General features: G+C 37.4%; 15 protein-coding genes and 1 non-coding gene across 27 annotated transcripts; 6 read left to right on the forward strand and 10 right to left on the reverse strand.

Moving 5' to 3' along the window:
• Positions 1-1,463: 1,463 nt before the first annotated feature.
• On the reverse strand, positions 1,464-9,694 carry proser1 (proline and serine rich 1). Of its 2 annotated transcripts, XM_046860717.1 has the most exons (12): positions 9,560-9,694; positions 9,354-9,419; positions 8,189-8,257; positions 7,995-8,089; positions 7,804-7,897; positions 6,892-7,002; positions 6,711-6,794; positions 6,509-6,587; positions 5,543-5,635; positions 3,546-4,884; positions 3,104-3,245; positions 1,464-2,957 (listed from the first exon to the last, which is right to left on the reverse strand). In XM_046860717.1, the coding sequence occupies exons 1-12, from the start codon at positions 9,602-9,604 to the stop codon at positions 2,811-2,813; spliced, it is 2,364 nt and encodes a 787-aa protein (XP_046716673.1). In that variant the 5' UTR covers positions 9,605-9,694; the 3' UTR covers positions 1,464-2,810. The 2 variants fall into 2 exon arrangements, with proteins under 2 accessions (XP_046716673.1, XP_046716674.1); XM_046860718.1 differs by lacking the exon at positions 5,543-5,635.
• Positions 9,695-9,887: 193 nt separating this feature from the next.
• vps36 (vacuolar protein sorting 36 homolog) lies at positions 9,888-20,796 on the forward strand. 3 transcript variants are annotated; one of them, XM_046860721.1, is made up of 15 exons: positions 9,888-10,024; positions 10,891-10,991; positions 12,609-12,677; positions 12,803-12,873; positions 13,940-14,054; positions 14,226-14,312; positions 15,451-15,537; positions 16,203-16,235; positions 16,328-16,405; positions 17,457-17,591; positions 17,783-17,848; positions 18,357-18,421; positions 18,720-18,804; positions 19,939-20,015; positions 20,105-20,796. In XM_046860721.1, the coding sequence occupies exons 2-15, from the start codon at positions 10,896-10,898 to the stop codon at positions 20,199-20,201; spliced, it is 1,161 nt and encodes a 386-aa protein (XP_046716677.1). In that variant the 5' UTR covers positions 9,888-10,024; positions 10,891-10,895; the 3' UTR covers positions 20,202-20,796. The 3 variants fall into 3 exon arrangements, with proteins under 3 accessions (XP_046716677.1, XP_046716676.1, XP_046716675.1); XM_046860720.1 differs by lacking the exon at positions 9,888-10,024 and adding an exon at positions 10,047-10,168; XM_046860719.1 differs by lacking the exon at positions 9,888-10,024 and having other exon boundaries at positions 10,789-10,991.
• Positions 20,797-21,839: 1,043 nt separating this feature from the next.
• On the forward strand, positions 21,840-27,629 carry LOC124393183 (thrombospondin type-1 domain-containing protein 1). Of its 2 annotated transcripts, none has more exons than XM_046860715.1 (6): positions 21,840-22,044; positions 22,500-22,753; positions 22,980-23,125; positions 24,190-25,149; positions 25,300-25,461; positions 25,564-27,629. In XM_046860715.1, the coding sequence occupies exons 3-6, from the start codon at positions 23,068-23,070 to the stop codon at positions 27,015-27,017; spliced, it is 2,634 nt and encodes an 877-aa protein (XP_046716671.1). In that variant the 5' UTR covers positions 21,840-22,044; positions 22,500-22,753; positions 22,980-23,067; the 3' UTR covers positions 27,018-27,629. The 2 variants fall into 2 exon arrangements, with proteins under 2 accessions (XP_046716671.1, XP_046716672.1); XM_046860716.1 differs by having other exon boundaries at positions 22,503-22,753.
• Positions 27,630-27,957: 328 nt separating this feature from the next.
• fgl1b (fibrinogen like 1B) lies at positions 27,958-33,597 on the reverse strand. 2 transcript variants are annotated; one of them, XM_046860704.1, is made up of 7 exons: positions 33,577-33,597; positions 30,371-30,572; positions 29,612-29,771; positions 28,970-29,067; positions 28,798-28,886; positions 28,482-28,672; positions 27,958-28,350 (listed from the first exon to the last, which is right to left on the reverse strand). In XM_046860704.1, the coding sequence occupies exons 1-7, from the start codon at positions 33,595-33,597 to the stop codon at positions 28,167-28,169; spliced, it is 945 nt and encodes a 314-aa protein (XP_046716660.1). In that variant the 3' UTR covers positions 27,958-28,166. The 2 variants fall into 2 exon arrangements, with proteins under 2 accessions (XP_046716660.1, XP_046716659.1); XM_046860703.1 differs by lacking the exon at positions 33,577-33,597 and adding an exon at positions 31,269-31,628.
• tpte (transmembrane phosphatase with tensin homology) lies at positions 33,597-39,684 on the forward strand. 5 transcript variants are annotated; one of them, XM_046860699.1, is made up of 21 exons: positions 33,600-33,731; positions 33,947-33,948; positions 34,027-34,138; positions 34,253-34,334; positions 34,929-35,006; positions 35,111-35,158; positions 35,253-35,417; positions 35,796-35,915; positions 36,582-36,681; positions 36,790-36,853; positions 36,935-36,999; positions 37,590-37,650; positions 37,739-37,820; positions 37,908-37,996; positions 38,108-38,169; positions 38,261-38,341; positions 38,435-38,540; positions 38,639-38,736; positions 38,987-39,082; positions 39,165-39,235; positions 39,330-39,684. In XM_046860699.1, the coding sequence occupies exons 4-21, from the start codon at positions 34,285-34,287 to the stop codon at positions 39,430-39,432; spliced, it is 1,539 nt and encodes a 512-aa protein (XP_046716655.1). In that variant the 5' UTR covers positions 33,600-33,731; positions 33,947-33,948; positions 34,027-34,138; positions 34,253-34,284; the 3' UTR covers positions 39,433-39,684. The 5 variants fall into 5 exon arrangements, with proteins under 5 accessions (XP_046716653.1, XP_046716656.1, XP_046716655.1 ...); XM_046860697.1 differs by lacking the exon at positions 33,947-33,948 and having other exon boundaries at positions 33,597-33,731; XM_046860701.1 differs by lacking the exon at positions 34,253-34,334.
• A 772-nt stretch (positions 39,685-40,456) lies between these two features.
• Positions 40,457-46,710, reverse strand: smpd1 (sphingomyelin phosphodiesterase 1). Its single transcript, XM_046860695.1, has 6 exons — positions 46,159-46,710; positions 43,713-44,488; positions 43,227-43,398; positions 42,549-42,625; positions 42,004-42,149; positions 40,457-41,692 (listed from the first exon to the last, which is right to left on the reverse strand). The coding sequence occupies exons 1-6, from the start codon at positions 46,363-46,365 to the stop codon at positions 41,265-41,267; spliced, it is 1,806 nt and encodes a 601-aa protein (XP_046716651.1). The 5' UTR covers positions 46,366-46,710; the 3' UTR covers positions 40,457-41,264.
• A 2,427-nt stretch (positions 46,711-49,137) lies between these two features.
• On the reverse strand, positions 49,138-59,605 carry vaspa (vasodilator stimulated phosphoprotein a). Its single transcript, XM_046860702.1, has 13 exons — positions 59,441-59,605; positions 56,349-56,520; positions 54,585-54,750; positions 54,387-54,435; positions 53,120-53,432; positions 51,878-52,011; positions 51,288-51,333; positions 51,121-51,163; positions 50,999-51,035; positions 50,741-50,803; positions 50,171-50,240; positions 50,027-50,084; positions 49,138-49,881 (listed from the first exon to the last, which is right to left on the reverse strand). Exons 1-13 carry the CDS (start codon positions 59,443-59,445, stop codon positions 49,844-49,846), a joined length of 1,194 nt encoding a protein of 397 aa, XP_046716658.1. The 5' UTR covers positions 59,446-59,605; the 3' UTR covers positions 49,138-49,843.
• A 5,456-nt stretch (positions 59,606-65,061) lies between these two features.
• Positions 65,062-68,397, forward strand: zgc:171929 (uncharacterized protein LOC100124596 homolog). 2 transcript variants are annotated; one of them, XM_046861306.1, is made up of 4 exons: positions 65,062-65,317; positions 66,069-66,298; positions 66,926-67,106; positions 67,194-68,397. In XM_046861306.1, the coding sequence occupies exons 1-4, from the start codon at positions 65,218-65,220 to the stop codon at positions 67,502-67,504; spliced, it is 822 nt and encodes a 273-aa protein (XP_046717262.1). In that variant the 5' UTR covers positions 65,062-65,217; the 3' UTR covers positions 67,505-68,397. The 2 variants fall into 2 exon arrangements, with proteins under 2 accessions (XP_046717262.1, XP_046717261.1); XM_046861305.1 differs by having other exon boundaries at positions 66,926-68,397.
• Positions 68,398-68,520: 123 nt separating this feature from the next.
• Positions 68,521-84,959, reverse strand: LOC124393454 (myotonin-protein kinase). Of its 2 annotated transcripts, XM_046861302.1 has the most exons (15): positions 83,964-84,959; positions 77,249-77,340; positions 77,079-77,162; positions 76,882-76,977; positions 76,613-76,761; positions 75,633-75,726; positions 75,281-75,478; positions 74,899-75,147; positions 74,701-74,780; positions 74,355-74,445; positions 73,165-73,304; positions 72,767-72,864; positions 71,586-71,647; positions 69,987-70,061; positions 68,521-69,366 (listed from the first exon to the last, which is right to left on the reverse strand). In XM_046861302.1, exons 1-15 carry the CDS (start codon positions 84,160-84,162, stop codon positions 69,265-69,267), a joined length of 1,809 nt encoding a protein of 602 aa, XP_046717258.1. In that variant the 5' UTR covers positions 84,163-84,959; the 3' UTR covers positions 68,521-69,264. The 2 variants fall into 2 exon arrangements, with proteins under 2 accessions (XP_046717258.1, XP_046717260.1); XM_046861304.1 differs by lacking the exon at positions 71,586-71,647.
• Positions 84,960-91,529: 6,570 nt separating this feature from the next.
• On the reverse strand, positions 91,530-104,539 carry dact3a (dishevelled-binding antagonist of beta-catenin 3a). Its single transcript, XM_046862051.1, is given in 5 exon segments — positions 91,530-91,999; positions 92,002-93,251; positions 95,085-95,189; positions 96,698-96,800; positions 104,181-104,539. Coding segments are annotated over 5 exon segments (1,974 nt in total). The 5' UTR covers positions 104,430-104,539; the 3' UTR covers positions 91,530-91,732.
• Positions 104,540-105,569: 1,030 nt separating this feature from the next.
• Positions 105,570-109,920, reverse strand: hint1 (histidine triad nucleotide binding protein 1). Its single transcript, XM_046860395.1, has 3 exons — positions 109,728-109,920; positions 106,661-106,765; positions 105,570-105,899 (listed from the first exon to the last, which is right to left on the reverse strand). The coding sequence occupies exons 1-3, from the start codon at positions 109,836-109,838 to the stop codon at positions 105,735-105,737; spliced, it is 381 nt and encodes a 126-aa protein (XP_046716351.1). The 5' UTR covers positions 109,839-109,920; the 3' UTR covers positions 105,570-105,734.
• Positions 109,921-111,994: 2,074 nt separating this feature from the next.
• chsy3 (chondroitin sulfate synthase 3) lies at positions 111,995-159,955 on the reverse strand. The gene is made up of 3 exons (XM_046861986.1): positions 158,229-159,955; positions 156,903-157,186; positions 111,995-114,324 (listed from the first exon to the last, which is right to left on the reverse strand). Exons 1-3 carry the CDS (start codon positions 158,800-158,802, stop codon positions 112,753-112,755), a joined length of 2,430 nt encoding a protein of 809 aa, XP_046717942.1. The 5' UTR covers positions 158,803-159,955; the 3' UTR covers positions 111,995-112,752.
• Positions 159,956-162,726: 2,771 nt separating this feature from the next.
• Positions 162,727-165,408, forward strand: LOC124393561 (major intrinsically disordered NOTCH2-binding receptor 1-like). The gene is made up of 3 exons (XM_046861473.1): positions 162,727-162,873; positions 164,242-164,484; positions 165,217-165,408. The coding sequence occupies exons 1-3, from the start codon at positions 162,727-162,729 to the stop codon at positions 165,406-165,408; spliced, it is 582 nt and encodes a 193-aa protein (XP_046717429.1).
• A 4,366-nt stretch (positions 165,409-169,774) lies between these two features.
• Positions 169,775-179,624, reverse strand: isoc1 (isochorismatase domain containing 1). Its single transcript, XM_046862058.1, has 5 exons — positions 179,301-179,624; positions 177,717-177,836; positions 176,162-176,365; positions 175,021-175,137; positions 169,775-171,983 (listed from the first exon to the last, which is right to left on the reverse strand). The coding sequence occupies exons 1-5, from the start codon at positions 179,556-179,558 to the stop codon at positions 171,837-171,839; spliced, it is 846 nt and encodes a 281-aa protein (XP_046718014.1). The 5' UTR covers positions 179,559-179,624; the 3' UTR covers positions 169,775-171,836.
• A 3,986-nt stretch (positions 179,625-183,610) lies between these two features.
• On the forward strand, positions 183,611-183,682 carry trnae-cuc. Its single transcript has one exon. It is a non-coding gene; the product is annotated as a tRNA-Glu (tRNA).
• A 59-nt stretch (positions 183,683-183,741) lies between these two features.
• slc27a6 (solute carrier family 27 member 6) lies at positions 183,742-212,804 on the reverse strand. The gene is made up of 10 exons (XM_046861343.1): positions 211,523-212,804; positions 207,953-208,162; positions 202,873-203,031; positions 199,976-200,100; positions 197,084-197,278; positions 192,849-192,939; positions 191,664-191,862; positions 188,670-188,767; positions 187,249-187,379; positions 183,742-185,957 (listed from the first exon to the last, which is right to left on the reverse strand). Exons 1-10 carry the CDS (start codon positions 212,004-212,006, stop codon positions 185,781-185,783), a joined length of 1,869 nt encoding a protein of 622 aa, XP_046717299.1. The 5' UTR covers positions 212,007-212,804; the 3' UTR covers positions 183,742-185,780.
• Between the last annotated feature and the right edge of the window lie 4,591 nt (positions 212,805-217,395).

Here is a 217,395-nt window from a genome sequence, read left to right on the forward strand (position 1 = left end):
TTTCCAAAACTGCAGCTCTTGTGGGATGTTCCTGGTCTGCAGTGGTCAGTATCTATCAAAAGTGGTCCAAGGAAGGAACAGTGGTGAACCGGCGACAGCTAATGTCATCTTAATGGCTCAAAAATTCCACTAACATGAAGCAGATAGCACTTCCGTTATTTTGTAATAGCCAGTGTACAGGGGCTGTATAAGTGCTGCACAATGGATCAGGATAATGCAATAATAAGTGAAAGGTTTTTGTGACTCGTGATCACATGCATGCAATACAGGACAAAATTGCGACATTACCACTATTGTCTAATGATTTAGGACAGATCTGAATCCAGTTCCAATAAGAAAAAAAGTATCGTGGTCTGAAGCAAAACAAACACAGTTACACTGAAAGCTTATTTAGATGGTTGTGGTTAGGACCTGCATTGTTTACAGCAGCAAACATTAGTGCATGAGGCACCTGTTCAGCCCTCAGTTCTCTTCGGTGTTTCAGTGGTTGAACCATTTTTTCCAGTACATTTGTCTTTTTAAAGCCAGAACCACAATTGTCAGTCTTCATCAACATCCAGCAATCACATATGGTTCTATGCATTTCTGTTGTATTTTTTATCAATACCAAAATGAAAATTAACATTATTTTTGCATGACTGCCTGAATAGGATTTTTTCTCTCCCAAAATTCTAATGCATATTTCTTTATGATTTTTTGCAGCTACACCATACAGATAGTATGTTAATCAAGCTCTAGTAGTATAACATACATGAGCCATATCTAGTAATCAATTATTTTGGCTGAAGGTTTCATTTTGGTATCAAAACGTAAAATAAATTTGAATATTTAAATCAGATTTTATTATTTAGTATATTGTTAAAGCCATCATCCATTTTTAAAGAGAAGGATAATAAGCCCTTTAGGCCAGTCCTATAAAATAATAGCGTGCTCTGTGGTTGCATGACTGAAAGCTCACCATCTCTTATACAGAAATGATGTGGCTCAGTCTAAAATGTTGTGGTTAGAATGAAACCTTTTAGCTAAAAAGATTTTCTCATGCTGAGAATTCATTTCTGAGAAATAAAGACTGTAAAACCTATTTTTTACTCTCTGATAAAATAGTGCTATTGGGAATACCTCAAGTGCGTGCCTTGACCTTGGAGAAGTTTCAAAATCTAATCAGTTGCATCTGTTGGTTACAGTAATAAAAGATTAATCCTATAAGCATTTAACCACTAGAGGCATCAGATAAAAGAATCTCGGACTCACTCGTGGACTATAAAATCCCATTTCACGATAAAAAGGCAAATATAACATCTATTATTCTCAAGAAGTGACTGAACACAACGTGAAGTGTCGGTATTTCTTCACGAATAAAGTGAATGTCTTCATGTATTTCAATTCAAATCCAATTAGACATATTGTGTGGTAATGTGTGCAGAACTAATATATAATAAAATGTCAACAGTTGGAGATAAATAGCAGGTGTGTAGAAAAAATTTATTTCATAAAGAATAAAGCAGCCTACACCTACTGTTCTGTCTAGTACAGTATTTGATAGTCATCAACTTCATCTACAATTATGTGTAAATCCAATCCATGACTAGTACATGGAACCCAATTCCTTCTATACAGACATCGGTAAGTTAAAAAACAAAAATAAAAAAGATTTTAAAAATATAACCCAACACACACACACACACACTTAACAGCTGCTTTTGTTTTTCAAGGGTATTTACACATACAGTATTTTACCAATAGAAGAAATTCTTAGTAGAAATTTTGTAGAAATTCTGAGGAAACTATTAAGATCGTCCTCTTCACAGTTCATCCATGGCATGCATTTATCGAATGGTTGGGAGGTTAAAAACCTTTGTTAAACGAAGGAAAGGTTCTACTTCTAAACATAATTTAGAAAAAACAAAACAAAAAGAACACCAGTCAATACTGTAGTATTAATCCCAAACATTTCAGAGATCTCTTCAAATCATTATATCATTGCTTAGTTTAGCTTTCAGACTTCAACAGGATCACTAAGAGAGTTGCAAAGCAACCAAATAATATGGAATTTGTTTACGCCGCCGCGTTCTCTGGTAGCTCGCTGACTCGATAGAGACCGCATTCATTCTGAGCAAGCTCTTAATGTCATTACTGTATTTCATGCACCCTTTCACCCACTCACCCAGCCCAATGAGGTTCTCTCACTCTAAATGCATCCTTTCCACAAAGCTTGTAACAATAGTTCTGTAAAGCTGCTTTGAGACAATGTCTGTTGTGAAAAGCGCTATAGAAATAAACTTGACTAGTTCGTTTTCATATAAAAACTGCCCGATATCATCCGCCATTGTTTAAAATATCTACTGAAGGTAAAACTAAATTCATCGTGAATGACATGTTCATCTTAACAAACAACTTGAATAGTATCCTAGATTTACCTGTAATGAAATTCTTTAAACATTTTCGTCTATTTTCACCTTGGATAACCGTAAAGAGTGAGCTGCACTGCGAGTGTGCAGCTCACAAAACTCGATACAATTACCTTATAGTTTCACTGTACTATTGTACATTTTATATTTCAAGGTGGTTTCAGGGTGGAAGTTTTCTTTTAGAAGAAAACACTAGTTTTCTGTTATCTTTGTTTTTGGATCTGGTTGGCACTTTTCACTTGTTACAGTGTATTTCTTAATACTAAGCGTAATAATTTAATTTGGACTGTAAAATTTGTTATTGCATGCAATGTGAGGGTAATTACATGGGTAATGATGGTGTTTTGAAATGCCCATGATATTAGTGTGGATGTTTAATATCACAGGGCATCATGTAACCGATTATTGCCAGCCCAGCTGTGGGTGCAGACCAGGCTGAAGGGAAAAGGGAGCTCCTGCAGCTGAAGGGGTAAACGGAGATCCTGCAGGGTAGCTGGTGAAGCCATTAGGTTGAGGAGGAAAGCTTTCCAACGCTGATGCAGAATGAGCCTAAACATTAAAATGTGCATATTAGAATAAGACCAATTTTTCATTACACAATATAGAAAATGTTTTGTAAAATTCACATTTGAAAGTCAGAGCTATGCTGAGGAATTTCTGCAGTAAAACGGAGTGATGAAGTGCTGTATAAATACCTGCAGCAAAGCTGACTGTACAGCGGGGTTGTGGAGGCCTGAGAGAGCTGCTGGAGCGGCGCCGGAGGAAAAACCAGGAACTCCGGGTGGAAACGACAGCAATCCTGGGAAGGCAGCACCTCCTGGGGCCTGAAGACCACCACTGAACCCAGAACAAAACCAAAGCTTTCAGACCTCAGACACATACTCTATGGTGAAAAGTATTGGCACACCTGGTTCTTTTTTCAAACTGTTACCACAAAGCTGAGGCACACATTTGTAAAGGATGTCTTTGAGTGTGGTATAATAAACATTTTGCCATGCCACAAGTCATTTCACATTTAAGGGGCTTTTTCACCAATTTGTATCTCATTTTGACTGATTTGTATATTTAACTGTAAAAGAAAAACTAAGACTGGACTAAAGAAAGTTGATTAGAAGGTTAAAACTCACACACACTTACCCTGGCTGGCCCACCAAAGTGGGGTTGAAGTTAGAACTAAATGCGGAGGCGAAGCCTGGAAGCACAGGTGAGGTGGAGGGGACACCGGCCACTGCGGCCACTGCAGCAGCTTGAAGAGGAGCCACTGTGGCCACTGAGGAAGAGGCACATGGAAGCCCCATAAAGGACGAAAGTACAGGACTGCCTGCTGCTGAAGGGCCTGAAGCCCCAAACCCAGGGAAGCCAGGACTCTGTCCTGGGGCCAGGCCTGGGATCATAGAGGTGGCTGTGGTGAGTCCAAGGCCAAAGGGTGATGAAGCCCCAGTGGGGTCACAGTATGCAATGGAAGGCGCTGATTGAGCGGAAGAAACTGAAGAGTGCATGGAGGATTGAGCTCCAGTTAGAGGTGATGATGTGGACAGTGCGGTAAAGGGAGAGATGCCTTGAAATGATGTGGCAGGACTGCCTACAGATTGGGAGACTAGACTGCCCAGGGGAGAGGCTGCGCTATGGCTCCGGCCCAGTGAGCGAGCCAGAACACCAGAGTTGGGCATCACTAGTGAGCTTAGTGAAGGTGTGCCCGACCTGGATGAAGGCCCTTTGAAAGCAGAGGGGACTGGACTGTTACTGCCACTGCCACTGCCTCTACTGTGCTGGACCACTGAGCTTGGGGGCTGGTCGCTATACATTGCAGGGTTACCTGCCCCATTCTGAGATCCACCAGAACATGAATTGGGACTGGATGTACAGGGTGCCATTGAGGTACCTGAAGATAAGGTACCCATTAACTGCATAGGAGTGGAACGTCCAGCTGGTGCTCCTGTAGGTGTATAACTGCGAATGACTGAATTGTTAGAGCATTTTGAATTAGGAGTTGAGTGGGGCTCAGCAGAAGGCAGAAAACCCTTGGAGAAAAGTGCTAGGCTCTGAGAAGTATCAGCTGCCCCCTTAGAAGTAGGAATGCCTGAAGGTGTTCCAGAGCGGGATGTACCATAAGGTGGTGGAGGTATGCCTGGTGTTCCAGAAGGGGTGTGGGATCGGATAACTGAAGGAGTGTTCCTGCCAGAAGATGGTAGGCCAGTGGGAGTTGGGGTGCTATGACCACTGGGGTTGGGTGTAACCTGAGGAGAGCCAGCAAGTAAAGGAGGGCTTCTGATAACAGATGAAGTGGGGCCAGGGCCAGGAGAATGGGTAACAGGACTCTGAGAAGAGACCACGCCAGGGAAAACGGGGGTGACTGGAGTTGTGGGTTGAGCCTGGGAACTGGCGGGGGTAGGAGTCGTCGAACTGGTAGGTGAGATGGTTGAGGTGGCAGAGACACCAGAGGTAGAAATGTGCACATTGGCAGGTCGAGCGTAAGCTGAAATAAACATGAGAAATAGATTACTGGCAAGAACCTGACAACTGAAAATCTATTTGAAGAGTTCTATTGGCGCATGCGTTACATGCAAAGCTTTAAAATAAATGCCATTTCATTAAGAACAGTACACCCCCATTTTCATAAACCACCACCTAAAGCATAGGGCTATAAAAACCTGAAGGCTGAAAAAAGAATGTTAATAGCGAAGTAACTCAGAAAATCAAGGCAGAAAGTGGTTCAAGGTTCAAAGTTTTTGGGTGCTCCATTTTGGGAGCTACACTGCCCCCTTAAGACAATTCGTCTAGTCTCAAAAAGAATCAATGAATGCAAGTACTATGGACACAGGCGGTTAAGCCATTTTAATTAATGCAGAGCAAAAATAAGATCAGCTGTTTAGTGCTATGTGAGCTGTGTAGACATGTAGCACCTTAAACACTATTAAAATCACAGCAAAAACAAAAAGAAATGCACTCTTGCTAAATATATATATATATTTTTTTTCTTTGTAGATCTATTAAAAAAAGCATGCTGAGTGCAAAAAAGCAAAGACTGTGTGCTAGAAAAGGGTAGGTGCAGTTAGCCCAGGTGCAGTTAGGAAAGGGCAGGTTAGCATGTCGTTGAGCGGCGGTAATTGCAGTAGAATCAGCAGTTATCCTACCTGCTGACTTTGGAGTGGCAGTGTAGGGAGGAGGGGGCACATTTGCTGTGATGACCCCTCCTACTGACATCAGGCCTGCATTGTTGTATGCACCTGAGCATGGGAACAGAACCTACTGGATTCTGGGTACACCACTCTAAGATATCATCTTGCCACCATGTTTAATGCATTCAGAACAGCTCTACTGTCATTTACTACGTCACTTCTCACATCCTCTCCAATCAGAATTCTTTAAATCTGATTTATGATCAACTGTAGGACTGTCAATCTCTCTTTGGAACAACTGCTCCTTGTTTTCCTATCTATATATTTTACTTACATTTACTTAATGAAAGAAGTCAGTGACATTTTTCCTCCTGCTTCATTCGAACACAATTATTCTCATGCTTTCACTCTCATATGGATTTGACCACATATTTATGTAGCAGTACAGTAAATTTCTTAGTTGGAAGCAATCTATCCAAGGTTTTTGCAGGTTTCACCAAGTCAAATGTAAGTCTTTTTAAGAATTAAATTTAAGATCTAGATCACGAAATCAAAAAGCACGCACAAATACGTTTTTAACAACTCGCCTTAATTAATTTCCCCCCCAAGTATCACTAAACAATTCAGGATTCACGGCAATAACAGAAAGCTAATTGGCTGTTACACGTGGGTCTCGTTTGAAGCCGTAATACAGCGAATTTTACTTACACTAGGAAACACCAAGAAAACAAAACTAAAATTTAAAAATGTCTAAAGTGCTGCGAAAGCATTTCAATAAGCATTAGAGGCAGCGCTACATGGACATCAGAAAATTAACCTGTTTACAATTATTTAAGCGAATTTTAGACTTTTAAAGGCCTAAAATTTTTATTTTTACATTTTGACTTGGTCAGACTCTGCAGAAATCCTTTCTCTCTCTATGCAAGGCCACATCTCTCTCTTACTATGTGTTAGCAAATACTATTATAGGGAATAACTTACTTGGTGCAATGGTGGCATGCGGCCTGCAGGGAGGAATCGGGTAAGGTATAGGCCTGTGTGGGTTGTAGGTCGATGGGGACTGTTGAAAGTCAAAACAACAGTTTACAAATCATGTTTCATCCTGTTTTCCAGGCAATTAAAGAAACAACAAAATAACATAACTAATTTAAAAAAAAAAAAAAAGCTGAATGAAGAGACTCACAGGTTTGCAGGGTCCGATGATGCGGTTTGCAATCCCTTTCCCTTCATTACTCGCTTCCTCTCCTTCTTTTCTAGGGGGCAATCCCTGTAAAGTTGTATGGTTGAATACATGGGTTTTTGTTCATACAAACTACACAATCCAACAGCTTGAGAGGTCTAAAGTTGCAGAAAGTAGTACTCACAGGGAAGGTTCCGGTGACCTGGCTGGGTTTGCCTTTAGGATAAGGGTTCCCAGGAATCATGCCACAAGAGGACATTATTGCCACTGGGGCTTTACATCCCACTTTGCACACCTGCACAGGGTTTCACACACTACATGAACTCAGTGTATACTGTAGGCTCACAGTTTTGATGCACAGTTAGTTATTAGTCTATGAACAACTTTAAAAAAATTAAGAAAAAAAAAAAAGAATATAACACTTTATAAACAAAAGTATTGGGTCACCTGACCTTTCCTGCTATATGTGGTTCTTTTCCAAACTGTTACCACTAAGCTGGAGGCACACAATTGTACGGGACGTTTTTGGTTGCGCAATAATAACATTTTAAATTTACTTTAACTTAGAAACCCAACCCTGTTCCAGCATGGCAATGCCCCTGTGCACAAAGTGAGCTCCATGAAGATCTGGTTTACATGGTTTGAAAAGGCAGATCTTGAGTGGCCTGCTATAGAGCTCTGATCTCAACCCTACAACACCTTTGGGATAAATTGGAATGCTGCCTGCACCCCAGGCCTCCTCACATACATCATTACTTGACTTTACTAACACCCTTGTGGCTGATGAACACAAATGTCCACAAGCACATTCGAAAATCTAGTGGAACATCTTCCAAAAAGAGTGGAGGGAATTAGAGGAGCAAATTCGGACTAAAGGTGGAATGCGATGCTCAAAAAGCACATACCAAACTTATAACCAGGTGTCTGCAAACTTTTGACAATATAGTGTATTTTCTTTCAGACTCTCTGCCTTTAACCCTGAGAAAAGCATTGCAGCTTAGACTGCAGTAGCTACGGTATTTCCAGGAAATATGTCGAGAAGAAACGAAAACCACAAACCTTACAGCATTACGTTTTAGCAGAAGGCACATTTTACCTGCTCAAGAATACGTCGTGCACGTTTCTTTTCTGCCAAGTGTGTGCGGAACTGCTCCTCAACTGGCAAGTAATTATGGGCGTCGGAAATATTCCTGTCATGGAGAGGGTACTGCTTTAAACCAGATCATTTCATTCCACAACACGTGCAAAGAACATTTTTTACGTATTTTTTGGTGTTAAATCGCTTACAGAGCTATCAGCTCCAGCACCATGAGCTTGTCTTTCGAAAAAGTGAACGTGTTCAAGATGTTTGCGACCTTGGTTGTCGGGATCGCCACCATTTTCTGCAAACAAGAAAAATGAACACCAGGTATCAGGAATCGCTGCCATTGCATTGACATCTCGCACCTGCACGGTGCCTCGTAACCGAGGGTTGAACTTACATGCTGGAATGCTTTCACTGCCTTCACCTGAGGCTCTGCCCAGGAGAAGTATTTCAGAATGTCGATCACCTAAAGACAGATAAGTCATCAGCTATCAGTACTGGTTTCACAACAAATCGTAAGCACTATAGCAGTGGGGTCAAACTAAATCATAAAGGGGGTCATGATTAAATACTGGGTCTAAGTTTAGGGCCAAATACAAATAATTTAATGAGCAACAAGACAGACAGCATACAGAATAAGGTGTGAAATTTAAACAGCCTATAGAAGTAGTACATTCCGCTCATATGCACATTTGCCAGAACGAGATGGTTGGCATTGTTTCTTGGCTGTTTATTATTGTTCGGAGTTCGGTTCTGTGCTGTGGAGACTGTTTCTATAGAGTAAGAGTGTGCATCGGTGAGACGACTCCGGTGTGTGTGTGCCACTGTTCATCTTCATAAAAAAAAAATAATAATAAAATAAAAAGGGCAGCTGGAGATGAAGCATCATTTCAGGGATAAAGAGTAGAAACTGTGCAGTGCCCACAGGGTCAACCTTTGCCAGTTATAACAGATGTTATTACCTCACCAAATGGATATATATAATGGATCTGCAGAATGTTTAAGTTGTGACAAGTCTGCAGAATCACTTTACACAGTAATTCCATTTCAGGAGGGTTTAGACTCTAAAAAAGTTTCAAGTTTTTCCCCGTTCTAACCCCCTGCCCCAATTAGCACCCTGAACCTTTTCTAATTTTGTATGGCTTGAATACACAGAATTAGGACGGGTCGCAAACCTTAATAATATCAGTCATTTTTAAATATTCAAAACGTCCTTCTCCTCATACAGGTACGTATGTACAAGTGGGAATAATACAAAAAAATTAATATTTAAAAATTCTGTTCAGATTCTATAAAAGGTAAAATTTGAAATAGGACATCCTACAGCACTGTGGTGACTGCAGACAGGCACCAATAAGGACCACAAGACAGCAGGTGCACCATTTGAATCAGAACATAAACAAGACTTTCTTTGGCTATGTTCATGACGAAAGCCAGGTTTAGTTATCCAATTATAAAACTAAATAAGATGCTTAAGATTAATCTTTTTCTAAAAACCTGAAGACTAAACCATGGGAGAGAAACTGGAGGGAACACAGTGCAGAGATGATCCATAGCTGTACCTGTTCACTGGAGAAGTATCCATGCACCTGCTCTATTGCTTTAATCCTCTGATCAGTCAAAACACACTAAAAAAAAAAGAAACACACCTGGTCAAAATAAATCATTTATCTATAATGAAAAGTGAGAACGATGTGGCAGGTTTTACGCATTAGGCATTCTGTATCAGATTCAAGAAAGCAGCGTTAATCATAGCATGTTTTCTTACCTTTCTGATTTCATCCAAAACTATGTCAAAGGATTTCTTATCCATTTTAAAGTAGCTTCTTAAATCACCAGCTGGAGTTTTAGAGCTTCGAGATTTATTATTCAGTGAATGAAAATTAGATTTTGGTTCTGCTATTGCATTTTTAGCAGCGTTTAATAGAAATCAAAAGAGAGATATTATTACAATATGAATTCATTCATATATTTCATGTGGGGAATAATTAAAATACTAAGCCAATTAGGTCAGCAGGTTCATTTTGGCAGAACAACCGTTTGTTTTGCTAGCTGGCTTGGCAGCTAGCTGCTTATTGATTTTGCTGCTTGGCGGACTGGCGTGAGACCATGTTGCACTGCGCGTCAAACCAAAACCCCTATATCGTGGTTCTCTTCTTCGAATAGAATTGCAGGGACGTCGCGGGACGCATCTATGCTACCGCGAGATCAAACACGCGTACTTTCCACGCTGGTTTGTTTCCTGTCTGTTGTTAGCCGCGCTAGCTGTCTTGCCTCTCGCTCGCAGGTCCGAGTGCGCCCCGACTTCCGGCTTTAGGACCCCTTTCCGGCAGTTAACCGCACGCACGCACCGCACGCACACACCGCGGGTGTAAATGTACGGCGATTTAAAGCTGCTCACATGTATATCAAATAATTTTTGAGCATTTTTTTAGCATTTGAATTATGTATGAGCTCGTAAAGATTTGTAGAATCACAATAACACGAATGGGATCAATATATATTATACACACGCACTGGGTTGTGCACCATCCTGGGTGTAAACATTGTTTAGCTATAATCTTAATGTATATATCTGATTAAGTATTTATAATATAAAAAAAAACTGATTTGTGTGACATGTATGAATAACAAAACAAAAATATAATCTATATTGTACACAGGCACTTAGTTGGGCACCCTTCCCGAAGCAAGCATTTCCTTGTTACCAAAGTTTACGTTGGAAATGTATTCATCCTAATTTACAACTCGAAATAAGTATTTATCTTTAAAAAAAAAAAAAAGATTGACTCATCGCAACCTTAAAATATATATAATGTATATTGTACACAGGCACTGTGTTGGGCACCAAGTCAACGTTTGACAAATAAAAAAACACGGAGAAAATGTATTAATAGTAATTTATATCTCAGATTAAGTATTTATAATTGGATTGGATTGATTTGTGTTAAAGGTATATAAAAAATTAACTATATGTATATTATACACAGGCACTGAGTTGGGCACCATACCGGAAGTAAACATTTGCTAGCCTACTTCATGTAAGAATGTGTTCGTCCTAATATATTTATCTCGTTATTATTACGTATTCATATTTAGAAAAAATGGACCGATTCGTGTGGACCAACGGACTCCTTGAGATGAATGAAACTTTAGTAATCCAGCAGAGGAGTGTCAGAATATATGACGGAGACGACAAGGTATATAACTTTGCACTTCAGAGCAGCTAGTCTGGAACAGAGGAACGAGCTAAATCCCAAATCACACTTTCTTTTCGTGGTAGGGCGCTACAAAGGGCGTTTATAACAATTGCGTCTATTTGCTTTGTAGTGCACTAGAAAGCGATATGCGTCCTATTTGCGATTCCGCCATTTCCCTAGGTATAGAAATAGGGTGACTAATGTTGAGTAGTGACAGTTAAATTAATTTGTGGAGTAATTAATAAATTTACAATTTAATTAAATAATTTGCCTGTTACTATGCATAATCTGTATGTTTTCTCAAAATGACAAGGCAAAGTCTTAGTCCACCATTAGATTTGTTTGAGCAGTGGCATAAGGACCATACACAATTAACAACAACATCAGAAAAACAGATTCTATAGACTAAAGTTGCATTATTTAGTGTCATCTCTTACACTTGAGCAATATCAGGAGCCTAAAATGAAACATAATTATTGCCATGGTTTGCACAGCTGTAAAAAAAAAAAAAATTTCACCACATGCTGTATGAGCTGAATTGATTGGAACTTGCTGATGAGACTAACTTTTTAAATGCCAAAGATCACTAAATTAGACACACCAAATCATACTTTTGCATCAGCAATGAGACCTTTAAAAGGAAATCAGAAAAAAACTGGATGTATTCACGTTGTTTTGAAGAATCAAAAAATGGATCAGAAGAAAAAGACATTTAAAAAAAATCTGATAAGAAGTGTTTCAGAAATTCTTTTTTCCAGTAAAGACTTGGCTTAACATCGGGTAACTACCTCATGACAGTCCGAAGAAGCTTGACCTGGAAAGGTCGTTATGGTATCAGCCAAGAACCCACATTTTAAAAGGGAAACAATGTTAAAGGGCTAAAATATGCAAATGCTCACAAATACTGAAATGAAATCAGCAGGATAGAGTAATATGGAGGGATAAATCCAAGTTTTTTGGTCTATTCGTAGCCAATATGTGAGAAAAAGTTTTGAAAGAAATGGAAGAGTGAGTACTTGTGGCCTGCAATGAAACATGGGGGAGAATCTGTCCTGATTTTGGGGGCTGCATTTCTACTAGTGGTGTTGGCGATATTACCCAAATTGATGGGATCATAAAGGAAAAGTACAGACAGGTTTTATTTCATCATGCCTTTCCTTCTGGAAAGCAGGATAACAGCATGATAACGATCCCAAGCAGTGAAATCATATTTACAGAGAAAAACAGCTGATAAAACACTCATAGTTCATGACAATCACGAACTGGCCTTTACAGTGTCCAGACCTAAAAACTAGTTAATATAGGATCATCTGGAAATAAAAAAGAAATTTAAAGACAACCTGAATTCTTAAACAAACCTTGTCTCCAAAAAAAAAAAAAAACCCGAGTTCAAGATGTGCTTAGTGCAAACAGAGATCACAATAAATACAGACTTTTGCCTGAAAAAGACATTTTGTTCTGAAAATTATTAGGTTTTTGTACATATTTCCTGTATTTTCAGATTGTATCTCAAAAAGACCGAAAAATAAATATGGATGAGCATTAGAACTTTGCTAAAATGACAAAGCAGATGTCGGTCTAATGTCAGGGATATGATATCGGTGTATTGTTTTGCAGGTGAAACTTGATGTAGGCGTGGTCCTCTTGAGCACACATCGATTAATCTGGAGGGATCAAAAAAACCATGTGAGACAATCTCCAGTGACATTTCTTACATTTAAAAATAAAAAATGATCTTCATTATGTTATATGCAAATGTGAACCGATTGTAGTCACACTTTCACGTCTCTCCACTGTGTTTGAATATGTAGGAGTGCTGTATATGTATACCGTTGTCTCAGATCATATTCTTCGAGGAGCAGGCTGCAGGAATTGGAAAGAGGTATGTATGATTTAATATGTCATAAAATTATATATACAGTGCTTCAACATCTGCACAATATTCTTAATATTTTTTTGTAAAAATGTAATAAAAGGTACTTTTAAAAAAAAATGTATTACTTTCCTTTACATAGCAGATGTTTTACAAGACACAATAATATCCAATTTTACCAGAATAAACCAGTTCAAACATTTACACACTCTTCATTTGGAACTGTGTGGTGATGGTACCTGGATAATTAATGACTGTTTTTATGGTTTATAATTTTTATTAGTTCCTGTTTGGTCCTGAGCAGTTCAACTGTCCATTCTTCTAAAAAAAAAAAAAAAAAACCACAAAACAACAACAACTCCTGGAACTGCTAATTATTTGGGGTTTTTTTTAGCATCTTTTGTGTGTTTGATATCTTGAGTGGCTATATGGTTTTGAAATCATCTTTTCACACGTTGGAGACTTTTAACTGAGGGACTCATCCACAACTTTTAGGAGGAAGATTTATTGCAGGAAGGTGACATGATGATCGGTGTCATTTGTATTTCTTTTTGAGAAATGTACCTTTTCCTCAAATAACATACAGCTAGTCCCCGACTTAAGATGGAGATGACCCCATCCCAACGTAACTTGAAAAATATCATAGTCCACCCAGAAGTCTTAAAGAATGTTGATCAGTATAGGGTAATATTAATGTAGTTTGTTCATTTAACAAATTACAGAACACAATTTAGCAAAACACAACAGTATCGTACTGTATAAAATATACGGTATATATGTATGTGGCAGCAGGCGCATGGACGAGCGCCGGTTCACGAATCGAGGGCGGAGCATACTCTTCTCCGTTTGAATGCCGCAAAACATTTTTGCGATTTTGACGTAACGATATCGTCATCATAATAACAAAGCAGAACCATCGTTACTCGGGGGTCCATCTGTAATAACAACTTACACCCATCAAGCAATTCATTAACAACTATAACACAACATAAAGACAGTCATTGTTCATCCAGGTAACAACACACAGTATTTAGAATCAATGATTTTTTATGATTATGTATTTCTATTCTTTTAGTGCCAAGATTGTCATTCACCTGCATCCTTCTCCTGCTAATAAGGAGCCGGGGCCATACCAGAACAGCAAGTTTTCCTTCATTAAATTATCCTTTAAGGAACATGGGCAAATTGAGGTATGTGACTTAAGTGATTTATGTACAAAGACAAAAAACCCTCTATTTATACCAACCTTTGAATCTAAAAGTTTCATGTTGAATCTAAATGTTGTATAATGCACAAGTCAATTATTCCGTTTCGTTTACAGCATGTGACGTAGATGTTTAGTAATGTTGAACTGTGTGCAGTTTTACAGACGTCTGACAGAGGAAATGACTCAGAGGAGGTGGGAGAATATGCCAGTATCGCAGCCCATTACCACAGCAGGACTCAAGGTCTGCCTGAAGCTTTCCTACCTGTGAAATTATTAAGAATTTAGAGAAAAGAAAAAGAAAGATGCCTCTCATTTCAAGTTATGCCGCTTCCTCATTTTATTTCTTTGCCTCCTTCTTGAGAGAAAAAAACATGTAATGAAAGTAAAAAAAAAAAGTATTTGAGAAGGAACTTATTTCCCGCATGAGAAAGTGAATTCGCCGGTTGGTGACATAGTTCTTAGTTGTATTATTTATTTTAAATAAGAACAATTATTTTGTATATTTATTGTTCTTCATATGGTGTAATTTGCTTCAGGAAGGTGAAACTTTTAGACTGTAAGCTAACATTAAATACTATAACAAATGATCACTCTTCAAAAGGGAATCCTCACTTTTGAAGACTCCTGTGTTTTCCTTGATTCCTTTAAATGCATTCGATAAAGGAATATGGTGTGTGGGTGTCTTGGTGGGTCCATATATTGTCACATGCAATAATGTGCATATTATAATATTATTATGCATATCATATGATTTGATTGCATATACATTGAAAATATTACTCTCTATAAATGCAGAATCAGTGGGAGCTTCATATGAATCGCTTCATAGAAAAGATTCAAACAAAAGTCCAGGAAATTGGCAAAGGTGGAAGTGGTCTTTTTTTTAGTAAAAACATTCAAATAAAACACCATGCAGATCGCAAAAGACAATACAGTGGAAATAAGCTGAACATTAAAAACTTTTTTCTGTGTGGCTAGCTATCAAATGATCCATGTTACAGTACTGGTTCATGGTCCAGTGGTTAGGGACCCCCTGTACTAGAGGTCTAGGAAGCACACAATGATTCAGTGTTTAATAATGCCTCTAGGTGGCACTATTTAAATATGTTAACTGATTGACAGATCTTTTTTTGTACTGTACTTTTATCGTTGTTCTTCTAAACTTGTGATATGACTGTATTCTACGCTTTGTTTGCACCATGTAGTATAATAGATAGAACAATGAGGAATTACTGCTAGCCTTACCCTTTCCTTCCTTTCCTTTGTTTTGTTTTTTTTGACAGGGTGATAGTGTTAATGTTGTTTTGATGGTGTGTGACTGCGTGAGAGCAAGAAAGCCTTATACACACACACACCCCCCATCTTTTGTGCTTCTGCAGACAGGAAAAACACGTGCAGTCGGGATTGTTGGCATCGAGCGGAAGCTGGAGGAGAAAAGGAAAGAGACGGATAAAAATATTTCAGAGGTGAGACAGCAATAGATCTGTGAGAAACCTAGCTGGACAGAATGAATTAAGGATGAAGATTATAGCAGTGGTGTGGAGTGGGCATCTTAATAGATTTGTGTCTTAACTCTCCATTGCAGGACGATTGTATCCCTTTCTGATTTGCAACTTTTTTAATGTTGTTATAGAGCACAAGCCTGTTTGTGTGTCTGTGTGACGCCATGCAGTGGGACTTAAAAGGCTTCCTGTCCTGGCTAAAAGTAGAGATAAGCGCTCACCCAGCGAGGAGCCAAATTAAAACACTGCTCACTCATTTCACTGTCAAGTCCCTCCCTCTTTTAGACAGGGAACTTTAAAATAGGTAATAGAGCATTAAAATAAAACGAATATGTATAAATCATATTCTCTTCCATTTTTTTTATGTGAAACAAATGTCATGTATTAGTGATGTAAGCTGACTGGCTTGCTTTCCTTATACATTCCATTTTTAATGATTTTTAATGCGTTAAATAAATAAACCGCAGCCTTTTTATTTCCTGTTCTAAAAGCATTAATAATACATGTATATTTAGCATTTTTGGTGTATTTGGGATGTACATTATGTATCTATTTAGCTCCAGTGTAGGCTGCTGTTAGTTGATAACCTGTTCTAATCCTCCGTTCCTCCTCACTTTGTCTCCCATCAGGCATTTGAAGATCTCAACAAGCTTATGGTGAAGGTCAGTCACTTTGCCCTCATGCTTTATTACTAGATTCTGTTGGTACAATGTCTCATCATAGTGCGCTGCCTTCGTTTTTTTTTCTCCATCAGGCGAAGGAGATGGTGGAGCTTTCCAGATCCATCGCCAACAAAATCAAAGACAAACAGGGGGACATCACTGAGGACGAGGTGAGGCAGGAGATGTAACTATAGCATATAACAATAGAATGGCAAACAACACAGTGTTTATTTTAATATATTCACCAATAAGAACACAACATAGCATTCGTAAGTATATATGCATCAACATTGTTTTGCCCCTGACATTGTGGATGTTTCATTGATCAGGCATAACATTATGACATTATATCAGTTTTGACCGGTGAAGTAAAAAAACACTGATTATCTCTTCATCATGGCACCTGTAAGTGGGTGGGATTTATTAGGCAGCAAGTAAACATTTTATCCTCAAAGTTGACGTGTTAAAAGCAGGAAAAACAGGCAAGCGTCAGGATTTGAGCGAGTTTGACAAGGGCCAAATTGTGACGTCTAGACGACTGGGTCAGAGCATCTCCAAAGGAGGAACATTGGTGTACTAGCAACAGGGTAATGGGCAGCCCAGGTTCAACAGACGAGCTTCCGTAGCTCAATATTAGGCGGGTGGTTATAATGGTATTCCTGATCAGTGTATTCTGAATTCAGTATGTTCAAACAATTGAATTTATATTCATTAAGTGACATTTTAGACACAATATGGTTTTATGATAGACACAATAATGTGAGAATAACACAATATTAGGCAGGTGCTTATAATGTTATGCCTGATCGGTGTATAGACTGAGGTAATATTTCAAAATGTGGATGTATTTTCTACAAATGCACAAAATAATCAAAAGGTTGGATATGAGCTGTCTCTTAAAAGCAGCGTTAAATGCATAGTATGAAGCATGCGAAACATTTTTAATACCTAAACATGGTAAGGTTTGTAGGACCCGTGCAAGCCCCTCTTTTACATAATGAAAATCGTTGAAACATTCCTTTTCGAATGACATGTAGATATGGAGAGTGGAATTATGAGGAATTATGTTAATGACTGTCAATTTGTTTAATTGTTGTTGGGGTTTATTTTCTGGAATCAGAAAGTGACTATTTGGGGAAATAAAAGTTGTAAAACAGTCCCCCATATGATTTCAATGATGTCAATGTTACAGTGGCTAATTGTACCTTTTGCCTTTTGTAGACTATCCGCTTCAAATCGTATTTATTGAGCATGGGCATCGCCAACCCCGTAACCAGGGAAACCCACGGCTCAGGCACACATTACCACATGCAGCTTGCTAAACAGCTGGGAAACATACTGCAGGCACCACTGGAGGTATGGCTATATGTTAATGTCCATGGGTTTATAAGAGATATGTGAATACAAGTCTTTTCGTTTATGCATTTATTTAGCATTTATTCTAATTTAGGATTACCCGATCAGAAATCTGCAGTTCAGTTTAATTGTTAATTTAAATTCTTTTAGTGTGCGCTTTGTGATCCTTACAATGCTGCTGATCTCAACAGGAGCGAGGAGGTATGATGGCCCTCACAGAGGTCTACTGTTTGGTGAACCGAGCACGAGGGATGGAGGTAAACTAGCATATTTTTCATGTTACACACAAGTACACATAACACATTTTGTTCATTATACATGTGCATCAATGAGCCTTGGCCAGCCATGACCCTGTCGCTGGGTTCACTATTGTTCCTTACTTAGACCACTTTTAAAAAAATAATACCACTGCTGACCGGGAAAATCCCACAAGAGCTGCAGAAACTCGCTCAAATCCTTACGCTTGCCCATTTTTCCTGCTTCTAACACATCAACTTTGAGGACAAAATGTTCACTTACTGAATAATATATCCCACCTACTAACAGGTGCCATGGTGAAGAGATAATTAGTGTATTATTAGTGTATAATGTCATAATGTTATGCCTGGTTGGTGTAAATGTATATTCAAATGATGGGCAAGCACCCAAAGAAAGGTGGAACAGAATTTGTACTTGTTTCCTGCTGGTAGCAAACATAAAAAGCTTAAATATATTTGCGCTGTAGCGAGACATTAAAATGGATTAATCTTTTTTTTTCAACTATAGCTTCTTTCTCCTGAGGACATGGTCAATGCTTGCAAATTGTTTGAGTCTCTGAAACTCCCTCTCAGGTGAGTATATGTGTGCATGAGACTGTGTGTGTATGTAAGCAAGGGGATGCAAGCTAAAGGAGAAATCTGCAGCCACTTCCTGTCTGACTTCCTGTTTTTAGAGGCCTCTTTGCTTTCCATCTTTTAAAAGAAAACAACTGTTCACATTCCCAATCCCTCTAATATTACCGACCTAAATTGAGACACGGTGTATTGGTTGGATACCGCTTCAAGGAGCTTGGCCTAATTTTCTTTTAATTATTGCCGTACTTGTGGTTCTTAGTGGAAGTCAGTTCATTAATGTTTATCTTGCTCTCAGGTTGCGAGTGTTTGACAGCGGCGTAATGGTGGTTCAGCTTCAATCTCACAGCGAAGAAAAGATGATTGCATCTGCTATCGATAATGTGAGTGTTGAGCTTCCGTCACACTTTCCCTGTTAAATCACTTAGAGCTAGCGATACATACTATACATCATGTTTAATTGGGGGTTTGGGAGAGCGGAACTTGGAGCTACGAGTCAGCCACAGCCATGTGCTGACAACTTCTCCATCGTTCTCCCAGCAGCTGTGTGGAAATGAGGCCCTCAGTCCACTTAGAGTTAGCATCTAAGGAAACCATGTACTCGAGTTAAAGTAGAAATACAGTAGGTAAACTATAACTCCAGTAAAAGTAAAAGTGCTCCATTTAAACTTTCACTTGAGTCAAAGTACAAAATTAGTTGCCTTTAAATGTACTTAAGTATCCAACATACTGTGAATGTTACTCTCAGCACACATCTATTAATAGAATGATATTATTGAGTCAAACACTGATTGATATCTATTAAAATTATTATGAGCCCCGAACCTTCTTTTCAATGACTAAAAAAAGAAAAAAAAACGCACAAATAAGGCCACAGGTGTTGTAGCGAGTTCGAGTCAGGAGTTTCTTAGATCGTTTATTCCTCTCAAAATGTTCTGCTTGCTGTTGAACTGTATGTTGGTGATAATTAGATACCACAAAGTGCCAATCAAAACAAGTTCAAAATTGGTGGCTTGCTGCGAGATTGACCAGTTACATTTTTATTCACACATAAAAAGGAACGACTGTAAGAGTAAGATATTTGAAATGTATATAAATGTGTATTATACTATATGAAATGTAGTGAAGTTAAAGAAATTCTCCCCAAATGGAAAATACTTTAGTAAAGTACATATGCGTGAAAAATCTTCACTTATTTTTTTTTATTTACAATAATGAATTAAATTTTTACTGTTACTGTCCACCACTTAAGACATAAGACTTTTAATTCATTGCTTATTTAAAAAGTCTCATTAGACAGCACTTGTTACCCTTAAGTATTGGATCGAATATAAACATAGATTATATTGATTATAATTATATACATAGATCATAGATTGATATATTTAACAAATACAATAGATAAATGAATGAATATGATATGAATAATATGAACATAAATAAACAGTACATAAAAAGGGGATTATATACAATGAGTACAATTACAATATTGAATTAGCATTGTTCCTGTTTCACAGGTGTCTGAAAAGGGATCCTTGACAGCGGAGGAGTTTGCCAAACTATTGGGACTGTCTGTTCTCCTTTCTAAAGAGAGGTACTGCTTGATTTACATGTTTTGTATACTACATAAATATATATTGGTTGTAACATCGTCATAGCTCTCAATACCTTCTTTTCTTCCAGACTGCTGCTGGCAGAGAAAATGGGGCACCTATGCAGAGACGACTCTGTGGAAGGCCTGCGCTTTTATCCCAACCTGTTCTCTGATCATCAGGAATAGCCGATTTTTTTCTACTGGACTTATTTGATTCTACTGGACTTGATTCTGATTTTACTGTATTTCTTTATACACAGGAAAAGGTTTAAAGGAGCCATGATTTTTTCACTACATTGCTTCAAAAAGCTGTATGAAATGTAACTGTAAAACTGAGTTAGGTACTAAAGTCCTGTCACTTAACAGTCATTATAAACCCCTGATCAGCAAAGCCATGACTAAGAGCCTCACAAATGAACCAAAGCCATGTATAAGTTTCAGCTTTGGACCTTTAGAAGTTTCAATCGATAATAAATAAATGGTTACTTCTTTATAATGTTGTCGCACATGCGCAGGTTATACAGTTAAACAGTTTATGAAGACCCGGTGATCACACTCACGTGAAATTTAAACATCCTACTCATGACTCCCCCCTTCTTTACTGTTAATCTCCAGTCTTACCACTTTCCACTAGAGTTATCTGTAAGTAAATCTTAAAGCTACAGCAAAGAAAATATTCTAGACAAATGTGTGCTTCCGACTTTGTTCCAACAGTTTGGGAAAAAACTGCAAGTTTAACCTTAGATTTCTGTATTACATAAATAAAGTTCTATTTCTTCCAGTGTGTGATTTTTGGGCTAAACATTTTGATTGACCTTGTGATCATCCAAATATATATATATATATATATATATATATATATATATATATATATATACACCTTTTTCAAAGCATGTTGATAGGCAGACTGGCGATGCCAAATTACCCACACGTGTGAATAAGTTTGTAAATGTTTGTGCATGGTGCCCTGTGACTGGTGCCCTTTATGAGGCGAACTCTCCTGTCCCCACCAGCTGTTTGGTACTGGCTCTGGATCCATTCCACCTTGATCAGGATAAAGTGCTTAATGTAGATGAATGGATAATTTGAATTCATGTTACTAATGTTTTACTTTTACCCAAAATCTACTAACCACTATCTATACACACCATATGGTGAAAATGTGTCTTTGTACACTATATACTCTATAATAGTGCAAATACGGTTACTTTTTCTCAACATATTGCATTAAGATTTAGTGCAATTGGGGGGCTTTTTGCCAAACAGCTTTTTTGCCAAACTTTTCAACCACTACCAATTGATAGGTTTTAATGAGCGGGTGCCCAGTTTAGTCTTGGCCTTTTTTTTTTTGTTGCATTTTCAAGATTGGATGTCTTGTCTATGTCAATCTTTGAGATATTGTGCCTTGGGTAATATAGGCTATTTTTTGGCTGTTGAAACTATTCTGGCTTCTCTCCACTGACCTTGCTCATCATTCACAGAATTTCCACTTTTCTGGGTGTGTTTCCCCCCTCTCTAACCGATACTCATGACCTGTATCCAGAAAAGTATTTGAGTATATGTACTTTGTTGCTGTACTCTGGCTACTTTCTAGTTCTACTATCAGTATCAAAGATATAAGCAGCATTTATTCTCTACTCAACTACATATATTATCCGGTATGTCATTTTTATTCCATTATATTATAATTATTAATGACTGTGGTGCAGCAGGAGCATGACTGGCTTATTCAATAATTACATGAATATACATGGATGCGGGTGTTCCTAATAAAATGGCCGCTGAGCACAAGTTGTTAAAATCCTTTTTTTTTTTTTTTTTTTTACATTTTTAAAGTCCAAATGTTGTCCAATCAGCCAAAAAAAATTATTTTATTCTGCATACTCTGTAATCCAATGAAAGTCAACGCGGAAACCCGCCCTAAAGCAGCAGTGGGAGAACCTCAGTGCTACAAGCGGCTCCTCTCCAGATCTCTGTAGGCGTCGGCGTACGGAATAAACAACTCGTTTCTGTTCTGCACACCGATGCTGTAAGTTTTGCATTATTGTCCTTTTATTAACTGCATTCTGGAATAACTGTTTTTCGTATAGATGTTAGAATAAAGTGTGCAGTAAATACACTTTTTTTTTCTTATATATTAAATTATTTCTATTCTATGCACAGACCTCTATTTTTCGCATTTACTTTTTAATAAGATTAAGTAGTTTTCTTGATGTTGACTTCAGTTATAAATACACAGTTTATTAACTCACTAACTAAGAAAGTGAAGCCTACAGTATAATCCAATTCTTCCAATCACAAAATAGTAAATGTTTATAGTTTTAAAACGTATAAATATAGTAAACACAGAATATATTTCATCCTATAATATAATCCATTAGGATTCCTAGTACCATATGTTTTGTTTAGATTCATTTAACTGAGCCTCACATACACATACGGTACACATTGTGTGTGTGTGTGTGTGTGTGTGTGTGTGTATAGTAGATGGAACACTGGAGATGGAGAGCTGATGATTGTGTATTTTCACTGGACATTGGACAAGCTGGAAAATTGGAATCACTAGTTTGGTGAAACAAAATCTGACTCTGATGCATTCATTCCTGAGGCCAGAATTGTTCAGAAAGTATAAAGTATATGAATCCCAGGAAGCCTCAAAATACGAGGATTGGTGCTGAGTCGAGTGGAAAAAGAGAAGCCGAGTTTTCAGTACATGAATCAAACCGCTCAGGCTGGATGTAAGTACAAAGTGGAGAAAATGCTCAAACTGCTAACCTAAAATAATTATGTTCTCTGTAAGGACTTGTTGAATGAGAATCCTATTTACTAGCTGCACTGAGATTCTTATTCCAATAGTGCTTTTTTGAAACCATTAAATCCTGTTTGTAACCATGCATGTTTTGAGATGATAGTGAAAATTAACAACATTTAAAAAATGCTAATTTCTGCTCTCTGTTGGAATAGTGTGTAATTACAGGGCTGTAGAGATATAAAAAAAACTATAAAATAAAGGTGATGTTGAGCAAACAGAAACGAGAACATATGCGTCGGAATGATACAGGGTTTCACCCCACTCCAATTTCTGCTCCTGCTCCTCCTTATGGGATTTGGTAAGTAGATACACTAAGATCTACAGTAACTAAGCATTGTAATGATACACAAGGATTTCAGTCTTCTGCAATATAAGCTTAGCTGTAATGCCTTTATTTATACATAGATAAATCAATGTACTGTGCATAATCATTTATATCTGGGTATTTAACTATGCCAGCTGATATATGTTCTTTAGTAGAGCAGGTTTAGATAGGAAGAGAAGGGAGGAGGTGTTTTTCCTGCCCATTTTTCCGGTTGTATATATATTTTTTTCTTGGGAAGTGACCTATGTGTAGTGGCATCCGCAAATCACAATGACTTGCTCAAGTGAACGCAGGGTCCTGGAGCCTATTGTCAAAAGGAAACAAAGTGTTTTGAAGGGGGGTGGTGGGGATTTAGAGTGCACGCAGTAAACAGCAATAATTGTTGAATAGACAAATTCCTGTATTTTTATTTTAAGTTTATTGTGGATATAATAAAGCAGGTCAATACAATAGTGCTTTTAACGACAGATACACTTTGCATTAATACATTTAGATTTAGATCTCCAATGACAAATCTGAGGGTGACAGTGGCACAAGAAGAAGAAGAACCAGACTCTAAAGGAAACCCATCCTTTGTTGAGTGACAGTAAAACATTGGACTGTAAATCATTACTGTTGTACAACTGTATACTATAAAACCAAATAATATTTAGTGTACTGAAAATTATTGATGTTCAGTATAAGCAAAATGTAAACAGATGGCCTGGCACAGGACAGATTATGTTTACAGCACCAGGTACAAATCTGTTATTTAAAGGCGAGAACCACTTAAGCAAGTTTGAGACTAAAGATAAAGAACTGAATTACAATTTCCTGAGGCAAATTTATAAGAAAAAATAGTTCAGCAAAAGGAAACATCATTGAATATGAATGTCCTTAGAAGATTTACTGTACTGTAAGTTTTTCTGTAACTTCTGTAAGGCTGTTTATTTTCATCTAAATTAATATTCTGCATTAACTGTTTTCATTTGCAAACTGTGTCCATTTTCACTTTTTCTTATTTAATGCTTATATATATGTTTTTCACCTGTTTTTAGCAATGGCTGGTCTACGTCTGTGGTCCTCGGAACATGTTGCTCTAAGCAACACCAGTGTTTTTATCACTTACAGTGCAGACAGCAACATGACAGACAGTGAACTGTCGATCGATTTGGTCGATCTTGATCGGAATTTGACTGTGCTAACTAGACCTCTGCCATTCAATCAGTCAGAGGGTGTTCAGGAGTTTGACTGCACATGCTTCCTATATGCCGGGAACTTCATTTTCAGATTAGACCAAATAGTCAACCAGGGCACAGTGAAAGGTACCTCCAGCTGGTGGAGCCCAGTACTACGTATCCAGTGGCCTACTTTCCACTTCGGAGTGGAGCGTGCTAACAACAACCAAAGCTCTGGTGCATTCCAGGTTTCTGTAACTACCAACATTGACTTTCATGTCTGCCTGAACAGCAGCTCATCTCTCTACCTTGAGGTCAGCTACATGGAGCACAACCAGATTGGGAAGAATACTATCGACAAGGTGCAGAAACGAACGGCACACACTATCCAGATCGTGAAGTCCCAGTACGTGGGTCTCAGGTGTGCTTCCCTGCTGACTGAGGCTGGCTTTATCCAGTTAGCTCTCAAGTCCCATCACACCCAACAAGACATCAAATCCTCAGGACCACTCTATCTGTCTCGCATCTTCTCCTACAAGCTTCTGGTTGAGAACATCTACAAAAGTGGATGTGATGGAACAGTGTCTGTCCGCCTGCTTTCTCCACCCTGCACAGTCACTTCAGGGAAAGTGTTGCTGTATAAAGAGGCCAGTGCAGCTGCAGAGCAGGAAAAGCCCTCTCAGCTTGCATTTCACTTTCTCACCCAAGGGGAGAATGAGACAGAGTTTAATTGCTCCCAGTTTGATCTTGGACAGAAAAAGTATTGCTTTCATTATGCTCATATTTACAGTCACTCCTCAAGTTTGGCACACACGTGCATCATTGTGCAAAGAAATGCTGGTAAGTTTATGTATCTTTTAAAAGTGGGTTTTTGCACATAAATGACTAAAAGTGTGTTTCACCTAAATCAAGATAATCTAATATGCCACCACCAACAGCATATTTATCCTATTTATATTTTTTGCTTAACTTGTACGCGTGAAATATTAGTGGAGATGTGGGGGCCGTGGCAAACTTGGAGTGGGTGCAGTGTAACCTGTGGCGATGGCGTGCGAGAGCGTGTGCGTGAGTGTCTTCTGCCCCCTGGTGGTGGGATGCAGTGCACTGGCATGGTGAGAGAGCAGTCACTTTGCTCCCTGGAGGACTGTACTGGTAAGCTATTATCAATAATGCACTTACAACATTTACAAGTTTGTTTTTCCACAGTCTTGATTTTCTGCAAGTCCAAATCTGTCATATTCCCTTTGTTTACAGATGTAATGACTCCTATTTCTGTCCCACCTCCTCCATATGTGGACTCTATTCTTGGAGGAAAACTGGTAGTGGTGGCTGGTATCTCCCTTTGTATAGTTGGAATCCTGGTCACAATCTTCATCACAGTGTGGAAAAAACTGTGCCATGCACCAACGTGTAGCTCAGCACGGCCCGAGCCTATGCATTCTTCTAGTGGACGCAAGAATTCAGACGAGGCTTCTATTTGTGGACACAGCGTGCAGAGGCCTAGTTTCTCAGAAAGTATGGGGGCAACTGCACTTCAAAAAGGCCAAACATGCCCTGTGTCTATTCGGGGAGCATCAGACAAGGGGGTATTGACCTGTCAAAAGAGTTTCACTCTCTCCATGCCATTCCCTCAGGATCCTGAGCGGCTTTCCCCCTCTGGTCAAAAGATTCTACCTCCCATTTTTGGGTATCGTTTGGCACAGCAGCAGCTTAAGGAAATGAAGAAGATAGGACTTAAAGAGGCCACACAAGTCTATCATGTCTCCCAGAGTCCTGTTGATGACATCATGGTGGAGGCCACAGCCTCTACATCTGCTGGACTTACACCAGTGCCTCAGGACCTAGAAAGTCAAGAAGAAGTCAGTATCTTTCGCAAATCCCCATTCACAGAGCCAACATGGCCTCACAGAAACTCCGTCACACTGCCTGATAGACTGAGCCCCAAGCGGAATCTGATAATGGCCACACCAAAAGTTGTTTTTAGTGATCGGGACCAGCGGCAAGAACGAACTGCAGACTGGGTTGCAATGGTGGAACGAAACAGAATGGGCTTTTCTAAGAATCCAAACTTCCGGAGGACATCTAGCTTCAACGAGAGCAACCTGCAGCAGTTAGCTAAGCCACAGTCTTTCAGGGAGCGGAGCATGACACAGGTGGCTCCCCGACAGCTCCCAGAGGGCAGCTGTAGAACTAGAGCCTGGGAGCTTCCAATTCCTGAGCAGGAGACATGGTCTCATAGTAAATATAGGATACCTGACAGCTCTAGTGACCACAGGCAGCGAGTTTGGGTAGATATGCCTTCCGTCTCAAAATCCAAACCCTCTATTGCTCATACAGTCACTTCAACACCAACAAAAAATCGTGCAATGGACAGTAACGGAGTGGGCTGGCCCCCATCTTTTGGGATCGATCGAGTTGAAAGGGCAGAGCAAAACTGGAACAGAAGAGGTCCATCACCCATCCAGAGAAACATTTTGGCCAGAAAGTTGCGAGAAGCCAATTCATCAACTAACTCTCATAGACAGAGAAGTTCCACTTTCTCTAGTTTTGATCATAGCAGGAGCAGATGTCAAAGCCTCCCACTCTCTGCTGACTTCAGCAGCTCTTCCTATGGACTGACTGAGGATGAGCAGCAAATGATGGACATTTCTAGATATCTGGGAGAGGAGGATGGGACGGGATTAACTAAAGGCCTCAGACTCACCTGATTATAGGTGAGAATGTGCAAACAGAATTTGAGCTTTAAAATACAGCCTTCAATTTTAGAATGACCATTTTGAGAACAGGTTTTAGGTTTAAGTAAAAGAGGAATAATTTATTATTTTGTGTTTAATTTTAATATGTGTTCCTTATTAACATCACAAATCATATAAAATGCACAGCTTAAGAGTTTTATTGTCAGAACACACAATGTGCTCTGAAGAGGTCTAGTATGTTATTGGCACTTGATTAACCAGTTCGATGTAAGCATTTTTTTTTTTACTGTAATTCTTTTAAAGATTAACATAGGTATTTTATCAGATAATGTATAAAACTGAATTATTAAGTATAAAGTATTATTAAGTAAAGTACTTACTTAATTAATGAAATATATAAGCAATACTTAGTCTTAGAACAAATACATTTATTTTTGTTTGTAAATGAAGAACAAGCTATTTTTATATTTTTTATTTGTTATTTTGCAGGATTACTGCATAAGTATTTTGTTTAAGTGGCTACAGTATTAAAGAAATGTGGAAGTCTCTTTACACTGGAAGAATGTCTCAGTTAATAGGTAATTAATGTTTTGTATGCATTGCAAATAAATATCTTTCATGTTATCAGTATTTGTCTTTATTGTATTTTATTGCCTGTTACTTTTCACATAAATGCTGACCATAGACAGTGTATGTTGTATAGAATTAGAAAGTGCAGTATTAAAATGTAAGGGTTGCTTAAAAATGAAAAGAAAAGGTTTCCTTTTAATTACTAATATTATTGAAAGGGTCGGATGTAGGTATAAAATATCAATAATCAGTTGTATTAATAACGTTTGTCAAAGGAAAATACACAAAATAATAGTATAAAAAGTGTGTGTAAAGCGTTTCGGAGAAAGTTCATATACATAGAAAGATACATTTATCATAAATGACAATTTGTACAAGCAAATTGGGATAAGTCTTTAATATTTATTTAACCCTTCAGAAAGCTAAATAATGCTGTAGTACGTCTACGATCCACATGCACGTTCTAAGTGTAGGATATAATCAGATTTTAATACTGCATGCAGTGCTTTTGCTGCATGTTTGGATTGCCTAATGGTGCAGTATAAAGTAACTTCTCATGATATAAAGCAATGTTAAATAGAGAGTAATGTTTTAGCTGTCAGGTCCTGCTCCACTCCCCAGGCTGTCCATAAATGCTGTTGGTCGCACTTTCATGCTTGTGTGTCTGATGGAATACCAGATACCTCGCCAGGTGCTCCAGACAACTCCATTGTCATGTTTTGCTGTGTACTTTCCTCCTCTGTAAAACTTTCCATTCAAGTTGGCAGCATGGCACCTAAAGAGGAGCATAGAACTTTGTAAGCAGCTATAAATAAATGATTCGTTTGAATACACACCATCTGCAGCAAGTTCTTAACCTTTGTTGAAGCTGTAATGAAGAATAAGTTTCAATATGCCTCTGCTTACCTGTTGTACCACCAGCCTCCCTTGTTCTCTACAGCACAGTTTCCTTGTAGGTAGCGGTCATTGTCCTGGTCTTTGGTGCTAAACGGCATGCCGCTGTGTGAGGCAGACCATTGCTCCACCATATTACTCCCACCAGACAAGGCATCTCCAGCCCGGCCACTGTACATTCCAAAGTATAGCCTGTACTTATCCTAAGTGTAGAGAAGAAACACAACAAATGTGGTTATTATAAATAAAATAAAAAAACATATGCAGTGCTATAATAATTTGTTTAATTACTATTTTTAGGTAACAATAAATGGATAGGAACGCTTACCTTTTCATCTGCCACTCGGAAATTGTCATACATCACATATGTTTTTTCTCCATTCCAGTCCATCAAATCAATCTTCATTACTTTTTGTCCTTCATAGAATGTACACAGAATTGAAATATTTCACATGAAACTGTGGGGAAAATGTTATGCAGGTTCGTCAACAGACACCTACCTCTGTTAAGCAAGTTGTGAATATGATCGTTGCCCAGCCAGAACTCATCTTTACTTGATTTGAAATGACCAAACCCATTTTTATACTGGTCCCAGTCTCTGAGAAAAGAAGGTAATTCAATAATTGGTTAATAGTTACTATGTGCTTTGATGTGTGAACATGTCTAAGCATCATGATATGGTGTACTTTATTTCTATTTTTTTAAACAATTTTATTGCCATCCTTCATCCAAAGTTTCCAAGCTTCATCCGCTGTACTTTTGACATGCCAATTCTAACCAAAATTCTGAGAAAGATACACATTCCTCCAATGTTAGAATGTTTTCTCTTTTCCCTTCACCACTCTAAAGCATGCCAGTAGGTGGACTTACTATGTTAAATTGATTCAAGGTGTGAATAGAGGGCCTAATAATTATGTATTTGGTGATAAACTGGCATCCCAATTAGGACATCTTTTCGCCTTACACCAAGTGTTTCTGGGATAGGCTTTGAAATGGAGACACTCCAATCCATGATAAAGTGGTTAGTGAAGATGAATAAGTGAAAGGATGAATTAAGAGTTTATCAGTTTATCAATAGATTTTTTTCTGGAAAAAGCTGTCTCAAGAATTTCCCATAATAGTGAAGAAGCATTATTGCCTACCTGTTGAAATCCACTTTACCATTGCGCCGTTTCTGTACCACGGTCCACCCTCCTCCATCTTCCATGTCACAGTACACAAGGAAAGGCTCAAGAGTTGTATCTGGTCTAATCCGGTAGAACCCACTCTCAGGTCTGAGTCTGTCAAACAGCTCAGAACAGTCTGAATATATGATAAAAACACAGCCCAAGTGCATAAATGTCACAATAATTTCAGTACTTTACATTTTGGGTTGTCTCAATAGATGGACAAAAAGTCTGCCATATTAGCATACCAAGAATGTGTGAAAAGAAACTTCTGTAATAAAAAAGAATCTCTACAGAATTTTTTATTTTTATATTTATAGTGAATGTTGTCAAGCACTTGTGATACTTCTGTTCTTCAAATACTGGTTATGTTCGTTTCTAAAGCTGAATTATATTTATATTTAATTTATACACATTTATACATACCAGATGGGCTCTGCACATCATTTGAGATAGCAATGGCCTCATCTGTTAAGTTCTTCCTTCCCTTTTCACTTTGTTTGTTAACTTCTTTTCTACCATACTACTGATTATAATGTTAAATCTGTGTTTCCTACTTAAGCTTAGTCTTTTCCTTCACAAAGTTTTAAACTGTATTCTATTTCTAAAACCTAATAAAACCTCAAACCATAACCATTTTAATAGTAAGTTACTAAGTTTGATGTCAGTGTATAATTTATGTTTAGGTTGTACTATGTTCTAAAATCTGTATGTAGTATTAAAATACAATAACACCTCTGTCATGAACAAGCAGGTTCCCCCCAGTACTTGGCAGAGTTGGTAAGGTCTCGTTGTCCTGTTTTGATTCAACAGCCGGTCTGAAGCGGCGGTGCGTACGCAGGTGCGTCAGTTTCCAGTCCCAAAAGATCAGCTCTTGATTAAGTTTCTGGATGCTCTTTTTCAGCTCCAACACTTCAAAAGGGCATTCATCCTCTGTCTCAATTAAGACAGGCATCATAAAAAATTTTCATTTCTCTAATAACTAAATATATAGGCTGGTTATGAAATTTAAATTCTATGCACACATACAACAACAGATGTATAAACGCATGCTAAATTGATAAGCCGTATTTGGTTTACCCTGTTAGAAAACCTATAAAGGTTCTATGCAAAAGCATTAAAAACTGATCCTTTGTAGCAACCCAAGAATTTGACAAAACTAACTATTGACAAGTAAAATAACCTATAAAAACACCATGACATGCTAAATTAGACCTCTTAAGGATGAGTCTGATATATTAATACTAACAAATGATCAAATTTTATATATAAATATAACAGATATATTTGTTTTAGCTTCACACTAAGCACCACATATATTTTTCATTTAAACATAATGTATTGTTATGCTATTGTCAAGTTAAATTGACGTAAACACAATGTGGCCCAGATGGTGCTTTCACTAGACCATAGTACTTATAAGGTTCACTAAAATAGACCTATCTTTATATCAACAAACATTTTAAAGTCATAAATAGATATATAATATCGAGTTCTAGATTATTAAAAAATATATATATTTTTTAATAGTTAGCCCAATTTACACAACTTAAAATGTTTGGAATAGTATTTGTCAGAGCAAAACTAGACCGGAGTCATCTGTTAAAATAGCAATATTAACAGTATTTCTTACCGAGCCTGCTGATTGCAGAGTTCTGAAGAACACCACCAACAGAAGAGGAAACACCCCTGACATGATTACAAAATCAGAAAACTCTAATTTCAAACCCAAGGAAAAATAAAATTTACACAGCAGATCCACAACAGCTTTTTAAAGCTTTAAATGATTGTTTCTTTAAGATAGTCAAGACTCCAGTGGCAGTGGAAAGAGCAGACTGTTTGTAATGGGTTCAGCTAGCTTCATTTCCAGGAGCTGTACTCCACATGCTGATGGGTCAGGAGTGAAGACCATGCAAGCTTTTTTTTTCTATTATTTATAGGATCAGTTTGTTCCACATGGTCTACATTAAATCCAGAGAAGGTGTTGCACCACTTTTCCATTCCTTACATTCCACAGGCCCCCTTTTTTCCTCTCAAAAACAAACTAAAATGCAAAATGGGATGACTTATGAATTTGAACTTTTAATGCCATTATCAGTCAGTGAAATATTTTTTTTAAATATACAACCAAATGTCAGATACATTATACTTTGAATAATGCCCTATATTTCACCAGAATTTTATGCCCACTGCAGGAAAACCTTCTTTGTGTTAAAAAAGTCTGTTTGGCAATCTAGGGTCGGTGCAAAACACTGATCTGCATGCATAGAGCTACAAAATATTTATATAGGAAGTTATGACAGACACTAGGACAAATAAATTCAACATAATTAGCTAATGGTAGCTAATTAAAAAAAATTGTATGCCTTCAAATAATCAACATTATTCATATTGTAAGGTCTGAACAGTGTTTAATCACCTGCATATTCGTTGTCGTCAATGAGGCCAGAAACAGTTCACTGAGGTGGGAGGTAAATAAACTTTCTTCTGGATGATATTGCACAATTTTATTGAGAGTCCTTGATGGTGGATACGAATGAAATTCATGCATTCTGTTATTAGCAACAGATATCTTAAGTACATTTGAAGGCAACTACTTTTGTATTTGTAAAAGCGAAAGTTCAAAGGCAGCAGTTTTACTGGGGTAATATCTCACCTAGTCTATCTCTACTTTAATTCAAGTACATGGTTTCTGTACTTCGTCCACCATTGTTTTATTAGCAATAAAATAACGTGTAAGCTCTGGCGCAATACACTTATGGTTGCGCTTTACGCTTCAACCACCAGGTGTCGCGATTGTTCACTATGTCCACAGCAGGGTCCCACTGTTTTAGAAAACCTTCCGAATAAAGCTACATAAACAGCTTGTAATAGATTCATAATAGCTCATAATACACTTCCAATGTTAGACGGAATAGATATTTTGTACATCAAACCTGGACAAATAAGAATGGAAGACAGTTCACTTGGGTTGTATTGTTGTTGGATTGTATTGCATCACCCTAAACATTTTCTTATTATTGTGTAAAATGTCACTATGTTGACAGATATAGTTGGTGTTTATGATCTCTCTCTCTCTCTCTCTCTCTCTCTCTCTCTCATTCATTTGTCAAAATTTTTAAAGATCTTGATAATGCATAAACTTCTATGCTATGCATATACCAAATCTCTGGTTTGAGTTAGATGAATGCTGGGGGAGGTTCAGGACTGCACTGCTTGGGAAGTAGTGATGGGAATTTTAGTGAATCACTTCACTTGTATAAACTCACCAGTATTTACTTTTTTTTTTTCTCACCTTTGCTTAAAATGCATTCAACCTGACTATTTTGATATTGTAATTTTGCACAGTGTTTACAGTGTTGCACAGTGGCCTCTTCGTACATTTCTGTATTAATATTAATGTGCCTGCTGTCTGTTACATTTACATATTATTCTGTCTGTCCATCAGTAATAAAAAATATCTCATAATAGTGCTGTAACTGCATATAAAGTCACTAACTCTCTAGTTTTCTTTATGGATTTAAGCATGTGAGAAAAATGGCATATAATTTGAATCAATTCATTTCTATTAGTTTGTTTCGTAGAGAGCTTTTAACAGTGAACACTGTCCAAAAGACGCTTCACAGAAATAAAGTGATAATAAAATGTTAATGTATAAGATTAATGTCTGTATTAAGTTTATCCCTAATGAGCAGCGACAAGGAAAAACTCTATGAGATAGTTTGAGGAATCTATCTATCTATCTATCTATCTATCTATCTATCTATCTATCTATCTATCTATCTATCTATCTATCTATCTATCTATCTATCTATCTATCTATCTATCTATCTATCTATCTATCTGACAGACACACACACACACACACACACACACACACACACACGCACTTGTTAAAAATCAACCTTTTTCCAAAAAGCCGATTCGAGGAGTCGACTCACTTGCAAATGACTCATCATCATCGGGAATGTCTGCGCTGTTTGCACAGAATATGGGCGGATAAATGTGAATATGTCGAGTAGAGGAAGGAAAAACCTTTGGACCGTTTCCTCTGTCACGGGATAGTCAGGCCATCGTAAAGAAAATCATCAACAAGGTAGGACACTAAGCTTTCCTGGCTTTCAGCCTCATCAACTCTTCCCTTTTTTTTTGGTGGCAGGAGAAAGCAGGATTGCAAAGTAAAAAAGGAGCACAGAGTATAACCTCCTCTGCTCTCTGGTATGGCTCAGTTTGTTTTGGCAATGTTGTTGAGGAATCTAAAATGTATTTAAAGAATGAGCAACTTTCTACAGGATTTCTACAACAAACTAGAAGTGAGGAGCTTGCTGTCATGCTTGTGATGTTTTGCTTGCTGTGCTGTTTAATTGTTTCCATCTGCTGCTTCCTTTTAGAAAAAAAAATAGGCCCCAAAGTTTCAAGAGGAAAAATGGAGCATGTGTGTATTAAATCCCAGCATTGCTGAGTTCCTGAAAAACACTCTGGGCGCTTTGAGGACATTTTAAGGTAAATGCTTTGTCACATGGTCTGCACTAAAAAGTTTGCTGTTTTGTGTTTATTTGCTCAATGTTTTATGGCTTCTTCACGTTTAAATGCAACTGGTTTCTTCTGATGGCACAGAACAGGAGACAAGGTTTTAAAATCTCCTAAAAATGGCATCTGTGCATTATAATCCCTGGTTGGATTCCAAAGATGTTAATGGGTAAGTGAAGTAACTTGAACCTAACCACCACTCGTGACCTTTACTCTTCGCTCGTGCGACGTCATGAGCGAAGAGTATTCACAAAAGTGTGATCACAAAATGTAAACACAATCAGTGATGCCACAGGAATGGGATCTTAAATGGCATCATATACTCTATGCACTTAATCTTAAACAGGTTAATGCTGAACCTTAAGTGAAAGAACTTATAATAACAATAGGGTTGTATGATATGGATAAAATACTATACTGCAGTCACATGATTTTCTAATCACTAACTAACTCAATGTTAAAGACTGTGCTGAAACTATTTTGAGCACTCATTTGAAGAGATTGAAAAGGATGTTTAAAGAAAATAATATTGCAGCTGCAGATTTGTATTGCAAAGGACAATATGGTTGAAGAAATCTTATATTGTGCATCCCTACATACATGTTATGAGTCTTTCATGTTATTGAGGTCCTGCACTCATTTAGACACTCAATTATGGTGATTTACACAAAATAATCTTAAACGCTGCTAATGTACAGTGCTGACAACTTGGAATGAATGGGTCAGTAAGAGGCGTTCTTGCTATTTGTGTTTCTTCGATTAGAAACGGTGTGATGGAAGAGGCAGAGGTTCAAATCGATGATGGAAAAGAGGAAAGTGTGGAACCAGACACTATGTACTCGTAAGAACATTTCCTTCCTTCACACAATTCAAAGAAGAAATTGATGAACGTGATGAATGAGATTTTGTCACTTTGCTCATCGGCTCTTTTGCATTGTCTTGCAGCCGTGTTAGGAAAATGATATGTCCTTTTGTGATGTCTTTTGGTTTTCGGTAGGTGCTTACATTCTGTATATTCTTACATATTTATTGTCTTATTTTTATCTGAATGTTTCTTACATTTCTTTTGTAATTTGGATGTTTCTAGTGTCTTTGGACTGGTGCTCATACTTGTGGACATTATTCTGGTCGTGGTTGACTTATCACTGTCATCTGAGAGCCGTCAGAATGTGGGGACAACTTTGGAGGCCATCTCGCTTGTCATCTCCTTCTTTTTCCTCATTGATGTGCTCCTTCGAATTTTTGTAGAAGGGTTAGTGTGGGACAGCTGACTGGAATAATATATATTTATTTTATATTATATTTAAATTTTATATATATATAATCATCCTTTATATAAGGAGAGTATTATATATATAAATTATATAATAATCTCCTTATATGAAGGGCCCTCCGGAAAAGAAAAAACTGCTGATAAGTCAGAAAGAGAAAGGAAGTGTTGTGTCAGCTTTTTCCTGTCCGAAACTCACAATTGTGTGGAAAAATAACTCTGACCTTTACTAAATCATGCAGTACATTGGAGCATGTGAAGCATTTTCCTCACTGCAAATTTATTTTAACTTGTGTATAAGTTTGTGTTTAAGGATTATGTGAATTGTGTTTATGGCGCCCTCTACTGTTAATGTTTCAGATTTAAGGTTTACTTCAGTTCCAAGCTGAACATCATGGATGCCTGCATTGTCATCATCACCCTGGTTGTCACTATGATCTATACTTTCTCGGATTTCTCAGGAGCGAGCCTTATTCCCAGGTACATTTATATAAGACATTGTTGTTGTGCTTTTATCAGAACTTTTTTTTTTATAGTCATATTCATCAGTTAGATTTTTATATCTGTTGATTGTTTGGATACTGTGTGTTTTGTGAATGTCAGGGATTGTTAGTGCATTGAGGGTGATGGAACCCTGAAGTAGGTGGTTCATTCACGTTTTAATTCCTTTAATACCAGAGCAAATTGTTAACATTTGGAACATTAGTAAATCAGGTTACTGTTATAACATACATTATAGCAGCTGTAAATAGTCACCCCATCACCAGCCTCTGTTTTTACTTTGTTTTTAGCTTAATAAGTAAAAGAAATCTTGCTTAGATCCATTTACTATAGTGAAACCACATCATATCTGACAAATGCAAAGTGTTGAAACCATAGAGGCCTTCCACAACTTTATATAAATGTTCATGGTTGCTTCTTTTAGAAAACGTATCCTATATAAACAATTGTAATTCTTTTCTCTGTTAGTCTCCATCAATTCTCTATAGCTGTTGCTATAGAAACATTCTACTAAAGAGCATAAATATAAACCTAGCAGAAAGCATAATCATCAGACTGCTCTTATAGAAAATTAATAAACACCCTCTGTTCCATCAGATTCCAAAATACATATGAATGTGTTTCACTCTGTCACTATATCTACAGGTTAGTCACATTCCTGAGGTCCTTGAGAATATTAATCCTGGTGCGTATCTTCCGACTGGCCTCCCAGAAAAAAGAGATGGAGAAGGTCACTAGAAGAATGGTGATTATCTACAAGACCAAGAGCCTGTCTTTCATTCACATGCTCAGACTTTGACAAACGAATCTCTGTTTAGTGTGAATTGTACAATAATAATTGTAAACCTCTCAGGTATCAGAGAACAAAAGACGGTACCAAAAGGATGGATTTGATTTGGATCTTACATACGTCACAGGTTTGGGTTCTTCATTTATTTCTGTAATCCATCTTTGTTTTTGTCTACAACATTGATAATTTATGTTTTTTGCTCTTTCAGACAGAGTCATTGCTATGTCTTTCCCCTCATCTGGGAAGCAGGCTTTGTACAGGAATCCTATCAGAGTAAGTCAGATGTTAGAAAGGGAAGTTATGAAAGTAGTATATCAGATGCTAATATTGTGGTATAGAGCAGTGGTTGTCAAAGTGTGGGGCGCACCCTCTAGTGGGGAATAAAGGCATAACAGGTGGGGCGCGATGAACGACAGGATTTATATACACATATATATATATATATATATATATATATATATATATATATATATATATAAATGCTCTTCAATAAACTTAATTTATGATTTTTTTGTATTAAAAATAAAGTTAATACTCTTAATGCAAAATTAATGTAAGTAAATTAAAGCAACATCAGTTAGGGTACCTAACATTTTCTCTATTATTCAGCTTGATGGTATTTGATTTGATTGATTTAGAACGTGATGTTCCAATAAATTAGACATTTTTAAGTATTTCATTACCATTTTTTGAGGTGATGGTGGACAGATGGGGCTTAAAAATCCACCCCCATCTAAAGTGGTGAATGGCAGAAAAAAGTTTCAGAACCACTGGTATAGAGCAATCTTTTAAAAAGAATGCCATTTAATCAAAGACACAGCTATACCATTTAGATAACTATATAACTATATATATATGTTTAGGAAGTTGTCCGATTCCTCGACACTAAACATCTGGATCACTACAAAGTGTATAACCTCTGCAGTAAGTGAGTTTTTACTAATGTCCTGTGCAGATAAATTTTACGAATGGGAATGATGAGCAACATTAAATCGAATAATTGTTATTTCAGGTGAGAAAGGCTATGATCCCAAATTTTTCCATTATAGAGTGGAACGTGTGATGATTGATGACCATAACGTGCCGTCATTAGAGTGAGCATCCAGTCTTGTTATTTACATCTTCTCTTTCTTTAAAGAGGTACGGTGTGAGGTAATTGGTGTGTATTATGTTGTTTTAAGGGACATGCTGCGATACACAGCCAGTGTGAGGGAGTGGATGGCTGCAGACTCGCGCAACATCATCGCTATCCATTGCAAAGGGGGAAAAGGTGACGCTACAATTTGTTTGGTTTATTTTGCTTTCGCAAAACTCGCTATAATATGAGACCGCGTATTTATGTTGCACTTCATACATTGAAAAGTCGTTTCTTCTGTGACAGGACGTACAGGGACGATGGTCTGCACGTGGCTAATTGACAGTGATCAGTTTGAAAGTGCACAGGTATGGTACTTGTAAATTAAAAAATATTAATCTTTTTTTAACAGAATTTTGAAAGTGTGTCAAATTTTCCTCCGGCTTTTGTATTTGGCAGGACAGCCTAGACTACTTTGGTGAAAGGCGCACGGATAAAAGCATGAGCTCAAAATTCCAGGGTGTTGAAACTCCGTCTCAGGTGAGTCATGCCTTGCTGAACACAGTGTACATGCAGAGACTGTTTTCACAGTAAGATTAGTTCAATCGGCTGCCTTTTTGTACCTTTGTCTAGAGCCGGTATGTTGGATATTATGAGATCATGAAGAACAAATACAACCGGCAGCTGCCCCCAACGAAAAGCTTGAAAATCAAGAGTCTGTGCATTCACTCAGTTGCAGGTAATCATTAAATATTTATATTTCTCCATATGTAATGTATGTGTGAGGGTTTGATTTAGTCCAGATTGGTTAGTACTTCTTTTGTATTTGCTGTGCAGGTGTTGGAAAGGGCAATGGCAGCGATCTGAAAGTTTGCATCATAGTGAACAAAAAGCAGGTGTTCCAGTGCGTCTGTGCCAAACAGGAGAACTGTGCGGTAATAAAACCCCCTATATGAATGACGTTTAACCCAATGCTTTGAATGTGATAGTTTTTGGTATTTTTTCCTTGTATTGTGCCAGTTTGGTGGGAATCACATTATTATTTTTTATGTTCAAATTATATAACCCACTACATTTACCAAACTTTTCTGGATGGAGATTTTTTATCATCACAGAATACTGTTCTCTTTTGTATTTTGCATTTCAAATTGGTTAATTATACATGCTGTTCATATATTTTCCCAGCTGTTCCCTGATGCTGGAAACAATGCAGTTGTGATCAGTTTACAGAATGGCCCAGTGGTTTGTGGTGATGTGAAAGTCATGTTTGAATCGAGTGCTGTAAGTATAAGTCTTAGAATTATTATTATTATTTTTTTTTTTAAATGATTTAACTATGATTTCTACTTTTGGCTGTGCCCAGGGCCTTCCAAAGGGATATGAAGACTGTCCATTCTATTTCTGGTTTAACACATCATTTATTGAGAACTGCAGGTAGGGAAATTTCCACTTGTGAATCTAAACAAATGAGAATCCATGTTGTTTTCTTCAGTTTTTTTAAAGAAATTCTTTTTGGTCTCAAATCCAGGCTGTATCTTTCGAGGGACGAACTGGACAACCCCCACAAATCCAAGACCTGGGACATCTATAAAGAGGACTTTGGTGTGACCGTGTCATTCACTGACCCCTGAAAGTTAATGATCTGATGCAATCCGTAGTTTAACACTAACCCTGTTTCTATACCCTACTCTAACTTGATGAATTGTCACTGAGCCATTTATAGGATTGAAGCCAGAATGCTGTTACTCCTTGTTCAAGAAGGGAAATGTTTAGAAAATGGTACAATATTTGGCAACACAGATTTGAAGGAAACGTTCACATTTTTCCAAAATGTTGCAATTTTCTTGTACACTTGACTGGCCGGATAAAAAGCTTGAATTGAACTTGTCTCTTGAGTTTCAATGTCTTCTCTATTTCAGAATGAAGATCTGAACCAAAATCTAGATTCTGTTTGAGTCCACACTGTGGGCATTTACTGAAGCAGTACATTTTTTTTTTTTTTATTAGGCTATCTACTGCGTACATCATACAATTTTACCAGACAATAAAAACTCCATATCCACTATACAAATTATGTAACTAAAATATCATATTACTGGATAAGGTATAAGATGGGGAAGGGGATGTTGCAAGATAATTATTAAAACTGCCATTATTTAGCATTGTAGTCATATCAATAAAACCAAAAGGTGAATATCATCTGTGCTTTACAATAAATTAAGCCTGCAGGCAAATAAGTTATTCATTAGAACCTACAGATTATCAAATGCTTTAAGTCTCCACTAGTATATTTAAAATAGTATGATAATGCAGGAAAACGTGTTCATTCATGTCTGTAGTGTATTTTATAAATTATTTTGTTTCGGATATGATCATTTAAAATCTGCATTGACTTATAATGAAAATGAAGGGAGAAACTCTAAATAATTTGCATTAAGTAAGGTTGACATTTATTCAATTATGATATTAAAAATCCTGCCGCTTGGATGTGGGGCTAAGGTGTATAAATCTTTAAACCTACCCAACAACAAACAGACAGACAGACAGAAAGAAAGAAAGCTAGGAAAAGGGACAAAAAAAAATCCAATTTCATATACACAAATATACTTGGATCCCATTCATACAGCTCCCATAAAGAAACAAAAATGATAGAACTTGGATTGTGGAATAATTTACTCCTTCATTCAACATTTACACCAGTTAAATCAACAATCAAATTTCATATCTATACATTCTAAACCAAACAACATTCTCAGTTACAGAAAAGATTTTATCTTTAATTTCATGTGCTACATTATGGGAAATGAAGGCCATGGAGAGGTCAACTAACTTATACATGGCTTTACAAGTTTCTTCATAACTTTCCACTGTTGTGCAATATCCAAACTGTGTACTATAAAATGTTGAAACTATAGATTTGAATCAATGGTTTGACATGAAAATCAGTTGTATTAAATATAATGGAAGCAGTGATAAACGGAGGTGGTGAGGACCAATCATATCACTCCACACCATAGTGAAACAAGTAGGAAGTCTACAAAGATAGATAAAGTGCAGTTTTGACAGCACAACACATATCATCTGAGATTTTGGAATGACCAAGTCTGCATTTTAGTTCCATAATTTAATGCAATGGATTTTAAGGTCCTTTCATCGCTGCACAGCCCGGCGACTAACTACTAATATAAGCTAACCAGAAAAACATCTCCATCACAGTAACTACAGTGGATTTCATCCAAATGCATGTTGAATTTTAGCCTCATTTTGTTGTCAGTGCCAAGCATTAATAAAGTAATTGTAAAATTGTATGTGATTTCGCACAGACTAATCTTTAGATAATCTCAAATTCCAGACCCTGATAACATTGCTAATAGAAATTGGCATTTTTCAAAGCACAGACATTTCCCTGGTTTCCTTGTTTACGCTAGCTGTGGAATATGTAACTTTATCGTCATTTGGGTGATTAGCATAGCGTCTTTCTGAAAGAACGTCCTCTCGGCTTCTTGACTCCATCGATGCGATCGCACTGTTCCTGGAGGTCATAACGGCCACTGCGCAGGTAGCAGATCACGGTGCGTTTACACACTTCTTTGCAGTATTCAGACACATGGCCTTTGTGCATAAAGTACCAGAATTGCTGAAAGACACTGTCATCTTTAAAGAAGGCTCGGGTTAGAGCGTCCCAGTCAGCGGGGAAAAGAGGTGAAACCCCGTAAGATTCAGAGGCCCGGTAGAGCAATGTCCATGCTGGGTCCGGGTCAGGTTTGTGCATCCATGAAGAGTTATCTTGAAAACCATTTGCTAAGGTAAGGTTGAGGATAAAAGTCTCATGATCCAGAACTAGACGACTGCTGCCTGTGTAGTTTCCATCAATATAATATACACGGTAACCTACAAAAAAAAAAAAAAAAAAAAAAAGCAAGATGAAAGTATACATTATATACATGAAGGGATGAATAGCAAATTAATTATAAGTATTACTATATTAAATATTCACAAAAATTCCAAGTATTATTGGCCATTTTTAACTATTCCAAGGAAACAGACACATCAGACGTGCAAAGTCTATGTCTAGCCTTAAACGTCTGCTAAATTTATTTAACACTTCATAATCACTACAGGAAACGTACACACACACACACACACACACACACACACACACACACACACACACACACACACAATCAATTATTTGGTTTTACCTGGATTGAGGTTAATATAAGTCGTTACACTTGGAGCAATGTAGGCCACGCCCACTGCACGAGTCATCGTCTCTTCATCATAAAACACCTGAAATTCATCAAAGTGTGTGTGTCCAAAAAACTGCCCGGTTATTGTGCTCTCATATCTAAAAAAAAAAAAACAAAAGAAATGAACAAGAGTTAAAGCTTAAATTTAATTCAATTTCTGTTCTATAGCAGATTTACCAATAAAGTTGTCCTAGAATAGATTTACAGACCAAAATGACCACTAAACAATAAAATACAAGAATCATTGACATGCAGCAGATATATTTATAGGTCTGGGATGTCATATGGTCTACAATAATATGACCACACTTTTTTAAACAAGACCAGCACTTCTTTTTTCAAAAAAGGGAACTGTAACAAGGAAGTGTGAGAATGGCTGCATCTTAAGTCATGTGCTAATGGTAGAACGGTCTTTAAATAAACATCCGGGATCAACACCCAGGTTCACAGTTAGCCAGGTTAATAGTCGGTGGTTAGTAGTCAGTTCGGGGACTAACCTGTTGACTATGTGATAGTAGTTCCAGCTCCAGCTGCTAAGACAGTTCCCAGGGGGGATGTGGCCAATAATATGCACCTGGCAAGAGAAAAAGCATTGGTTGTATGTATTACAAAAGATCCTTGTGAGACTTAGGCCAGTATTTAACTTCTACTAATATCACTTATACAATAGTATTTCTGCTTACATTAATCTGACCATCGTTTAATTTTCTAAAACAGAAGATCGAATGATTCTGCAGATAGCATATGTTACATTTACACCTAATTATATCCTTCTAAAAGATTAGCCATTTGTATAGTAAGAAATTACACATGAGGCCTGTCTGGGAAAACATTTTCAGTGTGGAAATGTGTAATTTTGCATCCTCAAAATGAGTTTCAAGTGTCAGCCTTTAGTAACAGTTAAAGCTGTTACTTTCACTGGCTTCAACACAGTAGGGAGAAGAAAGGAAGTGTTTATGGCTGGGCTCATGCTCTTGCTCTTTCACACTCTTTAAATTGTGTTGCAAAATGTCTGTTTTATTATGTATGATTCATGGATGTTTTGGAATCAAAACATTTTCAAAATACTCATTTGAACTTCAAGGCACTGGCAAATTACGGTCAGGAAATAAGCATAGAAGGTCAGCCCCCAAAACCTCCCCACCCAAAAAATTTCCAAGAGTGTGCAATTGTACCTTTTCTCCATCATTTTCAGCCTTCTGCAGGATGTGTACGAGCCACTGGAGCTGATCTGCAGGGTCTGTGGAGTTCACCATCAGCCAGTAGTTCTCCCTCGCACAGAAGTTCATATTTAGAGACACCACCCTTAGACCGGGCTGCACCTGGGCCACGTAGAAACCTCCTCGCCTGGAACAGAATTTCCAATACTTTAAAAGGCTGCGTGTAAAATGATGATGGTTACTCCTCAATTGTCCAATTAATAATAGATCCACATAATTATAGAAAATAATGTAAAAATCTGACAGTCTGGAGGGTAGTCACATTTAATGATGCTTGTAAGGTATAAAAAGTTTAGAACATTTTTCACAGGGAAAGCTAGATTCCAGATCCCCCCCTCCCAAATAAACAGAATGGATAGAATTTTTAGAGAGAAACGTTATGCTTCTATTTAAAAGAATTTCATGATTTACTGCAACCGAGTTTGGCTGTATTATGCTTACCGCAAAGTCTCCAAAGCTTGAGCAGGCAGCCAGGGACCCCATTCTTCTGCCATGGTGTTATACAGCCATTGGGAGGAGCGATTCCCATGCACAAAAGGAGGAGGAAAGCTGTTGACCGGTGTGCTCTCGTGGTTGCCCACAGCTGGGTACACTGTAATGTCAGATCCAAGGTACTTTCTGATGAGCCTGGAGATGGTGGTCAGCTCATTTAGCTGCTCTGCCCTCGTTTGGGACCACACATTATGTGCAGGGATGTCTCCAGTCCAGTAGACCCAATCCCAGGGTCCTGCCTTGGCTACATTTTTTAGGAGGTTTTCTACTGTACGTAATGGAAGATCACACTTGCTGTAGGTACCCCAGTGACCTGCAGCACGGTGCCTCCAGTTGGCTCTACCAGACTCGTTCCTGCAGCATAAAGGCTGTTTGCAGTCAGCTGCACTGCCTTCTGAGTACTCGGCATCCCAGTGGATGTCAGTGAGGAAGAGGACCCTGGTTTGGGGTGAACCAGGTTTGGGGGGCTGCAGAGGAACCACTGGAGGTTTAGGGACATTGGGCAGGGTGATGTTCCATGGGGCGTAGATGTCAAAATGACCACATGAGGGTCCCATGAGTAAGGCACAGACCTCTGAGGGCCAGAGAAGAGATTCCTGAAGGGCCCGAATGAAGTCGTCACGGAAGAGCTCGGTAATATCCCGGCACACATTTTCCTCTGCCAAGCGCAAACGAACACAGGCTTCTTCTACTGCACGAGCCACGTGCTCCATGTTCGAGTCACTCTTTTAAAAAAAAAAAAAAGCCACAGAAAACACCAACAATGCTTGAGAAACAATTTTGCAACCCTGGGAATGCCTACAACATCAACATATACACTGAGCATGCATGGTTTACAATCCCACACTTGACAAATTGTCAACACTGAGGCACAATTTTCCGTTTAAAGCAGTTTGACAGTGTGAGAAAATGTGTTTCATTATGACTACCCTAAATGTGAAACTTTTACCACAAAGTGTGAATAGCTCATTCTTACTTCCTTGCCAAGCAACACATATATTCGTGGGTTACTTAATAAGAAGAAACAGTAGAATCATTACTACTGCATCAAATTTAACATTACAATTTTTGAGAAAATTTCAAGTTCAATTGTTTGTTTAGGACACCTTTCACACAGAGTGAATTCACCTTTTTTTTTTATGAGCTGGTATCATTACGTACGCAATAAAATAGAAAAAACAAACATCCTGCACTGACAATCATACATGCTCTTATGTTTAACCTTGAACGTCACTTTGCAAGGATCACAGCCAACGTGGTAATTGCGAAAACAAATTGCAACCCTATTTACTGAGGTCTTTCCCTCACATGTATAAATGCAACACACAGAACTAAACTGTACCAAACACACACACACACACTTTCAACTCTGTTACAAACACACACTCAATAAGCATTAAAATCATACAAATCCATGCCTACAGCACCACCCATATTACATTTTACCTGTTTACATTATGTTTTTGCACCTATTGGATTGCTGCTGTTGCTATTTTGCACATTTTGTGTATACGTTTAAAAGTACACTTTTTACTTCTCTTTTTTGCACATTGTACTGTATAAGATATTATACAGTAGGTATGCCTGTCGGTGCTATGTTGTGTTTTTGTGTATCTGTTTGCACTAGATTGCACACGATGTGGATAGGACATAGATAACAGCTCTGTGTTCTGTTATGTAGCTCAAGGTTGAGTGATGTAGCTCAAGGTTGAGTGATGTAGCTCAAGGTTGAGTGATGTAGCTCAAGGTTGAGTGATGTAGCTCAAGGTTGAGTGATGTAGCTCTATGGTGTGTGATGAGGCTCTATGGTGTGTGATGAGGCTCTATGGTGTGCGATGTAGATCTATGTTGTGTAATGTAGTGCTCCATGTTGTGTGATGTAGCTCTGTGTTGAGTGATGTAGCTCTGTGTTGAGCGATGTAGCACCAGGGTCCTTGGAGAAACATTGTCTCATTTCACGGTGTATTACGTCAGCTATATATGGCTGAAATAATCATAAAAGCTTATTGACTTGACTGGCATGGCACAGGCAGTTAGAGCAGTGTATGTGATTAATACTTTTTACTTCTGGTCCCAATTATAAACCTTAAATCACTTACATCTGTGATGCATTAAAAAAAAATTATAATAATTAACATATTTAATTGAATGTTCTTAAAGGTGTTTAAAATATCTGTGGTTTTGCTTTAAACATATACATGTATGGCACTTGACAGAACACCTCTATCAAAATCAACAACAATTATCTCATACACTGCTACTGAGCAGCTGGGGGTTAAGAAGTATTGCTCAGGTTTATGGTGCCAGGAAATGAATCTCAACCTTCTGAGTTCAATGAACAACCATAACCCCATACCCATAGGGTAGTTATAGAAACAAAAAACAGCCTGCTTACCAAAAGAGCAATGTCCACCACGGTGAAGAGAGTTTTGCACACCGCACAGCTGATATTGCGCCAGCCGAAGTGCATTTTAAATCGATCCAGCGTGTTTGCACCCACCATGGCCAGGTCAGCCATGTCCACATGATCGTGAGAAGGATAAGAAGATCCGAGAGAGGTCAGAAACCAGACCACCGCTGCTGTCAAACATATGATCTTCATCCTGATCGCTGAGAAGCTGCAGCTACACCAGTGAGTGGGTCAAATTCCCAGTGATCCTCACATTAAACTCCTGATCTGTCACCCCGAGGTGTTCAATCCCCCAAGTGTAGAATTCAAAGAGTTTATCAGTACAGACTTCTCACTTTTTTAAGGAACTGACTTGCCCAAGTTCAGACAGGAAGTCAGGTCTATAACGCACTGTTTTTCAGATGTTTCACGCCACTGACACGAGTAACGAATAAATTGTTGAAGTAGAACAAAAACGCCCACCACGGCTTTCTCGTATCTTCTGCCTCCTGACAACTGCCCATAATATTACGCACTAGTGCTAAAGTATCCATTGAGTCAGCTGACTGATCACATGATCCGCCTGAACCCGGCACTTTGAAGTTAACCCTTTGAAGACCAAGCTCTCGCGCTCTCGCTCGTTCTATTATGACGTATAACTGCGTAAGAACTTCTTCGTCATACACACTTTTCAAGCTGTCACATGGTCATTGAAGACACTCTATCCTCATTACTACAGATAAAGATTTACATTACATTTATGGCATGTCTGTGTATGTATTTTTTCGAGTGTGTGTGTGTTTGTGTAGGTGTGTGTTTGTACATTTTTTTCAGTCACTATAAAATTCTTGCCTATTATTTTATTGTTACATGGAATAAATATCATTCAGGGGAAGGGATTTGTGAATTATAGGCTCCTCATCCCTCAACCGAATATTAGACAATATTTGGTGAATGTCAAGTCAAGTTTATTTCTATAGCGCTTTTCACAACAGACATTGTCTCAGAAGCTTTACAGAAATTAACAGTTAAGGTGAACGATGTGTATTTATCCCTAATGAGCAGCCATGGCGACTGTGTCAAGAAAAAACTCCCTTAGATGTTATGAGGAAGAAACCTTGAGAGGAACCAGACTCAAAAGGGGAACCCATACTCATTTGGGTGACATCAAGAGTGTGATCATAAATCTTTAAACAACACAGAACACTGGAGAGTAAGAACTACCATTAGCACTGGAATGTAAGATTATAAGTAATGTCCGCAGTCTTATACAGTCACTGTGGTTAAAAAACTAGGAGCTACTCAGCAACTCATATAATAGCTCAACATTTACGATCATCACAGATCCAACACTAGCTTCTCCATGCCAGAGCCTTTAAACACTCCAGGAGGTCTAATGTCAAAACTCCACATGAAGTGGGATCCAATTGGCACTGGTACGTCTCTAGATGTTTCAGAATGTTTGCAGATTTAGCATCTACTTCTTTAAAGGTCCATAATCTTAATGAGGTGGGCCGTGACTGGAGCTGGAGCAACCTCAGGATGCCTCGGGCATGTCTATTTAGTACAAATCATCCCTCACTTCCCTTGTCTTGTTTCTGCCCCTAAAGGGGTGCTACAAAGTAAATTGTATAAAAGAAAAAACTCAGAACTAATCACAAGACATGTGTATCCAGTTTTATCACATCAGCTTCTTAGAAGAACACAATGGCATGTCTTTGGATGCAGTAGCAGTACATTTTCCCTTCATGTAACCTTGTAAGTAGCAAACCTCTTCCAGCATGAAAGGCCCCTTTGCCAGCTCCATGAAGATTTGGTGTACATGTTGGAATGGCATATATTGTGTGCTTTGACCTTTAGAGTGGAGATTATTATAACAGCAATATATAATATTGACAAAATCCTCAGCTTTGTTGCTATGACACGTGTAATTTATTTTAGCTGCATTTCACTTCCCTGGATTGTCTTTGAGTTGTTTCTATGCTTACACTAGCGTGATGTCCATCTGTAGCAAATTTTGTTGATAGGAAACGATTTTAAAAGGTACACACCAATCTATATACTTTAGGGCCTAACAGCTGGAAATGTACATCAAAGCAAAAAACGAGTGGAGGTCAAATAGAGTGAAGATAGAGTCTAGAGTTCAGAGATAGGATTATGATTGTAGCAAAGCACAAATGTGGGTATGGCTACAAAGATTTTGATGCACTGAAGGTTCCTAAAAGCACATTGGCCTCCTTAATTGTTCAAGAAAAGATGTTTGGAACATCCAGGATTCTTATGCTCTGTCTATTTGAGTCTAAAGTCTGACCAAAAACAAAAGAAATGCTAGCATGTGTACCTAAACCAAAGTAAAGAGCAAAATGAAGCCTACAGTTAGTAATTCTATAGTGCATCTAAACTGTAGGCTGATGTTATGTATTAGTAAATGGCTACTGAGTGTACAACGCTGTATTTTATACAATGATCAGGCATAAAATTGACATTATAACATTATGACCGGTGAAGTGAATAACACTGATTATCTCTTCATTATGGCACCTGTTATTGGGTGAGATTTATTAAGCAGCAAGTGAACATTTTGTCCTCAAATTTGATATGTTGGAAGCAGGAAAAATGGGCAAGCGTAAGTGAGCGTTTGAGCGAGTTTGACGAGGGCCAAATTGAGACGGCTAGACGACTGGGTCAAAACTGCAGCTCTTGTGGGATGTTCTTCTGCAGTGGTCATCATCTATCAAACATGGTCCAAGGAAAAAACAGTGGTGAACCAGCGACAGGGTCATGAGCAACCAAGGCTCACTGATGCAACACCTGAGCTCCTGTAGCTCAAATTGTTGAAGTTAATGCAGTTATTGCTCGACTGGTCAGGACTGTTTTGGCAGCAAAAAGGGGGACCAACACAATATTAGGCAGATGGTCATAATGTAATGCCTCTTTGGTGTATAATAAGTTTGTGGGAAAAAATGCAGAGAAAAAATTCAAACATGGTATTAAATTGTGGTTGTATTTCAGGCCACCATAAATAACAGATGATATTTTTCTGTAATAAACCAGATGAACTCTCAGGCTGTTAATCAGTACAACCCACATTTTAAACATCTTGTCGTTTTTTTCTCAAACAAAACACAAAGGCAAACATAAAACCACTAAACATAAAACCAAACATAAAACCACTAAAATCAGCCACAGCAGTAGCATGAGCAACAAATTATTTTGTAATTGAAAATTATGAAAATAAAATGTGTACAGGTACACATATTAGAAAGCTGCTAATCCCTGAGGCAGAAAAACAATCGGCAAGCTGATATTCAACCACATTTCTGTTGACGTTCCTTCATTTCAGACCTACACAGTATGTAACACTAATTGGATAAAAGTTTTAACTTAAAATTTTGCACTTTAATGACCTTCGGGTGACGAATAAAAAAAAAAACTAGTTTGAGTTTTGGTGTAGTAGCCTGAAGTACGGTTCCCGAGACTTGTAGAAGGTGTTCGTGCATCTTGTGGTGATTCAACACCTTAGTAAGATGCACGTTGTTAATTCTCCTTCAATGTTTAGTATAGTGCAGTTGGGTAGCTGAAAATAAAAAATTAAAAAATGCTATTTCGCAAGAATTTTCATAAATGGGTGCATGTGCAACACTGTTTCGACTATAGATTTAATAGCAAAAGCTGTTTCATCATTCGACCGCTAGGGGGCGCCGATCCTCTGCAACTCTTCTATAAATGCTGTAGGAAGAAGAAGCACTAGTTAAGCTTTTATTGTTCATTGAGAAGTCAAGGCAAATTAAATCAAATCTATTTATATTGTAATTATTGCCATCCTAACAGCCAATAATCAAATAAATATACTTTTAGATGAAGAAGTTCTTACCTGCAATAATTTCATCCTTAACCTTCTGCAGTTCATTGCGTACCTCCTCCAAGATTTCCTGTAACAGCATAATCAATTTATGAAAAATACAGTAACATGGTGCCTCATCTAATTTATTATATTAGCAATGGTTTATCAACTTACCTGCTTAAATTTCTCCATATCAATGCCCTCTTTGGCAGCTGTGTCACTCACGTTACTGCCTGGCCTTTGTCTGGTTGGAGAAGTAAATGAATGCAAGATGAACTAGTCATATAATAGGTAGAATTTAACATATTTCATATGCTATTGCAAAATGTGACTCAGCACACCAAGGAACCTTATAATTAAGGCTTGTTTTTTTTTGTTTTTTTAACCGAAACCAATTTCTAGTGTATAAAGAAAATTTGAAAGCATTTTGAGCATAAAGTTTTCCCAATAGCCTCTGTTTTATGCATAGTAATTCATATATGGGATTCCCAGGTGTGCTCAGACAATAACATAAAAATGACAGTTTGAATAACTTGTTTGCTTTGTCTACTGGCCATTAGATTTAACAGTGCAATCACACACATAGACTTAAAACGGAAACATGTCTGTGTTATTATGGTACAGAAAGAATTGGTGAAAAGAAAATTAAATGAAAGTGATAATTTAGCTTGATGACACAAATGCACCACTTTTTCTAAACCACACACAGAGATCGAGAGCTGAGAACTGCAGAAGTAAGAGAACCTGTTTATTGGAGTTGATGCTGGAGCCGAGCTTTTATCCAGACCCTTGGAGCCAGAATTACTTCTATATTAGATAAAGAACACAATTTTCATTCATTTTATACACACACACACACACACAAAAAAAAATCTGTAACCATCCTTGTTCTTACTTTCTTTGCTCTTCTACAATCTACATTATATTACTGTAAGTATTTCTGGATTACTTAATACACTGCTGTAAAACTGAGGAACAGAATGAAAAAGATGCAGACTTTACCGTGGGAGGGTGCCAGACTTCTCCCAAGGCTTGCAAACTACAATGGGGGGAAACCCGAGCAATTACAAAAATGATAGTAAAGTGAAAAGAGCTGGTAGAAGAAAGATTTCGAAACTGCTTACCACTCGGACTTTCTGATTTGTTCTCTGAGGAGGCTGAATTGTCCTGTAAGCAAGAGCAAAAAAGTTGCTGCACAGCATTGTGTACAATCAAACTAAAATAGTCTCTAAGCACATGAACTGTGTGTTGAAACCAATCCAGGTTATTTATATGAAAAAGGAAAACTTACATTGTTCTCTTCCTTTTTTACCACCGGGGTATCTGTAACTTTGCGCCTGAAAAAAGAAGAATAGTTTTCTCAGGTTATAACAATATAAAGATTTTTTTCAGTAGCCAAAATACCCATAAGTAAAATGTAATTGTATATAATATTTAATTGTACATAAGATGTAATCCACCAACAGTCAAATAAAAATCTGTTGAAAGGTGCTGATCTGATTCTGTATTGATTGAGGATCAGAGTAACATGTTCAAGAACACCTCTTGAGCACACACTTACTCAACAGCTCATGCACATTTTCACTGCCATAGTCTTAACATTTATTTGCTGTACATTTACCCATTTATATATTATATGCTGTACATATATTTGCACATTTATCTGCAAATTGTTTCACTGTATGTATGTATGTATGTATGTATGTATGTATGTATGTGTGTACGTATGTATGTATGTATGTATGTATGTATGTATGTATCTGTCTGTTGTCTGTCTGTCTGTCTGTCTGTCTGTCTGTCTGTCCAGGCCCTTTTTTAAAAAAAAAAGAGGAGCTTATCTTCTATATATGGATGTCAATAATGAGTTTTGTGTATACAAACCTTCTTGCGAGAAGTGCACTCATCTCGCCCATCAACCCTGCGCCTCCTCCTCCGCCTCCTCCTCCTCCTCCTCCACCTCCTCCAGAGCTCTGGCTGCTCTCTTTTGGTGCTGGAGCAGCAGAACCACTCTCATCCTACATGCCCAAGGGAGAGCCATCCATTAGCTCCATTTACAACATATTGAATTCCAATAATTTCATGTTAACCTATTTTTACTACACTCCATATCATTATTGCTACACATTTATCTCCCTTACATTAGCCCTGTTGCAACATGCTGCATTAACTTTGATATTCTTTAGTCCAGCGACTCTTCTTCTCAGCTGAGTTAAATAGAAGACAGACGACTGGTTCAAAAGGACTGGTATTACAATAATGGTGAGCGGAACAGAATGTATGACAAGCCAAACCTTGCGGCAGATCACTTTGTGTTCCACTTCTGGAGTTGAACATTATATATACAGTAGATCAGACTCAGCAATTCTACACAGATGAGATTGGAAAGAGACCAAATGACATTTCCCCTATTATGATGTTAACAGTAGACAAAGATCTTGACCTTTTGCATGAATGTGGGCACATGGTTAGATGGTTGGATAATTGTATGAAAGAGCAAATGTACATGTGTTCCAATGGGCCAAAGAATGCATACATCAATCAGCCATAACCTGCCTAATATTGTGTTGGTCCTTTTTCTGCCAAAACAGTCCTGATCCATTGAAAATGAACAACATTTACTTCTTCAACAATTTGAGCTATAGCTCATCTGTTGGGTTGGACCACATGGGCCAGCCTTCGCTCTCCATCATTAATGCATCAATGAGCCTTGGCCACCCATGACCCTGCCGCCGGTTCACCACTGTTCCTTCCTTGGACTACTTTTGATAAATTCTGACTACTGCAGACCAGGAACAACCAACCAGAGCTGCAGTTTTGGTGATGCTCTGAACCAGTTGTCTAGCCATCACAAATTGGCCCTTGTCAAACTCACTCAAATCCTTTCGCCATTTTTCTAATCTTTTCCTGCTTCTAACACATCAACTATGAAGACAAAATGTTCACTTGCTGCCCAATATATCCCACCTGCTAACAGGTGCCATGATGAAGAGATAATTGGTGTTAGTCACGTCACCGACCAAAATGTTAAAATGTGATAATGTCTTGCCTGATTGCTGTATATGGATGTTTTATTCTCACACACATTAATGCTATAAATATACAAATACCAATCCATATATTTACCTTTGACACTTTGCGGAGTTTAGCCCCAGCGAGAGCTGATGCTAGTCCTCCAGCTCCACCAAAGCCACCTCCTCCTCCGCCTCCTCCTCCTGAAGGTGGTGGTGGTGGGGCAGGTGGAGCACCACCTGATGGTGGAGGTGGGGGAGCTGGGGGAGGACCAGGTGGAGGTGGAACTCCAGGAGGAAGACCACCTGCAGCTGGAGCTGGAGGAGGAGCAGGAGGTGCAGGTGGTGGAGCTGCTGCCTGTCTCTGTCTCTCCTGTTCCTGTCTCTCTGCCTCCAGTCTCTCTCGCTCCTGCTGCTCCTGAAGTAGCCTGAAAAATGCAAAGGCTGTGTTGAGGTATGACTGAGCAGGAACTATTCAAATGTTTAATATTATTATGTATTTGAAAGCAAATGACCATATGTCCTACTTTTAGTCAAAAAGACTAAGTCATTTAAAACACACATAATCCTAAATTATAGCTATATAACTCTTGGGATGTACAACATTGGAACGAAGGTTAAGAAGTATATATAATTTACAGAATAGTTTATTCTTCAGATTGTAATAAGTGGATGCTTAAATGTTAAATCAAGTAAAAACATAAATCAAAATTGTAAATCCTGTTTAGACGAAAACGTTTATATACACAATCTGAATTTAAACATCTATTTAGTCCCAATAGTCCCACACTCTTTTTTGGAAGATGTTCCACTAGATTTCGGAGTGTGCTTGTGGACATTTGTGTTCATCAGCCACAAGGGTGTTACGAAAGGCAGGTACTGATGTAGGTAAGGAGGCCTGGGGTGCAGTCAACATTCCAATTCATACCAAAGGGGTTCAGTAGGGATAGCAGATCTTCATGGAGCTTGCTTTGTGCACAGGGTCATTGCCATGCTAGAACAGGTTTGAGGTTCCCAAGTTCAAACCAAGGTCAAGTGAACACAAAATTATATTGTACCGCATCCAAAGACATCCTATACAATTGTGTGCCTCCAGGTTTGTGTTGTACTTTTGTCCACATAGTGTATCTATGTAAGAATCCATAGAGTAAATACAGTTTAATTTATTTAGAAAAGAGCTTGAAAAAGTGACGCTATGCAGATATTTAATGCATTTCTAGCCAAGCCAACCAAGTGCATAAACAGATGTGTCAATACTGAGCGAGTGCGTAATAGTGAGTCAGAAATGCAGTTTCCTGTAAAGTGCTGTGCTAAGTCACTGTGTGTGGTGATAGCGGTGTTGAGTCGACTCTATTGTGCAGGCTGAGCTGGTGAGTGAGTACCTCTGCTGCTCTTCAACACTTGGTCCATTCGGTGGAGGCCGAGCGGGAGCTGCACCATTGAAACAAACAGTTTATGAAAAAAAATCCCTCAACACACTTAACTGACAAACATTGCTCAATAACAACCAGACAGCTTTCGAGTAAATTGTAGATTGACAATGACAATGTCTGTAATAATGTGTCTGAAACTCGTCTTACCGGTGAGCATATCTAGTACTTGCATCATGCAGCTAGCAAACTGTGTAGCTTCTTCCTTACTGTTGAAATTCAGGCCCCAGACCTGCCGAGCATCTCGCCACTGGTGGAAATTTGGAGTGGCCTGATTGTACTTTATACCTTTCACAAGTGGGCAGTTAATGACCACCTTAAAAATAAAAGAAATGTAGCATATTAACATTCCTGTAAATGTTATAGCATATCAATAATTCTGTTCACATAAGTGCACAGCAAATTGCATTGGTGAATAATGAGAGTCTCACATTTACATTTCCACAGTTCTGGCAGACACCATTAAAATAACTCACAATTTACAATGACTTACTCATACAATTAAGCAGTTGGGGGTTAAGGGTCTTGCTTAGGGACCCAGCTGTGGCAGCTTGGTAGTATTAAGATGTGACCTTTTTATAAGTATAATATCCTAATTAAAAAAAAAATTCATTAGTACATACACTATATTTCCATATTTTGGTCACCTGACCTTTCCTGTTATATGTGGCTCTTTTCCAAACTGTTACCACAAAGCTGAATGCGCTAATTTAATATAACAAAATTTTGCATTTACTTGAACTTGGAAACCCAAACCTGTTACAGCATGGCAATGCCACTGTGCAAAAAGTGAACTACTTGAAAATATGTTTTACATGCTTCGGAAAGGCATATCTTGAGTGGCCTGCTATAGAGCTCTGATTTTATCCCTACTGAACACCTTTGTGATGAATTGGAACACTGACTTCACAGCAGGTCTCCTCACCTACATCTGACACAATACTTTTGGAAATATAGTGTATTATGCTGCACAATCTGCATTATATCCGCAACCTTTCAGAAGAACCCATCTCACAGAAGTTATTTCATGGTTGCTCCATTATTCAGTGTCTATGATTGGTGCTCTGGTAAATTTGAGGAAAATTGGAAACCAAATTTTCACCCTACATGTTTTCCTGGTTCTATAAGTACAGGAAATATGACTCCTAGTCATTAAGCTTCATTAAGTCATATTTGCATCAATTTAACTGGGCGCAGAATCTTTAGATATTTCGAGATTTCTCTTCCAAACAAACTGATTTTTGTTTATAGAACTGCAGATGCATTTGGATCATACATGCAGCACTGGCATAATTTGCTCATTGAATAGAGTGCTAAACAGGATCCAAAAAAAATGACTGATTAAATCTCTTATTGGTGGCAGTGTGATTCACAGAACTTACACGCAGACACAGGAAGTCTAATGTAGACAGCAAACTGTGAGACTGAAAAAAGACCAAACCACCAACTGGGGACTAAACAGCAACCTACTTTGCTATTTACCACACACACACACACACACACACACACACACACACACATATATATATATATATATATATATATATATATACATCCCTCTGCTGTTCTTCCACAACGCTGAATAAAGAACCTCACATAAAAAAAACACATGCTTGTAAAAGTACTCTGCTCTGACACTGTTTATATGTATATGTATAAAACTACCATGACTGGCCACTGAAAAAGAGGAAGTGAAACTTTAACGCGTTTCTCAGAAGAACTAGAGTCATGCAGTGTCAGAATTGAATAGAGGGCAGAAAATATATTGTTCTCCACAGTGTACACATTATTGCTCGTATTAAATATCAATAGGTATATATTGCTTTCAAATATTGTTTTTTTTGCATTCAAATAAACTCGCATGACAGATAATACATGGACTTCAAGTATAGATTGACGTTCCTTGCTGTGTACCTGTTGGTCCGCCTGCAGCTTTCGACCCACCACTCTGAAAGTGTTGGTATTGGGGTTTTGGTAGATGTGTACTCTGCTTATAGCCTGAGCTCCAGTGCCAGCAGGGACCCAGCGCTTCCCTGCATCATCGTACAGCATGACAGTTGCTCGTGCCTGGCACATGCTCACCTCACTGGGCACAGGGGAGACAGAATGAGGAAATATTCATGTGAAACATGCTTTTGCAAAAAATAAATATTGATGCTGGCTTGAATCAGGACAGTAACTCACAGGCTACCGTAATTAGATTAGTTCTTATACCGGCAGTAATTAAAAATATGTCAAAAAACACACAGAAGGAAGTGGGAACGCGTCGCTCTCTTCCTCTCTGCAATTGTTTCAACTGTAATATTGCAAATACTGACTTCCGCTGACATGACAACCTGCTTCTGAAGAAAGAACAATGACTTAATAAGGACTAAAAAGCCTAAGTATGAATACCTGCAGACACTGTCAATGAATTCAGCTTTCTACAAAGCATTAGTCAGCTCTGGGTCTTTAACCATATTTAGACTGGGGCGGCAAGACAGAGCAGAGTAAAAAGAGGATCCGAGACGGTAATTAATAGGAAGTTTTGTTTTAGAAAAAGAGGTGAGAGTCTTGAAAAACAATGAGACATCGAGTGATATAGAAAACGGCAAAGCATCAAAGCCATACTTTAGTGTTCTACAGTGTGAAAAAAATCTTCCTCTTTCGCTTGCATGCACATGAACTACATTTAAATGCTTTTATTGGCTTACAGCGACTTAATACCTCCAGCGTTAAACGCAGGGTATGAAAATGCAGTACACTGCAGACTCACAAAATGCACACATGCTCTTTAGCCTTAATCTCCTTGTAACGTACATTCGTGTAATTATTAATGCAGCAGATGAAGGCTAGTCTTCACCTCGCTCAAACTGTTATTTTGACCTTGCAAAAAAACAGCAAGAGAGTTTCTGGTCAACTTGCATTATTATTAAAAGTTTCATTGTTACACGTATACAGCCGGATATGTGGCTTTTTAGACTCTTAATGGTGTAAAGATAGTTTGTTAGGTTTAACAGTCTAAATTTAGTGGTGTCATATCTGCTGTTTTTCACAGCTTATATGTTGGACTGACCTTGAGATTTTTGCATTTTTAGTTTTAAAGATCTGTGTTCCCACACAAACACAGAGATATATAGAGATATACATATTACTGTATGTTTTGTACAATTTAGTAGTTATTTAATGCCAGATGTTATTTACGTTATTGAATGCCAGATGTTATGCTTGTCTGTCCTGTTTCGCATAATGAGAAATTCATATTGCTCATATTTTCATCTTTAAAAAGATCCGTAACTTTTCCAAATACAAAATAAGGAATACAGAAGTTGTTGCTTGAAATGTTTCCAAATTTACATGCACACAAATCAAATGAGAGTTACTTATTAGCTTTAAGGGCAGAAGAATTTACATTCAGTGGTGGACCTGATGCACACACTTTTCAGCTTTAATCTGTATCCAGGCAACTGTTATGATAGCTTTAGAACTGCATTTGCCCCAAACAGATCTGCATTGAAGTCTTCATCAGTGAAAAAAAATAGACTGCATATTAAAACAATACTGAATTCCCTGTTGTAATTGCACATTTTTGACCAATAGTGTCACCATGATGAGAATTGGTTTCTTTTTGATACTGGTTCCTTTCAAGGTTTCTTCCTCATATTGTCTCAGGGAGTTTCTTACCTTTTCCCATGTTGACTCTTCTTAGGGAAAATGTATAAGGATAAATCTATGAATTTAAACAATGTATAAACTGAAACTGTGTACTTCTGTAAAGCTTCATTTTGACAAGATCCACTTTTAAAAGCGTTATAAAAATAAAACTGAAATAACCTAAAAGTTACACACACACACACATATATATATTTATATGGGAAAAAAGTCATTGACACCTGACTCTTTTTTTTTTTTTTTTTTTTAACCACAGTAGATTTGTATTCACTTCCTCAAAACTGTGGAGGAAATGGTTAGGTTTAATGTAATCGAGATTCCATGGCTTGGTTAGGTTTATCGTAATCGAGATCCCATAGTTGTGATTCGGTAACAAAGTGTTACTCAAACTGAGTATAAATGAAATAATCCCAGAAACACTGGTGTTTATTGTGTCACCAGGTTGGTGACACAATAAACCCTAAATCTCAAGTTGTTTGTTATGGATATAGAAACAGTTAATCCAGTCCGAATACATTAGAGCGTACAAACAAATCTGCTATGTCTCTGTCAAGATGTACTGTGTGATGTCGTGCACGATCCTGAAATAATGCTCCTGATTTAGGTTTTTTCCTAAAATCATACAGATTTGGTATTTCTGCTGAATATATATGATACCTGCTCATCCAACAGTCTTTATTTTTTTTTTAAGAGATCTAATACATATAAGATTTATTACATTTTGATTTATGATTACAGCAGTAGGTCTGTACATAATAATCATAAAGAATGCTCTGTACTCATCCCAGAGCTCATTCACATTTTGCTCAGATTAAACATCCTTTGTTCTGTTATACAGATGTTAAACAGTAGTGATTTGTAAACCAAGGAACGGATGTTACATCGAAGAGGATGAGCTTCCTCTTGAGATTGGTTCACCCCCTGGTTAGTAAAGATCTCAATCTAAGCTTCAATTCTCATTTTCTGTATAGCAGATTTGTGACAATTTCTAATGACATGCAACTGCTCTGAATTGTGTGACCATTTTTTTTTTTTTTAGTTCCTACTTTACAACTGAATGACCTCCATTAAATGTTTCCAAAATGATGTAAGATGAGTGTACAGTAAAAATAAATAAATAAATAAATAAATAAATAAATAAATAAATAAAACATCCTAAAGAACACACACACTGACATATGTAATAACTGTTTTACACAATGTAAAAAAAACTATCTGCTGATGGAAACGCACTTCTACACTACTTTTTCTTTCAATCAGGAAGGCAGATGAGACGATGCCAGAGTTCACCACGCACTATTAGTCATGTAAACGCAATAATCCGGATTAAATAATCCTAATCTGGTTTGACTCACCCCATTTTTACGAGATGATCTTGTCACTCGCTTTGCAAAAGAAAAAGAAAAAGAAGCCACATTTATATACAGGACATCTGAGATGAGTTCAGAAGCATCCGCTTCTTCTCAGGCGTCCGCTCGAGAACAAGAACAAGAACAAGTCACAATTTCCTGGTTTGAATGATGAATCCGATCTGAGATCAGCTTCCTCTGCATTGAAATGAAATAACACTTCATGCTTTTTTCACGCGTGGGGCCGTGAGAGGTTTTTTCCATTAGGCTGATTTTACAGGATAAAACCTTGAAACCCAAAACATTACTATTTTGGTGAATTAATATATAAAGCATAGTGAATATACAGCCATAATGCACGGAATTTCTCATTTCAGAATTCTGATATTTTATTGAAAAGAGAAGAGACTCCTGCCATTGCTTGCCCCCTTGTGGCTGTTTGTCGTATTGCAACAGTATGGCCTTGGGTAGTGCTATCGTGAATGCATACACAGCTACAGGAATGTGAAGGGAACTTCACATTCATAAATCTAAATCAATTTAAATAATAAATAATTTGGTGTGCATTCGACCTTAATGATCACTTAATTACCTTCCAAATCATTAAAGATGCAAAACCTGCCCTGGTGATGGTACCGCAACAATGCAGTGGTGGAGCTACTGGGGGAGGCAGAGGTTGTCTTGAAGCCTGGCCACCCCGTTAGCCACCCCAGTTGGCCACCCCGGTTGCAATTGCGTTTAATTTAACAGGTTTTTTCCATGATAGATGCATCAGCTTGTACCGCATCTGTCCAACTTGGACTGTGCTGAAAAGATTTACTTGACACTTAATAAAAGGGTTAACGTCTTGAGCCCATGTTTTAAACAAATTGTTTTAGATTTTCACCTAAAAATAAATCCAAATTCAGTTACATTTATTCTGAAACCTGAAAAAAGTTAATTTGAACATTAATGTAAGGTATCCTCATGCACCATGGTGACTTAAATGTAACATTCTGCCTAACATCCACTTTTGTTATCATGACAGAAAATCATGTTAAAAATGTCCACGTTTTTTTAGGTTTTAGAAAAAATGTCTCTGCACCTTATTATACCAGGGAGCTGCAGTCTGATCTTCTCCCAGACATCATGTTCACTCCACCATATCGCAGCTCATTGGATCCAGTCTTACATCTCTTTTTGGGTTTCACTGGCATAAGTTAGGGTAAATGATAAATGATGACAATTTTAATATATATTTTTTTGTTTATACTTGTTAACTAGAGCATTTGTTTAAAACAAGTACAATTAATTATTGATGATTGAGCTTTGGGTACCTACAATAGCCTGGTTTGAAAGTTAAACACATTGTTTGTTTCAATAATGTCTATAATCATTTTAATTGCTACCCCAGAGGGTCTCTTGGCCCATAAGTGGTCCCCCCCTGCACAGCATTTTTGGCTCTGCCACCATCGCAGTGAGAAGGAAATATACAGGATGGTATCTTCTATTCTGATCTTGCAAGTTTAAAGGAAGGAAAATGTTTTTTTCACATTTTGTGATATTCCCTTCTCATTCTGGTAGCTATTTCTAGAGAAAAATGCCTAGAAATCTGTTTTTCTGTGGTAATTTAGGCAGACAAACAAATGTAGTCCAACAGCATCCAACCAGCCAAGCCAAGGAGGTGAATCTATTTGCTTATTAATCATGTTGCTTGAACTGTTTGCTTGAGGCTGTGTTTTTTAAAGTGACAGCATTTATTAATTTCTTCAGAAGTTTATCTCCATAAAGGCCATTTTGGTGTTTGTTAAGATCTCACTGATGCCTCCCACTAAAATTGCACTAATACAACTTAGTTCCTGGTTGATCTTCCCTTGAATGCCATCCAAATGATCCACAATGCAGATTCAGGATTTGTTTTTAATCTCCACAAGTTCCCCATGTTCCTTCAATATGCAAAGAAGACAAACCTCAAGAGTCACTGACTTTCTTCAAAGACTAAACCTACATTTTCACAAAGAAATTAAATAGCACTTGTAATGATATAATAATTTTCATGATTTTTTTTATGACTTTTGTTTGATGGTTTGCTTAGAAATATTTCTATAAGAATTTTTTTTATAGAGACTATAAATAGCTTCCATAAGTATCTTTGGATGAGATGTTATCTGCTAAAAACTGTAAATATAAATATAAGCATACCAAATTGAATTTCAATATCTTGACAAAGGGCAGTTGTCAAATGCATTAAAGCACATGCAACTTTTAATTGTCAAGATCCATTATTTATGTGCTGTCCTTATATGAATTTCAACAATGAACAAAACTCTTGTTTTACATTATATGAGATGTTTTCAGTCACAATTTAATATTTCTACACATGAACTAACATTAAATAGTTTGCACTGTTTACAACCCCAATTCTACTACTACCTTCATTACTAATACATGAGATTTCAGGCATCATGGCATTTGCACTTGTGCTTTTTTAATGCCTAAATAATTTAATTCCATTTGCAATGTTGTTAAAACATGCCATCGCTTGTTCTTCACTGCCACCTCTTTGCATTTTACACGTGACCTGCTGTTTTGCACCTCTAGTTAGTTGCTAACTGCATTATGCTTTCATACTAGTACTTCCTCGATGACAGTAATGTTTAACCTGATCTATTTTCACTTTATAAATTAAACTACACATACTACATATAAAGGCCCTTTTTTGATCCAATCCTGCTCTATTAAATACATCTTGTAATTCCCACTTTTTATTTGTTAATATCTTAAAACAGATGTATGAAAATTCATCTGTCTCTTCAAACAATAAGAATGCTCTATACATGAAGGATAATGAGCTAATAAGCTACCGGATCAGGAAAAGATTTAATTTGTATACTCTCACTGTCTTTTTGTTTGATTTTATATATGAAATATAGAATTGTTTACATCTATTATTCTTCTTACAGTGAAAACTGCTAGATCATCCTTTCTCATTTAATTACACAAATAAGTTACGCTCATATTAGAGAGCCAAAACTTGCAAAAGACACTTTCTTTCTGACAGTAATCTTTCTTAACAATAGAGGATCTTCCATTAGGCAAATGTGTTTCCATGTAAATGTGTAATTTGACATATAGTCTGATTAGTTGGACTTTATAGTATAACAGTAAAGAAACCCAGCATATATACAGCATATAAGAATATTTCAACAAAACTGACTAAACCGTCTCAAACTCCAAAATGTGAAATAAAAAAACTCTAAGTAAAAACACCTGTCCATCCCCTCTGGCAATGTGAAAATAACAGTCCAAGGCAGTTTGCAACAGTTTTATGTTATTCCGGCCACACTGTTTTTGTTCTGACAGACAGCTCTTTTAACTCAGCTTGGTGTTTAGTTGTGAACAAAAAGACACCCGGTTCTTTTCTTCTTGTGCGGGTGTGGTTCACATTAGAAATAGGAACATTTAAAAGTCAAACACAGCACCCTCCCTCACTGGTCACTGTTCAAATAACTATGCAAAACTGCAATGTTCAGTAGCCGAGTGTTTATGTTTGCTCTGCAAAAAACACTTGGTAGAACAATCGATGCGTCTCATAGGCATTTTGCTCAAAGAGCTTATATTTTTTCTTCCATACCTCCAAGAATTAATCATATAGCGAGAATCAACACCTTCATTCCACACGTAAGGGCAGATCTAGTGAATCTTTATGCGTGTTTGTCTGAGGGCAGAGGGCAGCAAGTCAGAAGACGATTTGCATACAGTTAGAGAGCGTCTCTATGCCAGTGAGTGTACTGTACCATACACAGTGGCCTTTCAGTATGAGGCCACCAGCTCACTGTTCACAGGTTTAGAGAAAACGATAGATTGTTTAGGGAAAGGAAGGTAACCGAACTAAAACAGTGAGACTAAAAATATAGCTTTTAAAGTGAATTTATTTCAAATGAAACTTTCATTTATTCTCTGTTTTTTTAGTGGACAAGGCTAATTTTCATACTCCACATGATATTGAATATATATTCATATGTATAAAGTTTTTAATAAAAAATCCAAAATGAAATGAGTGTAAATTATTACAAACTTTTTCTACTTTTTAATATTTAGTATGAACTGATCTAATACTGTTTTGTCATCTGGGATGCAACTGTTCTAAAACACTGGATAAAAACCAAATTTTCCCAATCTAACATATGAACAGAGGTGATTTTGACCGACGCATTGTGGACTGAACATACAACATATCTCAGATAAAATAACCTTGCAGTTGGTTACAGGAAATTATAGTTATACTACTGATATTTGATAGAATGCCAGTTCATGGCATTTCTTCTAAACATGTCTAAGTTAAGGTAATTAGTATGTTTTTTGTGTGTAACATTAGCTAAGCTATAAAACAGCATTAACCATAAGCTTTTGGTTTATTTTAGTTCTGCTTCAGGAAGAAACCTATGCAAATAGTAAGAATTTTAAAAAGCAAACCATCCAACATCACATAAAATTTAACAGTTACATTAATGAAATTATAGTTGCTCATATAGTCCTCTTTCATTCATATGAAATACTTTCATTTTCACTTCTTTCAAGTGTAAAAGCTTATGAAGGGTGTTACAGCATGTTTAAAATAATAGTTCAATAAATGTAAAGTCAATAGGATGTATTCAGAAGTATTCGGCTTTATTGAGCTATATGTATTTATGTGGTCTAGTGATTTCATTTTACTAAGTAATCATTATTGACTATCGGTTCATGGAAACTCAACTACATCCAGGCATCATCTTCTGCTATCCAAGAGGCAGGAAGACCGTTTGCATACAGGCTGCACGACAATGATGCAAGCAGATTTATTTGCGAGTCAGAGCTCAGTGTAATGAGCCTAACGCTCATCCCTCTGCACCTCTCTCTATAACCTATAGCTATTGTGTGTAAAAATATTCCATGCGCATTCATATTCAAATATGTATACATTCATTGATCCATTAAACAAATGAACATTTTCAAGTTTGGTGGTGCTCCCGGACATGACAGGGATGATTTTTCACTCTTTTCTACTGCACAACAAAAGGAAAAGCCACCTGTAATTTGGGGAGAGAGGTTCTTTCATTTCTCTAAACCGGGTAGTTAACAGATAGTAAACAGTAAAAGAGAGATTTGAATGGCCTTTGTCTGGCCCCAGGTGATCCAACCCAGCAGACAATTATATGGAATGAGAAATAAAAGCCAAATTTTACTAGCAGTCCAAGCTGTGCGTGCTCCTGTTAGGCAGGCCGTGCCCTATATGCCGGCAGAGCCAGTGGGCCATTTGCATGGAAGGACCAGTTGAATGAAGAGACCAGATTCTCACTACCTGGCATGCAAAATCATCAGGGCAGCAGTTAACACACACACACACACACACACACACACACACACACACAGACAAGCACACACACACACACACACACACACACACACACACACACACACACACACACAAACACACAGGTGTGTCTGCTGCCGTGGCCTCCCTCCAGAGGTATGGAAATGAGCACTGAGATTTGCGCTTTCTAACCGCTGAATAGGATGGGGGGGGGGAGGATGGTTAGAAGAAACATACACAGGAGGATTACAGTGAAGACCGAGGCACAGATCAGCTGTGATCACAGTGTCTGTGTGATGAGGTGAGGGGTTGCAAGGTTTACGGTGATGTGTTAGAGTAGACAGAGTTACAGTCAGAGTTCAAGTTAAGTCAGAATTTGGGTTTTGATACTGTAAGCAAAGAGACATAAGCAGTTAGATTAGGTCAAAAGGCGTCTCAAAGAACATCAAGGATGCCACGGTCATTTCTGGTGAGGAGGAAGCGGGAAACTGGTGAGGTATTACCATGGGAAGATGATCAAAACTCATCCTGGATTGATCACATCAGCGCAGGTAATGCAATAGTTTCTAGATGACCACAGAAATAACCTCTCTAATTTTTTTTTCTTTTATATGAAAGATTTATTAAATATAATAAAGGAAACAGCATATGAGATTTTTGTAGTGCAGTTTTGAAAGACCTGAATTTCTGCACAGTTTTTAGTTTAAAATTTTAATGACTGTCATCCCACAAAACTTTTGGACAGCTCGCACTGTAATCAGATTACTGATTAGATTACAAGAAAACAGTCTGTTATTTCTAATTTAACTAAAAATTTAAATAAATGCTATCAAATTAATCCACTATTCCCTCGTCGCATGGCCTAAATTTTTTTTATTTGCATATTCCATGCTGCGTTTTAGAGCTTTACAATTTTTCATTTATCTCAAACATTTCTAACATGTATTTATGAACATACCTAGAAAAACATGATGTATCAGGGAATCTTCTAAGCGCAGTGTCTGAACAATTTGCCTGTCTTATTGTTTTTAATATCCATTAAATCCATTTTTTAGTATGAAAAACTTTAAGCCGTCATTAGGAATAGACAGAGTATCTCAGATTCTTTCTGACCTGTCTGCAGGTCCTGATTTACATTCCTCTCTTGTGTAACTGCATACCTGTTCTCTTAGATTCACTAAATCTACTACAGTAAATAATATATACGGTTATCATTTAATGAATTTTTGCTTTTAAAAACCAATGATTAAAATGTTTAATTGATTAAAATGTGAGTTTTGTTTTTTATTCCGATTTTTACAGCAGTGGCAGTAAAGGCACCTGCCGATGTCAGCCTACAGTCAGTGCCGACACTCAGCAACGTTTCGCCTGGGCCGATAAACACATCCAGCAGTGCTGATCTCGAATCAGTATACGCATCCAGCAGTAATGAATCTGAAACGAGTCCTGAACCCTGCCACTCTCAGCAGCCTTCTCAGAGTCTCTTTCAGACAATTTCTCCCTCGGATCCAGGCTCAGCCATCCGAGCCAAGGTAACTTAGGGGTTAAAAAGCAGTTATATTTTATTTTATACACTTTTATTTTTAGTTTCTTACAATAAAGTAACTTATTATATATTACATAATACAAATAGTATATATTATATATAATAAAATGTATGTATTTATGTATATATTTTAGAAAACTCTTATAATACATGTTTTACACCGACCAGGCATAACATTATAACATTATACATTGTGACGGGTAAAGTGAGTAACACTGATTATCTGTTCATCATGGAATGTGTTAGTGTGTGGGATATATTAGGCAGCACATCCTCAAAGTTGATGTGTTTAAAGCAGGAAAAATGGGCAAGCATGAGTATTTGAGCGAGTTTTACAAGTGCCAATTTGAAAAATGAAAAATAATTCTAGACAACTGTGTCATGCCTGAACAGTGTATGTAATATAAATGTAATCATATAATGTAATATGTATGTAATTTAAAATATAACACAAGTAATATAAATATACCCACTGTTTAACACTTTGTGTTCAGAGGATCCTAGCACACAAACATGTATTGTACATTTTATCCAAAATTCTGAATACATTTTACACCAAAAACCGTTATGTCTTTCTTCAAGCGTCAACACCTTTACCCTGTCTTATCCACAGGTTTCTGCCTCCAGCTCGGGAGACTTCCAGTGTCCTGTTTGCCATAAAATCTTCCCACTCCAGCGCATGTTGACGAGACACCTAAAGTGCCACAGCCTTATCAAGAGGCACCCCTGCAGATACTGCGGCAAAGGCTTTAACGACACCTTTGACCTGAAGAGGCACATGCGCACGCACACAGGTGACGACACCCCACACACGCATCTTTTGCAGAGATCTGTTGCTGCTAGGAGCCCTCCGTTTCTCACCCACACACCCCTGTGTGCAGGTATCCGACCGTACAGGTGTGAGCTGTGTGAGAAGGCTTTCACCCAGCGCTGCTCGCTGGAGTCTCACCTGCGCAAGATCCATGGCGTGAGGCAGCAGTACGCGTACAGGCAACGCCGCTCCAAGATCTTCGTGTGTGAGGACTGCGGCTTCACTTCCAGCCGACCCGACGAGTACTTTATGCACGTGCGTCAGAGGCACCCGGAAAGTCCAGCACTGCGCAGATACTACCGCAAGCACATGCAGGAGACGCCCTCTCAGACCCGCATCTCACCCTTCATGCTCTACCCAACCACAGCATTTTACATGTGATGCTCAACACACTGTTTCTCTAGACCTCTTCACCCATTGCATACATAAAAACACAACCAGGCAGCTTCATGTACTGTAGGTCCATTAGCATGATTTTATGCAAATATGCCAGAGATGGCAAAAGTACACACATTCTTCACTCAAGTAGAAGTACAGATACTAATGTTTTAAAAGTATGTGGTAACTGGACCTCATGCTCGTAACTGGACCACACGTAATATATAATACTAAAGAATTTCTAATTTTGTTACCTAATGAATGTGTCCAGTCTTAACAACCACCACAGAGAACACAAGCAGACAAAAAATGATGATGATCAGGTGATCAGGAATGTCTCTGTTCTCAGTCGTTTACATCGCTGACTCCGTCTGTCTTATCCAAGTTAACCCTGGACTTCTTGTTGCCTTGTTATTTTCGTAAGCTTGCCTACATTACATCTGTGGTGCCACTAAATGATACACAAATGGTCGGTTGAAAAAGCCGCGCAATGACAATAGAAATAGGTTGATGGCCTAAAAATGGTGAACAATGCTAGGAAAAAATATTTATCATGTCCCCAGATAGATTAAAACTAAAGTAAAGAGTTTCGAAAATGTTAGAAGTAGAAAGTACAGATATTTGTGTAAAACATTTTGAAGCATATCTGTGGGGATTTGTGGATTGTGAAAAATTTAATTCAATTGTAAAACAGAATTGTATACAATTATGTGGTTCTAAATGTAAGAAAGTCTTACACGTTGGTTTGATGATCAGGTGTCCACAAACTTTTGGCCATATATAGAAGTCTGCTGCTTTATTTTATTATTTGTAAAAGTTTTTCCTGTTTAAAATCATTTTTTTCTCATACTTTGGAAATGTTATGTTGTCCAAATCTGTACAGTTAAAATAATGTCTGCCTTGATGAATATTTTTGATATGTGTTAATAATATTCGTGTTTTAATAAAAATTCTTCTTGGGAAATTTTAGGATCCAAAATCCAATATTGTACATGAAAAAAACTCAGTGAACAGTGAAATTAACAGATGTAAACTCAGATGAAAACTTTTATTTAATTGTTATTCATCATTAACACCTTAAAAAAAAGACATGATGTCTTTGCCACACCATAAACAGCTATATTTCACTCAAGCAATTTATGGACAATTCATATTTAGTAGTCCTGTAATAAATATTGTAATAGCTAACATTTATAGCATTTAATTATGCAATAGATTTAATACTTTCTTTGTACAAAAGATAATAAAGACTTTTAAGTACACAGTGCATTTTAACAGCACACCTGGGTTTCAGTGGTCTTCCTCCATGTCCTCTCCTGTTTTTTCTTTAACTATTCCTAAGCTACTGTGAATATGTAGGTGTCATTGCCTGATACACACAAAGACTGTAATGCATCAGATAGTACTTGTATAAATGATGTTACAGAAGCTTAATTGTGTTTCAAAAGGAGTATCATACAAATTGAAAGACCGTATACCCATTTTTCATTGACAAGTGCAATCAAGTGTCAGTCGGCCTGAAACTGAAAATCAATGAAAATCGAGTGGCTGTGTGAAGTAAACAGGAACAAATAAATCTTGCTACCGGTTACTGAATGAACCCCAGTTACACATACAGTACTCCTGAACGGTGTTTACAACACGATGGATCCCAGCAGTATAGACAGTTTGACAGACAGGACTATACAAGCTGACTGAGAAGGTCATATAATCATGCTGGACCCACACAGAGAACTCGACATCACCTCTTCACACAGAGTTGCTCAGGAGAGCTCAGAACTGCAGTAGCGTTTCCACATCTGGATTTCTCTGCTTTCTGCACACACTAGCAGGTATGACTCAGTCTTCACCTGTGGCCAACGCACCTGAGAGGCAGAGAGGCAAAGAGATGCTTGTCAGTGGCAGGTGTATTTAATATATACATATACACCAACCACGCATAACATTATGCCCATCAATAAAGCATAAGATAATAACCACCTGCCTAATATTGTGTTGGACCCCATTTTAATGCCAATACAGTCCTGACCCTTCGAGCATTAACAGCATTAACTTAGCATTAACAGTTTGAGCTACAGAAGCTCGTCTGTTGGATCAGACCACACGGGTCAGCCTTCGCTTACCATGTGACCTTGTCGCAAGTTTACCACTGTTCCTTTCTTGGACTACTTCTGATAAATACTGACCACTGCAGACTGACACCAAGAGCTGCAGTTTTCAGGCTTGCCCATTTTTCCTGCTTTTAACACATCAACTTTGAGGACAAATGTTCACTTGCTGCTTAATATATCCAACCCACTTGTCCCCCACATGTCACTAGAACACATTGTATGTATCTTTCATATTTTACCATCAACAAGAGCCATATAATGCATAGCCCCACCTAAACAGTTTCAATAATGAGCTTTTGATATCATCACTATCTATTAGTGGTCACTCTGCGAAGGCAAAGTGCAGATGTACTATGAGATGTTTCTACACTCACCCTGTGGAAGAGCAGCAGGTGGCGCAGCAGAGGAATCACTAGTGGGTAATGGCAAGCAGGGGGCACTGCTGAGCTCTGCAAACATTGGGTCATCAGTTCAGGCATAAAAAGAGTAATAATAAAGTACAACATTGCGAAGCACGTTGAGCACAAAACACATGGATAAGACTTGCTTTAATCTCTCTTTAAATACTTAATATACAAGTTGCCACTGAAATTGTAATTAAAATAAACCGCTTTGTATGTAAAATAGCAGTGGTGAGCAATCTATGGCCCGTGGACCACATTCTGGCCATTTGGCTTCTTAATAGGGCCCTTCAAGTATTTACAAAAGTGTCTTAAAGACCACATTTATTTTGTCTTTCCCCCGCAATACCCTTTATTTCACTCCAAGTGTTACCAAGTGTAGCCAAATCTATTGTCTCTCTTATTCATTCTTTCTACTTTAACAATACATAGACCCATGAAGAGAAATGAAGTACCTAATTTTCAATAAGAACTTCAATAAATATGTTTTTACTAAAGTTTAATCAAAGGTCGTACATCTTATTTGTGAAGAATACAATATCAGCCGCCACTTTTCCACCAAGCATGCTAACTGTGCTAGCAACTCAATGCAACAAAGGGTGACTACTGCTAAGAAGTTAGCAGCAAAACACACAGCAAAATATTTTTATTTTCTAATTTTTTTTACTAATTAGGTGCCAATCACTAAGGCAAGTTATTCACTGCCATTCAAATTAGCGCAGGCCAGAAAGCCGTCTCCGAAGGGGAGAGTATGAAAGAAAACATGGTAGAGACAGCAAGTCTCTTGTGTCCAAATAGCAATCTTCCATGCTTTGCCAAAAAAGGGTGACCAGCAACACTGTTTACTGCAATAAATGCTTTCTTTGCTTTTTAGGTAATGGGGCATGTCATTTACATTACTTCACCCCTTCACATCTCTGCTACTTGCCCGTGCCATCTGTCAAATTTTAAAACCCAGTGTGGCCCTTAAGTCAGAAAATTGGCACAATTGGCAGCAGACACAAAATCCAGAAAAATATTTATTATTTATTAAATTAAGTAAACCAAGTTATTGATTTGCAAAAGAATGCTTGCTGCTATACAGCTGGTCTGCATGTACTGTATAATTAGCACAGAATTAGCTGGCGAGTTTACAGCAATATCAGCTTGTTTCTATTACGAGACACTGTTATCAAAATCTTAATTAGCACTGTCATTTTCTCAGCAATTTATTTGATATGAGTCAATGTGTTCTTGTTTATTAAAAAGTTAGCTAGCTGACTATCATAGCACACCAGGTCTGTGACTTAAAGTCAACACAACAGACTGAGCTCATATGTAAAAGTGCCTGCAGTAGTTTTTGACAGAATTTCTTATACATCTCAGAATTAAATCTATTTTAAATGGAAAGGAATGACCCAAAACCAAACCTAACTACCATAACAAATGTAGTCAGTCTTCCAAGATGAGTAAGTAATTTACAAAATCATGCTTATAAGTTCAGGAGTCCTATGAGCATTGTGGAATATTGTAAATGAATATGCTACTCCATTCACACAGACGCAAAGAGAGGAAGCTAAGAGGGAGGCTTACATCCCTGAAAGGCTCCAAACAGCAGGCAGGCAGAAAGACAGGCGATGGGCACACACACAGTTCTGTGATCAGATGAGAAAGAGCCGTTAGTGCAGTTCTGTGGAAAACGGAAACACACACATATACACTTCCCTTCTCCCATAACTAGGTCCTACACTTTAGAGAGGGCATGCGCAGGTCACGAAGCCACACAGCAGGAGAAAGGTCATGCTTTACTGTGGGGTGGCATGCATAATTGAGGGTGAGAGCTTGGTGCCTGCTCCACACATGTAAAGCAAAATAAGATACTGCAGGGCTTGTTTCTTCATGAATGGCTCGTTGGTGTGAAAGCCGGAGGCAGTGAGAGGTGGTTCAGCGCTCTGCTTTCAAGTCACGTGGCCTGGGTGAGGAGCGGCTGCACACATTTTGATTGGCGTGTGCTGGTGTAGATTTTGCAGTGGCCTATTCCTGGATGACACATTTATAACTGTACTCTGGGTTAAGGATTTAAACATAAACATTTACAACATAACAACAGGCTCTACTGTGTTTGTGCGTGGAGGAGTGTTTTTTTTGTTCATTCAGCAAATATTTTTCTGCATAAAAGAATAAGCTTCGAGTCAATTTTAACAAATTATAATTAAACTGAACAGTTTCTGATTTAAGATCTTTAACATATAATTCATTGTGAAATGGTGTTCAGTACAAACATCTTTAAAGGAACCATTATATAGATCAAGGGAAATGAAGGAAGTGGCTACAATTATTGCAATTTCATATAATAAAATCAACATGAGACATTGGCAGTCATATGAAAAAAAAAATGGCCCAAAATCTACGCCATTTGGAAGACGTTTACAAATTGACTTGTAATTAACTGATTTATACAACTAAGCAGTTGGGGGTTAAGGGCCTTACTCAAGGGCCCAACAGTGGGATTTCTTTTGCTGCGGAATTGAACTCAAGACCTTCTAATCAGAAGTCTAACATCTTAACTACTGAGCTACCCCTTCCACAACTTTAGTACTAAAATGACATTTTTAAAGTGAAATGGCCTGATATCATGAAGATCCTTCAGTGACAATACATTTTGCAACTCTTCTATTAACATGCTCAAAGGGTAATAACCACACTAAATAACCAGTTTCTTAAAATTATGTAGCATGCCTCAGCTTGTGTAAACTTGTGGCTAAGTTACTTGCCTTTGTCCTGCTGGACTTTGAGTCTTTGGATCTCGTCATGCAGGGTTTGTACTTCTTCTTTCAGGTCTTTGTTCTGCTGTTCGGCTTCCCTTAGTTGCCTGAGAGAACAAAGTCATCATCAGTTATACGTGGTATAATAACAGTTAACTGGAAGAGGTGGCATGAATACGTTGGAAGCTGTAGGTGAGGTAGGAAGATGAAAGCCTGTCCAAGGTCCATATTTGATGATATGGTCTTGCTTAAGCACTTGTGTGAATTCTCAGGTTTGACAAAAGTATGTAAGCGCCTGTCAGTGTGCCAGGTGAGGCAGTGGGTTTGTAAAGCAATGGGTTAGGGAGAAAAGTAGGACAGACAAAGATAGGACAAATGAAAGCAGAGAAGTGGAACAAGTAGTTTACCTATGTAGTTCCTGGATTTGGGCATCACTTTTTTCTGTATCTGATGTGGCTGAAGGCTCTACAGTACTGTGTTCAAGGGGCAGGGAAAAATCTGTCTGTGTTGACACCTCAAGAGCTTTCCTGAGCTGCCATACTTGTTTCTGAAATATTTTGCAGATACACTCACTTGTCATGTAGAACATCATAACAAAGTATTTTGTCCAGAGCTATTATTATTACAATCGATTCAACGTCTTAATTTAACAAACAAGAAAAGTTATATTGTGGAAAGTATAAATGCGCACCTGTTCTTCATTAATGGAAGTGCTTTATCCTGTTCAGGGGTATCTGAAGCCTATCCCAGAAAGACTGGGCATGAAGTGAGAACGTTTTTTTGTGTATCTATTCTTTATTCACGTATTTTCTTTTGGGGAGATTTTTTCTTTAATTCAGTAGTCTAATATCTTACTTTTTACTCAACTAAATTTTTTGCAAAATCACTTGTTTGTTTTATTTATTAGTGGATATCTGGTCAAACACACAGCAAGCCACCAATCCAGGTAGAGAATGCACTCTGTTTTGAATTTGTGTTGTTTGCCGCTTGGTGGCTCTTAGCACGAACATACAGTTCAGTGTCAGTTTAACAGCAAGCAGAACATTTTATGAGTAATAAATGATGAAAGAAACTCCTGACTCGAACTTCCCACAACATCCGAGGCCTTATTTGCACAATTTTTTTGAAAGAAGGTTTTGAGCACATGATAATTTTTTTAAGATATTGACTAATTAGTGGTATGAGTAACATTAGAGTCATTTCACATGAACTGAGTAGATTGAGCAAGTTATAATAATAACAAATTATAATAGTACATTATAGCCATGATAAATCAGAGTACTTTGGATACATTTGAAGGCAAACACTTTTGTATTTTTACTCAAGTAAAAATTTAAAGGGAGCATTTTTACTTGAGTAAAATTTTACCTAGTGTATCTCTACTTCACCTCACTATCGCCCACTACTACTACTCCCATCCTAGGATGAAGTGCAAGTCTGAAACGAATGGTGATCTACCTACTTGTAGCTGAATATACTTTTCTGTGTAAAACACTGCATAATATGTATAGTGTTGCCATGTTTATGAGACAATATGCTTCTGGTAAAATGAAAATGGATTTGATGTTGTTGTTGCTCATTGTTTATTTTCTCATACCAGATTATCCTGCAGGTACAGAGACTCTAGAACTGGCTGTTGGTCAATCTCCATCATGATGTCTTGGCTGCGGTCCACAGCTCCTGTTTCTCTGTAAAAGAAGAATGAATGAAGGATGAATAAAAGAAGCAGAAAGTAGATGAAGATGTCTGCAGTTATGTGAAAGAAGAATTTTATTTTTTTTCTCTGAATCTTTGTTTGTTTGCATGTGCAGCAGATTTTTCTCTTGGTGACCATATAATGCAATGGAATAAACTTAATTTAATTTAAATATTAATGAAAAAAAAATATAATGAATTTTTCATCAATAATGACATCAGTGGGTATTAGAATATACAATTATTACCTGGTAGCTGTATAAGAGTATCCAACAAATGCTAGGTGAATTCCTGTAGGTGCTCGATCCATTACATCAGTTATTGTCTCCTATAAAACATAGGGATGTACTCAAGCACAATACTAAGAAGCCAGTGATTTATATCTTTCCCAAAAACAATAGTTGTACAATAAAATACCCCCCGAAATATAGTGGATATTAATGTACTGTTTCACTTAGGCAGTCATCCAGCACGTCAAAGTTGGAGGTGTCTGTAGCATTGGAAACCTCAGGCTGATAAGGAGCAGGCAATTGATGCAGGGCGCTCCACTCAAGTCCACTTAAGAAGGGATGACTCCGGAAATCTGCAGAGCCATTTGCACCCAGCCTCTCATTCCTGTCACATAGCAAACCAGAGATCAGGCTACGTGCTTCCTCTGAAATTTCCTCAGCAGATGCAGGGAACTCAAAATAATCCTGCAGAGACACAAATACATACACAAGCCAAACAATTAAACTCAACTTTTAATTCTTTTCTACTACTGATAAACTGATGAGTGAGGACTTTTTGTACATTGATATCTGTTCTTCTTTATATATGTCACTTTACCTGAAAGTGGATTATTTTTGCATAGGTTTCAGACAGAGACTCTGCATAAAAGGGTGTGGTCCCCAGAAGCATCTCATACGCACACACACCAAGAGCCCACCAGTCACACTCTATACCATAGCCTCCTCCGCCTTCTACTGCTCGCAAGATCTCTGGAGACAGGTAGTCTGGAGTACCTACAGCCAGTGAAGAGTGAACCTGCATACACACACCTTTTTGGTAACATATCTCTATTTTACTCAGACATACTCTGGTTAAGTCTGCAAATTATATGAAAAAAAAATGTTGCCAGATAATGGGTTACAACAGTTTATGCCTGTTGCGTTTTCCAAATAAAGCACTGTGACCTCACCAAGCCATCATCCTGCAGTCTCAAACATGACCCAAAGTCCCCCAGTCGCACATGTCCATCCGCTGTTAGCAGGATGTTATCAGGCTTCACATCTCTAGATTAAAGAGCACAGATTTTATAGCACACAACTTCCTCAAACAGCCAGCTACAGTATAATACTACACACAGGGGCTTGAATGATATACTGTAGGTATACAATATCTACACACCCCTGATAAGCCATATGTGGATTCTTATTGTGAAATTACATCACTCATGAGCCGGGTAAACATGAAATCCCTAGATTTTAGATGTACCATGGAACACCATGAAGGCCATCGTAAACAAGTAGAGAAACAGTGACTTCACTAAGAACAGAACATCCCTCTAAAAATGCCAAGAGGTAGATAGGCTGGCAAGAGACCTACAGCAGTATTAAATAATATTGCATATATTAGGAATAGACAGGAATTGGTCACCAGCATGTGACAATAATCTCATATACTTCACATGTCTGGTGTGGCTGAATGGAAAGACTGAAGGAAATAAATGGAAGCCTGCCTAAAATTTCCCAAAACATGTGACAAAATGTGCTAATGTCTGACAAGAATAAGGAAGAAGTGTTTAGGAATAATTATAATAGATTTGTTATCACAAAATCAAGACTGTGGGGGCAGCACCATGTTTTGAGGATGTTTGTTTTGAGTTTTAGTCAAGGGCTCTGTCTAATTTCTTTTTTTTTAGTGACACAAACACAAGAAGGTTTAACTTCAGGGGTCTGTAGATTTTTTTTATATCCACTTTAAATATTTTGTCACTGATAATAATGGCAATTATAGGCGATATAAGTTGCGATAACCAATTGACAGCACTAGTATTAGCCAAACAGTGACTTTTAAGGCTCTTATAAGTCAAATACAAATATTTATATTTTAATATAAGCTCATTTTAGTGCCCATCCAACATATCAGTCTACCTGCTTCTACCCCACCACACACTACCTGTGGACATAGCCCAGTCTGTGGACAGAGTCAATAGCCATCACCATCTCTGCTAAGTAAAACCGAGCCATGTCCTCTGGAATATGGTCACCAAATTTACTAAGCAAGGTCAGCAAGTCTCCACCAACATAGTAATCCATTGCTAAATACTATAACAGAGAAACACAGGTTCCATATTATTCTTGTACAGTGTATTTGATGAGACTGAATATATTTGATAAAAGCCAGCTAAAAAAGTACAGCTGTTGAAACATGCTAGCAAAGCATACAAGGTAATTGTCATCCTGGAAAGCGTAGTGCAACTCAGTGATCCAGCGACGATCCCCTTTTAGCAAAACCTCCCTTTCCTCCTGGTAGCATGCTGTCTAAACACATGCATAGAGAAAAAAAAGAAATGCCTAATGATAAGATATTCAATATAGTACATATAATGCAGAACACTTATATAGTATGTAAAGTTTTTTACCTCTCCCCTCTTCAGCATGTCCCATTTGTTCATTATCTTCAATGCATAGACCTGTTGAGTGTCTCGCATTCTAGCCACAGCAACCTGTACAAACCCACAACTGCATGTTCATATGTTTAGATATGAATTTCTCCAGACTGTGACAATAAAAAAAGTCTCAAGCCTCTCACCTCACTGAAGGTGCCCCGGCCTATAACCTTCAAGATGTTGAAATCATCCCTTTTTATGCGTGTCTTCTTCACTTGGCTCACCAGAGGCTCCGCTATGAAAGCACATTGCAACATAGAAAACACCAATATATACATATGAGTATACTATATTTTGCAGCTGATAAGAGTTTCTTTGCAATAGTAAACATACAGTAAGTTGTAATTGTTTGCAATTTGATGTTAAGGACCATTATTCTAAAAATGTTCTATACTTTGTAGATTTAGTTGTTCACAGATTGGTGAAGGTCTGCCTATCTTTACGTCTAAGAGGCTCTGTCTCTAAGATTTATACTCAATTATGTTACTGACCTATTGCCAATGAACCTAATTAGTTGCAAAATTTTCCTCCAGCTGTTTCTTTTTCATAACAATTACTTTTTTAGCCTTTTGTTGCCCCTGTCCTGACTTATTTTGTTTGCAGATATCAAATTCAAAGTGACCTTATTTTTCCCTTAAAATTGTGTATTTCTGCTGTTCAAGCACTTGATATGTTTTTGTGTTCTAAAGTAAATACAATGTGGGTTTCTGGGATTTGCAAATAATTGCATTCTGTTCCTATTTACATTTAACACAATGCTCCAATTTTTGGAATAAATATATATACTCTGATAGCAAACCCTTAAAACAAAACTCTCCATGTTGGCTTTTTCCATAACACAATGTATTTGCACTTTCACATTGTGCTTCGGCCAGAGTTCAATTCCCAACAATAACTTTTCTGCAAAAGTTCATGATACTAATGACTCTGTAAATGTACTCGAAGGAAGAAGAACTAGAAAAAATAAGTCAGTCATCAGCATGTTGCACCACATGTAGAACCAAAAGGGGCTGAATCACATTTGTTTTGACAAGTTTAAAAAGAATCTTGGGATATTAGAGAAAGCTATGCACTTTAAAAGCATTTCAGACATTAATCTAATAAGCAGTGACGTCTAAAAATGAATGGCATTCTCCTTGTTTTTTTTTCAGTGGATGATTTGATGAACCATAACTTGCAGGTATTCCACTGACATTTCTTTCGTCAATGCTGTCCCCCTTATCCTTTACATAAACCCACTTCTCATACCTATTCTCTTATAATAAAGACAAAATGTTTTTCCTTTAAGAAAGACATGTTCAGAAATAGAACAGATGATGCTAAGAATAGGTTGCCACTGCCTAAGACTGTTTTAAGGCAAGTTTTCCAGTGCCTTGGATCGCAGACTCATACACACAGACACACACATACACGAGAGGAATGTGAATGAGAGCAAGGCAACAGTGTAAACTGTTTTAATGGAAAGAAGTTTCCAGAAGTGTTCCTCCATGTCCCAAAACACTTCTCACAATAGTAACTAAAGCAGGAGACCAGTGGGACATATCTAGGGTTGAAAGACTAGAAGATATTTAGCATATAAAAAAGTTGGAGATAGAGAGATAAGCTGAAAGAGCCTTTATTTAAGAGAGGAAGAGATAAACACAAAAAAAAGAATTGGTTTAGAATAAAAGAAAGGGAGGTTTGGATAAAGACTGTCCCGTTCCACCACTCCCATAGCCTGAGGTGTTTAGAAAGTGGTGTAACTGTATTGAAGTGATGGCTGGATAATTAAGTAACCGCTCTGTACTTTGAACTTTGTACAATGTACAGATGTTTCATAATGCTTATCTTTTACTTTGCGTAAATGCTCAATAGTAGACTCTCTATGCTATTTGTGCCATTTGCCAATAAAAAGAAATTGAGACATCTACAAGCTCTGCTACCAAACAAGAAAACTGACAGTCATGTGACAATCAACTGCTAAATATAGATAAATCTTGGAGGAAATCTGTGTATGGATGAAGAATACTTTATGTATTCATTATAGCATAGATTTGTTGATTTCAGAATTATAATCAACCTCAAATAGTGATAAATAACAATTTTTTTTTCACCATCCATAAATCAGATTTGCACTACTGCACATTCCATTCCAACCATATTTATACTGTATATACTGTATCATACATACATTCATACTTGTACATATCTATATCATGCCATTTAAGATATTATCTACTGACTATTTTACGATTATGTCTATCTATACATAATCTTTGCACAGTGTACCTACTGCACCTTCTGTACATTATTCACCCTCATCCCTGTATATATGGACCCTATTACCTCATACCCTATTTATCTTACTGTTATTTATTGTAAATAGACCACTTATGCACTTCTGGTTAGATGCTAACTGCATTTCATTGGCTCTGTACACTGTACCATGCAAATGACAATGAAGTTGAATCTAATCTAATCTAATTCTGTAAAATGGCTCAATGACAGGGATTTGCATAATAAATGATCTACATAGGCTAATTCCAATGATAAATGGATTCGAACAGGTTATTTCAGGTTATAAAAACTTGATGTGGTATTCTGTAAGAAAATATTTAGTATAGAACTAAAGATTTGTTGCTACAGTGAATTTTACAAGATAGACACCTATGCTATGCACCTAATGCACAATTTAAGTAACTTAAGTAGTGAAGATTAAGAAAGTAGTAATTAAGTAACTTAAAGTAATTTAGGTAATTTAACTTACAGAGAGAAAAAGGAGAAAGGTTGGTGAGAAAAAATTCTTTTTTACCTGCTAGAACATATAATTACACCTATTGTCATGGACATCTAACATCAAATGTAGCTATAAATGATTAATAAATGCAATTTATCTTTGAGGAAACAATATAACTTCAGTTGTTGGCAAATCACTGTGGTAAACCAAAACACTTCAGGACTCCATGGATCAATGCAAACCAGCTTGCAGAAGGAAATGCATGAGTGTTGTTATGGGAAAATCTTAGATGTCACTGTGGCTGAACTCTGGTTCATGATAATAATGTTTTGGCCAGAATAGGGATAACATACTCTGAGACTTCAAATTTTTTTAAACCATAAATACTTTACCAACTCACTTTGGAACTGTTTCTTATTTACTTTATAATATTGACTATTTTTCCTGCAAAGATGGTGTTGAGCAGGGGGCAAGTACAATAAACAGAGTGGTAAGAATCAGTCCATCTAAAGCTCTTCAAAACCCTGCTACCTAAGTGTGCTTTCCTTACACAATGAATTCTAGATAGTTGTTGGCTAGTTTCATGCCATAGTAAAATGAACATAAGACTAAATGACATGTAAGGGAGTTTTTCCTTGCCACAGTCGCCATGGCCGCTCATCAGGGATAAATACACACCATTCACCTTAACTGTTAAATTCTGTAAAGCTGCTTTGAGACAATGTCTGTTGTGAAAAGTGCTATAGAAATAAACTTGACTTGACTTGACTAATCAGTTCAGTTGGGTTTTAGGCTCTTAAATGGTCTGTAAATTTGCCTGGGGTATGTTTTTACTATTTGATCCAATTTTCCAAAACTCCACACATGTATTTCAAAATACAAAGCATTCAAATCTGAGCCTTGAAGTAAGAGACACTTCAAGACACTGAATGGTGCTTAGAACAATAATACCAGCTAAACACAGTAATATTGACTATTTAATTTAGCTAAATTAGCCTTGAGTTGTAATGTAGGTAGCATGGTGCTCAAAGAAAAACAAATACAAACAGGTAGTAATAGTTCATCAGAAATCATGTACTTTATAACTTCAAGATTAAATTTCTAGAGAGAGAAACTGTGGCAATGAAATTATTCGTGCGATCAGATACTCAAATATGCAGTATTGTACATTTGGTTATTTTGGTCAAAATAAATGTAAATTTTTGTATACAGGCACTGAGTACACTGTTCAAGGCTTCAGATTTAGTAGCTGCTTTGGTACAATGTTGGTTAACTCCATGTTGAAAGGAGTGACTGACAATATACAGAATTCTGGTTCATAACACTCTTTAAATTGTGTAAAGCTTCAAGAGATAATATGAGTTTTTATTTTAGGAAATGTTTTAAGATAGATAGCTTTTGGAAAAAAATAATTCTTGCAAAACTTTTTACAAAAGGGAAAAGGCTTGCCTAAGAAATTCACTGTGTTGTTTTAAGTAATGGCTGTTGCTAAGATACACAGCCACCTGACTGCATTTATTGCGTGAGAAGATAAATGATTAATGATTTCTGATCAAGCATAAGAAGAATAGCATTAGTCACTCATGATCATATACATTTGGTTTTAAATAAACCTTTGGACTATGTAGTTATTCAAATGTCCAAAAATCTCTGCTCAAGTAAAAAATACACCTCTGAGTACTCATGTTTTACACCATTATAGTGAAGTTAAAAGTATGTTTTTATCTCATTGCTAACACACCCACATTACTGATATCACTGTTATTTGGATTTCAGTACATACAATATAAGGGAATGAAATTTGGTTTCTTGGAGGAAGATTCAACATGCATCCATATCGATGATTGTAAAGCCTATTCATTTTTTTAGACCAGTTCTTTTTTCAATAGAGAAAGAAGTGATACTAAAGTAATAATTTTAATTATGTACATAAATGTAAGCATATGGGCATAACAAAGTATTATTACATTGTACATTGTTTTTTTAACTTCAGTTGGGTTTTTCTTTACTTCACCATATTTCAATAGAAAGATCTCCACTTATTACTATATTTCTCAAAAATACTACATGTAGAAATTCATAAGGTCACCTTTTAGTATCAGACAGTATCAAGGAAGAAGGAAATGATCTAAAGTCCCAAAGAAACATCTGAGTTTTAAAAGATGTGACACTCAAATTGAGACCTAAAACTCCTTACAGTCACCATCTAGCTGTACATATTACATTTAAGAAAACATCGTCTGTACTGAAATAGCCACGTTTGGCATAGTTACAGTTATGCTGGTTAACATTTAGGTAGATTAGGTATAAATTGTTTTAGAAAGCTTAGCTAATGATTCTTGGTTCCATGGTAAAAGTAGCACTAATCTGACTAACTAATTTAGTTTATACTTTTCTTGTTTAAGTTTATACTTTAACTTCACAGTTCACAGTTGTGGGTATGCAATGTTAAGGCAAAGTGAACTGAATATGCTTCAACTCTTACAACTGTGAGTATTGAAGGTGAAAAGGTAAAGTGTCAAATGTGTTACAGCAATGTTCCTGCACTGTAATCTGTTGACATCATGTATATACAACAGATCCCATCCTGCCTAAACCATTCTATTAGCTTTGTAAACTTGTTGAACTGTAACCAGTGTCACTTGCTAAAGGAACACTAACTTATAGACCTAATATATCCTAACAGCCCTAGCCACGGAGTTTCTACACTGCGGGTCATGATGCTGTCATGATGCTGATGTTGTGGCCTCGGTATGCTTGTGGAAAGTTGGGAAACACTCCACACCCTTCCTCCTGTTTACCACTACCCCTCTTCAGTGGAAGACAGCTGAACAGTCTGCCAGCCACAAAATGGAGATATCTATAACAGATTCAATGCCAATGAATCTCTCTTGGTCTTTGCTCTATCCATGGCATACATAAACATGTTTTCCTAAGCCTGCAGGGTGAATGTGTACTAGCAGCTGACACTGTGTGAGAGCTGGAGACTCCGTTGTAACTTTAGTAAAAAATAACTCAGCCTTTGCTTGGGCTTCGCTTTGTCCAGTGTCCACTGCTATTCCAGCACCTGTTAGATGCCTGGAGATTCAGACATTCTGGCATTGTGCCATTTCTCACATATTCACACACACATGCAGTCATGCATAGCATTCTTGAAAAATGCCTTTACATAAAGCAGCCTACTTTGACTTAGCAGTGCACAAGAGTGTTTGAAGACAAGTGTCTTTGTAACAGACTGTTCCTGTGTGTGTGTGTGTGTGTGTGTGTGTGTGTGTGTGTGTATTGATTCTGGCAATATCTGTGCTTCTCTTTCATGAAGCCATAAAATAATGGCCAACAGATATCCATGTACGGAGTGACCAGAACAGTGTGTGTGGGGGCACAAATGTATGTGGCAGGGGCATCTAATTTGGTCATAAACCATCACCAGTTGGCATTTCAACTAACATCTTTTTTTAAATCATAGTTCTGTGGTTTACATTCATGCCATTCGGAAGATGTCCTTATCTAGAGTGACATACATTTATCTTTATCTTATATGTCAAGGGCCCAGCAATGGCAGCTTGGTGGAGCTGGGATTTTTCCTCACACCCTTCCGATTATCCACTGAGCTAACATATCGCTGTATGAGTAGCTGATGCTGGTTCATGAGCTACTCAGGCACGTTAAAGATGTAATTATCAATGTAGCTATTAAGAGTTATGCTTCTATCCAACCCCAACCTTAACCTCAAGAGGAAACAGGAAGCCAAAATAAAGGTTTTGCTGCAAGGTTTTTTATTTGCATGCAACAGCTAAATTCTTGTGGCGATATCTGGTCCCCAGTAAAATAAATAAAACATTTCCCCTTTCAGAACACACACACACAAACATACACACACACACACAAACACACACACACACACACATAGAGTCTTGTGATGATCTGGGACACATGGTGACTGGCATACTTCTGCCCACATGACCACATCACCTCAGAACAGTGTTCCCTTTCACGACCTTGTGTTCATGTTCACCTCCCAGCTACATCCTTCCTGAGTCCACTGGAGTTCAACACAGTTAGTTACCAAGCAACAAAACACACACACACACACACACACACACACACACACAACATACACACACAGAGGGAGCACTACTGACCCCACTGCAGGAAACGTCTGACGTATCTGTCTCTAGCTGCATCAGAAGAGTGGAACTCCTCGTAGACTCCAACCAGCAGGTCAAGTAGTGTCTGAAGTCCCACAGGACTATGTTCTGAGCTCCCCATCAGTACACCAGGCTCTTTCAACAGCTTCTCTCTGGGCAGAGGGGCCTCTCGGGGCCCAGAGCCCGTGGACATGGTGGCACACCTCAGCTTACAGTGTGTGTTCAACTACAGGTTTATTCCATTGCCACAAATAATAGACACTCCCTTTTCCCCTCACTCTTATGAATCTGTACACTACACTAACCTCAAAACATACTGCACATACTTTAATACACTTACCCAGCACCCTGTTATTTTTTAATGCCCCTCACAAATCAGTCTGTCTGTCCCTCTCTCTCTCTCTCTCTCTCTCTCTCTCTCTCTCTCTCTCTCTCTCTCTCATTCACTGTCTTCTGCTATTGCCTTATTCTTCTCCCCTGGCGTCTATGTGTTTGTCCAGTAAGCATTGATTCCAGCTCTGGCTCAAGCCCTTTTTTGGTGTGTGTCTCACACCCCCTTGTTTCTGCTCCCTCTCCTCTCTCTCTCTCTCTCTCTCTCTCTCTCTCTCTCTCTCTCGCTCTCTCTCCTTCTCTCACTAGTGTTGTCTCTCTCTACTTCTCTCGATCTCTCAGGAACTATCCTGTTGCTTTTATAGTTCCTCTTCAAAATTTCCATCTACTAGTGCATGCACCTCCTAGTCCATTCCTGTTCTATTCTCTTCCTGAATGCCATATATTTAGAGGGACTCACTTTCTAATCCAGATGCCCGCCTCCCTTCTCTTCAGCCCTCCTTCATCACAGTTGTCCAGTCTCCAGCATGTCAGTACTGACAGCTTTGCATTTTGTGTCCCGTGTCTGTCCTGGGTCTGTCCTGAACAGCTGTTTGCTCATGAGTCTATCAGAGGCCAGTACTTTCACTGTTTTCTCTCTCTCTCTCTCTCTCTCTCTCTCTCTCTCTCTCTCTCTCTCTCTCTCTCTCTCTCTCTCTCTCTCTCTCTCCTACTAACTCACTGCCCTCCCGCTGTTGTACTTTTTACAACTGATTGCCTTGTCACCCCTCCCTTTTTTAAACTCTCTTTATTAATACTTTGCCCTTTCTCTTTGTTGGCTTGCATGTACCACATCTTAGTTTCCCAAAGTCTGAGACTGGAGAGCATCATGATGCGACTCTTTTAGTGCTTTTTAGATTTACATTGTTATTTATTTCATAGCACTTCTGAATGTAGATGTTTCTCCAATTCCATTTACTTTATTAATAATCATGATATATATACTTGATACATGCTTGAAATTCATATCATAAATACTTCATGGGGTACTTTATAGCCATTTACAAATATGGTCATTCTATGTATATATTTATAAGGATTTGTGAGATTTAATTGGATAGAAATTTGGGTTATAATTTTAAAACGATTGGATTGAATCATAGTTGAAGTCAAGCATTATTCAGTTATATAAAGCTAAATGTCTGTTCAAAGTTCAGAGAAATTCTAGTGATAAAAAAATACCTTAGTGCTTGCAGTGATTCCTAGTGATTGCACTATACAGCTATTGTCTTCTGTTTGTTCGAAAAAAAAAGAAAAACAAAGAAAAGAAGGTAGTGCTAGCTTCCGGCTAAGCAAGCCAAAGTGTGTTTCTATTTGCAAAGACAATAAGGTGTATTTTAAAGACAAAAGCATACAAACTTTTTTAAGTGAAAGGTAAATTCAAGGTTAATGAAACATCCCTTGTTTAGGAAAATTGCCCACCTGCTCGAATAACTGGAACCCTTTGTTTAGTTTTTTGCTGTATTGTGTGTTATGGTGCTCTCTAGTGTTTCGAGGCATAAAGTAATCTGGAAATCATTCAATGAGACACAGCTGGTCCAGTTTATCTGCTTTTGTATGCTAATGAACATCATGTACACTGATGCAGGAAAATGTACCCCAGAATAATACACTTTTGTTGTGAATGTTTGTTATGAGCCCAGAGCCCCTGCCAAATATTTGCATTCCATTTCCATCTCAGCGGGCAAACAGGGAAGCTGGTTGAGTGGCATGTGATGAGGCAAAGCTAGATATTTTATAAAAATGAGTAAACATGAAGCTGCTTATTGTTGCTTGGTGACTTGATATAACTCTTATAGTTATACAAGTCACCCCCTAGTCACCTCGTCTACAAATTCCATGAATTCCACCAAATGAAAAAGTGAAGAGTGAGACATTTATAAGTGATAAGTAATTTACACTGCTTTTATCCTGTCAGTTAAATCATGCAAACGAGTTGAAAATGACTCCAATACACAAGATTTCTTGATCCCTGAGAATACAGAAGAGAAGTGACTAATACTGTATATTCCTCTATAGTACGGAGTCCCCAAACTTTGTGGGGGCCACATCATTTTTCCCTTCTAGGGCAGTATTATTGTGTAGATTTTATTATGATTTTTTAATGTATTTCCTATGCCTCCTAATGCTATAATTTTGTTCTGTACAGACAAATGAACATTACCTTACAACAGACATACAGCCTATTAAAATTATTACTATCATAATGACTTTCTTTTCATATTTATTGCTATTAAATTAAAATTTTTGGACTGCATCTGGCAGTAAATTTTTTAACTTCGACACTTTGTCGGCTCTTATTTGGCCTTGCAAGCTTGCATACTTGTGGTTGGTTTCATAGTGTCGGCACAGATTCTATTCTTTAAACACAGACACGGTTTATTGACAGATGATACAAACACCCATTTTTTTTTGCATTGAACAAAAAATTCATCACTTGTCCACTTTTAGTTAAATACCCTGCATTCTAAATCAACTTTTCTCTTTCCCAAACGTTTGGCTATTTTGTTTGCTCTTTGAATTTTCTTGCTGGCTCGAGTGCAGTGGAACCTGTATGATCACAATGGGGGGTTATATTGAATGTACCATTCTGTTGTTTGGTGGGAAAATCTAACAAATGATTAGGCTATGTTAATAACTAAGGAAAATTGTTGTTTAAAAGCCAAACTTTATTATCAAATACAGATACGATATGAGTAAAAAAATATATTTAAAATAGAATATATTTAAAATAGATTTTTTTTATGTCTCTGGTGTTGTTCAGAGGGTCGTTCCAAATCTGATGGCTGCAGTTTGGGAACCCCGGTCTATGGTCTTATAAACTGACCCCTAGAGAAAGCCCTATTATTACAGGCTGATATTGCTGGAGAATGCTACTGTAATAAATGATAGGCTTAGGAAGCATAAAAGCCACAATTCTTACATTTGTTTCCTGGACAAGCCAATAACGGTGTGGCACAATATGCTTCGGAAAATAATAGTCTTTGGAAAATTAATGTCAGTCATGTAATATCTTTAGCTCACTGAATATAGCATGTTGATTTTGAAAGACAAGTGTATTGCAAAAGAGATTTGAAATAATACAAAAAATGCTTGTATTAATTCATATTCATTCATTATTTTATTCATTCATTCATTTTCAATCATCCTGGCCAAGATGATGTTAGATCCTGAGTCTAGTTTGCAAATGCTGAGCATCATTGTAGGACACCATACAGACAATAATTCACATTTGGATGTAGGATCATGTTGTATGTATGTATTTTTGGATGTATGACTGTAGAGTCCATGAGGTCCAAGTGATCACTATGAGAACATACCAACTTCACCCAACTTCTATATGGTCTCCATTCATTTTTACTTCATTTGCAAAAAGTTAATATATACACTGTGTAAGAAAATATTCAATAAAAACACCTCTTGTGCACAGACTGAATGACATACACTTTTTATGAAACAGTACCTAGCCTGTATTTCTACTTTCTCCAGGGCTGCTAATATATTCATGTGTTCATGTCACAAAATCAGGAAATCAACCCAAAGACTATGGTTTCTAAATAATTAATCTCATATGTGAAAAAATGTTTTGTATGGAAAACATGTAAATGCCAGGATTTCAAGAACATCATGTGGAAATCATTTAGAATAATTTCATTGCAAAACCTCCTAAATATAAGTGATCCACAGAAGACTTTGAGGCTAGTAGCAGAGAAATTCTGACAGAAAAAGCATTTTACAGTAATTCACATTGTCTCCTTTGGATTCAGCATCACCTCAACTGGTAAACTAGTCTACGATCATTACCACCTTTATTTTATGTGGGTGCAAATGTTCTGTAGGTACTATAAACAGCAGTGTATATTATGCTATTACTAAAGAAATATGTGTTTGTTAAATAATTTCAGGGTTTTTATACTGTACAGACTTGATGAATAGTGGAATGTGAGTAGTAAAAAATCCCTCTCTTTCAAAATGTATATAATTTGACAACTTCCCAAATACGATGTAATTATATACCATAACAGACTGCTTTATATATTGTGTGTATTCTCGAATAGCAGAGGGAAATAGAGATGTTTTATTTAATATTGCAAACTAATGAGAGCAGTTATTGTTAACATAATTGTAATATAAGTGTGTGTACCCTAGATTCCTATGTAATGTTTGCAATCATCCATTTATATATTCCTCGCATGTCTCTTGTGCTGTATACAGTATATGAGTATATGTAATCAGTCAATAAATTCAGGATTTTTTTTTCGAAACAATTTTGCTTTGGAAAGCATATGGCCTTAAAAAAAAGTCAATTTATTACTGCAGTCACATGGGGGCGCAAAAAACCTATTGATTCAACAGAGCTAAGAAGACCTTACTGCAGTCCTGTGTAATGATGAGCAGGATGAGCCATCAAACAGTTTCTTCCTCCTAGCATATGAGTCAAGATCTCAGAATAAATTTGCTGGAGGCCAGTGAAAGATGCATCTGGATCTTAGTAAAGAGAAGGAGAAAGAAATGTTTTTTTTTCTTTGTGTGAAACCTTCTACTCTGAGTATAAACAAACTTCATGGGAGTCATTGCAGCTGCTGGAAATTTAGCAAGAACACTTAAAAGTTGAATATTTTCATTAGTTTGTTAACATAACGACACATACATTAATTATTTCTCAGTAGTAAACAATTAACACTCACAAAATGTTCTTAAAATCATGTCTATTCATATATGAGGACTGCCTACCTGTAAGATTTTTAAGTAGTCAGGCTGTCAGACATACTCAGACATACACAGTGCAGAACCTCTGTCAATCAAAGTTTGTCCTGTCCAATCTCAGCTTCAAGCTTTGGGGGCTGGGAACAGGTTTGGACTGGTGGACATGTTGCAGCTGTCTTAAAAGTAACTTGTCCTTGAGACCCTACTTTGCTTCTCGCTCTGTCTCTTTTTCTGCCCCCTCTTTCCTTCACTGCTCTGCTTGGCCCCACTCCCAGACTCTGGTATGAATACAGAGCCAACCAGTTTTAAACATAAATCTAGAAGTGTAAATGGTTTTCAGTTCAGACAAGATGAGTAAAGTGGGAATGTATGCCCCTTTTCTGTGTAGTAAAGGCAAAAAAAGAAAAGTTAAGAGATGACATGAGAAAACAAGGAGATATGCAGACAAACAGGGCATAGCCAGTCAACCTCCAGAAATCAGAGATCTGGACAGTCTCACCAGTGTGCATTTTTTAGACAAGAGAGATAGGAAGGGAGAGATGGAGTGAGAGAGGAGCTAAAAATTATGGAAGTCCTACTTCAACAAAACACTGACAATGTAGCTCGTTTTCTTCCCTGTCCTTCCCTGATCCTTCTCCTATTTCTGATCATAGACCACCCCTGCCCCCCTTCCTTCCTTCTAATATAAGCCAGATGTGCAGCAGGGACCGTGTTGCTAAAAGTCTCCTTTTCCCCTCTTTTTCTGGCTCTTTTAATTTCTTGTTTCTGTCTTCGTTTTCCTCCCTCTCTGACCCTCCCCTTTTTACAGGAAATTCTCCAGGTTCTTGGCCTTGAAGGGAGCCTCTTTAACCACGTCCAGATGGGGAAAGGAAGACAGGGTGGGTTTTTAGAAATATAGAGTCGTGGGCACAAAGCTTCTTTCTTCCCTCAGAGTTTATTGAGATTGGAGCTAAAGACAGGCTTGGATGTGCAATGGTTCACTGCTTTTGTCTACATTAAAAATGAATACCTAAATATCCCTTTATTGCATTGCTGTTTTGGTTGGCAACTACTCTTGCACAGAACATATAAGTCATCCCTATGGCAGAAAACTGGTTTGTTAATAGTTCAGGACATGAAGTCTTGCCAACATCAGGAAATTGTATTCATGGCCAAAGCAGGAATTTTGTGTTACAGACAGATCCTATCAGAAAAGACTCAAGGTCCATAAATGGACATTCAAGAACAGCTTACCTTTTTCTCTCAAATCCATCCATGGGTTTTTGCTTCCTGAGAACTTGTTAATCAAGCTAACATTCTCCAAATGATCATAATTTGTACTTAGAACAGAGCAAAACCCACCATGATCATCCTCGTAATCTATGTTTTCCACTGGCATCATTGGAACATTTCATTTATTGGAGATGGAATTTGAGTCTCTGATCCGTGAAATCTTTAAATCTCAGAGAATGAACTTTCATTGCTGCTAGACATCTAAGGAAAGATGTCCTGCATTGTTTTAAAAAGTGCTTGTGCAACATCACAGGGCAGTTGAATGCACACTTTCATGCCACTGTATGCTATCAGAGGCTCATAATTGACTAGTGTTGTGGTGACAGATGAGAGAGTAAGTTGCCTTGCAAATATCTCAGATTCCAAGTCAACCTCCTCTAACTGGACCATTTGTGACTAGACTAGGAGGCTTTGTCCTTTCTTGTCCCCTCGTCAGCATACTGAACCCTCTGGGTTCTTCAGGGTTACATACAATGGAAATCTCAACTGAAAGCACATTTGTGAAAATGTTCATCGTTCTTACATAACATGCCTCCGGTTCAGAAGTTGTCTCAAAATGCTAAAGGATTAATTATAATGCAGCTGGATTTAATGATCTCATTAGGGTTTATGTGTAAGAGAATTTTGGCTGAAATTTGCACCCACATTTGGTAGCTTGCCAAACCAGACCATCTTGAGAACATCCACTCATTTGCCTACACCATAAAGACCTAAACTTGGGTGGCCCTTGTTGGAAGCTGTAGCAGTGAACTTCCTCACACTCACCATGATGGAACACCCACATCACTAAGTCTTACAAATAAACAAATCCCTTTCCAGGTCAAGATATAATGATTATGGAATGCTGCAGACATAAATGGCATTAAAAGTGCACACAAAATTTCATGTACTCAAAAGCCACTTCTCTTTCCTATTGTGGGAGTGGAACACTGTGCTGTCTGACTTGCTGTAAGTTGTCAGTATTATGCTTGGCATGTTTCCTTTGTCTGCATCTTTCCAGGCAGGGCGGACTGTTAAGAGTTTCTCCTTTTCATTCTGTGCATCGCTGATCCTTCCTTTTCTTTTTCTCATTGTGTAGAAGCTAAAATATTTCCCTTCCTCTGCTTTAATGTGGATTGCTATGATTAAAACTAATGTTCAACATCCATTGATTGTATGTTGTTCTTCTTTTACTATTTTTTTTATACCGTTGTCTCTTTAAGCACAAACATCTTAAAGACATGACTCAAGATTTTTATTTACAGAGTAGAATCATAAATACAATCAACAATTTATCACATAGACAGATATGTACATGATGGTTTTAGGCTCAGATTCACCACAATCTGAGGCAGGTAGCTTGAACTTACACCTTCCTTCCGTGTCGCAGGACAGCCTATAACAGTGAAGAGAAAAGATCTCCATAACCCAGTAGCTCAAACGGTGGTCATGACTTTGAGGGAACCAGTTCTAAAACGAAGGATCTTCTTCTTGAGGGCATGTGAAGCTTTGATCTTGACCAAGGCTTTGGACTGCAGTGGTGCCCCAGAAGGAGTCGGGGGAGAGGGAGGAGCCAAAGGTGGTGCAAGTTGCTGAGGCCACACCAGTCCTCCACTCTCATCAGAGTCACTAGACATAGAACTGGAGCCAGGGGACTCACCTTCACTCAGACTGGACTCCCACTCTCCAGGGCCCGGGTGCTTGTAGCCCGCTCTGGACGGCATGCTGGGCTGTGCAGTGGGTAGTCTGAGTGAAGGTGTGAATGAGGGAAGTGGTGTGAATGATGTTGATGAAGGTGCTGAGAAGTCTGGTTGTAGACATAGGTTGGTGCAGCAGGCCTAGATCTACGGGTGCGTCTGACCTCTCGTTCCGGTGTAGGCTCTGCTTCATCCTGGCTCAGCTCTAGTGTAGAGCGCCAACGGCGGTGGCCAAGGCCAATTTGCTGGTGTCTGGATTTGGACTGGTTAGCACGCCCTGTGTCACGCTCCACTGTGCTGTACTTTCGCTCTGGGACACCCTTCTGGCCCAGCAGGCTGTTCTCTGACTGCGAGCGACAGGCTTTTCTTCCAGGTTTCTTTGCAGGTGCCCTTTCCTCACTAAAACGGCACTTCTTGGGTACGGCCCGTGACTTAGGCTGTGGTCTTTCAGGGGAGTATGTGCCGTTCCCACGGCCCGCTTTGGGGGCTGCATGGGCACGAGATGTTTTAGCTCTCATTGGTGCCTGGCATGGCTTTGCTGGGATGTACTGTGCATTGACTAAATGCTCTTCCGAAGAGGGTGAATGTGGGAGTTGGTAGTGTTGAGGCGAATCTGCTTCACTGCTGCTGGGGTCCAAATCTCCAGTGGGGAAATCTAAAGGTGTGGAGTGAATTTCTGATATTGGAGGCCTGGGAAATTGTGTTGACAGCTTCTCCTCAGGTCTGGTATAATGTGTAGGGTGGTGCTCCTCAGGTCTTGTGAAATGAGCAGGGATTTGCTCCTCAAGCCTTGAATAGTGAGAAGGGAGATGCTCTCCAGAGGAAAAGCCCCCAAGCTGCTCATCTTCAAGGCTGTAGGAGGCCCACGCTTGTTTCTCTGGGCTTTGGGAGACCTTGGAATGATCAGAAATGAAAACATGTTCCTTGCGGCAAAGACTACTTTGCCTCATCACGCCTCTGGCTTCAGGGCTCATGTTAGTACGGGGTTTGCACTGCCTTGTGGCCACATGACGCCGCTGGATCAGACCCAGGATGTAGGTCTCCACATGCTGAGCCTGATGGTAGTCCTCAGCAGAGGGCTCATCTTCATCTCCTGCTCCATTAGCATCTGGCCATAGCCATCGCTCCCCCTCGACACCTCTCTTTGACAAACCCATGAGCGGCAGCTGGTTGACTGAGAGCAAGTGTGGAACCGGAGATCGTCCTGCAGATCCCACACAGTCCTGTAGTCCATCACGACCAGTCACAAAAGTATCTCCTGAAAATACAGCCCAAATAAGAGGAAAACCAGGATGAAAGATGTCAATTATATAAAATGAACAGAAAGCATAGTGTTAGACAGAAATTAAAACAGTTTAAGCGAGGTCGGTTTAGAGAAATGTATAGGCATTTAGAGAAAATAAACTCTGGTCCAGGGCCATTGACACCAACGATTTACTTACATTTTTTCAAATTCACTTTGCACTTTTTTTTATTTTAAATCATCATTGAAATTGGGATTATCCAAATGGCTAAACCAATTGGCTACTGTGGACTTTACCCTCTTCCCAAAGATGAAGATCCTGCTCAAAGTTCTCCACTTTGACACCTTTGTGGAGATTCAGAGCGAATCGCAGAAGGTGCTTGACACATTTTAAAAACAAGGACATATTCCAGAAGTGGCAGGAACGGTGTGTTGGGGACTATTTTGTAGGTGACTGCGTGAACTGTTAACATAGATAAATAAAGTATTTTTTTTTCAACAGAGCTAGTCTCAAAAATTTTTGATATCACCTGGTATTGACAACCAATCATTACTGCTGTTACTATTACATTCCAATTAGTAATACTTTTCCCCTATTTTAAAAACTTATTTTTAGAGCTGTTTTTCAGATCATCAATGGAAAAGCAAGTGCTTTTTCAAACAAACTTACATTTAAATCTAGCAAAAAAGTCAGCATAGCTTATGTATTAGTTGACAGTGGTTGTATACCTTATAGTTTATTTGCAGAAAAGCAGATATTAATCCAATATTAAACAAGTGGACATTGGATTTAGCATAAAAGAATATCTGGGGCCAAAAGTGTACCTCAGTGTGGTTTGTAGAAACAGTCGATGTTTGCGGTTTTGAAAGTACTTACACTTTGCTGCTAAGACTGCATGCTAGCCTATTTTAAACATAAACATAACATTTTTGGGATTTATCGCACTGTTTATGTGACTGTTTATGTTGGTTTTGCTAATGTGTACCCATTTGTGACTATGCTACAAAATAAAACTTCCCTTTACAATATGTTTTTTCCTAAAAAATAAACACATGCTAATACTAGCTTATACTACTTTACGATTATTGTACATACATGTAAAAAAAGATTTCACATGATGCAAATTATTTCCATGTGTTTCAGAGCACATAAATGTTTGTTGATGTGCTTGGTAATGTGTGTGAGTGTGTTTATAACTATAACTATAATGTTAACTCTAATCAGTGCACCTATAACTACGATTTAATTCCATAACTTGGGCAGGTTATAGCAGTATAGAATGTACACTCATGTCACATTCAGGGTCAAATGAGCGTACTGGTTGTGTTTGCAATGTGAAGAAACGATTGGGGTCAGTTATGCCAAAGGATATGTGGGACATGAAACTGAAAACAGACCTAATACTGCAGTAGACTGTGACTAATTTGGAAGATAATAGCTAAAATGCTATGTCTGACAAAGCGAACCCATAAACTATGCATGTGTGTGTGTGTGTGTGTGTGTGTGTGTGTGTGTGTGTGTGTGTTCACATTGTGCTTACATCCACTGCCTTTTCCCGCTATTTCCTGGGTCTGTATGCACACAGTGAGGTCTCAGTGCATAGCAAGTCTCAAGACTGAACGAGAAGTCTGTTCCTGCCTGCAGGACTTTTTGACTGATGCAATTAGCGGATCTTACCAGGTTAACCCCTTAACTGCAGCGAGGTTAATGTGAAATGAAACTAAAGGGAAATTCTTGCAGTAAGCAGAGACTATTAGTTTAAAGTGCTTACTATAAGACATTTTACGGATTTCTAATAGCTCTTAAATTAGAAAGGGAAGGAAGAGAAGCTGTGGTGGGGTACTTACCAGCAGATTTTAACCTCTCACTAGAACTAGGTGTATGGATTGCGAAAGAGGTCCTGGAAGAGAGGTCACCTAAGTCCAGAGAAGGCTCTCTCTGCTCACAGAGATCTGGCCAAATACACAAACACAGAGTCAGACTAACGGCTCTTTAGAAAACCTCTGAGAAGCCTTAGTTTAATATTCAGCATGGAAGAAGAATGTTTCTGCAGTACCAACAGTATGAGTACAATAATTCTGTGAGAGAATGATTGAGTCACAGTGTAGCTTTAAACAGAACTGGATGGTTATATGAAAAGGCGAAACACTTGGTAGCATATTGCTTTTTTTGATTAACTTAAGCATCGCTAATAAAAAAATTAACTAAGATTTGGCCTCTCACAGTTTAGATATTGCGTATATAAAAAATGTATCAAGAAACTTTAGTAGGCATATGATATAAAACCCTAAGACAATAATATCATTTGTATATAAAATTCACCTAATTATAGTTGGCAGTTGAACAATAAATTGAAAACATTATATTTTTCCATAGCAAGCAGAACATTTGGAGAGTAATAAATGATGGAAGAAACTCCTAAATCTAACTCGCCACAACACCCATGGCCTTATTTGCATTTTTTTAAAGTAGTTGAAAAGAAGGTTTTGGGTTAATGATCATTTAAAAAAATATGAGAGTTTGACTCATTAATATCAAACTAATAATAGATTGGTGTGCTGTGAGTAACATTAGATTCTTTTCACATACACTGAGTTGATTAAGCAAAGAGCCTTGTGACGAAAATGATAATAGGAACATTATAGCCATAAAAATTACAGTACTTTGGATAGTTAAGTACATTTGAAGGCAAATACTTTGTACTTTTACTCAAGTGAAACTTTTACTGGAATCATATTTTACCTACTGTATCTCTACTTTAATTCAAGTTCATGGTTTGTGTACTTCGTCCACCACTGATTTACCTACTAGTTTGCTATACTGTGCAACATTTATTAGCATGAAGTACCACAGTAAAATGATGTTATATTTGGGTATAGTAGTAAAATCGCTAAAAAAGTTCAGTGTTTTACATTAAAGGCATGACAAACTTTTGTTATGAAGAAATCTCAAGAAAGCTGATAACCTGTTACTCAGGCCATCATTTTCTATGGAAGATATTGCAATGGCTAATAGGATCCCAGGGCTGACCTCACAAAATCAATACTGAGAACATTTCTTAAACTATAAATACTCTTTATACTGCTGTGATTTCATATGCTCTATGTCACACCAGGCAGAAATTCTTTACCTGAGCCATGTAGTACTGTGATGAGTGAGCTGAGATATGGACTTGATGTCATGTACATATGATGTCATGTTCATGTATATTTTAGGTTTCAGATGTCCTTTAGGCAGCTAGTTTTTGGTTACTTTCAGATGTAGGGTCTAAATGTTTGGCCCTCAAATTATCTCAGAGTTTGTATTTTCCACTGTCGCAAGCTCATCACATAAATAAAATCTACATCTGTATCTGAATATACGATTTAATTTAATTTAATCAATTTATATCAAATCCATGCAAGCATATTGAAAAAAGATTTATTTTTAGAAGAAATGCGACTGGTGAGTTGAGGTGTACCTGAACTTGGTCTATCTCCTGTTTCTATTGGGTGCTCCACGGAGCTGGTCTCTGAATCCACTCTTAGTTCTCCAACCTGCTGCTGAAGAACTGCCATCAAACCCTACACACACACACACACACACACACACACACACACACACACACACACACACACACACACACACACACACACACCATAAGGATACGATAAATTATAGGGAACTCTCTCTCATAGAGATGCTCTACATTAAAACATTTTTGTCTAAAGCTAAACATATAAGTTAGAACCCTATGTTTGTGCAGGTTTCATGAAAAGTGCAGCAGATTGCAAATTCCTGTCTGACTCATCAGGGAGTGAACAGAAGACAGGAATGGAGGAATTTAGTAATGTACAGCTAACTTATTTCAATTTAGCTTGCTGATAAAAACATTCCTGTCTGTATTTACTGGCTTAATAAGTGTTCAAAAGATTTCAACTCATCATTTTTATTATTCAGCATCCTTTTTAGATTCTTGAATGCAGAATGCTGGCTAGGAGAGCATGCAAAGCTGCTGTAATACTGTGCTAGCCAACACAGGAGGAATATATAACAGCCGGCGAATGCCTTCGAGTCCCAGATTATTATTCAGTTATTCATCTCAGAGTTTATTATTCTGCCCCTGTGAATTATTTAGTAATTGCAGTGAAATTAATAACAACATCATCTGGACCACAACATATAGGATCAAGGGATTTAAAGGCTTAATAATCTTCGTAAAGTAATAGTAAATCGATCAAAATTCTCTACTGTCAGCAAGTCCTAGATACACAAGTAGCGCTAATCATCAGCATCTACATCTTCATCTACTTTTTTCATACTTAATACTTATTATTATTGATCTAGATCGTTTGTGTTGCATAATACAGGAGATTGTGTTCTATAGTACAGTTTACATGTACAGTATTTACTTGGATATGATCATTTCCTTTGTACAAAACTTCTGTACCGTTTACTGTCTCCTTGTATTGTTGCCCCTTTTGTGTTTGCACTAAATGTTGCACATGTGCACTTTATGTTGTTAGTAGTTCATTTTGCGTTTTGCCTCCTTCCATATTTCCTTTTTTTTTATTTATGTTGTCTGATGTAGCACCTTGGTCCTGAGGGAACGTTGTTTTGTTTCACTGTAAAGGCAACCCCCGATAATTTGCGGTTCGGAACTTGTGGTTTGGAAAATTTGCAGGTTCACATTTGGATCCTAACTAACAGCAAGTTGCAGATTATCTTTAAATTCACGGGAATGACAGAATGTTCAGGAACGTATTTGGTCAAATACTGTACACTTTTACGTTTATAAAGTGACATAATGTCTAGATGAATTCACTAAGGTACCACTGCAGGGGTGCGTCCAAAATTTGCGGATTTTCTGAACTTGTTGGGGTTACGGGGGACCACTGTACTGTATATGGTTGGAATAACAAAGCCTAATTGACTTGACTACTTAAGTTACCAAGGTAATTTTGCTACTTTCTACCTTTCTCTCGTTTTTGTAAAAAAAAAAAAAAAAGGCAATATTGAATATGCCTTTCACGACACCTGAAATCAAATTTCCATTTAGGGTCAACAAACATTCAAATGTTTTTTCAGTGTTGATGTCAAAGGACAAATATTCTTTATGTGTCAGTGTTGTTAGACTTGAACAGTGTTGTTGACTTGTACAACAAAATAATGACATCTGAGTAACTTTGTATGTCTGAACTATTTCTAGCATCATGATGGTCATGATGATAATGATTCCAAACATCAAAACCAAACTCACGATCCACACAGTGTCATAGCACTGCCAGATGAACGAAATAATAGACAACTCAATAGTATTTTTGTAAAAATAAAAACCAAAAGGGTGCAGCAAAATTAAACAGAATAACGGCTTAAGTTAATAGTAAAAGCAAATATTTTTTATTGCCTCTAAAACACCTTTTATTGTTTTTGGGAGACGTATACATGTTCCTTTTGTTTATAACAACAGACTGGGTTAAAGTCAAAAACACACAGGAATTGGACAGTGAATGACCCGTAGAATATTTTGTGGAACCTAAATCCTATTGAACTGCTCTTGGATGAACTGGATCACAAGGTCAGAAAGAACTATCCAAGGCATGGAAACGTTTTAGAGAAACTATTTAAACGATTAAAGCTGTTATGCATGCTAAGGGAGGATTTTTGAATGAAAATAAAGTTGGACATGTGTACATATATATATTTGTTTGAATTAAATTCCTTAGTCTGTTGCATATAAACAAAAGGAACATGCATGTGTCTCTCAAACACGATAAAAGTCTAGGTGTTTTCAAACTTTTGACAGGCACTGGACATTTCTGTGAATGTTTTCTTTCACATTGGCATTGTGTTGGTGCCAGATGGGTTTGCACTGAGTATTTCAGAAACTGTTAACCTTGTGGGTTTTTCTTACATAACTGTCTTTGTTTACACAGAACGACACGAAAAACAACACAAAAAAAATTTTATCCAGTGAACTGTGGCTCTGATCACAGAAATGCCTTGTTGATAAGAAAAGAATAAGCAGAATTGTTGACAGGAAGAATTGATCATTTACATACCAACCACTGATGAGCAGAAAGGCATCTCAGAATTGCAACATGTCAAACCTTGTGGCAGATAGGCTACAACAGTAGAAGACCACATCAGGGTTCCCTGCGCTCCTGTCAGCCAAGTACAAGAATCTGAAGCTACAGTCTGCAAAGGCTCACAAAAGGCCTTGAAATGCCTCCAGGGGAAATTTAGGGAAGCTTGTGATGTCAAAAGTAGGATCCAGCTCCATACCTCTATTTGGAAACCACAATCTTTCATTATATCAGAGGGTTTGCACATGCCTGATAAATAGCAAAAAGAATCACACATAACTCTGTTGTTACAGTGTGAGTTTTCACAGATATATTATTAAACCCTGTCTTTCAGAAGGTTTTCATGTTTCAATGGTTTCACCAAGGACTGGCTTTGTTCGCTTCTCCGTCGTCGCCATTTAGCAAAACACCAGAAGACTGAGCTGCAAGGTCTGATGACATGATTTTCTGTTGTAAGCCAGCACTATACATGTCATTATACAAACTCATAAGATGTCCAAGGACAGCTGATACCGCTATGTATGTTGCCATTTAGGGCTGATGTATTTATTATGTAGGCCTATGAACACTGCCCTTAGGCAAAGCAGTAAAACTATTCTAAACATTCTATATAGCAAACATCCACAAGTCATCCCCTACCTTTTAAATGTTAAAACATCACTGTAGAACTATGTAATACTGAAAAATGAAGACCAGGAATGAGGCTGATTATTTAATAAATGCACATAGGCACTAAACAGACTGTAAACACTGTGAATATTCAAGAAGTCTGTATACAGTCTGTCTGTTGCCACTTTTTCCATTACTTTGAAGACCTCCGGTGTTTGCCTGCGTTGCATCCTGAATGCGTAGGATCTAGGATTCCCAGATGAGCAAGAAAGACTGGATGAATCAGCATCCCATCAATGCACTCAGTCATATGCTACATGATGTCTGGGAATGAAAGGGAACACAATGTCCCACTTGTGAAAGAATGAGAGAGTTGTGTCTCCACCTTATCTCCCCAACATTAATTCATTTTCACGTAATTGCTCTTTTCGAAATATCTGGCTGTAAATGACACAATAATCAGACCGGGACAGAAAAAAAATGAAACAACGGCCTGATTTAATATTCAAACCTATTGCATTTTTGCATATGTGGCAACTGTTAACAGCTACACCCTCACCCACACACCCTGATTCATTGTATTAACAACGCTTAAGTGTAAAATGACACGTAGGAGTGAGAGAGTGCATGTGGCCCACAGGAACTGAGGAAAATTTCACTGCGCAATGTAAGTTTGACTGATTGAACTTAGAGAAAGAGATGGCCGGGGTTCTTTTGTTACACACTCTTCTTTTTCTTATTTTTATTACTGTTTTTAATCCACTAGATAAATAGTGTATTGACGAATTATGAGTTTCTTAAGACTTGACCTTTTTTGTCTACTGGTATTTTCTGTACTACTCAAGCACAAATGTAGTGCAGCTAATAGTGTTTGCTTAAATTAGCACACTATGCTACGGCAAGGCTGTTAAAGCAATCCCATGATCTGCAAAAACACTTATAGATTCAGTGATGTATTACATGTAAATTAAATTCAATTAAATGTATGCCTTTTATGATGTGTATTTTTTTCTTTCTGCCACCATGGCAGCAGTAAGAGCAGTTTCTGTGCTCTCATCCAAATGTGCTAATGCAAGTGCTGGCTTAGGCTCTGTGGTTAAGGGGCTCCTGTGAGGCCAGTACCTCAATGATCATTTGTTTCTCTGCAGAGCAAACCCCCTCCCTATCACACACTCCACCAATCCACACTGCTCTGCTGTTCCCATACCTCTCTGGTCAGAACCTACGTCTCAAGCGAAAATGCTGCTAGGATCAGTTATTCTATTCACACTGACATGCATCTGTCATGTCACATATGTCATGTATTTGCAAGGCATTTTTCTACATCATTCCAAGTTAACTATGCTATCTTGCTTTGGCAGTAGGTCTGTGTGTGTGTGTGTGTGTGTGTGTGTGTGTGTGTGTGTGTGTGTGTGTGTGTGTGGCTACCAGGGATTCAAAAGAGTTTCCTAAAAACATTTTCTATTAAAAGCCATAGTTAGCGACAAGCAGTCCTTATGAACTGAACATAAAGGGTCTGTGGTTCAGCTCTACCCACGATTCTCTCGCACTGATGTCATTTCACAAAGAATACATCAACGACAATAAAGGCTTTTTATCTTCACTTGCGCATTCTTCATTAGAGCTGCACCCATGTATGGTGCTTTTGCCTGCTCATGTCTGACCGATTAACAGTGAAGCCAAAGTCGAGGGATAGAGATAAACTTGCCTGTGAAACTCAGTGTGTGTTTGAATAAAGAAATGAGCACACGCCAAAAAATAGCATAATGGTTTAATTTTTTTTTGCTGAAGCACAAATAGTTGAAGTTTAACAACGCCATTACTGTTTTAAAAAAATGTCAAGGCTGGTGATGTGATGAACAAAATTCCATTGCCTCGTGCAAAGCTGCATGGATCTCATTCTCGGTTTCAAAGTCCAGCTTCACTCCTCCACACTCAAAAAACAGACTCCATTTGACTAATCTATACCACTCATCCATGGAAGAGAGTTGGCCAGAGCCTGCACCATGCCTGTAACCCTACCCTACAGCTCTACACACCCATCCCCCTGGCCTCAGACCAAATCATCTAAAGCGTGTTAGCTTAACCCAAATGATGTCATTACACAAATTAACATGGGAAGAGCACTGGAAGAGCGTAACTAGACGCGGTGCAGACCTGAGAGGAAGATGCCTGCGCACAACACACGTAAACATTAACTGTGTTATTGTCTCACAGCTCAGTTGCACTTCTGCTCGTCTTTCTCACTTCTAAATTGCTCTTCTGCTCCTTCGGTGCTAAGCTGGCAGGGAGGCTAATTGTGATAATTAGAGCTGCAAGCCAACAACTACAAAACCGTTCTCCTTCTAGGCTCCATACACCACCCTCCAGAGCCCACTAAATGAGTTTAGCCGGGGATAAAAAGTTGGAGAAGCTACCGCAAGACAAAAGGGTTTATACTAAAAATAAGTTCCCAGCACTCTGCTCCAAAGCAGGGAGAAACACTGCCCGTAAATGATATTTAGCACAGGAAATAATTGCCAGCCACACAGTCACAAGATCCCACATCTGAAAATGTGTTCACTTTAATTCAAAGCTGAAGCTCTAAACATTCAAGACACACTCACAGAACCTCAAGAAGCCGATTAAAGCCGTTCACAATCTAATACATATTTCATGACCGTTCAATCGATGGCACGCGGATATATCATCTCTACTCGTACACCTCTGTGCCGCTGTACGTGCGGGCGAATACTGATAGGGCACGTATGACACACGGCCACAGTTGCTCAATGAGGTACAATGCAGCACAATGCACGCACATGCATGCCCCCATGCTCACACCCAGATTGCGGACAGTAGGAACGGTGCTTTCCCAGCTGTCGCCTGCTGTCAGATTGCCGTCAGCACAATGATGCCAGGAATAAACTGGTCTGGTGTGTTTGAGTGTGTTTGTTGAACAGCAGGCCTACTGCATATCTTTACTAGTCTTGATATCCCCCTGGCCCCCACCACACACACACACACGCAAACACATGGTGGCTTGCTGGTACACAGACCCCCCACTTTATTCCACCAGGGCCTGTCACATACTCAAACAATGAGATTAGGCCTTTGCAGACGCTCTTTCTCTGTCGAGATAACAAACCTACAGGAACAGAAGGGACAAGAACATCTGGAGTAAATGTAACAGTGACCTGCATTTGGAGGCATCCAGCGCCATTACACTTTCCACAACACCTCGTTTTTTTCAAACTTTTTCTACCAACTCCCGAAAGCAACTCTGGTCTTCCAATAAATGAGAAACATTTGCTGTGAATTAAATTTAGCTGATAAAAGAACTGCTAGGCACAAACAGTAACGAGATCCCACATTCTGAAAATTGCTACGGGATTGCTCCCTTAAACCAAAAACCATCTATTAGCACTGAACACATACTGTTAGCATTTGCTTGTGGACAGCATTGTTGGGATCCAGGAGTTAAGTGTTAGTGTGTGGTTTTTGTGGTACACGCTGACAGTCATCATTCGGTCACCCAAAGTCTTTCATAAAAATGACACTTTCCATGGTTTAGAGAACTGACAGGATCGTTGGATTATTTTTCCTTCATTTCCTTGCTGCCTATTTTTTAAACCAATTCACTTTTCACAATACACTTGATTTCATTTACAGCATTTGGCAAACAGCCTCATACAAAGTGTTTCTACAACTGTGCAGTTAAGGGTTAAGGGCCTTACTCAAGGGCCCAGGGGTGGCAACTTTTCGGTGGGGGATTTACACTCATGACCTTTTGATCAGAAGTATATCATCTTAACCACTGAGCTATGGTATAATTGTGTTATTTACAACCTTTACACACAAATTTAGCCTCAAAGTTATAAAACTTTAATGCCTCTAGTAATGTAGATTGAATTTCCTTTATAAAAGGTGAATTTTTTTTTGGGAAGGTGAAATTCTTGGCATTGTCATTGCTCGGTTCCTGACGGGTTCTTCGGTTTCTCTTAGGAGAAACTTGAAGAAGCTATGAAGAAGCTGTGCTATGGAGAAGTTGCAACCATTAACCATCTAAAAAACTCACAAGAAACCTTTTATTATTATTATTTTTAATAACCAAATAGAAGACAGAATTAAAAAGAGTATGGCTGAACATGACATGCAAATACTTATGCATTTTGGAACAAATCCCCCCACTTCTGCTATTTCTAATCCATGATTCAGTTGCATTCATTAGATCTTCCATTCCTCTGCAGTAGTTTATAATAGACTGTCTCTGACCCACATCACTTTTACCTGCTGTTCTGCTGATCCTGGATCTCCATGCTCCAGGTTTGCAGAACTTGGGAAGCAGCGTCGGATCAGGGGCCACGCCGCGCGTGCACAACCCGGTCCCGAGTCTGCGAGAGCGAGCGCGCTAAGCACGAGGCTCTCCTGCCGCTGTTTAAGCATCTCCAGCTCACACAAACCCGCAAGCGTTTCCTCCAGTCTCCCCTTATACCGGCTCCTTTCCGGGGCCATGGCAAATGAGAAGGCGCGGTGCATCCTTAAAACCTTTTCTTTTTAAACTATATATCCTTGAACAACTCTAATCCCCCTCTTCCCGAAACTCCAACTGCATCCTCCATCTCTGCTCCAGCGACGTCTGGACTCGATGTGATTCTTCTGCAGCTGTCAATTGCTCATTAGCATTCCACCCATACGCCATTCCTATTGGTCAGCGGTCGCTCCGTGTAGTTAATATTCATGAGACAAGCCCGCCTCCTCCCCGCATTATTTCAACCGGTCAGGTTTTTTTGGTGGTTGTGATCTGACAGCTTAGAAATGCAAAACTATCCAGAGCAGAACTTTGGGAGTGAATTGATGATTTTTTTTTTTTTGTTCTCAGAAAAGGGTCTGGAAAAGTTAATTATTGAAATCAGACCTGCTAAAAGGAAATCCTGTTTTTTCTCAACTCAAAGGTTTTAATTAATGGTGTAATTGTGCATCTGGATAGTGTGACATGGTTGATTGATTTCAATACTGCATCAAATATAATTCATTCACACACTCTTTTCATTTCCTTCGGATTTCACTCACTGATATATTTTAAAGTAACTGTGTGAGTCTCATCCTGGATATAGCACATGGTTTAGTAAAGATGGCTGAGAAGAGAGAGAATATTTGTAATTTTAATTCTGGTTTAATATTATCCAGAATAAATAGACCAAATTTGCACTTTCGTATTTATTAACATTTAAAGAAAATGAATTTGTATTGGCCGGTGCAAAAGTACCTTTTTTTTTGCTGTATGTTCTTGGGATTAACTCTGGATTCAACACTTCTGTGATGAGAATAAAGCACTGAATATAACTGGAAATTGGTCATTTAAGGACATCTGCCAAATGCTGTAAATGTAAGTAATCTGCAGCTCTGGGATGTAAGTTTTAGGATGTATTATTTTACATTTTAATATAAAACTTACCAAAACCTGCTGTTCAATTATAGAATTCATACATTTCAAAGTTCCTCACATTTCCTGTCAAAGACAGTGGTACACAAGCTTTACATACTTGTGGCTACTTCATGTTTCCTGTATTAATGCAAGAGCGCCCCCAAGCGTGGAAACGATGAACTGTTGCATGACCTTATCAAAGTAAACACAAACATAAAAAAGTCGCAAATTCAAAACAAATCACATTAATGTAATAGATAGTAAGTGCATTTATTGTTTTCCCTCTGGCAATTGCATTGATTAACAGTGTAACACAGTACTTAGCATGATGATATTGACAAACACAAAGATTTTCTGGATTCAGCAGAAATTATGACGAATGATGCTGCTTTGCATGGAAATCGAGAACGGTGTTTTTAGCCTGGAGGCCAGCCCAGCTGACGCCCACCCAGAACATGAAGGTGGACATGGTAGACAGACTGACCCCCATGAGGGCCTTCATTCACCACCATCCGGTAACCATTGGGCAATCCCACCTGCTCAGCACACTTCTTACCAACAAGCATCAAATGGCCAAGCAGCTACAGAAAGAAAGAAAAAAAGAAAGACACAGACACACACAGACACACACACACACAGACACACACAGACACACACAGACACACACAGACACACACAGACACACAGACACACACACACACACACACACACACACACACACACACACACACACACACCATTAGATTCTCACAAAGAACCACATAATTTCAGGTTAAAAACCCTTTTAAATTATAGACAATATTTATACACACATTTAAGTCAAACTAGAAATATGATATATGAACTCAGTGTAATTGGAATTTTCACTTCACTTGCATGTTTATAGCTTCTGACTAAGCTGCCAAATAGCGACACCTTACTTTCTGTTGTAATTTCATCTCATTGTCAGGGACCAGATGTGACTAAGATGCAAGCGCAATAGTGCACAACAGAAAAGAATTAACCCTGAGCAGATATGAGTTGCTGCAGCTGTGGTATGGTAATTAAACATGCTTAATTGGACGGCTCGCAGTAGTATTGTGTCGAGATTAATCCTCGAGTCCCTCCACCGCTCACATGTATTCGTTACTTATCTGGTAAAACAGGTCTCCGTAAATCTAGTCCCCAAAGAGTTCATGTTTCCACTGGAAATCTCAAGTGTGTCTTAGTCCCTAGTCCCATGTGCCTATAGATAATTATCTGTAAATCACAACACTAAACTAACTGCTTTAAAAATAAATAGTAATAAAAAGTGCATATGACATGCAACTGTGCCAGAATATTTATAACATGATCCACTTACTGCTGCATCACACTCCTCAGCTTTTGAGATCTGAGTAATAGGTTTCCTGGGGACGACCAAAAAATGAATAGGAGCCTGTGGAGACACGTCATGAAAGGCTATGCACTGGAACAGAGAGAACACAAGAGAGAAATGAATAGTGGTCGACCGATTCATCGGTTTTGCTGATTAATCCCCACTGATAGTTGATTGCTGGAACTATTTGCAAAAATCCAAACTGACAGTTTTTCCAGGTTGCATTATACAGTACGAGAGTGGCCTCTAGAGGCGAATCACGGACACCACGTGCTGTTTATTTGAAGATTCTTTTTTTTGAATTCATTTTGGATGCAACTGCTTTTATTCATTTGGAGAGGTACTTTTTGTTTCCGTTTAAAAACATTCATATTAATTTAATTTAGTGCATTTTCATAATTCAGAATTTTTTGTTAAATCTTTACAATTTTTATCTTTCCATGATTTTTTTTCCAAGTGTTAAGTCATTGTGTGTCATTCAGTCTTCGGAGGCTGTCCAACACAACAGACAGCCATGCACTCAGGTATATTTCTGACACATAAACCAAAAGAACAAAAACCTGGGATTTTGATTGGATAATGTACATACTTTCTGTGGTCATAAAATAAATGGGCTGCAACCAGTGCAACCAACAAAAGTCTCCCAATGTTGTATTTGTTTCTGGGCCTTGCTATTGCTATAGCATATTCACCAGAAAATCCACTAATAAGAGGACGATATAGGATGGCACAAAAATCATGGATGAAATATATAAACAAAGCATGCTTATTGGCAGAAATCTGCCCCTGAATATCTTTCTGCTTACTAGAGCCCATTTTCAGGATGAAATTCCATCACGCTGAATGACAACAGCAGCACAACATCTATTTTTCATCGTTAGTGAACCTTCCTCATAACTATAATCTATACTTGAGAACATGATTTTGCAAAATCTTATCTAATCTGACCATGATTTTACCCCATATTCATAATAATGTGTGCTTTAAATGGAATGGTCATGAACAGAACTTGTCTAATGGAGAAATTAATTTTTATTGGACACATTTAAACAATGTACATGAAATAAAGCAGTGGTAAGAGGTGCATGGAATTTATTTTACAGTTAAAGGGATTCTTGGAAGCTTGAGAACAAAGTGAAGTACAACTGCAAATATTCTTTAATGGCCAATTATATTGTACAATACTGCAAAGTACGAAGTTGGAAACACGGCCTGAGCTAATATAAACTTTGATAATGGGGTTGATGTGTTGAACCAGGACAAATGCTGTAATCTCATAAAATGTTGCATAAAAAAACCTTGACTTCACTTTCCAAACATTAACTGTTTGCTAAGCGCAACTGTGTTTTTCAAGCTGTTTTTTTTTTTTTTTAACCTGCTGAGAAACTTTGCTCATCTCATTATAAAGCTTATTAATGCTGGTTTAAATATAGATGCACAAAAATAGGTTTCAGTGGAAGGGTTTAAAACGCATAGCCTGCATGTTGACATTATCTACATGATATGCAAATTATTATGTACACTATGTAGGGACACCTGATCAGACCGATATGTGGCTCTTCTGTGAACTGTTGCCACAAATATTTAAGCCCACACGCTTTATGCACATCATGCATATCTCTTTCGCATTTTTCGACAGCAAGTAAACATTTTGTCCTCAAAGTTGATGCAGGAAAAATTGGCAAATGTAAAGGATTTGACGCGAGTTTGACGAGGGCCAAATTGTAATGGTTAGACAACCGGGTCAGAGCATCTCCAAAACTGCAGCTCTAGTACTCTTTTCCTGGTCTGCAGTGGTCAGTATCTATCAAAAGTGCTCCAAGGAAGGAACAGTGGTGAACTGGCGACAGGGTCATGGACAGCCGAGGCTCATTGATACACGTGGGGAGAGAAGGTTGGTCCAACAGATGAGCTCCTTTAGCTCAAATTGCTGAAGAAGTTAATGCTTTTAATGCTCGATGGGTCACGACTGTTTTAGCCTCAAAATGGGGAACATCATAATATTAGGCAGGTGGTCATAATGTTATACCTGATCAGTGTAAATGGATAAAGTTGACCGTATTTATTAAATGTATTTGGGGAAAGTGTCTATTGTTCCTTCAGCATTAAAATTTCCCTACTATATACCCAAGTGTCCTGCATGAAGCCCTGCCCTTAACCTCAAGTTTCACATGTGGGATGAACTGAACTACAGAATAAACCCCAGATCTCCTCATCCATGATCACTATCTAACCCTCACTAATAAACTATAAATCCCTGCACCAGAATCCTGATTAGAAAGAACAGTGAGCAGAATAAACTCGTCAGATATCCAACCACTTCTGGCCATAAAATCACTTGCATTTGTTTTTACAAAGTTATTGGATACTAGATTAGTCAATTATGTGCTAATAAGAAAAATAATAACCATATAATTATCTTAATGAACTTTCTGCCTGCATTTTGTTAACCCACAAATTGATCCAAATCTGCATGCTTCCATACTGCAGGGGATTTCCCTTGCAACACTCACATTAATCCCAGAAAACCATAATCCAAATATTACTTATGTAATTTAAATATAAAAATATTTGTGTACTATTTATTGCAGTCATAGAGCTTTATTTATAATCCCACCAGTTCCACGTGACTTATTAAGGTATCTGACCAAATATGCCTACAGCTATGTTAGTATTTATAGTTTATATAATAATAAAATAAAATTAGAGTTTTATATAAAAGTGGGTCGTAATTTCAGCATTTTGTCTGTAAAATGAACTTAATGAAGGCGTTGATATTTCAGCTGCCAAAGCAAATCTGAAACGTCTGGTGCAGTCAGAGTCTAAATATGACTATAAATATGACTTCAACACCACTTGGCAGACAAACAGCGCTGTATAAATCGGACACCACGTATTTTTAATGCGTGTGTGAATTTATTTATGTATTAATTGTTAAAAATACATAGCTTTTTATCGTTTGAATGCCGCTTTTACGCTAACAGCTCTCCGTTGTTGTTACCGGAAGTTAGCAAAAAAAATGTCATGGGGGGAAAAAAGCTGAAAAATGTACCTGCTCATCTTCGTAAATGATATTAGCAGGAATCTCCTTTCTGATGATTTTGCCGAAAATCGTATCTCCTCCTGGCTGTGCAGTCTGCGCCTTGGCGACCTCGTCAGCCATGGCGATTAGGCGGAACCCGAACTCCAAACTGTTTCTGCCGGACCGCTGCAGTGGAGAGAGATACTGTATGACGCAACAGCAGGTGGCGCTGGATGGATTGAGGATTCAGCAAAAGGCTTGACTGCAATGCACTGCATGCAATAAAAGTCCTATAAGGCCATGCATCATAAATCTTTCTTGTTTTTTCGTGATCACGACATAACAAAGGTCGTTTCCTCGTAATCACGATCAGTTAATTTTCTCGTGATCTCTACATAAAAATGGTTTTCTCGTTATCACGACTTCATTCTCCATTGTCATTCTCCACGAAGTCAAAACGAGAAAACAATTTGGGCACAAATGGCTAGGGTTATCCATGAGGCTGCCGCTAGAACATGCCGAATACACAGAAAAATGAAGTACTGATAAAGAGAAAACGACTTTTGTGATCACCAGAAAACAAGAAACGAAAAATATATCTATAATGCATGGCCTCTTAGGACTTCACCTCATAAGTCAGTGTGCCAAAAGACATCGTCCTGTGTACATCGAGGGCTGTGCAACTGGTGCTATTCTGACCACGTACATTACCACGTCTGCGATTATGTCAAGGACGTCAAGTGTAAAATTCTGTGTGAAACTGGGCAAATCTGCTACAGAAAAGTATGACGATTCGGCAACTTTACAGCGATGCTGCAACGAGTTGTTTAAAGTGTTGAGTGGCACGTATGCTTCAAGAGTGGAATAAAAACCCTGGAAGACGATGAGAGATCAGGAAGACCATCAATAAGCTCAATCCCCGAAAATGTTGAAACTATTCGGCAACTTGTGCATGAAGATCATCTGAGAACAATCCACATCATTTCAGCCATTGTCAGTGTATCATATAGAACAGTCCAGGCAATTTAAACATGTGCCCTGTTGCTGCCAAATTCGTCCCCAGGCTGTTGACAAAGGAGTAGAATTAACACCTTGTCAAAGTTTGCCAAGAACTTCATCAGCGTGTCAGGGATGACCCATCCTTCATGTCGAGGATTATTACCGGTAAAGAAACTTGGGTGATTGGGTACTACCCTAAGATGATGCAACAGTCTTCACAGTGGAAGAGCCCTTCATCTCTACGCCCAAAAAAGGCGACAGAGGGGAACAGCTTGAAAATGTGTAGATCAGTTTAGTTTAGTAAGATGTTGAAGGGTGGCTTTGTCAGTAATGAATCTACAACATGCAAGCAAACACATGTAGCAGCTCATATTAATGGATTGTTGGATAAAATTGCATTAATCCTACATATTACAAGTCTAATGTTCATCCTGACTAACTTCATCTGGATAGAGTTCTCTACAACTGGTGAGCACTTGTTGTAGCTAGGAATGTTTCCTTACGAGCAGCCTGAAGATCAATCAAGGAAGCAAATCAAGAACTATGAGGATGGATTTAAACTATAATCAATATTAAGATCAAAAGGGTTTTACTTGGTACATATTCATTACAGTGCAGTGAAATTCTTACTTCGCACAGACTAGATTGTTAGGAAGCTGAGGTCAGAGTTTAGCAATTATACAGGACCACTGGCACAAGGAGGGTTGTGTTCAAGGGCCCAACAGTTGCAGCTCAATGGTGTTGGGGCTTGAACCCTAACTTTCCACTCAGTAACCCCGAACCTTAACGTGGAAATAAGCTACCACTTTCCTGCCCAATACAATGGCTTAGGACTTCATATGGCATCAATCGTTGTGCATTTAAACATCCATCAGTGAACAGTTCAGGTGTGAGAGTACACCTCACCAATGATAGAACTGTAAAGAATGGACATTAGGTGCCCCCCAGATGAGGATGGGTTTCTTCCCAAGACTGGTTCTTCTCAAGGTTTCTTCCTTAAACCGTCTCAGGGAGATTTTCCTTGACACTAATTCCAGTCACTTGATCATTAGGGATAAACTTACCGGGATTAAGTTAAGAATTTAAAATATATATTCCTATACATTCTTTATCTCTGTAAAGCTGCTTTATGGGGATTGTCCCCTGTTAAAAGTGCTATACAAATAAAATGAAATAGAATTGAATAAAATGAAGTAATCACACATGCAAATACACAAAAAACGACTCCAGAACTACACTGATTCTGTATTGAACTACTCTGATAGTGAACTGACACAGGTGACCACAGACAAAACGCAGGTTTTTGCATTTCAATATTTATTATAAATAATCAACAGAAAGCTTATTTAGGTTGCCATAAAATTACTTTTTGTCACAAAGCCAAAAAAAACAACAAAAAAGATAAATGCACTTTGTTCGCCACAGCATCGCTTCACAAAAATAATCATCAATAATCAAAGATAAAAGACTGAATACAGCAAATGTTGAAAGGCAACCAGTACCTTAACATAATGATTTTAAAATAAAATAAAAAATGACAACACATTTAAAAAAATACTGCAGAAATAAAAAATAGTTTCTTCGTATAAAGAAAACGGGATTTTCCTTCAGGCCTCCTTTAAAGCACATTTATGGTACTTTCATTAATATGTGTCCCCATGGAAATATATTAATTTAATAATAAGGTATTTCTTTATGGCTGTGTTTGCATCCACTGTAACCTGGAAACAAAACAGATATATAATAGCAAGGATAATGCTGAACGTTCGCAGACAGCGGTCATATGATGAGAAATATGCTCCTGAGTAAATCAGCAGATTTAGTGTATTCAACAACGAGCGCTATACAAATGCTATTAACGTTTTCCTAAATGACCTTTGGAAGACGCTGTGAAAGAGTCGACGGCACAAATAAATACGTTGCGTGAACGTTGCTAGTGTACCTTTAACTTTGCACATTTTCTTACAGTTTAGACATGAAGAAATCCACAATCAGTCTTTTTTTCATCCTGGTGGTGTGGAACTGAGGTAATCTCCACTGACAGATCCCTGCAATGTCAAGAGGAAGTTCTATTCCTGTACCCTATGCCTAAATGCTTCTCCAGCCACAGTTCGGCTAACTGCATCGCAGATGCATACGTACTCGCTTTGGAACCCAGGCACATTTTGTATTGCTTGGGGTCTAGATTAGAATTACATTGGACCGGATGATAAACATGCACTATGCCAGGTTCTTGTGAACGGAACACTTTAACATCGGAGTTAATGATCTTTGTGAACAAGTCGACATCCTCCAGTCCCCAGCCTTGTATCGAAGTGTCGAACCCGCCGGCTTTCAGCAAGTCACTTTTAAATATGCAGGTGATGCCAAAGCCATAATCTCGCCAGAAACCGGATTTTTTGGTGAAGACATAGTTGTTTTCTTCGGCACGGCTCCCGGCGAAGACGATTTTGGGACTGTACTGGCTGAACACGACAGGAAAATAGGCCTGCCTTCCTTCAATGGCGTTTTCACGACATCTCTGGAGTGCGTCACTACTGAAGACTAGATCGACGTCACAGAAAAACAGCAGGGAGCTATTATTAAGGCCAGAGGCACCCATTTCTAAGGCGAGACCCCTAGAAAACTCGCCTGTCATTGGTATCACAGACAGATCTGCTTTGGGGTATTTATTATAGTACTCCTTAATCAAGTCCAAATGCTTCTCCTTGTCTTGGTTGCTATCATTGTCCACCAGGATGATGATTAGTTTTACATTCTGGTTGGAAATAAGGCAGACCTTTTCGAAGTTTTCCATGAAGCGCACAAACGTATCGTAGCGACCTGTAAGCGGTACGAGGATGTGCAGCTTCTTTTGTCCTTGCTCTCGCATCTCTCTGTTAGAGTCCGAAAACTGAAAAGGGTAAAAGATCTTGAGTGAATTGGACAGAAGTGAAAACGACTGAAAGTCACTATTGATTGCCTCGACTAGTTCAGATACATCTAGCTGCTCAGCTTCAGTAAAATAAGGCCTGCTAAAAGACTGCTGAAGGTAGACATGTCTACGAACCGGCACGGTCACTTTTCGTCCTTTGTGCCTCTTATAGAGCAGCATGAGATCCAGGATGTACTCAGCTCCTTGTAGTGGATTCACCCTCCTATATCCATACTGAATCTTTTTAAAGTCAATGACACGGCCTCTGACTTTGGAGTTCTCGTTTATCATCTCCATCACCTGGAGAACAGTGTCCTCTAAAGCAGAGCGCAGGGCGTTCCCGAGACCCTGTCGAGGCATGTTCTTCTCACTAGTGGAGTACAGGAACCTTCCGTTAAGGAACTCCCACTCGATGACGTCTGCTCGTTCGTTCGGCTGGTAGCGCATGTAGGAAGGGGGTGCGCCTAGCTGTTGGTCCTCCAACTGCACCTCGGTGTTGCTGAGGTGGCTCATGGTCATGCTCTCACGGTGCAGCTGGATGGTGTGGTAGCGCAGCTGCGAGATCTGACGGCTGAGCATGTAGTTGTGCAGTCGGTACTGGTACGCCGGGCGCTTATTAGGGTGCAGAGTGATGGCATTGTGAATTTTGCTGCTATGTAGTTCCTCGATGAAGCCTTTCTTGTGTTCGTAGTTTTCATAGAACAGTTCCTGCATCTGTACAGGGAGGAGAATAAAAAAAGAGTCAAGCTTTACATTACATTAGTGGCCTTTATATTTATAATTAAATTATGTTCTCAGTGTTGCCGCCTCACTGACAGTTTAGCATCTTCATTGTGCTTTAGGTATGAATAATAATAATAATAATAATAATAATAATAATAATAATAATAATAATAATATATATTATTATTATAATGTATTTGCGTTCCTACCTATTCCTATAATGTTTCTGGCAAGATTGTAATTGTTGGGTTAAGACTGTAGGGGGCGACAGATACATGTATTATATTTTATATTCTGTATGACGGCATTAACAGGCACATTATCTGAACTATCAGATATTCCTGTTACCCAAAATGTGAAAGATTTATAAGCTGGTATATAATATTCAGTCTGTTTTAATGATTTTAATCATTTGACTTTATTTCCACAGAATGATGCATGTATTAACTGAATTAAATGCTATTATTGACTGTACACACACTAAATTGGCATTACCATGGGCAAAACAACTGAATGTACACCCCTGATGTATTTGTTAAACATGAATGCAAATCGGGATGAAAACAAATGTTGCGAAGATTGTTTTAAGCATTGCCACAGCCTAAAGCTGGTGAATTAAATTAGCAACTTTTTTGGCCAGGCAGTGTATATTGACAGTTTGGAGACCTGCAAAAAAATAAACAGAACATCTTGGCCAATCTTCAGGTAGGAACCGAAACACCTCTTTTTCAATTTTTTTCTTGGAGTTAAAAAATGCAGCTTGTCATTTTACCAAGAAACTGTCAAGCATTGTGTATTGAAGATTTTCCTGTCCAATTTTACCTCTGATTTCTACAAACTTCGCACACTAGAGGCTCCTTCGAAACAGGATAAATAAACATATCCTCACAGAAAACATTTTCTGTATCATTGACCACATACATAATCTAAATGCAGGAACTATGATCTGAGCCTTAGGGGATATTAATTACATTTTGGTCCAATCAGAATTAAGAACATCAGCGTGACGGTTTGCAAACAACAAATATTTATTAAAAAAATCAACAGGTAAAAGAGAAACTGTCTATTGGCTTTTAGAAGATTACAATAAATAACTGAATAATAATCTTAATAGTATATTGAGTTGAAAGTTGTTGGGTCACATTCAAACTAGTGATCATTTTAGTGACACTTTGAATCTCATTCATTAAAATGAACAAATCTTTTTTGTCATTCAGTTAATTTCGTTTCTTTGATCAGAAATAAAATAAAATGAATTTCGATAAGCAGATCCTCCAACATGTTTACACACACAAACTTTGACTATAATTCCAATAATTTATATATGTTATTATATATAAGTGCATAGTGTATATGGGAGTCACATGATAAATTAATAAACGACTCATGAGATGAACTACTCAATACTGTTTGATGTGTAATGCACTGCATAACATCCATGGGAGTCATGTGACAAAAGAACGAACGACTCGGACTGGAAGAGTCGAGAGATAAACTACTCAATTCTGTTCTCTGTTCATAACCTATGGAGATTTTAGTCTAGTAGAAAATGAACAAATCGCTCTTTGAGACGACCCATCACTAATTTAAATGAGTTAGGGTTAATTATAGTGCCTGTTAAAAGTGTTAAAACACCTGGTCTTTTATCATTTTCAAGTTGCATATGCATGCTCCTTTTGTTATATGCAACAATCTAAGTCATTTAATGGTATTTGTTTTTATTAAAATAGCACTTTAGGCAAAAACAGTAGGTGTTGGATTAATTATATGTAGCTATGTCATGTTCCAATTTACAAGTTTCTATTTATATTCAGAGATCATGCTAACTCATTATATACATGTAGACTAAATGTTAAAAGGACTGCTAAACCGACAATGACCTGAATCATACATCCAAGTTCTGTAAGCTCTTTGTTCGAGAACAAACATTTGGCTGGAGTATTATCTATCATGGAATGGCCTGCGCAGTCATTGCACCTACATTTTATGAATTGAACCGGATGGCAAGGTCAAAAAAGAAATAGTGAAGAACACCTTTGGCAAAAGGCGTGGCAAAGTATTTCAGCTTGGAATGTTTAGAGAAATTAACTGTCTGGATGCCAAGAGTGTGTATAACTGTTATTCCTACTAAGGAAGGATTTCTTAATGAAAATAAAGTGGAAAATCTGGACATTTATACATTTGTTAGGCAAATCTTTATACCATTACCTCGTATGTTGCATAGAAACAAAGGAAAATGTGTGTCTTATAAACCACATATGTGTTTTGATAGGCACTGTATATTCTAGGAGGTGGATGTGGTGGGTTTGGGGGATGAGGAAGCCTTGTGTGAAATGTGTGTGCATTTTAGATACAGACAGTAGTGCTGATGACACGAATCCATTATCTACATTCACCATCTACCGATCTGCATATAGCAATATTAATAACCTACCCATTAAATATCTTTCATAACAATTCCACTTACATCTTAAATCCACTTCCACTAGATTTACTCTTCTTTTTTACCTCCTGCACCAAACCTGTCACATCTTAATAAACTTGAGCTCATATTGGAGAAGGCTGGCTACTAATTTTCAAGCATAAAAATAGAACAAAATGCATTGTTACTTTTTATTGGTTAATCCTGTTTCTCTTTCCATAGCAGCAAGTACTCAATAAAATACGATTAAACAAAGTTCCAGCGTTAAACCCCGACCTGTAGCAGGGTTTTTAGCGGATGACTCTTCTGACCTTTTATTTTTTCAACATCTCTACCTTTTTATTTTGTCCTTTAATGAAAGGACATAAATCCTGTCATTTGTCAAAAATCGTGGCATTTTATCTTTGTCCCTAAATGACCTCATTCTAGTACAATTAACACAGAAAAGAACCAAACTTCAAGCATCAGATACTGTGTGAAATATTTCCAGCTGTTCAGATATAAAGGCAAAAATACATTGTTTCTTTCTCGAAAACGAGACGAAATATAAATGTCACATCAACAACATATTAGGAATAAGAATAGTGAGGTAAAAAAAAAAATGTATAAATGTATATATAAATATAACTAGGGCAGACATGAGCGAACAAGAGCCTCGAAACAAACTCGAAAAAAAAACCCATCAAAACTGGAAGGAAGTTATGACACCACAAACAGCAGGTAATTGTAACATAGCTGGTTAGTCAACACACAAATGGAAAAAAAGATTTCACGCTCCTGTGTGAGATTTCTACTTGTTTGGAGATGAGTAACATTGTCTTCAAATCCTTTTGCTGAAGAAGCATGATCGTGTTTAGGACATTCCTTGGCTGGAGCGTAGTTCCTCCTTTTTCACACCAGTGTTCCAGACATTAGCAAGCACATTTTCTCCGCTCGATTCATCCACTGATCTGCGGTGTACTGCTCCAGTTTAGACTTCCAGATTAAATGAATACGGCTTAATATTTAATTAAGGGTGACCTATAGATGTGAGATCATATTTACAGAAGATTTAAAGCCAAAACATGCTAAACAACACTAAAATGACCTTGATAGGGAATGAATTAATGTAATTCCAAGAGTCTCTCAAAGGTAAAACTAATGACTAGCTACTATCACTATCAGTCACTATAGTTTGTGCATAAAACAAGATACATCCCAAAAACAAGCATTATCTCTTTAGCACATGCATTATGAGAAAATCCCTCATTTTAGCAAATGCTGTTGGAGCAACACCGAATGCATAAATCTTAAAGCCATTACTTCAGACGGTCCTTCTGTTAGTGAAGATTTCAGCCAAATTTTGACAAATGCAGCAAACATTATTATATCTCTCACACATTATTCTCTCTCAATCCTAAACTTAGAAAAATCATTAAAAGCCTAATTTCCCACTGCACCACTTTTTCCAAGATAATATGTTTTTCTGTATTTTTATGGTTCATTTAGCAGGGCTTCCATTACTTCTTCCATTAATGCCCTTGCAGTTAAATCCTAAATGGAGCGTCAGTATGTCTGTTCAACAGTCACTTTTATCCATTCGAGAGTTCCCAGAGCATTTGTTGATGGTGTCGTGGAATTGATTTGATCTCGCCAATAGCCAATACTAATCATATGCATAAGGCTCTTAGGGATAAAAGTCTAAGAAGGTAGTCCAAGGTCGATGCATTTAGAAGGCAAGCACACACCAGGCTGAGCTGCACACTGACCTTCATACAAGTAAAAAAAATTCAAAAGATGATAAACCCATCATGCCACACACATTCAGAGGCCACATAACACACTGGGTCCTGAAAACTGTGGTTGGAAACAGTCAATAATTCAATTTAGTTCAACACTGAATGGTTAAAAGCTGGTACATCTGCAGTTTGAAAAACATGATGTTGCAATCAGATCCCTAGTTCAGTATTCAGGGCACAGATCAAGAAGTCAGCCATTCTAAAGGCTGTCTTGTTGTGTACTGGAAGGTTCCATCCCAAAAACAATCACACAGAAAGATTTCACGTGTTTGCCACGTGATTTATTTCGGTTTCATATCATGTCTCCAGCCTTGTCCTTGTCCTTGGTTGTTTTTCCTCACCTGTCCTTATTGCAAACATCAATGAATCATTGGATCATGTTTTGACTCTCTGCCAACTCCTCTAATGAGCTTTAAGGAGCAACTGCATCCATCTATACTCTCATTACATGACAGCACAGGAAAAACAAGGGAGGATTAATGCTCCCTATGTTCCTTCACTGGAAGTGCTGGTCATATTGTCGGAAGCTTATCTACTCGAAATTAAATGGCAGGCAAACATTCGGTGAACTTTGTCAAAATATAGAAGTAGGTTTATAGCTTTATTTGGCATTCTACCTCTAGTATGTTTGAGTCTAACAACTTTTATGTGTTATTAATTATTACTTAAAAAAACACTAGCTAACCTTTGACCCTGTCTGGAACACCATGACAGAAGAGCGTATGATTAAGTTAACATATTTGTATTGTAAATTAAAAATTTTACAGTGATATGTTTTGAGCCAAGGTCCTTACAAGTGTTCAAACCTAGGAAGCTGATTGAGACACACCTTGAGTAACTATGAGACCCCAGTGTTCTGACAGATGCTGAGATTCTTGTCGAGTCTTTTAAAACATTTCAGGGCATGCAGTTATAGGTATTTGCTCAACAACAGGGTGGTGTGATGGCATTACCACCATGATCTTGATCGATTTCCTGTAACAGAATGTCGGCCAAGGCTCACTGATGCATGTGGGGAGCGAAGGATGGCGGTTGTGGTCCGATCTAACAGACGAGTTACTGTAGCTCAAATGGCTGAAAAAGTTAATGCTGTTGTGGGGCTGTTTTGGCAGCAAATGGGGGACCAACACAATTTTAGCCAGACGGTTATAGAGTTATGCCTGGTTGGTGTAGAATGTCAAGAGAACAAGTAAGCTCCTGTTTTAGCAGTTATAAATATGCCTTCCCTCATTTTTCTTTGAGATTATTAAGCATAAACAAAACCTATAGCAACAGCTTTAACTTTATGTAAAAAGTGCTCCATATAAGCCCCAGTGAAGCATATGTTACTATAGAAACAATCAAGTATTGGAACAAGCACAGGAACATAAACCTGTGATTTACATTGCAGCTGAAATTATTGTAGAGGCATGGTGTCATAGAACATTAATCAACCATTCCTGACCAATTATACTGCAGAATTCTAGAAATCACTCTGGTATAATTAAGCAATGGAGCAAGAGCAGTGTATGTTGTGGTACATTTCAGCAGAGGCTGAGATTCGGCTGTGTTTTCCATAATCCTGTTTTATAAACAATATATATTGATTTACTGAGCTTTCAGACACAATATGTCTGAAAATTTGGTTTGTTGGTTCGGGTCTGCTTTTGGAAATAGATATCACAGATTTGTTCACCATACAACATACAGATCAAGGCAGATTTCTGTTCAGTTAAACATATGTTGATTTGTACATTCCCATTAAAGGTTCCCTTATCCAGAGCTTATACTCACAACAATTGAGGCTGCAATTGAGGCTGCAACTGAGGGACCGGCAGTGGCAACTTGGTGAGGCTGGGATTTGATCTCATTACCTTACGATCGCATCTCTTAATACTTTAATTATCAGCAGACTTGTAATTCCAATCAGCTTATTGTTAAATTTGAGGACTAGAACTAACTGCATTAACACTTCTTATCATGTGGTCACTGTTGATTGGTTAAAAAGTCCCAGGGGATGTTAAGCTATTTCAAATCTTTCTTTCAAAGCAGCAAACCAGTCAAAAGCATGTTCAGTTTTTCCGCTTGGCATAATACTTCTTTGTCACAATACATAAAGGGGAAAAATTTACAGGAACAAGAAGTAAAAAATACAAAACTTGATGGGAAAATGCTTTAAATAGCATTCAAGTAAAATGAGAAAATTACACTGTTAGTAGCAATGTACAATTCTCACAAGATTTAGCTGACTGTATTAATACGCCATCAGACAGGATCTTTGTTCACATATTTGCAGTGTGCTATGCTTTATCATGCCTTGTTTATTCTGCTTTACTGCTCCGTTCCTGAGCGTAAGCCATAAAACGTCACAGTGGGTTGCTGCATAGATATTTTGAAGGTCATTGCTGTCAGTGCAATTTGCTTGATTACGCTTTGGGTTTCAAAGTTGCTTTGAACATCTCTATTAGCTGCTTTTCATCTAAATGATACCTGACAGTGCATACGAAATGCCATATGGGTATAGTACTGATTGTGTTACACAATTTGCATCAAGAGCTGACAAGAAAAAGTGAGAAAAACACAACATGAAGCCACATGGATAGAAATATTGCTAGCATATGACGGCTTTAGGTAGGGGAAAAAGACACACCTACGCAACAGAACTGCCAAAATGTTTTGCTTTATTTATTGTTTCTTTATTAATTATTCAAATTAGACAACCCTCGTCTGGATGAAATATATGGTTGTTGGCTAATAGTGATTATTCATTTTTAATGGCTACATCATTAAGATCCTGCTCGAGGCTGTGCTCTAATGCCTTTATAATGTATATAGTATCTGATCAGAAGAAACATTATTGATTGTAATTTGTTGCTTATGTCGGTGAATAAATAAGTACAATGTCTTTCCTGCCGTAGAATAAATCTATTAAGGCTTGAAGGAAATGAGCTCTCTCTCCACATCCTGCCCTTTATAGTTTGATTACTGCTTTATTGGAAAGCAGTGCATAATGCCACAAATAAATGTACTGTTCTATGGCCAGTTTTTATGTGGCAGTGTCTCATGACCACAGAATTTGGTCAGTGAGGACAACATCAATAAGCCTCAAATATACTTCAGTTGCGAGGCTATCACACTTGACTTATGTTATAGGCTACTATCTAATGAATGATTGAGCGAAAACCATTAATGGGCAGCCGAGAGCCACCAAAAGTCACCCAGAATTCAGTTTAGCATTTTGTTTTTGAGTAGTTTCAGATGCACATTTGTTTAACTGTGTTCAAGGAAACATAATTAATCATCGTTGCCTGTTTCAGCAAAATGTCCAGCCTAGCTATATCTCGAAATCTACATAAAAAGACCTAAAACTAGCAATGGAACAAGGAGACCAGGGTGTTCTTTTTGCTCAGCTTTGGAGAGAAAAACAAAGTCACTGTACTGCATTCATCAACATTTCTGATGTACAGATGTTTTCCACATCCATAGTCTCCTCTTTTTGCTTTTTTCTGCCAGACTTTGCAATAGATATAAATGGCTCGGTACATCATAGACAGACAGTTTGGCACTGATTATTTTCATTTGGTATTTTTATAAAAATAAAAAATTCTGATAAAAGTGCATAAGCATGGGGCAGTGTAATACCTGCCCCAATGGGCCTCTGTTAGCACTTGTTCCATTTTTGGCCACTAGACATAATCAATCAATGGAATCCAGCTGTCTCAGTGGTTGCTCCACAAAGGTGATTAGTGTTTCATCAGAATTTTAAACATGTTTATGTAAATGAGAATTTAACAAACCCTAATTTGCTGAGTGGCTGATATAAATAGACAAGCCGCCACTGCTGTTTGCATATCTGCCCTGGGCGTTCACTTCAAAGCATGTCACGTTTATATTCCATGGAAAAATGCAGCACTTTCTGAACATTTCTGCTAAGCTGCAAAATGTAAATCTGCTAATAAAAAATTATGAAGAAATACGTTAATTAAATATGCACAACATTTACAGGAGGATTGTTTGTATATTAATGTTAGGATGGATGTGGATAAGATAATCGGAAATGCGGAAGATAAATTAACAGCTTTTTTATTGCGGTGTGTCTGCTAAGCGGTAAGACCTCAGCTTATTCATGGGTTGAGTAGGGATTAAGTTCAGCAGGAAGGCCTTTGAAGGCTCAGTCTGTGGGGAGGGTCCCTGGGTGCTGTATGGTTTGAGCCTGATGAGTATTCAGCATGAATTGACTTCCCATACTGTTTCTCAAGCTCATTTTTTAAGGCAGTCGACACACTGAATGTATCATTCACCGGCGGGTTTCGAGGGGAGATAAAAAAAAGATATTTTTTACAGCAAAAACCATCAGCTCAGCCACTCTGCTTCAACACTACATCTGAGTGCAGAGGGTGTAAAGAGGCGGACGGCGATGATTTTGCCGTCATAAACTGTACAGTACAAACCCCAGACAAGTAAACTAATCAAAGTATTGCTGAGTATAAGCTCTAATATGGGATAATGTGTTTTTACATTACTGTAAATTGTAAACATAATCATCTTTATTAAAGCATTTTAAACCCATAGTTTTGTTATACAAACAAACTGTCATAAAAATGTAAAGGATTTTGATATTTCTCCTGGATCATCGTGCAACAGAGCAGAGCTTAGTATTAAACATGTCAAAAAGGTTTTTGTTTATGGAATGGAGGAAAGAAAATTGAAATGAGAACTGTTAATGAAATCCCTTCCCCTGAAGCCATGAAAATATCCGCAGCTAATATACTGTATTGCCACTCAAAGGGAATTGAAATCTTGTGATATTCTCATCTGTTAAAATGAATCTTAACCACATAGACATCACTGCACTGGGGCAGATGATATAAATGATTGGTATCTCCATCATATTATTATATTTAATACGGTGTGTTACTGTTAAATGCCAAAACAAAGCAAAATAATACAAATAATACACGTACAGTATGGTATAAAGATGTAAGCCTGGGGCTGATCTCATCTTAGCTCAAACTGTAGATTTATGCAGCCTATCAGTGACATTCATGTTTTTATACAAACATACTCTAGATTTGATCATTATTTGAGCTTTCTATCTTTTATCCGAAACATGTCATCAGTAGGGACTGAGTATAAATGTAAATTAAAAAAGAATGGATTTGAAGGAATGTGTTTCCATTCTAAAATGCTTTCTGTGTATACTACTGTTTCCCAAAAATTGCTCGTCCACATTGAAAAGTCAGAAAATTATGGAAATGCAATATCCATGCGATATATTTTTTCTTTCTTGTTTTCTCGTGATCACGACTTAATTTTCTCGTCATCAAGTGTTTTGAAAAAGTTGTGAATGTTTCTGGTGTATATCATGGAGCATGCGTTCCAGAAAGTTACTAATTTCTCGCAGCAAAGATAGACTTTTTCTCTGCATTGAAAAAGAGGGGTGTCTCAGAGGAGAACCTGAGAAAAATGCATGAAGATAAGGTAAGGCCTATTGATAAGATTCTAGATTACATGAGGTTTGCTATTCCTTTTTAATGGTTATTGAAATGGCCACACCAATGAGGCATGTTTCATAGCAACTGATTTAAAAAAGAATAAGTAATTACTAGTGGAAAAAAAACAAAAGTCGTGATAATGAAAAAACTTTGGTAATGTCGAGAAAATCTTGATCACAAGAAAACAAGAAAGAAAAAAAGATTATAATGCATGGCCTATTAGGACGTCCGGAGAAAATGTTATACTGCGCAAAAAAATAATAATAATTTGGTCTGCATTTTTTCCATCAGACGTTTATTTACTTTCTCTCCGAAATTTCAGTGCTTCTGAAGGACAAAAGAAGAGCTGGAGTTTTGTTGTTATGGCTGAAAAGTTCACTTGACTGCGTCACATGATTAAAAATACATCATTTTTTAATATCTCTGTTTTCTCAGTTCATGTTTTAACTCTCAGTGTATTGCGGAATTGAAAAAGAATCAACTTTATTTTCATTAATATATTCACTTCTCGCAGTAACTCTAATATCTGGCTTCCTTGCGCTTTCATCAAATTTCTTTTGTAGTCTTGTGTGCACCTCGGAAAATGCACCATCAGGGATATTTTTCCTCCCCCAGAATTCACACCATTGGGACTAATGTGTCACCTCAGTAAACGACAAGTAGGCATATTTACAGCAGACGCATGGAGGGTTAAATGTTAAAAATTATCTGGAATGTCGCTTTAACCTGTTTTCAGTCCACTGCTTAGGGCATTAAAGTATATCCTAACAGAAGTCATAATTCAGTGAAATGTGCTGCTTCCTGCCTGCAAAAGTATTTTCCACCTTCGTTTCACCTGGGAGTAAAGTGGGATATTGGAAAGCATCACTACCCAAACATTTCTAGCATAAATTATTACAACTTGAGAGGCAGGGAAAGAAAATATGTTTTTTTTTTAAGTGCTTATGTGCATCATGAGCACACTTTCAAATGCTCAGCTCTTACATTAGGGTCTAAAAATATATCAGCTGTTGCAGGAAATTGTTGGTTTTCTCAGTGAGAAAAAAAATTACACAGCTGTATATGGAGGTTAGCACAGCTGCGTGTGGATGTATTGTAGGAGAAAGCGTGCTGAAGTCACAATGGGAAAATCTCCCTGAGGTACAAACTGCTTCAAATTAACATCTCAACTGCTGGTTTTAATGTCTTTGATGATAAATCAAGTGCACAACAACTGATTAAGCTCACAGTACTAATGCATTCTTTGTTTTTTTAGAAGCTTCATAATAAAATCTGGCGAAAAAAATAATCCAAATGTCAATGTCGCTGTTCTAGGAATAATCTATACATAGCGAGAAAAAAACTAAAAACATCTAGGGGCAGCTCTGCTGGCAGAAATGCTTAGCACATGATTAGCATTTTTAGCAAGCTCAAAGGAAAATGGCCACACTTGGTGAGCTGACCTGAAATCTACTGTAACTCAAATACCCTCTTTTCACACAGATGAGCAGAAAAGCAGATGAAGAAACCTTGCATTGCTGGTTGACTTTCAGCTATTGAAGAAACTTTTAGATAGAGTTTAGTAGCAGTTGTTTGAATCCATGTTACACAACTTCCTGAATTTCAAGCAATCCAGTCAATGTGGTGGGGGTGGTGTAAGGGTGTGGGGAATACTTTCTATAACGGGTAAATCTACAGCAATGTAATCATTTTAATCATTTAATGAGCAATTTGAATCATGTCAACATGGGCCAGAATCTTTAAGGAATGTTTCTCACACAAATCCATGCCATGACAAAAATTGAGCCAATGAGGTATTGAGAGCAAAGATGCGCTACTGCTACTGCTATTAGTATTGCTCTACATATACTGTACACATATCTATCTATCTATCTATCTATCTATCTATCTATCTATCTATCTATCTATCTATCTATCTATCTATCACAGTATTATTTTTGCTCAGTATTAATATGGTGTTCCTATTATAGTGAATTTAATTGTTACTTTTCTCCACATAATGAGCTACCATTCTGTAAACCAAAAACATTTTAGGTTTGAAGGTTTTTGGTTACAGTCAGAACAAATATCATGTACACTTGTTAATAAAAGTATCTATTGTGTGACTCAATGTTAATTTGAAGGCCCGAATATACAACACTTCAGGAGTGTGTACACAGTTTTTAATCTAGTAATTAAAATTGTAATTAAAAAGCTTTTTAAAGCTTCTGCTGAATAAAGATCTGCAGCCGCACACAGGAAATGCCCAGTGGCAGAACCCCAATCTATGAGCTTATAAAATGCAAGAAATGTTTTATGTGTGTTTGGATTTTGTCCACCATTCTTACAGTGTTGCAATTTCATGCTTGGTCCCTACACCGCAGGCATTAACGACTGAGATCAAATCGGTGTTCTGTGACTGAGTGCACTAATAAAGATGGATGGGAGACTTAATCGACGCACATTATTCTCACTTTTGAGAGTACACTACAGAAAGGTCCTTCTTTCCAGGGACAGCACGCTACAAGATTAATGTAGATCTATATATCTGACATTGTTAAAATGGTCTGTGTAAATGTGACAAGCATTAATGAGTTTCAGGACCAGTGAAACAGGGTATATAGTGGGTGGAAAATAATTGATTAAACTGAACAAGTCTGCAGGTTAAATGATTCTAGAATCATCTGGCTTCTAATAAATCCTATTTCTGCCTGAATTATACAAATATAACGTAGAAAATAGGCTCATTTGATACACTATATAGACAACAGTTTGTGGGCACCTCACCATAAGATTCGTATGACCTTTTAGAACATCCTATTCCACAAAGTGTCCATTTGCTGTTATAATAATTCACTCTTCTGGGAAGACGTTCCACTAGATTTTAGAGCAGGGGTCACCAACCTTTTTGAAACTGAGAGCTACTTCTTGGGTACTGATTATTGTGAAGGGCTACCAGTTTGATACACACAGTTTTCAGTTTGATCTGAAATAACAAATTTGTTCAATTTACCTTTTATTATATGTTATTATTAATAATTAATGATATTCATCTATGTGAAGACACTGATCATGTTAATGATTTCTCATAATAAATATCAACATTGATTTAACAAAGTAGGAAACAGGCACCACGTTGGTGACCCCTGTTTTAGAGTGTAGTCATGGAGATTTGTGTTCGTGCACCCACAAGGTTTTTTATAAAATCAAATACTGATGAAGGTGAGATAAAGAGGCCTGGGGTGCTGTAAGCATTCCAATTCATCCCACTGGTGTTCAGTAGGGTTGATAGGGTTAAAGACCACTCAAGATCTTCCACTCTAACCCATATCACTATGGAGCTGGCTTTGTGCACAGGGGCATTGCCATGTTGGAACAGTTTTGGTTCTCCCAGTTCAAGTAAAGGAAAACATTTAATGATAGCCCATCCATAGGAATTCTACAGAATTTTAAAAAATACAAAATAGTGTTAAATGTTATTTATTTATAAGGAATTAACCAGGAATGGAAGATGAATTTAAATTCGTAGCTACATTGGGATTCCCGCTAATAATTCTGCATTAATAACAGTAAAATTCATTCCAACAGCTCGAATGATAATATATTATGCTAGCGTTTTTATGATGGATGAGAATTTAAATGTGTATTAAAAGAAACAAAAAAATTATTAAGAATCGTTTGAGGGTTTTTAGCTACAGTCAGAACAAACATTGAGCTCACATATTAATAAAACTATATTTTGTGTGACAGTGTTAATTTGTAGTTTCTTTTGTTTTAGAAGTGTATTGTAAATTCGTCTGCAGTACCAGCTTCATCTTGGTCTTGGTCTCAGTGGACTTGGAATCTATCTCAGGAACATTTGGTGCAATCTGTGAATGCAGCTTAGCTAAAACTCTCTATCTTAGGCAACCATGCACATACTTTCACACACTCGTTTATAACAAAGGATCATTTAGAATTACCAGTCCGTCTATGGAATGTTTTTGTGAGATAAAAGGAAACCGGATTACCCCTGAGGAAACGCCTTAAGGGGTAGAACACATGAAACTCAGCACAGACTCTAAGGCAAGTGCTGTACCAAGCCCAGAAATTGATTTGATTGACTTAATGAATAGTTTAACATTCACGAGAGATGAACTATCATTTTTTTTTCACAGTTTAAAATAATGACCTCGTTCAGTAAAAATAGCAAATGAGCTAAAGTTCCACTGACGTCTGTTAAGTGATCTAATCACTTCACTGGAAAGGAATTCAGTTTACATACAGCACACCAAACTGGGTCATAGCTAAACTTGCACTGACTAGCACTCCGGGGTATATTTCAAGGGGTAAGTGGATGATGGGATAATGAAGCTTTCATAATTTTTTTTTAAGGTTTACAATTTTAGACATTTTAGTCTACACTAAACTATTGTAGCACTAACGTGTCAGTTGTGGTCTGCAATGCAGATTGTCTGGAGACTTTTCCATTACAAACTGTTAAGACCTTCGGGCTGTACTGGAACCTGGCAGACCACATGCTATAAGCACCAGCTGAGAGGAAAGGAGGAATGATCTAACAGTCACTCCATGCCAGAGTTAAATGGGAAGAGGCTGTGTAACTGACAAGCACTCTTCTGGTGCTTCACTTCCCAGGAGGATGAGAAAGGTGACGAGTGCACATAGGAGTAGGCGTGAAACAGTACAACCAGCTCAAAGGCGGCAATGTTTCCAGCCATGTTCATGCATCTTTTTAGCCATGTTTTTCTGAATAGGTTTAATATACTGAGACATATTCATCGTAAACTGCGCACACCGGCACGGAAATGAGCGTGAATGCTAATGGGCAATTCTTTTGAATAAAATCTACAATACAAGTCGGATGGTGAATAAGGAACAGTAACAGAAGCAATCTGCCTTATTAGAATTCAGTCACTAGATCTTCATCAGACATTCATCCTTTTTTTAAGCTTCTACGAGAGTCCTATACAGAATCAAATGAAGATCTCAGATACATACAAAGCAAAATCATCTCACTCCTATGCCACCTCCATTGCTGGTGTGAAAGCTTTATTTCACTTGGCTGACTCATTGACACTGCAGTTTGTGTATATATTCATGCATTATGTTGGGGTGTGGAACAGGGCAACAGGCCTTTGCAGTTAAAAAAAAGATGAAAGAAAAGCAGATGTTATTTTTGTGTTTTCTATCGCTATGCAGCTCTACCTCTGCCATGTTAATCTGTATATTATGTGACTCTCAGGACACTCCTCGGTATTCAAAAAACTTTGAATAAGATTAATAAGGCTTTTCTAAACAGGATTTTGACTATACCCTCTTTAATGGTGCTGTACCTTCAATTATAACCAATAAAATAATGTACAATCAGTAAAATTGTGCAAACGTTATTTAAATATGCTAATCTGTTAACATCTCATGATTGAGACTTCCAGTTTAATACAGATCATGAAAAATGTCAATTTTATTTTCACATTAATTCGACCTTGTTACCTGCTACATTCACGCCTCTGAAATATTCCCCAAGTTCAACAGAAAATTGCATCATCCAAAGTGGCTGAAGATCAGAGGAAGGAGAAAATTAGGTTTTTGCTTCTCCTATTTCTTTCAGTGATATTGTTATATGGACGGATGGGATCTTTGAATTTACAGCCCTGTAACAAAAATTACAGTTTAGAAAGTAAATAATTAGTTAAACAAATATAGTCATATATAAATCATTTAATTGTTCTAAATGTTCTCATGGCTGCATTTTTTTATTTGTTAACGTTGCAGCCAGTGTCAAAGAAACAGAGGTATCAACTAGAAGAATTTGGATTCAGTGCTGCAAATTGAATCCATTGAAGGTCGGATACAATGCTGCAAAGATTCTACAATTTTGTCGGATATTCACCTTTAACAGCAGGTGCTATGGATCTCAGCGTGTGTTACATCTATCAGCATGGCTTCCTGGTTGTGTATTTGTTCGCATAGACATGCACATATTGTTGTGTTGTCATGTTTTTATTGTCATGTCTTGTGTATACCTCTTTCTTTTTACTGGCTGTATTACTAATATGTCCTGATTGCATACAGTTGTTCCCTTAATTAGTCTGTGTATTTACAACCTCGTGCCAAGTCTCATCAACTGCACAGTGTTTCTTGTTCCCTGGTTAGTGGTCATGGTTTTCTTTTTAACTCATATACAAGTGGTTTATGAATTTCCTGCCTGATGTTAATCCCTGTCTGAGTTTTGACCTTTTGATACTGACTTTTGATAAAGATTCCTGATTTGCCCTAATGAATAAAAAGCACTCTGATCTTATGCACTTGGTGCAGCACTCTTGCTACTTCACCCCACCAGTCTTTACAGGGTTATGAGAGGTTAATGGCTGTGCAATTGCAGAATTATTAGCCAGGTGCTAGGAGCAGTCACACACACAAAAAGAATTTGGAGTCAACGTTTTTTTTCGTAAATAAAATCCTTAACATTTGATTCAATTTAATACAATTGTACAGGAAGTTTTTTGTATGTTTGGGGCACCTAAGTGGCGGAAGTATATTCTAGCATGAGAATGAATGGAAAGGGGTGCTCAAGGAGCACATAATGAAATGATGGTGAGGTGTCAACACATGTATCATTAGTGCTACAATTATTGTCTAAGGTTACTCCATAACAATTTGTTATTGTCCACATTTACTCTCTTTCTATCCTCAATATATGACTTTCCGGCCCGATCGCACACTGATGACCTTTCACTGTTTATGTGATTGCCATTTGAGTAGCAGCTAATCCACGCTGGAACCCGAGGTATTAAGATTCAGAACCACATCAGGAAAAAAAGAAATGTGACTTGTTTGGCAAAACAGTAATTTCTTTACTAAAGTAAAAAACGCAACAGTAGAAAACGGTATATGGTCAACTGCATTATTTACACATTTCTCTACATGATGTAATTTCGTTGTAATTCACATTTGCTCTGTACAGCAGCGGAAGAAAAGAAAAGAAAATCAGCACCATGGCCTTCCATAGTCTTATTAGCTTTCCTGGCACCCCAGATCGTTTAGCACTGGGACTTAATTAATTATAGTTATATCATTTTTATATGTTTACAAGGTCAATATGCAAATAAAAGGCATAAGCTTTTGGAAAATTACTCGTTTATGAGGGAAGGTCACCATGACAATTACATCTGTTCTACTTAAAATATTGCCTTCCTGCAAAAGGCGATTCCGTGACAAGCTGAAACCATGATTATGCGACTTTTGCCATGCTTGCTTATAGCTGAAATAGCAGCTTTAACAGCGTTGCATGGTTTGGGATAAATTGTACAGAGCTGCAATAAAACAGCCATTGACTAGTTCTGAATGCTCTAGGAGTGCTGTATATGTGTGAGCAAACTGAAGTTTATTTTTAGAATCTATAGACAAGCTTCTGTTCACAAAAATGGATGAGCTGGCTCGAATGTCTATGGATGGATCCAGGTGAGTTTAAAAGGCACTAAATGAAAGTGATAAGGCTTTGCCAAAGTCTGAGATTACGGCATATTTCATTTCAGCAAAAGTTTTTTTCAACCTTTTCCAATTTTTAAAATTTGCATTGTTCCAATAAAATATAATCAGTTTGATTTGGATCTTCAAAAAAAAAAAAAAAAAAATTCTGATTGCCAGTGAAATAGAATATAAAAATATACATACTCTATATATATATATATATATATATATATATATATATATATATATATATATATATATATATATATATATATATATATATATATATATATATATATATATATATATATATATATATATATATATATATATATATACATAGGAGTGGAGCCATGCTGGTGCACACTAAGACAAACGTGTTCTTGGATCACTTTATCAAATGAACTGGATTGATTAGAGGATTTTACATTTACATTTATTGCATTTGGCAGACGCACTTATCCAATTGGACTTACATTTTTTCCCATTCATACCATTAAGCAGCTGTGGGATTAAGGGCCTTGTTTAGAGGTTCAGAAGTGGCATCTTGGTATTCCTGGGATTTAAACTCACGACCTTCGGTTTCATCACTCAAGTACCTTATACTTTTCACAGTATAAGTGAACAAATCTGAAAGGGTTAAATACAGTTTTCTGCAATAAACCTCTTTATGCAGGTGCAGGTTTGTATTCCACTTTCTCTAAACTACAGGGTGATTTACTCATCTATATTTTTTAATGGTCACATTTCTAGTAAAATACACTATTTTACTAGAGTACACACTACACATGTATAATTAAAGCTTTAATTTTCCACTCAAGCCGGATCCTCGTTCTTCTTTCCTTGCCAACTATTTTGAACCAAGCAGGATGGAGCAATTAGAGCAAATAAGATCAATCTGCAGAGAAAGAGGTTTCATCTCATTAGTTCATTAGTCCTCCATCCTATCCACTCCCCCATAATAATAAGTTCTGTTCTGTTTAACCCACAGTCGTTGTACGCTGAAAAAAAAGGGCAAGTCTATTAAAGCTTACAGCTGCAGCGCTGCAAAAGCATAACCACGCCATTGCTGATGCAGTGAGACGCAACTGCAAAGGTCACTGAACATATAGGAACACAGGTCTACTGCTCCCTAACGAAACAGTCTCTTGTGCTGGCTGACTACAAATTCTGTAATATTCCTGCAACACAAACTCAATTTTCGTTAGGATCGAAATCTTTTCTAGTTTCTAGTAAAATTACAGCCATTTACCTTTACATTAATGTGTTATACATTAGGACTTATGAATAACCAAATCTGATTGATGCTGGTAATTTTCTATAATAGCAGCTCTGTAATTTGTTAGCAATTTGACAACAACAACTTAGGCCATGTCCACACTAAAATGTAAATATTTTCCTCTCTGTTTTAGCCTTCAGTCCACACAGAGTTTTTAGTCAACGAAAACGTACCGTAATTTCCGGACTATAAAGCGCACCCATATATAAGCAGCACCCACTGAATTTTACAAATATTTTTATTTTTAACATAAATAAGCCGCACCTGTCTATACTAATGTACTTTACACAGTCTTTAACGACAGTGAAATATGTTGCGCTTCCTTTAGGAGCATAGCGGTATTTTGGGAATAGCATGCCAGAAGCGAGCTCTCCCTTCACCCAGACTCAACGCGTTACAACGGCTTGTATCTAAACAGTAGCCGACCAAGAAATTAATTGTTCACTGTCTTCCTCCTTCCTTTCACAACTATTTCTCTCGGGAGTTTATCTTTTGGCATCGTCGTGCGTTTAAAAATCACCCAATGGAAGTTTTTTCTCCCGATGCCGTGCAGCTCAGAACACAGGTGAGGTGCGTTTTTTCGTTTCTGTTCGGAAATTTCATTGGTTTAATGTTATGGGGTTCAGTTTTTTGGCTTGAAGTTTTTGAAACCAGGAAAAACCCAGGAAAAATTCATAAATTAGCCGCTTCGTTGTTTAAGGTTCAAAACGTGGAAAAAAAGTAGCGGCTTATAGTCCGAAAAATACGGTAGCTTTTTGGAAGTGCTCTCCAAAGTAGATCAATTTGAAAACACCACATTTTTTGAAAAACTACGTTTTCACAGTCCACACTGCACATGAGCAAAACGTAAGATGCTTCATCCTGCATCATTTCCGCCTGCCATTCATATATTTTCCGGCTCTTTAAAACATAGTGGCAATGACAAAAAATGCGTCAACGTTATTGAAAGTTTTCACAGTCCACACCACGATGAGAAAACTGCATTTTCAAATGCATCCACTTTGTACAGCGTTAAAAAAGCTACGTTTTAGTGTGAACATGGACTTAGTCATTGAGCCGGAAAGTACATTTACTCCAGGCGGAAATGACGCAGATCGATGCGTAAGGATTTTCGGACGTTTCTGTGTGGATGAGCAACTTTTGGGAAACGATTGAAAACAAAAGTGTGGACATCGAGCGTTTTTTAGATGAAAACACTGTTTTCAAATTTACCTGTATATGATGTAGAAACGTTTCAATTTGATTGAAAGGAGTCTCCAGTGTATTGCTGTATGATATACAAAAGTAAAGCTGCAGGCTTCAAACTGTCAGCAACTAAAACCCAATTTAAATATTGACAATCAAAGCTTTACCCAGCCTGTAAACTATACATGCAAAGAAATTAGATTCACAAAAATTAGCCTATCGATCACCGCTTCAACTCTCAGATATCAATCAAATATAACTGAAATTCTAATACCTAGTGTCTGCTGTTTTTTGTTTTTTTGATAGAGGGAAAGAGACCCAACAGTATAAACTAATGAGAGCTGTTCAATACATTCCTGTCATGTGTTATTTATTCCAAGCTATATTCCTTTTTATAAAAACAAGTGCATCCACTATACTCCTGCTGAATCATTGTTACGGAGCAACACTGCACGCAAGGGATTGTGGACTTCTGTAAACAGCTACTTGTTATTTTTCAGAATGAGTCCATAAGCTGGTCAGGCATAATGGCCATCTTTTTTTTTCAGGAAGCCTGAACACAGGTGGAGAATGTTATATATAATCCCCACAAAATTGCTCAAATACACTGTTAGGAACGTCTACAAAATGTCAGTCGCCCATGCTAATAATCCGCCCACGCTAATTATCCCCTCACACCAATCTTCCACCCACACCGATAATCTACCTACCACTGATATAGTCATATAGCACTGACATGATCCTTATTAGGTATTCAAGCGCAAGCTTTTAAGTCTCAACCCTCTCTCGCCACATCATGCTTTAGCTGTATGCTATTTCAAACGGAAAAAGCAATTCCCTCAACCAGGACTGAGCCTAAAACTAAATGTCCATGTTCAAGTATGCGGATTACAAGGAAGCACTTCTTGGTGTAATTGTAGCATTTAATGTGGGCATGTACCATAGCGTCGACCTGTAACACTAAACTCAGCACTATAAATGTACAAATTCACTTGAAAATTATAATCGTGCCATGTTGAACAGACAAACAAAAGGACAAAAGAACAATCTTTGGATTGTCTTTAAGATTCTGGAGATAGCATCAGTGCACTAACTGTCACAGTTGGTATCTTAATTTTCTTTGAACAATTATGTCTTCTTTGTATGCAGCCTCAGAACCGCATGCAGGTTACAATACATTCCAGTCGAGGATTAAAAGAACAGGCTTGTGACGGTTGATTTATTGTACTGATTGAAATTCTTCCTAAGCTTTTATGGAAAATACAAAAATAAAAAAATCTCTCTCATTATTCATATGACCCCAATTCCAAAAAAGTTGTGTAAGTCTAAAAAAAGTGTGAAAAAATTGTAAAATGTAAATACATTAAATACAAAATATGTGATGGATCTGCAAGAGTAAAAGGGAAAGTTTATAGGACTGTGGTGAGACCTGCGATGTTGTATGAATTAGAGACAGTGGCATTGACTAAAAGACAAGATGTCTTAACCTGTAATGACCATTGCTATGGTGAACTGAAGTACAGATAGTCCACCAGCAACGATGAGTTCGACGAGCTTATGATAACGATAGCGAAACATTTTTTTTTTTTACAAATCTTACAATTTTCGTTCGATGTGTTGGGACGCTGCCAGGATGTACACATCTCCCACCTTGTGAATTGCCTTCAATTGAACATGTAGTCTCCATAAACTCTGTAGTAAATAATAACCCTGAAATATTTTGCCAAATGATGCTACGCGATAAAATTAATTTGTTTCTTAAACATATTCGAATGTTAGCACTCCGTTTAGTTTCTGCCGCAGCCATATTCCTGAAAGATGGATGCTTTCTGTGCTTCTGACATTAGCCTATTAATTGGCAGCAGCTCAGCTACAGCTGGAGTACAGCACCTAGAGGTGGCCTGCACTTAATTAAACAATTCTGGCATACGCACGTCTGATAAGCAAAGGCAATTCATTTCGAGTTGCTGCCATCAATTAAAATGTGACATTTAGGGAAAATTGCAGCTCATTTTCCAAATGGAACAGCAAAGCTCTTCTCCATTGTGCATTTCTCAGCGTCTGAGGCCAACATAACATGTCAAATATAGCAGGTACACTGTTTGAATGAATACTCATTCTGACAGCATTTTAGTCTGTGAATTCTTTTTGGCTTTCTGATTTTTCTATCACCGTTTCCTGATGCAGTCTCTACAGCCCTGCGCACACTGCGTCTATCCATCACCCGGCTCTGTACTGACAGGTCCGAGGTGCTGAGTAGGATCCAGTTAGGTTGCACTGAGGCTTTGTGGCACAATGTATTAGTCAGAATAACGCTGTGTCAGTAGAGTTCTCGGTGGATTGACTGACCGCTCTTTCCCTAGACCGAATGACAAACAGATTTGGTTCAGGATCTGTCACTCTGAAGTGCTGCAGTCATCACCACATTGTCTCGGCTGGCACCTCAAAAAACAAATATGCCACAAGAGCACAAACTGAGGTGTATTTGGTATGTAGATCGGCTTTTTAACTCCGCTGTGTTCTGGTCTCTTTGTAGCTCTGTGCTATAACCATTTTACGTAGGGATGTGCATCTCCATAACTGAGGCTTACGCAATTCGCATCTTGATGCATAGACAACAATTCCCCCCTATTACGATGCAGTGCAATCCGATTTTACAACGTGATTCAGTCCAATACGATGCAAAAAAAATGATGCAATGCAATTCAATATGATACAGATAGTTCATTCTTTAATTTCTTAAACAGCAAATCATCAATTAACTTAAGTACCGTCTAACTTCTAACGCTTTCACAAACAGGCTTTGTAGTGCAAAAAAACTAAAGAAAAAATATCAAATAAAATAAAACCAGACAATATTTTTTTCCCAGTTTTGTCTGCAGGAAGTTGCAGCTCTACCTCTGCCATGTTAATCTGTATTCTATGTGACTCTCAGGACACGCCTCGGTCTCCATAGTGTTGCGATACCTCGTATTCACATAGCAGCAATAGTGCTGAAAGAACATACTTGAGAAACAGTTTAGCCAGGAGAAATCAATCAAAGTATAAAATATTGGTCATAAATTTTCAGTCGCTTTCTAAATAATAAAAGTATAGCGCTTACGAAATAATAAAAGTGCAGTTGTTATGAATGCAAATACGTTAAAAAAAAAAAAAAAAAGATCATTACATCATTAACTTTTACGCCGATGCGAATCAGTGAATCTCGCTATCCCTAGTACTTACACAATATAAAAGCTGTGCTTCTCTACCACCTGGCACTTTAGTCTATTTATATAATAATAATAATACTTGTTGAGATCGTATTCTAACCACAATAGCATGATTGCTAAAAGCTTTTCAAGATTAGAAAGGTGAGTGGCTTCCTAAAAGGATCCACTACAATCCCTCAGGCTTTATTTACCGCATTACAGTGCATGTAATCCTTTTAGAGCTACAGATCTTGGCCTGTGACTGAGTTCCGTGATTGAGTTTCGGCTACTGTTTGCACACACTCAATATGCAATTCGGAAATATTACCACAGCACACAATATATGCTGTCATGCTTTGTGAGCATCAGCTCTCCTTAGCTATCAACGCTTTACTTCATTACACGCACCCCCGCGTCCTGACTGTAACAGTTACAGATTATTAATTACAGTATGGCAGCACGTTTCAAAGGGCAAAGTCTTGTTTTAGGATGCGCATATCCATTCGAGTAAAAAAAAAAAAAAAAGAATAGTAATAAAAATACAACATTCTAATGTCTACACTGAGGTGCTGACTAACCTGTATTAAAGCATGTGGGTGATCAGGCTTTATTGCACAGGATTAGCCTTAGCGTCTGGGCAGCAAGGTGAGCTGAGCTCGGCGCATGCTAATGCGGGCCCTGCAGGCAGTCTGGCACTGGAGAACATGCGGAAAGTCGAGCACAGAGTCTACCTCAGTGCCCTCCGCTAAAACTCTCATTAACATGCCCTGCTCCAACTGCCTCGGTGCTATAAATCACACTGCTCTTCTCTACACACTGAATACATAAAACAGGACCATTCAGAGAAAGAGAGACGCATAAACATAAAGAGGGAAATGGAACGACCAATGAGGTGTGCAAGGAAAAAAAAAAACGTGGGGTTTATAAACTTCCGCAACACAGGGTTCACAGTGTTGCTTGATCCAATACAAATAAAGGTCAACCGATCGTTTTTATCGATACAGATTTTTATTGTAATTGGCGATAACTGATTTAATAAATACTGGGTTGTAAATACAGTAAGTACTGAACTTTATTGCAAAAAAACTAATACTGAATCATGAATATGTGCAAGATTAAATAAATATGAATATATTCATTATATTAAATATTGAGTTAACATTAATTCAAACTGAAACAAAAAGTAACACTCCAAATAAATAAAAACAGTTACATCCAAAATAAAAAAAAATAAGACACATAAAATATAACAGCATGTGGCGTCAGTGATTCGCTTGTGAAGGCTGCTCTCGTTCTGTATTAAAACCAATAAATCGGTCGACCTCTTAATACAACTAAACAAAGACAACAGAGACACCATATATGTATCTTACACGTCAAGTCAAGCCAAGTATATTTCTATAGCGCTTTTCACAGCAGACATTGTCTCAAAGCAGCTTTACAGAAATCAACAGTTAAGGTGAATGGTGCATGTTTATCCCTGATGAGCAGCCATGGCGTCTGTGGCAAGGAAAAACTCCCTTCGATGTTATGAGGAAGAAACCTTGAGAGGAACCAGACTCAAAAGGGGAACCCATCCTCATTTGGGTGATATCAAGAGTGTGATTATAGTCTTTAAACAACACAGAACACTGGAGAGTGAGAACTACCATTAGCACTGGAATGTAAGCTCATGAGTAAATGTCATGTAAAGCAATAGAGAATCTTATACCAGCTAAAATCTATTGTAATTGCATTTCAATTTCAATTTTAAATGATACATGACACTGACTAAAATATTGGGACATCAGACTTTTCCACAGATTTTTGTGGTTCGTCCCCATACTGATACCACAAAGTTGGAGGCACACAATTGTATAGGATCTCTTTGGATGTGCTAGCATTCAATTTTCTCTATACTTCTCTCCACTAGGAGCCCCGAACCTGTTCCATCATGACACAAACTTCTATCTATATAGTGGATATCCCATGATATTACTTTCTCTCTAGAATTGATAAACCATTTAATAGCTGCACACATTCATGGCTGCTTTTTTGACCATTTTGTGAACTAAACATCAGTGAAACTCACATTTTCTTTTCCGCTTTTTACATTGAAAATGAAAACAAGAACAAAAAACACAGGGCTGCCAAAAGGGAAGCAATGTGTATACAAAATATTAAAAGAAATGATCAAAACACTAGAGTGAACTTCAAGTTTCAGGTATCCAATTGAAAGAAGTACTTTCCTTTTAAGGCGCAGGTTCCTCATGTTTTAGTTGAGCTGATGCGAGTTGTGTGTAGTGTTGTGGGTAGAGTTATGCTGTGTGTCACACACTTCCATGCTTGTTTTTACTTGTTTCCATGCTGATTTTGCTCCAGCACACCATTTAGAGCGCCAAGCTAAGCAAGATGTTTGCAAATTAAGCAAATGCAATTTGCTGTACTTTTATACCATTTACACCATTTATAGATATGTCCGTTGTTGTGGAATCTTAATGAGACAGGTTACCGCTGCAAATCAGAACAGTCATTCTCTCACCAGTCTTTTGTCTTGCAAAGTGAAATAAATGGTACTGAAATACCCTGAAAGTGCACAATTTTCCAGTGTTGGCAACCCAACAACTACAAAACATTGACACTGGAGATTCCATTCCTTTCAAACAGTTTAATGCTAAACTATTTTTCTTAAGTATGTTGTTCAGTCGATTGCCTCTTCAGAATTGCCCGAAAATGAACATCATTTGGCAGGTAATGTTGGACACTGTGATTTTTTATTAAATTTTTTTATATATTTTTGGTGATTTAAATGTGTTTTCTGTGTATGTGTTATGTGTTTTTGACATAAGTAAAACAGATACATTGAGGCTTTATATCTTTATATAATCTGCATTGTTTGTTATGCTTAGTAAAAATTGTGTAGAAACAGAAATTATCTTACCATCTCATTTAATTTATGTCTCTTCAATCCAGATATCAAGTTCAGGTAATGTCAATCACACATCAGTCTTTATTTCATTTTTATACACCAATATTAAAAAATTTACGCCCCAGTGTATACACTGAATATGTATTTCATACCTCGGATTGACAAGAAAAATGCAAGGATGCTTGCATCATTGTTGCCACCGTTCATAATTGCCCCCATGCCCACTTACCACCCTGTAAAAGATTATCTAGATTCGACCTTGTACTATAGAAACCATAAAGCATTTGAACAAGTAGTGGACAAAGTGTTATATTTTCACAAATATGAAGTCATTAAAGATAATACACCCTGAAGGGTCAATATATTTATAACTTTTTGTCTTTACTCTATGCATCAACTCTTTTTGTGTATTCCATGATGTAGAGTTGCTATTGAATTGAATTGGTGGAATGTGTAAAAGAATTAGGTGCAGTACAAAGCCTCGGAGGACCCCCTGAAAATCACATTAAAACTTTTGGCAAGGGTTGTAATGGAAAGCGACAGCTTGGAGTGAACACCGCACTAAACAAAAAAAAAATAAAAAATCATCAGATGCATTTTTACAACTCTTGATCAGTAGGATTCATGGTGCTGGCTTCATATGCGGCCAGTTTTGACCACAATCAACATTAAGAGGTCTTAAATCAACATGGAGTGAGTATAAATAGGGCCCACGGCTTTGATTAATCAAACCACAGCTGCTTGCAGCGAGTTCGAAGTGATTAAATGTGTGCCACTAGGCTTGAGTGAGGGTTCGGAGGCACAAGCCGAAAGCGAGGTTCACGCTTGTTTGGCCTTGCTGCAAATCAAGAAACCTCCACCCTTACAGCTCAAGGCTAGGCGCATGGTGTTAATCTTTTCCACCATCAACTGCCTTTACAACAAAGTGTTAGACAGCTTTCCAAACCTCCGAAACAATACAAGGAATTACTTTCAAGGCTGTGGCATGTCTGGCACGACACGATGGTTTTGTCCAAAACAAACGACATCTTTACATCTTTACATAGGAGAAAAGGATGAAATACAAACTAGGAAATGCGAAACTAGGTGCTAGAAGGTGTGCGGCCATTACGAGCGCTGACCTCAGCATGTGCAGCGCCCTCTACGCGTGTGAGCGGATTGATAAAGGTCTACACCGGGAAAGGCGATAAATAAAATATAAGTGTAAATCATACATATGGACTGACGCCAAGCTCCGAGTCTGACTTGAGCACATCACCCTGGAGCAAGAGAGGAGCTGAATCTAAAGTAACACTGAGATGTCATTGTCATTCAGCTTCACTGTGCGATGACACATACATCAGGATATACACCAGTGTTCACTATAGAGTTCTGCTACAACACAAGTCACAGAAAAAGGAAAAAAAAAATAGGACCAAAAAAAGGTGTTTTTGCAGAAACAGAAATGGAATTAATTTCCTTAGAGCAGTCCTATCTATGCAAGCTCATCTAGCGATGGTTGGAAATGATTTAATGACAGCAATGGGGACATAATCTAACACTGTACACACATCAATCACACAATAAAATACAAGTAATGGTGTAAAAAAAAACTACGCTTCTGAGTACAGAAGAATCGAAGCTTTGTGAAATATGGCTTATTGCTGTGGCAGGAAAGGCAATTCATTTGGGCTGAAGTGAGTCCTGTGTATATGTGTGTGTGTGTGTGTGTCTCTTTGAGAGAGAGAGAGAACGCATGGACTAGGCGAAGTCAGCCCAGCTCCCACATACAGGCTCTGTCACCGTTTCTGTGGTGCAGGAAGCCACGTTAGCAAACAGAGAGTAGGAATCAATACACAGCAGTCAGATCCACAGCTGGCAGCTGCAAACACAGACATACCAAAGTCAATGCAGTAAGAAAATGAGTAAAAATAGATTCAGGAGTAGTGGAAGGTTCATTAGTATCCAAGGTGTCAACCGTATATTGAAAGTCATGTGGCGAACTGATTTTGTGTGTGTGTGTGTGTGTGTGTGTGTGTGTGCATATGAGACAGCTCTTCACCATTATTCTGCTGTCCTGCACCTCATTCAGTACAAGTATGCCTTTGGTCAAGGCCACACATTTTTTATTTTTTTTTACAAGATGTATCAGTTTTTTCCCTAAATGCCGTTTTTAAAAATCTCAAAAATTGCCAGTGAACAATTCCAGCATGGTTTAGGGTTCGATTGAACGTTTCTTATAAAATACTCTCACCAAAAGAAATTGTAAAATCCGTTTCATCAAGTCATCCAAATGGTCAATCATTAGGCTGCAGCGTGTGGCAGTGCAGGAAACCGTTCACATATGGGTCAAGCACTTCATTTATCAATCACATGGAGCATCAGAAAGAGGAAGAATAGTAGGGGTGGAACGGTTACACGTATTTATACCTAAATTTTTTTCATACCTACAAATCTGAGTTACCACGGAAACGTATTAAGTGGTGGACAGCTACTTTGTTGAGTCTCTGCCTCACACTGTTTTAGTGTAGTGTCAATGTTTTTTTTTTTATTATTATAGTTAAAGTTTTCTCCCTCCTCCAGCCCCCCTAAAGCTCCGATGCTTGTCAGTTTACATTTTCTCTTATCAAAGCACCCAAAGCAAGATCAGCCTGAGAAACTGAGACTATAGTGAGGAATTAGAGAAGCGTCCGAGTGCAAGTTGGAGGGATAAAAATACAAATTTGCATTAGAAAGCTAAGAGGAAAAAGAAAACACATACAGTGGAGGATGTTCATGCTCCCTCTCCACCTCTCTCCTCCATCATACCCACGAAAGAATGCATGTAGGTTGTAAAAAACTCAACACAACTGAGGTCCATTAACTGCCGTATAGGCCGGGAAACACCAGTCCCCCACCCCCCACCAGAGTGAATGAATGAAGGACGATAAGAATGGAAACATTTCTTACAGTATGCTGAAATAAGTAAAAGGATTAAGTAGATCATATCTTCACAAAATTAAATGTAAAACACACACACACACACACACACACACATATATGCTCATCTGTTTTACTTGAATAAAGTCCAACAAATGTAAACTATTTAATTAAATCATTTATTTAATCAAATTCATTTGTGCCAATTTAATCTATTAGTACATTTAATCAATATAATACAATTCTTTTATTGAATTATGAGTTATTGTATTTTATTGTAATATATTGAATATTTTTATAAAATATTATACAATTTATTTTATATATTATTTAACCAAACATGCATTTTATTTAAAATTGTTTCAAAATGTAAACTGTTAATGATTACAAATGTTAATAATAATAATAAACTGCATTAATAAAAAATACAAACTGACAACTGTACTTAAATTGAACCGAACCGTAACTTAAAAACTGAGCTGCGTACCGAACCGTGAATTTTGTGTACCGTTACACTCCTAAAGAATAGTGATCTTGGTTTGAGTATTTTGGAAAGCGCTGATGATCCTGTGATAACGCAGTCGTAACACAGAATGGTATAAAAAACAAAAAAGGCATCCAGTAAGGAAATGGCTGGATAATAACAGAGGGCAGAAAAAGAATGGCTAAAACAGTTTGAGGTAGGGTGGTAACTCAAATAAACAAGGAGAAAAACATTGCAGCATGTCGAAGCCTGAAGTGGATGTGACCACAGCAGAAGACCGCACCAGGTTCCTTTTCTGTCAGCCAAGAACAAGAATGTAAATTTCAAAACTAGCCATAAGACCTAAACATAAGATTCGTATGTGCTTTCTGTACTTTCCTTTCCATATTTAGTCGCTATTGTCTTTGTTATAATAACCTCCACTCCTCTGGGAAGATGTTCCACTAGATTTTGCTAATGGAGACTTGTGTTCATTCAGCCACAAGAGCATTAATAAACTCAGGTACTGATGTAGATCAAATGAGGAGGCCTGAGGTGCACTTAGCATTCACAATCATCCCAAAAGTGTTCAATAGGTTTGAGGTCAGAGCTCTATAGCAGGATACTCAAGATCTTCCTTTTCAAACCATGTAAACCATTGCTTTATGGAGTTTGCTTTGTGCACAGGGGCATTGTCACGCTGGAAGTTTGGGTCTCCTAGCTCAAAGAAATTTCATACTAAGACATTCAAAGACATCCTATGTAATTGTGTGCCTCAAGCTTTGTGGTAAAAGTTTGGAAAAGAACTACATACTGCTGTAAAAGTCAGGTGTCCCAATACTTTTGACCGTTTAGTGTATATGTGTCTATATTCATAAATAAAAACATGTATTAGTGAGAAAGTAAAACAAAATTTTTGTTATCATTTTTGGCTAATAGTGTGTAAAAAAAACAAACATGCGTGTGTGTGTGTGTGTGTGTGTGTGTGTGTGTGTTCTTGTTCTGGTAACTCAAAGCAAACGCATGAGTTGGTAAACTCCCCATGGGATCCTTCTTATTCATGCCATGACGGAAAATACAACATCAAGAGATTTACTAAAGGTTGCTTTTTCTTTACAAATATATTTTTCTCATGAAGAGTTTTACTATTTATAGTATAAGGAAGAAGAAACTAGCATTCATTTCGCACAACCTTTTGATGTCTAACCAGAAGCTGAAATATATGACATTCAGATAAATATTTTCTCTGAGGAGCTCGTTTTTTGTCTTCCTGTTGCAAGTCAATGCAGGGAGCATGCTTTGGTGACAAATATGTTAGAAATATATTCAGTTTGAGGCTCTGAGTCCCTGGGCATATGCTGTGTATAGCAGCCTTGGTGTGACATACAGTACTGGATTCATAAGAAGTGTTTTCATTGTAGATTCTTGTACACACATGCACTCACTAGTCTGTTTTCGAAATTGAACAGCAGTTCACCTGCTCATTCACGCAATTATCCAATCTGTCAATCACGTGGAAGATGGGAGAGGAATAAAATCGTGCTGAAAGGGTTCAAAAGCTTTAATTAGAAAGAATAGGAAAAATTATATGATTTTTAAACACAACGATGCCGAGGGCTTATAAAGAACGGTGTGGGAAAAAAACAAAAAAATATCAAGTTTGCATGTGAAAATGTCTTAATATGAAACTTCACTGAAAAATAGTCAGATTGCTACTCATCCGCGCTTTTCAGCCATGGTATGTATGGGTATAAATTGATTCACAGCCATTAACTTCATTTGCATTGGTCTTAAAAAACATTTTTTAAATAATTGCAAATCTTTAAGACATACCGTAATTTCCAGACTATTATATTATTTATATTTTGAACATAAATAAGCCGCACCTGTCTATAAGCCGGAGCTGTCTACACTAATGTACAGTACTTTACACAGGCTTTAACAAAAGACACGTTACACACGGTGTCAAAAGTCACTTAAGTAAATAGATGATTGGCTGTTTTTCTTAACCAAAGAAATAAAAGTCAAATTTCTGTGTGTTGAATCAAATCAGATCGCATTGATTTGCATCATTTCCTGCTTCAAAAGTATTTTTAATGTATCGTATTGTTGGCTATGCATCGTAATAACAATAACATCGACCTTAAATATAAAAATGCAGACATGAGCAACAGGAAATACCTGTTAGTCGCATGTTCAAATATTTTAGATCTCTTAAAAAATGGATAGGTTAAAAAAAGGTGGACGTTTAAAATATTTCCTTTTAAATATAAAAAAAAAAAAGCTGATATGATATGATCTATTTGATCTATGGTCTCAGACAAGACTGTATATACACATACGCACAGACATGAATACCATGCTTTCTCACAGCAGCCATCTGTCAGGGCTTCCAGCACAGCCATGCTAACACACTGCACCTTTTGTGACTCACAACAGGTTCGCCACTCAAGCACAGGAACCCCAGTGTAAATGCTTATGTAGTGATATTCTGCATGTATTTACAAAGCGCTACACCAAGACACGCCACGACACACCACACCGACGTCCACTGAGAATTCTACTACACATATTTGCAAACGGTATGTACTAGAAATATAGAACTGATTTGATACTTTTGGCTCTGATCAGCACTGGGCTGTAATTTGAGAACTGATTTGTGGAATGTGCTTCTGTGGTGCATGGTACCCAATGTGCTGAGAGCCCAGTACGTGACACTTTGCACTGAAAGACAAATTATTCGGACTCCGTTCAGTGCTTCTCTAATGGGGCACGGGATTCACACATTAGCCTGGAAGCTTTCAGCATTTCTAAAAAGGCAGGCGGTGATGCTTGTGCTATATGAACTCAAATACTGACTTAAAGGTAAAATACTGGTACTCTGCCTAATTGAATTAAGCAAGCAGGCATTTGCCTGACGATTGACATTTGCACCATATGGAAACCATATGGAAGCACAATGTCAGCTATTTTTTTTATTACAACACAGGGCCTCATCATTTTACTGAGATAACCAGTGAAGTTATTGATATTGCTTCTAACAGCAGACATTCAGCATTGTGAAACTGCTTCACACAGCAATCAAAATGGCTTTAACTCTACTATACTTTTTTTTTTTTCCTGGATCCACACTTTCAACCGATTTATTCATCGTCGTTCCTCTGGACTCCCAGCAGCTGTTTTTATGAAGCAGTCAAGCTCCTTTTAAGCGGTAGCAGTCCCATGATCGCATCAGAACATAACACATATGATCACAGCTGTAACCTTGAATTTGTGAAGTGCACCAGGCTATTCATGTGCGCATAATCGTCTTTCAAAACCTTTGTTTCGCAGGCCTGCCAGAAAAGCATCTGAAAGGACGCAGAAGGAGAGAGTAAAGACCTTGAAGTCCAACGCTTGACAGGTGGACATGATGCTCCATCATTCTGGTGTGTATAGTTGGCTCTCGTTTTAGGGCAGATGGCAAGATTAGCACATTCAGTGGCGTTTCCAGAACGGGAGGTGGGTGGTAAAAAAGGAGTGGGGAAGGAGGGGTTTCTCTCAAATTGTTCGCTTTTTCCTCAATCGATACGGCACATTATACTAAACGGAGAAAGTCGATGCTCCTGAAGCAGTTAACACAGGCAACAAAAACTTACTTATTTTGGCAGAAAGGTATACAATGCCCTGCTGCTTGCTAGTAGTTTGGCTAACAAGATATATTTATTCTGGAAATTGTACTGGAAATAAAAGTTTTTTTACACAACTATTAACCTCGCTTTAGGAAATGTGTTATATATCAGCTAAAAAAAATGCAACTTATTCTAACTTATTCTAGACTGAACTGACAGCAATGTAGTGCTAATGCAGTCCATTTCCACATCCTTCTCACATCATTAATGGCACAGGATAAGAGCCCATCACTTGCTGACTAAAGGACCTTGAAAGCAATCCTCACACGTTTGAAGATCTAATTACAGCACAGCATTAAATGACCAGAGAATACATCATTGCGTTAATAGCTATGCATGTGCTGTTTTAATTTGGCCATCTGGTAGAACTTGGCGCCTTGTTCTTCGATGAAAGGTACAATGCCTTTTGGGTGTTCCTTTTTTTTTCTTCTCATGATTGCAAATCTGTCTTACCAGGAATGGACAAATCTATAGCCCAGACAGTGTTTGTGGCAGGTATTAGCTTTTAATTAGTAAAGATGATTGGTGGTCAAAGAATTAGGAAAACAATCCTTACAGTTTTACTATGTTCACTATACAGCCAAAAGTATGTAGACACCTGACCATCACTTATACATAGTTCTTTTCCCAAACTGTTTCCACAAACTTGGAACCAGACAGTTGTATAGAATGGTTTTATATGCTGTAGCATTACAATTTTACTTGAAACTAAAAATTCAGACATGTTCCATAATAAAAGTGTACACACCAATGTCTAAAAAGACATTAATTGCCATGGTGGAGATCATAGAAGTCAAGCAGCCCTGACTTCAATCCCAATAAACACTTTTGAGATGAACTAGAAGATCAACTACGTGCCAGGCCTCCTCAATAAACATTGTTGTCTCATTGTCAAGTGACCTCACTAATGCTCTTTTGGCTGAATAAACACAAATTCACACCGCCACACTTGAAAATGTAATGAAAAGCCCTCCCAGAAGTGTAGACGGTATTATAGCAGCTAAAGGAGACTAAAGCTGGAATTAAATGTCAAAAAGTACTTATGTGGTTATGGTCAAGTGCCCACAAAGCTTTGCTTGTATGGTGTAGCTACAGTATGTTTAAATGTAATGTGTCTCACAGTAATATAAAGTTTATAACAGATATTTTTAATAGATATCAATCAATGTTTGAATAATTTACATCATTCTATTGATAGATTGAAGTGCTAAGAGTAACATGAGAGTCTTATCACATAAACTGAGCTGATTAAGCAAAGAGTCTTGTGACAAATGATGTTAATAGGACATTATAGCCATTATAAATCATAGTACATTGGATACATATGTGCATTTAAAACAAATACCTATGTACTTTTACTCAAGTAAATGTTTTAAAGCAAACTTTTACTTTGACTGGAGTCATATTTTAACTACTGTATTTTTACTTTAACTCGTCCACCACTGTCCGTAACTATAGAAAACAAATGGCTCTGAAACCCATCGCCAGTTTCCCAATGCACATCAACCAAACATCTGTTTGATGAACAAACTACGTTTCTTTTCAGAATGAGAATGCAAAACTGCATGGCATTCTCTTCGGTAAATCCATTCACAAATGCATGATTTTGCATAATATCTATGCAAATCTATGCATAATAATCAACTGAGAAGCAGAAATAAGCAGAACAAGTTGAATAACCAGTCTTGGCTGTCCTTTTCCAAGGTTTGCAGCCAATCTTAGTCCAAAACTCAGCCAGAATAGGCAGTGACTAAGTGCTGACATAAACAATTCTCGCTTCGTAATCACATAACAACAGTTCAAAATAATGACAGCTTGCATTCTGCCCTAATGAAACAGCTATAGTTTTAGTATTCAGCTCATAAGAAGTGAGCACAGCTTTTAGAACTCAGCCCAACAAAACACAGATTAAACACAGCCCTGGTGTGATAAATGCAGGCAATACTGAGTCTTACATTTTATCCCAGTGCTGTCCAAGCAGAGAAAATTACAATAGAGGAAAAAGATAAAAAAACAACAACAACAAAAAAAAGAGCTTTGCCTGGACTTGCTTTTGCTACATCTAGAATTTAAAATATTACCATAAAAATAAACAAGGCTACAGTATTTTCTGGAAGAAATTACACTGAAGCAAGACTAACTGCTTTAATGACCACTTTCACACACTTTAACATTTCAACAGAGAAAAAAATGGCATCATTTATGCTTGAGTGCAACCCAATTGTTAGAAATCTACCACCAGTTTTTTATATACATGGTCCCCGTTTTTGTTTAAGGGCCAAAAGTAACCAAACAATTGGCTCCTTAGCTGTTCCATGACCAGTTTTCATTATTCTATTTAAAGTGAACGTTTGCATTCGGATTCACTCTTGGTATAAAGTCCAAAGAGCTGTTAGTGCCATTGAAGTTGATCATTTAACTGATCATTATGCTGGAAAAAATCTATTGTTTGTAACAACCTTAAAAACAAAGAGTAATGAGCTCAGCAACAGCAAAGAGCCTAAAAGATGAATCCGATGCTTCAGTCAAGTCAACAGCAAAGAGAAGACTTCATGAGTGTAAATAGGGTTTTTATGACAAAATGTAAACCACTGGTAGGACTCAACAACAGGAAGACTAAATAACAGTTTGCAGAATTAAAAGAAAATCCTTTTATAAAAACTTGAATGAAAGTATTAGGGAAAAAAAAGAGGAATGAAGGAGGCAAAGAAGTGCATGTAATCTGAAGCCTGCCAACTCGTCTTCTAACATATAGTACCTGCCCTTGAATTTGAATTATGAAGTAAAAGCTGATCAAAGCAGCAGGACAAAAAACAGCATCTGGTGATGTCTATGTGTTCCAGACCTCAGGCACATATTGACTGCAAAGGATCTACAGCCAAGTATGAAAAATAAAAATGATTTGATTTATGATAATTTTAGCTTGTCCAATTATTTTTGGTGCCACTTATAAAAAGTGCAATAATTCCAAGTTGGATTTAAATATGATTGAATTTAAAGTCTGCAGCATGAGATAATATTTTACCTATTTAATTTGAACTCTAATAACACTGCTGAAATTACAATAACTTTGTCAATGTCCATATGTGCCTGACTACATACAGCGTCCTTTTCGTACCTATGGTCACTTTGTGCCTTGAAAAGTTTCCAAGTTTCTTCCAAAGCACTCAGTTTATAGACATGCATTATGTGAAATGAATGATGGAAGGCTGTTATGGAAAAATAATGCATGCTCGGGTGGTTTTATTTAATATTGCACCATTTCCCTTTTATACATAGCAGTTAGGATTAATGTGGTGGAACAAGTTTGTTCCTGTTATTGTTTAAGTTATTGCAGCTATTAACAGGTGTTTCTGCAACTAGCTTCTGTTTTCCCTCTCCAACACGTCAGAGTAAATTAATAACACACAGCATGTCATATTACCATAATTATACTGCACTTAATTTTATCAGCTGGTCATTTGTTAAAAAATGTTTTACATGCCATGAATTGACATATGCATTAGATTGAACTGAATTGAATCCTAACTTCACACCTTAACAAATGTCATAAACGGACATTCTGTGCCACCTAAATGAGAACGGGTTCTTCCTCGTGGCATCTCAGGAGGTTTTTCCTTGTCAACTACAGAAATACAATCTTAGATATTCTTATTTATCTGTGCAAAGCTGCTTTGAAAACAATGTACATTATTAAAAGCGGTATACAAATAAAAATTAATTGAATTGACCTGAACTGAATTCATGATTTTTTTAATATATATATATATATATATATATATATATATATATATATATATATATATATATATATATATCAGAAATGAGAAACATTGGAATAAAAAAAAAAGTTAATACAAATAATAATAAACAAATAGATAGATAGATAGATAGATAGATAGATAGATAGATAGATAGATAGATAGATAGATAGATAGATAGATAGATAGATAGATAGATAGATAGATAGATAGACACTTATGTTCAGAGATTGATAGATAAAGGCTACATCAAAACATTACTCGCATTCTATTCACTTGATATTTCTTATATATATCTTTCTTTCACATTTCATATATTTCCTTATATTTCTATTTACAATTTTCCATTGCTCAACCTGACAGAGGAAGTTGAAAGTTCAAAGCATGACATTGCTTTGTTAGATCACTGATTTGGATGCAGTATTAAAGTATTGACATTACAGAACATTTGGTCCCCTTTAAATACACTTGCCATGTAAGCTTATTTCTCAGCACTCTGCAAGAATCTTACTAAGCACATTTCCATCTATTTCCATGTTTAATACATGTTTCATTTGCCATTTTCAACTAAAGGCTATACGGAGTCTGAGTGAGACTTCATCGAATCTACATTGCAAAATCTAGCAACTGGGATGATTTTCGTCCTAGTAGCATAAATATATTTCTTCTCATTACATGGACATTAATACAAATCTACAAATTGAACATCAACTATCCTGTTGTGCAGCTTTTCTAGGGTTTAATTTGATGCATTTTTTCTAGCACTTTAAATCAGTAGGCAATGAAGCATTCTGAAAAAAAAGCATTACAGCATTACAGACATTTGGGCCCTAGTGAGCAAGCCAGATGTTGCAGTGATAAGAAAACCATCTCTCAGGCGTTATGAAGACAAACCATTGAGAGGAAACAGACGTTTAGCAGATAAGCCTACTAATACTATTTCCATGTGATGATGTACAGTAAGATTACTTACCAATCTGGCAATTAAAACTGAGTTGCCTTTGTAATCTGCCCATTTCTGACCCTCAGCCTTGCCTAACTTCCTGATCGCAATCTTACAAGCGTCGTCAGTTGAACGGATATTCACCAGTGTGAAGCAAAACCTTTCACAAACACGATTTCTACTCTCTTGTTTTCCATTTACATTTGGCCCCCTGTGTCAAAACGGTTTGTCAGTTTGTCTGGAAAAGTATGAGAAGTTGTAGGAGTGAGTACAGAGCAAAAATGTTGTTCTTGTGATTACACACCCCCAGTCTCAGCTCAGCTCAATACAAACTCAGCAGAACCAGTATTATGGAATGATCACTGTCGCCTGGGTTACGGTCCTGAAACTGTAGTGCGATTTTAAAGGCTTGAATCATGTTTTATGAGCGCTGGCGTGTGGTACAGAGCAGGCGGCCCAATGCAGCAGAACAAGTTAAATCATTAAGTACCTGAATACAAAGAATAAATGTTGTACAATTGTGAATTAGACCTCAAATATACACATCAGTCCGATTTAAAAGATTTATCTCTGACATATTTGAAATGTTATTAGGATTTATTATTATTCATTTATTCTCTATTGTAAGTGTTGATCAGAAAATAAAATCAGTAGCTATAGCCATACTATATTATGGTATATTTCTATACGAGTATTGTGGTTCGATAAAAGTGCAGCGTGACACAGTCCATTAATATTAATGTGCTGCATTATTATCTTCATTATTATGCTGTAATGCATATTTATGTATTTTTGGTGCATTAGTATGCAGGATATATATAAAATGAATGCAGCGCTCATTTCTATTATCATTTTTATTAAAAATATAAATAAATAAATCTAAAAAAGCTCTTATACAAGATTTGAATGGCTAATATGCGGTTACATGACGTACAGCTGTTATCATTCAGGGTGTACTTACTTTTGTTGGCAGCTATTTTGACAATAAAGGCTGTATGTAAAGTTATTTTCAGAGGAGAGTAAATCTGTAATGCTATACAAGCTGCACAATGACTACTCTAAAGTAAATCCAAATGTAATTTCTATAGTCTTGTCCCTTTAGAAGATATACTAAAATAGTTGCTGAAATGTGAGGGGTGTACTTACTTTTGTGAGATACTGTGTGTCAAAACTAACTAATTAATAACGTGTTAACCCAAATTAATTTTCGCTTTAATCAATACAGCGCGCATTGCTGTTTGTCCATTTTTATTGAAAATAGAAATAAATAAATATTAAAGAGGCAAAATTAAAACCTTGAAACACAACACAGATTTAATCACGGCGTTGTTTCTTTACTCAGATATAAAAAAAATTTACTCCACCGAAAAAAAAGTTTTAAACACTAAACATTTGTTTTACTGATGTGGCAAGTCTCAAATCAAGCACCAAAATCTGCCATGATGCGCACGTCCGGCAAATAAAACCATCCGTGTGGAAACATAGCAAAAGTTCCCTTTGGTGTCCTGATGATTTACCGAGTTTAAAACACCATTATTACTTTAAAGAATTTACAAGATTTACAAGAATATGTTGTCCTGATGCTCTATGTTGAGTTTGGTTTCACTAATAAAAACATACATTTGCATAAAGCATTAATAATTGTAAATGCCCATGTTAATTAGAGTATTAAAAACTTTAACTTTATTAATTTAAGGTACATTTAAAAAAAGAAAAAAAATCTTGCAATTACATTGTGATTAATCTACTAATTAATTACCTAACTTTTAAAAAAAAAAAAATATTTTTATTAAAAATACGTTTTTGGAGTTTTTGGAGCGCAGTGTCACTGTGGCGGAAATGAGATTTGTTTTGCGCATGCATGAAGAATCCATAGCGCTAGCAATAGCCACTAACCAGGAATTGGCTAGCAGCTAACACTAGCGCTATGGATTCTTTAACGTTTTATGTCCAACTTCAAGAATTTCTCTTAAAAGGAGAAAATCCATATAATAAAAGAGTATTGCATTCATTTCATTTATTCTACTTTATTTGTAAATAATATTATAAAATATTATTTTATATATGATTTAACCAAGCATTTTAATTAAAATTGTTTTTAAAATGTAAATTGTTGATGTTTACAAATTGTTAATAAAAATAAACCTTGTTAATAAAAAATGACAAGCAAATTCATGCTTTGCATTTCTTTCATCAACCATACCAAAATTGAACCGAACCGTGAACCGAGGTAGGTGCAGAACCGAAATTTTCTGTACCATTACAACCCTAATATATAAACACACACACTATATATATATATATATATATATATATATATATATATATATATATATATATATATATATATATATATATCGGGAACTAGTGTTTTGTGCATGTCCGTACTGAAAATTAGTATATAGGTTGGAACAAACAGAAAGAGCAAAGGTGTGACTCAGGGCTGGTATATCATAAAAAGATTTTTTTTTAACTGTCATGCAAGATCTCAGATATTAAACCATGTTCTGAGTCAATTGCAGGTGCAGGTTACAATGCTTTATTTTAGAACTGGAAGACAAATCTAACAAAGGCTGGCAATGTCGTTAATGTGATCAGAGGTGAGAGCAGGCAATCAACAAACACACTGCAGTCGACAGAACTACTGTCAGTAACCACAAAGGAAACAAGAGAAAGATCAAAACCAGAAAAGCAATAACAATAACAATGATATACTGCAATTCCCATCACATGCACACTCGAACACACACATATACGTACCGGTATATATATGTATGTATGTATGTATGTATGTGTGTGTGTGTGTGTGTGTGTGTGTGTGTGTGTGTGTGTGTATATATATATATATATATATATATATATATATATATATATATATATATATACACACACACACACACACACACACACACACACACACATATATATACCTGTACGTGTATATGTGTGTGTGTGTGTTTGTGTGTTTGTGTATTCGAGTGCGCGTGTGTGTGTGTGTTTGTGTGTGTGATGGGAATTGCAGTCTATGGCAGCCATGTTTGTAGGCTTTCATGCTTCCTGGGAGAGCTGTAAAGAGCATACTGACAGTGCTGACATTCCTAACTCTTTTTGTATTGTTTCCAGAGGCATGGCACAAAATTAATTTAGAAAACTAAATTCTGATTGAAATCTGAATATAAATACATTTAGAATTTTTGTAGGTGATTTCCATGATCTCGTATTCGTAGGAGGGATTGCGTTTCTCAGTTTTCCGAGACCAATTGTATTTTGCAATGCAGCATGGTGATTTTTATGCGGTCGGATTTAAGCGTCTACACACAACGATGTTGTTTGTTCCTTATTAACAGTGTAGGCAGGAGCTGCCTAGATTTACATGAACAAGCAAGAAAATCCTGAAAATCTCTGATGTGAAAGCAAACAATGCCCATGGGCTCACTTTATCACTGCAGACTGCAAAAGCTCTCACTGTGAGTCACATTATTCTAGCAGCAGAAGTAGTTGCCGATTCTATTCCAGGGAATATTTCAGATTTGTGTTTTGTTGTGGAAAAGGCCAGGGCTCCATTCTTCCAGGGTTTACAAATGCAATCAAATATGTACCAGGATTTAATTTGTGAATGCCTAAAGTGAAAGCCTTGAAGTCCCCCTCATGTGCGATAATGTGAAGTGGAAAGCGGGGGACAAATATGCGAATATGTTACTAAGTATGCCAACACCACCATGACAAGCAATGAATTAAACATCACGTGCATACAGAGATACTCTAATTATTGTGGAGACTTGCTGAAACTCATCAGTGCTCCTGAAGAACAGGAGGGTAGGATGCAGCAGAGGGCTGCCTCAATCCTGCCTGGGGGGAAACTTGTAGGAATTGCTTTTAATCATTATGGATTTGAGACCATGAAAGCTGTTTCGGTTTGCAAGAGAAGGACGGATTAAACAAACTGAAAACATTTTGAACGTACAGTCACACAAATCCGTGGAAATATGTGAAAAAACCTAATTTCACTTATGAAAGGTATTATCAGTAAGCTCTCACAGTACATCTAAAATTAGACTCCAAAGTGCTGTGAATGCAAGAAATGCAGGACATTCCTATAAACTTTCCAGACTACAAGAACTCGCAAAGTTATAAAATCAAAGATGCAGTTGAGTATCATTAAATAAGTTATTGTGATGTTCTCTGTGCTACTCGAATAGTTTGCTCGCAGTTATTTATTGTAAAATGGCTACGGTTGTTTCCTTCTATGGGAAAAGCCGATAAATTGTCCCACAGCCTCACTATATTTAGACCTTTAAAGCTTATTAATAATGAAAAGGGTCGAGAAGGCGTTGAGATGGAGACAGCACATGCAGTCAGACGGACTGCATGGCTGATGGGAACTGAACGCTCTGGATCACACCATGTATTCAACAGTCTTCCAAACAGAACATCACCAACACAGCAGGCTAATATAGGCTGCAGTGAAACGTCTGGCAATTTCAATAAAATCAAGATATAAATACTTTGATGATAAATAAGATTTCTACCTCCTCTCTGCCATATTCTATTTCATGATTTGAATTTCCTACGCTTTGGAAGACTCTGCAGCGTTCGATGATGAAAACCGCTTTAAATGGTAATGGCTTCATTTCCTTAAATGTTTTCATTAAATTAAAACAGGTCTGAGTGATGGATATCTAAGAGCATAAAGCCTCCATTAAGTAAGTATCCTGGGAACACTGGGCGTAATGCCGGATTACATACTTCCATCACCGGGTCAGCACAGGACAACCTGCACAGACACATTCACACTCCTGTTCACATCTAGAGGAAATTTAGAGCAGCCAATCAACCTAAGGTCATTTTTTTCCCAGAGGACATTCAGAAGTAGACGAGAAGAGAATGAGAAAACTCCAAACAGAGAGAAACCTGAGATCAGGACTGAAACTGGAACTCTGGAGCTGTGGTAGGGTTTAGTCTTAGAACAAATATTACTTTTTTTGGAAATTTGCTAATAATGTGGTTAAATCACATTGTCACTACATCCTATAGTTTATTCATCATGTTGCAATAATTCTGGATCATATACAGTATGTTCGAGTCGAAATACAAGAAGAAATAGAAAACCTGATTTGACCTCCCTAACATACATTATTATGGCTTACCTCATACGACCAGACGCACTGGGTTCCCCCGAATCGCCGAATGCAGCGTCCTACTTCTACATCCTCGTGCGTCGTGTACATCTCCTTCAGACAAGTGCCGATATGGGGCACCATCTTGCGCAGCACCTCGCGGCTAAAGATCATACCAGGGCCACCCATGCAAAAATTCTCCCCAGGCTCCAGCGCCAACTTGCCCAGTTCTTCAGTAGTGCCTAGACCCGTCTGACCAAGATACATTGGCTTACTGCTGTTGAGCGAACGCAAAAAGAGCTCCAGCTTTTCACCTAAAACAGACCGAAAACACAAACACAAGAATGTATTACGATGTTATTACATTTGGCCAGTCTTTATAGTGAAAGAGACGTCATTTTACTTTTATGAAATCAATAGAGTAAGTGATGGTTTTCCACCTGGGTGTGTCTACGAAAGGTTTAATAAAGAAAAGCACACATTTCATCTGCTCCTGCACCTCGCTTGTTTCTCAGTTTGAGAAGATTTCTGTTCTTCCTTATTTCAAGTGCGGCCGATAAAAAATATATACGACTCCAGAGAGAAACCAACAGTCATTGGGTTAAATGGCACTCGCAAATGAAAAAAAAAAAGAAAAAGATCAACACAAAGCTTCTCAAACTAAGAAACAAATCATCTCAGCTCTCAGGACCAATAACATCAAGCACTTCTATTTACTACAGATCAAGAATCGATATGACAGTGCATGGCATTTCACTTACACTAATAAACTTTAATCACTGATTAATATGTGCATGGAAATATGTTCTTGGAGAACAATCTATATTTATATAAGGAATGTCCATCCTACTGATCTCTAGGTCACTGTGCATTCCTAAAAACATGACATATAACTTCTTAATTACTCTAAAAACATGACGTCTGAAACAACTTGATGAAATAGAAGAAAGATCTCCAAGAGTATATAAAAACACACGAGATTAGATAACCTAGAATATATTGGTTTTGTGTCTTTAGCTTACGATGTAATCTTCATAATGAGCAATAATGCTGAACACTGCATGAACTAAGTGCCAATTTTTGTATCTGCCTGAAAGGTGAGGTCTCTACATTCCACAAAGTATTCCACTCTAAATCATTAGTGTGGTCTTTCATGGCTTTCCGATAGCTCACTAAGGTTTAGGCTTTGCTTGACAGGAAATAGTAAAAACTAAATCTACCGCCTGTCCTGGTGGCAGCAGCTGGACACGGAGTATATCATAGCTTTTTGATGGGAGGCTGCCATTACGTAATTGCATGCCTGGCACTAAACGCAGAGGACACACCACTTCCCAGAACTCTGTCTAGCTTCTTCACCTCGGATATAGACGTCATCGTCAGCCCTCATGAACCACTCGTATTTGTCCAGGTAGTGATCGTGCATGTACTTCAACATCATGAAGGACTTCTTCTGCGGCGGGTACGAATCGTCAACCCCTGGCAACGAGACCACAGGCAGCGGGAAAGGTAGAGGCACAGAGTCCGAGCCATGGCTGGAGAAAAACTCGACCTTTCCCGGGATGCTCGGTGCCCACGTTTTAAACACAACCACCGCTCTCGAATCCAGGTACTTCTTAGCGGTCATGACTCCAACGTAGAGGAAGTGTCTGGGACGTGGAACGGGTCCTCCCTGGATTGGCGTGTCCGCTCTTTGCTCCTCATCCTCCTCTTCATAGCTTCTCTCTCTGCTGGACGATGGTTTGTGCAGGCTCTCGGGCCAGACGTCGTTTGTCATCCGAGGTCTTGCGGGTTCTTGAATTTTCCCAACACTGTAGGGTGAGCACTTTTTGACCTCTGTAACCCGGGGGACCAGGACCCAAGATGCTGCAGTGAAGCCGAGCAAAATCCCCAGCATCACATTGGTCCACGCTTTTCTAGACCTCAATGCCATGATCAAATCAAGTCCATGCAATCATTTAGAAGCAAAAGGTGTATCGCTGCTGGGTTGAGTGAAATACACTGCAGTGCAACATAGTGCCAAGAACGTGCTCGAGCACGAACCTTCATCCATCCGCGCACCCGGACGAAATCCTCAACTCTCCCGGGACGTTAATATTATATAATAAACATGATCATGGAGCTCCTTCGAAAGCGATCCTTTTCCTTCCAAGTGAAGTGTCCTTTTAGACCCGAAGACTTGTCTGAACCGTTACGAGACTCAACGCAGTGGAAACTCTTCATCGTCTCGGACAATCGCGCTACTGTTTCACCGAAAGGTTGCCATTCCTTGGGAAATCCACGACACAAAATAACAACACACACAGAACCCAGTTTCAGACTACTTAGTTAGGCGACTATAGCAATGCGATTCCGATTCTTCTCCCTACCCTACTGTGTCCTCCGCTCACTCGACTCGCCATGTTGTTTGCTTTTCGGCACTCTGAAATAACTTCGCTCGATTGCCCCGACTTCCACACTTTTACCCCCCGGCGTTGTCCGAGCCGACCGCCGCAGCTGGAACCTGAGCCCCGGCCAGGAAGGGCGACTTCTTTCCCCCAACCTCAACTCGCCATTCGCTGGGCGGAGCGTCCTCCCGAAATAACGGGCAGCTTCAAGGAAATCAAATGGAGCGCTCCACATCACACACACATACACACACACACACACACTCTCTCTTACACACACACACACACACAATACGTATGCCGTCGTGGTGCTACCGGTTCAGCTGTGTCACTTGGCTAAAAAAAACCAAAAACTTGTGTTTCAGCGTTTCCACTACCTTTCGACGAACTCAAATAGAAATAATGACTCAAATCGAAAGAATGAACTGCTCTATTTGTCTGTCTACCTGAAAACCTTCTGGAGCCACACTTCCATTTCTTTGACTTCTTGGTCTGAAGACGAGTTAAGCTTCTCCTATTACTTCAGAAGCTCCTGAGAACTTCGTTTGTCCATTCTGAGGTTATAATTGCTCCTTTCATCCCATTCAAGAACTCAAACATATTAATGAACAGAACACTCTCTTTCACAAAGCATCTTCAGCTGGCCTTCATGGTGTTCTTTGTACTGTAAGACCAAACCCTGAGATACTCAATGTTGAATAAAAAAGGTTGAAAGAAAAAAGATGTGGCTGATAAAAATAAATGATCTTTTTCCAGCCTCTATATTTCATGAATAAATTGACTAATCATTTCTTGTTATTTTGCTGTTTATAGGACTGTGGTGAGACCTGAGATGTTGTATGGTTTAGAGACAGTGGCATTGAGTCAAAGACAGGAGGTGGAGCTGGAGGTAGCAGAGCTGAAGATGTTGAGGTTTTCGTTGGGAGTGACGACGATGGACAGATTAGAAATGAGTTTATTAGAGAGACAGCGCATGTAGGACGTTTTGGAGACAAGGTGAGGAAGGCGAGATTAGGATGGTTTGGACATGTGCAGAGGAGGGACATGGGGTATATATCGGAAGAAGAATGCTGAGGATGGAGCCGCCAGGAAGGAGGAAAAGAGGAAGACCAAGAAGGAGGTTTATGGATGTGGTGAGGGAAGACATGCAGGTAGTTGGGTTGAAAGAGGCAGATGTAGAGGACAGGGGGTATGGAGACACAGAGTGAGCTCTTTGAAGAAATGGTTTACATGCTTTGGAGAGGAAGATCTTAAGTGGCCTGCTATAGAGCTCTGATCTCATCCCTACAGAACGCCTTTGGGATGAACTGGAAAACTGACTGCACCCCAGGCCTCCTCACCTACATCATGCCTTTCATGATACCCTTGAAGCTGATGAACACAAATATACTAAAGCACAGTGCAAAATCTAGTGGAACACCTTAGAAGAAAAGTGGAGGGAGTTATAAGAGCAAATTGGGAATAAATGTGGAATGCAATGCTCAAAAATCACATACCAAACTTATGACCAGATTACCCAATACATTTGGAAATATAGTGTTTATATAAACACATGAAAATTTTTTGTTGTGCAAGACGTGTGTAAGACACAATATGTTAAGAGAATGTGGAATATAAAAATATACAATATGGAATATGTACAATATATGTAAACTGTGCAAAAGTTATACATAATGTATATACAGATGATATATAGATATGAGGATTGTTTAGCATATACAATAAATTATATACAGGATAATTGAATAGAATGAATTAATAAAATAATTCTATTATATATGTTACATATTACCTGTTACATATTACCTGTGCCAGTTCTCAAAAGGTAGGCCTATGTGCTTTAAGGCCTTACAACACAAGGATATGATTCACAAAAAATGTTGCTTACCATCATTTTTGATGCTGATAAGCTCTTTACTCTTCTTTCACACTTCCATGCGTGACAGATTTGTGTTGGTAAATAAAAAATTTTAGTGATCAGAAATAAGAGGAAATATCCCAGCTATCCTTAAGAGACCTTGAAAAACTCAAACACCATTACAAAGGATAACCAGAGACCCTTTAAAGAATACAGACAAATCCTTTCAAATGAGTCTTTGTGAGTTTCTGGTTCTCAAACAGTAGACCTTCAGGATTCACAATACGTGCACATGATTCACAATGTTTTTTTCCCTCACTTTTTAAGCTGTTAAAGCTGTGTACTTTTCTCTCACCATACCTGACTTACCACATGCTTTTCATACATATCGATTGCCAAGATTACAATGATCAGAAACATAATGTGGCTATCTGGGGGAGTAGTGGAATTGATTTCCCAGGGACCCTTGGTAAAGCATGCTTCTAGAGAACCTGACTGTCATTTACTAAATATAAAAAAGAGGCTGAGAAACTGAGGTCCTTACTTGCCACAGCAATGCCGAATTTACTCTTTAATTTACCCTTAGATACAACTTGTGGAGGTAATTAGCCGAACATTTAGAGTGGAAAGCTTGGAGTGTGACACTGCTGTTATCACTGAATTCCACCATGTAGCAGTATATAACATAAGTTTGGTATTAATGGAAATTTTAAAGCAATCAGAAGGTAATTAGGATATGCCAAATTGGTATTGAGGTGTTTATATAAGCTCAATGTAGCAGCAAATTGATGCCGGTGAATTTAGCCTGGGTGCTTGAAAGCTGGCAGATCACAGTCAGTGTGAAGACGCGAGAGAAGAACATCTGGCCGGAAAACGACATGCTGCTAAACAATTCCCCCTCCCTCCTCACCTCTCCTTCTTTCTCTGTCTTATTTGACATCTACGCAGCCTTTTCGTGACGCCACACTGACCTACGTCACCTAAATTATCACCTAGGCCATCTAGTGGTAAGAAGCTTTGCCCATGGCACTTCAGTTTACACTGTGTTGTGTGTAAACTGTAAAGTAGAATTACATTTGTTAAAGAACACCACATTCTGTAGCTGAACCAGTAAATGTGAATGAATACTAAATCTGAGCTCTAAAAAGTCGAAGAATATGTATAGACCGATGTATTGTGGGAATAGAGGTTTCTCAGAAAGTATGACAAGCAGATATCAAGTAACCAATTAATGAAAGAGTTAACATTTCATATATTCCTTTATTATACACATATTATAATATTACATACTGAGATATACTGTAAATGTAATTGATCCTGTACTGATATCTAGACAGAATGTCTTGTTTGTACATTGAAATTAAAGAAACATCTACGACATGGCTCGGAAATAATAGAATAAGCAGATAATGTCCATAGAATGCTATTTGTGTTATAGATTTACAGCTTATAGGTGTGAGTTTTCAGCTTTCCTCCTACAGAACTTCCTTAAACCATGGCCTGGGTTAGATAGGGTTACACACACCCTCCACTGACACCTGCTTCTTCTTTAATAAGTAATGAGTGCAATGTGCCTGAGTCGAGAGAAAGCCGTGTTAGCTGGGAGATAAATATGGACATTACAGTTCTCCCCAATAATAATCATCCAGAGAAATTCCTTCAACTTGATGTAGGGATGCTACCAGCAACCCACGGAATGTTCCAGATAGGAGCAGCACTTTCTGGACAGAGGCAGTGGCACAACAGGGTATACTCACAGGTAGGAGAACACTCGTTAGCAAAACAAGAAAGCTTGATCGTATGAAGGTGGACAATGAACTGTAAATGTTTTTTATTGTATTTATTTTTTTTACAGTTGTTGGAAAAGACATTGGTCACTCCTAACCCAGAAACCATTCTACAAAAAAATAACAGTAAAGAGTACTAATAAATATTTTTTTACAATAATATAAATTTAAAAAAATGCATGTTTGACATTTGCTTGACATTTCTTTCTCTTTTTCTACCCGAATCTTACTTTAATGTGTTATATTTTTCCCTCCGGTGTTATTTATCAAATAATTTCTTCTTCTGGTCTTTGTAGGTAATTTCAGCTCTCCACTGTTACCAATACTGTTAGAAATATATCCTTCTATTGAGCTTTGTGCCAACATATTGCTTTTTCTGCTCATCTTGTAATTCCCACTAGTATTTCATCCAAAATTCAACCCAACACACACAGTAGTCTTTGTACCTGAATCTTTTTTTTTACTTTGCCTCAAAAATGTTGTTTCCACTGGTCAAGTCAAGTCAAGAGTCAAGTCAAGAAGCTTTTATTGTCATTTAAACCATATATAGCTGACACAGTACACAGTGAAATGAAACAACGTTCCTCCAGAACCCTGCTGCTACATTTACAACATAAAGCTACATAACAGGAAACACAGAGCTGAGGACTAGTAAGTGTCCTCGCCACATAAAGTGCATCGTGTGCAACCTGGTGCACACGAGTCTTAGTCTTAGTATTTAAACCTTTTTTTTTTCAAACTAGTTTTTGTACCTATATACATTGTTTCTATTGATTTCTCTTTTTACCATTTGTATTTTTTTTTCACAGGTCTCTGTACCTATATTTTATTTTTCACAAAATTTTTGCTTCTACCTTTTCACTGTTCTTTGTATCTAAAATAAAATGTTCCACTTTATGCATAAAACAGAATACAGTGTGCTTCTCACGTCTCTAAAACAGCATCAGTTTTATTTTTAGACAAATCTCTCACGTCTATATCGGAACAGATATGAATTGACTCAAGTTTACATCTGGCTGCTGTGCCATCTTCATATCTTATCATTCATGAAAACAGCATACACTGGTTCCTATTTACAAACTATAAGCGACATAACATTACGATCGATGCTCAATCCAATTTTAACTGTCTCTATGCATACTGATGGAGGCATTCATCTTTAATATATGATATCTATATAATATTTAGATTTTATTAGAAGGATCATCGGTTCTAGCAGTGCATATATTATTCAGCATATTCATAACCCCCTTCTGTCGTCATTATCTATTCAACAAAAGTATATGTTTGACATATTTATTGGTTTCAGCCTTAATGTCCATTCGGTATTCTTCCTTTAGGGAGAGCGGAGAGGAAAGAGAGAGACAGAAAGACCACCATCACCGGAGGAGGAACCTGGATTTAGAGACAGTGAGCTGGAACAGCACATTACACGACTCACTCTGAAACCAAATATTAAGCAGAACCCACTCTATGTAGACCTAAAGAAGGTTGACACGGAGGAGAACCAGAGATCGAAACCATCCTGGACCATTGAGGATTATGACAGACATTCTTTGCGGGGGAACTTAGCTATTCTACAGGTACAAAATGGTATTATTTGTACCGTCGCTCAGCAACTAGTATCGAAGAAAAGCTAGGGTAGAACTTTTGTATTAGCTATTAGCTTGTAACTAATGTAACAGTCTATAGTCTATTTACTGACATTATAACATTATGACCAATGCAGTGAATACAACACTGTTTTCTTCTTCATCAGAACGTTTTACCTTAAAGTTGATGTGTTAGAAGCAGGAAAAATGGGCAAGTGTCAGGATTTTAGTTTGATAATGGCCAAATAGTGATGGCTAGACAATTGGTTCAGAGGGTCTCCAAAACTGCAGCTCTTGTGGGCCTGTAGACTGAATAACTGTACACATCCTAGCAGTATTGTGACCTCATATCTCCAGGGTCCCTTGTTTAATCTTTAGCTTTTTGAATCACATGATCTTTTGTGTTTCCTCTAGGATCTCTAGTTTTACTCTTATCTCTTAACCTATCGTATAGATTGATGGCTTAGAATTGCCCCATGTGTGAATGTGTGGTGCTATGGTGTCCTATGCAGAATAAAACATTTACTGAAGATGAATAAATAAAGAATATACAAATAAATGTATACATTAATGAATAAAGAAAGGCAAGAAGAAAATCTAGGTTGCATTTGCTCTTTACTTAGTAGGAAGTCGATTGACTCAACTGTTTATATTAAACATGCTCTGTGTAATAGTTGTTGCAGACCACATGCTTAGAACCTGATGACTTCTCTTCTGTCATAGGAAGACCCCAGGAAATTGAATTTTTGGCTGGAGGATCTCTACACCCCAGGCTTTGACTCCCTGCTGAAAAAGAAGGAAGCCGAATATAAAAGGAACAAAATCTGCCGAATATTGACATCAGTCATTCTGTCTGTTTGCGTAATTGTGATTGTTATCACTGTGCCAATTGTGGTGATGCAAAGAAAAGAGTGATTTGGAACATTAAAGCTTGACAGACTTATTTTTATTTTTTTTAATGAGGCCGTACGTACACACAAGCTATTACTGCTTATTACTGTTATGACTGTTAAGCCTGCTTGAGGATTTTGCTATTGTGGTGTTTGAATACTGTTTGAGCTGCACACAAGTTTACTATAACAGATAGTTAATATAAGTAGACATAACAATATGTACACAGAACAGGCATAACATTATGACATAATAATATTATGACCAGTAAAGTGAATACTGATTATCTCTTTATAATGGCACCTGTTAGTGGGTGGGATATTTTAGGCAGCAAGTGATGCAAGAACAAAATAGATGACTGGGTCAGAGCATCTCCAAAACTGCAGCTCTTGTGGGCTGTTCCTGGTCTGCAGTGGTCAGTGTCTATCAAAAGTGGTCCAAAGAAGAAACAGTAACGAACCGGTGACAGGGTTATGGGTGGCCGAGGTTTATTGATGCACGTGGGGAGCGAAGGCTGGTCCGTGTTGTCCGATCCAACAGACAAGCTGCTGTAGCTCAAATTGCTGAAGAAGTTAATGCTGTTAATCCTCGATTGGTCATGACTGTTTTGACAGTTAAAGGGGACTAACACAATGTTAGTCAGGTGGTCATAATGTTATGCGTGATTGGTGGCCATAAAGTGCTGGGTTGGTGCATGGGTTATGAAATAGCAATATGTGAATTTTTAAATTGCTGAAGAAGTTAATGCTGTTGATGCTCGACGGGTCAGAACTGTTTTGGCAGCAAAAGTAGGACCAGCACAATATTAGGAAGGTGGCCATAATGTTATGCCTGATGGGTATTTATACTATAACAGTAGACAATATAAGGAATAATAGCACCACCAAGTGACCGGAAACCAACCAACAAACCTGACCATAAAAAACTGCATACATTTATTACAATTAGGTATTTACTGATGATCATGTCTGCTTTTATAAATATTTTAAATAAAAAATAATACAATTGAAATAGAAAGGAAATTAGACAAACCCACCATGGAAATTGGACACTAATTAAGTCTTATGACCCTTTTTGATTTCATTGCATTTGCTCGGGAAAAATACGCGAATGTGCACTTATTACAAAAATGAGCAATGAATGAGTTTCGGGTTTAAGTTTAATAATAATAATAAAAAATCCAGATTTTCATGCAAGACATATACACTATACAGACTGAAGTATTTGGACATCTGACTGTTCCATCCATATGAGGTTCTCCACAAACTGTTAGAGTTAGATGTCTTAATTTAAACGAGGATACCAAAACCTGTTCCAGCATGGCAATGCCGCTGTGCACAAAGCCAGCTCCATGAAGATATGGTGTACATGGGCTGGAGTGGTAGATCTCCTGCTATAAAGTTCTGACCTCAACCCCAATTGAATACCTTTGGGACCTCACCTACATCAGTACTTGACTTTACCAACACCCTTGTGGATGAATGGGCACAAATCTCCACCAGCACACTCCAAAATGCCATGGAACACATCCCCAGAAGAATTTATATTATTATCACATGGATCTTTGGACAAAGGTGTCTGCCAAATGCCATAAATTAATAATCGAATATGATTATAACAGCAAATGTGGATAAGTGTGGAATGGGATGTTTGAAAATCATACATAGTCAGGTGTCCATAAACTTTTATTTATATAGAGTATCAATAATTCACATGTCTAACTCATTTATAGTCTAACTAATTAGAAAATACATTATTTAAATGTCTGTATCTGTTCCAGTGTCTCAGCATTTCAGCTGGTAAATGAAAATTGATAAATATGCAAAATGTGTAGAGGTGAATTTCAGCTTGAAATGATTTATTATTTAATATGATGCAGTCAGTCATCGGCTTCATCCATTATATGAATATAAATGTAAAAGACCGCAGGTGAGGATTTATCATTGTTTGTGTGCAGGTATTGCGTTTCATCACAAAGCAAAGTCCATCACAATGACAAGGACGAAGGTAGCCTGGGGGGTGTTATTTATCTTATTTTCACACATACAGAGAAGCGGTTGATCATTTTTGCAGTGTAACTACAAATACATTCTGTGTGACTGTGATAGTGACTGCAATGATTATCCAACGCTATTGAACATCAAAAAGAAAATATATATATATATATTTTATTTATATGCATAATATTAATAAATTGAATAATTTAAGTGGAATTAAAGTGGAAGCTATATTAAAGTATTTACATTTTTCTGTTCATCGCTGTTCTACTCAAATGAAGCCGCAAGCAGTCAATCAAATATGCTAATCAAAAGATCATTATTAGGCCACACCCAAACGGACCTTTTATTCACCTCAGATGTTTTTTTGAGCACTTTCACAAAATACTTACCTTCACAAAATAATATTTTTTTATGCTGCTTGTTGATGTGATATACAGTGAGGAAAATAAGTATTTAAACACCCTGCTATTTTGCAAGTTCTCCCACTTAGAAATCATGGGGGGGTCTGAAATTGTCATCGTAGGTGCATGTCCACTGTGAGAGACATAATCTAAAAAAAAAATCCAGAAATCACAATGTATGATTTTTAAACTATTTATTTGTATGATACAGCTGCAAATAAGTATTTGAACACCTGTCTATCAGCTAGAATTCTAAACCTCAAAGACCTGTTAGTCTGCCTTTAAAATGTCCACCTCCACTACATTTATTATCCTAAATTAAATGCACCTGTTTGAGGTCGTTAGCTGCATAAAGACACCTGTCCACCCCATACAATCAGTAAGAATCCAACTACTAACATAACCAAGACCAAAGAGCTGTCCAAAGACACTAGAGTACACTAGAGTACAACATTGTACACCTCCACAAGGCTGGAAAGGGCTACGGGGAAATTGCCAAGCAGCTTGGTGAAAAAAGGTCCACTGTTGGAGCAATCATTAGAAAATGGAAGAAGCTAAACATGACTGTCAATCTCCCTCGGACTGGGGCTCCATGCAAGAGCTCACCTCGTGGGGTCTCAATGATCCTAAGGAAGGTGAGAAATCAGCCCAGAACTACACGGGAGGAGCTGGTCAATGACCTGAAAAAAACTGGGACCACCGTTTCCAAGGTTACTGTTGGCAATACACTAAGACGTCATGGTTTGAAATCATGCATGGCACGGAAGGTTCCCCTGCTTAAACCAGCACATGTCCAGTATTACAGGGCCATGTATTGCGAGATTTTGGGGAACAACCTCCTTCCCTCAGTTAGAGCATTGAAGATGGGTCGAGGCTGGGTCTTCCAACATGACAATGACCTGAAGCACACAGCCAGGATAACCAAGGAGTGGCTCTGTAAGAAGCATATCAAGGTTCTGGCGTGGCCTAGCCAGTCTCCAGACCTAAACCCAATAGAGAATCTTTGGAGGGAGCTCAAACTTTGTGTTTCTCAGCGACAGGCCAGAAACCTGACTGATCTAGAGAAGATCTGTGTGGAGGAGTGGGCCAAATTCCCTCCTGCAGTGTGTGCAAACCTGGTGAAAAACTACAGGAAACGTTTGACCTCTGTAATTGCAAACAAAGGCCACTGTACCAAATATTAACATTGACTTTCTCAGGTGTTCGCATACTTATTTGCAGCTGTATCATACAAATAAATAGTTAAAAAATCATAGATTGTGATTTCTGGATTTTTTTTTTAGATTATGTCTCTCACAGTGGACATGCACCTACGATGACAATTTCAGACCCCTCCATGATTTCTAAGTGGGAGAACTTGCAAAATAGCAGGGTGTTTAAATACTTATTATTTCTCACTGTATATTAATAATAATATGCATTATGCATGTAAAATTAATATATACAATATTAGTACTCATAATTAATACTAGCTTTTTTTTTTTTTAATTTACACTATACTGTATGCTTTAATTGCATTCTGCCTCAATTATGTATGTCATTTAAATAAGTGTAAGCATTTAAGTGTAATGATCTTTGCAGTGTTTAGAAGCAACTGAAGCCTTTCCATTTTCAGCCGGTTTTACCATCTTCATTGTAAACCATTATTTTTTATTTTTTCATTTTTTTTCCCAGTGCCTTCTGTCTGTTATCACCTATTGATTGCAACTTCTAAATGAGGCATACAGATAAACAATCAAGCTCATTCGCAATCCCTTCACGTGCATGTAATGCGTAGTTATTACACTTTTCCAGAGGCTTTTGACTCTCTTGATGCTTCTTGATCATTTTACAAATCTCCATGCAATCATAACTCAAACACTCACTGCCTGGGTCTACATGCTCTACTCCTTTTTTCTACATACCGTTGTAATTTCTTTTAACACAGTGGTTGCGGTTTTAAAATAATTTCATACCCTATAAAACAAAACCAGCAATTACGAGACTTAATACAGTGAATATAAACGTTTATTGCATACTTTGTTAACCGATACAAAAATCAAATACTGTAATGAGAAAGATGATGTTTGGAAGGTATTTTGTCAGATCGAAAAGACTATCTGGAGAAGTACAATCAGTCTGTTCAGAAAAAGGCACTGAATATATTTGTCCTTTTTCCTCACACTGATGCACAAACATTTGATAGATGGTTGATCGACTGATGCATTCCCAGTTAGGGTCAGGATACATTTAAGAAAGAGCTTTTCAAAAAATTGAACAGTGATTTTTTTAATTGAAAACAGAGAAATGCTAGAGGTCATTCGGGAAACTACTTCTATATTTAATCAGGAATAAAAAGCACAAACCATGACTTAGCTATCATTCACTTATATTGTAGTTCATGTACAAATCACTACACATCACCCCCTCTAGTGGTAATCGTACTGCATGACATTTTGAAGCCAAGAAAACACCAATAAATATAATTGTTCCAAAAATGTCAAGCATTAAGACATCAATCCTGGGGCTGCAAGTTCTGTTAATGTTAATTAAATAACAGCTAACTTAAAAAATTAAGCACATATTGGTTTGATAAATCATTATTTTTTTAAATCACTCCCCTTATTTGTACTGGATAACCAAAACCAAAATATATACGTGTTAAATACATATGCAAAACATCTGATGAGCAGATTTGGTTTGATATTTTTCCTGTCCCTTTTTCTTTTACAAAGCATAAAAATATGATTGAAAATTATTTAATAAAAAAAAGTGAATAAAAAAACTTTTCCATACATGTCAGGGAAGGTTTTTTGTCCACACGATAACAATTAGATATCTAGTTTAATCAAGATCTAGCATGCAGACAAAAATAATGCCAAGGAATAATGAAGCCAACACACACACACACACACACACACACACACACACACACACACACACTCACACACAATCACAATCACACTCGCCAGTCTTAATGGGCAATACAGCTCCAGTACATTTTATAAGGATTTCAGCATGGAAATTGGGGAAAAAAACAATAAATACTTTCAAATACATACCACATACAAACAAATACAAAAACAAACAGTTAATGGCTAAGCAGAAAAATAAATATAGTATTTAATATTATTTGACATTAATATTCTGTTTTTAATGACCACTTTGTCAATATGTAAAATATTTTCAAAATTGGTATTTTATTTTCTTATATTCTTACTCTTCTATTTTTGTATATTTATAGTCTTTATCTAATGCACAGATTTCAGAGTGACTGATCAGGTTTACATTTCACTGCAACTTGTGTGTTAAAAGGTCAGAAATAAGAAAGAAAAGAAAAAGGAGATTTTTCAAAAAAGCATGAATGATTACAGTTCGGAGTGAAAAACGCACAACATACATTTTTTTAATCGCTTTTATTTCTAGCCCTATTTAAGCAAAATGCCACAGAAACATAGTACTAAACATATTACATTAATAATTCAGTGCAGCGACTAAAGCAGTGCAAGTGGTCATGCTCTGGTGGCTCATTTATCTCCAAATTAGACCTCGTTTCCAGTCACCATGGTTGCTCCCAAGCTTGTGACCTACTGCACATTTATTTGTAATGCTGTTGCATTACTGTATATTGAATCTACATTTTCACATTCAAGCTATTTTAAGGTTAAAAAAGTTTCAGAGTTTCTGTGAGGATTCTTAAACATTACAAAGAAGACTGTCAGAGACATAAACAGAAATCAAAAGACACACTTCCAGGCTGTTATGGTTGTCAAAGTGGCTATGCTACGTTCACACTTGACGTGTCCTCACATCGAGCAGCACAAAGTTACACTTAACTCGCAGTGTCTGTGTTGTTTGTTCATCAAGAAATCCATTAATAGATCATTAAATACTTTGACTAACCAGTTTAGTTGCACGGCACATCTAAGAAGAGTAAATGCTGGATAACTCACCACCGTCTACAAACACTACAGCTTAGAAGGGCTTCAGACAGAGGGCAATTTACCGCTTAAAATTCCCAACCACCCATCACTGCTAAAGCCAGTGGTATAAGTTGAACTTCTCACATTGTTTAGACCTTAGAGAGCAGGCCTGACTCGGGAGCGCTGACCTTTATGATGTTCTGGATTTCTTTGAACTTCGGATGCTCTTTATCCGCCACGAGCTGCAGGAGGACCGATTCGCTGGTGGTGATGATGATGCCGGAACGGGCAAGCCGCTACGAGACAGAACAACTTTTATTAAGCCAACAGAGCTGCGCAATGATAAATCATAAATACTACTTCTGGCAGAGATGGTCTTAATTACAACAAATGCATCGTGGGTGAATAGAAACGAATTCCACCCAGAAAACAATATTGTTCCAAATACAAATACCAATTTTCTAGATAGAAATAAATGAAAAGAGGCCCTATAACTTTGGCCTATAACTTTTTTAAAGACATTTGTAGACTTGGCATTATGGCTGGATTTCTACTGCATTGAAAGTGGCAGCAGATGTACAGATTAACACAAACTTTCCTCACAATGAAAAAACTCTAAATAGTAGCCCAGATCCCTAGCAAAAAGTGCCCTTAACCCTCTGTGCTTCAGCGATGCAGTATCATTTCTGACCCCAGCTTTCTACCATCACTGAGATATTTAAAGAAAAAAGGTACATGTGACACCTTTACCTATTTTTAAAAGATTTACGACGTTGGCCAAGACTCTTCACAAATTCCAGTAAATAGAAAAGTCTATGATGGAACATAAACCCAGACCAAGTCTCCAGGATAGAATTGCCTGCCAAGTGCATGGAGAAAGTCAAAGATACGATTATATCTGAAGCTTATTGGAGGTGATATTTCTTTCTGTGGTCAGAGTGGAACAGGTTTAGTGTTCAGATTAGAAATTGTGAAACTTCATCCTTCACGACCGACATAACACTAAATCCACTTCAGTGATACCGATTGCTTGGATCGTACTTGCAGAAAACCGATTATCAACTGTTTTTCAAATGGATATGAAATATATCGTATATTTTGTGATAACATTTTTAAATTAAGATCATTTAAATTTTTATCTGTTAATTTTAGTTAATAAACTATGACCTAACATGAATGAGGTACAGCACACAGTCTCACGTGTCAAAACAAACAGGCTGCTCCCATTCTTTATAATCACAGCGGACCTTCTCATTCGCTGCAGTGCAGACACAACCCAGAAAAACTATCAGTATGGATTTTTGCAGACACCCGACAAATCAACTATCTGTGTTGATAAATAGGCAAAAACTGATGAATTTGTCGACCTCTAGTGGTCAGCGATAGTATTTACATAAAAGTATTTCGTTTTGTAACAAGTGCGCATCAGGCCCCAATTCACATATTGCTATTTCATAACCCATGCACCAACCAGGCACTTTATTACCACCAATCAGGCATAACATTATGATCACCTGACTAACATTGTTTTGGTCCCCTTTTACTGGCAAAACAGTCGTGACTCATTGAGGATTAACAGCATTAACTTCTTCAGCAATTTGAGCTACAGGAGCTCATCTGTTGGATCGGACCACAAAGACCAGTCTTCGCTCCCCACTTGCATTAATGAGCCTCGGCCGCCCATAACCCTGTCACTGGTTTACCACTGTTTCTTTCTTGGACCACTTTTAATAGATACTGAACACTGCAGACCAGGAAACTTCTCACATAAGTTGCAGTTTTGGAGACGCTCTTACCCAGTTGTCTAACCATTACAATTTGGCCCCTGTCTAATTCACTCAGATCCTTATGCTTGCCCATTCCAACATTAACGCTGAAGAGAAATGTTCACTTGCTGCCTAATATATACAACCCACTAACAGGTGCCATGATGAAGAGATAATCACCGGTCATAATGTTATAATGCCAATGTCATAATACTAGGGTTCAGGGTTCGAGCCTAAGCTTAAAGAACTGCATGGAGTTTAGGTTTTATATCATTGAAAATACATGACTGAATCATGCTGTCTGTACAAATGCATTAGTGCAACTCGATTTGATCAGGTAGTATCGATAAAAGCGTTCCAATAAGTCAGCTGAATTTCAGCTGGATCTCTCATTAACATAACAATGAAGTAAGTTGTGTTTTATTTTTTTAAGCAGTAACTCTAAAAGCTGCCTGATATCTCTTCTCTCTGAAATGAGTCTGCAGAAGAGCTTAACCCTCTGGTGCAGTGTCAGAACAGCCTAAAGCAGAATACGCTTAAAGAGACCGAGATTATGGTGAACATCAGACAGAATTTCACAGCACAAATCCCTAATTAGCATCTCAAACATCACTGTGTCAAGAAGAGAGTCCTTCAGTGTTCTGTTCTTTTACAGATAACAGGCCTCAAAAAAGGAAGTTTAGAGGATATACTTCTGGTATCTATTACAATAGACAGTAGTCTCGCTCAGCCATCCATCATGACAACATCAGGTCACGGAAGATTGTCACTGTACTTTTCCAGAGTCAGGAAACAGGCAATCTAATCATCGCTGACACCTAACATCCTGAGCACTTACTATTAAAACCTCTTCCTTCTGGCATGTGCTGCAGATCATAAAGTGTCTAAACAACCAGACACGTGCATTTTTTTCTAGGGGCCAGAAAGATCTTCATTGTTCATGTCTAAGCTCTGCAAGAATTTTTCCTTTCTTGAAAAGAAACCTTTCAGACAAGCATCTGACATATTTCCTTACTTCCTAATTCCTTTATAAATGCATTTCTAAAATACAGATATACCCTCTATATACTGTAATAACCCGTTATAATTTTTTATGTTGTATTTACTTAGTAGCTCAGTGGTTAAGGTTTGACTTTTCTGATCAAAAGTGTGGGGGTATCACCAAGCTGCCACTCTTGGGCTCTTAAGCAAGGCCCATAACCCTCTTTGCTCCAGAGATGCTGTATCAAGACTGACCCCCAGCTTTCCATTGCTGGGATATATAAAGAAGGTATGTCACTGTGCTGTAAAGTACATGTGGCAAGTATAAAGCACCTTTCTTTCTTTCTTTCTTTCTTTCTTTCTTTCTTTCTTTCTTTCTTTCTTTCTTTCTTTCTTTCTCTCTCTCTCTCTCTCTCTCTCTCTCTCAAGGTCAGCAATTAACTCCTGTGAATCATAGTTCCTCCTTTATTTAATTAGCATTTTCTGCATTTAAAACTGATTCTGATTTGGACTCAGCTGGTAACATAGGCAGGTTTGCAAAAACACACTTTATAAACATATTCTTTTATATCTCTATTCGTTTTACCTCCAGTGCAAACATTCTGTCCATCATGCTTCTTGAGGACGTCGCATCTGCTACAATGTGCACCTCAAAGCCCTTCCCGATCAGGTCCAGCGCTGTCTGCTGGATGCACACGTGAGTCTACACACAAGATCAAGTGATTACTCTCTATTATTACTTAAAAACAATAAACGCGTGCATTTTTGCATATTTCTACAGTTACTGCGTTTTGTGCCACTAGATGGCAGTGTGTACTCTACACAAAAACAAATACAGATCTTTACTAAACAATAAATATGCATAGTTAATTGATCATGAACCATTCAAATATTTCTTAGACACAAAAATTAACAATCAATAGCAAAACTTGGAGACATAGCAAATATTATTATTAGATGTTTATAAGATGATTATTATTAGATGTTTGTGTTCTGCATATTTTGTTATTATTGTGTGAAGTCTTTCAATAGTTTAGAAACCCCTTGTCTTCTAGCATTTTTACAACACACATGCGTGTTCCTTTTATTTATACAACTTTGACCAAATAAATTTTTATACATTATTGTTACACTTTATACTTTTATACTCTTTATACTTTATTTATTTACACATATATACATTATACATTACATTAAATCTGTTGCTGAGCTAAAAATTTACAATTTGGACAAAAGGAACATACGTGTGTCTCAAAAAACAAAAAAGACAAGGTGATCCAAACATTTGACAGACTCTTTAAATGAACTGATACAACAATCGTAGAATATCTGTAGAAATTTGAGCAACTGCATAGTTTAAGTCTTAAAAAAGTAAAACTGGCCATCTGGATTAAAAAAATATTTCCATCAAGATGGCGATAGTTAAACGCCCCAGAACTAATGCCCATGTAGGGCAAACATCCAGAGTATATACTGAACATATGCACAGGGACTAAAAAAAGACACAAAAAAGGAGTAATGAAAGAAATAATGCAGTACCGCAATAATTAATTCCTCTAAATAATCCATTCATTAACATTCGTTCACGCTTTAATATGATTAGCCCCGAAAACAAACAGGTCGGATTGTTTAAACAGAGAGATGACCTTAAACAGAGTGAAAGAGAAAGACAGAGAGGACAGAAAGGGGGAGAAACAGAGCATGACAAAACCATTAGTCTCGCTAACCTCCACTCCGAAAAGAACAATGCTTCGAGCTCCTGGAGTCTCAGCCAGCACTACTTCCACCTCTGGCAGCAGCATGGAGAACTTGGTTTTAGGGAAGACCAGCTTGACCCCAGTCAGATCCATCTCTTGTACAGTGCTGCCCAGGCCTTTAGGGTACTGCTCTGACACGATGATGGGGATACCCAAAATGCGAGCCCCCTGTAGCTGAAACACAACATTAACCTCCTTAAGACTATTCAGTTACATATCATTTTGGATGAAGATTTTATGGGTAGAGGTCGACCGATAGTGGATTTTACAGATAAAGATAACTAGGCTGGATCATACTTGCCAATAAACAATCAATCATCCAGTTTTTAAAATGGATACTGGATAAAAAAAATTATAAAATTAAATAAAAAAAAACATAAACCTCTATGTAAAATAATACTGAACTTTATTGCAGTCCAGAAGGGAATCATGAAAATGTGCTAAATGAAATAAATGTATATAAATATATAAATTATTTTAATAAATATTAAAAAGAAAATATGTGCATTCAAACTGAAATAAAAAGTAACAAATAAATAAAAACAGTTACATCCCAAATTAAAAAAAAAAAAAACTGCAAGTGGTGTCAGTGATTCGCCTCCAGAGGCGTATAACACAACCCGGAAAAACTATTGGTATGGATTTTTGCTGATAGTTCCAACAATCAACTATTGGTTAATCTGCAAAACTGCTGCATCGCTCGACCCCCTATTTATGGGTTCACATTTTATTTTCACTTCTCCACAAGCTTGTTGATACACAAAACTCTTAAAAATATCCCAGGTAAGATAAATATTTAAATGTGAGAATTGAACAAATCTGAATACAACGCTATGCACAATTGAAACTGAACTGCACACATTAGTACACAAGAGTCACTAAATAACATATTTAATAAACAGGCTTGTGAACTGGTGATAATCTCCTGTGAGAGCTGTGACTTTTATACTGTTTTGACCTTTCCAAACCTCACCATCTTCCTCTTTGCTCCCCTCTGCAGTGGCAATCTGGGAACTCTGCCACTTAACCCACTTGTGCTTATAAAGAATGGGGGTTCAGACGGTGCACTTTAATCATCCATGACTCATTAATAATTACAACAGCTACATTTGAAACCAATATCTATCTACGCAATCAATACTTGGACAAAGAGGAAAGCAGATATGCCTTGTAAATATATGTGAAAATCTTCCTGGTTGAAACTGGAGACAGTCATTTACTATTTTTATGTCAATAAAGCTTGGTGAAGAAAAAAATCTGCTGGTCGAACGCAGTGATAAACTGCATGTGAAATCTGGTCACGCGTGTGTCAAGGTACTAAAAATGTCTGATAAAAATAACGATTTGAAGAAAGTAAACAGTCCTTGCCTGTCCTTAGTGTCTCTGTAAAAAAATAGCCAAGTCTGCACAGTGTCAGTGATATTTATAATATTCTAAATATGCCAGAAGGTCACATATCAAACTTATGGCTTTGGAAAGACAGAGAGATAAATCGTGACAGACAGAAACTGTCATTCATATTTACCAGTCGCTGGCCTACGCTGATGATGTCACCAAAGTATTTGATGGCAGGCCTGAAGCGTTCCTGCATGTCACAGCAGAAGAAAATTGTGGTGGCTGGAGAAAGGTTGCCCAGTGTAGGAATCTAAAAAAAAATTAAGAACAAATAAATCATCCTGAGAACTACTTCTACCTGATAAAGTGCAAAACCTTCAATATATTTCTTTTCTATCACATCTATCACTAATGCAATTTAATCTTTTTTCATCCAGAGGTTCAAACAGTGCAATGATCATAACCATCTTAAAACTAGCTTGCTATAGTTTCCCCTTGGATACTTGTTACTTGATACATCTTGCTCTGAAATTGACTCCCACCACCATGATTGTAATATGAAATGAAACAGGTCCCTTTAATGCAATCTGTTTAATTGCACTTGAAGGATTTACACAAAGCTGGGACTAATTCCAGACTAGTGGAGTTTAGTATATAACCCAGTAATCAAAAGCACCTCGCTTTGAGGAAATCTGAAAGAACTATACTATACAGAACTACAAGATGCTTCTAGCACTACTAATAACTAGATCAATAAATACTTAATAAATACTTTGTTTTGTTTTGTTTCCTCGATCGAGGGGAGAAAAAAGCAGTCATGCATGGATTATTTGCACAGAAACAGATGTCGTGCAAAGGCTGGAAGTCTCGGAGGATTAGATGCCCCAATTTGCAAGTTCACTATTACATCACTTTTGGTTTGAACAATGCACAACAAGCCTGTTTATGTCAATGAGAAGTATTAAGAGAAAACAGACCAGTCACACACACCAAGTCTGGAATCAGTCTAACAATTAATTTTATTCCTCTGGAATGTGTAAAGCATGAACTCGAGGATTTCCAAGTAGAGCAATTTTTGAAAGCCATTGCAATTTGTAAGCTGATGCATCACGTTCATAGACGAGAAATAAAAACAGATAAAGCTTTGAAAAATAAAAGCCACTGAATTGCATGAGAATGGATTACATCATTCAGTATTATATGCATTTTTTCCTGAATAAATGGAACATTTAAAGTAGTTTTAGGATTAAATTTCAGATTCAGGGCACAATTGTTTTTGTTGTTGTTGAGATTTTCACTAACTGGTCAAGGTCGTGATGGATCTAAATCCACCAGTGTCGGAATTGTCACAACCTGACATCATCTATGACATTGATAAGGCGAACAAAATGCCCTTCGAAACTAGACAGTGCCCTCTAGGACCCTGCATTCAATGTGGTGCACTTATAAAGAGTGTATAAAAGCATTTGGGACACAACAACAACAACAACAACGGGACCCCCCCCCGGAATCAACAAGTTACACTTGATAACAAACAGTGCATGGAGACGTTACACCAAAAAAGAAAAACCAAACGATGGTATAAAATGTATCGTGTATACACAACATTGTATACAATGTAAAGTCAAGCACGGATACAACACACAAGTGCAGACACGCGCGCAGACACTCAGACAGTTTATAACCCGGCGAGACTGAGGGGGGGTTTAGGGGGGACGGGGGCCAAAATATTTACAAGTAAACGGCGTGAGTGAGAACCAAAAGCAGACCTTACATCTGACTGAAGAGGAACTAATCGCAGCTTGCATTTCTCCGAGATGGCAAATCCTTTGGGCAGGTCCATGTACTGTCTCCACTCGTCCGAGAACACCTGAATTAGAAATTTGCGGTGCACGTCGATCTGAGGTCCGTAGATGGAGAGAAACTTCTGGACGAGCACTTCATAACCCGAGCCCAGGGGCACTGAAGACGGACGCGAGAACACGGAAAAGGAGAATAAAACGTGGACGTGGTTGCTGCTGGCGTCCGCCATGATGAACTGAGAGAGAGAGAGAGAGAGAGAGAGAGGGAGAGAGAGGCAGAGAGAGGAGCAGGAAGAGAGAGAGAGAGAGAGAGGCGGGAAGAGAGGAGCAGGAAGAGAGAGAGAGAGAGAGAGAGAGAGGCGGGGAGAGAGAGAGAGAGAAAGAGAGAGAGAGGCGGGGAGAGAGGGAGCAGGAAGAGAGAGAGAGAGAGGCGGGGAGAGAGCAGGAAGAGAGAGAGAGAGAGAGAGAGAGAGAGAGAGAGATCTACTGCTTAGAGCTCAGATAATTTAGACTCAGTATATGACCCACATCAGCTCTGACCTCCAGATGGTGCACAGTAGAAGGTCTGGGTGATACCACATATTTCTATTTCAATCCGGTACCAGATCATCTCAAAGCAAAGATCAGGCCGATAACTGTATTTAAATGAACTTAACTAATTAATAACTTTTTTTTACATTTGTTTAAAAAAAGATATGGATCATTTATCTAAAAACTGTATTATTCAGACAAAAGCCATTCCTTCCACTTTACAGGTTTTTGTAGTGGGAGAATGTGGACAGTTTTTGCCTCCAGCCAGTTATTATTATTTTTTAGGAATTTATTTATAGAATTTTAATGACTGATTTATAGCTCTGTTTTTTCACAACACTGATGGACGAGTCTTGTGTTAAAGTGTTCAGATTAATATGTTGATGGTTCACATGCACTAAGGTGCCAGCTTGATACAGAGATAAGTGTGGAGAATGAGAGGAGAAGAAAGAAAAAATTGGACTCGGTGGAATTGTTCAGCTTTATTCCTATGAATAGTCTTCGTTCTGAAATCGCATCCCTGAATTTAATATTATAACTATTTTGCTATATTTAGTTGGGATTTGCCACAACAGCACCATTGCCAAGTAGAAGGTACATTAAGTGGAATTAAGGTTCCAACCTGTTAAATACAGTAAGATGTATTTATTTTTGACTCATTCAGCACAAACATATTTCCATTCATTCATACAAAGCTTCACCCCAAACACTTAGCATGCTAACTAAAGTTTACAGCTTTCAACTGCTTCCAATGGAAAATTGCTAAAAGCATTCATTAGCACATTTGTGGCGCCATTGCATCATGTCGTATTTGCATTCCCTTTACATCCATTAGTTTCTCTTCTCCTCTCTGTGCTAACATGCTGGATATTATTATAACACCTGAATTACCAATAAAGCTGTTCTTGCTTCCAGGGTTCAGTTTCAACTAGCTCTACACTGCGAAATTTCTTATTTTATAACTGTGATTGTCTGACTAAATCGTTAAAGACACCGGCTGTGCTGTGATTTCGGCTGTGTTTAAAGACCACACTTCTCACTGGGCATTACTGGCCACTCTCTCCTACAGAAACAAGCTAAGGTCTAAACATTGGTCTAATCTATCAAAGTCACCAAGTTGGCATCAATGCATAAGGAATTGTTAGCAAGAACTGCCATGCATAGCAACACTTTCGAGGTCATTTGGACATTCAGGTTACAGCTCAAACATACAGCTTGTCATATTGATTTATGAGGATATGTTGACATTTGAGGCTGTGTACATAAAATGTCTGACAAAAAGCCAATTAAAATACAAACAAATATTTTACACCTACAGTACAGACCAAAAGTTTGGACACACCTTCTCATTCAAAGAGTTTTCTTTATTTTCATGACTATGAAAATTGTAGATTCACACTGAAGGCATCAAAACTATGAATTAACACATGTGGAATTATATACATAACAAAAAAGTGTGAAACAACTGAAAATATGTCATATTCTAGGTTCTTCAAAGTAGCCACCTTTTGCTTAGATTACTGCTTTGCACACTCTTGGCATTCTCTTGATGCCTACTTTGAAGAACCTACAATATGACATATTTTCAGTTCACTTTTTTGTTATGTATATAATTCCACATGTGTTAATTTTAGTTTTGATGCCTTCAGTGTAACTCTACAATTTTCATAGTGATGAAAATAAAGAAAACTCTTTGAATGAGCAGGTGTGTCCAAACTTTTGGTCTGTACTGTATATTTAATATATATAAACTTTTGGTCTGTACTGTATATATAATATATATACAGTACAGACAAAAAGTTTGGACACACAAGGTGTGTCCAAACTTTTGGTCTGTACTGTACATGTACTGTATACACCTGTTTAAAGATAATGACATTTTTGTGTAAGGTTTTTCACCTTCCTTGCATCAGAACGAAACAAAAACATTAACTATTGCAACTTTAAGGCCAGTTCAAGAAGTCACTTTAGCATATTCATCCTATCATGTTTCATAAAAAAGGAGGATTTTCTAAAGTCAATCAAATATAAGCGTTAGAAGCTTTTTATTAGAATGGAAAATATATTAATAACGAATAACACACTCCTGTCAGGGTTGTATACAAATAAAAGTAGCCCCTTTACAGATTTAAATGATGCATCGATCTTATCTGTACGATCATAAAAACAGAGTAATTTAAGTTCGTTTCAATGTATGAGGAAAAAATTGCACAAAACTTCTGTCACTTTGAACACATTTTTTATTATTAATAAACTTGAAAACATACACAACAATGTCAGGGGTATAGAAAAGAAACTACAGTTAGCGCAGTGTCACTGTGGCTGCTCACTTCATACGGGAAATAAGATTTGTTTTGAGCATGCATGAAAATGCTAAAGAATCCATAGTGATAGCGTTAGCCACTAACCAGGAAGTGGGATAACCCTATAAATATTTTATAAAGTTTTATGTACAGCTTTATAAATTTCTCTTAAAAGGAGAAAATCCTGATAATTGCACACATTGAGGGATTGAATGAATGAAGGATGGAAGGATAAAAGGAATGAAGACATTTGTTGAAGTATGCTGAAATAAGTAGAGCGGTTAAGTAGAACATATTTTTAGAAAATAAAATATTAAATGTAACACACACTTACGTACACATCAGTTTGCAATTTTTCCCCTAACTGTACTGGTAAATTGAACTGAACCATGACTTAAAAACCGAGGTATGTACCGAAACGTGAATTTTGTGTGTATATGTATATGTATATGCTATTTAATAACTATTTGTTGATTTGTCACATTTAAGACTAAATCTAATTATTCTTCCTTGAAACTATAGTATACTAGTAGTAATAGCAGAGACCTAATCCAAAAGAAGAAGCAGACATCCTGAACCTAAATAGCAACAGGCCTAGTGCAGACAATACCCAAAGGAGGCTTTCCAAATATAACTGAAGCAAACCCACATATTATTTTAGGACTTTCACCTCAGGATGCTTTTGCCACTATCATTAGTTTGTCTGCACACAATGACTGCAAACTAGAGCAACAAGACAAATCACAATGCTGTTTAATAAAAATCCCACCTGATGTATATCAGAAAAGCCTGTATTTGTAGTATCCAATAGACTCTGTCCAGACTGCCTATGTACCTTACATACTGAACATGATTTCAGAAATACTGGCACACATTATAGTGATCTGTTTAATCACAGATGTTCTTGAATGAGATCACCAATAACTGATGTAACATCAATCGATCGATAAAACTGTGGCTCTTCCTGTTCACATGACCAGAATTAAATAAAGCAATTAAAGGGGAAAAAATGAAATGGAAAGCGATTCACAATAAAATGCAGCGCTGAGCCGCCTGGAGAAAATGTAAGAAAGAGTAAACAGACCGAATTGTTTAATATCTACTAAAGTTTTACTAAACGTGTTCAAGAAAAAAAAAACAGTCAAATTAAACAAATGAACATTATATCTCAAAACACGTACTATGGAACATTCCTTTACATCAGCAACTTTAAGCTGTGCTGGAGATGCACTGCCAAATTAAAAACCAACATGTTGAACATTAGACGAGTTTGAGGCCCAGGAAATGTGTTCAGAGGATGAAAAGGAGGTTGTTGACATCTATAAAGGCACAAAGTTGAAAGGACATTTGTCTCATTCATTATGAATACACTAAAAATATATACGTTTTTTGTTTTGCTATTATTAGATAAAAATTTCTCAGTTTAGTTGTGTAATAAGGAACTAGATTCCCTGGTGGTCTAGTGGTCAGGATGCGGCGCTCTCACCGCTGTGGCCCGGGTTCGATCCCCGGTCAGGGAACCGAACCCAGCCATTAGTATTTGCACAAGCCTTAGTGCCGGTCCCAAGCCCGGATAAATGGGGAGGGTTGCGTTAGGAAGGGCATCCAGCATAAAAACATGTGCCAAATCAAACATGCGGATGGTCCGCTGTGGCGACCCCTAACGGGGGAAGCCGAAAGAAAGTTTAGTTGTGTAATAAGGAACAAACATCAGGAAAAAAACGAAAGACATTACTACAATCATAACTTTTTTTTATTTCATCATTTTGCCATTAAGGGAGGTAAACATTTTCACTTGATTGTAAGAATAAGAATTGAGCTTTATATTGATTATTTCTTAAAAAACCAAACAAAAGACAAGCTAAATTAGATGGTTATTTAAATGAACCATGAACGTATTATTTCAGCACAACGCACACAAGTCTATTATTTGCAGATTGTTCTCAAAATGGTGATTAGAAACAAGTCTTGGTGTAGACACTCTCAACTCTTAATAAAGATTCTGTCAGATTGATAAGGCACATGTATTACTTGTATGGTGAGGACATATGTAGACACACAAATGACCTCCATAATAAAGTGCATTCTATGTTAGATTGATATTCAGTGTCAGTGAGACGTCTTGCATAATATGTAGATATTTACGCTTACTCCTCGCATAGATCCTGTACTGACAGGTTATGATTTGTCTTGAGAAGGATCCTGTCTTACACACCGCTTCTGATCGTGTTTCCTTTCACATACTGCTCCAGATAATAGCACATGTGTCAGGTGTGGTAACACCATTCTGTCACTGAAGTCTTATGTTCTCGTACACAATTTTTTGTACATTTGCTGAATTTACTCAAATTTGAATCCAAAATAAGGAACATTTACGTGCATTGTACAGAGCTTTACATGAGTATTCACCCCAAATAAATAAAACACTTAAAGGCTGGATTTATTTATATCTATAACACTGAAATTGTATGATCTTGACTGAATGGCTGAATGGTCTATGGAGAATATCAAATATTTTTGAAATATAATTGAATATTAAACTGTAAATATCCTTTCAGAGCATTATAGAAGACCTGGTTTAATTTAAAGAGGAGAAACTTCAGTCAAGTTCAATTGAATTGCAGCAAGATGGAATGAAAAAGTTTGAGGGGGTGAATAACTGTTTCAATCACTTTAGACCAGAGAAGGAATTTACAAGATGTGATATTCAACCGTAAGCGGCTGTGTCTGTTTATTCATTAGCAGACTCTGTGGATGCCAAATCACTTCCTGTTCCTGTTTTAGCTTCCAAGCAGCTCTCTAAGCTGAGTAAGTGTAGCGTTTCATTTCAGTGTGCAGGAGATATGAATTATCACATGTAATTTCCTCACTGGTCATGCATTTGCAGCTGCAAGCCTGAGACTGGTTAAACCCTTCCTTTTTTTTTGTTTTTGTTTTTTACAAAAATATTAAAGGCACTTCTACACTGTAGTATGGAAAATATGTAAACTGAACATTTGTACTACAACCAAAATAAGCACTAATTAAAATATGTTGGCCTACTAAAATCATTGCAAAAGAAAGAAATCAACACAAAATTATCTTGGCTCATGATCATGGCATCTGAAGAGCAGTGCTTCCAATGGAAAAATGTTTTCCATGTCAATCTTTTGAGATGTATGTAATTCCAGACTGCAGCTTTAAATAGAGAAATATTTTACATCTGAAGTAAAATCTAATTTCATGGTGGCAATTATGTTCGTTTCCTGTCTCCTTCTCTACTGAGAGCAGAAAGAGCAGAGGGTTAAGAAGGTGATAGTGAAGCATGACGCAGAGGCATTATTAAGGCTAAAAGTCACCTGGTCTTTGAAACCGTGTCAGACAGAGCGAGGAGGCACCAGAACTCGATACAAGGTGGGCAATGGTGAGAATCCTCGCTCAGCTCCATCGCAGTCTGCTTGCACTCGAGTCATTAAAAATGCTTTCATTCATTATTACCTGATACTGTCTCTGCGAAATGTTCACAAAGGTGGACGTAATCCATTATTCAAGATAGAGCCGCTCAGGATCGCCCTGAGGCCCAATCGAATATACTGTAACTGCAACTGGATTTGGTTTGTCAGTACAGCCAATTACTGTTTAGAGCTTCCGCTGGCCTGAGGTTATGCTGTCGTAGATGGAGTCTGTGAGGGGAATGTAGCAATTCTCTGTATAGTCTAAGAAGTAAAGCGGGTCCGAGTTGGTGGACGGGTTAAAGCCGCTCTTCACCAGACAGAACTTCAGCTGCTTCAATGTGCCAGTCATCTCCATGGACTCCTGACAAACAATGGAATAAGAGAACATTAAGGCCTACAGTCCTTATATAATCCTTATAAAGGAGGTGGGATTCTATTAAGGTGAATCTTAATGGTTGCAGGATATTAACTGCATTACTGTTTGGTAGCAGAAAGATTTAGAGAGGTGATTACACTTGAATTATGCTACACTACCCACAGTCAGGAAAGTTAAATACTGTTAATCAACATTTAAAATATCAGCCTATATTTCACAAATTCGACTCTAAATCCTTTCAAAAACATTACAGAAAATGTCTAACAACTATTTCTATGTAAATGTATCTGACGGATATCAACACAGGAACAATACGAAAATGTTATACGGTCATGTGTGCTTTCCTAAAGGTTTCATGGATTTAGGATTTTGTCTAAACAGACAAACTACCTACAAGATTCAACAATTACACAAATGCAATCGAATTAGATGAGGGTGAAGGCTGCTGGAGTTTGTCTTTTCATTTCAGGGATAGAGAAATTTAAAATAATGTTGTATTGTGCTTCCAACACCAGGGGGCAGACTTATCACACAAAAAGTCATAACTAACGTGTTAAGATACACAAAATAAATGGGCAAATATGCATTAAAATGTATTTTAAAGTAAAATACTTTAACTGGTATTAAAATAATCTACAAAATCCAGCAGCCACACTATACATCAAAGTAAACTACTGTTTTTTTGTAATTAAAAAATAATAATAAATACTTTTATAAGGAAGCATGAAATTTCGCTAAAACCTTACATCAATTGGCCTTAATTATAAATACTGCCCATCCCTGATAATATAAGGACAAAAGTATTGGGACACCTGATCCCCAAAACTGTTACCACACAGCTGGAGGCACACAATTGTATAAAATAGCTTTGGATGCACTTGAATGAAATTTTCTCTTCACTTGAACTAGGAGACCCAATCCAGTTCCAGCATTCCCCTGTGCACAGTGGAAGATCTTATGTGGCCTGCTATAGCGTTCTGACCTCAAACAATATTGACCACCTTTTGGATGAACTGGAACACTGACGCCTCCTCACTTCACCTACATCAGTACCTGAGTTTATCAACGCTCTTGTGGATAAACAAGCACAAATACCTATAAACATACTGCAAAATCTAGTGGAACATCTTCCCAAAAGAGGTGGAGGTTATTACTGTATATGAATTATTTTGATTATATATATATATATATATATATATATATATATATATATATATATATATATATATATATATATATGTGTATATATTATTGCTTATTAAGTATTTGAGCTTACCTGTATTCGGATGAAGAGAGGCCGAGCGTAGCCTGGTAGGTAAGCCATAACGTTCTCAAACAGCTTCTTTCCATCAAATGCACATTCAGGCTTGATAACCAGTGCAGCCATACCGGCTCGACCCTCATGGCCTACGGCAGAAAATTTCTTCGTTCATTTATTTTATTAAATTTAGTGCCTAGTACTGCTTATTGCTCTGTTCAAGAGATTACTCTTTATTTCTGTTGATATTTTTCATCCTCATGCATTAACATCATGTGTGGCACAATAATAGCAGGGTAATCTACTTTATTAACATACCTGATTTATTTTAGACATAACAGACATCGCTTAATTGCAGCATTGCCTAATTGCAGCATAGAATGAGGCTCCTATTATAAGTGCATATTTAACTACATAATTTCTTGATGAATTATATATGATTTTACAACAGCTGGATGTGGTTTGATCAGATTTTCATTAGATATTCAGATATTCTTAACACTATTTATTATTATTATTATTATTATTATTATTATTATTATTATTATTATTATTATTATTATTATTATTAATATTTGTGATCATCAACATTTGAAGAGTTTACATTTTTTAAATAATATTCAATTAAATTCCTGCTCGGTTAAATAATATATAAAGTTATATTTTATAATATTTTATAAAAAGTAATATAAAATAAACCAATTTAATGCAATACACTATTTTATTATATTTATTAAACTCAGAAATCAATTAAACTGCCACAAATTAAATTTATTACATAACATTAAATAAATGGAAAAATATAATTAAATAGTGTTAAATAATAAAATGGTACACTTGTTAGACCTCATTTGGGTTCATTTAATTTTCAAAAGATATGTTCTACTTAACTCTTCTACTTATTTCAGCATCCTTTAACAAATGTCTTCATTACTTCCATCCTTCATTCATTCACTCCTTCAATATGTGAAATTGTCAGGATTTTCTCCTTTTAAGAAGAATTCTTGAAGCTGTACATAAAACGCTAAAGAATCCATTTAGCATTCTATGGATTCTTTAAGTGCTTTAATTCATGCACAAAACAAATCTTATTTCTGGGAAGGAGTGCTTCTTTTTTATACCCCTGTCATTGTTGCGTATGTTTTCAAGTTTAATATAAATAAGACTAAACAAACTTGCGGTCCGCCACTTAATATGTTCCTGAGGAAACTGAAAACCGCGTACTCGGAAAATGTAGGTACGAATAGGTGTACCGTTACACCCCTATTATTCAGTATTGCAAAGAAACTATAAATACTCCTATTACAGTTACACATTTGTATTATTTTTACTCAAATTGTATTCAGGTCTTTTTGCTGTCAATATTGTTGCCTTGATTGTTGCATTCCATTGTATATATAAAAAAAAATGATTATTGATTATAAGGCATGCATAAGTACCTGGAATTTCTACTCCATACACATTGACTTCCTGAATAAAGTCCAGCAGTCCAAGAATCTCCGCCACCTCAGTGGTGGCCACATTTTCACCCTTCCATCTGCAAATTGAAAGTACATAGTAAAACCATGATTTATGCAGCTTTAACTGGAGCACCATTTCATGTAAAAGAAACGGATCTTAGACTCATTGTTGGAAAATTTGTTCTTATTTAAAGTTTACTTTACAGCCATTTACATGCTTTGTATGGACAAAGGTTTGTGGACACCTCATCATAAGATTGGTATGTGCTTTTTGAATATTCCAGAGCACATTTAGTCTCGTTTGCTGTTATAATAACGTCTACTCTTCTGGGAAGATGTTCCACTAGATTTTGGAGTGTGGTTAAGATGCAGGGTAAGCGTTCCAATTCATCCCATGTCCAATAGGCTTGAGGTCAGAGCTCTTTAGCAGGTGATCTTCTACTCCAACCCATGAAAAGCATATCTTCATCAAGCTGGCTTTGTACACAGGGATATTGTCATGCTTGAACAGGTTTGGGTCTCTTAATTAAAGTGAAGGGAAAATATCAAGCTAGCACGTCCAACGTAAGTGGAAATGTAAGGTGTCCCAATAATTTTCTCCTTATAGTGAATGTTTTGCTCAAATTATTTTTCATCTTTTTCAAATGTCTATGTTTCATCTTATAGTTACAGAGGGTGTGTCTGGGACTTTTTGACTTTCAACACTCCTTTTTTGTGACAATTGTGATGTGTCCACCATTCTTTTATCAAGCAAAGTGCATTTTTTCTTAATAACTACTTAAAGGGGTAAAAAATAAGGTAAAGGGTCAAATAAATAAGTAACGTAGATGATTAAAAAATGTAATATGTGGGTGAAGAACACAAACTCAAACATATTATTTTTAAGAGTGCAATCATTTGATAAAAAATGTCTAAAAGAAATTATCAATAAAAAACTTATTTGTACAATCATAGACAAGGGTTGTAAGAAGGATACAAATAAATCAATCAAAAAATAAATAAATTGGTAAATAAACAGATGGATAAATAGTTAGATAAGTGACTATTAAAGCATTTTGTTTAAGAGTAGGTGTTTCTACTAAAAGTTCTCCTGCAATACGCAATCTCAAAGAGTTCAAAAGAAAAAGAGTGAGAGAGAGTGAGAGAGAGAGAGAGAGAGAGAGAGAGAGAGAGAGAGAGAGAGAGAGAGAGAGAGAGAAAGAGAGAGAGGAAATGTCACTCAAATGAATTGAATTGAATAGCAGAGGAGAGCAGATTGACAGTTAAAACAGAACAGAAAGAAGACAAAAAAGAAAAACCTGACCAACCTGGTAAAGTTTCTTTTTTCATGCTAATTATTCTGTGAATTTGGTATGCTAAAACCCTGAATAGTATACAAACACCTTTCCCCTGATACACCCCAACACACACTGTAATTTAGCATTCCAAACATGAGATCAAGTGTGGAATCAGGTTTACTTTCAGACAGAGGCCACTGATCTAAACCTGCTTACAACTAATAAAAAAAAGAAACACTGTGTAAAATGTAAATAAAAACAGAATGCAATGATTTGCAAATCCCATCATCCCATATTCTATTCTCAATTATACATTAAACAAGGGCAAAAATATGTTCATTTTGAATTTGATGGCCACAACAAGTTTTAAAAAAGTTGGGAAAGGCCCATGTTTAACAGCAGTCTGTATACATCTGGGAACTTAGGAAACCGATTGCTGTAGTAGTTAGAATGTTGTCCCATTTGTTGCTAGGATTCAAGCTGTTCCACAGACCTGGGCCTTCTTTGTCATATTTTTTATACTATGACACATGTCTTCAGTTAGAGAAAGGTCTGGACTTCAGAACCTGGACTTTATACTACAAAGCCATGCTGTTTTAATAGATGTGCAGTTTCACTTTGTCTTTCATCATCTAGAGAAAAGCATATGTTTCTCCAAAACCTTTTTTTTTTACCTTTCAGCATTGATAGAGCTTTTCCAGATGTGCAAGCTGCCAATTCCATAGGCACTAATGCATTCCCATACCATCAGAGATGTAGGCTTTGAAACTGAGTTCTGTTAACAACCCGGATGGTCCCTCTCCTCTTTAGTCTGGAGGACATGGCGTCCATGATTTCCAAAAAGAATTTCTAATTTTTATTCGTCTGACCACAGAGATTTTCATTGGGAGTAACGAGGATGGACAGGATTAGGAATAAGTTTATTAGTGGACAGCCCCTGTAGGATGTTTTGGGGACAAAGTGACAGAGGCCCGATTGAGATGATTTGGTCATGTGCAGAGGAGGGACATGGGGTATATCGGTAGGAGAATGCTTAATATGGAGCCACCAGGAAGGAGTAAAAGAGAAGGCCAAAGAGGAGGTTTATGGATGTGGTAAGGGGAAGACATGCAGGTAGATGATGTAAAAGAGGCAGATGTAGAGGACAGAATAGTATGTAGAAAAATTATCCGCTGTAATGACCCCTAATGGGAGCAGCTAAAAGAAGAAGAAGATTCGTCTGACCACAAAACAATTTTGCACTTTGCCTCAGTCCGTTTTAAATACATTTTAGCCCAGAGAAGAAGGCAGTGTCATAATAATAATAATTTGATGATATTTATTGCTGTAGGTGATGCTATATTTAAGTTTTCTGAATGTTATGCAATGTATAAAGATACTCTTTTAGGTAACCTAATCTCAATTTCCTTAGTTCCAGCTGTTCGTTTTTAGTAACACTTTTACTTTTACTTTATTGCCTCGTCACAACTTTTCTTAAAGTGTGTTATGGACATCAAATTCAAAATGACCTTGTGTTTTCCTTAAAATAGTAAATTTCCTTAGTTTTCTATGTCTATTATAAATCAAATATAGGCTTATGAGATAAACCATATAAGATTACACAGCGTCCAATTGTTTTTGGAATTGGGGTTATAGAGGCCATAAAGATGAAAAGCCAGACACACCTGCGACATGCAGAATACATTCCCTGCCTTACCTGAAAGTGTCGCCCACCCGGTCCTTAAAGCTAATGAAATTGTCCTGGTCCTCAGCCATCAGGTCGCCCGTGTTGAAATAGATGTCTCCTTTTTTAAACACATCCCTCATAAGCTTCTTCTCTGTTAGCTGTTTGCTCCCAGCATAGCCAAAGAATGGACTTTGGGAACCGATTTTGCACAACAGCAAACCCATCTCACCTGGGAACAAACAAATCAGGCTCAGTTTAGTGATATGATGATGCAATTCCATTTTTCTGTTTATAGCAATATTGGACACCTTACTATTGGCTTAACAACATCCTATGCATCCAGGAATAATTTGATGAATGAGTTGGATTAGAAAAATATGTTGAATCCAGTATTAATGGCGCCCCAATGTTATAACCTCAAAAGTCTTCAAATGTCACTTAGGCATTAATACATCAGTACACACTATTAATTTATGAGTTAAATGAGTATATTAAATGTTTTCATCGAAAATATCAAAAAATTTGATTTGCTCGAGAATGTACAGCGTATACTGGGACAAATCAACATACAATCACAAAAGATCAATTTGCAATCATTAATAATTGAATTATATTAAATCTCTACACATAAATACAACAATACAGAGAAAAGAATTCCAGCACTCTATGATTTATATCCGAGTTTCCTGTTATTGTACATTTCTGGTTACATGGCCTTTTGACCCTCATGAGCTCACTCTTAGTTCAGGTGAAACTTATTTTTTCAGACTAGCTCTACAGGAAGATTAAAAAAAAAAAGTAGTCAGAAAACAACAAGGCGTATGCTTCATCTGGCACTAGAGAAGATCCGGTACTCCAGTAAAAGGGCTTCTTTATTTGGCAGCTAGTGCTTACATGCACAGAGCAAATGGATCTAAATGTAATGTTTGCTATTTGATTTTGCTGTTGACAATTTTTTTCCCTCTCTTTCTCAAATTTTTTATGTATTTATTTTTACTTTATTGTTGTATAATGTATATACATGTGTGGATAGATAGATAGATAGATAGATAGATAGATAGATAGATAGATAGATAGATAGATAGATAGATAGAAAATGAAGCAATTATTTTTTTCATATTTTTGTTATATTATGTAAAATATTATGAAAAACTATGTACAAAGACTTCCAAAAAAAAAAAAAAAAAAAAAAAATCAAGGTGTGCAACTACTCACCTTTATCAATCCGCTGACAGAAACCCTGCTGATCTTTCACAGGTTCATCTTTTGCCATGTCATATTTTACCAGGTCATATTTAAACAGGAGCTGCAGAGCAACACAAGTAGAAATGGTGTGTGTTAAAACACAGTATATTACACTCCATAGGTGTAAACGTGGCTGAAAAGAAAAGGTTTAGCAGGCACTGTAATGTTACCACAAACACCAGTGTGTGTGTGTAGTGTGAGAAGAGATCTCCATGTCGCTTACCGTATAGAGGACAGAGTATGTTTTGATATAGCCTATACATAAAACTGCAATATGCCAAAATATTTGGATTTATAAATTAATATAAATAAATATTTATATAATATTTAATTATCACCTGCCAATATAAACCAGTAGAATACTAACGCAGAATCAGTTAGCAGTCTCACGTATCCACGTATCGTATGTTTTGTTGTTTTGTGTATGACATTCTATACTTATTAATTATAATGAAACATGTTGCACTAGAAATACTTAAGTATATCTATACAGTACATAGAATAGTATATAATAAATTTAAGAGTTTTTTACTGACATGAAAATAAAAATATTATGTAAATGTATTTACATTTATGTAAATAGATAGGAAACACCCAGTCTTTTATGGTTTTTGAGACACATGCATGTTTATTCATACACAATGCAATGCAATAAGTTAGGTGAAAGACCAAAACACACAAGAATTGGACAGTGAATCACAGAAAGAAAGTTCTGTAGACAAATAAATCCAATCCATTTTTGTCTCTAACAGAAGATCTTATGCAAGATGGAGAACAGGAGAGATGTTAGGAGACTTCTTCACCCCACAGTCAAATATTGAGGTGAAAGCTTAATGGTTTGGGGTTGTTTTGAAGCAGGGAAGGATACAAACTTATTCCAGGTGAGAGGAACACTGAACCTACATCGCAACCATTTTAGAATTCAACAACATGCAATTCGGGCTGGACTGTGACTAACTGGAACCAACTTCAACATACAACAAGACAATAGCAAACAATAGTTGTATCTGTAATTCAATGGCCTGCCCAGTCACCAAACCTAAATCCTACTGAACTGCTTTGGGATGAACTGGATCACAAGGTCAGTAAGAAATCCTCTCTTACATGAGGCATGGCAAAGATGAATGTTTGGAGAAACAAACTGTCCAGTGTGTGAGCTGTTATTTATGCTAAGGAAGAATTTTTCATTGAAAAGTGTAACATCGCTACAATTTTTTCCCATAGCATTCATTTGCCCAGCTTGTTACATAGAAACAACAAGGTGTCATAAAAATCATAAAAAACTAGGTGTGTCCAAACTTTAGATAGGCACTGTACCAGTTTTATTACTAATAATAAAAAAATAAATTCGTGAAATAAAGGGTTGGTGAAGTATCTGTTGTGTACTGATTTGATCATAAATCTATTATTGACACCAATATGAAAAATACACACTATTCTGTTTTCTACAGTCTCACAAGACCAACGTTTATGAATGTTTAAAGTCTGCATAGCTTAAGTTGGCACAAAGCCAGAGTAACTGCTACCAGAGAACAAGTTCTCTTTCATACCTCATGTCAATTCTGTGTGTCTGACTGCTTCTTTATGTGAGAAAGCTGAATGGTATCGGTGTCTCCAGTAGCAGCAAAGAAAGAAACTTTTGTAGAAATTGTTTACTGTAAGTTTGTAAGTGATATGGATAAACTGTAGATATTGGCACTTTTGTATACTGGGTTATCCGTGAAAGAGAAACTGTACAATAGTAATAGCATTCCTTAAAATAGTATTAAATATTTCCAGTGTCTGGGAATGAAAGATCATATTCTAGTATTTATGACAATTTTCCAAGAATAAGTCATAACAAAATCCACAGCAGCTTCTTGAATGTGCTCAGAATTGAAAATATTGACAAGTGGACAGGGGACCAATTAAAGAAAAAAGTAGGGCTAAGTAGGGGTTAATCATACAGAGTCACCACAACAACATGATTGTGTCTTGGCATTAATTCTACTACTGTTCAGAACTGTGCTGGAGGATGAATACCATTTTTTCAAAGGATGATGATTCTGATTCCGGTTATGATTTGGTAATCACACATCAGTCCAAACTCATTATATTTAGTATAATGTATTCAATAAGTTCTGATGGTAAATCCTAGTTCCCTCGAGAGTAGAGGAATTGCTGAAATGATGCACATTTTTGCAGCAACTGAACGAAAATAGGAGTCACATTGTTTCAGTCGTCTTATTTTAGCAAGAACAGAAACATGTTTGATCTTTCAAATACACCACATGACAATGTGCAGCATTGCAATGCTTCACTGGAACACCATAAAATCCGTTTGTACAATATGTGTCATAGATTTGACAGCAAGATGACGCCATCAGCCTTTATCAAATTGATCAGAACCGGAAAATGAGCCTTCTAACGCTGAATGAGGATTTTTTTCAGATAGTCTATTTGTGTCTTTTACGGAAGGTAAGATTTACTAATTCACATCCGTGCAAAGTTAATGATGTGATGCATCGATTTTATAAAGGGTTGCTAGTGCCTATAGTTGTTTACTTCAACTTATCTGAAATGTAGGTAGTTTTTTTGCTACCAAACGTCTGCTGTGTAAGAGCTGCAAATAAATAAATAATTATATATATATATATATATATATATATATATATATATATATATATATATATATATATATATATATATACACACAAATATAATTTATATATATATATATATATATATATATATATATATATATATATATATATATATATATACAATAAAATTAAAATTAAATTTAGAAAGTTGCCATGCCACAGTAAATTTTAATTGCTAATATTGTCTCAATTGATAGCAACTTCTCAGATGTGTTTCTGAGTTATTCATCAATTCAGAGCTTGAAGTGAAAACTAAAGATGTCTTCATCAGATGCACATTAAATCAGATGTTGGCATTTTATTTATCAGGTTTAAATTGCGTTGAACTAAAAGTAGAAAAACACGAACATACTGCTCCCAATACCATTTAGAATCAGGAAACTTTTTATTAAACCCCATAGATAAATTGAACTTTTGATAGATAGCAACTTCTATAAATAAATTCCTGCCTCTAAATGAATGCCACCACATACTTCAGAACAGGATTTTCAGCGCTCACTTGTAAGGCAGAAGCAGCTCAGGACTTAAGACCCCCAAACAAGTGAGCAAAACCAATAACTGTCAACTACTTAGAGGTATGCTTAAATATTATCTTGGTTCAGTACATGTAAATGAATACAGCAGCTTGTATTAGTATTTAACCTTTTCAGATGTTTTTCTGACTCATGACACTCATTATCTTGTAAACCTCTTTCAAACTCTTTACCCATCCTGGAGCAGGTTTATTCATATTGAGATCATTGGACACTTTCATTGCACAAAGTATTCATAATAAGGAATGCTGTGATGAAGGCTGACATGGGATTCCTCTTCTGAGCTGCTGCTCGTGCTCCGTAACACACCCAGAGGAAATCGATATCAACCTACATGAACTCCAAGACAACAATGGCTGTCTAGTCACAGGGAAGAGTGTAGACTATGCCAGTCCTCACACCCAAAAACACCTATCTCGTTTCCTGGATACAGATTGCTGTGGCATTGTTGAAATGTCTTATTATGCTCTTGGGACAATAAAGTTAATGTTGATCTGTCGCACTGGAACAGATTCTTCTCTAAACTAAGGTTTCAAAGCTACTTACTGAATATGTCAGTCACAGGCACTTTTTATTGTTTAAAATTTGTCATATATCAAATATATACATAGCGTAATCTCAGGATAATGGGCCATTTTGTATAGATTTAGTTCCAGGTTGCCAAATTTGACAGAATTGGGCAACAGGTAAAAAAAGGTCAGCCATAGTTTCAGTGCCTCAGAGTTTGAACATCAGATACAATATGTTTTCTGCATTTTATAGCTGTCAATGTCGTAATGATTTAGATACATTAGTTGTTTAAGTTCAAAAGTTTACTACAAAATATCACCGGGAGTTCATGCTGAAATTTTCACAACTGGAGCTCTGCATTTAATCGCAATACAAAACCATCTATAAATAACTCTAATTAAAAGTTACACAACCCATGCTGAACTCAGCACTGAATACATTCCAATGTCCTGGAGTCAGAACCCCTAAAGCCTTCATGAATCATTGTGCAAATCTTAAAAAGGAAAAACTTCACACTCACCTTGTAGAAGAAGTTGGAGCGACCCACGGCCCCGATCTTGCCGATGTGGTTCATGAAGCAGAGGTTCCCCTCGGTGGAGCCGTACAGCTCGCACATGCGGATCTCCCCGAAACGACTGTGGAATTCTCGCCATACATCCGGGCGAAGGCCGTTTCCAACACCCATTTGCACTTTATGATTCTTGTCTTGCTCTGTCTGGTGATACCATTGCATACACATTAAAAATGCAATACATGTCCATACTTTTTTTACAACTCTCATAACAGGAATTAAAAAATAGTAGAGTGCATTGTTCTAGCAAAATAACCAATGATGCAGTGGAAGAATGCTACCATCTCAAAAAAGCTGAATATTCATTCCTCATGTCTAATTGGTTAAAATATCTTAGTGTTCTGTTGTAGTCAACCTACCACAGGTTTCTGTTTTGTGCATTCTAGGATGCTTTTTATTTGAATTTCTGCAGACTCTATAGCAGCTCAAACCAGTCAGGCCATTTCCCTGTGGGCTCTCATCAGCAAAGCATTTCTCCTCACATCATTTTTCATAGGGTCCCACCATTCTGCATAAACCCCTACTGACTGGTGTGCATCCAAATAATCCTAGGAAAACAGCTGTTTCCTTAATACTCATACCAGTACACAGTATGTTTCTACCAACAATCCCTCCGATCACATCGTCTCCTCATTCTGGTGTTTGATGTGATGTTAAGCTCTTGACCAGGATCTACACGATTTTCAGCATTGCACTGCTGCTCATATTAAAATGGCAGGGACAGATTAATTTAACAATGAAGCAGCATTCATTGTTTCTTATTTTCTCCAAATATTATTAGACCAAATGGTTCATTTAGCTTTCTGACACCATGCTTTCAGCATTGTTCAAAATACTATCAATGCTCCACCTTGTATATACAGTATGAATTCCGGTCCTCTCTATTTGCTGTGTGTAGTTGAAATTTTACCTGACGTGATCTTACTGCTATTGCTTTCTTTATAATCCAACTTAGCCAGAGGCATGTGTGCCAGTTTATGCTGAAATACCAGTGTAGCAAGATCCCTATTCACCAGTTTGCTCTCTCAGCTGTCTGGGTTCACAAAAGCAGACAGTCCAGGACACAAACAGGTTCAATTCTCGTTCAACTTGTTCATTACATCTTAACCCCCCACCCTCTTTTAAACCATAGTTCCACTTGAAAAGTCATATACAGTATATGTATACATGTATATGCTCTTTAGTAGCATTAGATCACATTTTTGTGTCGACATTTTCACCTCAGGGAGGCATTTTCTTTCCATTTCCAGTCGTAATTTTTAATGCTTAATGGAAATGTGGATGGAAACTCCACTTCAGTCTAGCCCTTGAGTGCACTGATGTAGGCGGGACTGTGGGATGGTCAGTTCTGCCAGAGAGGAGAATAAGAAGACTGACACAAAGGCAGCTTTCAATGCGTTGCTCATTTGAATTAAGTGATAGCACATAGAAAGACAAAAGTCGAATGGGAAGAAGGGGTCGTCCAACACAAACGTCTATTTGTCAGTTAGTCCACAAAGAAATCTAGTGACCTAGTAGAGGTATCATCATTCAAGAGACACGCTGTACCATCACAAGTAGTGCTTGTCTGTGTGAAAGATGGTAACAAGACTTTCAGAAGTTTCGAGAGTTATTGATGCAAAACACCAAAGCTATGGTTAGGCCCCTATGGTGCTCCTATGTTTAGTTCGAAGCATTTAAATAATACAGATCTCTCCAATATGACAGCAGCATTGTTAAATGAAAGTGTTCATTGTATATGTTAATGCTCTAATATTTAGTATAATATGTCGTAGATTAACATTCACTCTTTTGCTCATAATAATGAAAAGAACCTTAAATATGCATGATGTGCAAATTGCCTCGGAGACACACTCGCCGCATTCCAATCCCTCATGTTCTTCCCACTGACTTGGTTACACAATGCTACTAATCATTATTTACAAAACAGGATCCATTAGCAAATAATCCAAGCCTGTATGTATAAACCTTAAAAAGTGTACTTAAATTCAAATTTCATTTACTTAACAAGCAGGAGGGAGAGTATATAATGTCTCAGTGGGAATTACACTGTTTTTCTTTTGACTCTGATGAACCTAAAGTACCGTAATTTTCGGACTATAAGCCGCTGCTTTTTTCACACGTTTTGAACCTCGCGGCTTAAACAAGGAAGCGGCTAATTTCTGGATTTTTCCTGGGTTTTTTTCCAGTTTCACGCACCTCACCGGTGTTCTGAGCTGCACGGCATCAGGAGAAAAAACTTCCACCGGTGGAGATTTTTAAACGCACGACGATGCCAAAAAATAAACTCCCGAGAGAAATAGTTGTGAATGGAAGGAGGAAGACTGTGAACAATGACTTTCTTGGTCAGCTACTGTTTAGATACAAGCCGTTGTAGCGCGTTGAGTCTGGGTGAAGGGAGAGTTCGCTAACTCCAGTTACAACAGAAATCATATAAGCACAGACAGGTTTCCAAAACTCGTGCTTTTTTATTTTTCTTATACAAGGGTGCGCTTTATAGTCCGGAAATTACGGTACTTAATGTATTGCTATGCTGTAATAAACTTCTCCTTCATTCAGTATGCTATTTGTTGTCCTCATCATTTAAAAAAATTGTTGATAAGTCAAGGTAAGCTAATTAATTCAATAATTCCATGACTGATAATTCTTTATCTTGACTGTTCATTGTTACAGTATAATTCTATAAAGACACAATCGTATCATGTAACACACAAAATGTATTCTTAAACACTTTTTCAACTGCTAATACAGAATTGCAGAACTGAATAAGAGCAGCCTGAAAAGGAACAAATATATGAAGAAACTCATTTTACGGCCAAAGTTAGCAAGGTATTGATTTACCTTGGGTTGATTGCACAGGTAACGGCAGAGCTCCCCGATGTACTGGAAGATGGTAACGTTGTATTTTCGGCAGTCGTTCCAAAATTGTGAGGCAGAAAATTTCTTTTTTAAAACGCAAGTTGCACCTATGAGGTGAAAACAACAGAAACATGGCATAAGTTATGCATGTGTCAGTAGCTTTTATATACATACAAGATATAGATATAGCAGTGTTTCTGTAGTAACATCACTGAAGTGTTACGAAATTAGTCTTGAAAACCTAAAAAAATTATATTTGAGTATAAATCTAGATACCTTACTGCAATACTTACGCCATTAAATTTTGCAGTAAAAATTCACCAATTCTAATATGACTTGAGTAAAAGTCTTTGATTTGAACAGTACTTGAGTATTTGACTTATATTGAATGTAGGCTCAAATATGCACTAGTGCTCAACACCAATGCACATGTAAAAAAAAAAGCCCAAAACTGTTTTTTTGAGGTTTTATTCCTTAAAATACTAATAGAATTGTCAACCTCAACACTGCATTAATTAAGATAAACACCACAGATTTTTTAACATGCCAGAATGAAACAAAGACCAAACTACTTTGGAATTATATCTGGCACTACAGTCAGAGCTGCTCAAGACCTTCTAACCAATCAGGTTGATAAGAATTCAACTTAATAGTCACAATGCTATAGCGTTTGCTCTCTACATGAGAGAAGCCACATCCAGTGAAGACTTATACAGTACCTATACAATTCTGCGCAGAATCATTAACACCCTTCTAAAGTTGCTTCATTAAAAGCATTTCTCTTTCTGACATACAAGTGTTCATCCTACACACAGTGTTATGACCACAATGAGACACACTGTCCTGTGCAATGTAATTCAATTGACTGTTTCTGGCACAAAGACCAATCTGGTTTCAACTCAACGACCTCAGCAACCCAGATCAAAATCTGGAACACACAGTTAACCAAGCTTGACCATTTGTCCATATGAACAGTGATGAAACCATTTCTCAGAAAGTTCATGAGAGAGAATACCTCAGATTGCCTGGAACTTAACCTTGTCCTCACTTGACGGCTGAATAAATAAACAGATCAACACGCAAGGTCTATTTTAACTCAGAACTGAATAAACAGTGAATTCAATGTCCTGGATGTCCAGCGAGTTCACTGCAGTTCACTTGCCTATGCTAAGGGTCAGATCTTACTTCAGCTGACACATATAGTTTGAACTTTGTATACATCACAGCTCTGTTAATCATTTCCCAACTTCGATGTGGGACATATGGTGACTAGATACCTAGTAACCTAGTATTTGTTGGAAATGACAAGAAACTGAAGGTGAGGGCTAAAATTAAAATGCAATAACATATTCCACAATGACATATCACTACATTTACAACAAATTTTGCTATTAACATAATTAACATAATCACAGATTACCACAATGATTACTCGACCTTTTTACGTCAATGCCTAAACCTAACCAAAAGGAAATATTTTTTTTTGGATAGCTTTTTAATATATAGTTAAAACAACACTATTTATGTGGACATTTTAGTCCTCAAAAACATTAAATAAATGAACATACACACCCACGTAGTTGTTCCAGGAAATTTAATTAAATGGAAGCAAAACGTCATTTCAGCAATTATTAGTTTGCTTTAGTCCCAGGTTAGTTTGCATGACAATAATCCATTAACTGCAGCAAAACCTGTAACTCAGGTTTGTTGATTAGTGGTGTGTCTTTTATCCCAGAGATCCCTCACGTCTGTTACCTTTTGGCTTTCCATCTTAGTTATGTTGCTAGAGCTTGTCTTGCCCTACTTGCACAGTGTCCTTAAACAATTGAATATGCATAACAATCCTTATTTCTCCCTCTCCCCCTTTTCTTCTCTTCAGATCTGCCTGATTCAACCAGACAACTACCGCTGGATAGAGTTCTCTTTAAAAAGAGACACTCTGTGCAGCTAAGGATGGTTCCACATCAACAAACTAAAGATCCTTTAAGAGTCATATACTGTATAAGGATTATTAAAATGGGAACACACACTAACAAAACTAAACATCAAACAGACCAAATTTTCCAGACAAAACAAGATTCTCAGAAACATCACAGTAATTTCCTGTGTTTTTGATTAAGTCTTTTGCACTTACTGGGAACCACAGATTATACACAAAGATGAATTAAGCATTAAGAATTAAGCAAACAGAGAAGGAGGAACTCAAAAGGACATGAGTTCAATTCCCAGCACCACAAAGCAATCACAATATGGCCCTAATTGTAGATAAGTGTAACAGAACTGTCCGAAAATACCGAAATAATTTTAACAAAAATTCTGCCTATAACCTGTATACTAAAGCTGCTTCACACCATGCTATTTTTGATTTATTATTAATAAAAGATTCAAGCTATTAGGCCTAAATATATAACAATATGGCTTTATTTTCAGGCACATTGTGACTCCATAAATATGGACAGCCATTGGGTGCAAAATTGATTGTAATTTAATAAATAAACTGTATAAATGTCAGTTACTATAAATAACTGCTGAAATCACATTTAATCTCTAAATAAAACATGTCATATTAGAAATTGGGAAAATACTGAATGTTCTCCACTAACCACGTGGGTGCAAACTTGATTATCTGACTGGGAAATTTAGAAATCATGATTGTGAAGTTGGTCTACTGATCAGTTCAAAAGATTCAAGAGATGCAGCGCAATACATAGAAAACATACATTCACTTCAAGTAATGTAAATGATACTGTTCAGAGATTTTAGTTAGAGCTACTCTACATAATTACACTTTGATCATCTTAAGAATATTCACAGCCCTTATAAAGGTAATATGACACGGATAATCTGATATAAAAAATGAACAAAGGTGAGAGTGTTACCCAGCTCTATAGTGCCGCCGATGCCTATGAGAGAGGCTGCGCTGTGATACAGAGGCAGCGGTGTGTAAATCACATCCTTTGCAGTGCCGCCGTGTATCCAGAACCCAGACGACGCCTTGAGAGACTGCAAGTGAGTGATCACAGCAGCCTTGGGTAACCCTGTAAAATCAGGAAGAAAAATATAAACACTGTTTATCAACTTTAAAAAGAGCTCTATTGCTAATATCATTAAGGTTTTCTGTGATTGTACTGAAAATATCCTTAACTGAGTTCAGTAAGGGGGAATAACCAGTGCAGCTTGAAAAGCTCATTCAAAAGACACATATTATAAAGATATAGATGTTGTATGTATCTTACGGCTACAATTAGCCAAGGAGTTCTTGTTTCTATAAGGTTGATAAATTGTGCACAATGACTTGTATTTAATTGTGCATTCAAGGTGATATTTATACATGAAATAAAGCTTTCAGGAATGTATCCAAATTTGTGGACTGCTTTGAGAATATGTTTTACTCATCCAGTAGCTGAAGCAGAGAGAAGCTTTTAAAAACTAAATCTAAAAAGTGGGAGAGACTTTGAGCCAAGGCGTGCTTCACCCAGGGCTTCATTCAAACTAGAACCGCTATTGCCGGTTGATGGTATCTACTTAGCACAAACATACAGTTCAGGGTAATTTCAACATCAAGCAGAACATTTTGAGAGGAATAAATAACGAAAGAAACTTCTGCCTCAAACTCGCCACAGCATTCGTGGCCTAATATGCACGATAACGTTGAAAAGAAGATATTAATCAGTGTATGACTCTGAATAGAATATAATTCTATTAATATGGTCGACTGGACAATAGAGTCTTTGCACATAAACTGAGTTGATTAAGCAAGAGCCTTGTAATAAAAATTATAATAAGACATTAAAGCCATAATAAACCATAGTATTTGGATACTTAAATACATTTAAAGGCAAATACTTTTGTACTTTTACTAAAGGTTTAAAGGGAACACTTTTACTTTTACTGGAGTACTCTTTTACCTAAATCTTGACTTTTACTCTACTTAAGTGTATGCTATGTGTACTTGTATCCATCTCTGCATACAGTTCAGCATCAATTCAACAGTAAGCAGAACATTTTGAGAGTAATAAATTATGCAAGAAACTCCTGACTCGAACTTAATGATTGAGCAAGAGGCTTTGACAAAAATTATAGAACATTATAGCCATAATATATCATAGTACTTTGGATACTTAAGTACATTTGAAGGCAAATACCTTTGTGCTTTACTCAATATATATATTGACCAATTCTGAAATAATGTCATCTTCACTATTCAACAGTTGAAGGAGTTTTTGTCCTGTCTATACCTGCTACCAGAACACCTTTTCCACAAAATAACTAAGGCATTTAAAAAAAAAACATTATTTTGCAGAAAACACACTGATCAAAATTAGAGAACACTTTCAGATACCTCCCAGTTATTGGTGTTAATCTAGCACCTGGTGCTAATTTCCTTGATTCTCTGTCAATTCCTATTTAACTGGCAGCCTACCATCCAGTTTCACTGACTCTGCAAGATGGTGGGCCGTTCTAAAGTGACTGAAAGCCGCCGGCAGCAGGTTGTCCAGATGAAGGGCAAAGGGATGACCCTATTAGCCATAGCAAAACAAGTTGGTCGTTCCAAATCTGTGATTTTAAGAATATTGAATCTTTACAACATCTCAAACTCATTCAAGTCCGCCAAGAAGGCTGGTCGTCCAAATACAAGAGAGGACAGGATACTGCGGAGGATCTCAATGGGCAATCGTTTCCACACTGCAGATGGAATTGCTCACCAGTTCAGCGCTGAACAGGGTAAGGGTCTGTCTCGTCATACAGTGTCTTGACGTTCAAGAGCATTTGGACTGAAAGCCCATCTGCAGTGACCAAACCTCTCGTTAGCAGAAAGAATCAAAAGGCTAGACTAAGCTTTGCTGAGGAGCATGGTGTGTGGACAGAGGAGAACTGGTCCAAAGTTCACTTCAGTGATGAAAGCAAGTTTAATTTATTTGGGTCCGATGGGAAACATTATGTTCGGCGACAAACTGGAGAAAGACTGAACCCAAAGTGTGTAAAGAAGTCAGTGAAACGTGGAGGAAGTGTCATGGTTTGGGGCATGTTTTTTGCAGCAGGAGTTGGGCATCTTATACAGCTACATGGCAGAGTGAATGCAAATGTTTATCAGAACCTTCTTCAACAACATATGGTTCCTTCCCTGCGTTCATCACCCAATCAGCCCGCAGTGCTCATGCAGGACAACGCTCCATGTCACACAGCAAAACGGGTAAAGCAGTTCCTTGAAACTTAAAACATTGAAATAATGACATGGCCTGCCCAGAGTCCTGATCTCAACCCAATAGAGAACCTCTGGAAAATCCTTGGCGACAAAGTTATGGCCAAGAAACCCACTACAGTCACCGAACTGTGTAGGAGACTGGAAGAAGAGTGGACCAAAATCACACCGGAGCAGTGTGAGAGACTAGTGCTGTCCTGTGGCCGCAGATGTGCTGAAGTCATTCAACGCAGAGGCCTGTACACTTCCTACTAATTGCTGACTGTTGTAACCTTCCGAAAATTTTGTTGTAATCTTTTTCCATGCTACAGTCATTGTTGTTCTCTCATTTTGAAATTATGAAAAGGTGTTCTGGTAGCATGGTATAGACAGGACAAAAACTCCTTCAACAGTTGAGCAGTGAAGATGACATTATTTCAGAATTGTTTAATTGTTTATAAATTGTTCTCTAATTTCGATCACCAGTGTATATATATATATATATATATATATATATATATATATATATATATATATATATATATCAATCACTTCAGACGACCGACATAAACTTAAACAAGAAAGACAAAAAAATCCTGTGTAATCACTGATATGGTGACACTTGTGTATGTTTATTTAACATTTAAGGAAGGAGTCTGTCATAATTCATAGAATTTCCATCTTTGGAAAGTCTGTTGTGAGTGACATGACATTTTTTTGTTATATTAACTTCAGGAGAGGAAAAAAAAAAGAGTCTAGTGAGGAAATGACTGTTGCTATAACAGCCACTATAACGTATGCGATAACAGGATGTTTGAGGATGATACGCAATATTCACAGAAACTATATTGATCTTTAAGCCGGTGTGCTTTATTCAGTTTAAATCCAACTGTAAAGTAAGATGACTCTTTCCTAATAGGTGTGGCTGTTTAGGAAGCATTTTACAAGACGGTTGCGATGCTCTGGGATGATATATCCTGTCATTAACCAAATGTTTTTGGAGTAAAATCCAAAAAGTGCAGGCCTTAGATTACATACCACTTGGAATCTAAATTACCACTTGGAAACTCACGCAGTGATATTCAGGAACAGGTTTTATGAATGGGTTGAAATCTGTACTGTTGGTCACATGACAGAGCCCTGCCACAACTAGAATATCACACCAGCAGATGCTGTACAACCTCTCAGAATAGCAAAGTAAGGTATGAAACAGTATAGTATACAGTACAGATACAGTATGTATCATCTTAAAGTCCTTCCACAGTCTTGATGCAGATTTTTTTTATCTCTTTAATCTCACCTTTCAAATTAGCAGTTGCAAAACAGCCAAGGTCAGGCACTGCACAAAAAAATGCTACAGATACCTCACAACATACATCAGTCTTGGTACTGTTTGTTCTTTTTTAGGTCAGTGATCCCTCTTTGGAAATAGAGACAGGATATCAGTCCCTAACCTTTAATACCCCTGTCCCAGAGACCCAGTACCTAGCCTTAACCTGTTCAATCTGTTCTATGGTTAACAAGCTGAAAAATAGATTCATAGCACTTAATCAGTTAGGTTAGTTCCATGCAAAGCCATGCAAGATTTATATCACAAGGATCAACAGTGGCCCTATTGAGGAACATGATACTGTATGGTGTAGGAATAATGAAGGAAAGGCAAATTCAAACAGTCAGTCCTAAAAACTCGTACGAAAGGTACAAAAAATACCCTATTGGGTAATGTTTACTGAGCCCACCCCTGGAGCCTGGACAAAGCAAAGTGTCTGCAAACACCCAGGCCATATAGAGCTGCTTAGAGTAGTAAAAATAGTCTCATTGGGCCATGTTGTAGGATCACCATTTGTAAGATGAAGGGTAGGGACCAGATGCATGTTTTAGACAATTAGTCCATATTTTAGATTTATTACACACCGATCAGCAGGCATAGCATTATGACATTATAACATTATGACAGGTTAAGTGAATGACACTGATTATCTTTTCATCATGCCACCTGTTAGTGTGTGGGATTTATTAGGCAGCAAGTGAACATTTTGTCCTCAAAGTTGGAGTTTGGAATGAAGGCTGGTTTGTGTGGTCCGATCCAACAGATGAGCTCCTGTAGCTCAAATTGCTGTTAATCCTCGACGGGTCAGAACTGTTTTGGCAGCAAAAGGGGACCAACATAATATTAGACAGGTGGTCATCATGTTATACCTGATTGGTGGACATAAGGTTATGCCTGATCAGTGTATATTTGATTATTTGTAATCAATTATTAAAGGAAACAAAACAGCCAATTCAGTACTAAGTGCAGTGAAATGATTGGGACCCACAATAAAAAGTTTAGTTCTTTAACACAGTCAGCTGCTTCTTTGAACCTTCACCAGCACTGAGACAAGGACAGAGGATTAGTGTGAGTAATATCTTTTTGGCACCATAAAAAACGCTAAAGTTCCCTCAGTGCAAGGTTGTTGTTTTGCTCCAGTTTAATTTAACCCTAATTTATTCACATGCTGTGTATACAAAATTGCATAGGATAACCAGTACAATCATTCCCTTGACAGCAATTAAAAGAGGTGATTAGAGAAGTTTGCTTGATCGCAGGCAACCCAACCTAGCTTATTTCTCTCACACCAAACAGTATGGGAACATGACACATTTTTTCAGCATCATGGTTGGTTTGATTGATCAGAAACACTTTCTCATCAAAATGTATAGAGTTTCAGATATAAAGCTAAAATTCAGGAACATCTATTTGTGTTTAATTTGATCCTTTTAAGACTGGTACCCACCTGTGGTTCCTGAAGTGAAGATATAAAGTGTGGCAGCTTTGATAGATTTGGTTGATCTGAGTTCAGGAGGTATTGGTTCACATGACGCCTGCTCTATCTTGTCCAACAGGCAATGGACCCCTGGATAGGAGACCCCCTGCTTCATTGCCCACACTGAGATGTTGTCCTCCTGGAGATTAGGCAGGACATCTTCCAAGGTGCCCAAAAGGTCTATAATATAGCAAGCACATATATAATATAACAAGTACACACACACACACACACACACACACACACACACACACACACACACACACACACACACACACACACACACAAATATTGTAATTTTGCAAAGTAAGTTATGCATTGGTATTAAGCAGTATACAGAAATAATACAGTTGCCTGACAATTTCTTCAATAAGGTCTGAGATTCTAATATTAATATTATATCATAAATAATGTATAACAAGAAGGACTGTTCAAGTCAAACTGGGAAAACTGGGAATAAACTTTTGAGTTTATTAAATAAAAAAACACATTATAAGGAGTGGAAACTGCATTTATTTTGTGAAATACAACCCTGCTACATTTATACACTTATCCATGCATTTATCTAAAACCTGGAAAGTTTCAGCACAGCAAGATGTGTCAGTACATCTGAACCATCCTAGGACAGCCTGCTTCACTTTATTATCAGGGAACCACCATGACTGGATTTGTCACAGATGGACGTACGGCCATCTTTAAAACTTTTACACCATCAACATGTCTAACTGTGGCTGAGCATCGTATTGTGCTTGAAGTCTTCTTTGGATATCGGTTTAACGTCCTTGTTTACAAAATTAGAATTATTTCATCACCACACGCCGTTCCATGCACACTCTAACACTGTTGTTTGCCCTCTTGATTAACGGTCTCTGGACAGGACCGGGACATGTGCTCCGCCTATCACTTATAGAACACACTAGTTACTTATCGACACGCTGGCATCCATTTTTATACCTGTAACATTAAAAGTCCCGGCTTGACTTGAACGCCTCTTGTATGTGACATATATACACACATATACAGACAAAGTAGAAGTGGATGCATATAAAGTTAAAAATAAACTATATAAATTGGTAATTCATTAGGATTAATGCCAACCATATATATGATTATTTATTGTAGTTCATTGTACTGTTTATTTCATGTGTTGCCAAGTCTCCATTTCTCTCGGCTCTTGAGGTTGCTATTTCCAGGCACACTACCTTCTATACACAACTCTCTTAAACTTGTTTGTCATTCAAATCTTATTATTATAAGTGGTGTGATACACTGCTAAAAGGCTACATTTGTTTGGGAAATAAAGACCTTTTCACCTTAAATGTCTTCCAAAAGTCGAACGAGTTCGAGAATTAGTTAGAATGAACTGCCTCATGCTATGGATCAGCTGTTGCAAACTTGAGATGGACTTTAATAGGAAACATGTCAAGCACATCACATATGATACTGTTGCCAAACTGGGAGCCAAAGTCAGGAGACATGTATCATGTAGAGACACTCCAGGGGTCGTAGCTGTGTCGTAGCTGATGTGATGAGTTCTGACCCTGGGATATGTGAAAAACGAATTCACTGTGCTTTAAGTTATATGTAACAAATAAAGGATTGATCTTCCACTTCTAATTCTTTTTCTTTCTCAAAATATGTTTTGATTGGAAAAGAAAGTAAAACCCAGAGTTTAACTGAGTGTAAGCAGAGAGTGTTTGTATCTCCTTATTTCTAATGTTATTTTGCATACTGTCTGTGAAATCCTTTATATAGTCAAAGGTTTGTGGACATCTGACCATAAGATTGGTATAGTTAGTCCCCATTTGATTTTATAATAACCTTGTTGAAATATGTACTCATTCAGCTACAAGAGTGTTAATAAACTCAGGTACTGTTGTAGGTTAGGAGGCCTGGGGTGCAGTCAGTTTTCCAGTTAATTCATAAGGTATTCAATCAGGTTTGGGTCAGAACTCTATAGCAGGACACTCAAGATCTTCTACTTTAACCAGTGTAAACCATATCTTAAAATGTCTGGTTTCAGGTAACTAACTAATACTAAGTACTAAGTACTAAGTAGTACTCTGTAATGCTGTAATATCACAATTTAATTCATTTTTATTTATTTTATATATTTGTATTATTTATTTCTATTTGTGTGTGTGTGTGTATATATATATATATATATATATATATATATATATATATATATATATATATATATATATATATATATATAATAGCACTTTTTACAATAAGCATTGTCTCAAAGCAGCTTTAAAGAGTTAAAGGGATTGCAAGGTTGTACAACACTGTACATCACAATGATGTATAATTTATTTAATGTTTACACAACAAAAAGGACACTTATTTCTCTTTCCCTGTTGCCCCTCTACTCTCCTTCTCTCTCTCTCTCTCTCTCTCTCTCTCTCTCTCTCTCTCTCTCGTGCGCTCTTTCTTTTGAGTTAAACATTCATTGGATCTTTCTTATTCATCCTGTCTCCTCTACGGCCTCGGTGCAAAACCGCCTAAAGATCCATAAAGTTACTAGGCAACTCAACTACTATGAGAATGGATTTGGACTGTAATTATTATAAACAGTCTATTACATTGGCTCAGGACTGCAATTTGCATGAACAGTTCTGCATGTAAGTGCCTTCAAGGAACAGTACACCTCAACAATGATGTAACTATCATTAATAGACATTCTGCTATGGTTTATAGTTAAAACTGCAGCTGTGTGCTCTGTAATACTGTAATGTCACACTGTGCAGTGTCTTCTCTGTTGACATGACAGGAGATGACATGGTGTCAAATGCAGTTGTGCTTGTATTAAATGAAATACGAGGTGGTATCAAAACGTTTCGAGACTAATATTGCTAACTGGTGCTATTCTGACCATGTGCGTTAGCAAGTCTGCGATTTCATGATGAAGTTGGAGTTAGAACAAAGAGCAAATGTGAAATTCTGGATGAATCTGGGCAAATCTGCAAGTAAGACAATGAGAGATCAGGAAAACCTTTAACAAGGTCAACCCCCGAAAATGTCGAAAGCATTCAGCAACTTGTGCATGATGATCGTCGGAGACAAATCTCACTTCCGTACCCACCGTACTCAACAGATTCAGCTCGTGCGGACCTTACACTCAAACAGCGTGAATCACAGAAGGTGCTTGACATGCTTTGAAAGAAGCCTTCTGTGGTAAGAATGCTGGGAGCGCTGTTTTGCTGTGCAAAGGGGACTGTCTTGAAGGTGATGATGTGCAAACGTAGATAAATAAAGTACTTTCTTGTAAACAGACCTGGTCTCCAAAACTTTTTATACCACGAAAGCTAATTTGATAGAAAGAATCAGGCAGAACCCCACAGTGATGTCACGAGATTTGTCAGAAAAAATATGAACAAGAAAAAAACATTTAATAGAAAAGGCAATCGGGTATAAAAAAATATATTTTAAATATCGAAACTATTTATTTGAATCCTTACAGGAGAGCAATGGGCGGAGCCTGCTCGCGAGTTGTTACGTAATAAAATCCCCCCGGCTTGTTTTGATGTCACTTACCCGCTCCGACCACTAGTAGTTTTGCTCCACATGAGTTGAAACAGTGTAGCAGGGACCTGGATTTGATGTTCGTGTTGAGAAAAGCCACCGCGCAGCCCAGCTTGCTCAGCCCGAACCACACGCAGATGAAGTCGGGCTCGTTGCTCATGAGCAGCGCCACGGTGTCGCCCCGCATCACGGCTCCGTGCCTCCGCAGCGCGCGCGCCACCCGGTTACTCCGCTCCTCGATCTCCCGGTACGTGTAGGTACAGCCTTCAAAGATCAAGAAGGTTTTGTCAGGAATCCGCTGCGCCTGCTCCACGAAGCGGTCCATCACGGTCACGATTTTCTTCTTCTTGTAGATCTCCAGGCGAACTCCATAACGGATAAGTTTCAACAAGAAGAAGAAGTCTTTCCAGAAGTATGGAAAACAGAGGCGCTGCACGACGTGCGCCGAGAAGATCCCTGCGAACGCAGCGGTCACCCATGTCACCCAGAGCAGCATGGTGAACACCAGAACCCTTTAATTTCAGCACTTTCAGATCCCCACCAGCACGCGTGTTTTCCAAACCATCCGATCAGGCTCTTGTATTTATGAAAGACATTGTACGTCACGTGACCTCGGTTGTACAACCGACTGTATACATATGGGCGTATCGTTCAGCGGGGTGTGTTTTCGTTTCCAGTTGATCAGTCTTGTTGCCTGGAGGGTTGCCAGATTGCGTTGGCTTTTTTTTCTAACTTCACAGAAATCCCTAACAATATCAATTCCAGTTACACAGCACTGATGTCACTAGACCGTGTATGCTGTATCGACTTGGGGTGTAACGATACACGTATTCGTACCGAACTTTTTAGATACATTGGCTTTCGGTTTGGTGCACATGTGTACCGAATGCAATCCTTTTTACACACAGTAAAAATCCCTCAGGAACATATTTAGTGGTGGATCACAAGTTTGTTTAGTGTCTTGTGTAGTGTCACTGTTTTTTGTTTGTTTATTATTATTATTATTATTATTATTATTATTTTATTATTATACTGGAAACATACACCAGACGTATAGAAAAGAAACTGCTGGAGTTAATATATAAAACGCACGCGCACACACACACACACACACACACACACACACACACACACACACACACACACACTGTATATACACATCTGTATTACCCCAATTAATAAGCTATTAATTTAAAATGATCCATTAATTTAGTTTTGTTAAATCAATATGTTTCGTGCCAATTTAATAGATTACTCGATTTAATCTATATAATAAAATTGTTTTGCATTAATTTGATTTATTCTATTTTATTTTTATTAAATATTATTTTATTTATTATTTAACCAAGCAGGCATTTTATTTAAAATTGTTAAAAAATAGAAATTGTTAATGTTCACAAATGTTAATATTAAACAGCATAAAAAAACAAAATAAAAAAAAAAAACAAGCAATTTTATGTTTTGCGTTTCTTCGCACTAACTGCATGATATTCATATATCATGATCAATATAAGGATTTTTTTACACATCGGTAGCATTGCCTTGTCCCTAGTTTAATCCTGACCATGGAGACAAGTATTTTGTTGTTCATAATGTGTTGTTCTTGTGAATTTCCCCTGGGGTTTCTTGTTTCCTCACACTGTCTGAAAACTACATTTACATTTACATTTACATTTGCGGCATTTAGCAGACGCCCTTATCCAGAGCAATGTACAAAAGTGCTTTAAATCTCTAGTAATGAATAAATCTACACTGGTACGCAAGATTACAAACTTAATATAAATATAACTCGAATTCTACAAACTTGGAAAGTGCTAATTTAGGTATTTCAGGAAGAGGTAGGTCTTCAGTTGTCGCTTGAAGATAGTCAGGGACTCTGCTGTACGGACATCTAGGGGAAGTTCATTCCACCACCTCGGTGCTAGAACAGAGAAGAGCCTTGAAGTGTACTTACCTCTCATTCTGAGAGAAGGTGGTACCAGTCGAGCAGTGCTGGAGGATCTCAGACAGCGTGGTGCAGTGCGAGATGTGATGAGGTCACTGAGGTAAGATGGTGCTGGTCCATTTTTGGCCTAGTAGGCAAACATCAGTGTTTTGAATCTGATACGTGCAGCTACTGGAAGCCAGTGAAGGGAGCGCAGCAGTGGGGTGGTGTGGGAAAACTTGGGCTGATTGAACACAAGTCGTGCAGCTGCGTTTTGGATCATTTGCAGTGGACGAATAGAGTTCAGGGGAAGACCTGCCAGCAGAGAGTTGCAGTAGTCAAGTCTTGAAATCACAAGAGACTGAACAAGCATCTGGGCAGCCTGTATGGACAAAATTGGTCGAATCCTTCGTATGTTATAGAGAAGAAATCGACAAGAACGAGCAACATTAGCGACATGTGGGAAAAAAGACAGTTTATTGTCCATAGTTACCCCAAGGTTACGAGCAGTGGCTGAAGGGGAGAGCAGAGAGTCTAGTCTGGCTAGCCTAAATTTGCCCACAGCTGGTAAAGCAATAGACTGTTGTCCCATCTTGTGTTTAGTTTAACCTATGAACTCCAGGTCCACCTTTACCTTAACGATTAATGAAAATAACTTGGATGCATGAAAGAATGAATTACTGTGCCTTCTTAGAGAGAAGGTGGTGGTAGCTCAATGTTTGGAAGTCCAGGGTTTGAGCTCCAGCACTGCCAAGCTGCCACTTTTGGGCTCTTAAGCAAGGTTCTTAACCCTCTTTGCTCCACGGGCACCATATCATAGCTGACCCTGCTCTCTAACCCCTGCCTCTAAATAAGCTGCAATATGCAGAAAAGAAAATTCACTGTGCTATAATGTACATGCAACAAATTAAAACACATCTGATTAGTAAGTAATAAAGCCTGAATTTGCATAAGAATGTGTCCAAATATTAAAATAATAGACTAATGAGAGATAAATTGCATCAAACATAAAGATGGAGTGCAATGGATAAGATGTTGGTCTGATCAGAAGGTCATGTTTTCGAATCCCAGCATAATCATGCTGCTATTAAGGCTTTTAACCCTCTACATCTCAGCTCAGCTGTATAACTGGGAAAACTGCCATTATTGTAAATAAATCTTTTTAGAAATGTCCTGTTTTGTTTAGTTAAAAATGTGGATTTTCTTTGTATTTTTAAGAAGACACTCATATTCAAATGTTATCAATTGTACTTGATGTCAGATTGTATTTTTTTTCAACAACTTTTCATAAACCTATACTTTTTTTAACTAAGCTTCTCATGTATTATTTATTAGTATGTAAAATATGAAAGTTCTGCAAAGAAAATTTATTTAAAAAAATTTATAAAATGCATCACCAGTAATGAATTAAGTGCAACCTAAATATACTGGAATAAATTGTGAAAGCTAATAAGTCCTCTAATCAAAGACACTGACAAGTAATAATATTTATATAACTATGTTCTTGTACGGTCTGCAAATCTTTTTTGTTTTAACAGTATAAATCTGGGCTAATTGTTCAGTCAGAAAAGTTTCTAAACATTGTACCACATCTCCATCTAGTGGCCAAGTTGAGCATCTTACGTCTGTGGGCTTTACACAGATTTCGAAAGGAATAATAAGAATTTTACACGTTATTCTTTAACAGAGTGATCCTTCGCCATAGAACTGAAACGTGAGGCTACACTCCATTTCAGGAGCAAATTGTATTTTTTTGTGTGTGTGTGTGATTACAAAAAAACAAAGGCCTAGTCTTCAATAGATTTAATTTGTGGTCTTTTAAAATAAGAAATATAGCAAGACCATTCATGTTTTATAACAACATGCACTGCACTATAATATGCACATTTACTATAACATGCACATGCAGGACACGATAACATGCCCATGCACTATAACATGCATTATAATATAATTCCACATGCTCTATAACAGAGGTCACCAACCTTTTTAAAACTGAGAGCTACTCCTTTGGTACCGATTAATGTGAAGAACTACGAGTTTGATACACACTTCAGAAATAACAAATTTGCTTAATTTACCTTTAATTATATGCTATTATTAAAAATTAATGATATTCATCTATGTGAAGACACTGATCATGTTAAATATTTCTCACAATAATTATCAACAATGATTTAACAAAGTAGGAAAGCGATAGATGCAGCTCACTGGTAAGTGGCGCTATGGTGAGCTATTTGTAGAAAAGGCCCGCACCATGTTGGTGACCCCTGCTCTATAACATGCACAATACTACAACTGCTAATGCATTATATCAGGGGTGTCCAATCTTATAAACAAAGAGCTGGTGTGGGTGCAGGTTTTCAAGATTGGACACCCCTGCACTATAACACTACATGCTCTATAACATGCAGTACACTATAACACCACATGCACTCTAACATGCAGTACACTATAACACTACATGCTCTATAACATGCAGTACACTATAACACCACATGCTCTATAACATGCAGTACACTATAACACTACATGCTCTATAACATGCAGTACACTATAACACCACATGCACTCTAACATGCAGTACACTATAACACTACATGCTCTATAACATGCAGTACACTATAACACCACATGCACTCTAACATGCAGTACACTATAACACCACATGCACTCTAACATGCAGTACACTATAACACCACATGCACTCTAACATGCAGTACACTATAACACTACATGCACTCTAACATGCAGTACACTATAACACCACATGCACTCTAACATGCAGTACACTATAACACCACATGCACTCTAACATGCAGTACACTATAACACCACATGCACTCTAACATGCAGTACACTATAACACTACATGCTCTATAACATGCAGTACACTATAACACCACATGCTCTATAACATGCAGTACACTATAACACCACATGCACTCTATAACATGCAGTACACTATAACACTACATGCTCTATAACATGCAGTACACTATAACACCACATGCACTCTAACATGCAGTACACTATAACACTACATGCTCTATAACATGCAGTACACTATAACACCACATGCTCTATAACATGCAGTACACTATAACACTACATGCTCTATAACATGCAGTACACTATAACACCACATGCTCTATAAAATGCATATGCACTGTGAGCTACTGTAGCTCACATTGCTAAAAGAATTAATGCTGTTAATGCTATATATATATATATATATATATATATATATATATATATATATATATATATATATATATATATATATATATATATATATATACTGTTTAGAAGGAATTATGCTATTATATGCTTTTGTTTTCTACAATTAGAATAGTTCAGATGTTTTGTATAAACATTTCCTATAATAGAATTAGAACCATACATATTTTAACTATATATATATATATATATATATATATATATATATATATATATATATATATATATATATATATATATATATATATACACACCATTTAGGCATAACAAAAATGTAATTTAATATTTAAAAATAAAATAACAATTTTATTTTATTAAATTGAACATAGATTATTTGGAAAATATAAAAAAATAAACTATTGAAAAATTAAAAACAGTTTCATGTATTTTATCCAATGAAATCTATTGTACTAGAAATAACATTTCTAAAGTTTCTTAAGTTTTTATTGTACTATAAATTTCATGAACTAGAAAACTAAAAAATAAAACTGCATTAGTTAAGCAGATTGTAGAGCAACAGTGGTTATTTGTTTATTTGTTTGTAAATATATAGATAATAATCATAATAATATACATAATAAATGAGGGAACCATGGTTAGTTTAATTTATACAATACACTTTGGTATAATATTAAATTTACTTTTAGCTTATGACCTACAATTAAGTTTGATTTCTAGCCCTTTATAGGAAACAGTTTGGGCACCTCTTATACAACCAAAT

This window comes from Silurus meridionalis, chromosome 11 (genome assembly GCF_014805685.1).
Source record: "Silurus meridionalis isolate SWU-2019-XX chromosome 11, ASM1480568v1, whole genome shotgun sequence".
NCBI classification, from domain to species: domain Eukaryota; kingdom Metazoa; phylum Chordata; class Actinopteri; order Siluriformes; family Siluridae; genus Silurus; species Silurus meridionalis.

Excerpts from the sequence above, each read along its gene's own strand:
- hint1 (XM_046860395.1), bottom strand. The coding sequence starts at position 109,838 with ATGGCTGACGAGGTCGCCAAGGCGCAGACTGCACAGCCAGGAGGAGAT. Across the intron at positions 106,766-109,727 it reads TCATTTACGAAGATGAGCAG|TGCATAGCCTTTCATGACGT; the intron begins GTACATTTTTCA and ends TCTCTGTTCCAG. Across the intron at positions 105,900-106,660 it reads CTGAGGAGTGTGATGCAGCA|CTGCTTGGCCATTTGATGCT; the intron begins GTAAGTGGATCA and ends TTCTTTCTGTAG.
- LOC124393561 (XM_046861473.1), top strand. The coding sequence starts at position 162,727 with ATGGACATTACAGTTCTCCCCAATAATAATCATCCAGAGAAATTCCTT. Across the intron at positions 162,874-164,241 it reads ACAACAGGGTATACTCACAG|GGAGAGCGGAGAGGAAAGAG; the intron begins GTAGGAGAACAC and ends TTCTTCCTTTAG. Across the intron at positions 164,485-165,216 it reads GGAACTTAGCTATTCTACAG|GAAGACCCCAGGAAATTGAA; the intron begins GTACAAAATGGT and ends CTTCTGTCATAG.
- vps36 (XM_046860721.1), top strand. The coding sequence starts at position 10,896 with ATGGACCGATTCGTGTGGACCAACGGACTCCTTGAGATGAATGAAACT. Across the intron at positions 16,236-16,327 it reads TCAACAAGCTTATGGTGAAG|GCGAAGGAGATGGTGGAGCT; the intron begins GTCAGTCACTTT and ends TTTCTCCATCAG. Across the intron at positions 17,849-18,356 it reads ACCGAGCACGAGGGATGGAG|CTTCTTTCTCCTGAGGACAT; the intron begins GTAAACTAGCAT and ends TTTCAACTATAG.
- fgl1b (XM_046860703.1), bottom strand. The coding sequence starts at position 31,331 with ATGTCAGGGGTGTTTCCTCTTCTGTTGGTGGTGTTCTTCAGAACTCTG. Across the intron at positions 30,573-31,268 it reads CTCTGCAATCAGCAGGCTCG|ACAGAGGATGAATGCCCTTT; the intron begins GTAAGAAATACT and ends GTCTTAATTGAG. Across the intron at positions 28,351-28,481 it reads GGAGGCTGGTGGTACAACAG|GTGCCATGCTGCCAACTTGA; the intron begins GTAAGCAGAGGC and ends GCTCCTCTTTAG.
- slc27a6 (XM_046861343.1), bottom strand. The coding sequence starts at position 212,006 with ATGCTGCTCTGGGTGACATGGGTGACCGCTGCGTTCGCAGGGATCTTC. Across the intron at positions 200,101-202,872 it reads CGGCGGCACTATAGAGCTGG|GTGCAACTTGCGTTTTAAAA; the intron begins GTAACACTCTCA and ends TTCACCTCATAG. Across the intron at positions 197,279-199,975 it reads ACCTGTGCAATCAACCCAAG|ACAGAGCAAGACAAGAATCA; the intron begins GTAAATCAATAC and ends TGGTATCACCAG.
- LOC124393183 (XM_046860715.1), top strand. The coding sequence starts at position 23,068 with ATGATACAGGGTTTCACCCCACTCCAATTTCTGCTCCTGCTCCTCCTT. Across the intron at positions 25,150-25,299 it reads CATTGTGCAAAGAAATGCTG|TGGAGATGTGGGGGCCGTGG; the intron begins GTAAGTTTATGT and ends GTGAAATATTAG. Across the intron at positions 25,462-25,563 it reads CTCCCTGGAGGACTGTACTG|ATGTAATGACTCCTATTTCT; the intron begins GTAAGCTATTAT and ends CTTTGTTTACAG.
- zgc:171929 (XM_046861305.1), top strand. The coding sequence starts at position 65,218 with ATGCCACGGTCATTTCTGGTGAGGAGGAAGCGGGAAACTGGTGAGGTA. Across the intron at positions 65,318-66,068 it reads GATTGATCACATCAGCGCAG|CAGTGGCAGTAAAGGCACCT; the intron begins GTAATGCAATAG and ends CGATTTTTACAG. Across the intron at positions 66,299-66,925 it reads GCTCAGCCATCCGAGCCAAG|GTTTCTGCCTCCAGCTCGGG; the intron begins GTAACTTAGGGG and ends TCTTATCCACAG.
- LOC124393454 (XM_046861302.1), bottom strand. The coding sequence starts at position 84,162 with ATGTCCACGGGCTCTGGGCCCCGAGAGGCCCCTCTGCCCAGAGAGAAG. Across the intron at positions 76,978-77,078 it reads ACATGCTGAAGAGGGGAGAG|ACAGCATGCTACCAGGAGGA; the intron begins GTAAAAAACTTT and ends GCATGTGTTTAG. Across the intron at positions 74,446-74,700 it reads TACTCTTATACAGCTACCAG|AGAAACAGGAGCTGTGGACC; the intron begins GTAATAATTGTA and ends CTTCTTTTACAG.
- chsy3 (XM_046861986.1), bottom strand. The coding sequence starts at position 158,802 with ATGGCATTGAGGTCTAGAAAAGCGTGGACCAATGTGATGCTGGGGATT. Across the intron at positions 157,187-158,228 it reads CGATGACGTCTATATCCGAG|GTGAAAAGCTGGAGCTCTTT; the intron begins GTGAAGAAGCTA and ends GGTCTGTTTTAG. Across the intron at positions 114,325-156,902 it reads AGTGCGTCTGGTCGTATGAG|ATGCAGGAACTGTTCTATGA; the intron begins GTAAGCCATAAT and ends CTCCCTGTACAG.
- tpte (XM_046860697.1), top strand. The coding sequence starts at position 34,285 with ATGGCATCTGTGCATTATAATCCCTGGTTGGATTCCAAAGATGTTAAT. Across the intron at positions 37,000-37,589 it reads TGTACAGGAATCCTATCAGA|GAAGTTGTCCGATTCCTCGA; the intron begins GTAAGTCAGATG and ends ATATATGTTTAG. Across the intron at positions 37,651-37,738 it reads CAAAGTGTATAACCTCTGCA|GTGAGAAAGGCTATGATCCC; the intron begins GTAAGTGAGTTT and ends TTGTTATTTCAG.
- isoc1 (XM_046862058.1), bottom strand. The coding sequence starts at position 179,558 with ATGGCGGACGCCAGCAGCAACCACGTCCACGTTTTATTCTCCTTTTCC. Across the intron at positions 176,366-177,716 it reads TCAGCGTAGGCCAGCGACTG|CTACAGGGGGCTCGCATTTT; the intron begins GTAAATATGAAT and ends GTTGTGTTTCAG. Across the intron at positions 175,138-176,161 it reads TTGTTCTTTTCGGAGTGGAG|ACTCACGTGTGCATCCAGCA; the intron begins GTTAGCGAGACT and ends TCTTGTGTGTAG.
- vaspa (XM_046860702.1), bottom strand. Across the intron at positions 51,164-51,287 it reads TAAAAAAGGAAGAGAACAAT|GACAATTCAGCCTCCTCAGA; the intron begins GTAAGTTTTCCT and ends TCTTGCTTACAG. Across the intron at positions 50,804-50,998 it reads AAGTCTGGCACCCTCCCACG|AAGTAATTCTGGCTCCAAGG; the intron begins GTAAAGTCTGCA and ends TATCTAATATAG.
- proser1 (XM_046860717.1), bottom strand. The coding sequence starts at position 9,604 with ATGGATAAGAAATCCTTTGACATAGTTTTGGATGAAATCAGAAAG. Across the intron at positions 4,885-5,542 it reads TGCCACTCCAAAGTCAGCAG|CTTACGCTCGACCTGCCAAT; the intron begins GTAGGATAACTG and ends TGTTTATTTCAG. Across the intron at positions 2,958-3,103 it reads TACAGTCAGCTTTGCTGCAG|GCTCATTCTGCATCAGCGTT; the intron begins GTATTTATACAG and ends TTTAATGTTTAG.
- smpd1 (XM_046860695.1), bottom strand. The coding sequence starts at position 46,365 with ATGAAGATCATATGTTTGACAGCAGCGGTGGTCTGGTTTCTGACCTCT. Across the intron at positions 44,489-46,158 it reads TGGTGGACATTGCTCTTTTG|AGTGACTCGAACATGGAGCA; the intron begins GTAAGCAGGCTG and ends TTTTTTTAAAAG. Across the intron at positions 43,399-43,712 it reads CAAGCTTTGGAGACTTTGCG|GCGAGGAGGTTTCTACGTGG; the intron begins GTAAGCATAATA and ends ATTCTGTTCCAG.